This window comes from Sminthopsis crassicaudata, chromosome 5 (genome assembly GCF_048593235.1).
Source record: "Sminthopsis crassicaudata isolate SCR6 chromosome 5, ASM4859323v1, whole genome shotgun sequence".
In the NCBI taxonomy this organism is placed as follows: Eukaryota; Metazoa; Chordata; class Mammalia; order Dasyuromorphia; family Dasyuridae; genus Sminthopsis; species Sminthopsis crassicaudata.
Window position 1 is genome coordinate 271460870 of NC_133621.1, and position 270354 is coordinate 271731223.

Below are 270354 nucleotides of genomic sequence, written 5' to 3' on the forward strand. Positions count from 1 at the left end.
TCAGTGTCTGATATTTTGTCCTACTTAATGGGAGCTTCAGCATATTCCTAAGACAATTCACATGCAAGTGATTCCATTTCCTGGCATGGTGCTGGCATATTGTCCAAGTTTCACAGACATAGAGCAACGAGGCAAGTGTAACAGCTCTGTAGCCCTTCAGTTTGCTATTCAGTACTCATCATCACAGCTCATCTCCCAAGCTTTCCCAAACACTGAGCTAGCCCTGGCAAAGAGTGTGTCAACCTCATAATGGCAAGATAAGAGAATTTATCCATAGCATTCAAAGCTTCTCCATTTGCTGGAACGATGTTTCTCCATATGGATGGTGTGATGCTGGCTGATGGAGCAACTATGTTTTCTTCTTGTTAATTGTTAGGCCAGAAGTTATCAGACCCAGCAGAGAATTGATCCACACTTGGCTGCATTTCAGCTTCACAGACTATATTGAGTGCACAATTATCTGTGAACAAAATAAAAACAAATGCTTATGCCAAGGTGATTGCAAGTACAGCAGCAGTTGTGAGCTGGTACCAAGGGAATAGTTTTCATGGAGAGAAGAGGAGAGATGGAAACTATATGGGACAGTTACTCTTACCCAGATGAAAATCAGAGCCTTTCAAGGTCAAAAACTACAAGGATTTATTTAATCTCATGAGAAAAGGCAAGTCCTGCCAAGAACAAGCTGCAAATGCAGTACTATATGGATCCTAATGCAGAAGCCTCCACCCCTTCTGACCTTTTCTCCCATTGGAAAAGTCTGGGGGAGCCCAGACTTGTATACTAATGTGGAAACCTACCCAGAGCCTAAAACATCTACTCCAGAAATAAAGAAGACTAGCCAGTGACACACTCCTAATGCTAATGAAAAAGAGAGGGTAGGAGGCAACAGTAAGAGAATGTAAATTCATTGAAGATAAGCAAACACCTGCAGTTTTTAGCTGTAGCTCAATTCGTTAATCTTCTTTCTCTATTTTCTTCAAATAAACCTCTAAAGACATAAAATTTCCCGTTATTACTGCTTTATCTGCATCCCAAAGATTTTGGTATGATGTCTCATCATTGTCATTATCTTGGGTGAAATTATTAATTGTTTCTATAATTTGCTGTTTCACCCAGTCATTCTTTAAGATGAGATTGTTCATTTTCCAATTACTTTTTGGTCTATTTACCCCTAACTTTTTACTGAATGTAGTTTTTATTGCATTGTGATCTGAGAAGAAGGCATTTATTATTTCTGCCTTCCTACATTTAATTTTGAGATTTTTATGTCCTAATATATGGTCTGTTTTTGTATAGGATCCATGAACTGCTGAGAAGAAGGTATATTCCTTTATATTGCCATTCAGTTTTCTCCAAAGGTCTATCGTACCCAGTTTTTCTAATGTTCTATTTACTTTTTTAATTTCTTTCTTGTTTGTTTTGTGGTTTGATTTGTCTAAATCTGAGAGTGCAAGGTTGAGATCTCCCACTATTATAGTTTTACTGTCTATTTCTTCTTGCAATTCTCTTAACTTTTCCTTTAGAAAGTTAGATGCTGGCATTTCTCAAGACTTGAACCAGGGGGGCTGGGCCAAGATGGTGGAGAAGAAACACACGACTCTATGAACGTCCTCACTCCCTCACAACCAATTAGATAAATTAAGCCTCAGAATAAGCCCAGGACTGATAGATACCACAAGGACTGGAAGCATGACTTACCAGCTGAAGAGAATCTGGAGTTTCAACAGAATAGGTCAGTTCCTAGGGGAGGAAGAAGAGAGGCCAGCACAGACGGCTGGGTGCTAGCATACTCTGCCGACCACGCTGGGAAGGGCTCTGGGATCAGAGAAGCCACTGAGATAAAGGAATCTGGCACAGGCTATTAGCTCTTCTCTGCTAATTATTTAGCAGTTCAGAAGAGAAAGCTAAAATACCTTAAAAACTCAGATAGGATCCTGGAGGTGACTCAGCAGATCTCAGCACCAGGGGGTGTGGCCTCAGCTACCACCTGAGAATAGTTAAGAGATTGACAAGTGGGTGGATACGGCCCAAGGCAACACACACTGCCTAGCTTAGCTGGAGGGAGTGGAACTCAGCTCCAGGAAGTCCCAGAGAAGCGGAACCTTTGAACTAGGGACCGAGGTTTCTAGCAGACATTTCCAGTTTGAGCACAGGGGCTTTTCATGTCACCTGCTGCAGACATCCACGCCCCACCGGGATGCATAGGCTGGGCTTTGTGCTGCCTTTACTATTCAGTCTCAACCTCAGGGAAGCCGCTAAAACACAGTGCCCTCGGGGCACAGCAGTGCTAATCACCTCTGAGGCACTTCCAGTGACAGGGGTGGGGAACTCTCTCCCAGAGCTCTATCTTAGCTCAGGCGCAGGAGCCACTGCATCCATCCGGTCTGGGAGGAAGCTGGTAAAGAAGTAAATAAATAATTTCCTACCCCAGGGACAGACCCCAAAAGATTTTTTAAATATGAGCAAAAAAGCCAAAAAAACCATAGATTCCTTCTACACAGAGAAAGAGCGGGTATCCAACCCCGAGGAAGTTAACAGCAGAGAGACAGCAGATAACAACCTAAAGGGGAATGATTCCTGCCCCCCATCACATAACTCTCTCCTGGAAGACACTTTTAAAAAATTAAGGGAGTTTGAAGAAAAATGGGGAAAGGAAAGGGAAGGTATGATAGAGAATAACAACGTCCTGAAATTGGAGTTGGGAAAAATAAAGAATTCACAGGAGATGCAGGGAAACAAAATTTATGAATTAGAAAAGGTTAAAAAAACACAGGAAAGTAGGATTTCTGAATTGGAAAAGATAAAAAGTCTCAAGAAAATAGAATTTCTGAATTGGAAAAAGAAAATAATTCTCAAAAAAAAATTAGGGAAATGGAAAAAATTCAATAGAGCAAAATAATTCATTTAAAAACGAAATTGGGCATTTACAAAAAGAACTAAAAACTGTGAAAGAAGAAAATAACTCCTTAAAAGTCAGGATGGAACAAATAGAAATGAATGATTCACAGAGAACCCAAAAATCAGTCAAACAAAACAAAAAAAAATGAGAAGATGGAGAACAACGTCAAATACTTACTGGGAAAATCTATAGACCTGGAAAATAGATCTAGGAGAGATAATCTGCGGATCATTGGACTTCCAGAAAACTATGACCAAAAAAAGAGCCTAGATTCTATTTTACAGGAAATTATCAAAGAGAACTGTCCAGAGATAATAGAAACAGAGGGGAAAGTAGATGTGGAAAGAATTCATCGAACTCCTTCTGAAATAGACCCTAAAAAAAGAACACCACGGAATATTGTGGCTAAGCTGCAGAATTACCACACAAAGGAGAAAATCTTGCAAGCAGCTAGAAAAAAAAAACAATTTAAATACCAAGGTGCCACAATAAGAGTCACACAAGATCTGGCTGCCTCCACATTAAAAGATAGAAGGGCCTGGAACCTGATATTCCGTAAGGCAAAAGATCAAGGACTGCAACCAAGAATGAACTACCCAGCTAAGTTTAGCATCTTTTTCCATGGAAGAAGATGGTCATTCAATGAAACAGAGGACTTCTATGTTTCTAAGAAAAAAACCAGACTTAAACAAAAAATTTGATCTACATCCACGAGACTGAAGAGAAACAGAAAAAGGTACACAGAACCCTTGAGAACTGTAACTCTGTTGTGGGTATATAAAAAGTACTCAAGGATAATTTGATTTTACTGATATAAAAGAAAAAAAAGGGGGGTGTAGTAAAGGGAAGGAGGTCAGTTCAGAAAAAGGGGAAGGAATGATAAAAAAGAGGGAAACTACATCCCAGGAAGAGGCATAGAAAATACACCATATCTGAGGGAACTTAGAAAGGGGGAGAATCATTGTGTGAATCTTACTCTCATCAGAAGAGGCTCAAAGAGTAAATAATTAACATATTTGTTTTTCAGAGAATTTTCTCTCACCTCATTAAAAGGGGGGAAGAGGAAAAGGGAAAAGGAAAAGGAGAATAAGTGAAGGGACTTGGAGGGAGGGGGGAGGGATACTAAAAAAAAAAGGGAGGGTTGCGCGTCACAAGGGGGGTCTGTAAATTAAATATCAGGGAGGGGGATCAGGGGGGTCAAGGGAAAAAGCATAATCTGGATATAATATGATGGTAGGAAATACAGAATTAGTATTTTTAACTGTAAATAAAAATGGGATGAACGATCCCATCAAACGGAGACGGATAGCAGATTGGATCAAAAAGCAGAACCCTACACATATGTTGTCTACAGGAAACACACTTAAAGCAGGGAGATACATACAGAGTAAAGGTAAAAGGTTGGAACAGAGCCTATTATGCTTCAGGTAAAGCCAAAAAAGCAGGGGTAGCTATCCTTATCTCAGATCAAGCAAAAGCAGAAGTAGATCTCGTTAAAAAAGATAAGGAACGAAACTATATCCTGCTGAAAGGTAGCATAAATAATGAAGCCATATCAATACTAAACATATATGCACCAAGTGGTATAGCATCTAACTTTCTAAAGGAAAAGTTAAGAGAGTTGCAAGAAGAAATAGACAGTAAAACTATAATAGTGGGAGATCTCAACCTTGCACTCTCAGATTTAGAGAAATCAAACCACAAAACAAACAAGAAAGAAATTAAAAAAGTAAATAGAACATTAGAAAAACTAGGTATGATAGACCTTTTGAGAAAACTGAATGGCAATAGAAAGGAATATACTTTCTTCTCAGCAGTTCATGGATCCTATACAAAAATAGACCATATATTAGGACATAAAAATCTCAAAATTAAATGTAGGAAGGCAGAAATAATAAATGCCTTCTTCTCAGATCACAATGCAATAAAAGCTACATTCAGTAAAAAGTTAGGGGTAAATAGACCAAAAAGTAATTGGAAACTGAATAATCTCATCTTAAAGAATGACTGGGTGAAAGAGCAAATTACAGAAACAATTAACAATTTCACCCAAGATAATGACAATGATGAGATATCATACCAAAATCTTTGGGATGCAGCTAAAGCAGTAATAAGGGGAAATTTTATATCTTTAGAGACTTATTTGAAGAAAATAGAGAAATAGAAGATTAATGAATTGGGCTTACAACTTAAAAGGCTAGACAAAGACCAAATAATAAACCCCCAACCAAAAATTAAACTTGAAATACAAAAATTAAAAGGAGAAATCAATAATATTGAAAGTAAAAAAACTATCAAATTAATAAATAAAACCAAGAGTTGGTTTTATGAAAAAGCCAATAAAATAGATAAACCTTTGGTAAATTTGATCAGAAAAATGAAAGAGGAAAATCAAATTGTTAGTCTTACAAATGAAAAGGGGGATCTTTCCACCAATGAAGAGGAAATTAGAGAAATAATGAGTTACTTTGCCCAACTTTATGCCAATAAATTTGATAACTTAAGTGAAATGGATGGCTTCCTCCAAAAATATAGGCTCCCTAGATTAACAGAGGAGGAGATAAATTGCTTAAATAGTCCCATTTCATTAAAAGAAATAGAACAAGCTATTAATCAACTCCCCAGGAAAAAATCCACAGGACCAGATGGATTTACATGTGAATTCTACCAAACATTTAAAGAACAATTAGCCCCAATGCTATATAAACTATTTGAAAAAATAGGGAATGAAGGAGTCCTACCAAACTCCTTTTATGACACACACATGGTACTGATACCTAAACCAGGTAGATTGAAAACTGAGAAAGAAAATTATAGACCAATTTCTTTAATGAATAGATGCTAAAATCTTAAATAAGATATTAGCAAAAAGACTTCAGAAAATCATCTCCAGGATAATACACTATGATCAAGTAGGATTTATTCCAGGAATGCAGGGCTGGTTTAATATTAGGAAAACTATTAATATAATTGACCATATTAATAATCAAATTAATAAGAACCATATGATCATCTCAATAGATGCAGAAAAAGCATTTGACAAAATCCAACATCCATTCCTACTAAAAACTCTTGAGAGTATAGGAATAAATGAACTATTCCTTAGAATAATCAGGAGCATATATTTAAGATCTTCAGTAAGCATAATATGCAATAGAAATAAACTGCAACCTTTCCCAGTAAGATCAGGAGTGAAACAAGGTTGCCCACTATCACCATTACTATTCAATATAGTACTAGAAACGCTAGCCTCGGCAATAAGAGCCGAGAAAGAGATTCAAGGAATTAGAGTAGGAAATGAGGAAATTAAACTATCACTTTTTGCAGATGACATGATGGTATACTTAGAGAACCCCAAAGACTCTGCTAAAAAGCTACTAGAAATAATTCAAAATTTCAGCAAAGTGGAAGGATACAAAATAAATCCACATAAATCCTCGGCATTTTTATATATCACTAACAAAATGCAACAGCAAGAGATACAAAGAGAAATTCCATTCCAAACAAATGTTGAGAGTATAAAGTATTTGGGAATCCATCTACCAAAGAAAAGTCAGGAATTATATAAGAAAAATTACAAAACACTTGCCACAAAAATAAAATCAGATTTAAATAATTGGAAAGACTTCAGTGTTCTTGGATAGGCCGAGCGAATATAATAAAGATGACAATACTCCCCAAACTAATCTATTTATTTAGTGCTATACCAATCAGACTCCCAAGAAACTATTTCAATGACCTAGAAAAAATAAAAACAAAATTCATATGGAAGAATAAAAGGTCGAGAATTGCAAGGGAACTAATGAAAAAAAAGTCAGAGGAAGGTGGTCTAAGTGCACCTGATCTAAAGTTATATTATATAGCAGCAGTCACCAAAACCATTTGGTATTGGCTAAGAAATAGACCGGTAGATTAGTGGAACAGATTAGATAAAAAGGACAAAAAAGGGTACATCTATAGCAATCTAATCTTTGACAAACCCAAAGATACCAGCATTAGGGATAAAAATTCATTATTTGGAAAAAAAAACTGTTGGGAAAACTGTAAATTAATATGGCAGAAATTAGATATGGATCCACACTTGACACCATATACCAAGATAAGTTCAAAAAGGGTCCATGCTTTAGGCATAAAGAGGGAGATAATAAATAGATTAGAGGAACAGAGGATAGTCTACCTTTCAGACTTGTGGAGGATGAAGAAATTTATGACCAGAGGAGAACTAGAGATCATTAATGATCACAATATAGAAGATTTTGATTACATCAAACTAAAAAGTTTTTGTACAAACAATACTAATGCAAACAAGATTCGAAGGGAAGTACCAAATTGGGAAAATATTTTTAAAAGCAAAGGTTCTGACAAAGGTCTCATTTCCAAAATATATAGAGAACTGACCCTAATTTATAAGAAACCGAACCATTCTCCAATTAATAAATGGTCAAAGGATATGAACAGACCATTCTCAGATGAAGAAATTGAAACTATATCCACTCATATGAAAGTGTGCCAAATCACTACTGATCAGAGAAATGCAAATTAATACAACTCTGAGATACCACTCACTACACACCTTTCAGATTGGCTAAGATGACAGGAACAAATAATGATGAATGTTGGAGGGGATGTGGGAAAACTGGGACACTGATATATTGCTGGTGGAGTTGTTAAAGAATCCAGCCATTCTGGAGAGCAATTTGGAACTATGCCCAAAAAGTTATCAAACTGTGCATACCCTTTGACCCAGCAGTGCTACTACTGGGCTTATATCCCAAAGAAATACTAAAGAGTGGAAAGAGACCTGTGTGCCAAAATGTTTGTTGCAGCTCTTTTTGTTGTAGCTAGAAACTGGAAGATGAATGGATGTCCATCAGTTGGAGAATGGTTGGGTAAATTATGGTATATGAAGGTTATGGAATATTATTGCTCTGTAAGAAATGACCAGCAGGAGGAATACAGAGAGGCCTGGAGAGATTTACATCAACTGATGCTGAGTGAAATGAGCAGAACTAGAAGATCACTGTACACTTCAACAACAACACTGTATGAGGATGTATTCTGATGGAAGTGGAAATCTTCAACATAAAGAAGAGCCAACTCACTTCCAGTTGATCAATGATGGACAGAGGTAGTTACACCCAGAGAAGAAACACTGGGAAGTGAATGAAAATTTTTAGCACTAATATCTGTCTGCCCAGGTTACATGTACCTTTGGAATCTAATGCTTATTGCGCAACAAGAAAATGGTATTTACATACATGTATTGTATCTACGTTATATTGTAACACATGTAAAATGTATGGGACTGCCTGTCATCAGGGGGAGGGAATAGAGGGAGGGGGGCATAATTTGGAAAAATGAATACAAGGGATAATATTATAAAAATATATAATAAATAAAAAATTATACTTTGATATATTTAACATGTTTTGGTCAACCTTCCATCTTTGGTGTGGGGAGGGAAAATATACAACAAAAGGTTTGGCAATTGAAAATGTTGTAAAATTACCCATGCATATATCTGGTAAATAAAAACCATTTAAAAAAAAAAGAAAAAGGAAGGTCTGCTAAAAAAGGAAACACTTGAGCTGAGATTTGAAAGGAGCTAGAATTTCTACAAGATAAAAGAGAGTACGGAATATATTCTAAGATTCCAGAATGAAATAGAACCTTTGGAAAGGTATAATAATGGGAGATCGAATAATATGTACCATGAATAAAAAGAATGAAAATAAAAACAAAAACAAACAAAAAAAAAAACAAAACAAAACAAACAAAAAAAGAAATCCCTTTTTATGTCACCCAAGAGAAGATCCATTGCTATGCTGTGCAATGGTACAATTTGATGCTGGCTAACACATTTATATCAGGGATGTCATCTAGAACACCAAATACCATCTTTCAAGAGCCAACTCATTCTGCCACAAATGGGTTTTAAATGGTTCTCTTACATTTGCTTCCTTCAAGACAGTCATTTCTACCCACACTTCAGTGGAATTCAAAAAAGTTTGAGATAATTTCTGAATCATCATATTTTTTGTTTATAATGCCAGCATTTAAATACAAGAATGGCCTTTCAATCATCCCTCTTAGAACAAATGACCATTCTCACAGAGGTGTGCTAATTTATATGCTCTTGGAAGAGTTGTTTCTGAGGACGGCAATCCACTCTGATTGCTTAACAACTGATGAGAAAATGATTATTACAATGAGAGGCTGGGCAATATCACAGTGAAGATGTTCAGTTACATGATGTGGGTCACTTGACTCCTTGGTCAAAAAGACTTATCAATTTCCCTATCACCTGAATGACAAAAAGGAGAATTAACACAATGTGTAGGAAAACATCCATTACCCTAAATATAGGACTTCTTTTACTGTCTGTCTAGATCTTAGCCTGGGTAACATCTTGGAAAGATTTCTTACAGTACTTGATTTCCGTAAAATGTAAAAGAAAAGGAAAAACAAAAACAAAAACAACCCCCCCAAAACTTTGTTCTGACTAAGTAGTTAATACATGAAATAATTGCTTACAATGTAGTCTAATAGATGATAAAGGTCTCCAGTTTTAATCTATTATGTGCAAATAGAGTCAAAAGAGCCTGCTGCCTTCATTAAGACTCTGGGCAGATGTTGGGTTTTCACACTTTGACTATTGTAACATTATGAGTTTGTGTGTTCTCCTTTGAATCTTTGCCTCAAGCAATAGTCCTACTTTAGAGTTTTGGGGACAATAAAGATCCTTGGTGGGGCCCAGGTTTATTTGTCAATCTTTATTTAGATTCTGTCCACGAGATGCAGGAGGGATTTCCGGAGAATTGTTCAAATTCATTAACTTTTGAGGGTGGCCAGTTCCATTGTAGCAAGCATCATGCCTTACTTATCTCTAAGATCAAGGAAGATCACCTGGAGATGAATCTGTTGTCTCTCCACTTAGTCGAGCTTTAAGTAAATTCATCTTCCAGATACAATGCAAGGGAAAAAATGCATGATACCTTTGGGGATAATATGGTTTTAAACAATTTCTCCCTAGGCATGAATGCAATGAGTGGAAAGACCTGTAAATGTTATCATTTGAAAGAACAGTTGACATCAAATTATATTTGGTAGAGGTTCTCGAACATTTAAATTGGATAAAAATTAAATTGTACTAGTTAAATAGAGCTAGCCTCACTAATAACTATAACACATTGTGGAATATAACACATTCCTTCTCTAGGAATTCTTACTTTATTTAGAGATGGGTTTCAGTTGGTGAGATCTTACTAATCTGGGGCTAATATTTATAAGTATTTTATAAATTTTGCCTGATGGATTAAGGATAGAACATTTGAGTATAGATTAAAAGCTCTCTCTTAAATCCAGATAACTCCTTCAGAGGCCTCACTTTTTGTTGACAAGATAATATGGTGAGTAGACAAATAAATGGACTTGGACTCAGGAAGTCTTAAGTTCAAATCATATTTCAATGCTTACTACCTGTGTGATTCTGGACAGATCACTTAACCTTTCTGTGCCTTGGTTTCTTCATCTGTTAACCAAGGAGAGGTAAGACTCAATTAACACCACACTTTGAATTTTCATAAACATTTATTTCAATCTCACCATTGCAAGCACTTTAACATAATTAATTGAATGTATGAATTGGAAGGGACCTCTGTGGCCTTCTAATGGCTTCCTCCCATACCAAAAACGTAAACCCCATTATGATACATTTGATAATTGACTCTCCTGCCTTTGCCCAAACACCATTAATGAAAGAAAATTGACCACCAATTCAATCTAATTTTGCAAAAGTCTCAAGTTAGGAAGAATTTCTTGACATCAAAATTAATTGATTTCATTTCAGCTTAAACTCTTATTCTTGTTTCTGAACTCTTAGGAGTAAACAGATCAAGTTGAAATTCTTCTCCAAATACTTGAATGCAGCTATTCCCCACTGAAACTCATCTTTAGTCATCCTAAACAATTCAAACAATTCAATGAAATGGAATCAAGAAGTTTTTATCATTTTGTTGGATACTTTTTTGGTGGATACTTTCAAGCTTATCAAAATTAGAATAAACTAATACATCAAAAGCCAATAAACAGTCAAAAATGTCTATGATATGATGCACATTCTACTTAATTCTGGGCATCCAACAAATAAAAAGAAAGCCCCTTTCCTCAATGAGCTTACAATCTAAAAGAGGAGACAAGGCAAAAGTCTAGACACGAAAATTAGGAATAAGCAGGGAAAAAATGGGACATGAGGGATGCCACTTTGTGTTCCTGGGAACTGAAATCAGTTAGGCCATCAGATGCAAATATGAGTTATGTGAGAGCCCAGGGCTGCCTTCCCTAAAGAAACGAAGTAGGAAGTGTGGTATTGCATCCTCCGATGCTGCTTTCAGTGGAGAGAGGAGGCTGAAGGCAGAAGCTTGGTGGTGAATTTGGAAGTCATATACTTGTTCTTGTTCTATGGGGTTCAATCCAGGCAGGGCAGCCTATGTAACGATTTTAAAATGTCATCCAGTACTGATTACAAAATGTCAGGTATGAACTGAGTAGGGAAGCATAGAGATGAATGATGCTATTTTTATATTTGTGCTTCCTTACATGAACGTTTTGTTGTGGTGCCATTTTACACAGTTGGCTATTTTGAACCTACTTCAAGTAAATTCTTAGATATTTAAAAACAACGTGCTCTCTTATTATCCTTCTGATCTGACATTTATCACTGGTACATTTCAACTTATCTTTGGTCTAATGTTTTGACCTGTTAAGGATCCCGCCCTTATGAAGTGTGTTAGCTACTCCTCTCAGCTTTGTGTCATATGCAAATTTGATAAGGATGCCATTTCTGCCTTCTCAAGTAGCCAAACACTGATCCACATCCCAATCCAGAATGCAATGAAAATACCACACAACTAATCTGAATGCAGTAAAAATACCACACAACTAATCTCTATGCAGGGCTTTAAGTTTTCAAATACTTGACAGATTTTCTCTCATTTTCTAATCTCAACTTGAGAGGCAGGTCCAAGTGATAACCCTGTTTTACAGGTGAGGCAAAAGAGGAGTAACTGAGGAAGAAGGAGATTAAATGGGTTATCCCACAGCCACTAAGCTCTTGAAGCTAAATGTGAACTTGAGTTTTACTGATTGTAGGTTTATTCTTCTATTCATTATGCCCCCAATTATAAATATTCATTAAATCTTAATGGAAAATACTAACTATATCCCAATCCAACAGATCAATTAATTCAGATACTTGGTTTAATGTTCTTTTTTAAAAAGTAAGTACATTCTGGGATAAGACCTCACTAATTAGTATGGCAGAGACTGGGCACTGACCCACATGAAACACTCCATACCAAGAAAAGGTCTAAACGGGTTCATGATTTAGACATAGTGATATTATAAGCAAATCAGAACAACGAAGGATAGTCGACTCTCCAGACCTGTGGAGATGGAAAGAATTGGTGACCAAAGAAGAATTGTAGTCCATTATGAAATGAAAATAGTCAATTTTGATTACATTAAGTTGAAAAGATTTGTCACAAAGAATATAAGGGAAGCAAGAAAGTGGCAAAGGTGGGGGGATTATATTCAAAGATTCTGATAAAGGCTTCATTTCTAAAATATATGCAGAACTGCCTCACATTTATAAGAATTCAAATAATTCTGCAAATGATAAATGGTTAAAGGATATGAAAAGACAATTTTCTGATGATGATATTGAAACCATTTCTGTTCATATGAAATGGTACTCTATATCAGTATTGTTTAGAAAATTGCAAGTTAAGAGAACTCTGAGCTATCACTACCAATATGTCAGATTGGTTAAGGGCAGAACAAGATAATAGTGAATGGTGGAAGGGATGTGAGAAAATAAAGACATTCATACATTTTTGGTGGAATTGTGAATTGATTCAGCCATTCTGGAGAAAAATTTGAATCTATGCCCAAAGGATTATCCCACTGTGCATACCATTTGACCCAGAAGTGTCTGTACTGGATCTGTATCTCAAAGAGATCATTAAAAAAGGAAATGGAACTACATGTGTAAAAATCTTTATGACAGCCCTTTTTGTAGTGGCAAGAAACGGGAAATGGAGTGGATGACTATGAGCTGAAGAATGGCTGAAAGGCTGAATAAGTTGTGGTTATATGAATGTTATAGAATATTGGTTTCTATAATAAGTGATCAGCAGAACTTGAACTAATGGTAAGTGAAATGAGTGTACACAGCAACAGCAAGATCTGATGCATGTGGCTTGTGGCTCTTCTCAACAATGAGATGATTCAAACCAGTCGACTGATAATGAAGAAAATCAAAAACACTCAGGGTGAAGACTGTGAGGACTGAGGGCAGACCAAAATTTAGTATTTTTACTCTTTTTCGTTGTTGTTTTCATGCATTTTCTTTTCTTTTTTTCTTTTTCATTTTGATTTTTCTTGTGTAACATGATAATTATGAAAACACACACACACAAACACATGGAAGAATTCTACATCTTTAACATTTATTGGATCGCTTGACATCTAAAGAGGAGTTTGGGTGAAGGGAAAGAGAAAAATGTGTAACACAAGGTTTTGGAAGGATGAATATTGGGAGGTGGAGCCAAGATGGTAGAGAGCAAATGCAACTTTCTGTGACCACCTCTGACTTTCAAACCAACAATAGATTGAACTTCTAAACAGGTCTTGGAATCAAAGAATCTACAAACAATTGGAGTACAACACATTCCCAGAAGAAGATACCTTGGAAGAACTTCAGAACAGGTCTGTTTCAAATGGGCAGGGGGACAGTCTGCCCACCCCAGACTACAGTAAAAGGAGACTGGAGAAAGGAACTGCAGTGGGAAGTCAGAGCTTTGAAGCTTCCACACAACTGGGAATTCTCCTACCAACCTCTTAAGCTACTCTGTCCCAGTTGCAAGCAAGTGTTTTGGTAGATTTGCCAAATTTGGCAAATTTTAAACCAAAGAGCCCTGGAAGAATGCTGGACCTAGCCATCATTACCTAACACTGGAAATCAGCAGAATGGCCCATGGCAAATTAAAGTACCTGCTGCTCTTTTGCATTGAACAGACTTCAAGCCTTAAAAAAATGACTAAAAAATCACAAAGAACTCTCACCATAGACAGCAATTATGGAGAGAGAGAACAGGCTTCAAATCCTGAGGTTCCTAATGGCAAACCAACTCCAGATGAAACCCCAAATGGAGAAATGAGATGGTCTTCATTTCATAAAAGAGAAACTAGAGATGTAAAGGGGATAAAATTGGGAAACGAGGAAAAAGGCAGGTACAATAAAGAAAATTACATCTTCTGAAGAGGCAAAGAAAACCTATTATAATTGAGGGAAAGAAGGGAGGGGGATGAGCATTGTGTAAATGTTATTCTCATCAGGTTTAGCTCTAAGAGAACCAGGTTTAGCTCTAAGAGAACATATTCGACATATTTGATTTCACAGAGAAACTTGTCTCACCTTGCAGGGAAGTGGAAGGGAAAGGGGGGAAAGAAAGGAAAAGACTAATAGAATGGAAAACAGGAATATTAGGGGAAAAGTGTAAAAAAGAGGCACTCTAAAGGGGGAGAACTTTGAGGGAGGTAGCCATCAAAAGGAAAATACGGGGTATGAGGAAAGAAAAGAGAAAAGCATTATAGGGTAAATAAGGTGGCAGGAAATACAGAATGTTATTTTAACTGTGAATGGGAATGGGATTGAATGAGATGAGGTGAGATCATTCAAGACAGTTGTGAAAATCGAGTAACACTTCATCTACTTCAGAGTTTGAGTAGGCCTGAAGGATTTTGAGCATTGATTCAAGGGCATAATTGAGTCCCCTTCCTGCCATCCTCCCATGACACAATTTCCTCCCTATTTCAGTCAAATATGGGCAACTATATACTTATTGGTCAAGTTCAATTTCATGGGTAGATCTTGTGTTTAGAATGTAAGAGTCTCAGCCAATGAGGATGAGGGTCAGTGGTGGGAGGGGGTGTTTTGCATTAGGGATTAAAAGTGCCATCCTGCCCATAGGAGGCACTTCCTCTCTGCTATTGTCTGCTCCAAGGGTGGGACCTTTCCTGAGAATATACAATACACTTTGCTTTATTCTAGAGATCTCTCCAGCTTTTTTTTTTTTTTAATTAAATGGTGACCCCTCACCATTTCTGTACCACACAGGGTGAACTTCCCCATAAAATGGAAGTGGATAGCAGACTGGATTACAAGCCAGAATTTTACAATATGCTCACAAGAAACACATTTAAAGCAGAACAATTCATATAGAGTGAAGGTAATGGGCTGCACCAGAATCTATTGTGCTTAGGTGAAGTTAAACAAACAAACCAAAAAAAAAAAAAAAAAACCAAACAAAAAAAACAGGGGTAGGAATCCTAATATCAGATCAAGCAAAAGCAAAGATAGATCTATTTAAAACAGATAAGGAAGGAAACTATATCTTACTAAAGGGTACCATAGATAATGAAGCTACATCAATACTAAATATATAAGCATCAAGAGGTATAGCATTCAAATTCTAGAGAAAAAGTTAAGGAAGATGCAAGAAGAAATAGATAACAAAACTATACTAGTGGGGGATAGTGGGGGATTCTCAACCTTACTCTCTCAGAACTAGATAAACTAAATGACAAAATAAATAAGAAAGACATTAAGGAAGTAAACAAAATGTTAGCAATGTTAGGTATGACAGACCATTGATTGGAGACAATTGAATGGAGTCAGAGAGGAATTGACTTTTTCTTCAGTGATTCATGGATCTTTTGCAAAAACTGACCACGTGTTAGGGCATAAAAGCCTCAAAATCAAATGCAGAAGGCAGAAATAGTAAATGCATTTTTTTCAGATCATGAGGCAGTAACAATCACATGCAACAAAAGGCCAAGGCAAAATAGGCCAAAAATTAATTTGAAACTAAATAATGTAAGCCTAAAGAATGAATGGGTGAAAAAACAAATCATAGGCACAATCACTAACTTCATCCAAGAGAATGACAATAATGTGACAACATACCAAAATTCGTGGGATGCAGCCAAAGCAGAAATTTTATATCTCTAGAGGCTTACTTGCAAAAAAATAGAAAAAAGAGAAGATGAATAATTTGGGCTAACAACTAAAAAAAAAACCTCAATTAAATACCAAATTTGAAATTCAAAAGATACAAGGGTGATTAATAAAACTGAAAATTAGAAAACTATTGAATTAAGAAATAAAATGAGGACTTGGTTTTATGGGGAAAACAACAAAATAAACCTTTAATTTGATTAGAAAAGGGAAAGAAGAAATCAAATTGTTAGTTTCAAAATGAAAAGCTAAAACTTTCCACGAATGAAGAGGAAATTAGAGCAATAATTAGGAGTTATTTTGCCCAACTATATGCAGATAAATTTGATAATGTAAGTAAAATGGAAAAATACCTGCAAAAGCAAAGATTGCCCAGGATAACAGAAGAGAGAATTATTCAAGTAGTCCCATTTTAGAAAAAGAAATAGAACAAGTTATTAATCAACTCCCTTACAAAAAAATCTCCAGAGGCAGATGGATTTACATGTGAATAGTACCAAATCTTCAAAGGGCAATTGATTCCAATACTATATAAACTATTTGAAAAAATGGGGAAAGAAGAATGCCTAGTAAATTCCTTTTATGACACTGATATGGTGCTGATTGTTAAACCAGGCAAGAAAGAAATAAAATTGTAGACCAATTTTCCTAATGAATATTGATGCAAAAATCTTAAATCAAATATTAGCAATGAGATTATAGAAAATCATCCCCAGGATAATACACTAAGATGAAGTAGGATTTAAACTAGGAATATAAGACTGATTCAATATTAGGAAAACCATCAGCATAATCAAGTAAATCAATAACCAAACTAACAAAAATCGTATGATCATGCAGAAAAAGCATTTCATAAAATCCAACACCCATTCCTATTCAAAACACTGGAGAGTATAGGAATGAATGGACTTTTCCCTGAAATGATCAGTAGATATATTTAAAACTATCAGCAAGAATCCTATGTAATGGGGACAAACTAGAACCATTCCCAATAAGATCAGGAGTTAAATAAGGATGCCACTATCACCATTACTATTTAATATTGTATTAGAAATGTTAACTTTGGCAATAAGAGAAGAAAAAGGAATTACAGTAGGTAATGAGGAAACCAAAGTATCACTCTCTGCAGATGATATGATGGCATACTAGAACCCTAGAGAATCAACTAAAAATGACTAGAAATAATTCACAACTTTAGCAAAACTGCAGGATACAGAATAAACCTACATCAATCATCAGCATTTTTATATATTACCAACAAAGCCCAGAAGCAAGAAATTCCATTCAAAATAATTGCTGATAGTATGAAATAGAACTATACAAACACAACTACAAAACACTTTCCACACAAATGAAGTCATACCTAATCTGTTTGAAAAATATCCAGTGCTCATGGGTAGGTTGAGCAAATATAATAAAAATGACAATGCTACTTAAATTAATCTACTTATTAAGTGCCATAGCAATCAAACTCCCCCAAAATTATTTTACATAACTAGTAAAAATAGTAACACAGTTCATCTGGAAAAACAAAAGGTGAAGAATTTCAAGGGAATTAATGAAAACAATGCTAATGAAGGCCTAGCTATACCAGACCTAAAACTATATTACAAAGCAGTGGTTATCAAAACCGTTTGGTACTGGGTAAGAAATAGACTAGTTGCTCAGTGGAATAGGTTAGGATCACAGGATAAAATAGGTAGTAAGTATAGCAATCTAGTGTTTGACAAACACAAAGACCTCAGCTTTTTGGATAAAAACTCAATATTTCACAAAACTACTGGGAAAATTTAAAACTCGTATGGAAGAAATTAGGTCTTGACCCACACCTGATACTACATATCAAGATAACATCTAAATGGGTTCATGTTTAGACATAAAGAGTGATATAAGTCAATTGGAGGAACATAGGATAATTTGCTTCTCAGATCTGTGAAGAAGGAAAGAATTTGTGTCCAAAGGAGAACTAAAAGTCATAATTAAACACCAGATAGGCAATTTTGATTATATTACATTAACAAGTTTTCTATAAACAAAATTAATACAGACAAGATCAGAAGGGAGGCAGTAAATTGGGAAATCATTTTCACATTTATGTGTTCTGATTAAGGCCTCACTTTTAAATGAGGCCTTAAAAGTGAAACTGATTTTCAAATCATTTTGTCACAGTGGCAACCCTCGTCATAGTGGCAAGAAACCGGAAACTGAGTGGATACCCAATCAGTTGGTGAATGACTAATTAAGTTATGAATGTTATCAAATATTATTGTTATATAAGAAATGATCAAGAGCATGATTTTAGAAAGTACTGGAGGGACTTACATGAACCGATGCTAAATGAAATTAGCAGAACCAGGAGATTACTGTATACAACACATCAATATTATATCACAATCAATTCTAATAAACGTGACTCTTTCCAACAGTGAGATGATTGACGCCAGTTCCAATGATTTTGTGATAAAGAGAACCATTTATACCCAGAGACAAGACCCTAGAACCTGAATGAGCATCACAACTTAACATTCTCACTCTTTTTGTTATTCACTTGCATTTTCTTTTCCTACTCATTTGCTTTCTTTTTGATCTGATTTCTTTTGCACAGCAAAAAAATTTGTATCAATATGTTTATACATATTGAATTGAAAATGTTTAACATATTGAACATGTTTAACATATTTAATTGCTTGCCATCTTGGCGAGAAGATAGGGAAAGGAGAAGAAAATCTGAAACACAAGGTCATGCAAGGGTCAGTGTTGTCAAATTATCTGTGCATATGTTTTGAAAATAAAAAGCTTAAAAAAGATGAATATTAAAAACTATTTTGCATATATTTTAACATAAAAAGTATTATCAAAAACAATTGGTTTAGGACAAATTTCTTAAAAGTTTCTTGTTCTGCTCTCATTTTTTTCATCAGAAATAAATGAAACTAATCTGTTTCAATTAATGTCCATTTTCTTCCCTGAAAGATAAAGCTCAATTTAGCTGGATAATTGATTCTTAGCTACAATACAAATTATTTTGTCATTTGGAATAGCAGGTTCCAGGCTCTTTGATCCTTTAAAGTGGAAGCTTCTTTCTGGCTGTTTGCAGTATTTTTTCCTTGGTCCAATAATTCCAAAATTTAGCTAAAATGTTCCTTGTAGTTTTCATTTTGGAGTTTCTTTCAGGTGATTGATGAATTCTTTCAATGGCTATTTTACCTTCTGATACTAGGACATTAGGGCAGTTTTCCTTGATGATTTTCTACAATATGATGTTTAGGATTTTTTTTTTCATCATAGTTTTTAGGAAATCCAATAATCTTAGATTATCTCTCCTAGATCTATTTTACAGGTCAGATGTTTTTTCAATTAGGAAATTTTCTTTTTTTTTTTTTTTCTTTTTCTATTTTTTGACTGATATTTGATATCTCATTCATTCCCATTTGTTCATTTGTCATTTTTAGTGAATTATTTTCTTCAGTTACTTTTTTAGCTCCTTCTGTATTTGGGTAATTGAATTTTAAAATTTTATTCTATATATTTTTTAAATTTCCATTTTCTCCATTTCCATTTCTCTTTTTTCAAGGAACTGTTTTCTTTTTCTATGCTATAAGATCTATTTTCTAAAGAATGATATGCTTTTTCCATTTCTTTAAATCTATTTTATAAGGAGTTTTCTTCAAATAATTTCTATTTCTTTTCCCAAACCCTCTTGGAAAGTTTTCATTTCCTTTCCTCATTTTTCTTGTTTGAAGATTCTTATTGAATTCGTCCAGGATATCCCTGGGAGATGGGGGCCAATTCACATAAGCCTTTGAGGCTTCATCTGGAGATGCTCTGCTTTTAGTGTCCTCAGGGTTTAAAAATGTATACTCTTTCTCCATAAACTATAGAGTTCTTTTTGCTTTTTTACTCATTTTTTAAAAGGTCAAAGTCTGCTTTTAGGGCAAAGGGGAGATTTTCCAAGCTTCTTCTATAGGCAACAGTCACTGCCTCAGTCAGTGCTGACTAACTTCTGGTGCTGGGTGGGTATGGCCAAGTCTTGATCTTCTGGGGTTTAGGGACTTGCTATTTGACTTTGGAATTTGTGTTGAATGTTTTACAGCTAATCTGCTGATCTACTAGCTTACAATCAGGACAGAGTAGCCAACACTGCCATAGATTCCTCCTGGTAGATTGCTGGAGCACAAAGCTCACACTACTCTAGGTTTTTTGCATTGCCCATACTCAGGTTTCTATGTGACTGCTTGTGCTTGGCCTGCCTTCCTTCATGCCCAATTGAAACAGACCTTTTCTGAAAATTTTCTAAATTATATTTGGCTGGAAATTTGCTTCACTCCAAATATTTGTGGGTTCTGTCACTCCAAAACATGTGCAAAGGCTTAATGTGCTGTTAACTTGAGGGATATGGGAAGATCTCAGAAAAATTCATGTCTTCTCCCACCTTCTTGGCTTAGGGAACATTATTGTTCTATAAGACACAATCAGCAGGATGATTTCAGAGACTTGTTGAGGCCTACAGGAACTGATACTAAGTCAAATGAGTAGAAACAGGAAATTATTGTACATGGCAACAACAATATTATAGGATGATCAATTCTGATGGCTATGACTCTTCTCAACAATGAGATAATTCAGGCCAGTTCCAATGATCTTGTGATAATGAGAGCCATCTGAACCCAGAGAGAGGACTGCTGGAACTGAATGTGGATCATAACATGGCATTTTCCCTTTTGTTGTTGTTTGCTTGAATTTTATTTTCCTTCTGGTTTTTCTTCCTTTTTGATTGTGTGTGTGTGTGTGTGTGTGTGTGTGTGTGTGTGTGTGTGTGCGTGTGTGTGGACAGCAAGATAATTGTATAAATATGTATGACTATATGTGATATACATATCTTGTTACCATGTTTAATATATACTGGATTACTTTCCATCTAAGGAAGAGGGACGGGGGGAAGGGGAGAAAAATTGGAATGCAAGGTTTTGCAAAAAGCAATGTTTAAAAACTATCCTTGCATATATTTTGAATATAAAAAGCTGATATATTTTAATATAAAAGAAAAAAAAATATTTTTTATAAGGACACAACAAACAAAAATGTTTTATATATCCTTTCTTGCCTTACTTCCCAACAAAATGAGAACTACATATGAAATTTCTTACTGGACCACACATTAACCCTACCAAAGTTTGGTTCCATTAAGTCAAAAGTTAAAATCTGGTTTAAAATGTCTAAAGTTTTCTAAGATGAGACTGAAGAAAAGTCAGAGCTGATTGCTGGTAGAATAAAGGAAGACTGATAGAAAAGCAGTTGGGAAATATGGAATTAAATTGAGTATTTATGGAATGTGTACAAACAGGAAGAATTGAGGAAAAATGGAAGAACTTAGCAAAAAAGTACTTGCTTTTCTTAAATCCTCTTACAAATAATGGCTGAGATTAAATTTTAGAGCAGTGGAAATAATCAAAGTTGCATTAAAATCATAGGGCAGTCTGAGATAACTTTGGAGGACATTAGCAATGATATGACCTACTGGGATAATGATTTGATCTGATTGAAGTGCAGACAGCCAAGAATAGTGACTGCCTATTCAACAAGAACAAGACTTCAAGGAAATTAAATCTGTTGCAATTTTAGTTTAGAAAGGTTGATCCCACAGATAGTGTGGGGATTGGGTGGCTGATGTGGAGAAGATTTTGGAGGCCCTCAAATTCAAAGCCCAGAGTGCTGACAGTTGGAGCTCTCTGCAATGAAGGAACAATAGGATGAGGCCCTGCTATTTGTCATTTGCAAAAGAGTAAAGTTTTAGTTTGAAGGCAGGGGAATTGTAAGGGTTAAAAAGCCTCTAGAAGCAAAGAATGCAGTTCAAGTCATGTGGGAGGACCTGAGGGATGAGAGGTTCTGAGGCACAGGCCAGTCCTATGTGGAGGAGGGGCATAGCCCCAAGAGACAGTGTCTGACTCCAGGTACCACGCCTCCCTCTTTAGTGCTCTCAAAGCCTAGCACGCCTCCTTCCTTCTTCTTGGGCCAATCCCATTATGCCAGGTTCCTAGAAGACCTCCTCCTTTCCCCCATATCATCAGTGGGGTATAAATATGTACTATCTCAGAATAAAATTCTCTTTTGCTTCACCCCTACCTTTTGGTGGTCTGTCTCTGTGGGATCCGGGTTGGGGCCCAAAGACGGGTAAGTGTGGCCTAGCCGTGCCGCCGATGGACGGGCATTAAGAGTAGCTCTACGGGAGCTACCAGGTTAGAGTAATCCATAGGGGTGTAACAGAAATAAATTGGCTCTTCCAGTTGCCTGAGACACTGCAGGGGTACCAGAGTGCTTGGGTATTAATGCTGGGTTATCCTCGTCAATGTCAGGAGTGGAGGGGAGTACCTCAGACCACTTATAGAACAAAGCATGAACTGGAAGAGCACTGACCACAGCTGGTCTCAGATTATAAAAAAAGTGGAAGGAATAGTAGGCCCCCTTAAATTCATAAAACAACAACACAGAAAAAAAGGAGTCTGAGATATACCTTACTCTGTGTGGCAAAAGCCAAGTATAACATAGTCAACAGCCAGAATACAGATTATCAAAAATGAGTAAAACTAGAGAAATAATCTGGCCATGGAAAACTACTATGATGTTAGAAAAAAATCAGGGTACAAACCAAAGTAGTTTTCCAGAAAGCTACAAAGAAAAATTTTAAAAATTAAAAAAGTTCTTGGAAGAGGTTTAAAAGGACTTTAAAAATCAATTAAGCTTCAAATAGTGTGAATCCTGCTCTCTTCTCCCCTGCTACTACTTTGTCTTTTGTGTCTCTTCATGTGATTAAATTCATTTCACTTTACCCCCCTTTTACTCTTCTCCCAGAATCCCTTAATGGTGGAATTGTTTTATTTATCTATTTCTAAAAATATTATTGATTTAAACTAACTTATACCCACACACTGTTTCTAACTGCCCTAATAAAAGATACAATTCTCAAAAGTTAAAAAGTATCATTTTCCCATATAGGAATGTAAACCTTTTAATAAAATGAGATAATATTTTCCCCAATTTATCCTTTAATGCTTTTTTGAAAGTTATGTTTATAGGTCAAAATTGTTTAGTTGTGATCATTTCAAGAGAAATGATTGAAAAGTCCCTTATTTCATTGGAGGTCCATCTTTGAGCTTGAGAGGTAATGCTGAGTCCCAGTGGGGAGTTGAATCTTTGTTGTACTTCAAGGTCCTTTTTTTACATTTTTTTACAATCCTTATTCTTTTCATTGAATGTTTTCTTTGCAGGTCTAAAAGGCAAGTGATTCTTTTTAGTGTGAATAGTACTTTCAATTTTAAGTAAAATACATATAAAATCAGTTATTGGATCAGTTTAACACATATATGTATATACAGTTATATAACAATCATATACTTTTCATATTTCTAATCAATCAAAAAAGATACAGAATACAACAGCAATTAATTTCTTAACCATAATTTGAATAAATGATTACCTTTGCCTCTTGACAAGGTTTAAAAATAAATTATTAATCTTTATCTTTTTTTGGCCGCATCTTTTTTTTACACTTGCTGTGGTTATCTGCTTTCAGGGATTTTCAACTCCACCTTTGTCAATTCACTAGGAATGAAGATGTCAGGTTTGATCTGAAATTCAAGAAGTGTGAGGTTTAAGACTTGTAAATGATTAGTGCAGGGAACTTATAGAAAAGATGTGTATCAGAGAGTTGCTAAGAGACACAAGAATTGGCTGACTGCTTGGGGTCATAAATCAATTATGTCATAAAGGGGAACTCAAACCCAGTGTATCTTTATTCTCAGACACACTCCCTGCGCAGTAATGGTAAAGCCCTTCTCTTCTCACCTCTTTAGATTCTATTAGCATGGAGGCACCTTTTTAGTCCTAATTCTGTGATAAGTATGTCCAATTGAGTTACTTTAATTACCTATTCTTTTTTGTTTGTTTAAGTAAGTTTATTTTTAATACATATTGCTTTAAGGATTGTGTTGGGGGAGAGAAATCACAGTGAAAGGGGAAAAAAACAAAACAAACAACCATGGGAGAGATTAAAAAAAAAAAGTGAAGCATGGATTGGTTTTCTTTGGATCACTGAACTACTGAAAAGAACCTAGTCTTTCATAGTTAATCATCCCATATTCTTGCTGTTATTGTGTACAATGTATTCCTGGTTCTGCTTGTTTCACTCAGCATTAGTTCCTGTTAATCTTTCTAGGCCTTTCTATAATCAGGTTGTTCATCATTTTTATAGGACAATAATATTCATTACCTTCATGTACCACAACTTGTTCAGCCATTCACCAACTGATGAGCATCCAATTCTTTTCCAATTATTTGCTACCACAAGAAGAGCTGCTACAAATATTTGTGCTTCTGGCTCCTGCCCGCTCCTTTATGATTTCCTGGGGATATGATTTCCTTCTCAATAATGACATTTCTGGGTCAAAGAATATGTATTTTATAGCCCATTGTCCATAGTTCCAGATTGTTCTCCTGCATGGTTGAACCATTTCACAACTTCACCGATGATGCTTCAGTGTCCCAGTTTTCCCACATGCCCTCCAACATTTCTCATATATTCCTGTCATCTTAGCCAAACTGAGAGGTGTGAGGTGGTACCTCAGAGTTTTAATTTTCATTTCTCTAATCAATAGTGATTTAGAGCATTTTTTCATAGAACTATAAATGCTTTAATTTTGTCATCTGAAAATTTTCTGTTCATAATCTTTGACCACTTATCAATTGGGGAATGACTTGTATTTTTATAAATGTGACAAAATTCTTTTTATAATTTGAGAAATGAGATCTTTATTAGAAATACTGTCTGAAAAGATTTTTTTCTGTTTGTTTTGTTTGTGCAAAACATTTTTATTTAATGTAATCAATGTAATGTATCTCATGTTCTCCTAATTTGTATATGGTATCATCCTTTATGCCCAAACCATGTTTCCATTTTGACTTTATTTTGTTTTGAGGTGGGTGATGTTGGTTAAATACCTGTTCTTTTAACATGTCTTCTCCTCTTTCATTTGGATTCCATCTCTTCTTCCTCCTTATGTCTACTTTCAATTCTTCCAATACTACTCTTTGGGCTCACTTTCTTTTCCTACTAAAGATGGAATCTTTCTCCTCCAGCTCAAGTCAAATCAATTTCTTAAAGCTTCCTGAATTTCTTTATTATTACCTTTCAAACTTTTCAAAATTCTTTAGAATTTAGACTTCCAAATTTTCTTCACATTTCATTAGCTTCTCCTCCTTGAGTTCATATCCTTCTCCTGCTCCCCTTTTCCCACAATCTTCTAGAGCAAACTTTAAAACAGCTCCAAAAGGGGAATAATAAAAGTAAAAAAAAAATTATCAGGAATACTGTAAATGCTGAAACAAGACCATCAAGTTCTCATTATTAAGCGTAACCTCATGCAAAAAAGAGGTTCTTTTTTTATGACTGAATTTTTAGCATATCTAAGACAAGAAATCAAGGCATTATGCCTCATGCAACAACTCTTGTAGGCACACGTAAGTTTATTTCCACCTAGGCATCTTCCTGATCCTTCCCTTCATCTTCCTTCGTTCCTCCCTTACTCCATCATTCCAATTTACAGCTAATGCTTTGCAATGTCTAGAAGCTCAAGAAACATTGTGTCCTTTTAATAGACTTGCCACCCCTTCCCAGAGACCTCTAAGACCTCTAATTGGGAACTAGAATACTTCTGTACAAGTCTCAAAGTGACAAGCAGTTTTCTATCACTCTTGTCCACAAGAATTCTAAGAAGAAATCACTCAGCAAAGGCTTTTGTATTTTTTTCTATTGCTGCTCTCCTTGCTGAGAAATTTCCAATACCATTTCCTAGCTATATTGAGGATCCTGGTTCCAGTAACTAATCCCTACCTCGTGTTGATAACTCCTTTGCCTAGTCACTTAGATGAATTTCCACAATTATGAGAGGATACATATTTGCACTGTAGATGTGCCTTAAAAGGCTTTGCAGGAATCTATCTCAGGGTAGCTAATACATGGTGTGGCCATATGGAAGGACATAGCTTGTTCATTCTTCATTCATCTAATAAACATTTCTTAATAATTATATTAAGGTATTATATAGAATAGGTTTTGTAGTAAAAATAAAACATTCAAATTTTACCATTTTCACATACTGGTTTTGTGAGCCCAAGCAAGATTCTTGATCTTTCATAGTTAATAGGCAACTCCCTAAAGCAGAAAAGTTGCTAATCTGCTAAAAACTTCATAAACACACACACATGCATACTTATACATGTGTGCATATATATATACATGTGCGTTATATATATATATATATATATATATATATATATATATATATATATATATATATATATATATATATATATATATATATATATATATATAAATATATACATGTGCATATATATATATACATGTGCGTTTATATATATATATATATATATACATGTGCATATATATATATATATATAATTTGTATACAGTTATTTGCAGATTTATTTTGGATAGCATATATGCTCATAAAATTACATACCTACCTGTGTTTATGTTTCTATATATGTTTATTTATTTGTACAATTTTTACTTTGTATTTGTAATTTGCTTTGATTGTGTATTTCTACACATGTATGTATATAAGCATCATGTATGTTTTAATACACACACATTACTTAAGCTAATTCTGTGCATTGAAGATATGTCTTTTGAGGGGCACAAGAATAGTGTTAGCCTTGGGCAGAAAAAAGTATGGACCATGAGGATTAATTACTTAAAATATTATCCTCCTATTAGCCTACCTATTTATAGATTCTTTTGAGGAATTTTCTTCCACTATTTCATAAAAATGTAAAATACAATTAAAACACAAATATTAATACATGATGTGCATGTATTAATTATGAAAGTATTATTTATGAAATTTTGCTACACTGTTTTTTTTGAGACCTGACTCGCTTTACATGGAAGTATGCTATAGATAAATGTCTTAAGTATCACATTTCTGATGGTAGAAAAAAAAGTTTTTTGTAAAGTCTTAGATATCTGTTAGTGATTTGGTTAAATTAATCTTTTCATTAGCAGGTTGCTTCACACTAACAGAGCACAATCTCTCTTGCAGTTATTATAAAAAGAAAGAACAACCTGACATAACATAATTACTCTGAGTTTTTTATGTAAGTAGATTGAGAAAAAACACATTTCTTTTACATTCCTCAACACTCTTCCCAGTGCAAATGTTTGTAGGTATAATCCTGCCACATTCAGCATGACATGGTATGAGCTGTTTAGTCCATTTTGTAAATCAGGGCATATCTAAGACTGTTCTGTTTAGGATGAGATAGTTGTAGTTCTCCATGGGCAAGAGGTCCCAAAATAATGTCCCTTTTATACAGATTCTACCGTCCCTAGAAGAAAAAGGCTGATGCAAGCCAGTGTGTTTTCTCTTTTCAAGACTTCCTGGGGAGAAAAGCTGAAAACAAAAACAAAAACAAATTAAGAAGTACAATGCATATCTATTATTTCTTCTGACATTCTCCCCTAAAATATAGTCTAAAGACAATGAGATGAGCAGTGAATTTAGCACTTTTTTCTATCCCATTTCACTGAATACATTATTGTATTATTTGATTCATAACCATTCTCCAAAATGTATTTTCTCCAATCCGTCCAATAACATGTTGCTAGATTTCTTTTGAACTAGGTACATTCAAGTAAGTATGAGATTTCATTTGCCTGGAACTGATAATGCTACAAATCACCTCCCCTGGTAGGAAATTTCTTTGCAAATTATATTCTTAGTGAGTTAGACTCTTGAAGCACTAAAGGTTAAGTACCCTCTATAAAACCTATTAGCCAATGTGTATCAGAAATTGGTTTTAAGTACATGATTTCTTATTATAACGTTCAATTCTGTATCCAGCTTTTTCAACTGTCTAGGACCAGAAAGACTATTCATTTTGATAAACAAACTAAGAATTTGGAGTTCCCTCTATCCCCTGATAAATTTTAAAATAAGACTTAGATATAGAGCACAATGTATACTGCATACCTATTAATAATTTTATGAGTGACAAATATGATTCTTAAAATTTTATCCCCATTAAAATGTAACTAAACTAAAAATGTCATGCCATATTGTGAAGGATAAAACGGTATTCTGTGACACGTTTTCAAAAAGTGGAGGGTCAGAAAAAGTTAACTAAATTCTTACAGAATAAATTATCTACTCCTCCACCTAAGGTGGATAGAGAGAGTCAGGAACGATTTTGCTATGGGGCATTTAAAAAGGCAGAAAAACATTCAATCCCTCAATGCTGAAGAGGTGGCACATTGGCTCCAGTCTCATTTTATATCATAAACATAATTCAAGGAACTTGCCTTATATTATGTGGCAATGGGATCTGTATAGAATAAGACATTGTGGGCTTGTACATTACTACTTGTCCAGTCACTTCTGGGACAGGATCTCAAGCAACATTATATTTCAGGGTTTAGAATCTATTTCTTTTTCTTAAAAATATGAAAAACCATTTAAACTGCACTATAGAATCATTGTAGCAAAACTTCACTACAGTTTTCAATTACATGGCCACATTGAAAATTGAGTCAAGATCAGAGCAGGTTGATATTCCTTCCCTTTTTTTAAGCACATAAGTAATTAAGTAGACAGAAAAGCAAAATAGGATAATAGGCAAAATTATCCGTTTAATTTATCTTTTTATAGTAACAAGAAGTGTATTTATAATAGGAATAGGAGGTATTTATTCTGATGAGAAGAATAATTACTTCTTGTCAAATTAAAGGTAAAAAAAATAATTTTAACCCTACCAACACAAAGTTTCAAAATTAGCTAGCTGGCTGAAAATGAAGAACTGGCAATTCCATTATTGAATATCTCCCCAGACGTAGGAAAATAAAGGAAAAAAAAAGTAGAGTAAAATAACCAATAGTGCACATTTAAAAATTTAAAACGAGGGCCATATAATATTTATAAAAATAGAATGTGAGTGGTCCAAAGGTTATGAATTGAGATAAATAAGGAGCCTTATTAAAAGAAAATGAATTTAGGGTTATTCAAGGGAGACTCTATAATCTGGATGAGACTTACCTCAGGCGCAGAAAATATATGTGCAGATATCAAGGGGTAAGTGTCCATGGACGATCCTTGCATGAAAATGCCACTTTGTGAACATTTCCTTTTTGAGTCCTTGCAGGGATTGGTCAAAAAAGGCTGTGACCCATGCATCACTATCCCACCAGAGGAGCTATCACTGTGGAAATTGAGAATATCCCATCTCCACACAAGAACCTAAGATCGAGCTCTGAGCAAAGGAAGTGACTCTGAGCAAAGGAAGGATCCACAGTTCTCTGTGATGAAGAGGATCTCAGCTCTTTCCCACCATCTGAGATTCATCCTCTTTCTAGGGCCAGATTTTTATAAGGCTAGATGTCTAGACATTCAAGAACAGCTATAATAGATATTGAATAATTCCACTGATTGACATGTGATAGTTGAGTGACATCATATGTCAGCAGGGTCGCAAGGTGGGTGAAGTAAGAAATATTCCACAAATGGACAGGCTTCTCCTTAGTGTAGGTGTGAGGAAATGGTACAAGTCATGAATTGGATGATCTAAGTGGTCATAAGATGATTACCTGTTGCTATTAAACCAGTGATTAATTCAGAGGTACAAGAATTTTGGGGGGGACTTTGCATTTAATTATTAACTCTGTCACACTGAGCTTGATCACTATGAGAAGGAAAAAGAATGGCGGAAGGATGCTAAATTTCTATAATTAAGCTAGTTAACTTAGATTGTGCAGGTCAAAGCTCTTGTGTCTTACATACAGAGCTTTGATATCAAATTGATGAATAGTGATGTTAGTAGAGTTCTCGATGTACTTTATTTTTTCCTTTTTTTAAAGTTCATTAATATTTTTTAAAATTTCTTGAGTAATGCTGAGTTGGTCTGGAAACTGGATCCCAATTCAGATTTGGCCTTCTAGTGTATACTATTGGTGAAGCCCAGCGAGATGTAGATGGAAGCTCAGAAATATCTGTGGAAAAAAAAAAGAAGAAGAAAAAGCAATTTATACATGTGTGTGTATGTGCATTTTTTGTATTGGCAGTAATGGTTCATCATATCAAGGAATTCTGGGTGTGAGAATCATGGAAATGGTCATTGGTCCAAGTGAGTCTTAAGAGTTTGCTGAGCATTTTGAAGGTAAGTGACTTGTTCATGGTTTTAAGGACTATATTTCATAGAGAGAACTTCAAGATTTTCTGGAAGTCATCTACCATACAGGATTGTTTGGAATTTCAAATCAGCTAATATATTCAAAATGCAAAGTTTAAGATCCTGAATAAATCCATTTCTATTATTGGAGCAACTCATCAGATTGTTCACCTAATATTATCATTTTACCTTCTGAAGTAGCAATCGGTACAGGAACTGCAATTAAAATTATGTTCATAGTAGTCTATTTGCTTGTGTTGTCTATCTGCTCATGCTTATGTTCGAGCTCTATTTCCTATTTATAATATTATTGCCTTCGGGCTCAAAATGAAATGAACTGTGACAATTATTTTATTTGCCTATCAGAAGAAATACAAACCACACTTTGATTTCACTATTACAACAACATCCTCCTCCTCCTCCTCCTCCTCCTCCTCCTCCTCCTCCTCCTCCTCCTCCTCCTCCTCCTCCTCCTCCTCCTCCTCCTTCTTCTTCTTCTTCTTCCCATTGAAATAGCACTTTAGGGGGATTTTAAAGGTATATTCACAAATCAGATAGAGCATAAACGGTGACATTTTACTTATGAATCATTTGAACATACCATCATCACTTTTAGCTACAGAGTTTTCCATCACCTGCTGAATCTGAAATAACATTAAAATAATATTTCAAAAAAATGAAGTAAATGAAGAATAAGGAACTACAGATAATCCAAACAACTCACAAAATTTGTTTTTATAAATTGCAGGTATCCAAAGAAATTATTAATAAATGTACACATTAATTAAGTTTGACTATTGGTCATTCATCAGAAAATATATAGCTATAAAATAGGGCTTAAATTTTTTCCACTCACAAATCCCTTTTTAATAAAAACTCATTTTTTATCTTACTCCAGATATATAGATATGTGAAACATATACAAATCAGATATTTACCCTTAACAAATTATAACTTTGTGACCCCCCACACTCAGAAATGAGGGCCCATATAGAAGGTGGGATCTAATAAAAGATGATACTATTATTAAGAGCATCAAGAGTTTATCACTATTAATTATATACCAAAAAAATATGAACTTTGTTAGCATAGTAGTTATGTCTCAGGTTTGGTATATATATGCCTTCTACTCTAGGCAAATGTTACCCTTGTTATTATTACTATTATTTTTTTTTTTTTTGCTGAATATAACATTTTTCTTTAAAAAGAAAATCAACAATGAGCCTATACTTTAAAACAATTGTAAATATTAATACTTCACTAAGCTACAGACAGTCCACATATAAAATGTATATCAATTTACATGGAGCAAAACAGAAAATTAAATACTTGGAAAAAATTAAATATAAATATACACACATATGTACATCCATAACACATAGAAGGGGTGATGAAGAAAAGCCTAATTCACTTGACATGGCAGAAATATAAAGATTTTGTTTTGAATTTGAAGATATCTCCAATATATATGGAGTAAATTTGACCAAAGAGACTGGGTTGAGCATTTTGATCCTACCCTTTTGATAGGCTTGGCTAGGTACTTGTTTTATGTGTCCTCTGACACCACAAGGGGGAATCCCAAAGTTTCTGTTTCCCTTTAAAGGCCGAATTCAAGAGAATGGCTCAGATATATACCAGCCACATCTGAAGCAATAATCAATGTGGCAACATCATAAATATCCAGGAAAAAGGAATTCATTACTTGTGAGATATGACTAATGTCCCAAATACGGTATCAGTGAGCACATTCATGCTCTCTGTAGAGGCCAAGTTTCTAAGTCAGAATAAGTATCTAACTCTAAATTTTCTTCTCTATAAGACCTTCTTTTTATACACACACACACACACACACACACACACACACACACACACACACACACACGGGTATCATATTTACATACATGTATATGAATGTCTACCTATGCAAATATGTTCAGAGTCATTTGGTGTACAGAGAGTGAGATTTGAATCCAAGTTTTCCTGCTTTTAAATGTAGCAACGATATATTCTTTCAAGGTGGAGCTAAGATGGCAAAATAAAAGCCAGAATTCAGCCAACTCATTCCCCAAATGCTCCAAATTACTTTAAAGAAGGAATCTAAACAGAGTTTAGAGCATCAGAACATCCCCAAAGACAGAGTAGAATATTTTCCAGCTGAAGACAACTTAGAAGAGCAGCAGAAAACATCTGTGACACCAGAATGGGAATTCTGTGCAGCCCTAAACCCAGCCCCAGCATCCACAAGGTGGGCCTTCTCAATCCACAGCACTACTGGTAGCTTCCAGATATCCCAGGACAAAAACACCAAAGAGGACTTAGACGTTCAGCAGAAAAGGGCTGGGGCTCCAGGGTGTAGGAGGCTAGTCACTGGGCCTGCCCTAGCCCTAGTCCTGGCCCTGACAATATCATCACAAGGTGGAAACAGCAGCAGTGCTGGGAGCTCCTGGACATCTCTGCCTGGGTACAACAGGAAGGACATGTTAGTTCACAGAAGAGTGTCTGTGCTACCAGGGGTGGGAGTAGGGCAAGTCGTCCCAGCATAGGTAGTGCTACCGTGACCCCAGTCGCAAACATGGTAACCACAGCATCAGCAAAATAGGACTCTGTTGCTTGAACGCACTAAATCTTACAGCTACAGTGGAGCAAGGACAGTCCAAAAAGCTCCAAGGCAGAAAAGAGTGTTTGTGGTCAGGTTCCTTGAAGAATCTCTGAAAACAGATGCACCAAATCCCTGAAAGTTGGGTCAGAGCCCCCTCCACTCTGAAAACAGAACCCTACATTATCAAAGAGGTAAAAGCTGAGCAATAAGTAGCCTAGAGAAATGAGCAGAGAACATAAAAGCTTCTGACCACTGAAAGTTGTAGTGGTGGTAAGGAAGATCAAAACACACTCAGAAAATAAAAACGTCAAAGTTCCTACATCCAAAGCCTCCGAGAAAAGTAAGAATTAGACTCAGGACATGGAAGAGCTGAAAAGCTTGAAAATTAAGTAAGAGACTTAGAGAAAAAATTAGGAAATGAATTGAGAAAAATACCTAAAAAGGAAATACAAAAGGCTAAGGAGGAAAAGAATGCCTTTAGCTTTTTAGCTCAATTGGCCAGTAGGGACAGAAGGTACAAAAACTCACAAAGGAAAAGAATTCCATATAAAAGAGAATTGCACAATGGAAGCTTATGACTTTATGATAAGTCAACATATAATAACGCTTAAACAAGAAAAATAAAAAAAATATGAAATATCTCATTGGAAAAACAACTAACCTGCAAACTAGATTCAGGAGAGATAATTTAAAAATTATTGGTCTACCTGAAAGTCATGACCAAAAATAGAGTCTGGATATCATCTTTCAAGAAAATTATTAAGGAAAACTGTCCTGATATTCTAGTACCCAAGAGTAAAACTGAAATTTAAAAATCCACTGATTACCTCCTGAAAGGAATTCCAAAATGAAAACTCTCTGGAATATTACAGCTAAATTACAGAATTCCAAAGCCAAGGTAAAAATACTTGCAAGCATCCAGAAAAAAAACAATTCAAGGACAGGGGAATCACAGTTAGAATAACACACTATTTAGCAACTTCTACCTTTAAGGATTCTACCTTAAGAACATGATATTCTTGATAGCAATGGAGGGAGGATTATAACCAAAATTCACATTTCCAGAATAAGTAACTTATATTAATGTTTCAGAGCAAACAAACAAACAAACAAACAAACAAAAACAAAATAATGGGGGAAAAAAGAAAATGAAAACAACTTGGAAAATAAATCTGGGTAAGGTGTTTTAAAAATTATTGGTGTACCTGAAAGTCATAATGGGAAAAAAAGAGCCTAGAAAAATTTCAAAAATACTACCAAGGAAAACTGTTAGGATATTCTAAAATGAGAAGGCAAAATAAAAATGGAAAGAAACCTCCTAAAACAGATCCCAAAATGAAAACTCCCAGGAATAATAAAAGAAATTTCAAAACTCCCAAATCAAGGAGAAAATATTGCAAGCATCCAGAAAGAAACAATTTATGTATAGTTGAGCCAAAGTCAGATTAATACAAGATTTAGCAGCATCTATATTAAAGGACTGGGGACTTGTAATATGATAATCTCCAGAGTAAAGCAGTTAGAAGAAAGAATTACCTATTCAGCAAAACTAATAATAAGAGGACTTTCAAGAATTCATGACAAAAAGGCTAGAGCTGAATAGAAGATTTGACTTTCAAATACAGGTTTCAGAAAAAGTCCAAGGGCATATTCAATCAAGTAAAATCATAAGAGACTTTGTAAGGTTATTATCTGGTTATTTTTCTACATGGGAAGTTGATTCAGACAGTTTGAAGGAGTTTCTATAGTTAAAGGGCAGAGATATGAGTTGAATATGAAGGGATAATATTTTGAAAACTAAAACTATAAGGAGAAGAGAGGAATACACTAGGGAAAAAGGGAAAGAGAGAGGTGAATGACATAAATTATCTGCCTGAAAAGAGGAAATTAAAAACCTGATTTTACAATGGAGAGGAAGAGAGGAAGAGAACTATCAGAATTGGTTCAAAGAAAAAATACCATACTCACTCAGGTATAGAAATCTATATTACAGGAAAGGAGGTAGGGAACAGGGTATGAGAAGGATGGAGAGTGATAGAAAGGAGGACATACTGAGGGAGGGGAGGTTAAAAGGCACAACCTTTTAAGGAGGGACAGGGTGATAAGAGAGAGAACAGAATAAACCTAGTGGGGAATAAAATTAGCAATTGTAATTGTGCAACGAATTTTGAGGCAAGTTTATCTGATGAAAGCTTCACTTCTCAAATGTAAGAGTTATAGCCAAATTAAAAAAAAAATAGGAGCCATATTCCTATCTGATAAATCATAAAGATATGAACATTTTTCAGATGAACTAATCAAGCTATTTATAGTCATATAAAATTTTTCTAACAGTAGATCGGAGAAATTAGACATAAACAACTCTGAGGTACATACAGTCTTTTAAATTGGCTAATGGGGCAGAAAAGGAAAATGACAAATATTGGAATGAATGTGTGCGGGGGAAGGAGATATTTATGCATTGTTAATGGAATTGTGAGCTTATTCAAACATTCTGTAAAGCAAACTGGAAGTATGTTCTAAGGTTCCTAAAAATCTTATTTACCTTTTGACCTATACCAATATATGGCATGTCTCCTAAACAGAATTATTTTTAAGAAGGGAAAGGAGGCCTATATATTCAAAAATATTTTATAGCAGTTCATTTTTCAGGACAAAGAATTAGAAATGAAGGGGATGCTCTTCAATTGGGAATGACAGAATACATCATGCTACATATCACTGTTGGAATAATAATTTTATAAGAACATTATATATATATGTATATATATTTTATAAAATAACCTATTAGTAGGATGTTTTCAGTGAGATAAGTTCTCTGTGAGATTATGCAAAGTGAAATGTCCTGTGTATAAAGTAGTAGCAAGTTCTCATCAATGCAATGATTGTGCAGGACTTATGATAAAAAATGTTATTCACATCCAGAGAAAGAATTGATTGTGTCATAATACAGATTGAAGCATAAATTTTTATTTTCTTTTTTTTTTTGAGAGGGGAGGGAGAAGATCTGTTTTCTATTGTAGCAACATGACTTTCATAGAAGGTTTTTGCATCACTTCACATGTAGTTTCGCTGTGGGGGGCGCTAAGGAAGGGTTATAGTAAGGAGAGAGGAAGGGGGAGAATCTGGAACTCCCAATTATATACATAAATGTAAAGATGACTGACCTGTAATTTTAAAAATATTAAATTTGAAATGGGAAAAATGAGATATATATTACATAAAACCTTAATGTTGTAGATGAAAATATTATAACCAGAAAAATTAAGTATAATAATCAATGAAAACAAAAGGACATTCCAAACACTATCTTAATTTCAGAATTTTATCTCAAGGAAACCTGGACTTAATAGAAAATTTAACATATAAGAACAATATGAAAAATGAATTTGTGTGTCTCTTATACACGTACAATATGTGTATGTATGTGTGTGTGTGTTATTCTTTCTTGGTATATACACATCAGAAAGAGTATAATATCCTTCAAAATCTCTAAAAAAAATAAGATTGGAAGGAATAGGATAAGGTGGGGTACAGTAGTGTGGGTAATTGAACGGCAATGGGGTATGGTGTGTAGATTAATATGAATGGGATAAAGAGGAAAGTATGGGATTGGGGGAAAAGATAAAAAAACATATCCATGGTGGTTGGGTAGAGGAGGGGACAGCTGGTAAAGCCTAAGTCAAAAAGAAGAATAAGCAGGGATGGGAAAAAGAAGCAATAAATACTAATATAATACCAATGTCCTAAGTAAAGTTTATTAGGAAAAAATATAGAAGTAATAATCCCCAAATTCCGACAAAGTCAAAGATTTAATCAAGAAACAAATCTACATTGTTTTTCAGTCATAATAATCTTTTAGAAGTATGTGTAAATATGTATATGTGCATGTACTTATATATTTTGTATACATGAATATGTATGTATATAGGTATATATGTACATTATATTCATATATATCAGTAAATATATATATATATATATATGATATATGTGTGTATATGTGTACACACACATATATGTATATATGCAAGCCTCCCTGGAGACATGAGGAAAAGAGTGAAAAGTACCAAGAAAAAAAAAATACATAGCAGAGAACAAAAGTAAACCTAGAAGAAATAAAAGAAAAAAAGGACTGTTAGGAATATAATGCCTTCTATTATTAAATATGTTTTCTTGAACTTGAAATTTATTCCTGCATATTTTGAATCCTTCACAATGTTTTACTTGGCACATGAAAAGATTCTGCTTTATTTTAATTTACTTGTTTTTATTTTCTTATTTTATGTTTATGTTTTAAGTGACTATATATGTGTATATATATATATATATATATATATATATATATATATATATATATATATATATATATATATATATATATATATATATATATGTATAGGAAAGAAAACTATTTTAAGATGCTAAATTATTGAACCCATTGAAAAAGAAAAAATATGTTAAATTGGTTTTCCCAATTCCATTCATCCTAATCCTTTAATTATGGAAACTACAGGATTTTTCTTCCCATCAGCTTTGTGTCATTAGAATAAAAAATGATTACAAAAAAAAAAAAAGGCACTAATATGAGGTTACTTTAAAAACAATTAGATTTTGACTAAAGTGTTCCAGGTTACAAAGAGAGAGTCAAAGAGAAGATTAAGACATTTTGGCTACACACCTTTTCACCACTGAATTATCATTAACTTAAAGGACTGATACTTGTGGATTAAAACAAAACAAAACAAAACAAAACAAACAAACAAAAAAAAAAACAACTTTAATACACAGCCTTTAAACTTTAAAGAACACTAAACTTTAAAAATATCTACATTTTTTATTTATTATTAGGCAAAAAAATCATCTTTTTTGAAAAATAAATCCCAAAAATAAATAAGCATGAAATTTTACATTATAACTTTAGGATAAAGAACAAGAAGGTGGGAAAAATGACTAACCTTTGAAAAGCAGTCTTCAGTAGAACTTTCTGAAGACTCTGTATTTTCAGGAAAATATATTGATCTTCTTCTAGGAAGTACCACAGAAGTATCAACAAATTCATTATTCATTGGCTCCAGAAAGGGACCTGTAGTAAATCTGTTGAGTAAAATTTTATTCTTTAGTTTTTCATTCATTAGTCTGCAATAAGTAGCCTCTCATTAGTTCTGTGAACATTTTACAACACATAAATGGGTAGTAATTTTCTTAATGTTTGGATTTTTTTAAAATACTGTCATAATTGTGATTTTTCCTTAAAAAGTTTCTTGACTATGAAAACAATGAGATTATGTTATAAAAGTTTTTTTATAATTATATGTTATAAAAGTTTTTTTTTACATAATTGAATTATTTCTAGTTGACTAGTTTTCTAGTTGACATTAATATATGTATATGTATTTATATATATTTATATATGTATAATCACCCAGTTAACCCACATTTTCCATTGAGGTCATAGATATGATCCTTAATGCTTTGTTATATTCCAAATGGAAATCTTCAAAAGCAATGTAAATTTATATGATTTTTTCTTCCTGTCTGTGTTTAGGTGTACCTCTATTCTTGAGAAAAGAATTTTCTGTACCTCTCTTGCTCTGCCTCCAACTCTTCATGTACGGTGTTTCTTTTGCGGAATTTAGCTTTCAGTTGTTGAATCTAAACCAAATGGAAAACAAAGAATAAAGTTCACAAATATGTTTGACTCCATCCTGAAAATTATAAGACTTTTGTTGTCATATTCTGTTAGCTTTCATTTTAATTTCAGACAGTGATTAAGAGGGCACTTCTAAATTGCAAAAAAGTAGATTCTAACTTTGAAATGAGTCATGCTCAAGATCAGCTGAATTGCATTTCAATTGGAGAAAAACAAATAAAAACAACAACAATAAAAAAAAACAACTCTATTTCAATTGGAGATTAGTTCACTAGTTCTCATCCTTCAGTTTTGTCTTCTTAGATTATTATAAACATATCAAATAAAATTTTGAAAAAAAATTACCTCCAGACGCTTTCAAAATGTTTTCTTCCAATTCAAATTTTGGTTGAAAAACACACAAAAACTAAAACGACTCACCTTTTTTTTAATTGAATATTGTACCAATTATTAAAAAAATCACTTGAGAGTATATATGGTTATTTTTGCTTATGATTTCAAAAATGTTATATAGGCACCTTGAGTGGTAAACAGAATAGATTTGGGAGAGAGAGTTGAAACATGAATGATTATATGAAAACTTTAAAATAAAAGTTTTGTTTATTACATAGAGCAACCATGGCTGGACATCCTTCATAGTTCCCAATGTTATGCTATTTATTTTATTAATTAACAAGGGGAAATATGATTTTTCTATTAAAAATCACACTTACGTAGGAGGAAAGAACCAATAGAGGGAAGATGCTATGAGGTAGAGAGTACCTCATTTGTAGTTTAGTTCAGGAAAGGATTCAAGTTCACATCACATCAGAGAAAGAGGGAACATAAAGGCAGAAACTTTATGATGTGGAGATTGACTTGAACATAGTAGAAAAGACAGTCTGAGAAAGATTGGGTTCCTATCATAGGTATCTTAAAGATACTAACCAAGTAATCTAAGCACATTATGGTTGCCTTAACTATGGTCATAAAACTATCTGGGAAACTAAGTATTCTAAATGGATAGATAATTTAACATTTTTTCTGACAAGGGAAGAAAATAATGTATTTTCAGAATTCACATCAGTGGGCAATAATTTCTTTTCTTCTTTCTTTATTTTTTAAGGTGATACCAAGCTTAAGGAGACTAAAAGGTAGAGGGAAAAATTCTAAAGAAAAAGATTCTGAATTTATAATAGGGGGAAAATGATAAATCTGCATTTACATGGAAATATTTTAAAATATAAAAGTGATAAATTAAATAACCTTTAATAATGGATTGATTTTTTTTAGTTTTCCTTTAGTCTCTTCCTTCACTTGTTTTTTAACATTTGGTCCATATTGTTCTACTTGACTGTAGTTATGTATTTCTAATTGACACTTAAGACGCAGCATGTCGAATTTCAGTTTCAAGGTTTCTACTGTTTCTTCTTGAAGACATCTATTTATAGATTCCATATGTCTATTTGTGGAAGATACAGTTTTTGAAGCATCGAATTGTTGCTGAAGATCTTCATCATGTTTCTATAAGGTATCAGTTTAGCAAAGTATAGAAGTAAATATCTTTTGACTTAAATAATCATTTAAAATTAAGATTAAATTAGTCTTAATTGTAAGCTTTAAGAAAGTGTTTCTTTATCCTTATCTTATAGCTATAAAATATTTTCCTAAAGCGATTATTAAAGCAAATTAAGAAATTCAAAACAAAAGTAAGATTGAAAGAAGAAACCACAAAATTACTTTACTAGCTTCTATATAAAGTTGAAATAATCCACATTTATTACTTTATTCTATAGTTTCTTCTGGGTTCTTTCTTTTGTTATAACTCTTTAATCTCCACCTCTTAATACATGATTAGATACCAAGCCAATTCACATAAGATGGATATCAACAAAACCTTCTTAAGTTATGTTAGGCTTATAGCAACAATAGATATTAAAAGGATTTGCAAAGAAATATGATTCCCTTTTTATCACTCTAACAAGACTGATTCTAAGGGTCAGAGTTGATTAGAAAAAAGAAAATCAATCTAAACTAATTAGAATGTCAAGGAGAGATGTGCAATTGCAGTACCAGAAAAAATAGTATGTTTCTCATCTGCAAAACTCTGGTATCAGTGCCCAAGGAATATACAACATCAACAGGCGCCCTCTTAATATTCCTTAAGTGGCACAACAATCTAAACCAATAAACTAAGCAGGATAGCTACCTGTTTTCCTTCAGCCCCAGGGACTAGAGGACTGAGTGAAATATCTGATACAAAAAAAAAATATGACATTACTGAGTTCTAAAGAGGCCAAATTCTATGCATGTTAAGATGCCAATTCTGTTCGATAAATATTGATGAAAACTGCAAGACACCAAATGATTGACAGTAAAATAAAATGTTTCTAGTCACTTGTCATTATTTTAAAAAATGATGGGGTAAGTGTAGCAACTCCCAATTTTACCTACAAAATCTAAGATACATGTGAAAAATTCATAAGGACATTCTCTTTGCCAAAAGGTATCTTTATTTATGAGAAGAATTGACAGATACAATGAAGACCTAAAATAGGTAGCAGGAGGGGTTAAACATAAATAGATTTGGGAGAGCAATAGAGTTAGCAAAAAATTAGTATTTGAAAGAAACCATTAAAGAAATATTCTAGGAGCCATCAGTAGACCATTGAATGGCAGGCTAAATCCATAGAGGAATTTAGTAGTCTAACCAGAGTCAGCTATATTAAGGAGAAAGATCATTAAAAGGAAGTTGCAAAGGGGGAGGGAGAGCCTATCTCCTAGCTGGCTTACTCCTAAAAAGGACTTAGCAGAAATCTTCATAAGTCTTGAGGGCCATGGAATGTTAAGGTATAAGACCCTTTTCTCCATGGAGTACTTTGGGAATCTAGTCTGGCTCAGCTTCTCTATCCCTCCTGCTGGTGGCAGGCCTTCTGAGAAGTCAGGAGACATGTCTAACCTTGCTGATTACTAGTATCAAGAATCTTTGGAGGAAGGCACAATTACAGACTTCTAAGAAATGTGTCTGGAGGACATCAGCCAGACATTCTATTATCTGTTACCTGCTATCTGAATACTTTTGTACATGATGCCTTGATTATTGTTCGAATTTAGATGTAGCAAGAATCTCACTGAATACTTAGGCATTTGTACCCCAATAGGTAAACTTTAGGTATATTAACCCTGATGTAATCCTGAATAGATTAAACTCTGCTGAGTCCCGCCTATCCCCTCCTTGTTTATGAATCAGGACAGAGGGCTGACACCTGTAGCTCTCCTATGAGCAGATCTGAACAATAAGCACACCTTTCAGCGAGTAAATATAAACTTGGGTTTTCTCAGGGAAGGAGGACAAGTAATACAGAAGAGTTGGGAAGATAAAAGTTATATATTGAGATATTGGGACTGTTAAAGATATTCTGAGAAAACATGATTCCCATCAGGGCTTTATCAAACTGTCTGGGGAGTTTCCATCATAGGTATCTTAATGATACCAATTAAAACAGTCTGGGCCCATCAAACCTGCCTTAACTATCATAAACAAGACAGTCTGAGAATCTAAGAACCTAAGTTGAGCATTTTACGATTTCCTGAGAAGGAAAGAGTTTCAGAAATCACATGGGTAGCATCACTACTATTTAACATTTACATAGCACCACTTTGCAAATGTTAGCTCATTTAAGCACTTCTATTTTTCAAAAGCTCTTCAAATCTCCCCCAATTTCTGGTGATGTAAAATATCAGAGTTGGGGAAATGTTTCAATATTATCAAAATCTAGCATCTTAAAAAAAAGCAAAAAAAGAAAAACATCTCTCCATGTATTCATTTATTTGTTATTCTTTCAGCAGAAGGAAAATCTTTCCTTCCCTAAAATAGAAAAGCAATATATGCAGAATACTATACTGGAAAGATTATAAACCATTTACTGGTGGAGTGAAATGAAATCTTCCAAGTATGTCAGCCCTTTCTCTCAAACAAATTAAAATCCTGTTTTCCTACAATAAGTCAGTAACTCTAAAATCTATTTATAGTAATGAAGGTTATTACTCTTAGTAGTAATCACCCTGAAATCAAACTGTTTCTTTATTGGTTCTATATTTTTTTTAAAAAAAATCTCTTAAAGCAATGCTCTTTTCAAATTTTGGGGGAGCATTCTGGGAAGATGGCAAAGCAAGATGGTCAATTTCAAGACCTAATTTACCCCACAAATAACACAAATCTTTGCCTCAGAGCAAAAATAAACTTGTGAAAAACCAAGCTGACTTGGGGGCAGAACAGAATTCCTCTCTTGATACAACAGGACAAGATCTAAAAGAAGATTTTGAGCCAGGATTAACATATCAGAAGTGCAACCATCTCAAAGCTAAATACTCAGGAACATCCAGTGGGGATCCCTCAGGCTAGCAGCTTCTGTAGCTAATGTCTCTGCTGGAACTATGGTCACTTTCACCTGCCCCACTGTTTTGACCTGCCCAAATGTGGGACTGTATTGACTCCTCTTGTGGAGTGGGGGTTGGAGTTCAGGAGTGATCCTCGAATGTTTAGGAATACAAGGCCCAGCTGTGCTGCTGAGATGCAGCCCTGGGCGAGAAGGAACCAACATCTGGTGAGTGCAGAAGAAGGTGGGTAGGGGCACTGCTGACTGTAGGCACTTGCAGGAGGGTGGAGTTCTTGATTTTAGGTTCCTGGTCAGAGTGGAGAGCTGAAGGGAAGCTTGAGGCACTATCCCCCACCCAGTGATTGGAGGTACTTAAATTAATACCTTCTATTTAATATGTCTTATTTAAAAAAAAAAAAAGACAAGAAGAAGTGGCAAAGAAGAAAAAAAAAAACACCATTGAAATATATTATGTGAATAGGGAAGACCGGAATTCATTTTCAAAAGATGATCCTTTAGCATAAATATTTTCTGACCCCAAAAATAATGTGAAATGGCTCCCTGCCTAAAGAGAATTTATGGAAGAACTCAAAAAAAGAATTCAAATCTTAAATGACAGGCCTTGAGGAAAAACTATAGAAAAACAAATGAAAACCATCCAAGAAAAACAAGATTACCAAAAAACAGTTAACCAATTAGAAAAGGAGGTACAGTGTCTCAAAGATTAAAATAATTTTGAGAAATTAGAATTGGGCAAGAGGAAGCCCTTGAAGCTATGAGGGACCAAGAAAAAGTGAAACAATATAAAGTATGAGATAATAGAACAAAATGGGAAATATAAGAAAAAGAACAGATCTGGAGAAAAGATTAAAAATTGAAAGTATAAAAATAATTGGACTGCCAGTAACTTCTGATCAAAAAGAGAAACTTGACACAATATAAATCCCCAGTAAATAATACTAGAAAATTGTTTTGGAGTGATGCAAACAGGAGGGGAAAGTAGAAATAGAAAAAATCCACTGATCACCACATAAAGAAATCCTTTGTGGAAAACACATAGGAATATAATTGCCAGATTTCAAAACCCCCAAATCAAAGAGCAAATGTTGCAAGAAACAAAAAAAAAAAAAAAAATATATATATATATATATATATATATATATATATATATATATATATATATATTTCAATACACTGGAGGGACAATTAGAATTGTACAAGAATTATCAATAGCTACAATAAAAGACCACAGGTACTAGAAACATATCTACAGAAAGCCAAAAATATCACATCCAGCAAATTTGTCTACAATTTTCAATTTAAAAAAATGAAATTGAGGGAACTTGCAAATTTTCAGAACTTTTTATCAATCACACCTGAACTTAACATAAAATTTAAAATCAAAGAGCCAATATCAAAGAGTAATTTTAAGGAACTTGACATAGACAAAGTGTTTAAACATGAACAATTTGCTTAGGTTTTTGTACATGGACAATGTATACTTTAGGATTAAGATTTCCATCAGCAATAGGGTAGCTCAAAAGAAAGACTGGCAGAGTAAAGCTTAAAAGAGTAACCATATTATACAAATTAGATGCCCAAGGTGGCATTAGGGGGATGAGGGTTCATAGTTACTAAGATCTATTCACCTAGGGAATGGATTCAATTGTCAACACTACATATATACCATGAAGGATATTGTACCTTCTAAAATCCATAAGAAAATAAACAGGGAGGAGTAGGCAGATGGGGAAGCAAAACTCCAGGGAAGAAGACAAAAAAGGAATCCCTGGGTGAGGGGGGAGTTAAGTAATAAAAAGGCAACTTACGGAGCAGAATTTAATGAAGGAATCGGCTGTGATGGGAAAGATATGTGTGTATGCAGGGTATATTTGTGGGGAGATTTATATGTATGTATATATATATACATATATATATATATATATATATATATATATATATATATATATATATATATATATATATATATATATGTTTATAGACATATGTATGTAAATATATCATTTCTTAACTATAGCTTGCTTGTTGTCAGGAGAGGGATTAAATGGAGATAAGTGCTTGTGTCTTTTAGTGTGTATTATTTTTATGAAAAGATATATATATGTACATAAATATACATCTATATGTATATCTATATCTATCTATATTTCTATATATAATATAGAAATATATATATTCTTATCTGATAAATCATAAAGATTTGAACAGCTTTCAGATGAACTAGTCAAGATATTTGTAGTCATATGAAAAATTTCTCACTGTAGATTGGAAAAATTAAACATTAACAATTCTGAGGAATGATCTTTTAAATTGGCTAATGGTCCAGAAAAGGAAAATGACAAATGCTGGAATAAATGTGGAGGGGAAAGGAGATATTAATGCATTGTTAGTGGAATTGTGAGCTGATTCACACATTCTGTAGAGCAAATTGGAACTATCCTCAAAAGGTCCTAAAAATCATATTTAACTTTTGCCCTATACCAATACATGGCATGTCTCCTAAATAGAATTTTTTTTAAGTAGGGAAAGAGCCTATATGTTCAAAAAATGTTATAGCAGTTCATTTTTGTGGACAAAGAATTAAAAGTTGAGGGGATGCTCTTCAACTAGCAATGAGAGAATATATCATGTTAGGTGATTATGTTGAATAATACTTTTATAAGAACATCGTGTAAAATATGCATATATATATATACATATATATAATATATAATATACACACACATATATAAATGTTTATAAAACAACCTATTAGTAGGGTGTTTTCAGTGAGATAAGTTTTCTGTGAGATTGTGCAAAGTGAAATGTCCTGTGTACAAAGCAGTAGCAATGTTGTCATCAATACAATGATTGTGAAGGACTTAGGATGAAAAATGTTATTCACACCAGAGATAGAATTGATTGTGTCATAATACAGATTGAAGCATACGTTTTTATTTTCTTTTTCTTAAGAGGGGAGGGAGGAGATCTGTTTTCTATTGTAGCAACATGACTTTGATGGAAGCATTTTTCATCACTTCACATGTAGCTTCCCTGTGGGGGCGCTAAGGAATGGTTATGATGGGGAGAGAGGAAGGGGAGAATCTGGAACTCCCAATTCTAAATATAAATGTAAAAATGACTGACTTGTAATTAAAGGAAAATATTGAATTTAAAATGGGAAAACTGTGATAATTATTGCATTAAACCCTAATATTGTAGATGAAAATATTGTACCCAGAAATATTAAATATAATATTGAATGAAATAAAAAAGACATTCAATAAACTCTATTATTTTCATGATTTTACCTCAAACAAACCTGAACTGAATAGAAAAATTTACATAGAAGAACCAAAATGAAAAATTAATATCTGTTTTAATAAGACACAGATATATGTATATATGTATAGGTAGTATATGTATTTCTGTGTGTGTGTGTGTGTGAGCACATGTGTGTTTATGGGGTTGTTCATGTGTGTGCATGCTACTCCTTTCTTGGCATATATCCAAGAAGAAGGGGCTAGCACCTTAAAAATACATAGAAATTAAGGGGCAAGGAATAGGATAAGGTGGGGTACACACCTGTGTTTAATTAAATGGCATTGTTATTAAATGAAAACAAAAGGACATTCAAAACACTATATTAATTTCAGAATTTTGTCTCAAGCAAACCTGAATTTAATAGAAAATTTAACATATAAGAACAATATGAAAAATGAATTTATCTGTCTCTTATACATATACATTATGTGTATGTATGTGTGTGTTATTCTTTCTTGGTATATACACATCAGAAAGGGTACAATATCCTTCAAAATCTATAAAGAAAATAAGATGGGAAGTAATAAGATAAGGTGGGGTACAGTAGTGTGTGTAATTGAATGGCAATGGGGTAAGGTGTGCAGATTAATACGAATGGGATAAAGAGGAAAGTATGGGATTGGGGGAAAAGATAAAAATGATATCCATGGTGGTTGGGTAGGGGAGGGGACAGCTGGTAAAGCCTAAGTCAAAAAGAAGAATAAGCAGGGATGGGGAAAAGAAGCCATAAATACTAATGTAATACCAATGTCCGAAGTAAAATTTAATAGGAAAAAATATAGAAGTAATAATCCCCAAATTCCGACAAGTCAAAGATTTAATCAAGAAACAAATCTACATTGTTTTTCAGTCATAATAATGTTTTAGAAGTATGTGTAAATATGTATAGGTGCATGGATAGATATATATATATATATATATATATATATATATATATATATATATATATATATATATATATATATATATATATATATTGTATACATGAATATGTATGTAGGTATATATATATATATATGTTGTATACATGAATATGTATGTAGGTATATATATATATATACATATATATATATACATATATACATGTATGTGTGTGTACATATATATATATATACATGTATATGTGTGTACACACACATAGATGTATATCTGCAAGCCTCCCTGGAGATATGAGGAGAGGAGTGAAAAATACAAAAAAAAAAGAAAAATACACACAGCAGAGAACAAAAGTAAACCCAAGAGAAATAAAAGAAAAAATGGACTGTTAGGAATATAATGCCTTCTATTATTAAATATGTTTTCTTGAACTAGAAATTTATTCTTACATATTTTGAATCCTTCACAATGTTTTACTTGGCACATGAAAAGATTTTGCTTAGCTTTGTTTTACTTGTTTTTATTTTCTTATTTTATGTTTATGTTTCAAATGAATATATATATATATATATATATATATATATATATATATATATATATATATATATATATATATATATATATATATGAAAGAAAATTATTTTAAGATGCTAAATTATTGAACCCTTTGAAAAAGAAAAAATGTTAAATTGGTTTTCCCAATTCCATGAAAGAAAATTATTTTAAGATGCTAAATTATTGAACCCTTTGAAAAAGAAAAAATATGTTAAATTGGTTTTCCAAATTCCATTTATCCTAATCCTTTAATTGTGAAAACTACAGGATTTTTCTTCCCATCACCTTTGTGTCATTAGAATAAAAAATAATTTCAAAAAAAAAAAGCATTAATATAGAGATTATTTTTAAAACAATCAGATTTTGACTAAAGTGTTCCAGGTTACAAAGAGAGAGTCAACAAGAAGATTACTAAACACCTTTTCACCATTAAATTATCATTAACTTAAAGGACTGATACTTGTGGATTTAAAAAAAATACAGCTTTAAAACACAGCCTTTAATCTTTTAAAAACACAAAACTTTAAAACCAGTATCGAAATTTTTTTTATTATTTGGCAAAAAAAATCATCTTTTTTGAAAAATAAATCCCCCAAATAAATAAGCATGAAATTTTACATTGTCACTTTAGGATAAAGAACAAGAAGGGGGATGGGGAAATCACTAACCATTGGAAAGAAGTCTTCAGTAGAACTTTCCGAAGACTCTGTATTTTCAGTAAAATATATTGATCTTCTTCTAGGAAGTACCACAGAAGTATAAACAAATTCATTATTCATTAGCTCCAGAAAGGGACCTGTAGTAAATCTGTTGAGTAAAATTTTATTCTTTAGTTTTTCATTCATTAGTCTGCAATAAGTAGCCTCTCATTAGTTCTGTGAACATTTTACAACACATAAATGGGTAGTAATTTTCTTAATGTTTGGATTTTTTTAAAATACTGTCATAATTGTGATTTTTCCTTAAAAAGTTTCTTGACTATGAAAACAATGAGATTATGTTATAAAAGTTTTTTATAATTATATGTTATAAAAGTTTTTTTTTACATAATTGAATTATTTCTAGTTGACTAGTTTTCTAGTTGACATTAATATATGTATATGTATTTATATATATTTATATATGTATAATCACCCAGTTAACCCACATTTTCCATTGAGGTCATAGATATGATCCTTAATGCTTTGTTATATTCCAAATGGAAATCTTCAAAAGCAATGTAAATTTATATGATTTTTTCTTCCTGTCTGTGTTTAGGTGTACCTCTATTCTTGAGAAAAGAATTTTCTGTACCTCTCTTGCTCTGCCTCCAACTCTTCATGTACGGTGTTTCTTTTGCGGAATTTAGCTTTCAGTTGTTGAATCTAAACCAAATGGAAAACAAAGAATAAAGTTCACAAATATGTTTGACTCCATCCTGAAAATTATAAGACTTTTGTTGTCATATTCTGTTAGCTTTCATTTTAATTTCAGACAGTGATTAAGAGGGCACTTCTAAATTGCAAAAAAGTAGATTCTAACTTTGAAATGAGTCATGCTCAAGATCAGCTGAATTGCATTTCAATTGGAGAAAAACAAATAAAAACAACAACAATAAAAAAAAACAACTCTATTTCAATTGGAGATTAGTTCACTAGTTCTCATCCTTCAGTTTTGTCTTCTTAGATTATTATAAACATATCAAATAAAATTTTGAAAAAAAATTACCTCCAGACGCTTTCAAAATGTTTTCTTCCAATTCAAATTTTGGTTGAAAAACACACAAAAACTAAAACGACTCACCTTTTTTTTTAATTGAATATTGTACCAATTATTAAAAAAATCACTTGAGAGTATATATGGTTATTTTTGCTTATGATTTCAAAAATGTTATATAGGCACCTTGAGTGGTAAACAGAATAGATTTGGGAGAGAGAGTTGAAACATGAATGATTATATGAAAACTTTAAAATAAAAGTTTTGTTTATTACATAGAGCAACCATGGCTGGACATCCTTCATAGTTCCCAATGTTATGCTATTTATTTTATTAATTAACAAGGGGAAATATGATTTTTCTATTAAAAATCACACTTACGTAGGAGGAAAGAACCAATAGAGGGAAGATGCTATGAGGTAGAGAGTACCTCATTTGTAGTTTAGTTCAGGAAAGGATTCAAGTTCACATCACATCAGAGAAAGAGGGAACATAAAGGCAGAAACTTTATGATGTGGAGATTGACTTGAACATAGTAGAAAAGACAGTCTGAGAAAGATTGGGTTCCTATCATAGGTATCTTAAAGATACTAACCAAGTAATCTAAGCACATTATGGTTGCCTTAACTATGGTCATAAAACTATCTGGGAAACTAAGTATTCTAAATGGATAGATAATTTAACATTTTTTCTGACAAGGGAAGAAAATAATGTATTTTCAGAATTCACATCAGTGGGCAATAATTTCTTTTCTTCTTTCTTTATTTTTTAAGGTGATACCAAGCTTAAGGAGACTAAAAGGTAGAGGGAAAAATTCTAAAGAAAAAGATTCTGAATTTATAATAGGGGGAAAATGATAAATCTGCATTTACATGGAAATATTTTAAAATATAAAAGTGATAAATTAAATAACCTTTAATAATGGATTGATTTTTTTTAGTTTTCCTTTAGTCTCTTCCTTCACTTGTTTTTTAACATTTGGTCCATATTGTTCTACTTGACTGTAGTTATGTATTTCTAATTGACACTTAAGACGCAGCATGTCGAATTTCAGTTTCAAGGTTTCTACTGTTTCTTCTTGAAGACATCTATTTATAGATTCCATATGTCTATTTGTGGAAGATACAGTTTTTGAAGCATCGAATTGTTGCTGAAGATCTTCATCATGTTTCTATAAGGTATCAGTTTAGCAAAGTATAGAAGTAAATATCTTTTGACTTAAATAATCATTTAAAATTAAGATTAAATTAGTCTTAATTGTAAGCTTTAAGAAAGTGTTTCTTTATCCTTATCTTATAGCTATAAAATATTTTCCTAAAGCGATTATTAAAGCAAATTAAGAAATTCAAAACAAAAGTAAGATTGAAAGAAGAAACCACAAAATTACTTTACTAGCTTCTATATAAAGTTGAAATAATCCACATTTATTACTTTATTCTATAGTTTCTTCTGGGTTCTTTCTTTTGTTATAACTCTTTAATCTCCACCTCTTAATACATGATTAGATACCAAGCCAATTCACATAAGATGGATATCAACAAAACCTTCTTAAGTTATGTTAGGCTTATAGCAACAATAGATATTAAAAGGATTTGCAAAGAAATATGATTCCCTTTTTATCACTCTAACAAGACTGATTCTAAGGGTCAGAGTTGATTAGAAAAAAGAAAATCAATCTAAACTAATTAGAATGTCAAGGAGAGATGTGCAATTGCAGTACCAGAAAAAATAGTATGTTTCTCATCTGCAAAACTCTGGTATCAGTGCCCAAGGAATATACAACATCAACAGGCGCCCTCTTAATATTCCTTAAGTGGCACAACAATCTAAACCAATAAACTAAGCAGGATAGCTACCTGTTTTCCTTCAGCCCCAGGGACTAGAGGACTGAGTGAAATATCTGATACAAAAAAAAAATATGACATTACTGAGTTCTAAAGAGGCCAAATTCTATGCATGTTAAGATGCCAATTCTGTTCGATAAATATTGATGAAAACTGCAAGACACCAAATGATTGACAGTAAAATAAAATGTTTCTAGTCACTTGTCATTATTTTAAAAAATGATGGGGTAAGTGTAGCAACTCCCAATTTTACCTACAAAATCTAAGATACATGTGAAAAATTCATAAGGACATTCTCTTTGCCAAAAGGTATCTTTATTTATGAGAAGAATTGACAGATACAATGAAGACCTAAAATAGGTAGCAGGAGGGGTTAAACATAAATAGATTTGGGAGAGCAATAGAGTTAGCAAAAAATTAGTATTTGAAAGAAACCATTAAAGAAATATTCTAGGAGCCATCAGTAGACCATTGAATGGCAGGCTAAATCCATAGAGGAATTTAGTAGTCTAACCAGAGTCAGCTATATTAAGGAGAAAGATCATTAAAAGGAAGTTGCAAAGGGGGAGGGAGAGCCTATCTCCTAGCTGGCTTACTCCTAAAAAGGACTTAGCAGAAATCTTCATAAGTCTTGAGGGCCATGGAATGTTAAGGTATAAGACCCTTTTCTCCATGGAGTACTTTGGGAATCTAGTCTGGCTCAGCTTCTCTATCCCTCCTGCTGGTGGCAGGCCTTCTGAGAAGTCAGGAGACATGTCTAACCTTGCTGATTACTAGTATCAAGAATCTTTGGAGGAAGGCACAATTACAGACTTCTAAGAAATGTGTCTGGAGGACATCAGCCAGACATTCTATTATCTGTTACCTGCTATCTGAATACTTTTGTACATGATGCCTTGATTATTGTTCGAATTTAGATGTAGCAAGAATCTCACTGAATACTTAGGCATTTGTACCCCAATAGGTAAACTTTAGGTATATTAACCCTGATGTAATCCTGAATAGATTAAACTCTGCTGAGTCCCGCCTATCCCCTCCTTGTTTATGAATCAGGACAGAGGGCTGACACCTGTAGCTCTCCTATGAGCAGATCTGAACAATAAGCACACCTTTCAGCGAGTAAATATAAACTTGGGTTTTCTCAGGGAAGGAGGACAAGTAATACAGAAGAGTTGGGAAGATAAAAGTTATATATTGAGATATTGGGACTGTTAAAGATATTCTGAGAAAACATGATTCCCATCAGGGCTTTATCAAACTGTCTGGGGAGTTTCCATCATAGGTATCTTAATGATACCAATTAAAACAGTCTGGGCCCATCAAACCTGCCTTAACTATCATAAACAAGACAGTCTGAGAATCTAAGAACCTAAGTTGAGCATTTTACGATTTCCTGAGAAGGAAAGAGTTTCAGAAATCACATGGGTAGCATCACTACTATTTAACACTTACATAGCACCACTTTGCAAATGTTAGCTCATTTAAGCACTTCTATTTTTCAAAAGCTCTTCAAATCTCCCCCAATTTCTGGTGATGTAAAATATCAGAGTTGGGGAAATGTTTCAATATTATCAAAATCTAGCATCTTAAAAAAAAGCAAAAAAAGAAAAACATCTCTCCATGTATTCATTTATTTGTTATTCTTTCAGCAGGAGGAAAATCTTTCCTTCCCTAAAATAGAAAAGCAATATATGCAGAATACTATACTGGAAAGATTATAAACCCTTTACTGGTGGAATGAAATGAAAATCTTCCAAGTATGTCAGCCCTTTCTCTCAAACAAATTAAAATCCTGTTTTCCTACAATAAGTCAGTAACTCTAAAATCTATTTAAAGTAATGAAGGTTCTTACTCTTAGTAGTAATCACCCTGAAATCAAACTGTTTCTTTATTGGTTCTATATATTTTAAAAAATCTCTTAAAGCAATGCTCTTTTCAAATTTTGGGGGAGCATTCTGGGAAGATGGCAAAGCAAGATGGTCAATTTCAAGGCCTAATTTACCCCACAAATAAGACAAATCTTTGCCTCAGAGCAAACATAGACTTGTGAAAAACCAAGCTGACTTGGGGGCAGAATAGAATTCCTCTCTTGATACAACAGGACAAGATCTAAAGGAAGATTTTGGGCCAGGATTAACATATCAGAAGTGCAACCATCTCAAAGCTAAATACTCAGGAACATCCAGTGGGGATCCCTCAGGCTAGCAGCTTATGTGGCTAATGTCTCTGCTGGAACTATGGTCACTATCACCTGCCCCACTGTTTTGATCTGCCCAAATGTGGGACTGTATTGACTCCTCTTGTGGAGTGGGGGTTGGAGTTCAGGAGTGATCCTTGAATGTTTAGGAATACAAGGCCCAGCTGTGCTGCTGAGATGCAGCCCTGGGCGAGAAGGAACCAACATCTGGTGAGTGCAGAAGCAGGTGGGTAGGGGCACTGCTGACTGTAGGCACTTGCAGGAGGGTGGAGTTCTTGATTTTAGGTTCCTGGTCAGAGTGGAGAGCTGAAGGGAAGCTTGAGGCACTATCCCCCACCCAGTGATTGGAGGTACTTAAATTAATACCTTCTATTTAAATATGTCTTATTAAAAAAAAAAAAAGACAAGAATAAGTGGCAAAGAAGAAAAAAAACTACCATTGAAATATATTATGTGAATAGGGAAGACCGGAATTCATTTTCAAAAGATGATCCTTTAGCATAAATATTTTCTGACCCCAAAAATAATGTGAAATGGCTCCCTGCCTAAAGAGAATTTATGGAAGAACTCAAAAAAGAATTCAAATCTTAAATGACAGGCCTTGAGGAAAAACTATAGAAAAACAAATGAAAACCATCCAAGAAAAACAAGATTACCAAAAAACAGTTAACCAATTAGAAAAGGAGGTACAGTGTCTCAAAGATTAAAATAATTTTGAGAAATTAGAATTGGGCAAGAGGAAGCCCTTGAAGCTATGAGGGACCAAGAAAAAGTGAAACAATATAAAGTATGAGATAATAGAACAAAATGGGAAATATAAGAAAAAGAACAGATCTGGAGAAAAGATTAAAAATTGAAAGTATAAAAATAATTGGACTGCCAGTAACTTCTGATCAAAAAGAGAAACTTGACACAATATAAATCCCCAGTAAATAATACTAGAAAATTGTTTTGGAGTGATGCAAACAGGAGGGGAAAGTAGAAATAGAAAAAATCCACTGATCACCACCTAAAGAAATCCTTTGTGGAAAACACATAGGAATATAATTGCCAGATTTCAAAACCCCCAAATCAAAGAGCAAATGTTGCAAGAAACAAAAAAAATATATATATATATATATTTCAATACACTGGAGGGACAATTAGAATTGTACAAGAATTATCAATAGGTACAATAAAAGACCACAGGTACTAGAAACATATCTACAGAAAACCAAAAATATCACATCCAGCAAATTTATTTACAATTTTCAATTTAAAAAAATGAAATTGAAGGAACTTGCAAATTTTCAGAACTTTTTTATCAATCACACCTGAACTTAACATAAAATTTAAAATCAAAGAGCCAATATCAAAGAGTAATTTTAAGGAACTTGACATAGACAAAGTGTTTAAACATGAACAATTTGCTTAGGTTTTTGTACATGGACAATGTATACTTTAGGATTAAGATTTCCATCAGCTTTCAGAAGAACTAGTCAAGATATTTGTAGTCATATGAAAAATTTCTCACTGTAGATTGGAAAAATTAAACATCAACAATTCTGAGGAATGATCTTTTAAATTGGCTAATGGTCCAGAAAAGGAAAATGACAAATGCTGGAATAAATGTGGAGGGGAAAGGAGATATTAATGCATTGTTAATGGAATTGTGAGCTGATTCACACATTCTGTAGAGCAAATTGGAACTATCCTCAAAAGGTCCTAAAAATCATATTTAACTTTTTCCCTATACCAATACATGGCATGTCTCCTAAATAGAATTTTTTTAAGTAGGGAAAGAGCCTATATGTTCAAAAAATGTTATAGCAGTTCATTTTTGTGGACAAAGAATTAAAAGTTGAGGGGATGCTCTTCAACTAGCAATGAGAGAATATATCATGTTAGGTGATTATGTTGAATAATACTTTTATAAGAACATCGTGTAATACATATATATATATATATATATACATATATATAATATATAATATACACACACATATATAAATGTTTATAAAACAACCTATTAGTAGGGTGTTTTCAGTGAGATAAGTTTTCTGTGAGATTGTGCAAAGTGAAATGTCCTGTGTACAAAGCAGTAGCAATGTTCTCATCAACACAATGATTGTGAAGGACTTAGGATGAAAAATGTTATTCACACCAGAGATAGAATTGATTGTGTCATAATACAGATTGAAGCATACGTTTTTATTTTCTTTTTCTTAAGAGGGGAGGGAGGAGATCTGTTTTCTATTGTAGCAACATGACTTTGATGGAAGCATTTTTCATCACTTCACATGTAGCTTCCCTGTGGGGGCGCTAAGGAATGGTTATGATGGGGAGAGAGGAAGGGGAGAATCTGGAACTCCCAATTCTAAATATAAATGTAAAAATGACTGACTTGTAATTAAAGGAAAATATTGAATTTAAAATGGGAAAACTGTGATAATTATTGCATTAAACCCTAATATTGTAGATGAAAATATTGTACCCAGAAAAATTAAATATAATATTGAATGAAATAAAAAAGACATTCAATAAACTCTATTATTTTCATGATTTTACCTCAAACAAACCTGAACTGAATAGAAAAATTTACATAGAAGAAGCAAAATGAAAAATTAATATCTGTTTTATACAGACACAGATATATGTATAGGTAGTATATGTATTTCTGTGTGTGTGTGTGTGAGCACATGTGTGTTTATGGGGTTGTTCATGTGTGTGCATGCTACTCCTTTCTTGGCATATATCCAAGAAGAAGGGGCTAGCACCTTAAAATCCATAGAAATTAAGGGGCAAGGAATAGGATAAGGTGGGGTACACACCTGTGTTTAATTAAATGGCATTGTTATTAAATGAAAACAAAAGGACATTCAAAACACTATATAAATTTCAGAATTTTGTCTCAAGCAAACCTGAATTTAATAGAAAATTTAACATATAAGAACAATATGAAAAATGAATTTATCTGTCTCTTATACACATACATTATGTGTATGTATGTGTGTGTTATTCTTTCTTGGTATATACACATCAGAAAGGGTACAATATCCTTCAAAATCTATAAAGAAAATAAGATGGGAAGTAATAAGATAAGGTGGGGTACAGTAGTGTGTGTAATTGAATGGCAATGGGGTAAGGTGTGCAGATTAATACGAATGGGATAAAGAGGAAAGTATGGGATTGGGCGAAAAGATAAAAATGATATCTATGGTGGTTGGGTAGGGGAGGGGACAGCTGCTAAAGCCTAAGTCAAAAAGAACAATAAGCAGGGATGGGGAAAAGAAGCCATAAATACTAATGTAATACCAATGTCCGAAGTAAAATTTAATAGGAAAAAATATAGAAGTAATAATCCCCAAATTCCGACTAGTCAAAGATTTAATCAAGAAACAAATCTACATTGTTTTTCAGTCATAATAATGTTTTAGAAGTATGTGTAAATATGTATAGGTGCATGGATATATATATATATATATATATATATATATATATATATATATATATATATATATATACACATATATATATATATATATATATATATATATATGTATATATATATATATATATATATATATATATATATATATATATATATATATATATATATATATATATATATATATATATATATATATATATACACACACACATGTATATGTGTGTACACACACATAGATGTATATCTGCAAGCCTCCCTGGAGATATGAAGAGAGGAGTGAAAAATACAAAAAAAAAAAGAAAAATACACAGCAGAGAACAAAAGTAAACCCAAGAGAAATAAAAGAAAAAATGGACTGTTAGGAATATAATGCCTTCTATTATTAAATATGTTTTCTTGAACTAGAAATTTATTCTTACATATTTTGAATCCTTCACAATGTTTTACTTGGCACATGAAAAGATTTTGCTTTGCTTTGTTTTACTTGTTTTTATTTTCTTATTTTATGTTTATGTTTCAAATGAATATATATATATATATATATATATGAAAGAAAATTATTTTAAGATGCTAAATTATTGAACCCTTTGAAAAAGAAAAAATGTTAAATTGGTTTTCCCAATTCCATGAAAGAAAATTATTTTAAGATGCTAAATTATTGAACACTTTGAAAAAGAAAAAATATGTTAAATTGGTTTTCCCAATTCCATTCATCCTAATCCTTTAATTGTGAAAACTACAGGATTTTTCTTCCCATCACCTTTGTGTCATTAGAATAAAAAATAATTTCAAAAAAAAAAGCATTAATATGGAGATTATTTTTAAAACAATCAGATTTTGACTAAAGTGTTCCAGGTTACAAAGAGTCAAAAAGATTACTAAACACCTTTTCACCATTAAATTATCATTAACTTAAAGGACTGATACTTGTGGATTTAAAAAAAAATACAGCTTTAAAACACAGCCTTTAATTTTTTAAAAACACAAAACTTTAAAATCATTATCGAAATTTTTTTTATTATTTGGCAAAAAAAATCATCTTTTTTGAAAAATAAATCCCCCAAATAAATAAGCATGAAATTTTACATTGTCACTTTAGGATAAAGAACAAGAAGGGGGGGAAAAATCACTAACCATTCGAAAGAAGTCTTCAGTAGAACTTTCCGAAGACTCTGTATTTTCTGTAAAATATATTGATCTTCTTCTAGGAAGTACCACAGAAGTATCAACAAATTCATTATTCATTGGCTCCAGAAAGGGACCTGTAGTAAATCTGTTGAGTAAAATTTTATTCTTTACTTTTTCATTCATTAGTCTGCAATAAGTAGCCTCTCATTACTTCTGTGAACATTTTACAACACATAAATGGGTAATAATTTTCTTAATGTTTGGATTTTTTTAAAATACTGTCATAATTGTGATTTTTCCTTAAAAAGTTTCTTGACTCTGAAAACAATGAGATTATGTTATAAAAGTTTTTTATAATTATATGTTATAAAAGTTTTTTTTACATAATTGAATTATTTCTAGTTGACTAGTTTTCTAGTTGACATTAATATATGTATATGTATTTATATATATTTATATATGTATAATCACTCAGTTAACCCACATTTTCCATTGAGGTCATAGATATGATCCTTAATGCTTTGTTATATTCCAAATGGAAATCTTCAAAAGCAATGTAAATTTATATGATTTTTTCTTCCTGTCTGTGTTTAGGTGTACCTGTATTCTTGAGAAAAGAATTTTCTGTACCTCTCTTGCTCTGCCTCCAACTCTTCATGTACGGTGTTTCTTTTGCGGAATTTAGCTTTCAGTTGTTGAATCTAAACCAAATGGAAAACAAAGAATAAAGTTCACAAATATGTTTGACTCCATCCTGAAAATTATAAGACTTTTGTTCTCATATTCTGTTAGCTTTCATTTTAATTTCAGACAGTGATTAAGAGGGCACTTCTAAATTGCAAAAAAGTAGATTCTAACTTTGAAATGAGTCATGATCAAGATCAGCTGAATTGCATTTCAATTGGAGAAAAACAAATAAAAACAACAACAATAAAAAAAACAACTCTATTTCAATTGGAGATTAGTTCACTAGTTCTCATCCTTCAGTTTTGTCTTCTTAGATTATTATAAACATATCAAATAAAATTTTGAAAAAAATTACCTCCAGACGCTTTCAAAATGCTTTCTTCCAATTCAAATTTTGGTTGAAAAACACACAAAAACTAAAACGACTCACCTTTTTTTTTAATTGAATATTGTACCAATATTAAAAAAAAACACTTGAGAGTATATATGGTTATTTTTGCTTATGATTTCAAAAATGTTATATAGGCACCTTGAGTGGTAAACAGAATAGATTTGGGAGAGAGAGTTGAAACATGAATGATTATATGAAAACTTTAAAATAAAAGTTTTGTTTATTACATAGAGCAACCATGGCTGGACATCCTTCATAGTTTCCAATGTTATGCTATTTATTGTATTAATTAACAAGGGGAAATATAATTTTTCTATTAAAAATCACACTTATGTAGGAGGAAAGAACCAATAGAGGGAAGATGCTATGAGGTAGAGAGTACCTCATATGTAGTTTAGTTCAGGAAAGGATTCAGGTTCACATCACATCAGGGAAAGAGGGAACATAAAGGCAGAAACTTTATGGTGTGGAGATTGACTTGAACATAGTAGAAAAGACAGTCTGAGAAAGATTGGGTTCCTATCATAGGTATCTTAAAGATACTAACAAAGTAATCTAAGCACATTATGGTTGCCTTAACTATGGTCATAAAACTATCTGGGAAACAAAAAAACTTTGACATTTTTCTGACAAGGGAAGAGAATAATCTATTTTCAGAATTCACATCAGAAGGCAATATTTTCTTTTCCTCTTTTTCTTTTCTTTTTTTTTTTTGTTTTGTTTTGTTTTGTTTTTTAAGTTGATACCAAGCTTAAGGAGAGTAAAAGGCAGAGGGGAAAATTCTAAAGAAAAAGATTCTGAATTTAGAATAGGGGGAAAATCTGCATTTACATGTTAATATTTTAAAAATATAAAAGTGATAAATTAAATAACCTTTAATAATGGATTTATTTTTTTCACTTGTTCTTCAGTCTCTTTCTTCACTTTTTCTTTAATCTTTGGTCCATATTGTATTTGGTCCATAGGTATTTCTAAATGATGCTCAAGATCCAGCCTGTCATCATTCTGTTTCAAAGTTTCTATTATTTCTTCTTGAAGATATCTATTTATAGATTCTATATGTCTATTTATTGAATTTTGTGCATGCAATTGTTGGTGAAGCTCTTCCTCATATTTCTATAAAGTATAAGTTTAGCAAAATATAGAAGTAAAAATCTTTCAACTTAAATAATAATTTAACATTAAAATTAAATTATTTTAATTGTAAGCTCTAAGAAAATGTTTCATTATTGTTATCTTACAACTATAAAATATATTTCCTAAAATGATTATTAAAGCAAATTAAGAAATTCAAAACAAAAATAGGATTGAAAGAAGAAACCACAAAATTACATTACTAGCTTTTGTATAAAGTTGGAATAATCCACATTTACTACTTTATTCTATAGTTTTTTTTTCTGAGTTATATGTCTTTTCTCTCCAGCTGTAAGTACAGTGAGTAGATACCAAGCCAATTCACAGAAGGTGGATATCAACAAATCCTTTTTAAGTTATCTTAGGCCTAAAGCTACATTAGATCTTAAAAGGAACCTGCAAAGAAATGTCATTCCTTTTTTATTATTCTAACAAGAAGACTGATTCTAAGGGTTATAGACTTGATTGGAAAAGCAAATAAATTTAGACTAATTAGAATGTCACCAACATCAGATGTGCAACTGCAGTACCTGAGAAAATAGTTTCATCTAGAAAACTCTTGTAATAGTGCCCTATTTTATACTACATATAACATTTTTATATTAAATATCATATAGTAGTAATATCTATATCTATATCTATATCTATATCTATATCTATATCTATATCTATATCTATACGGGTTTTAGTGTGGAGCTGCCCTCTTCATTTTCCTCAAGTGGCTCAAGAATGTAAAGCAATAAACTTAGCAGGATAGCTACCTGTTTTGCTTGAGTCCCAGGGATTACAGGACTGACTGAAATATGTATACAAAAAAAGCATGACATTACTGAGTTCTAAAGAGGCCAATCTATGCATGTTAAGAAGCCAGTTCTGTTTGATAAATATTGATGAAAGCTGCAGGATAGTAAATGAATGACAGTAAAATAAAATGTTTTTAGTCACTTGTCATTTTTTAAAACATGATGGGGTGAGTGTAGCAACTCTTAATTTTACATACAAAATCCAAGATACATGTGAAAAATGCATAAGGGCATTCTCTTTGCCAAAAGGTATCTTTATTTATGAGGAGAATTTAAAGATAGAATGAAGTCCTAAAATAGGCACCAAGAGGGGTAAATCTAAATAAATTAGGGAAAGCAATAGAGTTAGTAAAAAAAAGTTTAGTATTTGGAAGAAACCATTAAAGGAATATTCTAGGAGCCTTCATTAGACCATTGAATGGCAGGCTAACTCCATAGAGGAATTTAGCAGTCTAACCAGAGTCAGCTATATTAAGGAGAAAGATCAGTAAAAGGAAGTTGCAAAGAGGGAGGGAGAGCCTATCTCCTAGCTGGCTTACTCCTAAAAAGGACTTAGCAGAAATCTTTATAAGTGTTGAGGGCCATGGAATGTTAAGGTATAAGACCCTTTTCTCCATGGAGTACTTTTGGGAATCTAGTCTTGATGAGGAGTAAACTGAGGGTCCAAACCGAGATGGGTCATTTTTTTTCAGGAGGTCTAATAATCTCTTTCTCCTTCCCAAAGTCCCAACAGGCGGTCCGTTAGCAAATGACTTTTGCTACTCAATGCTGTGTAGAAACAAAGTCTTTATTTATTAGAATAGAAACACCGGAGAGTCGGTGGGCAAAATGGCTGCAAGGTACAAGGCCAGTTTGCAAAGAATAGATTTTTGGGTTCCCTTTTTTATACAAAGCATAATTATTCAAATGCATTGATCTAAGGAGGTTCAGGAGAGTGATGTAGATAAGGATTCTCTTGTAATCTTTTGAGTAGAGACAGAAGTCTCTTGCCCTGCTGTGACATTTGGTCTGTTTGAGCAGATTAGAATGGGGGGGCTATAAAACTCCAACCAGTTCAGATAGCCCAAACTGGTTTGACCACATCAAAGTTCAAGTTCCAAATGGAGTTGGAGATCAAACAAAGAATACCAAAGGGGCTACCGCCCTCAACAGTCTGGCTCAGCTTCTCTATCCCTCCTGCTGGTGGATAGAGAGAAGTCAGGAGACATGTCTAACCTTGCTGATTACTAGTATCAGGAATCTTTGGAGGAAGGCATGATTACAGACTTCTAAGAAATGTGTCTGGAGGACATCAGCCAGGCATTCTATTATCTGTTACCTGCTATCTGAATACTTTTGTACATGATGCCTTGATTACTGTTCTAATTTAGATGTAGCAAGAATCTAACTGAACACTTAGGCATTTGTAATGGAATAGGTAAACTTTAGGTATATTAACCCTGATGTAATCCTGAATAGATTAAACTCTGCTGAGTCCCTCCTATCCCCTCCTTGTTTATGAATCAGGACAGGGGGCTGACACCTGTAGCTCTCCTATGAGCAGATCTGGACAATAAGCACATCTTTCAAAGAGTAAATATAAACTTGGGTTTTCTCAGGGGAGGAGGACAAGTAATACAGAAGAGTTGGGAAGATAAAAGTTATATATTGAGATATTGGGACTCTTAAAGATATTCTGGGAAAACATGATTCCCATCAGGGCTTTATCAAACTGTCTGGCAAGTTTCCATCATAGGTATCTTAAAGATACTAATTAAAGCAGTCTGGGCCCAACCAAGCTGCCTTAACTATCATAAAAAAGACAGTCTGAGAATCTAAGGTCCTAAGTTGAGCATTTTAACATTTCCTGAGAAGGAAAGAGTTTCAGAATTCACATGTATAGCATTACTACTATATAATACATACATAGCACCAATTTGCAAATGTTAGCTCATTTCACCACTTATATTTTTCAAAAGCTCTTTAGGTCTTTCCCCCATCTTCTGGTGATGTAAAATATCAGAGTTGGGGAAATGTTTCAATATTATCAAAATCTAGCATCTTAAAAAAAAAAGCAGTATCTCTACATGTATTCATTTATTTGTTATTCTTTCAGCAGGAGGAAAATCTTTCCTTCCCTAAAATAGAAAAGCAATATATGCAGAATACTATATTGGAAAGATTTTAAACCATTTATTGGTGAAATGAAATAAGAATCTTCCAAGTAGGTCAGCCCTTCTGTCTGAAACAAATTAACATAGTGTTTTCATACAATAAGTTGTTAACTCTAAAATCTATGTAAAGTAATGAAGTTTCTTACTCTTAGTAGTAATCACCCTGCAATCAAACTGTTGCTTTATTTGTTCTATATTCTTTTAAAAATCTCTTAAAGCAATGCTCTTTTCAAATTTTTGGGGGGAGCATTCTGGGAAGATGGCAAAGTAGGATGGTCAATTTCAAGGCCTAATTTACCCCACAAATAAGACAAATCTTTGCCTCAGAGCAAACATAGACTTGTGAAAACCCAAGCTGACTTGGGGACAGAACAGAGTTCCTCTCTTGATACAACAGGACAAGATCTAAAGGAGGACTTTGGGCCAGGATTAACATATCAGAAGTGCAACCATCTCAAGGCTAAATACTCAGGAACATCCAGTGGGCATCCCTCAGGCTAGCAGCTTGTGTAGCTAATGTCTCAGCTGGAACTATGGTCACTTTCACCTGCCCCACTGTTTTGACCTGCCCAAATGTATTGACTCCTCTTGTGGAGTGGGGGTTGGAGTTCAGGAGTGATCCTCGAATGTTTAGGAATACAAGGCCCAGCTGTGCAGCTGAGATGCAGCCCTGGGCGAGAAGGAACCAACATCTGGTGAGTGCAGAAGCAGGTGTGTAGGGGCACTGCTGACTGTAGGCACTTGCAGGAGGATGGAGTTCTTGATTTTAGGTTCCTGGTCAGAGTGGAGAGCTGAAGGGAAGCTTGAGGCACTATCCCCCACCCAGTGATTGGAGATACTTAAATTAATACCTTCTATTAAAATATGTCTTATTAAAAAAAAAAAGACAAGAAGAAGTGGCAAAGAAGAAAAAAAAAAAAAACACCATTGAAATACATTATGGGACACAGTGGATAGAGCACCAGCCTTGAATTCAGGAGGACCCAAGTTCAAATCTGGTCTCAGACACTTAACACTTCCTAGCTGTGTGACTCTGGGCAAGTCACTTAACCCCAGCCTTAGGGAAAAAAATATACATATATATATATATATATGTGTGTGTGTGTGTGTGTGTGTGTGTATATCTATATATATCTATATATATATATATGTGTGTGTGTGTGTGTGTATATATATATATATATATATATATATATATATATATATATATATATATATATATATAAAAAAGGGGAACAAGGAAGACTGGAATTCATTTTTTAAATGCCTTCCTGCCTAAACAGAATTTATGGAAGAACTCAAAAAAGAATTCAAAACTCAAATGACAGGCATTGAGGAAAAACTTAAAAAAAAACAAAAAATAAAAAACTGAAAAGCATCCAAGAAAAACAAGGAGATTATGAAAAAAAAAACAGTTAACCGGTTAACAAAGGAGGTACATTGTCTCAAAGATTAAAGAAATTTTTTAAAAATTAAAATTGGGCAACAGGAAACCAATGAAGCTATGAGGGACTAAGAAACAGTACAACAATATAAAGTATGAGATAATAGAACACAATGGGAAACATCTCATAAGAAACATAACAACAAGATCTCATAACAACAGATCCCAAGAATAGATTAAGAAGTGAAAGTATAAAAATAATTGGACTGCCAGAAAGTTGTGATGAAAAAGAGAACCTTGACACAATATAATGCAGTAAATAATCCTAGAAAATTTTCTTGGAGTGATGAAAACATGAGGGGAAAGTAGAAATAGAAAAAAATCCACTCATCACCACCTCAAAGAAATCCTTTGTGGATAATAAGTAGGAATATAATTGCCAGTTTTTAATACTCCCAAATCAAAAAGCAAATTTTGCAAGAAATGAGAAAAAAATAACAAAAATCTGGATCAAAAATTAGAATTGTACAAAATTTATCTATGGCTATAATAAAAGACCACAGGTACTGGAAACATATCTATAGAAAACCAAAAATACCACATCCAGCAAAATTATTTACAATTTTCAATTTAAAAAGACCCAGAATTTGAAGGAACTTGCAAATTTTCAGAACTTTTTATCAACTTCATTTGAACTTAATAGAAAATTTAACATGAAAGAGCCAATATCAAAGTGTAATTTTAAGGAAGTTGACATAGACAAACTATTTAAACATGAACAATTTGCTTATGTTTTTTTACACAGACAATGTATACTTTATTTTTAAGATTTCCATCAGTAGCTCAAAAGAAAAATTGGCAGAGTAAGGGTAAAAAGAGTAACCATATTATACAAGTGAGATGCAGAAGATGGCATTAGAGGGACAAGGGCTCATAGTTCTGAAAATCTATTCACCTAGGGAATGGATTCAATTGTTAATACTACATATATACCATGAAGGATATAGTACCTCCAAAAACTATAAGTAAATAAGCAGGGAGGAGTAGGTGAATGGGGAAGCAAAACTCCAGGAAAGAAAACAAAAAAGGAATCCCTGGGTGGGGGGAGTTAAATTATAATAAGCCAACTTATGGAGCAGAATTTAATGAAGGAATCAGCAGTGATAGGAAAGATATGTGGGTATGTGGGATATATGTGTGGGGAGATTATATATCTATATATCTATATCTATATCTATATCTATATCTATATCTATATATGTATATATAGAGAGAAATATAGAAATAAATATATCTTTTTTTAACTATAGCTTACTTGTTGTCAGGAGAGGGATGAAAGGAAGGTATGTGTTTGTGTCTATTAGTGTGTATGTATTTGTATGATTATATCTACATATGTATATATATATATAGATAGATAGATATAGATATAGATATATATACACACACATATATATATAGATAGATAGATATATACATATACATATATATATCTACATATATATATGTATCTCTCTCTCTCTCTCTCTCTCTCTCTCTCTCTCTCTCTCTCTCTCTCTCTCTCTCTCTCTCTATATATATATATATATATATATATATATATATATATAATATAACCTGTTTGGTGTTTGGTGTAGGGTTGGGACTGAAAAAAGATAAAAAAGATAAACGAGAAAAAGTCAAGTTGTTTCTGTCTGTTAATAATTCTTTTCAGGGACATTTTTCATCTTTAGGATTATAGAAGCAGAGTGTCATAAGCTCTGTGGTTCTGAGAGCCTCTGTAAATACTGCCCCTGAATGTTTCAACACTCTGAAAAAAAGTTCTTTGAAACCATCTATTTCTCTTTGGGATCTCTCTGTTAGATTTTTTTTCTTTCTGTCAAAGTTAACTTTGTGTCTTTATTACTTTCATTCATGAAAAAAAATGTCTAATATTTTTGCCACCTGTGAATGCTTTCAAATACTTGAGAAAGTCTATTTAATAGAATATAATCACACACACACACAAACACAATAGATTCTTTTTATATGAATTCTATTATGTAAAAGAAGACATTTTTCTAATAGAGAAATCTTTATAGAAAATCTTTGGAGACCAGAATTTTCTGGGAGATGTAAAGTCCTTAAGTGATGAAGTCCTGGGCAGCTAGTTGTGGTAACAGAGAAGTTTGAAGCTAAAATTGTAATATTCATTGAATGTTAGGGAAGATCATTGATGGAGGTCTTTGCAAACTTGAATTTACTGTATTCAATCAGGAAGCCAAGTTATGATGTCAAACCCTCAAGGTTAAATTTCCCCTATAAAAGATGCTCTCGTGGTGTAGAGTTTCTTTCCCTAAATTCTTTTCTGTTAGCCTGCCATGCTTCACCTCATGGTATCTTTCTTTTCAAACCTCACTCATGCATGCTTCATGGAATCTTTCTCCTTCTCATAGGATGCTAAATCCCTTCTGGGGACACTGAATTGCTTCCATTTGAATTGCCTTAAGAAGATTCTGGGAATCACCTAGAAGGATAAAATACCCTACACTGAGGTCCTTTCTCAAAATAACCTGCCAAGCATTCTAACTCTCCTGTAGAAAGCAGAACTCCTTTGGGATGGCTACATTGCTTGAATGCCAAATGAATGCTTACAAAAATTTTTATTTCATGGAGAACTCACATAGGAGAAGTGCTCACAAGGTAGACAGAAATATCAATATAAGAACACTCTTAAGGTGTCTCTTAAGGACTTTAAAATTGATTGTATGACATGGGAGAGACTGGCACAGAACTGCACAGCAAGGCATGCCCTCATCAGTGAAGGTGCTATGTTTTATGAACAAAGTTGAATTGCGTTAGCCCAGAAAACACGGGAGATGCACAAAGGTAGAGATGCCACCCCAAATATTCACAGGGAATATTTGTATCTAAATTGTGGCAGAGTATTCTAAGTTTGTATTTGTCTGATCAGCCACAGACAGACACACTGTACCTTGACTCTTAACATAGTGATGCAGTCTGGGTACTTTTTGAAAATGAAGGACAATACATACTTACATACTTCCTCTAACAAGGGTATAACCCTTTCCCTAACCACTTTCAGTCTCCTAAACTCTTCTGTGGATTTAGCCTGCCAGCCAATCGATTCTCACCTCATAGTATATTCCTATTGCCCTGGTAAATTAAAATTCTACAGGAACTTGTCTTTTTCATTGTTCATTGTTCAAACCCCTTTCCTTGCTAACTATAATATTCTATCTACTGCACTCCTGATCCCATTTCCTGAATATTTTCCAAACTTCTCATATCTATTTTACTTCATTTGGTATCTTGCCACAACAATTTCTGCATTCATACATTCTATTTTACTTTTGCCTGTGGCATATGTGGAGTAGACCATTCTAGTTAGTTTTTAATTTTTGTATCATCACCCACTTTAGTACTTTATGATATACTGTACAGAGACATATCTATGATGATAAACTGGACAGGGACATAACAAGCACATATTAAGTATTTTGTAATATTAGATTTGGGAACGATGACTTGATTAGACATTAATAAGAAGAGATTAAAAGATGAGGAAATAAAATACTTTTACATAGTCCCGTTTTAGAAAAAAAGAAGTTGAATAAACCAACAATGGACTCCCCAAGGAAAAATCTCTAGGTCCAGATGGATTTACAAGTAAATTCTACCAAACATTTCAAGAACAATTAATTCCAATACTCCACAAACTATGTGGGAAAATAGGGAAAGTAAGAGTTCTATCACTTTCTTTCCATGACACAAATATGTTACTGAAATCTAAAGTGAGAAGAACCAAAGCAGAAAAAGAAAATTACAGAAGTTTCCCTAATAAATGTTGAAGCAAAAAGATTAATAGAACTTATCATCAGGATAATACACTATCACCAACTGGGCTTTATACCAGAAAGGCTGAGCTGGTTCTGTACTAGGAAAATTACCAGCATAATTGATCTTATTGATGGTTATCTCAATAGATGTTAAAAAACAAAAACAAACAAACAAAAAAACCTTGAGCAAAGTACACCACCCATCCCTATGTAGAGAGCAGAAAAATAAATGGAGTTTTCTTTAAAATGGTTGAATCAGTTAAAGTATTAGATATAATTCAACAAGGTAGAAGCATTCCCAATAAGATCAGTGGTGAAATGAGGTTGCCCATTTTCATCATTATTATTAATATTGTGTTAGAAATGTTAGCTTTAACAGTAAGAAAAGAAATTGAAGGAATTAGAGTAGTTCACAAGGAAACAAAATCATCAGTCTTTGCAGATAATATGATGGTACATTTAGAGAATCCTAGAAAATCAACTAAAAAACCACTAGGAACAATTAACAATTTTAGCAAAGTTGCAGGGTATAAAATAAACCCCTATAAATCATCAGCACTTTTGTATGTCACCAACAAAGCCCAACAGCAAGAGATAGACAGATTTTATATATAAAATGTTTGGGAGCAAAGTAAGCCAGGACACAATTACAAAATACATTTCATGCAAATAAAACTAGATCTAAACAACCGAAAAATATTAAGTGCTCATGGGTAGGCCAATCTAATATCATAAAAATGACAATTCTGCTTAAAATAATTTACTTAGACAGTCTCATACACACTGCCTAGAAATTATACAGCTAGAAAAATAAAAACATAACTTACCTGGTAGAACAAAACAGCAAGAATTTCAAAGAACATAGTGAAAGTGAAAAAAAAATGCAAAGAAATGTGGCCTTGCTGTATCAATCACGCCTAAAACTATGTTTTAAAGCAGTAATCTTCAAAATCATCTACTACAGGCTAAGCAATAGAGTAGTAGATCAGAGTAAGAGGTTAAATTCACAAGACAAAATAGTCAGTGATTAAGAACACACTATTTGACACAAATTGCTGGCAAAATTGGAAATTAATATGGCAGAACCTAGGTTTTCACCAATATTTAACACTCTATATCAAGGAATCTGAAATGTATTCATGATTTAGATAAAAAGGGTGATAATATAAGCAAATGAGGAGAATAGGGAATAGTCAGCTCTGTGGAGAAAGATGGACAAAGAGAAGTGGAGAACACATTTTGAAATGCAAATTGGATAATTTTGATTATGGTAAGTTTTTTTAAAATCTGCACAACCTTGATAAATGTGGAAATATGTAGAGAAGAATTGTACATGCTTGCATATATTGGAATACTTGCTGTCTAAGTTAGCTAATGAAGAAAGGGAGGGAGAAAAATTTGAACACAAGGTTTTTTATGAGCGAATGTTGGAACCTATCTTTGCATATTTTAATTTTTCTCCAGTTGCATTGTATACAGCTTTTTTTACATTTGTTTTTAATATTTTTGAGTTCAAGGTTCTCTCGATTATCCCCACTTACAATAAAGAAACCACATGTGTAGTTATGCAAAACCTTTCCATAAGATTCAGGTTGTGGAAAAAAAAAAAAAAAACATAGATCTCCCACCCTAATGAAAATAAAAATCCTCAAGAAAAATATAGTTACAAAAAGAGAGAGAGATAAAGAGAGTAATAAAGAATGCTTCAAGGGGGGCAGAGCCAAGATGGCGGAGAAGAAACACACGACTCAGTGAACGTCCTCACTCCCTCACAACCAATTAGATAAATTAAGTCTCAGAATTAGCTCAGGACTGATAGATACCACAAGGACTGGAAGCACGACTTACCAGCTGAAGAGAATCTGGAGTTTCAACAGGAAAGGTCAGTTCTCGGGGGAGGAATAAGAAAGACCAGCACAGACGGTGGGGTAGGGGCACACTGCGCCCATTGCGCTGGGAAGGGCTCTGGGATCAGAGAAGCCACTGAGGTAAAGGAATCTGGCACAGGCTGTTAGCTCTTCTCTGCTAATTATTTAGCAGTTCAGAAGAAAAAGCCAAAATATTTTAAAACTCAGATTAGATTTTCCCCGGACCCTGGGGGTGACTCAGCAGACTCTGCACCAGGGGGTGAGGCCTCAGCTACCTCCTGAGAATAGTTAAGAGATTGACAAGTGGGTGGATACGGCCCAAGGCAACACACACTGCCTAGCTTAGCTGGAGGGAGTGGAACTCAGCTCCAGGAAGTCCCAGAGAAGCGGAACCTTTGAACTAGGGACCGCGGTTTATGGCAGACACTTCCAGTTTGAGCGCAGGGGCTTCTCACGTCACCTGCTGCAGACATCCACTCCCCACCCGGACACATAGGCTGGGCTTCGTGCTGTCTTCACTATTCTACGCCCTCGAAGCACAGTAGTGCTAATCACCTCTGAGACACTTCCAGGGAGGGGGTGGGGAACTCTCTCCCAGAGCTCTCTCTTAGCTCAGGCGCAGGAGCCGCTGCATCCATCCGGTCTGGGAGGAAGCTGGTAAAGAAGTAAATAATTTCCTACCCCAGAGACAGACCCCAAAACATTTTTTAAGTATGAGCAAAAAAGCTAGAAAAACCATAGATTCCTTCTATACAGAGAAAGAGCGGGCATCCAACCCCGAGGAAGTTGACAGCAGAGAATCAATAGACAACAACCTAAAGGGGAACGATTCCTGCCCCCCATCACATAACTCTCTCCTAGAAGAAGCTCTTAAAAAATGGAGGGAGATCGAAGAAAAATGGGGAAAAGAAAGGGAAGTTATGATAGAGAATAACAACGTCCTGAAATTGGAGTTGGAAAAAATAAAGAATTCACAGGAGATGCAGGGAAACAAAATTAGTGAATTAGAAAAGGTTAAAAAAACACAGGAAAGTAGGATTTCTGAATTGGAAAAGATAAAAAAGTCTCAAGAAAATAGAATTTCTGAATTGGAAAAAGAAAATAATTCTCAAAAAAAAAATTAGGGAAATGGAAAAAAACTCAATAGAGCAAAATAATTCATTTAAAAACGAAATTGGGCATTTACAAAAAGAACTAAAAACTGTGAAAGAAGAAAATAACTCCTTAAAAGTCAGGATGGAACAAATAGAAATGAATGATTCACAGAGAACCCAAGAATCAGTCAAACAAAACAAAAAAAATGAGAAGCTGGAGAACAATGTCAAATACTTACTGGGAAAATCTATAGACCTGGAAAATAGATCTAGGAGAGATAATCTGCGGATTATTGGACTTCCAGAAAACTATGACCAAAAAAAGAGCCTAGATTCTATTTTACAGGAAATTATCAAAGAGAACTGTCCAGAGATAATAGAAACAGAAGGGAAAGTAGATGTGGAAAGAATTCATCGAACTCCTTCTGAAATAGACCCTAAAAAAAGAACACCACGGAATATTGTGGCTAAGCTGCAGAATTACCACACAAAGGAGAAAATCATGCAAGCAGCTAGAAAAAAACAATTTAAATACCAAGGTGCCACAATAAGGGTCACACAAGATCTGGCTGCCTCCACATTAAAAGATAGAAGGGCCTGGAACCTGATATTCCGTAAGGCAAAAGATCAAGGACTGCAACCAAGAATGAACTACCCAGCTAAGTTTAGCATCTTTTTCCATGGAAGAAGATGGTCATTCAATGAAACAGAGGAATTCTATATGTTTCTAAGAAAAAAACCAGACTTAAACAAAAAAATTGATCTACATCCACAAGACTGAAGAGAAACAGAAAAAGGTACACAGAACCCTTGAGAACTGTAACTCTGTTCTGGGTATATAAAAAATACTCAAGGATAATTTGATTTTACTGATATAAAAGAAAAAAAAGGGGGGTGTGGTAAAGGGAAGGAGGTCGGTTCAGAAAAAGGGGAAGGAGTGATAAAAAGAGGGAAACTACATCCCAGGAAGAGACATAGAAAATACACCATATCTGAGGGAACTTAGTGAGGGGGAGAATCATTGTGTGAATCTTACTCTCATCAGAAGAGGCTCAAAGAGTAAATAATTAACATATTTGTTTTTCAGAGAATTTTCTCTCACCTCATTAAAAGGGGGGAGAGGAAAAGGGGAAAGGAAAAGGAGAATAAGTGAAGGGACTTGGAGGGAGGGGGGAGGGATCCTAAAAAAAAAAAAAAAGAGGGAGGGTTGCGCGTCACAAGGGGAGTCTGTAAATTAAATATCGGGGAGGGGGATCAGGGGGGTCAAGGGAAAAAAGTATAATCTGGGGATAATACGATGGCAGGAAACACAGAATTAGTAATTTTAACTGTAAATGTAAATGGGATGAACGATCCCATCAAACGGAGACGGATAGCAGATTGGATCAAAAAGCAGAACCCTACAATATGTTGTCTACAGGAAACACACTTAAAGCAGGGAGATACATACAGAGTAAAGGTAAAAGGTTGGAACAGAGCCTATTATGCTTCAGGTAAAGCCAAAAAAGCAGGGGTAGCTATCCTTATCTCAGATCAAGCAAAAGCAGAAGTAGATCTCGTTAAAAAAGATAAGGAAGGAAACTATATCCTGCTGAAAGGTAGCATAAATAATGAAGCCATATCAATACTAAACATATATGCACCAAGTGGTATAGCATCTAACTTTCTAAAGGAAAAGTTAGGAGAACTGCAAGAAGAAATAGACAGTAAAACTATAATAGTGGGAGATCTCAACCTTGCACTCTCAGATTTAGACAAATCAAACCACAAAACAAACAAGAAAGAAATTAAAAAAGTAAATAGAACATTAGAAAAACTAGGTATGATAGACCTTTGGAGAAAACTGAATGGCAATAGGAAGGAATATACTTTCTTCTCAGCAGTTCATGGATCCTATACAAAAATTGACCATATATTAGGACATAAAGATCTCAAAATTAAATGTAGGAAGGCAGAAATAATTAATGCCTTCTTCTCAGATCACAATGCAATAAAAGCTACATTCAGTAAAAAGTTAGGGGTAAATAGACCAAAAAGTAATTGGAAACTGAATAATCTCATCTTAAAGAATGACTGGGTGAAAGAGCAAATTATAGAAACAATTAACAATTTCACCCAAGATAATGATAATGAGGAGACATCATATCAAAATCTTTGGGATGCAGCTAAAGCAGTAATAAGGGGAAATTTTATATCTTTAGAGGCTTATTTGAAGAAAATTGAGAAAGAGAAGATTAACGAATTGGGCTTACAACTTAAAAGGCTAGAAAAAGACCAAATTATAAACCCCCAACCAAAAATTAAACTCGAAATACAAAAATTAAAAGGAGAAATCAATAAAATTGAAAGTAAAAAAACTATTGAATTAATAAATAAAACCAAGAGTTGGTTTTATGAAAAAGCCAATAAAATAGATAAACCTTTGGTAAATTTGATCAAAAAAAAGAAAGAGGAAAATCAAATTGATAGTCTTACAAATGAAAAGGGGGATCTTTCCACCAATGAAGAGGAAATTAGAGAAATAATAAGGAGTTACTTTGCCCAACTTTATGCCAATAAATTTGATAACTTAAGTGAAATGGATGACTTTCTCCAAAAATATAGGCTCCCTAGATTAACAGAGGAGGAGATAAATTGCTTAAATAGTCCCATTTCAGAAAAAGAAATAGAACAAGCTATTAATCAACTCCCCAGGAAAAAATCCCCAGGGCCAGATGGATTCACATGTGAATTCTACCAAACATTTAAAGAACAATTAGCCCCAATGTTATATAAATTATTTGAAAAAATAGGGGATGAAGGAGTCCTACCAAACTCCCTTTATGACACAGACATGGTACTGATACCTATACCTGGTAGATCGAAAACTGAGAAAGAAAATTATAGACCAATCTCCTTAATGAATATTGATGCTAAAATCTTAAATAAGATATTAGCAAAAAGACTTCAGAAAATCATCTCCAAGATAATACACTATGATCAAGTAGGATTTATTCCAGGAATGCAGGGCTGGTTTAATATTAGGAAAACTATTAATATAATTGACCATATTAATAATCAAATTAATAAGAACCATATGATCATCTCAATAGATGCAGAAAAAGCATTTGACAAAATCCAACATCCATTCCTACTAAAAACTCTTGAGAGTATAGGAATAAATGGACTATTCCTTAGAATAATCAGGAGTATATATTTAAGACCGTCAGTAAGCATAATATGCAATAGAAATAAACTGCAACCTTTCCCAGTAAGATCAGGAGTGAAACAAGGTTGCCCACTATCACCATTACTATTCAATATAGTACTAGAAACGCTAGCCTCGGCAATAAGAGCCGAGAAAGATGCAAGAAATTAGAGTAGGAAATGAGGAAATCAAACTATCGCTCTTTGCAGATGACATGATGGTATACTTAGAGAACCCCAAAGACTCTGCTAAAAAGCTACTAGAAACAATTCAAAATTTCAGCAAAGTGGCAGGATACAAAATAAATCCACATAAATCCTCGGCATTTTTATATATCACTAACAAAATGCAACAGCAAGAGATACAAAGAGAAATTCCATTCCAAACAAATGTTGAGAGTATAAAATATTTGGGAATCCATCTACCAAAGAAAAGTCAGGAATTATATGAGAAAAATTACAAAACACTTGCCACAAAAATAAAATCAGATTTAAATAATTGGAAAGACATTCAGTGCTCTTGGATAGGCCGAGCGAATATAATAAAGATGACAATACTCCCCAAACTATTCTATTTATTTAGTGCTATACCAATCAGACTCCCAAGAAACTATTTTAATGACCTAGAAAAAATAACAACAAAATTCATATGGAAGAATAAAAGGTCAAGAATTGCAAGGGAACTAATGAAAAAAAACTCAGAGGAAGGTGGTCTAAGTGTACCTGATCTAAAGCTATATTATATAGCAGCAGTCACCAAAACCATTTGGTATTGGCTAAGAAATAGACCGGTAGATCAGTGGAACAGATTAGATACAAAGGACAAAAAAGGGTACATCTATAGCAATCTAATCTTTGACAAACCCAAAGATTCCAACATTAGGGATAAAAATTCATTATTCGGAAAAAACTGTTGGGAAAACTGGAAATTAGTATGGCAGAAATTAGATATGGATCCACACTTAACACCATATACCAAGATAAGATCAAAATGGGTCCATGATTTAGGCATAAAGAGGGAGATAATAAATAGATTAGAGGAACAGAGGATAATCTACCTCTCAGACTTGTGGAGGAGGAAGGAATTTATGACCAGAGGAGAACTAGAGATCATTATTGATCACAAAATAGAAGATTTTGATTACATCAAACTAAAAAGTTTCTGTACAAATAATACTAATGCAAACAAGATTAGAAGGGAAGTAACAAATTGGGAAAATATTTTTAAAAACAAAGGTTCTGACAAAGGTCTCATTTCCAAAATATATAGAGAACTGACCATAATTTATAAGAAACCGAACCATTCTCCAATTGATAAATGGTCAAAGGATATGAACAGACAATTCTCAGAGGAAGAAATTGAAACTATATCGACTCACATGAAAGAGTGTTCCAAATCACTACTGATCAGAGAAATGCAAATTAAGACCACTCTGAGATACCACTACACACCTGTCAGATTGGCTAAGATGACAGGAACAAATAATGACAAATGTTGGAGGGGATGTGGGGAAAATGGGACACTAATACATTGCTGGTGGAGTTGTGAAAGAATCCAGCCATTCTGGAGAGCAATCTGGAATTATGCCCAAAAAGTTATCAAACTGTGCATACCCTTTGAACCAGCAGCGCTACTACTGGGATTATATCCCAAAGAAATACTAAAGAGCGGAAAGAGACATATATGTGCCAAAATGTTTGTGGCAGCTCTTTTTGTTGTAGCTAGAAACTGGAAGATGAATGGATGTCCATCAGTTGGAGAATGGTTGGGTAAATTGTGGTATATGAAGGTTATGGAATATTATTGCTCGGTAAGAAATGACCAGCAGGAGGAATATAGAGAGGCCTGGAGAGACTTAAATCAACTGATGCTGAGTGAAATGAGCAGAACCAGAAGATCACTGTACACTTCAACAACAATACTGTATGGGGATGTATTCTGATGGAAGTGGAAATCTTCAATATAAAGAAGATCCAACTCACTTCCAGTTGATCAATGATGGACAGGGGTAGCTGCACCCAGAGAAGAAACACTGGGAGGGGAATGAAAATTGTTAGCACTAATATCTGTCTGCCCAGGTTGCATGTACCTTCGGATTCTAATGTTTATTGTGCAACAAGAAAATGATATTCGCACACATGTATTGTACCTAGACTATATTGTAACACATGTAAAATGTATGGTATTGCCTGTCGTCGGGGGGAGGGAATAGAGGGAGGGGGGGTAATTTGGAAAGATGAATACAAGGGATAATATTATAAAATATATATATATATATATATATATATATATATATATATATATATATATATATATATATATATATATATATATATATAATAAAAAAAGAATGCTTCAATATATAAATAGACTCCATCAGTTCCTTCTCTGAGTATGGATAAGAGTTTGATCATAAGTCCTTCAGGGAAGATGTGGATGATTGTACCACTGAGGAAAATAACATTATCATTAGTTGATCATCCTAGAATATTTACATATAGTATTAATTTGCATACTTTGATTTTGTTCATGGTGAACTTTCCAGGATTGTTTTTTTTTTTAATTTGTTTTTTTGTTCGTTTGTTTTGTTTTGTTTTGTTTTGTTTTTTGTTTTGTTTTTTTTTTTCCTGAGAGCATCCTGCTCATCATTTTCTAGAGAATATTATTTCATCATAGAAGCTTGCTTCAATTTTTTCCAATTGCTGTTTCTATTTTCTCCCATTTATTTACGTTTAATTTATTTACCTTAGCCTTTACCATGTCCCTCATCAAAAGCATCCTGCTACTGACCATTCCCTCCCCCAACATGCCTTCTCTTTTATCATCCTCCCCCTTTCCCATATCCCATTTTCCCTTCTATTTTCCTGTAGGGTAAAATAGATTTCTATACTCTTATTGATATGTTATTTCCTATTTGAATGAATTCTGATGGAAGTAAGGTTCACTCACTCACCTTTTCTTCCCTCACCTCCCTTTCACTATAAAAGCTTTTACTTGGTTCCTTTTTATGGCAGATAATTGGCAGCATTCCATTTCTCCATTCCCTTTTCTCCCTCTACATTTATCATTTTTTCAAAAAGATAGTATCCCTTAGTTTTCAACTCACATCCATATTTTCTGTCTGTATATGCTCTTTGTAACTGCCATAATAATGAGAATAATCTATAGGACTCCCACCCTGGTATCCTTAGACCTTTTGTACTGAGCTTGCTTCTAAGTTGGATTTGGCTGGAAAATGTTCTACTTTTTGGGTGGTCTAATCCTTTAAGATTTGTTTACAGTCATTATTCAAAGGAGTTTGGAAAAGTCTGGGGAAGCGATTGGACAAATTCCTGCCTTTATTCTGCCATTAAAAAAAAAGAAAATAATGTTTTTTCCACACACAAAGCCAATGTAGCCAAGTTTAGGAGGCAAAAAAAGCTGAGAAACAATTTTTCTATCCAGTGTTTTTGATAAAAGCTTCATTTCTAAAATATATAGAGATGAATTCAAATTTATAAGGATATAAAGCATTCCCCAATTGATAAATGATCAAAGGATATGAACAATTTTCAGTTGAACAAATACAAGCCATTTCTAATCATATAAAAAATGCTGTATTTCACTACTGATTAGAGAAATACAATTAAGGCAATGCTGATGTATCATTTCATAGTGCTTGGTTAAGATTGATTAAGATGTCAGGAAAAGATGATAAATGATGAAGAGGATGTGGGAAAACTAGAATACTATTGCATTGTTTGTGGGGTTTTGAAATGATCTGACCATTCTTGAGAGTAATTTGTAACAATGCCCAAAGAATGATCAAACTCTAAATTCCCTTTTATTCAGCAGTGTCTCTGCTGGGATCTGTAGCCCAAAGAGATCATAAAAGAGGGGAAAGGATCTGCTTGTGCAAAAAAAAAAAATGGTAGCAGCCCTTTTTGTAATTTTGTAAAAACTAGAAATTGGGTAGATGCCCATCATTTGGGGAATGGGTGAATAAATTATGCTATATGAATATAATGGAGTATTATTCTATAAATAAATAATGAACAGGTTGATTTTAGAAAAGCCTGGAAAGATTTATATGAACAGATGTTGAGTGAAGCAAGAACCCCCCAGGGAAAATTGTACACACTAACAAGAAAATTATGTGATGATCAACTGTGATGGACTAGGTTCTTTTTAACAATGAAGAGATTCAAGAAATTGTCAATAGGCTTGTGATGGAAAGTGATATACAAGCACAAAAAGAAAACTGTGGACACTGAATGTAGATGAAACCGTAATATTTTCACCTCTTTTTGGTTGATTTTTATTATTTCTTATATTTTTCCCTTTTGATTTGATTTACTTTCTTAACATGAAGACTATGGAAATATGTTTACAAAGATTGCATGTGTTTCACTTATATTGGATTGCTTGATGTATTAGAGGAGAGGAGGAAGAAAAATGTAGAAGATTATGCAAAGGTGAAAAAGCTATTAAAGGAAAAAAAAGAACAATAGGAAACTCTATTTCCCTCAACTTAGAATTGTTGAAGCAGTGTAATCTACCACTTAAAGAAATTATTTTTCAAATGAGAAAAATTAAATCCCAGAGCTGACTTACGATAAGAAATTCCAAAAACTGTTTGGGAAGTTTTCCAGTTTTGTTCATTTGCTGCTTTATTGCATCTTCAAATGTGGCACTTTTCATTTTAAGCCTATAAAAAGTTAATATATTGTCAACAATTCAAAGCTTTGAAGAACTTTTTTATAGTTAATTGAATTTAACAGTTTCTTATAAGTTTCAGTGCCTTACTTGCAAAGACTGGAAGTTAGATTTAAAGAGAAAAGTAAAAAAAAAAAATTGGCTTCTAAAATATTTCATTTTATTCCAATGAGAACATCATGCACAGGTAAATAAATGAATACAGGATACTGGGAATAAATATAAAGTAATTGAAGAAAGGAATTAAAAAAAGAACACACAGAAAGTCTTATGGGAGACTTATGGGCTTTTTTTGGGGTGAGCTTTTTGACTGGGTGAGCTAGAGATTTCAAGAGGTGTATGTAAATTCCACATTATGGATTATGCAAAGGCATAGGGATCAAAAACAGATACTATTTCGAATCTGGGACACAGTTATGAGGAAAACTTTTAAGAAATCCTTCTAAGATACTTATATTTGCATATAATTACTCCTATCTCCTATCATACAATGATATTATCTAGACAAGTATATCTTTTTTTTTTTTTTTTTTTTTTTTTTTTTTTAGGATAACTCTCAAACAAACATGATCATGATCTGAAATCGTGTGATTGGGAGTAGTGATTTCCTTGTTGTAGGTAGATATTGTCCACCTATTCAAACTTGCAAGCTTATGCCTTCCAAAGTGTCCTACCAGCACTGAGAGGTTCAGATTTTGACTCAGAGTCACAGACTCAAGGTTTGAACTCTTCTCACTTGACTTAGTTCGCTTACGATTGTTTCTAGAGATCAAAAAGTCGGCCAATTTTCTTTCTTTTTTTTTTTTAAAGAAAATCTGTGTTTTGATAATTCTTCAGAAAGAGTTTAACATAAGTATATGCTATATTAGCAACTGGATATGAAAAAAAAAGCTAATTATATAATTCTGGGGAAAAATCCTCATAAGACACAATTAGTCAAGATGCTTTTTGAAGGGACATTTTGTTGGGGGGGTGTAATAAGGGGTGTAATATTTTGACTGAAATAGGGAAATCTTCATGAAGAAACTGCTTCTCTCAGTGTGTACCTGTGGCAGTTCTTCAATGTATACTTTGAGAGTATTTTGTGGGAAACAAAGTGACTGGCCCATGATACACAGCAAATAAGAAGTCAGATATTCAAACCTAACAAAAATTTCCATGATTTGGAAGCAGGTTGTGGATACATTAGATTACACTGCTTCAAGCCTAGATCTTGATGGGAAAAATAATTATTTTCTAGCAGTAATTTATATGGCTTATCCATTGAAATTCTGCTGATGATTTCCATTATGGTTAAAGTGCAACACTTGAATAAAGTGCCAAGATGAACACCAGTATTTTTTGGAACATGTCATCCAATCTACTTTCCTACATTTCTCATCCCGAAAACTCTCAGGACCAAAGTGTCAGTTACTTTATAAAAGGTACATTTTACTTGAAGTCCAAGATACTTTTGATATTTATATTCCCAGTGCTGAGTACAATTTATTTATTTATTCATCTCAAAATAAATTCTACTTAAGCAGATTATTCCTCTTTTCCATTAGAAAAAAGTAGATTTGCATTATGTTCTATTACAAATATATTTTGTCAATTTATTATTTTGATTTGCTCTGCAACGAGACATAACACTAAATTATAAAAATGCTTTGACTCTTACTTTTGTAAAGAATCTTTCCTCTCCTTAAGATACTGAAGATACTCCTTAAAATTCTGCTTATCCTCCTCTCGAGATTTCTGGAACTATAAAAATCCCAAACAAAATGTTTCAAAATTTTCAACTTTAAAAATTAAATCACAATCTTATCCTTAACTCTGAATTAGTGATGCCTGTACATAAGTATTAAAATTTCACAAAATTTTACTAGTCCATCAAGCAGTAGCCCATTGCATAGACACAAAGTTATGTATTCTTATATTCCAAGTGTGACTATATTTAATCCACTTTTTGGCATATACACCCAATATGTAAAATGCACTAAAATGTAGCACAGGGCACTTCATAAATATAGATCACAGCCATCTAGAATAGAAACCCTAAAGAGTTGTCTGAGGTAAATGACCTTAAGAAAGTTTTTAAGGGTCTTCTAGCTAGACAATTACAGAGAATGAATTTTCTAATTTTCTCAGTTCCAAACCAATACACTACACCAGAGATGTCTTGTGTAAAATGATCAAGGTTATGCTTGTTGATTATCAAGCTACATAGTGAAATTGCTGCTCAAAGGACAAATACATGTTTTAGAGAAAAATAATCTTTGGAAAAGTAACTTTCTGATGTAGATTTTTGACAAATTATATTTATGCAATTATCTAAAATATGTTATTAAATTGAGCTATTTGGCAATTGCTCTTTCACCAGAGGTGCTAACTTAGAAATTTTGTGATGGCTATTTTTTTTTCATGTTGGGAAGAAGATTAGATTAAGTGTCACCTGATCTAAGGTAAAAGCACAGTGATCTTTCTTTCTGCCTCTCTGTCTGCCTCCCTCTCTCCTGCCCTCCATTCCTCCTTCTCCCCCTCCACCTTCTCTTTCTCTCTCTCTCTCTCTCTCTGTGTCCTTCACTCTTGCTCTCTTAAATAAATGCTTACTTTACTTATAACACAAGTCCTTTGGTGCTTGTTTCCATGATACCTTGTATTGTAATGAAATTTTCCCTATTTTGCATTGCCTTCTCAGTGAAACTGCAAATTCTTCAAAGACAAGAGAGCATGGCTTTCCCATATTCTTGTTAACCTAATCAGAACCTGTCATAGTATAATTCACAGAACTGACATTCATTAATTAAAGAAAAAAGAAACACAAATTTTACCCAGTTCTAATATAGCTTAGTTACTACCCTAATCAGGGAAAGAAGAAAGGGAAGAAAAGGTGCCAGTTTGCTCTGAATGCATTTTACTGAGTTCATTCATATAGACACAGATTGATGGCTTCCCTGTGATTCCTTATCAAGTTCAGTGCACATCTAGCTCCTTGATGTCAGTTCTCAACACAAAGGATTTTTAAAAAGTTAATATTTGCATCAATATGGTCCAAACAGAATGGGAGGGAAATAAAGGGAATTGAGTGATAGAGGAAAAAATTGATTTGGGAAACAAAATTTATTCCATTCCAATGTTGATTTCTGAAAACCAGAAATATATCTCTAGCATACAAATACGAATGAATAAGTTTTGAAAAAAAAGAAACTAGCAATAAACCAGTTCTTAGTAAAAACCGTTATACTGAAGTTAAGCAAGTAAGGGAACTGGTTCACAACATTCAGAGATGTTACTCAAAATATAAGAGAAAATGATTACTTTTATATATAACTGAAAATATTGACTTTTATGTTTCTGGAGCAGAGAAACAAGCATTCCCTAAGTATCTACTATGCATCAGGCACTGTGCTAAGAGCTTTAGAATTCTTTTCTCATTGGATTCTCACAAATATTCTGGGAGGTAGATGCTATGATTATACACATTGTACAGTTAAAGAAGCTAAGAAAGATAAAGTAACTTCCCTATATTGTCTGAGGCCACTTTTGAACCTAGATCTTTCCAACTTTAGATGCAAAGTTCTATTCATATTTCCACCAAGTAGCCTGTGTGTGCGTGTGTGTGTGTGTGTGTGTATAGATCCACTTATCTATACACACACACAAACATACATACATAAGAACATAGTTAAAGTATGATATACTTAATACTCAGGAAAAAAAAAACACACCATATCATTCCTTCTGTAAGGATATTATGAGTAAATATAATTATCCCAATATAAAAATGATATTAAGGGGTACAAAAGGTAGGTGTTATAGATCTCGTTCTGTTAGTTTAAATGACAGGCACAATTATCAAAAAATGTATTATACTATTGGTTAAAAAAAGTATTATACTGAAAACGTTCCATTAATCAATGACAAATTATGGATTTTTTGCATACATACTTTATGCATGTCTTCATCAATCTTTTCCTGTAGTTTTTGCTTCAAGAATAAAAATCTTTGATGTGACTGAATCTCTTCTAAAGACGGGAGTTGGTTTTTTTGGGAATCTGCAATTTTTTCTCGTAGCTTTCTTGTTGTATCCTGATAGAAATATGTATGTAAAATTTCTATTACTGATTTTATATAGCACCATTAGCTTCTATGAAATAAATATGCTTTTACTTGCCTGAATATATTTATGATTATCATAGCATGGTTTTAGGAAAAGTCTTAGGGACTTTTAATGCAATCACCTCATTTTGCAGTTTGAGGAAAGTTAAGACCCAAAGAGGTTAAGTAAGCTGTCATAAAAATAGTCATCAAGAAAAGGATTGGAACTTGGTTCGTAGAACAAAAAATTATTTTCCCTATATCAAACATCTTTCATTCAAGCATGGGCCAAATGTTATCCTCTTCCTTGCTCATCACAAACCATTACTTTCATTCTGTCTTCAGAAATAAAACACCTCCAAAGCCATGTAGGAGATAAACTTTTTCATGTGCAATTCACATGGAAGGTGGGGGAATGGTAAAGGTAGACTATATAATTTCTTATATCTGATAGAAACATTAGGTTTTTTACTTTCTATTTTTCAGAAAAAGTGCTTTGCACCTGCCCTTATATGAATAGGAACATTTATGAGAAGAAGATGAATTTTCTTTCCTCTCATAGTTTCCTCTGGAGAAAGTTTTTAAGGGTCTTCTAGCTAGAAAATTACAGAGAATGAATTTTCTAATTTTCTCAGTTCCAAACCAATACACTACACCAGAGATTTCTTGTGTAAAATGATCAAGGTTATGCTTGTTGATTATCAAGCTACATAGTGAAATTGCTGCTCAAAGGACAAATACATGTTTTAGAGAAAAATAATCTTTGGAAAAGTAACTTTCTGATGTAGATTTTTGACAAATTATATTTATGCAATTATCTAAAATATGTTATTAAATTGAGCTATTTGGCAATTGCTCTTTCACCAGAGGTGCTAACTTAGAAATTTTGTGATGGCTATTTTTTTTCATGTTGGGAAAAAGACTAGATTAAGTGTCACCTGATCTAAGGTAAAAGCACAGTGATCTTTCTTTCTGCTCTCTGTCTGCCTCCCTCTCTCCTGCCCTCCATTCCTCCTTCTCCCCCTCCACCTTCTCTTTCTCTCTCTCTCTCTCTCTCTCTCTGTGTCCTTCACTCTTGCTCTCTTAAATAAATGCTTACTTTACTTATAACACAAGTCCTTTGGTGCTTGTTTCCATGATACCTTGTATTGTAATGAAATTTTCCCTATTTTGCATTGACTTCTCAGTGAAACTGCAAATTCTTCAAAGACAAGAGAGCATGGCTTTCCCATATACTTGTTAACCTAATCAGATCCTTTCATAGTATAATTCACAGAACTGACATTCATTAATTAAAGAAAAAAGAAACACAATTTTTACCCAGTTCTAATATAGCTTAGTCACTACCCTAATCAGGGAAAGAAGAAAGGGAAGAGAAGGTGCCAGTTTGCTCTGAATGCATTTTACTGAGTTCATTCATATAGACACAGATTGATGGCTTCCCTGTGATTCCTTATCAAGTTCAGTGCACATCTAGCTCCTTGATGACAGTCTCAACAGAAAAGCTTTTTAAAAAGTTAATATTTGCATCAATATGGTCCAAACAGAATGGGAGGGAAATAAAGAGAATTGAGTGATAGAGGAAAAAATTGATTTGGGAAACAAAATTTATTCCATTCCAATGTTGATTTCTGAAAACCAGAAATATTTCTCTAGCATACAAATACTAAAGAATAAGTTTTGAAAAAAAGAAACTAGCAATAAACCAGTTCTTAGTAAAAACCGTTATACTGAAGTTAAGCAAGTAAGGGAACTGGTTCTCAACATTCAGAGATGTTACTCAAAATATAAGAGACAATGATTACTTTTATATATAACTGAAAATATTGACTTTTATGTTTCTGGAGCAGAGAAACAAGCATTCCCTAAGTATCCACTATGCATCAGGCACTGTGCTAAGAGCTTTAGAATTCTTTTCTCATTGGATTCTCACAACTATTCTGGGAGGTAGATGCTTTGATTATACACATTGTACAGTTAAAGAAGCTAAGAAAGATAAAGTAACTTCCCTATATTGTCTGAGGCCACTTTTGAACCTAGATCTTTCCAAATTTAGATGCAAAGTTCTATTCATATTTCCACCAAGTAGCCTGTGTGTGTGTGTGTCTGTGTATAGATCCACTTATCTATACACACACACAAACATACATACATAAGAACATAGTTAAAGTATGATATACTTAATACTCAGGAAAAAACACACAACATATCATTCCTTCTGTAAGGATATTATGAGTAAATATAATTATCCCAATATAAAAATGGTATTAAGGGGTACAAATGGTAGATGTTATAGGTCTCGTTCTGTTAGTTTAAATGACAGGCACAATTATCAGAAAATGTATTATACTATTGGTTAAAAAAAGTATTATACTGAAAATGTTCCATTAATCAATGAGAAATTATGGATTTGTTGCATACATACTTTATGTTGTTTTTGCATCAAAAATAAATCTCTTTGTTGTGACTGAATCTCTTGTGAAGTCGTGAGTTGGTTTTTTTGGGAATCTGCCATTTTTTCTCGTAGCTTTCTTATTGTATCCTGATAGAAATATGTATGTAGAATTTCTATTACTGATTTTATATAGCACCTTTATCTTCTATGAAATTAATATGCTTTTACTTGCCTGTATATATTTATGATTATCATAGCATGGTTTTAGTAAATGTCTTAGGGACTTTTAATGCAATCACCTCATTTTGCAGTTTGAGGAAAGTTAAGACCCAAAGAGGTTAAGTAAGCTGTCATAAAAATAGTCATCAAGAAAAGGATTGGAACTTGGTTCGTAGAACAAAAAATTATTTTCCCTATATCACACATCTTTCATTCAAGCATGGGCCAAATGCTATCCTCTTTTCTTGCTCATCATAAACCATTACTTTCATTCTGTCTTCAGAAATAAAACACCTCCAAAGCCATGTAGGAGATAAACTTTTTCATATGCAATTCACATGGAAGGTGGGGGAATGGTAGAGGTAGACTATATAATTTCTTATATCTGATAGAAACATTAGGTTTTTTCCTTTCTCTTTTTCAAAAAAAAGTTCTTTGCACGTGCCCTTATATGAATAAGAACATTTATGATAAGAAGATGAATTTTCTTTCCTCGCATAGTTTCCCCTGGAGAATTATCATCTGATCACTGTTAGGCTTGTCAGGCATGACAAAATTACTTGAAGGGATTGATCTGATTTGATGAAAGCAGAAACAAAAAAAAAAAAAAGGGAGGGGGGAAGAAGGAACGGGACAGAGGGGCTGCTGCCCCTGTTAAGTCTTTAAAGCAGTTCCTTTTTATACAAGGTTATAAATTATACTCCTGATTCCAATCTTCCAGTCAATGGACAGAAAATGGGGAAAATTATAGAAAATATGGTAGCTCTTTCACTTATAGATATACAGTATGGTGCAAGATTACAAAAAAAGGGAAATAAATTCATTTCATTCTCTAACCTAGTAGAAGACCAACATACAAACATATATAAATATACATATACACACAAAATACAAGAATATATATGTGTGTATTAATATTCATGCATTATAAAAAGCCTGTGTAGTTTCATTATAAAGAAAACTATTGCATTTGTGACAATAGTAAGTGTAACTAAAAAGTAAAATGCATTTAACATTTTTATCTCATTAGATACGATTAATTATCTTGTAAAAAGTCAACTAAATTCTAGTAATATTTCAAAAGGAAATAAGGAAGAGATACAAATGTAAAATTGTCTAAAGATAATTGACAAAAATAACTGAATCAGTACAAAAACATTAAATTCCACTATGAAATGAATCTATATCCAACTACCTGATCATAAAAACTAAATATAAAATATAATTTTTTTCATCTGAAATTGCTGCACAGTGCTATAGTTGGTAGTATTCCACTTATTGCAAACGTGATAAGCATCAGAGAAAATGAGACCTTCTATTAGACAGTAAAAAAGCTAAATTTTCAGTAAATGAAAGGCACTGATGCCATAAACTGCAATTCTGGAAATCATGCAAGAAGTATTAGTAAAAACAGTGAAAAAATACTGACATAAACAATAAATATGTAGTAGGGAATCAAAAGCAAACTTTAAAAAATGGCTTTATTACCACACACCAAAATTAATTCTTAATGCACAATCACAGTCTCTTTGAAGAGAACTGTTGTCCTAAATTCTAAAGAAACATAGTTAGTAATCTTTATGATTTTATTAAAAATATGATCAGCTTTTTAATATTTAAAAAATCAGTTCATATTAGTTTGAATTAAAACTATTCAGATTGATAAACATGTTTCAATGGTTATGAATGGTAATGTCCAACAGTATCTCAGTTTAGATGACTCATTTGAATTGTTACATTATGCCTAGAATATTTTTTCAGGATTTATCTTGTTTCCGTGAGTCAAATGATTTATTCCATTGCAGCATTACATGGAATGCTAGGCAAATTATTAGAACTACAAGTTGATCAGTATCTACTTAAAAGTGCTTAACTCCATCTACACTCACTAACTGCTATAATGCATTTAAAATTTCATGGGCTAACGCACACAATATTTTTTAATCAAAATTAGTCATCTTATCTAAAAAAATGGATATTGGCTTGTTTTTTTTTTATCATGAATGCTTTCTCATCGTCCTTTTTTGCATATCAGAAATTTTACATTGAAAGTTACTAATATCAGAAAATCAAATTCCTAATTTATCTTGATCAAAATAACTTTGAAATTCATTTCAAAATATTAAATGTTTGTCAGACAATATTTAAAGACTTACCTTGTTTTTTGAGTTCTCATTTTCAAGTTTACCTAGTTTGTCTCTTAAAGAAATACATCTCTCATCAACTGACTCTTTATTTCTCTCTTCTAGCACAGGATCTTTTTTTGCAGTATCAGCACAAAAAGTCATGGGGCTATCCTTAAACTGAACCTGGACACCCTTTGATATGAAGACCCCTTTGTTTTGGGAATCTTCAAAAGGTTTCTGAAGCAGCTGAATTTTCTTCTGCATTTGGGCTAATCTTTCTTGCAGGGACTCTTCTTTGAAAATTAATTTATTCAAGTTTTTCTGTTGTATAGATTTTTCGTTTTTGAGTTGCTTTAATTTATCTTTGAACTCTTTTAATTGTCTCTGAGTTTGTTCTAAAAGTAATGTCTTCATTCTATGGTCATTATTTACTTGGTAGATCTCATTTTCGAGTTTAGAAAGCTCAATTGTCAGGATGTCAATCTTATCTATTAGGCTGTCCTTTAAAAGAAGCAATTTATCTCGTTTTCGCTGAAGGTTTAGTTTTGATGTCTGACTTTCCTCTTCAAGCACAGCAGAACTTGCACAAGAAGGGTAATGCATTTGTGTCTGTAGTTTTTCTCTGTTTTGTTTTTCACCTTCCAATCTAGAGTTCAGTATTGCATTTGGAAAAAAAATAATTGTAAGTAATTGTGTTATATAGTCTTGAAAAATTACTAAAATGGATAAAATTTTAAAATAATCAAAAGGAAATTTTGCATTGAACTTTGTGAGAGAAACTTTCATTCTAATTTTCAGGATTCCTTTTTATTTAATATTGTTCTATTGTATTGCATTTTTAAATACGTTTTTGTTTCCAAAATACATGCAAAGATAATGCAAAATCTTGTTTCTGAAATTTTTTCTCCCTTCTGTGCCCCCACCCCTTCCCCTAGATGGCAAGTAATACAATATATGTTAAACATGTGCAATTATTCCGTACATATTTCCATATGTATGATGCTGCACAAGAAAAATCAGATCAAACAGGGAAAAATGGGAAGTAAAGAAAACAAGCAAATATCAACAACTAAAAATACAGGTAATATGATGTTGAGACCTACATTCAGTCTCTACACTGTTCTTTTGCATGCAGATGGCTCTCTCTCTCTCTCTCACACGTTTCTACTGGAATTGATCTGAAAAACTTCATTTTTGTTGAAAAGAGACAAATCCATCAAGATTCTTTTTGTAATTTTTCAGATATCCACCAGTATTTCAAATCCAATACTAGTCAAAACATCGGCTTACAGTCTGCTTGTACCACTATTTTAAGGTTTGAAGATGTAGACTGCATGCTAAATGGAGGTGTCTGAGCCACTGAGAAGTCAAGAACCCTGCCTATACTATTTATATTGATGAAGACAATTGTCTGGAGTGGTAATCAGAATTTGAAATAAAAACTAAGAAGACCTACTTTGATTAGACTCGTGCTAAGGTGTTCCTATTGTTGACTAATTACTTTCAGTATTTCACAACCCTCCATGATGGAGGTATTGAGACAATGTTTTCACATATTTCAATGATGAATGAGAGAATAAACTAAGTATAATTAAAAATAAGGAGATTAACCTTCAAAAGTGTTAGATTAGAATCACATGGAATGACTATCCTACTGAAAATATAAAGGATCATTTATATTGTGAGGAAGAAATAATTCTCAAATACTCCCATAAGAAAGTCAATGGAGATTATGCATGCTGTTTATAAACTTTTATTGTATAGCATAGAACTCTTAATAAGTCAGTTATTTTCAGTAAACAAGCATTCATTCCTATATACCAAGCACTGGGGATAAAAGTCAAAAGTCAAAAAAAAAAGTCAAAAACACTAATCCCTCCCTTCTAGGTGCTTATATTCTAAGTCCTCAAAACATATCAATAACATTCATGAAAGCAAGTTACATATTGAATATTTGAGAGGTAACATCAGAAAAGAAGGCACATCATTACTAAAGGCACTAAAAATTTGACAGGCAGTGAAATTTCAGAAAAACCTGGAAAGACTTATATGAAATGATAAAAGGTTAAGTGATCAGAATTACCACCCTGTACATCAATATTGGGTCATGATCATCTATCAATAACTCAGCTCTTTTCAGCAAAACAATGATCTAAGATAATCTCAAAGGATTCATGATGAAAAATGCTATCCATATCAAGAGAAAGAACTGATGAAGCCTGAATGAAGGTCATATTATATGATTTTCACTTTAGATGTTTCATGTTTTTTTTTTGTTTGTTTGTTTTGTTTTTCCATTTAAATTGTTCTTCTCTCACATCATGCCTAATATGAAAATATGTTTTACATGACAACATCTAAAAAAATCAACATCAAATCGGTTAATGTTTTACAGGGGGGGGGGAAGGAGGAAAAAGAGAGAAAATTTGGAACTCAATATGTATTAAAAAATAAATATTCAAACAAATGTTTGTGTACCATAGGGGAATGTGGTCTTACAATGAAGAAAAAGAATAGCAGGTGAGCCAGTAGATCTGGATCTCAGAGTTAGGAAGAGGAGTAAAATGTGAGAAAACTGGAAAAGGGCGGAGCTAAGATGGTGGCGAAGACACATGCAACTTTCTAAGCTCCTCTCATACCGTCCCGACCAATTATTCAATTGAGCCTCAAAAATAGCACTTGACTGGTAAAATTCACTAAGAGTAGAAGTACAACAACTTGCTAGCCAAAGATAATTTGGAAGAACACCAGAAAAGGTTTGTTCTGAGCAGTGGGAACAGACCAGCGCAACCAGGGATAGAACTAGAGGTTGGCATATTGAGCAGACTGGAGGGGGTGGCCTCTGTGGTTAGAAAATTTACAGAAACGACTCTTCCATAGGCTTACTGCTCTGCCTTGATTACAAAGTAGTAGAACAATAGAGAAATTAAAGCCAAAGGTAGAGGATACTGTAAAAAATGCCAGAACCTAACAAGATCTGTCTATACCCACCCAAAACTGGAAGTGATTCAGCACCTACCACAGCTCAACTGGGAAGCTACATTCTGCAGCACAGGCTGGGGCAGTCACAAATTTGTATGGCAGAGGGGTGCAGCCCGGGGATAGCCTCTTATCTGCAAAGTGGCAAGTTCGGTGGCCTGGGGCAATAGAACTTCTGAAGCATGACTGTGCATCCCTGGGCAGAGACACTTCCAGTCACTGAGAGGCTATTCACTGGTCAACTGCTAATAGCCACAGCCCCACAGCAGGGCTTTGGCTTGGGATCGTGACACTTTCACTGCTCAGCCTCTAGCCCCTGGGCAGTCACTAATCCATACCATGGGGCTCTTCACTGGGCACTTCCCCTGCTCAGCCCCAAAATACCTAGGCCTGAGTCACTTCTGGTGGGGAACTTTTTTCAGAGCACTCCCATGCCTCGACACTCCTTGCAGCCCATTTGCAGGACAGCTACTGTCTATATATCGATCCCTGCTCTGCAGAGGAAGCTGGTAACCTCTTTGCCCTGAAGGCAGACCATACAGGCTTTAAAAAAATGAGTAAAAAAAATCACAAGAATGATTGATAACTTCTATACAGAAAGAGAATAGGTTTTCCATCCTGAGGAGACTAATACCAGACAGTCTCCAGACAATACGCCAAAGGGGCATCTAACCTGGTCCCATTACAAAAGGCTCTCCTAGAAGAAACAATTAAAGATCTTAAAAGAGAGATAGAAGAAAAATGGGGAAAGGAAAAGAAGCTATGTAAGAGAGTAACAACTTCCTGAAATGTGAATTGGAAAATAAAGAACTCCCAAGAATTGCAAAGAAACAGAATTTGTGAATTAGAAATGGTAAAGAACTCTCAGGAAAGTAGAATTTGTGAATTGGAAAGAGAAAATAACTCACTAAAAAAAGAAATAAAATTAGTGAAATGGAAAACATTTCCATAGAGCCAAACAACTCATTTACAATCTCGATTGGACACATACATTAAGAAGTTTAAAAAGCTAATGAAGTAAATAACCCATTAAAAATCATAACTGAACAAATAGAAATGAATAATTCATTGAGATATCAAGAATTTTTCAAGTAAAACCAAAAAAAAAAATGAAAAATTATTTGGTAAACATTAAACCTGAAAAATAAATCTGGGAGAGATAATCTGAGTATTATTGGCCTTCTCAAAAATTATGATGAAAAAATAGCCTAGATACTATTTTACAGGAAATCATCAAAGAGAACTGCCCAGATGTATTAGAATCAGAAGGTAAACTAGGCATTGAAAGAATTCATCGAGCACCTTCTGGAAAAGACCTTAAAATAAAAACATCAAGGAATATTGTGGCCAAATTTCAGAACTATCAGACTAAGGAAAATATATTACAAGCAGCCAGGAAAAAAAACAATTCAGATACTGAGGTGCCACAATCAGGATCACTCATATCTGGCTGCCTCCACATTAAAGGATCTTAGGACCTGCAATCTGATATTCCAAGAGGCAAAAGAACTTGGAATGAAGCCAAAAATAAACGACCCAACTAAGCTGAGCATTTTTTTCCATGGAAGAAAATGGACATTTATTGAAACAGATGAATTCCATTTGTTTCTAAGGAAAAACCAGATGACTCAAGAAAAGCAGAAAAAGGTAAAAGGAACTCTCTTGAGAACTGTATTTCTCTCATGGATATACACAAAGACTACATATATAATTTGAATTTACTGATATAACATAAAAAAGGGAATTCTAAATGGAAAGGGGATTGTGTCAGAAAAAGGGAAAAGGGGAGATAAAAAGAGGGAAACTGCATTCCACGAAGAAGCAAAGGAAACCTATCAGGTCTGAGGGAATTTAGAGAGGGGAGGAACATTGTGTGAGTCTTACTCTCATCAGAGTTCGCTCAAAGAGAAAATAATTGACCTATTTATTTTAGAGTAAATCTTCTTTTACCATTTTAAAAACTGGGAGAGGAAAAGGGAAAAAGAAAAGCATAATAAGGGAAGGGTACAAGAAAGGGGAAGGGATTCAAAGGGAGAAGGGAGGGATCCTAAATTGCATGATGAAAATGGGGCCCATAAGTTTTATACTGGGAAAGGGGGTAAAGGAGGTCAAGAAAAAGAAAAGCATAATCTGGGGATAATAAGATGGCAGGAAATACAGAATTAGTAATTTTAACTGTAAATGTGAATAGGATGAACACTCCCATAAAGCAAAGGTGGATAGCAGACTGGATCAAAAGTCAGAATCCTAAAATATCTTGCTTATAGGAAACACATTTAAAGCAGGGAGAAAGTAAGAAAGTAAACGACTGGAGCAGAATCTATTATGTTTCAGTTGAAGTAAAAAAAAAAAAGCGGGGTAACCATCCTTATCTCAGATCAAGCAAAAGCAAAAATTGATTTAATTAAAAGAGCTAAGGAAGGAAATTATTTCTTGCTAAAGGGTAGCATAGACAATGAAGCAATATCAATAAAAAACATATATCCACCAAGTGGTATAGTATCTACAGTCTTGAAGAAGTGAAGAGAGCTGCAAGAAGAAACAGACAGCAAAACTATAACAGTGGGAGATCTCAAACTTGTACTCTCAGAATTAGATAAATAAAAGCACAAAACAAATAAGAAAGAAATTAAAGAGGTAAATAGGATATTATAAAAGTTAGGTATGACAGATCTTTAAAGAAAACTGAATGGTGACAGAAAAGAGTATACTTGCTTCTTAACAGTTCATGGAACCTATACAAAAATTGACCATATGTTAGGACATAAAGATCTCAAAATTAAATGCCGGAAGGCAAAAATAGTAAATGTTTTTTTTTTTTTTGTTTGTTTGTTTTTTTTCAGATCATGATGCAATAAAAACTACATTCAACAAAAAGTTAGGGGTAAATAGACTAAAAATTATTGGAAATTAAGTAATCTCATCTCAAAGAATGATTGGAAGAAACAGCAAATTATAGACAAAATTAATAATTTCACTCAAGATAATGACAACAATGAGACATCATAACAAAATTTGTGGGATGTAGCCAGAGTGGTAATAAGGGGAAATTTTATATCCTTAGAGGCGTACTTGAATAAAATATAGAAAGAGAAGATCAATGAATTGGGCTGCAACTTAAAAAGCTAGAAAAAGACAAAATTAAAAAATTCCAATAAAAAATAAGCTGGAAATTCTAAAATTAAAAGGAGAAATTAATACTCAAAGTGAAAAAAAAACTATTGAATTAATAAATAAAACTAAGAGTTGGTTTTATTAAAAAAAAAAAAAAACAATGAAATAGACAAACCTTTGGTAAATCTGATGAGAAAAAGGAAAGAGGAAAATCAAATTATTATTCTTAAAAATGAAAAGGGGGAAGGGGGCGGGACAAGCGAGCAGGCAAATCTGTAGCCTCCATGTAGCCCGAGGGGACCGTTAAGACGCTAGAGGAGTTTCAAACCACCGTACCGGGCTCTGCGGGCTGAGAGAGGGGTTGCCCCGGCCTCAGCAGGCACGGGCCCAGCTTCTCCCCTATGGAATAGGAAAGGGTCTTGGCACTTCTGAGAGCAGAAGTGGAACGGTTATCCAGCGAGCTGCAGGAGACAACCCAGGAGAAAGTCCAGGCTGCAACATATGGCCTGGCAGTGCTCGAGGAAAATGCTGACTTGAAACAGAAATATGGGGACTTGGAAACAGAACTAGAGTCCCATAGGCTGGAACTGCATCAATTGAAACAGGCATTAGCAGAATGTCACAGCAACCATAAGCGGGTCACATATGATGGAGAGAACAGAGAAGAATGCTTACTGCTAGAAACTGCTTCCAAGGAGGCAAAGCTGATGGAGAGAATTGAAGAGCTGCAGAATGACATTAAACAAATGAGATTTCTTGTGACTAATACATCCGCTGAAAATGATCGCCTTTCTTCCATAATCTAGGAGCTGAGAAAGAACTATGTAGAGCATGACCTTTGCACAAAGTCCCAATTCAGGAAGTAAGTTTGCAATGAGTAAACAAACAAAAACTCACTCTAAAGAGCAGTTATGGAGCCAGAGCCACCCAAGACACCAACTCAAGACAAGAGACGAACACCACAACATATGTAAGCCAAAGCCTCAAAGAAAAATTCAGCTTTGCCCCCAACTAAGCAATAAAGTAATAATTTTGAAAATTTAAAAAATAAATTAATAAAAAAAATGAAAAGGGAGAACTTTCTACCAATGAAGAGGAAATTAGAGAAATAATAAGATTTACCCAACTTTATGCCAATAAAATTGATAACCTAAGTGAAATGGATGACTACATCCAAAAAAATAAGCTTCCCATATTAACAAATGAGAAAGTAAATCCCTTAAATATTCCCATTTCAGAAAAAAAGAAATAGAACGAGCTATTAATAAATTCCCTAAAAAAATCTCAAGGACAAGATGGATTTTCATGTGAATTCTCTCAAACGTTCAAAGAACAATTAGCTTCAATGCTATATAAAATATTTGAAAAAATAGGGAATAAAAGATTCCTACCAAATTCCTTTTATGACAGAGACATGGTACTGACACCCAAACCAAGTAGGTTGAAAGGAAAGAAAGAAAATTATAGACCAATCTCCCTAATGAATATTGATACAAAAATCTTAAATAAGATATTAGCAAAAAGACTATAGAAAATCATCCCCAGGATAATACAAATCAAGTAGGATTTATACCAGGAATGCATTTATCAGTATAATTGGCCATATTAATAACCAAATTGACAGAAACCATATGATCATTTCAATAGATGCAGAAAAAATTTGATAAAATCCAACATCCATTCCTACTAAAAACACTTGAGAATATAGGAATAAAAGGACTTTTCTTTAAAATAATCAATAGCATCTATTTAAAATCATCAGTAAGCATCATATGTAATGGTGATAAACTGGAAACATTCCGACTAAGATCAGGAGTGAAACAAGGTTGCCCACTATAGCCATTACTATTCAGTATTGTAGTAGAAATGCTAGCTTTGGCAATAAGAATTGAGAAAAAGATTAAAGGAATTAGAGTAGGTAAGGAGGAAACCAAATTTTCATGCTTTACTGATGATATGACAGTATACCTAGAGAACCCCAAAGTTTCTACTAAAAAGCTATTAGAAATAATCCATTCCTTTAGCAAAGTTGCAGGATACAACATAAACCCACATAAGTCATAAGCATTCATATATATATATATATATATATATATACACATATAGATACATATATATATATATATATATATATATATATATATATTCTTATATATCACTAACAAAATCCAACAGTTAGAGTTTTATAAGAGAAATTCCATTTAAAGTAACTATGGATAGTACAAATTGCTTAGGAATCTACCTGCCAAGGGAAACTCAGGGGTGGAGGGAAAGAGGGGAAAAGTTGGAACAAAAGGCTTTGCAATTGTCAATGCTGAAAAATTACCAATGCATATATCTTGAAAATAAGAAGGTATAATTTTTTTAAATTTTTAAATTAATTTTATATTTATAACATTTTTGACAGTACATATGCATAGGTAATTTTTTTTTACAACATTATCCCTTGTACTCCCTTCTGTTCTGAATTTTCCCCTACATCCCTCCACACCTTCCCCTAGATGGCAGGCATTCCCATACATATTAAGTATGTTATAGTATATCCTAGGTACAATATATATGTGCAGAATCGAATTTTATTGTTGTTATTTTTTTTTGCAAAGGAAGAATTGGATTCTGCAAAGAGTTTACACTCACTTCCCAGTGTTCCTTTTCTGGCTATAACTGATTCTGTCCATCATTGATCAATTGGAATTGGATTAGTTCTTTATGTTGCAGATATCCACTTCCATCAGAATACATCTTCATACAGTATCCTTGTTGAAGTGTATAATGATCTCCTAGTTCTGCTCATTTCACTCAGCATCAGTTGATGTAAGTCTCTGCAAGCCTCTCTATATTGATCCTGCTGGTCATTTCTTACAGAACAATAATATTCCATAACATTCATATACCATAATTTACCCAACCATTCTCCAATTGATGAGCATCCATTCATTTTCCAGTTTCTAGCCACTACAAAAAGGGCTGCCACAAACATTTTGGCACATACATGTCCCTTTCCCTTCTTTAGTATTTCCTTGGGATATAAGCCCAGTAGCAGCACCGCTGGATCAAAGGGTATGCACAGTTTGATAACTTTTGGGGCATAATTCCAGATTGCTCTCCAGAATGGTTGGATTCTTTCACAACTCCACCAACAATGCATCAGTGTCCCAGTTTTCCCACTTCGCTTCCAACGTTAATTATTTATTCCTGTCATCTTAGCCAATCTGAGAGGTGTGTAGTGGTATCTCAGAGTTGTCTTAATTTGCATTTCTCTCATCAATAGTAATTTGGAACACTCTTTCATATAAGTGGAAATAGTTTCACTTTCGTCATCTGAAAATTGTCTGTTCATATCCTTTGACCATTTATCAATTGCAGAATGGCTGGATTTCTTATAAATTAGAGTCAATTCTCCGTATATTTTGGAGATGAGGTCTTTATCAGAACTTTTAACTGTAAAAATGTTTTCCCAATTTGTTACTTCCCTTCTAATCTTGTTTGCATTAGTTCCTAAATCATGGATCCATTTTGATCTTATATTAGTATGTGGTGTTATGTGTGGGTCCATGGCTAGTTTCTGTCATACTAATTTCCAGTTTTCCCAGCAGTTTTTGTCAAGTAATGAATTCTTATCCAAAGTTGGGATCTTTGGGTTTGTCAAACACTAGATAGCTCTTTTTATTCACTATCTTGTCCTGTGAGCCTAACCTATTCCACTGATCAACTAGTCTATTACTTAGCCAATAACAAATGGTTTTGGTGACTGCTGCTTTACAGCTAGGCCACCTTCATTTTTTTTTCATTAATTCCCTTGAAATTCCCGGCCTTTTGTTCTTCCATATGAATTATGTCGTTACTTTTTCTAGGTCATTAAAATAGTTTCTTGGGAGTCTAATTGGTATTGCACTATTAGTTTAGGGAGTATTGTCAACTTAATTATATTTGCTCAGCCTATCCAAAAACACTTAATGTCTTTCCAATTATTTAAATCTGACTTTATTTTTGTGGCAAGAGTATTGTAATTTTGCTCATACAATTCCTGACTTTCCTTTGGTAGATATATTGCCAAATATTTTATACTATGGACCGTTATTTGGAATGTAATTTCTCTTTGTATCTCTTGCTGTTGGATTGTGTTGGTAATGTATAAAACTGCTGAGGATTTATGTGGATTTATTTTGTATCCTGCAACTTTGCTAAAGTTATGAATTATTTCTAATAGCTTTTTAGCAGAGTCTTTGGGGTTTTCTAAGTATACCATCATATCATCTGCAAAAAGTGATAGTTTGATTTCCCCATTAAAAAGGTATAATTTTTTAAAAATCTGGAAAAGCAGGAAAGGGCTAGTTATAATGGCCTTTCAGAGGCAAGAAAAGGGATTTTTATTTGATCTTGGAGATGATAGGGTGCCAATACTCCTAGAAGAGGATGAGTAATGACATGGTAACATTTATGCTTGAGGAAAATCACTTTGGCTGCCTCGAAGAATGGATTAGTGTGTGGAAGGTCTTTATTCAGAGAAAGAAAGAGAAAGGCAAGTGCAATAATATAAGCAAGATGCAAAGAATGCCTGCATTGTACTGATGATTGTTATTAGACAGAAATGCACGTTATGAGAGATGCTCAAAAAGCAGAAAATTTGTCATTACCAAAAAGAGAAGATAAGGCTGTTATTAAGGTTGCAGTCCTAGGTGAATCGGAGGGAGGTGCTGTCACTGATTATAGAGACATTCAGAAGAGAAGAGGGCTTAGGAAGAAATGATAATTCTGTTAAGGCCAAGATGCATATGGCACATCCCATTTGAGATGTCCAAAAAACCTTAGTGACGTATGGAAGGGGCTCAAGAGAAAGACTACCACTGAGTATATATCACTGTGGAAACCATTCCTCCACAAGGGTATTAAAGGAACTCATGAGGAGCTGATGAGATAACCAAGAGAAACAGTACCATTTCCAAGGGTGTAAGCTCCTTGACAGCTCAGGCCAGGTCATATTTTTCTCTTATCTGCCCTAAAGTTTCACAAAGTATTCTGCATATAACAGGGCACTAGGACATTTGCAGAGGAATTTGAATATGCAGATATTTATAGCATATCAGAAACAGAAACTACCTTCCTAACTTTATTATACATTACTCCCCTTCTTGCAGTCTACAATCCAGTCAAAGTGTCCTTCTTTTACTTCTACACAGGACAACACAAAACTCTTCTTTCCCAAAGCCACATCTTTGTGCAGCGTGTCTTCTCAGCCTGGAGTGCACTGTTGCTTTTCTAACCTCCCCCTCCATTAGAATTTCTTGTTTCTTTTGAAATTCTTTTGAAATTCTGTTTCCCTACCTTCTTCTACATGAAGTTGCTGCTACTCCTTTCCTTTCAAAACCAGGCCCTGCTTCCTGCTCCAGATTTCTGTGACTTTATTGTGTTTACATTTGTATTTACATCCTATATTCTTGTATGGATTGTAAAATTCCCCGTGGCACTTTATTTTTGTCTTTGAGCCTCAGTGCCCACAACAGTGCTTGGTGCACACAAGATACTTGTTAAATATATGTTGATTAGGGGCAATCTGTGCTTCAAAAATAACATGATGAAATAAGGGTGGAAACCTATTGGAAAGTATTCCAAACAGGAAGATGGATTATACCACATTAAGTTAAAGGGATTCATTGTAGGGCTCATTACATTATTTTAAAGAATTTTCATTTTTCATTTCTTAACCTCAAATTTTCTGTCACAATGTTTCATTGTAAGTGTAATGCTTTCAAACCTTGATTTAAACTTATGCCATCCATACCTGCTTCTATAGAGTTTTCTATCACATTCTGCTTTTCGATTCTTTAACTGGTATTTAGTTTCCATTCTCTCTGACAATTCTTCCCGTAGTCCAATAATCATCTTTTCTAAAAGCTTAACGTTTCTTCTGACTTGGGTCCATTTTGGATTTTTAAATTCTACTGCTGGTTCATATATAGGAAGTACTTTCTTTTTTTCCCAAATGTAATCTGAATCTGTATAGAGAAAAACACAAGTAAAGAAACATATTAGGATTTTAAAATCTGTGGGGCAGTAGGAGAATATTTAGAATGCAGATTCTTTGGCACTGATAAAACAGTCTCCACATATGTATCCTAAGATTATATCAAAATATCATTTTGTCAATAAATTTAAACTGAATTTAAAGTAACCTCCTTTGGGTTATTGTAGACAGCTAAACAGAATCTCTTAGGTTACACATTATTTTATTTAAAAAAAACACTATTTGAAACCTCAGGATTCCTCTTTATATAAGAAAATATGTGGGAAAATTAAACTTCCTGATGTATACTGTGAATGGCAACAATAAGATGAATAAAATACATTATATAATTAAATTGTAATTTATGATTATGAATTAAAATATGCTAAATTACTTTTAAAATATCATAAATGTGTTTTACCTCAAATAGTTACATGTAAACACTGCTTGTCCTTTAGAAGTTTATAATATAAATCATTCATATACAGTAAAATCCTTCCCTCATTTATTCCTTAGCCAGAGTTCTGGTAACTTTAACCAACATTTAACTGAAACACCAGAAGAAAATTTTTTAAAAATTTAGACCAAATCCAGAATTAGAAAAATGGGTCATATCAAGTTCCAGATTTAACAGACTTGTTTATTGGGTTTTCCATGGCAACATTCAATTCTTCATATGATTCACTGTTCAACAGAACTAAAACAGCAAGGATGTAGGGGAGAACAATGTTGTTCTGGGCTCTGCTTGTAATGTGTACCGAAGTTGACATTGACAGTAGGGGAAATCTAATATGCAATATTTTTTGTCATTTTAAAAATTAATTTTATAATTATAACTTTTTTACAGTACATATGCATAGGTAATTTTTTACAACATTATCCCTTGTACTCCCTTCTGTTCCAAATTTTTCCCCTCCTTCCCTCCACCCCCTCCTCTAGATGGCAGGCATTCCAATACATATTAAATATGTTATAGTATATCCTAGGTACAACATATATATAGATATAGATATAGATATCTATATATCTATATATCTATATATCTAGATATATAGATATATAGATATATAGATATCTATATCTATATCTATATCTATATATATATAGATATATGTTCAGAACAGAATTTTGTTGTTGTTGTTGCAAAGGAAGAATTGGATTCGGAAGGTAAAATAATCTGGGGAGAAAAAGAAAAAAAAATGCTAATAGTTTACAATCATTTCCCAGTGTTCCTTTTCTGTGTGTAGCTGATTCTGTCCATCACTGATCAATTGGAATTGGATTAGCTATTTTCGCTGTTGAAGATATCCACTTCCATGAGATGCAAGATTTAAAGCAAAAGAAGAAACCATCACAGACAAGCTAGAGAACTTGGTGCGATTCACAGTTAATAGGTAGATAAGGCAGAATTTGTACTTAAATATTCATGATAACATGTCTAGTGCAATATCCTGTATGACATGCTGATAGAAGAATTATAAAAACTAGGCAGAAAATCTGTAACATTCTTATGACTTTTGGTCACAGAGAAAGATTCTACTATTTTACCCATTGTTTCCATGAACGAGATCACTTTAATCACCTAATGTCAATTTCTTCAATGCTTTTCTATTATCAACAAGGTAAAATTCATATACTGTATGCTGGCATTCAGTATGTATAATAAACATTAAATAATATAGCACATATAGGTTTCAAAATAATTTCTCTGAAATTATCCTGTGAAGTTAGTCTTTTACAGATTAAGAAAATGAAGCTCCAATATTAAGTGATTTGTTTATACACACAAAACTAATCGTCCTACATTCCTAATACCTATCTTTTCATATTTACTTCTTTTTGCTATATACTGTCTTGTAAAACTGGATTTTCAGTGTTATTTTCGTTTCTCCTTGCTCACAGTTTCCATGTTTGAGATTTTCATTCCAGTTCTCCTGGACTCCCACGACCTAATGAATTCATATTCATTTTTAAAACCTTCAGAAAGTTGTTTTTATTCTTGCTAGCTGACATTCTTTCCCACTTTATACCTCACATATAATTATGACTATACTTTTTATTTACTTGTTAGTATATATTATTTGTTTATTTTTCCCATTAGAGTTATTTATGTAAGCTCTTTCTGCCTAGTACATTGCACACTCTCTGAGGACAAGGATTTTGTTTTTCTAAAATCTGTGTATTTGGCACACAGTAGGTACATAATTCTTTTGGCACTGAAACACATAGTAACTCCTCTATGAGAACTTCTGTAGCTGAAAAATCATCACCCTGAAGCCAAAATGATCCTTTTTAGCTTGGCAAACTCTGCCAGACATTACACATTAGACGCCAATGCCAGAGCCTCCCAGAGAACACAAAGTTACCTCTACTCTACTATGGGTCAGTGGAATAGAACTCGTGTTATCTTCTTGGATATAAGTGCAGACTTAGTTTCTGTTTAACACCGGTATTCCATTAGAAAATTTAAAACAATTCTTACCCTTGGTATAAATTGAGGGAGGTAAATTAGAATTCTCTGTATCTGTTTCAAGTGATTCAGTGATGTCATCAAGAGTATCTGCAGACATCTCTCCTTTATCCTATAGAAGACATAAAGTTAAGGTAATAAGTTTATGTAAAATTATTGTAAAACAAACTTGAAAACGATAGCAATGGCTAACAATTCTATAGTTTTTCTATATGTCTATAGCTTTTCACAGCAGTTATCCTCACAAAAAATTTCTTGAGAAAAGCACTACCCATAATTATTTTACAAATGAGTAAACAGGCTATAATAGAGGTCAGGTGATTTGTCCATAATTATATAGTTACTGAAGAGCCCAGGAACAGATTCAAATTCAGGTGATCTTGATTATTCACTAAGCCACATCTCTACCTAGAAGCTGATTTAGCAATCTCATGAGGAGTTACACAAATTAGTCACGATATCTGCAACATGCTATAATTGCATTTGCTATTGCTAGTCTCTCCTAATTCCCAGGCTGTCAGAGAAATCTCTGGTAAACATTAATATCAAGCTTACCTCTTCCTGAAGCCTTCAGAAATCCTCTGTCTGCTATCTCACATGGATGCAGTGGAGGTACAACAGAGCACCCGGGAGTTTATTCAGGCAAGCTTAAGAACTTTACTCACATGGTTTACATCCTACTCTAAGACTTCCTGCACTCTCTTAGCTCCTTCTGCTTGGCAGAGCTCCAGTTGAAAAGGGTTGGGTTCCTCCCCCATTGAGCCTATATCAGATCCCTGAGGTCATAGGCACAGCCAGTCAGAGATGGAGAAACTTCCCATTCCTGATGCAATTTTAGAGTGTTCAGGGTTCCCGCAGAGGCGGGACATGCCACCCAGGAAGGTAGTCCCTATGTAGCCATAGCCATTCATGTCAGGGCATCTCCAGGCCATAGGCCTGGGTTATATCCTAACTGTGCTTGCCTGGCCTCTCTTATGGACCCTTCCAGATATCTCTTACAGATAGTAAATAATCTTCATTTTATCTATGGGGGAAATGAAAGAAAAGCCAGAAATATAATTAGTTTTCTGGCATTCACAATGGACACGTTCACTTGAAGATTGTTTCCAAACATATCCTTTTTATGATTAAATATTCCTGTGCTTCAAAATGCAGAAGAGGGATCCTATTTGTTCATTGAAAATAGTATCATTTTCTAAATTAAGATCTATTTTAGCAGTTTTTACAATACCTTATTATTTTCATTGAATGTTCTCTTGGCATGCCTAAAAGACAAATAATTTACTTTACTATAAATATAAAGAAAAGTGTGTCATTGTAATTATTTGATTTTCAATACATTTTTATTTCAAAATCATATGATTTTTCATGTTTCTATTTAATCTTATAGCCATAATTTTTAACAAATGCCTATTTTTGCCTCTTGAAAAGTATTTTTGATGTGCTTTGTAAATTTTTTTTTAAAAAATGTTTATATTTTAATTGCTCAAAATCTACTTTTTCACCCTTCTATCGGAATCCTTTACAACTGGGAATAAGAAATAATCCATTACAAATATTCATAGTAAAACGACAAATTTTTGCATTGTCTGTGTCCCCCCAAAAAGAAATCTGTCTCCTTCTATACTTTGAATCCCTTAGCTATCTAGGTGAGTAACACGTTTCATCATTTGTCATCTGAAATTATGGTGGCTCATTATGGTGGCAAGAGTGATGAGTTCCTAATTATTTCAAAATTGTCTTTACCATATTGTTGTCATTATAATATTATTCCATCATATTTCTATACCTCTATTGTTCCTTCTGTCAAAAAGTTTTTAAAAGAAATAAATTCTGAATTAACATCTGAATGTTTTATTAAAATTTATTATTAAATTTATTAAATTAATTTATTTAAATTGATTTAAAAATTAATAACTAGTTGAGAATACTCTCAAAATAAAGGTGAGTCAGAAAATCTTAACTTGCAATAGAATACTAATGAATTATTTAGTCAATTGTTTGTCCCAAACTGCTTGTCATCAAGATTCTAAAAGGACAAGAATATGAGCAGAAAACTATGACTGTCAGTATAAAATGATTCTTCCAAAAATACTATGCCTAGTACCTTGTACTCTATTCTAAGTTTTATAAAATATTAAGCATGGTAATCAATATAATCATATGTTGGTCATTCAAATTATATGTACCTTGGCTTCTTTTTATTATATTGAAATATAGAGGTCAGATATTAATCTCATTCACCGTTTTGTTTTTCCCAGAGCCTAGCATAAGGCTCTTCACATTTTATGTAACTAATGCTTTTTAAACAAGTTATACCAGGATATTAGTGGACACCTTGTGGAATAAAGCATGTGGAAACTACTCAGAAAACCATGATATTCCCCTCTAGAGAAAGTACTCCTGCTGATAACACTATCCACAAATTCTCTTTAATACTCGAGTATGAAGCTTAAATGTGATTATATAAAATTATAAACTTTAAAGACACAAATGCTGTGAAAAAACGACTGGCTCTTTCTAGATGTTTAAAAAATAACAAGATATGTCCTACAAATTAGAGGGAGAAAACTAAGTTCGAAAGAAGTAAATAATGGTTAAAGTGTAGATGAGGAAAATGGCTTCTCTCTCTTTCCAGTGATTTTAATCAACTGTTGCATTAACAATAATGTAAGTTGAATAGAGTATATACCCAGCCATATCCCCCATCATTGTCCCTATATCTACTGTTAAGTCCAGATAGGGAAGGCTATTGTAATAAAAGCAATAAAAGCAGAATACTCATGCACAAGAAACATAATATATTCATTGGATGAATAATGACAGTTCATGTTTCTATAGCACAAGAAATTTCCTTACAACAATCCCTATTTTACAAATGTGTGTGTGATATGTCCTAGAGTCTACCGCTAACATTGGCCTTGTGGTGCAGTGGAAAGTGAATTGAATCTGGAGTTCAAACCCCAACTCTTCCTCTTTTTCACTGGTATGACTGAGACGAAACCGCTTAGGAGCCTGGACTACATGACCCCTGCACTGCCTTCCAGTTCTCAATCCATGCTAGAACATTAGGAGACTGAAGACTTGAGCCTTAATCTTCTCACTACAAGACTGGGATTATTACTAATGCTTGGGTATGTATGGTGAAGATATACTTTTCATAGACCCATGTCAATTCTGCTGTGCCCTGTCACCACAATGAGTCAATTAAAGTGTATTATCACTGGGGCAGGTTCATAATAACTGAGAAAAGGAGAATTTCAACCACCAAACAGTGGCAAGTAATGTAGCATGAGCATATTTAAGGGAAGTCTGGGCCCTCTAGCTTTGCCAGGAATAATTAGCTTTCCTGTCATTCCTTCAGTGCATGTCCCATACCAAAAGAATACTTAGAAAGAACATTCAACTGGCAGAACAAAGGACATCAGGACAACAGTCTTCTACAATGAGAAAAAGCACACATTGCTAATATTTTTCTATGAGTTTGTCCAGTACTAGTTTACCTTAATGCATAAGGATCTGTCTTATTTAAGGTGCTCTCATCACGACTATGGAGTAGGATACCAGATGAAGAATTGCAGGGAAAAAACAAAAAAAAAAAAAAAAACAAAAACAAGAAGCAAAAACCATCCATAAGTTGATCTTTAAATAATTCTTTATTGAAAACTTCTAAGAAAACAGTGGGAGACATATTTTTTTCTATTTTAAAATATGTGACATTTTACTTCCAGACTAAGTTTCCTTAACTAAGATGCTGATCTTATCATTCCCTAGAACAGAAACTTTTAATGGTCCCCTTCTTTAGTAGTGCATTAAATTGCACTGTGTACCTGTGAAGCTTCTTCATCTTCAGGCGTACAGTCTTAATCCAACAAAGTTTCTCACACTCCTCAAAATACAAGGCCCATTCTAGTCAGATATGTGCTTCTCTAGTCTAGGAATATGTGCTTCTTACCCAACCTTTTCTTCACCTACAATGGTTCCCATTTCCTGCCTATATTTGGGCTAAGAAAACTTCAGCCGCATAAAAGCAGATCCTTGTGATTACACAATTTGTGTGCAAAATATCAGGGAGTTATCAAAGCAGGCTTGATATGTGCCAACAATACCAAAAGAAAGTCTTAATGTGATTGTAGGTGGAATTCTAAGTATTCATAGAATCCAGGAGGAGGGAAGTGATTCTATGCCCTGATCAGAACCTGTTTGAGGAAGATATTCATTCCTGGGTGATATATTTTAGAAAAGACAATTAGCACTGAGAATATTTCCAGAGGAGAAATCAGGATGGTGAAAAAAATGGCAACTGATGATGTTTGCTGCAGATGTTTACCATAAGTAAGAGAAGAGGAAGAACTGGCATGATGAGAAGTAGTATTTGTGATCAAATGTACAATAAAACATAATGTTTAATTGACCCTCTAAAAGCTAGGACTAGGCACAGATAAACAAATTTGGGATCAACACATGAAAAACAAAGAACACAAAAAGCAACCAACTTCCAAACAACTAAGACTTATTTAAAAAAGGAATGGGCTGCCTAAGGAATTAATGCATTCCTCTGTGTGTGTGTGTATGTGTGTGTGTGTGTGTGTGTGTGTGTGTGTGTGTGTGTGTGTGTGTGTGTGTGTGAAAGAGAGACACAGAGACAGAGAGATAGAGAGATTGTGCATTCTAGTTAAAACAGTGAGCAACTAACAATCACAATGGTAGGAAGATTATTCTCTGATTCAACTCGAATGACTTCACAAACTTACCTATTCCTCTGTACATGTAACTTTTAGTAACTTCATTTTCCCACTCTGATAAGGTATCAAAGAAGGAATTTAGTGTGGAAAAGCACATTTTGTAATCATTTTTGACATCAATTTATTCCAGCATCTTATTCACAAATTTCACAGAACTTAAATAGAATGTTCACTTGCAACTTACCCTCTTTTGCTTCCCTTTCCAGCAAACTTCTCCAAAGAATACTAATTTCTCTGGTACTTTACCATTATTTCTCTCTCCAACTGCTAAACATATACCCCAATGAGTTAGTTTTACTCACTGTCAAGAAAAGTTTTAAAAACCAAAATATTCACAGCAACAACTTTTTGTAGTAGCAGATAACTGCAAATAAAGTAGCTGAGGCATCCTTGACTGAAGAATGGCAAAAAAAAAAATTAGGCTTTCTTGATGTAATAGAACATCATTTCTATGGTGAGAAATAACAATTACATAAGAGGAAGAGAATATTTAGATGAACTAATGCAAAATGAAGTAAGGACAACCAGGACAACAATATAAATTATAACTGCGATAATATAATTATTAAGGACAATAAAATAACTACAACTGAATACTGTGAAATTATAATGTCCAGGTTTGAGATGAGAGGGTGCCACTTCCTATTTATATGTCAAGTGGAGCATTATCAATGTGGAACACTGCATGCAATACTGAGGTAGGGATGAAGAATGTTTCAGTAGATGGCTGAGGAGTGAGATCTTGGGAAAAGAGGCTTATATAAAAGTAAAAGATGACAATTTTTAGAAAAGGAAACTTTCTCTCAATTGTCCATGGCTTTACTGTTTCTCACTAATATGTCTAATATGGTTATGTCCCACTAATCAAAGAACAGTAAATATGTTTCTGTCTGCATGCAACTGAAGTCACAATATGTAAGTACTGCCATTGAGGTAGGGAATGATGCCTTTTTCAGTGACTCTTAAAGAGAATTATAAATTGTTGTCTTCCTGAATTTATGTTTATTTAATTAATTAATTTATTTATTTATTTTTAGTCTTGAAATTAATTGAGCTAGGAAAAGTTATTTTTAAATCTATTAAATTAGTTTTCAAGTTAATACAAGTAAATCTGGGCTTTTTAAAAAACATTCTCTACTTTCTAACTTTCAATCCAGAGCACTTCCACATTCCAACTCTCATCAGTTGGAATTTTAGAGGTGGTCTAGTAAATACAGTCCCAACATGAATTGTGAACCTTCTTTACCATATTCCTGTGTCTCATCTATCACCTTATGATCCCCTAAGACTTTTCTAGATGGGGCAGCAGGTAGAAGTTATCTACCTTTTGCTCTTCCTCAGCCTGTCCAGAAGGCATATGAGCACTAGAAGGACTTATACAACAAGGACTATGTGAGTACTTCTCTTTACATTTCTGTCAATTCCCTTTTTTTATTCTGCCATCCTGAAAGGACAATACCTTTTCTCTCCTCAGGCTTATCTTACATGGTAGTGGGTGGGTGATTGGATCTTTTTAATGATTTGCATGTCTGCAATTAAAAGTGTGAACCCTTTCTTAAGAATCTAGGTTCTCTGCCTTGGTATCCCCAATGCTTGGCCCATGATAACATTTAAAAATTAATTCATTCTTGAATATTTCTTCTGATGGGAAACTTCCTAATGAGTAAGAGAACACATTTAATTTTTGGAGTAGCTGTAAGATTATTTTCATGTCTCATTGGTACTTATTATTTTATACCTCTTCAAAGTTTCCATACTGAATTGCTTTGCTCCTTGCCACCTGCATATTACATTCTATGCTATTTTTTGGATCTCATCAAAGCCTACCTACCTTCTTTCAATAAACACTAATGTAACAAAAACAATAATAATAATAATAATAATAATAATAATAATAATAATAATAATAATAATAACAATATAGTATAAATATACTTACAGCCATAGAATAATATGCATTCATGTGACCTTAATTTCTTTCTTGGCAAAAAACAAGTGGATGCAGAGTGAATCTGAATCTAGATTTGTAGAGCAAACTGAATATACCATAAATGATAATATTTAATAATAATTCTCCAGTTAAATATGTTGACAAACTTACCCCTTTAAAACATGGTGCACAGGTGTTACATTTTCCTTAGAAGAGATGCTCATTTTTGGTCTTTCTTCCCCAGGAATTTTATTTTCCTCATCTTTACCATTTGGATGGCTCTCCATAGAAAACTGTTTATTAATTTTGCCAGTTGTTGTTCTTTCACTTAACTTATCACCATCTGTTCTCTCCAATATTTCCATTTTCTTTTCCCCTTCCATCTAAAAGGAAAGCTTAGTATCATTCTTACTTTATTGTTGTGTGTCTTTGTGTGTAAATGCATATATGTGTGTGTGCACGTGTGTGTGCATGTGTAAATATGCACACTTTTATACATATATACTTATATGCTTACTTACGTACAAGTACTAGTACAAGGAGCTACCTGAAGAAAAAATTTCCCCTACCAATGTTATCAAAATCTAGAAGACAAGTATTGTCTACATATGTCAGAGATGGGACTTGAACTAGTTCCCTATCAAATATGCCACATTACCTTTAATTTTTCAATTTTATTTTGAAATACATATTATCCTCTATATTATCTTCACTTTTTATTTTGGATATATAATGGTCATGGTTTTATAAATTTTGTTGGAAAGTAGAAACATGGACTCCTATTTCAAAATGACAGCTCAATTACTATCTCATTTTGTTTTCTCATTCTACTTTCAAGATCTCTCAGCTCTCTCCTTTCAAAAGGAGACAGGATTGAAATACAATATCTGATTTATGCTTGCCCTTTTCCACCATGTTCTCATGTTCTCACAATGAAAATATAGATCAAGTTTATTTCCAAACCCATGATGGCTGTTTCCCACTCAATTTCTCATTTCTTATTTCTTACTATCAAGTTCAAAAAGTAAACCAATAAAACAAAGCAAAAAAAAAAAAAAAAAAAAAAAAAAAAAAACTTAATTAACAGCATAGGAAATCGATTAAAGTGAGATTTAGATATTGTGACTGCTATATTAAGGAAAATTGATGCTATTCCCTGTGTATTTCCAGAAGCACCATCTTTCAGAAAAGAAAAAAAAATAGGAAAAAATAATATTAGTGTAATGCTATCATTTTGTAGATTTGTACATTAAGTAATCCAATTGACCATTTTGCAAAGTCATTTATATTTCCTGAGCTTCTATTGCCTTGTCCACAATTATTTGTCCACACCCTTTTATAGGAATAGTAATGAAGATCACATGAGATTGCTTTGTAATTTGAGAGTCATTCAAATACTATTCTCATTATTTTTGGACAGGACCTATGAATTCATCAGTATGAGTAACTCCAAGTGAGGAAATTCCCTCCATAAATTCAGATCGCCCTCTGCTCCAAGTCTCAGTTGCCTGGTAAGGTCGATGGATTTGCCCAGGCTAACATAACTACAAGAAGCACTTAAATCTAACTCTAACTGAATGTGTTTGGGTTTGTATACACTGTGTTATATGTTCAGCTATTATTGTGAAAATATAATGAAAAGACGGACATGTGAAGGTATAGATAAGCCAAGAGACCTTGGCCAGGCAATCTAACATCCCTGAGCCTAACCTTTCCTCATTGATAAGATAATGGTGTTTGATTCAATGACTGCCAATGCTCCTTCTCAAAAATAAAATTCAATGAATTAACAGTGCTAGTACAATAGCATCTAAAGCCAGCCAATTATGCAAATATCTATAGTGAATAAAAATATATTTTGAAAAACTAAATACAAAAAGAGGAGCATTGAACTTGAAAGCAGAAGATCAAAGTTTAAAACTCAATCCTATAATTTATTACTAGTGGGATAAATAGAGAAATAGTATATTAATGCCCTATGAAAACTGATTTTAGATGATTAGCATAATTGTGTTTCATTTTCTTTTGAAATGCAAAAATGTAATGACTTTAGTAAAATCAATAAAGATGAAGTATCAGATTACCATAAAAGTAAATTTCCCAAATTTAGCTTATGTTTTCAGTATTTTAAGAAAATAAAAATGCCCATAGAAAGGAAAAGTCTTTAAAATATCCAATATTACAAGGATTTGCAAAAAAGAGAATCTGAGTTCATTATGTTCCTTTTAGGTCTGTATCCTAATTGTCTTTAGGCTTGTCCTTGTTCTTTTGGTTACCTAGTCTAATATTCCAATTTGTATGTCTGGTTTAGACAGTTTCTTGTTTACATGGCAAATACTTTGAAAATTGATGGAGCAATTTAGATCATCAAAATAAAAACTATAAAAAAGACTTTCTGGATATTTTCCTTAATGCAGTTTTCAATACATGTTGTACAAATACCAAGCATTTGAAGTGAAAAATCAGTTTCACGGGATGAATGTAGAGTGACAGAAGGTGAATCTACCAGTTTTTGTGGTGATATTTTTTCTTTCTCCAAAGTCAGGGATTTTGTTTGCATTATTTCCAACTCAATTGTCAATCTTTGTGTATGTTGGTTTAATTCTGCATCCAGGTAGTTTTTAGACATTTTGTCCCTATATGGAAGGAAGTGTTTCAAACATCTTGGCTCATCTATAGAGTTACTGTCATTATGATGACTATTCTTGAATAAGGTTTCTTTATGTTTGGTTTTCTCCTTACATTTTCTTGCAGTCATTTCAGGCTTTTTTCCTGGATGATTAATTTTATATCACCAGAGTGAGTAAAATGCCTTCCTGGAGCACTTGATTGCAGGAAACCTCCTGAATGTGGTCCCAAATTCCCGATACTTCTTGGCAGATTTACAACCATTTCTGTATCAAATGATGTATCTTCCTTCATTTTATTTATAGATATTTTGGAACCGGCTCTTTTTCTATTTTTCGCAACATAAGCAATATCCTCTTCATTTACTTTGCAAGTATGTTCCATTTCTGGCTCATTGTCATTCTTACATTGTAGGGTGCTATTTTGTGAGCACTGAAGAATATTTTCTTGGAAATTCATCTCTAAATTGCATGAAAGAGCATATGCCCGATCTTGTTCCGTTTGCCCTGAAAATGTCTGAAGAACTTTTACCCTTACAGGGCCTTTACGTTTTACCTTTTCCACAAAATCAATTAAGTTATTGTTTTTGAATTCCTTTTCCTCCTAAATCCATGTTTTTTGACAACTTTCTTTTGAAGTCGTTTCACTATCAGATTTCCTATTGGATTCTGGTCCTTCAGACCTTATTTCCTTCTTCAAAAATGGAGCACAAAGAGACTGAACTTGTTTTTTAGGTACTGTTTCTTCTGGTATGCAGGTTGTTTCTAAAGTAACTTTATCCTTGGATAATGAAATAAGACAAAGATCAATTTAAAAATAGACAAACCATAGTTAAACTTAATCGTTAGTCCCAAATCGTTGTGTTTCAAATTTCAAAAATATTTAAATTTACCCTAAAAATGAAATTGGAAAGTAAATTTTATCCAAGATATTATCCAAGATATTATATCCAAGGTATTAGGTAAATTATTATGTTTGTGCCATACTATAATTCCTATCAAAATAAAGGAAAATTTCCTATTTCATATCAATATTTTTTCCTGCTCTAAAAGGACAATTTTTTTTTCCAAAAAAGGTATTTTATTTTTCATTGGTAATTTTACATGATCAAAATTATAATACAGATATGTTTCAAATCTAAAAAACAAGTAAAATATAAAGTTGGGATGGGACAAAAAATTAAACTCATTACTCTTTTAATTCATAAGATTCTTTACTACTTTTATATGTTTCTCTAGTGCTCACTTTTACATTTCTTTAAATCAAAGATCAAAATAAGTGTAAAAATAGCAACTCTAAATTACGATTTAAGTTGGAGAGAAAAATAAATGTGATTTAAAACAACTGTATTTTCTTTTTTTTTAAATTTTTTATTATATATATATATATATAATTATCCCTTGTATTTATTTTTCCAAATTATCCCCCCTTCCCTCTACTCCCTCCCCCTGATGACAGGCAATCCCATACATTTTTACATATGTTACAATATAACCTAGATACAATAAATTCCATTTTCTTGTTGCACAATAAGCATTAGATTCCGAAGGTACATGTAACCTGGGCAGACAGACATTAGTGCTAACAATTTACATTCACTTCCCAGTATTCCTTCTCTGGGTGTAGTTATTTCTGTCCATCATTGATCAACTGGAAGTGATTTGGATCTTCTTTATGTTGAAGATTTCCACTTCCTTCAGAATACATCCTCATACAATATTGTTGTTGAAGTGTATAGTGGTCTTCTGGTTCTGCTCATTTCACTCAGCATTAGTTCATGTAAGTCTCTCGAAGCCTCTCTGTATTCCTGCTGCTGGTCATTTCTTACAGAGCAATAATATTCCATAATCTTCATATACCACAATTTACCCAACCATTCTCCAACTGATGGACCTCCATTCATCTTCCAGTTTCTAGCTACAACAAAAAGAGCTGCCACAAACATTTTGGCACATACAGGTCCCTTTCAGCTCTTTAGTATTTCTTTGGGATATAAGCCCAGTAGTAGTACTGCTGGGTCAAAGGGTATGCACAGTAAAATAACTGTATTTTCAAAAAATAGACCTGCATAGATTGTCCCTTTCTGAGTTTGGTTCCAGTCCAAAGTCTCTATACAAATCAGAGAATAGGAATGGGCAAGAGAAGGCCGATGATTTTTGTATATAATTCAGAAAAAGAAATAAGAAATTATTCCGATATATATCTTAAGCACATCAACAGAATTATTGGGTACCAATAGAGTAGGAAGTGATGACTTTAAAATAGTTAAGGAAGACCTGATTCCCTGATCCAGTACAATTTTTCAAATGTTCAGATGAGTTGGGATTATAGTTCCATAATTACATGGAACAAACCACAATTATGATGCATACTTATAGGTATTTTGGAATAAATTATATTTTAAAAATTGTTTACATGACAGAGTCATATTCTATCATTTAATTTTTTTATGGTTGTTCAGTTATCTCTGACTTTTTATGACTCTATTTGAGGTTTTCCTGGCAAAGAGACGTGAATATTTTGCATTTTGTCTTCCAGCTCACTTTACTCATAAGGAAACTAGGGCAAAAAAAGGTTTAAGTAACTTCTTCGCGGTTATATAATTAACAATTATTTGAAATCATATTTGAACTCATGAAGATGAATCTTCATGACTCCAGGCCTGCAACTCTATCCACTATGCCTCTTAGCTGTTTATACCAAAATAACCTACTTTAAATTACCTTGAATATCATTTCCCCAAAATTGGACATTTTAAGCCATGATTTAAATGAGATGGCAACACTTTATTTGCCTGATTTTCACTATATTCTAAATATACAGATCTATCAAGAAAATGAATGCATTACATGTGGACAGGAATCTCATCCACAATAACCCTAACAAGTTGACAGTGAACTTCTAACTACAGACATTCATTATTAGGGTCCATAAAGCCTTCTAAAGCAGTTGTGTTCTTTATTGCTCTTTTCATGATAGAATTCTCTTTATTCTCTTTAATGAAGACAGAGGAAAGAATAGAATCTTTTCATGTCAAAGTAAGGGCTCAATTCAATTCACTGACTTGTTGATGAGTAGGGTACTATTTGGGAAATATTCAGATTGAAGTTCTATAATCAGTTAATGAGGATAAGTTATATGGTATATAATTTTTGATTGTTAAGATATCACATTGGAATGGTCATTTCCATTCTTGTTTCTTGGGCAGAGATATTCACCCAAATGATCAAAATGTGTCGGCCAGAAAGAAATAGGACTGAAGGCCCAGGTTGTGAACTGGAAACTAGTTGTGGAAAGATGCTGTGGGAAGGTAAGGCTGTATGACCTGATTTGTGTTTCCAGCCTCTCTTGTCCCTTGATTGTGCAGGTTGTGCCAACTAAGTGAACATGATAAAAAGACTCGCGATCAGATTCTATCTTACAGAAAGCATCTGAAACATGGGCTTTAGGACTCTTTTAATTTCTGTTAAGGAAGACATTACAGGGAGACTAGAGCATGAGGTATCATGAGACCATCTCGATTGAGATCAAGCTATGCCGTTAGAATTAGCACCATAAGCCCTTCCAGCTAATTAGCACATTGAACTGAAGAATCTCACCTGAAATCTTTGAGTAATTACAGTTTACCAGGGAGTTGCTGTGGGCTTAGGAAAGCTGAATGGTATTGACTCCTGGGAAATACTGGCCCCAGTTATATTTCCCATATTTCCCATAAAAGGATGTAAGGGGGGATAATGAAGAATTGATGTGTTCATTGAAAGAAGTTATACTAGACCCTCCTAAGTTTCCTCTTCAATAAAATTGTCATCACTGCAGAGAATAGAAGACTAGGTTCCAGGAATGTTAAAACCCAGCGTGCCTGGATTTCAACAAGTATTTGAAAACATTTCTCACAAGATCTTTGTTGACTAGGACAAAAATGTGAATTGTAATAAAGAAACATTTAGCCTTTTTCATTGGGCAGATCTAAAGAATATTCATCCCCCTGGAAAGCAACAGATAGCTTCATCCTCAATATTTACTCTGTTCAACATTTTACATTGATAATCAGGATGAAGTGATAGATCAAATACTTATTAGTTGATTGTAAATGGCATGGGATTAGTAAAGGCTACAGATGAAATAAATCACAGAACTGATATTACAATGGATCTTTACAGATTAAAACAAAATCTTTACAATTACAAGAAGAAACATTTCAAAGGGGATAAATTAAAGATACTGGAATAAGACTTTTAAACATCAGCTGCATATGTACACACTGGGGTAAAACAATTTTCCATAGAAATTCTCAGAGAAAGACATAGAATTATTCGCTAATGGGCCATAAGTTTAATGATGAGGTTATCAAAAGGGCTAATGTGATCTTTGCAGCAAAAGTAAGAGAATATTCTTCATGAGACATAACAGGCCTTGATTCTGTCTTCATAATTCCACATTATTATGCTTAGATAGGATAAGGGAAAGTGTAGTCCAGAGGAAGTACAAGAGATCTCAGAAGTCAGCCATGCCATATCACAGGAAGGTCTGCTCAACAAGTGGGGCTGTCTAGTTTATCGAAAATATGATTTAAATGATTCCAGGATAAAAATCACCAAAATATTAGCAATTAGAATGCAGGTCTTGATTACTTCAACTCGATTCTTAAAGTCAGAACCATTAGCCCTTGTTGCACAATATAGAAAGGCAAATTATTGATCAATAGAAGAAAACATCCCACACTATTAGAGCTGTTCAAATATACAGTGGGCTGCTTTATTTGGGTAGTAATTTTTCAGTCACAGAAAGCGATCAACTACTTTTGGGGGATACTATAGACAGGATTGGTTATTTAGGACTAAGATAAAGTACAATAACTTCGATTATTAATACTAAGATATTATTATTATAGCATTTTAATGCCATGCATTAACATTTTTGAGCAATAATAGAATTTAGTATAGTTTTCTAAAATGACATACATTTCTAGATATTGACATTCTGGATTCTTTCCTTGCCATCAGTGACAATAAATTTTAGCTTGTGTATAAGAAAGAAATCAGGACTAAGATGCTCTTTCACACACATCCAGATCTATGATAATTCTGTTACCACAATTATTTTGCTGAATAAGGCAAAAACAATGAAATAATCAAATCATTTAAATTAGCTTCTTTGTCATTTAAGAAATGTACAAAATGCACTATTTTGGGACTGTTCCTTCACACTGGAGTTTTCATATTAGTCCCTATAATTCCAAAGAAAATCTTTTCAATAAGACATAAATACATTTAAAATTACACTAACTTTTGAAAATATGCTTCTAGAAAAATTAATATGAAAGGCACTTTTACTAAAATAAATTATCAAAAATATCACTTTTCCATACCTGTTTCTGGTCACTATTACTGAAATCTTCCTGTCCTCCATTGGATAGTCCTTTAAGTTTCAATTCTCCTTTAACATCTAAAGTAATATTTAATTGAAATTTTATTTTATTTAGAATTACTTTTCTTCTATGAATGAAATTCTCCCACCCCCTCCCCATTAACAGTAATGCTAGTTATGACAGATATAATTTTGTCTATTTCAATCTATATTGAGATAAGACATAAAATATAAAAAAAATTCAATCTTATTAATTACGAATGGATCTGATTATTTTGCAATTTCAATCTACTGCAGGATTTGAAGTTTCTTGTGAGATGCTGTTTCCCATGAGCAAAGCATAGGAAGCTGTAAAGATTGATTTACATATTTACTTTAGCAAAAATTGTTGCCATTGAAATATAAACTGGAAGAAATTTATGTGTGTATGATCAATTTATTAGTTAGGCTAGAAGTAAAAAACAAATAGAATCAATGGATTTTCTCAATAACCAAAGGACATGAGGCTGGCCTTACTAACCTTAACTGAGTTTACAAGAACTTAACTGAGTAAGTAGGAGAGAACAAAAAATGGAGTCAGGAAGGTGAAGAAAAAAATGAGATAAGTTAGAGAATGGACAACATGACCAACTGGAAACTGTGAAGGAGGGATTAGCAAGAAAGCTTTCCTTCCCATTAGGGACTAAGAAATGTTCATTTTTTGAGATTGCAGAATTGCTTTGGGTTATGAAGATCACAGACCATATGCATCCTTCAAAAGTCATAGATTTACATACACAAAAAAAGAAATATAATTAACTGGATTTCTAAAGTTAATTCATGATAGCACTTTTTGACATAAGTTCAGAGACAAAACCTCAAGACATAATCAGAAAGAGGACAAAATCAAAAAGACAGAACCAAAATGATATTTAACAAAACTGAGAGAAACAAATATAAATGGTAACTGTAAAATCACTGGCAGGACTATCTCATGCAAAAATGGAAATAAAGTAAATGACACCTAATTCTTCCAGTAAGTCTAGAAGCTACTCTGATTAAATCAAGGAAACATAAAACAAGACACATTCCAGGAGTTAATTTGAAATTCATTTTAAGAATTAGTTAACCTAGAAACAGTTTGAATATGACAAAATGGAGAGTGATTCAGTAGTGAAAAGATGAACTTAACAAAAGTTTCAGAAAATTGTATGTGTCAAGGATGCTAGTGATAATAAGTTACAATGACAGAAAAAAAGGAAACAATCATTTATATATAGATTTTATATGGGAATATTCATACCTCAAGATTTTAAACTTTGAAAAAAAAGAGGTAGGAATTAACAATTAAATACAAAGACCATTAAGGCACAATAAAGATACAAATCTAATCTAGTCTCTTTCAGCTTTTGTGGAAATTGCTACACTGATTAAAGGAGAAAATCAGAACATCTTGTAGATTCTGGTCTACTGAGAAGATTAAACACTGACAATCAATTTTGTTATTGCATGATTTTACTATTTATGTTGCTTACTTATTCTAAGAGGATTGGCATGTAACAAATTAAGCAAATAATCTATTTTTAGTAAATCCAGAATATTAAGCCTCTACCTTTCTTTCTTTGTTTGACTTCCACATTTTGTTCAGCAGATTTACATGGCTTCTTAAGGACACCTTTATCAACTCTTCTTTGTTTGACTTCCACATTTTGTTCAACGGATTTACATGGCTTCTTAAGGACACCTTTATCAACTCTTTTGACGCTTCCTAGATTAACATAGGAAGAAATAAATTGCTTAAATAGTCCCATTTCAGAAAAAGAAATAGAACAAGCTATTAATCAACTCCCCAGGAAAAAATCCCCAGGACCAGATGGATTTACATGTGATTTCTACCACACATTTAAAGAACAATTAGCCCCAATGCTATATAAACTATTTGAAAAAATAGGGAATGAAGGAGTCCTACTAAACTCCTTTTATGACACAGACATGGTACTGATACCAAACCAGGTCGATCGAAAACTGAGAAAGAAAATTATAGACCAATTTCCTTAATGAATATTGATGCTAAAATCTTAAATAAGATATTAGCAAAAAGACTTCAGAAAATCATCCCCAGGATAATACACTATGATCAGGTAGGATTCATACCAGGAATGCAGGGCTGGTTTAATATTAGGAAAACTATGAGTATAATTGACCATATTAATAATCAACTTAATAAGAACCATATGATCATCTCAATAGATGCAGAAAAAGCATTTGACAAAATCCAACATCCATTCCTACTAAAAACTCTTGAGAGTATAGGAATAAATGGATTATTCCTTAGAATAATCAGGAGCATATATTTAAGACCGTCAGTAAACATAATATGCAATAGAAATAAACTGCAACCTGTCCAAGTAAGATCAGGAGTGAAACAAGGTTGCCCAAAATCACCATTACTATTCAATATAGTACTAGAAACACTAGCCTCGGCAATAAGAGCCGAGAAAGATGCAAGAAATTAGAGTAGGAAATGAGGAAATCAAACTATCACTCTTTGCAGATGACATGATGGTATACTTAGAGAACCCCAAAGACTCTGCTAAAAAGCTATTAGAAATAATTCAGAATTTTAGCAAAGTGGCAAGATACAAAATAAATCCACATAAATCCTCAGCATTCTTATATATCACCAACAAAATGCAACAGCAAGAGATACAAAGAGAAATTCCATTCCAAACAAATGTTGAGAGTATAAAGTATTTGGGAATCCAGCTACCAAAGAATAGTCAGGAATTATATGAGAAAAATTAAAAAACACTTGCCACAAAAATAAAGTCAGATTTAAATAATTGGAAAGACATTCAGTGCTCTTGGATAGGCCGAGCGAATATAATAAAGATGACAATACTCCCCAAACTAATCTATTTATTTAGTGCTATACCGATCAGACTCCCAAGAAACTATTTTAATAACCTAGAAAAAATAATTACAAAATTCATATGGAAGAATAAAAGGTCGAGAATTGCAAGGGAACTAATGAAAAAAAAACTCAGAGGAAGGTGGTCTAAGTGTACCTGATCTAAAGCTATACTATATAGCAGCAGTCACCAAAACCATTTGATACTGGCTAAGAAATAGAACGGTAGATCAGTGGAACTGATTAGATACAAAGGACAAAAAAGGGTACATCTACAGCAATCTAATCTTTGACAAACCCAAAGATACCAACCTTAGGGACAAAAATTCATTATTCGGAAGAAACTGTTGGGAAAACTGGAAATTAGTATGGCAGAAATTAGATATGGACCCACACTTAACACCATATACCAAGATAAGATCAAAATGGGTCCATGATTTAGGCATAAAGAATGAGATCATAAATAGATTAGAGGAACAGAGGATAGTCTACCTCTCAGACTTGTGGAGGAGGAAGGAATTTATGACCAGAGGAGAATTAGAGATCATTATTGATCACAAAATAGAAGATTTTGATTACATCAAACTAAAAAGTTTCTGTACAAACAATACTAATGCAAACAAGATTAGAAGGGAAGTAACAAATTGGGAAAATAAATTTAAAAGGAAAGGTTCTGACAAAGGTCTCATTTCCAAAATATATAGAGAACTGACCCTGATTTATAGGAAACCAAACCATTCTCCAATTGATAAATGGTCAAGGGATATGAACAGACAATTCTCAGATGATGAAATTGAAACTATTTCCACTCATATGAAAGAGTGTTCCAAATCACTACTCATCAAAGAAATGCAAATTAAGACAACTCTGAGATACCACTACACACCTGTCAGATTGGCTAAGATGACAGGAACAAATAATGATGAATGTTGGAGGGGATGTGGGAAAACTGGGACACTGATACATTGTTTTTGGAGTTGTAAAAGAATCCAGCCATTCTGGAGAGCAATTTGGAACTATGCTCAAAAAGTTGTCAAACTGTGCATACCCTTTGACCCAGCATTGCTGTTATTGGGATTATATCCCAAAGAAATACTAAAGAGTGGAAAGGAACCTGTATGTGCCAAAATGATTGTGGCAGCTCTTTTTGTTGTTGCTAGAAACTGGAAGTTGAATGGATGTCCATCAATTGGAGAATGGTTGGGTAAATTGTGGTATATGAAGGTTATGGAATATTATTGCTCTGTAAGAAATGACCAGCAGGAGGAATGCAGAGAGGCTTGGAGAGACTTAAATCAACTGTTGCTGAGTGAAATGAGCAGAACCAGAAGATCACTATACACTTCAACAACAATACTGTATGAGGATGTATTTTGATGGAAGTGGAAATCTTCAACATAAAGAAGAGCCAACTCACTTCCAGTTGATCAATGATGGACAGAAATAACTATACCCAGAGAAGGAACACTGGGAAGTGAATGTAAATTGTTAGCACTACTGTCTATGTACCCAGGTTAATTATACCATCAGAAGCTAATAATTAATGTGCAACAAGAAAATGGTATTTACACACATATATTTTATCTAGGTTATATTGTAACACATGTAAAATGTATGGGATTACCTGCCATCGGGGGGGAGGGAGTGGAGGGAAGGAGGGGATAAGTTGGAAAAATGAATAAAAAAAAAAAAAAAAAAAAAAAAAACGCTGAACTGATAAAAACCACAAGGAGTAGAAGCACAACTTATCAGCTGAAGAGAATCAGGAATTTCACCAGAAAAGGTCGGTTCCAAGTGGAGGAAGAAAAAAGGCCAGCACAGACAGGGTTGGACTTGGTCCTAGCATACTGTGCTGATCAGGCTGGGGAGAACTCAGGAATCAGAGAAGCCACTGAGATAGAGGAATCTGGCACAGGCTGTTAATTCTTCTCTGCTTATAAAACAGCAGTTCAGAAGAGAAATCGAGCCACTTTAAAACATAAAGCCAGATTCTAGAACCACCCCAATCCAGAAGTGACCTAAAAGATCTAGGCACTGCTGTGCAGCAGCCTTCTGCTGCCTGGGGCTTTTCCTTGGGGTAGTTAAGATCCTGAAAAGCTGGGACACACCCTGAGGCAGCCTCTAATCCACATAGTGCTTCGCTCAGCCTGAGGCAGTGGAATTCTAGCAGCAGAGGATTCCCAGAGAAGTGGAACCTTTGAAATAGGGACCCCGGTTTCCGGACAGACACTTCCGGTCTGAGCACAGGGGCTTTTCACGTTAGCTGCTGATATCCATACCCCAAGGGAGCCTTAAACCTCAGGACAGTCAGTAGGCCATACTGCAGGGTCCTTCACTGGGCAATCCTCACAAGGCAGTAGTGCTAATCACCTCTGAGGCATTTCTGGGGGGGGAGGGGAACTGTCTCCCAGAGCTCTCTCTTAGGCAAGTCACAGGATTATTGCATTCTACCTCACATCTGGGAGGAAGCTGGTAAATAAATAAATAAACTTCTTACCCCAAGGGCAGACCCCAACAGATTTTTAACAATGAGTACAAGCTGAAGAGAAGGAATGACACCTTCTACACAGAGAAAGAGCAGAAATCCTACCCTGAGGAAGCTAACAGCAGAGATTATGCAGATAACACCCTAAAAAGGAATGATATCTGCTCCCCATCACAAAACACTCTCCTAGAAGAGACTATTAAAAAGCTAAGAGAGTTTGAAGAAAAATGGGGAAAGGAAAGAGAAGTATGATAGAGAATAACAACGTCCTGAAATTTGAGTTGGAAAAAATAAAGAATTCACAGGAGGTGCACGGAAACAAAATTTGTGAATTAGAAAAGGTTAAAAAATCACAGTAAAGTAGGATTTTTGAATTGGAAAAAGAAAATAACTCACTAAAAAATTAGTGAAATGAAAAAAAATTCAACAGTGTAAAATAATTCATTTAAAAACTCAATTGGGCATATACAAAAAGAACTAAAAAGTATGAATGAGGAAAATAATTCTTCAAAAATCAGGATGGAAGAAACAGAAATAAATGATTCATTGAGAAACCATGAATCAGTCAACAACAACAACAACAACAACAACAACAACAACAACAAAAAGAAAAGCTGGAGAATAACGTCAAATACTGGGAAAATTTATAGACCTGGAAAATAGATTCAGGAGAGATAATGTGACCATTATTGGACTTCCCAAAAACTATGATGAAAAAAAGAGCCTAGATTCTATTTTACAAGAAATCACCAAAGAGAACTGACTAGGGATAATAAAAATGGAAGGAAAAAAGACCCCCAAAAAAGAATTCCTCTTTTTCATGGATCATTGCCTCTTTCTTCTGACATATTATCTCCATGAAAGCATACAAAGAAAGTATTATAGAAATACTTGGTCAAAAGTTTTGTTTTGTTTTTTTTTTTTTTTTTGTTTGTTTGTTTGTTTTTAAGCTTTTTCACTTAAAATACATATGTGAATTGCTTTAGGAAAAACTAAACTAAAATGACAGGAGAAAAAAAAAAAAAAAAAAACTCCAGGAGACAAAAGGAGATTAAGAGAGTAACATTTGAATTATAGATTATGGACAAGGTAGGATCTTTCAAAAGCAGAAGTTAGGAGCTTAAGGGTAATTTTATGTGAGAATATAGAATATTTTATTTCAAAAATAACCTTAACATTTAAAAGTGTATAATGGAATTTTTTAAGGAATGTTTTGTAGCATGTTCTGCAAATTGAGGTATAAGCACTGTGTAGTGGACAGAGGGCCAGTTTGGAATAAGCCAGCCCTGGCTTCAATTTCAATTGCTGATATTGTCATTGTGCTATCATGGACAAAATGCTGAACTTCTGAAGCCCAAGGCTACTCTGGAGGACACTATGCCATAGAACAGTAGCCAATGTACATTAGAAGAAATTTCTTCCTTGTGGATGTCCTAAGTTGGTGAAATTAGGATCTCTGTCAACACAATAACTCCCTTTGTCTTAGAGCACATTTACCTAATGTTCTGTGAGCTTGTAGGTGATTGGGAATATTTGGAGTTTCAGAAGTTTTTTGTATACCTGTATCGTTGCCAGTTAAAATGTTGTTTCTCTTTTTATCCACAGCTGGGTCTGTGATATATTCCTGCAATTGACAAGAATGAAATGCACAATATACTCCAAAATTTTTCTCAGATATATGCCTAGCACAAATAATGTGAACCTAGTTTGATACTCCACTTGACAGAAGATGATAAACCAATCAATCAAATCATGCCATGAATTAGATTTTTTCAATCACCTATTTTAGATATCTGGTTTATAGAAAAACTCTTGTCCATAAGGAGAAGTATGAATGGTTCTCTCAAACAATGAGATAACTTAAACCTGTTCCAATTGTTCAGTGATGAAGAGAACCCTCTACACCTGGAGAAAGGACTGTGGAAACTAAATTGGTGTTAAGTGACTTGCCCAGGGTCACCCAGCTAGAAAGAGTTAATTGTCTGAGACCCGATTTGAACTCAGGTCCTCCTGACTTCATGGCTGGTGCTCTATCAACTACAGCAACTAGCTGCCCCTCTCCTCTTTTCGTTACTGGTTGGATTTGATTTTTCTTGTGCAGGACAATAATTGCATTTAACAAATATTTCTACCATGTTTAACATATATTGGACTACGTGCTATCTAGGGGTTAGTGGGGGGGGGGGCGAAGGAGAGAAAATTGGAATACAAGGACATTCAAGGCCTAAGGTTGAGGAATTATCCACACATATGATTAGAAAATAAAAAGCTTTAATAAAAAAATGAATTGATATTTATTTGAAGGGCAAAGAGAAATGAGATTGAAATTTGTGAGAAATACAAAGGAAATTTCTTTTGGAAAAACATCTTTTGACTATAATGAACTTCTTTTCCAGGTAATCTTTGACAATGTTCAAAAAAAAACTTTCCCAAAATAGGTTTCAATACATTATTATACTGTCTAAGCAATGACTGGCTCCTTGATACAAATCAAATCCCAAATCTTAAAGCTATCATCTAAGACATCCAAAGACACTATTCTTTATGTACTATAGTGATGACTTTTATTAGTAGCCGTCTAAACAACTAAAGCTTTGCAAGCACCTTTACTACCCCCCCTCTCTCTCTCTCTTTCTCTCTCTCTCTGCCTGCTTCTTCTCTGCCAATCCAAAAGTGACCCTATCATTCAGCCTCAGTTATTACCTATTTCATGAACTCTTTCCTTTTTGAAGACCATTAACTCTTACATTGGCCTTTCTATAGGCCTCAATCTTTTTATATAGAAGCTATACAGAAATTTGCTTAGTGTTGGCTGGAACATCAACTTATATAGGTTCCTTTCTCCTATCCCCTAATTTGTATTTGAGTTGATCATGTAGTAGAGAAGTAGGCTTCTATTTGCCCAAAGACTTTTCTTTTTCTAGAATATATCCTAATACTTAGAAGACCATAAAATGCTATCATATTTGTTCACTGAATGACAGACTGAGAGGCACACTGAAATTGCTAAGTTGTGAAGGACTACTGTCTAAGCCATGAGGTCCTGAAAGTTAGGCCCATTGAATTGTCTTCTTGGCTCTTCAATAAAGCAGTAGTGAGACCTTAAGCTGACTTGTTTGGGGAGTGCCTTCCCCATAGGTTAAAAGGGCCTTTGTACTAGATTATTTCTGAAATCCCTTCTAGCTCTAAAAGTCCCCTTCTAATTCTACCCAAGCAATTGAACTGACTAGTAAATAAGAAAAATTAAATATAATTTTTAAAATAGCAATCATGATTGAAGTTTCAAAATAACTTAATAGAAAATACCTCTGAATCCCAGGGTGACTCGGTATCTTTTTCTTTGTGCAGTCCTAGTATTGATACAATGATATTAAAATAGAGATAAATCACCACAGACATACCTGAAAAATATGCTACTCAGAATATGAAAATGGCTCAAATATGTCTACTCAGAATTGCTTTAGGAAAAACTAAACTAAAATGACAGGAGAAAAAAAAAAACTCCAGGAGACAAAAGGAGATTAAGAGAGTAACATTTGCACTTATGGATTATGGACAAGGTAGGATCTTTCAAAAGCAGAAGTTAGGAGCTTAAGGGTAATTTTATGTGAGAATATAGAATATTTTATTCCAAAAATAATCTTAACATTTAAAAGTGTATAATGGAATTTTTTAAGGAATGTTTTGTAGCATGTTCTGCAAATTGAGGTATAAGCACTGTGTAGTGGACAGAGGGCCAGTTTGGAATAAGCCAGCCCTGGCTTCAATTTCAATTGCTGATATTGTCATTGTGCTATCATGGACAAAATGCTGAACTTCTGAAGCCCAAGGCTACTCTTGGAGGACTCTCTGGAGGACTCTATGCCATAGAACAGGTAGCCAATGTACATTAGAAGAAATTTCTTCCTTGTGGATGTCCTAAGTTGGTGAAATTAGGATCTCTGTCAACACAATAACTCCCTTTGTCTTAGAGCACATTTATCTAATGTTCTGTGAGCTTGTAGGTGATTGGGAATATTTGGAGTTTCAGAAGTTTTTTGTATACCTGTATCGTTGCCAGTTAAAATGTTGTTTCTCTTTTTATCCACAGCTGGGTCTGTGATATATTCCTGCAATTGACAAGAATGAAATGCACAATATACTCCAAAATTTTTCTCAGATATATGCCTAGCACAAATAATGTGAACCTAGTTTGATACTCCACTTGACAGAAGATGATAAACCAATCAATCAAATCATGCCATGAATTAGATTTTTTCAATCACCTATTTTAGATATCTGGTTTATAGAAAAACTCTTGTCCATAAGGAGAAGTATGAATGGTTCTCTCAAACAATGAGATAACTTAAACCTGTTCCAATTGTTCAGTAATGAAGAGAACCCTCTACACCTGGAGAAAGGACTGTGGAAACTAAATTGGTGTTAAGTGACTTGCCCAGGGTCACCCAGCTAGAAAGAGTTAATTGTCTGAGACCCGATTTGAACTCAGGTCCTCCTGACTTCATGGCTGGTGCTCTATCAACTACAGCAACTAGCTGCCCCTCTCCTCTTTTCGTTACTGGTTGGATTTGATTTTTCTTGTGCAGGACAATAATTGCATTTAACAAATATTTCTACCATGTTTAACATATATTGGACTACGTGCTATCTAGGGGTTAGTGGGGGGGGGGCGAAGGAGAGAAAATTGGAATACAAGGACATTCAAGGCCTAAGGTTGAGGAATTATCCACACATATGATTAGAAAATAAAAAGCTTTAATAAAAAAATGAATTGATATTTATTTGAAGGGCAAGGAGAAATGAGATTGAAATTTGTGAGAAATACAAAGGAAATTTCTTTTGGAAAAACATCTTTTGACTATAATGAACTTCTTTTCCAGGTAATCTTTGACAATGTTCAAAAAAAAACTTTCCCAAAATAGGTTTCAATACATTATTATACTGTCTAAGCAATGACTGGCTCCTTGATACAAATCAAATCCCAAATCTTAAAGCTATCATCTAAGACATCCAAAGACACTATTCTTTATGTACTATAGTGATGACTTTTATTAGTAGCCGTCTAAACAACTAAAGCTTTGCAAGCACCTTTACTACCCCCCCCTCTCTCTCTCTTTCTCTCTCTCTCTGCCTGCTTCTTCTCTGCCAATCCAAAAGTGACCCTATCATTCAGCCTCAGTTATTACCTATTTCATGAACTCTTTCCTTTTTGAAGACCATTAACTCTTACATTGGCCTTTCTATAGGCCTCAATCTTTTTATAGAGAAGCTATACAGAAATTTGCTTAGTGTTGGCTGGAACATCAACTTATATAGGTTCCTTTCTCCTATCCCCTAATTTGTATTTGAGTTGATCATGTAGTAGAGAAGTAGGCTTCTATTTGCCCAAAGACTTTTCTTTTTCTAGAATATATCCTAATACTTAGAAGACCATAAAATGCTATCATATTTGTTCACTGAATGACAGACTGAGAGGCACACTGAAATTGCTAAGTTGTGAAGGACTACTGTCTAAGCCATGAGGTCCTGAAAGTTAGGCCCATTGAATTGTCTTCTTGGCTCTTCAATAAAGCAGTAGTGAGACCTTAAGCTGACTTGTTTGGGGAGTGCCTTCCCCATAGGTTAAAAGGGCCTTTGTACTAGATTATTTCTGAAATCCCTTCTAGCTCTAAAAGTCCCCTTCTAATTCTACCCAAGCAATTGAACTGACTAGTAAATAAGAAAAATTAAATATAATTTTTAAAATAGCAATCATGATTGAAGTTTCAAAATAACTTAATAGAAAATACCTCTGAATCCCAGGGTGACTCGGTATCTTTTTCTTTGTGCAGTCCTAGTATTGATACAATGATATTAAAATAGAGATAAATCACCACAGACATACCTGAAAAATATGCTACTCAGAATATGAAAATGGCTCAAATATGTCTACTCAGAATTGCTTTAGGAAAAACTAAACTAAAATGACAGGAGAAAAAAAAAAAAAACTCCAGGAGACAAAAGGAGATTAAGAGAGTAACATTTGCACTTATGGATTATGGACAAGGTAGGATCTTTCAAAAGCAGAAGTTAGGAGCTTAAGGGTAATTTTATGTGAGAATATAGAATATTTTATTCCAAAAATAATCTTAACATTTAAAAGTGTATAATGGAATTTTTTAAGGAATGTTTTGTAGCATGTTCTGCAAATTGAGGTATAAGCACTGTGTAGTGGACAGAGGGCCAGTTTGGAATAAGCCAGCCCTGGCTTCAATTTCAATTGCTGATATTGTCATTGTGCTATCATGGACAAAATGCTGAACTTCTGAAGCCCAAGGCTACTCTGGAGGACTCTCTGGAGGACTCTATGCCATAGAACAGGTAGCCAATGTACATTAGAAGAAATTTCTTCCTTGTGGATGTCCTAAGTTGGTGAAATTAGGATCTCTGTCAACACAATAACTCCCTTTGTCTTAGAGCACATTTACCTAATGTTCTGTGAGCTTGTAGGTGATTGGGAATATTTGGAGTTTCAGAAGTTTTTTGTATACCTGTATCGTTGCCAGTTAAAATGTTGTTTCTCTTTTTATCCACAGCTGGGTCTGTGATATATTCCTGCAATTGACAAGAATGAAATGCACAATATACTCCAAAATTTTTCTCAGATATATGCCTAGCACAAATAATGTGAACCTAGTTTGATACTCCACTTGACAGAAGATGATAAACCAATCAATCAAATCATGCCATGAATTAGATTTTTTCAATCACCTATTTTAGATATCTGGTTTATAGAAAAACTCTTGTCCATAAGGAGAAGTATGAATGGTTCTCTCAAACAATGAGATAACTTAAACCTGTTCCAATTGTTCAGTGATGAAGAGAACCCTCTACACCTGGAGAAAGGACTGTGGAAACTAAATTGGTGTTAAGTGACTTGCCCAGGGTCATCCAGCTAGAAAGAGTTAATTGTCTGAGATCCGATTTGAACTCAGGTCCTCCTTACTTCATGGCTGGTGCTCTATCAACTACAGCAACTAGCTGCCCCTCTCCTCTTTTCGTTACTGGTTGGATTTGATTTTTCTTGTGCAGGACAATAATTGCATTTAACAAATATTTCTACCATGTTTAACATATATTGGACTACGTGCTATCTAGGGGTTAGTGGGGGGGGGGCGAAGGAGAGAAAATTGGAATACAAGGACATTCAAGGCCTAAGGTTGAGGAATTATCCACACATATGATTAGAAAATAAAAAGCTTTAATAAAAAAATGAATTGATATTTATTTGAAGGGCAAGGAGAAATGAGATTGAAATTTGTGAGAAATACAAAGGAAATTTCTTTTGGAAAAACATCTTTTGACTATAATGAACTTCTTTTCCAGGTAATCTTTGACAATGTTCAAAAAAAAACTTTCCCAAAATAGGTTTCAATACATTATTATACTGTCTAAGCAATGACTGGCTCCTTCATACAAATCAAATCCCAAATCTTAAAGCTATCATCTAAGACATCCAAAGACACTATTCTTTATGTACTATAGTGATGACTTTTATTAGTAGCCGTCTAAACAACTAAAGCTTTGCAAGCACCTTTACTACCCCCCCTCTCTCTCTCTCTTTCTCTCTCTCTCTGCCTGCTTCTTCTCTGCCAATCCAAAAGTGACCCTATCATTCAGCCTCAGTTATTACCTATTTCATGAACTCTTTCCTTTTTGAAGACCATTAACTCTTACATTGGCCTTTCTATAGGCCTCAATCTTTTTATAGAGAAGGTATACAGAAATTTGCTTAGTGTTGGCTGGAACATCATCTTATATAGGTTCCTTTCTCCTATCCCCTAATTTGTATTTGAGTTGATCATGTAGTAGAGAAGTAGGCTTCTATTTGCCCAAAGACTTTTCTTTTTCTAGAATATATCCTAATACTTAGAAGACCATAAAATGCTATCATATTTGTTCACTGAATGACAGACTGAGAGGCACACTGAAATTGCTAAGTTGTGAAGGACTACTGTCTAAGCCATGAGGTCCTGAAAGTTAGGCCCATTGAATTGTCTTCTTGGCTCTTCAATAAAGCAGTAGTGAGACCTTAAGCTGACTTGTTTGGGGAGTGCCTTCCCCATAGGTTAAAAGGGCCTTTGTACTAGATTATTTCTGAAATCCCTTCTAGCTCTAAAAGTCCCCTTCTAATTCTACCCAAGCAATTGAACTGACTAGTAAATAAGAAAAATTAAATATAATTTTTAAAATAGCAATCATGATTGAAGTTTCAAAATAACTTAATAGAAAATACCTCTGAATCCCAGGGTGACTCGGTATCTTTTTCTTTGTGCAGTCCTAGTATTGATACAATGATATTAAAATAGAGATAAATCACCACAGACATACCTGAAAAATATGCTACTCAGAATATGAAAATGGCTCAAATATGTCTACTCAGAATTGCTTTAGGAAAAACTAAACTAAAATGACAGGAGAAAAAAAAAACTCCAGGAGACAAAAGGAGATTAAGAGAGTAACATTTGCACTTATGGATTATGGACAAGGTAGGATCTTTCAAAAGCAGAAGTTAGGAGCTTGAGGGTAATTTTATGTGAGAATATAGAATATTTTATTCCAAAAATAATCTTAACATTTAAAAGTGTATAATGGAATTTTTTAAGGAATGTTTTGTAGCATGTTCTGCAAATTGAGGTATAAGCACTGTGTAGTGGACAGAGGGCCAGTTTGGAATAAGCCAGCCCTGGCTTCAATTTCAATTGCTGATATTGTCATTGTGCTATCATGGACAAAATGCTGAACTTCTTAAGCCCAAGGCTACTCTTGGAGGACTCTCTGGAGGACTCTATGCCATAGAACAGGTAGCCAATGTACATTAGAAGAAATTTCTTCCTTGTGGATGTCCTAAGTTGGTGAAATTAGGATCTCTGTCAACACAATAACTCCCTTTGTCTTAGAGCACATTTACCTAATGTTCTGTGAGCTTGTAGGTGATTGGGAATATTTGGAGTTTCAGAAGTTTTTTGTATACCTGTATCGTTGCCAGTTAAAATGTTGTTTCTCTTTTTATCCACAGCTGGGTCTGTGATATATTCCTGCAATTGACAAGAATGAAATGCACAATATACTCCAAAATTTTTCTCAGATATATGCCTAGCACAAATAATGTGAACCTAGTTTGATACTCCACTTGACAGAAGATGATAAACCAATCAATCAAATCATGCCATGAATTAGATTTTTTCAATCACCTATTTTAGATATCTGGTTTATAGAAAAACTCTTGTCCATAAGGAGAAGTATGAATGGTTCTCTCAAACAATGAGATAACTTAAACCTGTTCCAATTGTTCAGTGATGAAGAGAACCCTCTACACCTGGAGAAAGGACTGTGGAAACTAAATTGGTGTTAAGTGACTTGCCCAGGGTCACCCAGCTAGAAAGAGTTAATTGTCTGAGATCCGATTTGAACTCAGGTCCTCCTGACTTCATGGCTGGTGCTCTATCAACTACAGCAACTAGCTGCCCCTCTCCTCTTTTCGTTACTGGTTGGATTTGATTTTTCTTGTGCAGGACAATAATTGCATTTAACAAATATTTCTACCATGTTTAACATATATTGGACTACGTGCTATCTAGGGGTTAGTGGGGTGGGGCGAAGGAGAGAAAATTGGAATACAAGGACATTCAAGGCCTAAGGTTGAGGAATTATCCACACATATGATTAGAAAATAAAAAGCTTTAATAAAAAAATGAATTGATATTTATTTGAAGGGCAAGGAGAAATGAGATTGAAATTTGTGAGAAATACAAAGGAAATTTCTTTAGGAAAAACATCTTTTGACTATAATGAACTACTTTTCCAGGTAATCTTTGACAATGTTCAAAAAAAAACTTTCCCAAAATAGGTTTCAATACATTATTATACTGTCTAAGCAATGACTGGCTCCTTGATACAAATCAAATCCCAAATCTTAAAGCTATCATCTAAGACATCCAAAGACACTATTCTTTATGTACTATAGTGATGACTTTTATTAGTAGCCGTCTAAACAACTAAAGCTTTGCAAGCACCTTTACTACCCCCCCCTCTCTCTCTCTCTCTTTCTCTCTCTCTCTGCCTGCTTCTTCTCTGCCAATCCAAAAGTGACCCTATCATTCAGCCTCAGTTATTACCTATTTCATGAACTCTTTCCTTTTTGAAGACCATTAACTCTTACATTGGCCTTTCTATAGGCCTCAATCTTTTTATAGAGAAGCTATACAGAAATTTGCTTAGTGTTGGCTGGAACATCAACTTATATAGGTTCCTTTCTCCTATCCCCTAATTTGTATTTGAGTTGATCATGTAGTAGAGAAGTAGGCTTATATTTGCCCAAAGACTTTTCTTTTTCTAGAATATATCCTAATACTTAGAAGACCATAAAATGCTATCATATTTGTTCACTGAATGACAGACTGAGAGGCACACTGAAATTGTTAAGTTGTGAAGGACTACTGTCTAAGCCATGAGGTCCTGAAAGTTAGGCCCATTGAATTGTCTTCTTGGCTCTTCAATAAAGCAGTAGTGAGACCTTAAGCTGACTTGTTTGGCGAGTGCCTTCCCCATAGGTTAAAAGGGCCTTTGTATTAGATTATTTCTGAAATCCCTTCTAGCTCTAAAAGTCCCCTTCTAATTCTACCCAAGCAATTGAACTGACTAGTAAATAAGAAAAATTAAATATAATTTTTAAAATAGCAATCATGATTGAAGTTTCAAAATAACTTAATAGAAAATACCTCTGAATCCCAGGGTGACTCGGTATCTTTTTCTTTGTGCAGTCCTAGTATTGATACAATGATATTAAAATAGAGATAAATCACCACAGACATACCTGAAAAATATGCTACTCAGAATATGAAAATGGCTCAAATATCTCTACTCAGAATTGCTTTAGGAAAAACTAAACTAAAATGACAGGAGAAAAAAAAAAACTCCAGGAGACAAAAGGAGATTAAGAGAGTAACATTTGCACTTATGGATTATGGACAAGGTAGGATCTTTCAAAAGCAGAAGTTAGGAGCTTAAGGGTAATTTTATGTGAGAATATAGAATATTTTATTCCAAATATAATCTTAACATTTAAAAGTGTATAATGGAATTTTTTAAGGAATGTTTTGTAGCATGTTCTGCAAATTGAGGTATAAGCACTGTGTAGTGGACAGAGGGCCAGTTTGGAATAAGCCAGCCCTGGCTTCAATTTCAATTGCTGATATTGTCATTGTGCTATCATGGACAAAATGCTGAACTTCTGAAGCCCAAGGCTACTCTTGGAGGACTCTCTGGAGGACTCTATGCCATAGAACAGGTAGCCAATGTACATTAGAAGAAATTTCTTCCTTGTGGATGTCCTAAGTTGGTGAAATTAGGATCTCTGTCAACACAATAACTCCCTTTGTCTTAGAGCACATTTATCTAATGTTCTGTGAGCTTGTAGGTGATTGGGAATATTTGGAGTTTCAGAAGTTTTTTGTATACCTGTATCGTTGCCAGTTAAAATGTTGTTTCTCTTTTTATCCACAGCTGGGTCTGTGATATATTCCTGCAATTGACAAGAATGAAATGCACAATATACTCCAAAATTTTTCTCAGATATATGCCTAGCACAAATAATGTGAACCTAGTTTGATACTCCACTTGACAGAAGATGATAAACCAATCAATCAAATCATGCCATGAATTAGATTTTTTCAATCACCTATTTTAGATATCTGGTTTATAGAAAAACTCTTGTCCATAAGGAGAAGTATGAATGGTTCTCTCAAACAATGAGATAACTTAAACCTGTTCCAATTGTTCAGTGATGAAGAAAACCCTCTACACCTGGAGAAAGGACTGTGGAAACTAAATTGGTGTTAAGTGACTTGCCCAGGGTCACCCAGCTAGAAAGAGTTAATTGTCTGAGACCCGATTTGAACTCAGGTCCTCCTGACTTCATGGCTGGTGCTCTATCAACTACAGCAACTAGCTGCCCCTCTCCTCTTTTCGTTACTGGTTGGATTTGATTTTTCTTGTGCAGGACAATAATTGCATTTAACAAATATTTCTACCATGTTTAACATATATTGGACTACGTGCTATCTAGGGGTTAGTGGGGGGGGGGGCGAAGGAGAGAAAATTGGAATACAAGGACATTCAAGGCCTAAGGTTGAGGAATTATCCACACATATGATTAGAAAATAAAAAGCTTTAATAAAAAAATGAATTGATATTTATTTGAAGGGCAAGGAGAAATGAGATTGAAATTTGTGAGAAATACAAAGGAAATTTCTTTTGGAAAAACATCTTTTGACTATAATGAACTTCTTTTCCAGGTAATCTTTGACAATGTTCAAAAAAAAACTTTCCCAAAATAGGTTTCAATACATTATTATACTGTCTAAGCAATGACTGGCTCCTTGATACAATTCAAATCCCAAATCTTAAAGCTATCATCTAAGACATCCAAAGACACTATTCTTTATGTACTATAGTGATGACTTTTATTAGTAGCCGTCTAAACAACTAAAGCTTTGCAAGCACCTTTACTACCCCCCCCTCTCTCTCTCTCTTTCTCTCTCTCTCTGCCTGCTTCTTCTCTGCCAATCCAAAAGTGACCCTATCATTCAGCCTCAGTTATTACCTATTTCATGAACTCTTTCCTTTTTGAAGACCATTAACTCTTACATTGGCCTTTCTATAGGCCTCAATCTTTTTATAGAGAAGCTATACAGAAATTTGCTTAGTGTTGGCTGGAACATCAACTTATATAGGTTCCTTTCTCCTATCCCCTAATTTGTATTTGAGTTGATCATGTAGTAGAGAAGTAGGCTTCTATTTGCCCAAAGACTTTTCTTTTTCTAGAATATATCCTAATACTTAGAAGACCATAAAATGCTATCATATTTGTTCACTGAATGACAGACTGAGAGGCACACTGAAATTGCTAAGTTGTGAAGGACTACTGTCTAAGCCATGAGGTCCTGAAAGTTAGGCCCATTGAATTGTCTTCTTGGCTCTTCAATAAAGCAGTAGTGAGACCTTAAGCTGACTTGTTTGGGGAGTGCCTTCCCCATAGGTTAAAAGGGCCTTTGTACTAGATTATTTCTGAAATCCCTTCTAGCTCTAAAAGTCCCCTTCTAATTCTACCCAAGCAATTGAACTGACTAGTAAATAAGAAAAATTAAATATAATTTTTAAAATAGCAATCATGATTGAAGTTTCAAAATAACTTAATAGAAAATACCTCTGAATCCCAGGGTGACTTGGTATCTTTTTCTTTGTGCAGTCCTAGTATTGATACAATGATATTAAAATAGAGATAAATCACCACAGACATACCTGAAAAATATGCTACTCAGAATATGAAAATGGCTCAAATATGTCTACTCAGAATTGCTTTAGGAAAAACTAAACTAAAATGACAGGAGAAAAAAAAAAAACTCCAGGAGACAAAAGGAGATTAAGAGAGTAACATTTGCACTTATGGATTATGGACAAGGTAGGATCTTTCAAAAGCAGAAGTTAGGAGCTTAAGGGTAATTTTATGTGAGAATATAGAATATTTTATTCCAAAAATAATCTTAACATTTAAAAGTGTATAATGGAATTTTTTAAGGAATGTTTTGTAGCATGTTCTGCAAATTGAGGTATAAGCACTGTGTAGTGGACAGAGGGCCAGTTTGGAATAAGCCAGCCCTGGCTTCAATTTCAATTGCTGATATTGTCATTGTGCTATCATGGACAAAATGCTGAACTTCTGAAGCCCAAGGCTACTCTTGGAGGACTCTCTGGAGGACTCTATGCCATAGAACAGGTAGCCAATGTACATTAGAAGAAATTTCTTCCTTGTGGATGTCCTAAGTTGGTGAAATTAGGATCTCTGTCAACACAATAACTCCCTTTGTCTTAGAGCACATTTATCTAATGTTCTGTGAGCTTGTAGGTGATTGGGAATATTTGGAGTTTCAGAAGTTTTTTGTATACCTGTATCGTTGCCAGTTAAAATGTTGTTTCTCTTTTTATCCACAGCTGGGTCTGTGATATATTCCTGTAATTGATAAGAATGAAATGTACAATATACTCCAAATATTTTTAGATATATGCCTACCACAAAAAAATGTGAAACTAGTTTTCTTCTCCACTTGACATAAGATGATAGACCAATCAATCAAATCATGCAATGAATTACATAATAAATTCACTTCTGGGGGGGAAACTCTCTCCCAGAGCATCCTAATATCTCTGCAGCCCGTTCACAAGACTGCTGCCTATCATAATATCTCTGTTTTGTAGAGGAATCGTGTAATCCCGTACCCTAAAAGCAGACCCTACAGTTTTTTTTTAAAATGAATAAGAAATTGTAGAGAATGATTGACAACTTCTACACAGAAAAGGAGAGAGTTTCCAACCCCAAGGATGCTAATAATAGGGAGTCTCCAGATAATACCCTGAAAGGGTATGTTACTTGGCCCCCATCACATATAATGTTCTAATTTCTATGCAGGGGAAAGTAGTGGAGGACGGAGAGCAAATTGGAACAAAAGGTATTTCAAGGGCTAAAGATGAGGAACTATCCACACGTATGTTTAGAAAGTTAAAAAAAAATAATTAAAAAAAAAGGAATTGATTTCCATCTGAAGAACAATGAGAGGTAAGATTAAAATTTGTGATAAATAAAAAGGTAATTTCTTTTGGAAAACTTCTTTTTACATATAATGTCCCTCTGGTCTATGTAATCTTTGACAATGATTAAAAAAAAAACTTTTCTAAAATATCCTTCAATACATTATTATACTGTCTAAGAAATGACTCACTGGCTCCTTGAAAATAATCAAACCCTAAATCCTAAAGCTATCATTCATCGCATCCATTGACAATACTTTTTTATAGAAAATAATTATGCCTTTTATCAGTGATCCTCTGTAACAGCTAAACCTCAAGGTTTTCATTGTTTGCAAGCATCTTTACTATCCGCTCTCTCTCTGCATGTTTTCCTGCTTGCTCTCTGCCAATCTAAACCTGACACTGTCATTATGCACTAATTATTACCTCTTTCATTAAGCCTTTCTTCATTCAACAAAAATAACTCTTACATTGGCCTTTGAATGGGCTTTAGACGCTACACAGAAATTTACTTAGAGTTGGCTGTAACATCAACTTATATAGGTGCCTTTGTCCTATCCTCTAATATGTAGGTAAATTGATCAAGTGGTAGGGAAGTAGGCTTCTATTTGCCCAAAGCCTTTTACTTTTCTAGAATATGTCCTAATACTTAGAAGAGCATTAAATGCTATCATACTTGGTCACTGAATGACAGACTACTGAAAGACACTCTTTAACTAAGAAGCTGGTAAGGAGTAGAGTAGAAACTATGAGGACCTCAGAGTTAGGACCATTGAATTGTTTTCTTGGTTCTTCACTAAACTAGTATTGAGACCATAAGCTGACTTGTCTGAGGAGTGTCTTCTCCACATTTTAAAAGTGTAGTTGTTAGTAGACATTTCTGAAATACTTTCTCATTCTAAAATTCCCCTTCTAAGTCTTCCCAAGCTATTGCACTGATTAGTAAATAGGTAAAGTTAAATCTAATTTTAAAAATTGCAATCAAGATTGAAGTTTCAAAATGACTTATTAGAAAATACCTCAGAATCCCAGGGTGACTCGGCATCTTCTTCTTTGTCCAATCCTAATATTGATACAATGGTAATAAAATATAGATAAATGACCACAGATATAACTGGAAAATATGCTACTCAGAATATGAAAATGACTCAAATATGTCTACTCAGAATTGCTTTAGGAAAAACTAAATCAAAATGACAGGAGTCAAAAAATTCCAGAAGACAAAAGTAGATTAATAGAGTATCATTTCCAATTGTGGATATTGGACTTTCAAAAATTAGTTAGGGGCTCAATGGTAATTTTACATGAGAATACAGAATATTTTATTTCAAAATAAATTTCACATTTAAAAGTTTATTAATGGCATTTTTTGAAAGAATGTTTTGCAGCATATTCTATAAATTTAGTTATGTATATATATATATGTATATATATATATACATATTTATTTATTTATACTATATTATAGTATAGAGAGTATAGTATAGTATAGTATAGATAGAGGGCAAGTTTTTAATTAGACAGCCTTGGGTTCAATTTTCATTGCTGATATTTTGATTGTGTTATCATGGGCAAAATGCTGAACTTCTGAAGCCCTGGGCTACTCTGGAAGACTCTATGCTATAGAACAGTAGCCAATGTGCATCACAGGAAATTTATTCCTTGTGGATTTTCTCAATTGATGAAATTAGGAGTTCTGTCAAAACAATAACTCACTTTTTCTTAGAGCACATTTACCTGATGTACCATGAGCTTGTAGCTGATATTGGGAATATTTGAAGTTTCAGAAGTTTTTTGTATACCTGCATTGTTGCCAGCTAAATTATTATTTTCTTTTTTTGCCACATCTGAGTCTGCAACATATTCCTGTAATTGATAAGAATGAAATGTACAATGTCCTCCAAAATTTTTCTTAAATATATGTCCAGCATAAATAATGGGCACCTAGCTATTATACTGCACTTGACAGAAGGTGATGGACCTATCAATCAAATCATGAAATGAATTAGATGTTTTCAGTCCCCTATTTTAGATATCTGGTTTATAGAAAAACTCTTGTCCATAAGTAGATATATGAATTTTCCCGCATCTATTCTAATAAATATTTTACTGTTACTTCAAAAAATTCAAATATTAGGAATGATAAACAGTTCTTATCCTCATATGATAATAACCTGGAAGGGAAGATTTGACTCTTTAACCTGGCGCTCTTTAACCTGGCTCCCTAACCTGGGTGGCCAAACTGAGATGGATAGCCGAAAGAGGTAAGGAGTTTGGTAGTGAACATGTTGGTCTTCTGATTAAGTGTTCACTTGGGAACCAACAAGTCAGAGTATTATGTGAGTAGGTATAATAAAGGCTTTTAAGATTACACGTGGCTGTTCTTGAGTGCGCTACCGGTTATTAAACTATAGATTCAAGAAATCGTTGTCATCAGAGACCTCTGAAGGCCTCAGAGGCCGCGAGCCGGTAGAGTTGGTACTGCAAAGGTCAGTGGTCAAAGGTACTCTGTTGGGTCTAGGACAGTAATTGTAACTGCCGGGAGGGCATGTTTGGAAGGAAGAGCCAAGAATTTCAAAATAGGTGACTGTGCACAGACATCTCATTTCTCCCTTTGCTAAACTCTTTGGGACTTCTCTGAATTTTCCACCATTTTGCAGAACCTGGCAGATTTCTCCAACTCCAAATTCCCTGGTTTCCTTTTATGTTATATATTGTTTAAGTCTTTTGTTCTTAATCTTTCTATCCTTTGAACACTGCTACTTTTTCACTGTTTATTAAGCTACAAGTATGGAAGAATATACAATTAGAGAATTACAAAAAGTTATGAGTGTTTAGAAGGACCAATGAAAGATTTATGTACTTGGCATTGTTCGATGTGACTTCTGAAATACAGTTAGAATTTCAGAAGAAAACTAAAACACCTAGGATGTTATTCCAAACACAGGGAACACTATAAAGAAAGGTGCTGAAGGAGGAAAAGATAAAGAATCATTCAGAAAATGCAGGATGTTATTCCAAACACAGGGAACATTATAAAGAAAGGTGGTGAAGGAGTAAAAGATAAGGAATCATTCAGAAAAGGCTTCATTGAAATAGAAATTTGTGAAGAGGAAAAACATTTTACTAAAATTCCAATTGCTGCAAATAGATTATAACATTGCCAGTTTTTTTAATTGACTTCTTTCACAGCTATGAGAAAATAAATTTTTTTGTGGATGCCTTAGATCTCCAATTAAAATAGAAAGTACCACATGGCTGCAACTTAGTATTCTTTCTTTCTGAGTGGCTTATAACAAAATCCTTTGTGCATAAAATAGATTTTATAAATGAGATGTTGAGCTGAGTTACTGAAATATTAGAGCTATAAAAATATATAAAAATAACAATAGAGCTATAAGAATATAAAAAATTAGAGATACAATTATAAAAAAGAAATTGGAAATAATATTTTGGAGTCTGAGTTTACTGGGTTTTTTCCCAGTTCTTTGTCAGTTCATAACATAATGTGTACTAATGAAATTTATTCCATGTAACAGAAATTAAAAGTTTTGGAAACTAAATTAATTTTTAAAAAAAGTTTAAAGGTACAGAATTACAATGAAATTATTATTAAAATTCTTATTTAAATTCCTCTCTTATATGTTGATAATGCTTCAAAGATCAATATCTAACTAATACACTGTTGGTTGAACTGTGAAAGAATCCAACCATTATGGAGAACAATTTGGAACTATGTTCAAAAAGTTATCAAACTGTGCATACCCTTTGATCTAGCAGTGGTTCTACTAGACTTGTAGACCAAAGAGATATTAAGGGAGGGAAAGGACCCAAAGGTGCAAAATGTTTGCAGCCGCCTTTTTTGTAGGGGCAAGAAATTGTAAACTGAATGGGTGCCCATCATTTGGCGGATCAATGAATAAATTATGGAATATGAATATTATGGAACATTAGTGTTCAGTAAGAAATGATCAACAGGATGATTGCAGACAAGCTTGGAGACACAGGAACTGATGCTAAGTGAATTAAGCAGAAACAGGAGATCACTATACATGGTAAGCAGAAGATTATGCGATGATCAATTCTGACACACATAGCTCTCTTCAACAATGAGAAAATTTAAACCAGTTCCAATTGTTCAGCGATGAAGAGAACCCTCTATAACCAGAGAGAGGACTGTGGGAACTAAATGTGGTTCTCAATATATAAACTTTTTGTATATTTTGTTCTGGTTTGCCTACATTTTATTTACCTCCTCTCTCTCTTCTCTCCTCTCTCTCTCTCTCTCTCTCTCTCTCTCTCTCTCTCTCTCTCTCTCTCTCTCTCTCTCTCTCTTTCTCTCTCTCTCTCTCCCCCCATAATGTACTTATATTCCAACTAATCTTTGACAATGATCACAAAAAAAAAAAAAAACTTTCCTAAAATATGTTTTAATACATATGTTTTAATACTGCCTAAGAAATGACTGGCTCTCCTTGATACAAATCAAATACCCAATCCTAAAAGTATCATTCAAGGCATCCAGGGACACGCTTTTTAATGGAAAATAATTATGCTTTTTTTAGTGACCCTCTCTAATAGTTAACCCTAAAGGTTTGCATTGTTTACAAGCATCCTTATCATACTCTCATGTTTTCCGGCTTGCTTTCTGCCAATCCAAACCTGACACTATCATTATGCACCTCTTTCATTAAGTCTTTCTTCATTCAACAAAAATAACTCTTACATTGGTCTTTGTATGGGCTTCAGTCTTTGTGTATAGAAGCTACACAGAAATTTACTTAGAATTGGCCTTAACATCAACTTATAGAGGTGCCTTTGTCCTATCCTCTAGTTTGTAGGTAAATTGATCATGTAGTAGGGAAGTAGGCTTCTAATTGTCCAAAGTCTCTTATTTTACTAGAATATATCTTAAAATGTAAGACTTAAGACTACTGAAAGACACTTAGAAACTAAGAAGGTGTTAAGGGGCAGAGTGTAAACCATGAGGTCCTCAAAGTTAGGACCACTAAATTGTTTTCTTGGCTCTTCACTAAACTAGTAGTGAGACCATAAGTTGACTTGTCTAGAGAATGCCTTCCCCACATCTTAAATGAGTAGTTGTACTAGATTATTTTTGAAATCCCTTCTAGCTCTAAAATTCCCCTTCTAATTCCACCCAAGCAATTGCATTGATTAGTAAATAAGTAAACTTAAATGTAATTTTTAAAAATAGCAATCAAGTTTAATGTTTCAAAATGACTTAATAGAAAATACCTCTGAATCCCAGGGAGACTCAGTATCTTCTTCTTTGTCAAGTGTGTCCAATCCTAATGTTGATATAATGGTAATAAAATATAAATAAATCACCACAGGAATTACTAGAAAATATGCTATTCAGATTATGAAAATGGTTCAAATAGGTCTACACAGAAATGCTTCGGGAAAAATTAAATGAGAATGACAGGAGGCAAAAAACTCCAGGAGACAAAATCAGATTAAGGGAGTAACATGTGCTCTTATGGATTATGGACAAGGTAGGATCTTTCAAAAACAGAAGTTAGAGGCTTAATGCTAATTTTATGTGAGAATACAAAATTTTATTTAAAAAATGAACTTAACATTTAAAAGTATATAATGGCATTTTTGAAATAATGTTTTGCAGCATATTCTAATATTCTACAACTTGAGTAGTACATTGTATAGTGGATAGAGGACCAGTTTGAACTTAGGCAGCTGTTCTATATATATATATATATATATATATATATATATATATATATACTACTGTTCTATGCTATTGAACAGTAGTCAATGCACATTACTAAAAATTTATTTCTTATGGATTTCCTAAATTGATGAAATCAGGAGATCTGTCAAAACCATGATTCACTTTTTCTTACAGCACAATTGTCTGATGTACCATAAGCTTGTAGCTGATTTGGAATGTTTATTCCAGTCTATCTTGCACATAGAAAATCAATGAAAAAATGGACTCAAGTTTAGAGAGCAAAAGAGTAACCTTTATCAGGTATTTGCAAGTTCCCTTCAGACACTAACCTTAAACTCTAACCCTTTCGGCATCAATTTAAACTGAATCCCTAATTGGGTTTCTTAAAAAATTTTGAAACTTCCTTTTCTCAGTGAGTCTTTGTACTTATTTTCTAATTCAGTCATTTCTACTAGTAGCTGCTATTCCAGATTAATTCCAAAAGCTTTCCTTTTCTCTTGTCAGCTCCTCAAAGAGTCTTCACTAGAACGTACTCTTTCCCAAGATTATCTTGTCTCAAGTTCTGGCCCATAACATCTTTAAGAATCCGAACAAATTTCTATTGCTGATATTTTGGTTGTGTGACCATTAGAAAGATCATGAACTTCTTTGTCTCCGGGCTACCCTCAGACTCCGTGCTATAGATCAGTAGCCAATAGGCATCACTAGAAATTTATTCCTTGTGGCTTTCCTAAATTGATGAAATCAGGAGCCCTGTCAAAATAGTAACATACCTTTTCTCCCAGCACCTTTCTCTGATGTAATGTGAGCCTGTAGATCTTTGGGAATATTTGGAGTTTCACCAGCTGATTGTTTACCAGTAAAGTTGTTAACCAATACATCCTTTTTCTTTACTTCCTCCTCTGAATCTGTTGAATCGTCCTACAAATAATGACAATGAAATATAAAATGTCCTCCAAAATTTTTCTTTAGTCTATGGTCTGAATTTATCTATCAAAACAGAACAACTGAATTTTAAAACATAATTAAGGAATAAATGAACTAGATAATCTCTAAGGTTCAATCTACATCGAAATTGTGTACTTATTAGAAAGGTGAAGAGTTTCTTAAACAAAATATTCTGCATTTTTATTTTAAGGGAAATAGCATCGAAGTTTCTTCAAATATCAATTATCACTGGCACAGGAAATTCTGTAGAAATGTTCAGTGTTTGCTCTTCTTAATTTCATTCTAATCATATTTCACAACAAACACAGATTCTGATGATTACTCAAACTCTCTTTTTCCTTCATGTTTTCAAAACTGTCATCTTGACTTTCTTCTTCATCCTTTGCATCTACATATTTTGATTCTTCTTTGTTTTATACCATCCTAACCATCTTTTATCCCTTTCTCTTTCTTCCTCTTCATCACTTTTTTCTTCCTCTGCTACTTTTTCTTTATAATCTTTTAACTGCCATTCATCTTGCCTGCTTTCTCATTGTTCTTCTTTCTGAGAGTTGTATTGTATTGTATTGTCATGTATTGTCTGGACTCATCAATGTTTTATCTTCAATATATAAAATTCCCTGAATTTTCTTGTGATGTGACTTTTGAGGATTTGCATTTCCAGAATCCTTCCCATTTCCATGAAGTGGCTGTGAGCATCGGATAAAAGGATAGAGGGCAAACACACATGATAAGAATGTTAAGAACCAGAGCAAATATAATTACATTAAGAAGGTCCAGAAGAGTAGACTTCATAAGGGAAGATTTTGAAAAGTAAGCAGGAGGGGTATGGACAGGATGAGAGCAGCCCTGGGCTTGGGATGAAGATTTAGGAAAAGAATCTGTTTTCTCTTCTTCATCACTCGATTCATTGTTCCCAAAGAAAGGTGTAACTTCTGTATAGTTGATGCTAGTCTGTTCTTCTCCTACATAAAAACGAATAAAAGAGTACATGAAGAAATCTATCATTTCAAGGCAAGCAATACTAATATGAGTGGAAATTTTTCAAGAAGCTTACTGATATTTCTTATTTGCTGAGTAGCATTCAAAATTTTACTCAAGTTCAATTTTGGTTGTTTCTGCCAAAAAAAAAATGATGAGAACAATGACTATCAATACTAACATTTAATAGTTCACATTTCTTTGAGACCTGTTATTGTGATAAATTTAATCTGATCGTTATATAGAAATAAACTCTTCTGGACTATTTTGTTCACCAAAAAAATTGATCCACTAACATTGTATATATTACAAAATTGAAAATACATTTTAGAAATTTATTCTTAATATAAATCATTGCTGATAAGGAATTTTATTTTAGTATTGTGTTTTAGATTGTTTATATGTTTTGGAACAGTAAAAATTAGTCTGAGTTACTTCTTTCCTGAAAATTAAAAGAGAACTAGGGAAATGTTGATGTCAGACTCCCTTTTGCTAGGCCTGCCTATTGGGTTAACTCATTCTGCTTGACACATTCAGCAGGAAAAAAACAAAGGTTTCTGACAGTAAGAGGCCACTAAATTGAAAAATACAGGCTATAAGAACTTTAGTCACAGGATCCTGAATGCCTTCATTACATCAATTGCATTGTTTGAATTTTTTTGCCCTCAATGTATGCAGTTGAAAGAAGTGCATACTCTAAAAATTTTCTGGGTCCAGAAAAAGCTGTGAAGATGCCCGTTAATGATGGATATTTTATTATTTGCTGTTCATTGCTTTTACATCAATGTCAAAAATCAAGCATTATAGACACCTGATTTAAAAAAATCCACTTAAAACAAATGTCTTTTACTTTGTAGGTGCATGTCAAACCTTAACAAAATTTTAAGGAAGTGATCCACCTGTCAGACAATTAGTACAAAGATTAGGAGCTAAACTGGGTGAGAAATGGTATGATCAGCCATCTCCAGTGGAAGTTACAAACTTTGGTAACACTCCTCTTTCCCATATGTTCAATGTATAGTTTGAGCTTGAAGGTTACACAAAAACTGAAGATTGGCTGTACCTGATATATATATATATATATATATATATATATATATATATATATAAATCTAATATAATACATCAAAATGATGAAATGACTGAATAAAAACAGCATTGACTTCCTGAAAAATGTTCCAATTTCCCAACAGTCAGAGACGTGTAAAAATCAGCACAAGTTTATTATTTCAACTAGAAGGTTCAACATTACAAATAGGGAGGATTCTGGAAGGATAGGTTGGTAAATTTTATTTTTATTTCTTTAGATTTTCCCATAAATAGAACAAACTTGTGCCTTGGGGTGAACAGAGACTAGTGAAAATCTAGAAAGCTTGGGACAGAACAGGGATCCTCCTGATACAACCCAAAAAGATCTGAAAAGACCTCAGCCTGGGAATTAACCTGTCTTAAGTGCCAATACCTCTGGGCTAACTCTACAAAAGCATCAAATGGAGACATGTCAGCTACCTGGGTGTGGCTGAAGCCTCAGAAGAAATCACAGAGACTTTCACCTTCAAGACTGTCAACTTAAGGTTGAGTCTGGGAAGACCGAATAACACTTTCCTGAATGGGAATGCCAGGCCCAGCTCTGCTGCTGACCCAGGTGAGAAGGAACCAGCACTAGCTAAGTGCAGAAGCAGTAGGACAGATATGCTGCTAGCTGTGGGCACTTGCAGGAGGATGGAGCTCTTGGTTTGGCATTCCTGATCAAAGTGGAGAACTCAAAGGAAGCTTGAGGCACCATCCCTCCACCCAAAGATTAGAGATGCTTACACTAATACCTCTTTTTTTTGAACTGGCAAAGATGAAACCCTGCCACTGAAACATAGAATAAAAACAGGAAAGATCTGGATTCATCTTCAAAGGTGGACACTTAAGTCACAAAAGTTTACCCCAAAGAATAACATGAAATAGCTCCTTGCCCAGAATTTATAGAACTCAAAACAGAATTTAAAAATCAAATGAGAAACATGATGAAAAATAAATAACCATCCAAGAAAAACAAGATTATGAATAAAAAAGTTATCAACCAGAAAAGAGGTACAGAGTCTCAAAGATGAAAATAATTCTTTGAAAATAAGAACTGGGCAAGCCAATTAAGCTATGAGAGACCAAGATATAACAAAACAGATTATAAAGAATGAGAAAATAGAACAGAATGTTGAACATACCTTAAGAAAAAATGATAGCTCTTGAGATCAGATAAAGAAAAAAAATTTTTGCAAGAAACATGAAAAAAAATTCAAGTATGCTGATGCTATAGTTAGAATTGCACAAGATTTATCAGTTGTTACAGTAAAAAAAAAAAACACAACTCCTGGAATCATATCTATCTACCCAAAATCAAAAGACCTGAGCAACCTAAGGACAGCAAAATTATCTGTAATTTTTGAATGAGAAAAAAATGGATATTTAATTAAATTGTAGATTTTCAGGACTTTCCATCAACAAAACCTGAATTAAAAAAAATAGCCAATATCAAAGATCACGATTAAAATACTCAACTTGGACAAATTGTTGAAATGATCAATAAATTATTTTTCTTTATTATGGCAAATGGCATACTATATGTTTAATATTCACATGAATAAAAGAGCTCAAAAGAAAGATTGCAGAGTTAAGGTAAAAATAGTAATCCTGTTATACAAAAGTAGTGCAGAAGAAGAATGGATTCAATAAGGAACACTATATATATATATATATATATATATATATATATATATATATATATATATATATATATATATATGATATAGTCCCTACAAAATCTAATCCAAAAGAAATAATGGGGAGGGATAGGTGCATAGGGAAACAAAGGGTTAAGGAATTAGAAAAGGGAAGGACCCTTGGGCAAGTTAGCCAGCAAAATTTATTTAAAGAGTCAGCAGGGATAGGAAAGATATGTGACTGTGTGTATGTATGTATGTATATATCTACCTATGTATACAAGATACATATGTATCTTTTCTTAATTGTAGTTTACATTAGAGTAATGGAGGAGGAAGATTAAAAAGGGAAAAAAAGAAAAAATTAAATTAGGTATGCAGTAGAGAACCAAGGAACAATTTACAAGGAAGTAAAGAAAAAATGGACATCATGAATATAATTTCTTCTACAAATATATATATATATATATATATATATATATACTTTCTTGATCTAATAATTTATGTTTTAGATTTTGAATCCTCCCCGATGATCTGCTGGGTACATGACTATGTTCTCTTTTGTTTTGCTGTATTTTGTTTTTTTTTTATTTCTTTTCTGTTTTCTTTTTTTCTTAATTTGATTTTTCAAATAAAATGTATTTTAAAAATAAAATGCCACAGAAAAATAAAAGAAAAGTACAAATAATGGGAAATACATACTACCAATATGTAACACCAATATACTACTAATAGAACTGCACATTGGTCAAGATGGTTTAGAGAACAACATAATAGAGTCATAAAATTGATCATATATTCTGACTCCATTGTTATGGAATTCTAATACTGAGAACACAGGAAGGAAAAATAGGATCTAGGTATACAAAAATATTCATAGCTGTTCTAGCCATATTTAACAAGAAAAAAAATGGAAGCAACTTATACAACCAACATTTGGAGAAAAGCAATATTATGGAATAGCTCATAGACTGGGAACTAGAAGGGATCTAAAGTATCATTTAGAATACAAAACAAAACAAAAAAACAAACTATCATATATATTTAAGAGTGGCAGTCACGGTACATGAAGCCTGATCCTCTGTTCCAAATCTAATACACTTTTCAGTGCACAGATAAATACAAAGGTACAAGGGAATACTTATCAGAACTACTTATCAGAATGTTTGGTGCTTCCCCCCATTCTGTCATTGTTCTTGATCCCAATTTATTAGAATGTCTGGTGCTCCCCCGACCCTGTCAGAACCAGATTGATTAGTCCATTCACGCTCTCAGTGCTCTGACTCTGCCCCTGCTTTAGTGTACCCTGATAGCTGGGAGCCATGGACATATACATACTTCATGGGAAACACACATTAGCTGCTGACTGCTTTGAGACATCAGCCCTGGGAGAAACATGCCCCCAGCACAATTTATTTTCAAATAAAATATTAAAAACTCTCCAATCTCTATCTTGCCTCAGGTTCTCTGGCATTACACATCTCGTTTTTCAGAAAGCACACACATACACCAACAAAACAAAAATTAAAAGAAAGCTTGACACAAGACTAAAACTTATTTGCTTTTACCTTATTTGAGGTAAAATCTCAATCTATTAAAGTTCATTTGGGTCTTTAATGTGTTAAACACTAAAGAGATTATATTTACTATATAGTTTTTAAAAAATCAAAGCACCCTCCAAACTGAAATTTAAAAGTAGGAAAAAAATTCAATAAAGAAATCTTACCTCCTTTTCAGAACTAATTTTGTCATCCACACTTGGCCAGCAATCATCAGCTCCTGGTTTTTCAGGGAGTCTTTTAAAAAGAAACCAAAAATTAGTAGTTTTATTCCCAGAAGACAATCAACAAGGAAGGCCTCTTAGGTGTTTGTTACAAGGTGCTTTACCACCAAATGACACATTACAAAGAATGACTTAATATTTCAATCATTCCTATTCCAAGACTCATTTTTGCCAAGAAGATATCAGTGTAGAGGCTATCAGTGGATATTTCCTCCAGGATAATCTCTTCCTATTTTTACACTTCTCTAAAGTTGACAAATGAACATAAAGGGTCATTATACATCACAGAATCAAAACCCTACAATCTATTTGTAATAGGTCCCTGTTTACTGTGCCTTTGTTATTAGCTTCTGACAAACATTTTCACCGAGTTATTTTTTCTTAAAGTTACCCTCCCCAAGTTTCAACCCTACATATGAGTTGTATCTGTTGCTGTTCAATAATTTCAGTGGTGTCTTGACTCTTTGTGACCCCATTTGGCATTTTATTGGCAAAGGTACCAAAGAGGTTTGTCCTTTCTTTTCCCAGCATTGTTTCATAGATGAGGAAACTGAGGCAAACAGGATTAATTGCCTTGCCCTGGAGTCACAAACTAATAAGTATCTGATCCAGATTAGAACTCATAAAGATGAGTCTTGTGAATTCCAAGGCCAGGACTCTACTTACTGCTTTCCCTTTTTGCCCTTTAGATACATGAATTGCTCATACATTCCAGGCTCAGAAATGTATTTAATATAAGGGCAACCATTCCTAGGTATAATATAATCATTGATGAACCTGGTGTAATCTATGATAGAATATCAACCATTTGTATAATAAATTAAAACATATGCTTTTTGGTTTGGAATGTCCATTTCCTACCCACCACTAATCCAAGTGCACCATTTTCTTCAGGACCTAATCGAAGACATCTCCTTACAGAAGATTTCTATGAACCATTGAATCCGAAAAATCAATTCAGTAAAAAATTTACCTGGTTCTTTATATGTACATGCAATAAAATTATTAGTCTATCTTCCTTGCTAGAAATATTTGGTACATTTGCTGTGGTAATCTGCTTTCAGGGAATTTCAACTCTACATTTATCAATTTATTTGGGGAGGAGGGGCAGGAGAGTTGGGTTCAGAATTCAAGAGACTGGGGTATATATGACTTGTGATGGCTTGATGCAGGGAACTTCCAGAGAGGAAATAATGCAGATTGGCAACTGTTGTTTGTCAGAGAGTTGCTGGGAACACTTGCTGAGGGAAATTGAACCCAGTTTTTCTTTACTCCCAGATTCGCTCCCTTGCCCAGCAAACCCAAGGTCTTTCTCTTTTCAGTTCCTTAGGATCTGTTACTATCAAGACAGTTTTCTTTTTATAATTCTAATCCTTTATAGACACCCCCAATTTCCTTTTTCTTCTCCTTAACCTTGCCAACTGACTTTCCATATTTGATTTTTTTTTTTAAACATCCTCCTTTTCAGCTGAAATCCATCTCCAACCCCTCCTCATAGCCTTCACGTTATCCTCTTATGTCCTCCTCTGTCTTTTCAAATCCTTCTCCTTGGGCACACTTTCTTTACTTCCTTTAGATAGAATCTTCAGCTCAAGTCACTTCAATTTTTCAAGGTCTCCTGAATTTCTTTATTATTATCTTTCAATTTTATCTTTTTTTCTAAATTCTCAAGACTAAAAAATTATATTTACATTTCCTTCTCCTTAAATTTAGATCTAAAAGAATTCATTCTGTCCCCATTCATAGGAATAATGTAAATAATGCAACAAGTCTGTCAACCATAATCCCATACCATAAAAGATCTGTTTCCTGGGACTGTTTTATCAGCATATCTAAGACTAACTCAATCATCTCATTAAGGATCCTGCAACTACATATAGACACAATCTACATAAGAGTTTGTTCTTACTAAGTCCCTCTCTGTCCTCTCCCAACTTCTCCCTAATTGCCTCCTTACTCTCTAGATCAACATGCTACTTCCCTCACCCATTTTCTTCTAACTTTAAAATGCTAAATCACTGGAAGCATCTTGCTCATTCATACATGATTTAACCCATGAGTTTCTCATATTTATAAATGCCATCCTTTGTGGTTGTGATAAATCTCTCTGGTGAATTGATTACACTACAAATTGCTCTTTCAACTGATGCCTGGGTACTTCATATATCTGATATTTCTTTTTTATACAAGTAGAAAAAAAAGTATCAAATATTCAGCTTTTCTGCATGACAGTATTCTTCCCACTGACCTTCTGACACAATCACTCCCTTTTTTGCCTCTTGTATTTTCTCTTTTTGATTTATTTTTTTCAAAAACTTCTAGGAATAATCCATTCTACTTGATCATCTAGAACTAGAAAGGCTTTTCTCCTTAAACTTCTTCTCTATTAAGACTTCTATATAAATCTTGTAACTGGAATCAACAAAGAGAATAGAATCTGTGGGTCACTGAAAAATAACATTCTATACTGTGGGAAAATGAGGTCCCTAACAACTAATGCTTTGCCACATCAGCTTCTAGGAATTTCAGAGATTTTTTAAAGACTATCCACTTCTCAAAATGCAATGCCAGATTCCCCACGTCTCTAATTGGGAACAATTGCCAAAGGTTCAACTATTGTTGTCCATGAGGGGTCCCAGCAGAAACAATTCACCAGAATGGCCCCTCTTCTTTTTTATTACTTCTCTCCTTGCTGAGAAATTTCCAATTCCATTTATTGTCTTGACTTAGGACCTTGGTCCCAGTGACATTCCCTCCCCATGTTGATAACTCCTTTCCCTGAGCACTTGGATAAATTACCACAAGTATAAGATGATACCTATTTGCACTGCAGATGTGCCTAAAAAAGCTTATGAGAAATGCATCTCAGGTGACTAATACATAGTACAGCCATATAAAAGAACATAGCTGGTTCATTCTTCATCCAAATAGAATTATTTTTAATAGCTATATTGGGATATTGTGGCTAGGAATTAGATATGGGATAAAAATGTAATGGATTCAAGTTCTTCATCACATACTAATTTTGTAAACCCAAGCCAGTACCTTAATCCTTCAGTGTTCCCAAACAAAATTCTTAATACAGTTGCCAATCCAATAGATAAATCAGCACACACAAAAGTGGTGGGAGTCTGGTGTTCAGTCCCAGCACAGCCTAGACCAGCAGAGTCCAGCCCCTGTCAGCACAATTGATCAACTAGAGCTTCATTGGGGCGGGACACAACTAACAGCTCCAGGGTTGAAAAGAGTGCCTGGGGTCAGATTCCTATCAAGATTTTTGAAAACAGCTGCACAAAATTGTTGAAGTATGGGAGGATGCATCCTCCATCCTGGAGACAAAGCTCTACTTTAACAAACTGTCAAAAGCCCAGCAATAGATTAGGAAGATGAGCAGAAAATAAGAGTTTCTGACATCTGAAAGTTATAATGGTGACAAGGAGGATCAAAACACACCAGAAGATGATAAAGTCAAAGCTCCTACATCCAAAGCTCAAAGAAAAGTAGCAATTGGATTCAGGCCATGGAAGAGCTCAAAAGGGACTTTGAAAATCAAGGAAGAGAGATAGAGGAAAAATTAGGGCAAGAATTGAGAGAGTGCAAAAGGAAATACAAAAATCTAATGAGGAAAAGAATGCATTAAAAAGCAAAACTGGTCAACTAGAGGGAGGAGGTAAAATCTCACTGAAGACAACAATTCCTTAAAAAAACAGAATTGAGCAAATGGAAGCACATGGACTTTATGAGGCATCAAGATGCCATGAAACAAAACCAAAAAAAAGTGAAATAACTTATTGGACAAACAACTGACCTGGAAAATAGATTCAGGAGAGAGAATTTGTAAAGTATTAGTCTAAGCTGAAAGTCATGATCAAAAAAAGATACTGGAATCATATTTCAAGAAATTATCAAGGAAAACTGTCCTGATATTCTAGAAGCTGAAGGTAAAATAAAAATTGAAAGAATCAACTGATGACCTCCTGAAAAAGATTCCAAAATAAAACTCCCATGAATATTACAGCCAAATTCTAGAACTCCCAGGTCAAGGAGAAAATATTGCAAGCATCCTGAAAGAAACAATTCAAGATTAGTGAAGCCACACTCAGAACACACATTTTAGCAGCTTCTACTTTAAAAGCACTGGAGGGCTTATAATGATATGCTGGAGACCAATAAAGCTAGGATAGCAACCAAGAATCACCTACCCAGCAAAACTGAGTATAATCCTTCAGAGGAAGAAGCCATTCAAGCAAGATTTTCACACTTTTGTGATAAGACCAGAGCTGAAAGGAAAATGTGATTTTCAAATACAGAACTCTGCAGAAGCATAAGGAGATAATCAGGAAAGTGAAATCATAAAGGACTTGAGGTTCATCTGTTTATATTCCTACATGGGAGGAATAATACTTGTAACTCATTAGAACATTTTCTTTTTTATGGAAGTTAAAAGGAGTATATCTAAATAGAAGGCCCAGGTATGAGTTGAATCTGGAGGGATAATATCTTTTTAAAAATTAATGAACTTAAGAGATGAAAGGGGAATGTACTGACTAAAGTGGAATGGTGAAAAGTATCTGCCATTTAAAAAAAAAGAGGAAAAACTTTTATAATAAAGTACATGAGGGGAAGGAGAGGGTGCGTGAGTGCACCTTTCTCTAATCAGATTGTCTCAAATAGAAGTAACATACATACTCAATAGAGGTATAAAATCTATCTTACCCTGCAAGAAAACAGCAGCAGAATGAGATGTGGGCAGAGGCAGGAGAGAGATAAAAACGAGGGCATTTTAGGGGAGAAATGGTCAGTAGCAAAACACTTTTGAAAAGGAAGAAGATGAAAAGAGAGAGAGAATAAATGGGTGAAAATACAATTAGCAATAGTAATTGTAAAAAACAAATTCCAAGCAAGAATCTCTGATAGAATATTATGTTTTCTGAAAAATGATGAGTAGGATACTCTCAGGAAAAAAAAAAAAGAATTGAAAAGTTTTCTATGAAGAAAGTGAAATGTACTACATACAAAGAAATAGCTCTGTTCTGGAATAAATAGATGTAAATGACTTTGTTATTCTCAGAAGTAGAATATTCCCCATGCACTCTAAAGAACTTATGAAGAAAAATCCCATCCATAACGAGAGAAGGAACTGATGGTGTCTGAATATGGATCAAGGCATTCTCTATTACTCTATATCTTTATTTTTTTCTTAATTTTTATTGAGGGTTTTTATTTTCATTAGGGTGGAAGATCTATGCTTTCTTTCATAACTTGACTTTTATGGAAAAGTTTTGCATAATTTTACATGTGGTTACTTAATTGTGTGTGGGCGTAAAGGAGAGAATTAGAACTCAAAAAATCTTAAAAACAAATATAAAAAAGTTTTGAATGTAACTGGGGAAAATATTTAAGAAATTAAAGGAAAAAATAAAAAAAAAGCAGGCACGTGTGCATGCACACATGCATATATATATATATATATATATATATATATATATATATATATATATATATATATAGTGTACATACATACATGTGTATGTTTATTAGTGTGTTTTGCAAATTTTTAGTACTATATATTTATACACGTAACATATATACATATTACCTATTAGATGTGTAGTAAACCTCATTTTTGAAAGATAATGAAGATAAATATGGGAATTGGTTAAATTGAAGATACACCTTTTGGGGACATGAGAGTCTGCTTTGCTTTGGATTGAAAAACCTGTTGAAGATGGATCATGAGGATTAACTAAAAGAAATGTTAACTTGCTGTAAAACCTACCTTTGTATAGAGGCTTCTGAAGAATTTTCTTCTGATATAACTAAAATACAATAAAAACTTAAATATTAAAACATGAAATTAATATGAAAAGCATAATTTTAGAGCATTTCTACAAAATTTTTTGAGCAATGACAATATGATTTAAACAGAACACAAACACTGTTTTTGTCATTTCAGGGTAGTAGGTGGGTAGGTAGGTAATTAGGTAACCAAAAATAAATCAGTGCTATGCTTTTAAAATATAAAATGGAAATAGAAAAAATAGAGAACATATGAATTTTAAAATTGTTCTACATTATTTTTAATATTATTTATTTGGATCAATAAATTCTACCTTTTTTATCCATGGAAGGGGTACCCAAAACAAATCCGGTATTGGAAGCCTTCTCTAAATTGCTGGCTTGGAGAGGAGGGAGTATATATTGTTCAATTTGTTTGTGATAAATATGTCTAAAATAAAAGATAAAATATAATAAGTCTATAGAAATCAAGATAAAATTATATATGACAAGTGTATGTATATTTCAAATCAGATCACCAAATTTTTATTGTTTTAACAAAGTCTGAAGAACAAAATTAATCATTCACACTAGATGCAATAAACATCTTCAGAATCAGTATTATAGTCACTAATTAATCAGTATTAGGTCATTACATCTAATGTCTCTATTTTATCAATTAAATAACTCCATTCTATAAAGATTACTCTTGTCTAAGGTCACACAGAGGGTGAGAGGCATGATCTCTCCCCAGATCTCCTGACTCCAAATTGAGGATCCATTTATGATCCTTTTTAGTTAGCACTCATGTGAAGGCATCCAAGACATAACGTGATTTTACCTAAAACTAACTTTAGGTCTCGTACAATTAAGAGAGGTAAGCAAGAAATTAAAATAGAAACAAACACAAACAAACAAAAAACCCTACAGTTTCTATAAATGTGCATTATTATTAAATGATATAACTTTTGTGAAGATGTATATAAAACATTGGACATCCTTAAAAAACTACAAAAATGGCAGTTATTTTCTTTTTTTTTTTTTTTTTTTTTTAGACAATTTGCTTTATAAATACAAAAATATAAAGAAAAACAATTTTGAACAACTTAAGAACCCTAGTCAATGTAATAACTAGCTATTTCTCCAGGGGACTGATGATAAAGCTTCTCCCCACCACTTTATAAAAAATCATTCATTCATTCATTTTTTTTTATTATATATATATATATATATATATATATATATATATATATATATATATATATTATAATATTATCCCTTGTATTCATTTTTCCAAATTACCCCCCCTCCCTCTATTCCCTCCCCCCGACGACAGGCAATACCATACATTTTACGTGTGTTACAATATAGTCTAGGTACAATACATGTGTGCGAATATCATTTTCTTGTTGCACAATAAACATTAGAATCCGAAGGTACATGCAACCTGGGCAGACAGATATTAGTGCTAACAATTTTCATTCCCCTCCCAGTGTTTCTTCTCTGGGTGTAGCTACCCCTGTCCATCATTGATCAACTGGAAGTGAGTTGGATCTTCTTTATGTTGAAGATTTCCACTTCCATCAGAATACATCCTCATACAGTATTGTTGAAGTGTACAGTGATCTTCTGGTTCTGCTCATTTCACTCAGCATCAGTTGATTTAAGTCTCTCCAGGCCTCTCTATATTCCTCCTGCTGGTCATTTCTTACCAAGCAATAATATTCCATAACCTTCATATACCACAATTTACCCAACCATTCTCCAACTGATGGACATCCATTCATCTTCCAGTTTCTAGCTACAACAAAAAGAGCTGAATGGCAGCTATTTTCATTATTACCTCTGAAAATTCTAATCTGATTCTGTGACTCTACCTTGTATCCTTTCTCTTACTTATTCCCTCCTGAACTTTGATAACTTAAATTTGCCATTTGATCAATTTCTTCTTAGTACCCTTAAATATGAAACAGGTAGAGGTCTGTCTGCTAGAGGCTGCCCGTTTTCGTGGGGCTATGCTGAAGCATGCGGCAGTTCTCAAGAACTGGAGTTCGCCAGGGTATTTTCCAGACAATTATTATAAAATGCAACTATGAAAGCCAGATTCACTCTCAATTTTATGGAGGAAAAATTCTTTTAGATGCAGTTATATAAAGACAATTAGAATTATGTTAGCTCTTACTGAGGATAATTATAGATCCTAGCATATGTCTCAGCTGTCCGTCCCAATTGATCTTTGATAGTGAGATCAGCATTATGTTGAAGAAGAACACTGACCATTTCTGTGAATTCCGAACTGAGGGCAAGCATAAGGGTTGTTCTAAAATAACAAAGAAACAATTTGCCTTTAAAAATTCAATAATACCATTTAACCATTTTTGGATATGCTTCAATAGAAAGATTTCATATTCTTCAGTAATAATACATATGTGGAACATAAACACATAGTGATAGGAGTACTTTGATTGTTCAAGCACAACATTATGAGTAGCACTGAAAACTAAAAAAAAAGAGCTTTTTTGGTCCCCTTTCAATTTTAGTAGAGATTGTCAAATTTAAGGGTACATAACAGAAAAAAAGCTATGTCAACATTTCTAGTGTGAAACACTTAAGGATTTTCAGGCGGTTTATTGGCCTTAGAAGTAAAGTGGAGGCTCTTTGAAAATGATTAGAAATGGGGGCAGCTAGGTGGCGCAGTGGATAGAGCACCAGCCTTGAATTCAGGAGGACCCGAGTTCAAATCTGGACTCAGACACTTAATACTTCCTAGCTGTGTGACCCTGGGCAAGTCACTTAACCCCAGCCTCAAAAAAAAAAAAAAAAAAAAAAAAAAAAAAAAGAGAAAATGATTAGAAATAATCTCCAAAGTTCCAACACATTGTAGAGATGTCTATTGGTTGTGTAAAGGGAAACCATCACAAGCTATTTTGTGTCTTAACAAACTTTCTGAAAGTCTCTGAACATGACCACTACATAGAATTCCCAATCCCTCTATTTTTGTCTGCCTGCATTTTGGATTTCCTTCACAGGCTAATTGTACTCTATTTCAAAGTCCGATTTTTTTTTTTTTTTTGTACAGCAAAACAACTGTTTAGACATGTATACATATATTGAGTTTAATTTATACTCTAATATATTTAACATATATTGGTCAACCTGCCATCTTGAGCGGGGGCAGAAGGAGGGGAAAAATGAGAACAAAAGGTTTGGCAATTGTCATGTTGTAAAATAACCCATGTATATATCTTATAAATAAAAAACTATTTAAAAAAACTATCAGATGGTAAATAACATTTTCCTATGATTTTCAGATTTGGAAAATTAAAGAAGAGAGAATTGTGTATTGAATTTGCAAAGGCATTAATTGTATTTTTAGAAGTTTAAAGGGCATGTTTTATTGATTTTCTCCTTTATAATATGGAATAAGGTTTAATTATTGTTAGTCTAAAGGTTAAATGCTTCATTGCCAATAAATAAAATATTTTTTAAAAAAGATATTTATTTTGAACCATTTAGTTTTTTATCCCATAGAAATGTTAACTCTCTTTAAACCTATTTTCTCTGATTCTAACTCTCTAATATCACACCTAATAGAGCACCAAAGCGAATTAAGAAGTCTATTTGTGTGGGAATTAAAGAATGATTTGAGATATTGAAATAATGGAATCATAAACTGGTTATCAGTAGTTAATGTTATCATATATCTATAAAGATATATGATAACATTTTTCAACAAGTTAACATTCAGTCAAGATAATCAAGATAGCAGAGTAAACAGTAAATCACTTTTAACTCTCCCATATTCACCTCCACAAAACATGATACAATACAAATCCTATAACAGTAGAAACATCAGTCTGTGAGACCAAGAATAAAGGAAGATTGGCAGGAAAGGTCTCACTTGAATCAAAGGGAAGTGCAGTCCAGAACAGGAAGCATCCCAGCAAACCAGGAGTGAGCCCCACCTCAGTAAACCAGCAGTAGATCTTTAGAGTACCAGCTCACTGATCCAACATCTGGGTTCACCATATACTTTGGCACAGTCAGGGTAACAGGCAAATTACAGCTATGAGAACTGCCACATGCTTCAGCATAGCCCCAGGCAAATTGGCAACCTCCAGAAGCCAGACCTCCATGTGCTTCAATGTAGCCCTGGGCAAGCAGGTAGACCCAAACCTATAGGTACCTAAGCAAACAGGCAGCCACCAGTGGTCCCTGGAAAAATGCAGAAACACTTCAACAGCCTCAGCAGATGGCAGATGCAAACACTAGGACACTGGCTCAGTACCCAGATCCCTAAAGCTTCCAACAGTATCCAGCCACCCTACCCCATCCTACAGAAAAAGGGGAAGTGGTTTCAAGCACAGAAAGGACTCCTAGGTGAGCTCAGAAGGGAACTCAGGAAAAGTAGAAGAAAAAAATCAGGAAAAAAAAAATTAACTTTTCTTTGGGGTTTTGCCTATGCATGTTTTGACTTTGCTATCCTTTTCTGAGTTTATATCTTGATCTTTTCCCCACAATAACTTTCTATGCTCAGATTCTTTTTGTGATCTTTTTTGCTCATCTTTTGGCACTGCTGCAATTCTCATAGCATACTTGGTACTGGCTGAGGCTATAAGTGGTGGTGTCTGGTGTGTACTCAGGTCCCTGAAGGGCTTCTGCATCCTCAGTCCCATAAACCAAAAGATGTGGTGATCCAGTCACTGGCAGCTGCCTGTTGTTTAGGCACTTGAAGATCTGGGATCTACTTTACCTGGGGGCTGCCCTGAAAGGAGGAGTGGCCTCTGGAGACTTCCTGTTTATCTGGGGCTACACTGTAACACTTCTCAAAGCTACAGTCTCTCTGTTCCCCTGACCATACTGAGGTATTTGGGGGGTCCTAGTGTTGCCATTTGCCCATACCACCATACAGGTGCTCAGGTTCTACCTATGGCTGCTGAGCTAGGGCTTGCTGCTGCCTTATTTGCTGCCTTGGACTGTCCTCTCTTTTTCTCTCACATATTTCCTGCTGATCTGCCAAGTTTCTTGGACTCACAGATTGCTTCTTCCCATCTTTTTGATGATTATACTGTACCCAGATTGGTTTCGGAGGCAAATATGGGAGAGTTACAATGATTTCCTGCTTATTCCTCTAGCTGGACTCCCAGAGTCATTCAAGATTATTAAACGTAGTCTTTTCAGATCCCAATGCAGTAAGATTAAATTCAACAAAGGGCAGTAGAAACAGAGATTAAAAATTTATCGAAAACTAAATAATCAAATCCTAAATTATAAGTGGGTCAAAGAACAAATCCTCCGAATCAATGCTAGATCAAGCTTCTGAATGGAATCTGGAGCAACAGAACCCACAAACATTCAGAGTGTAATAATTTTCCAATTTAAGATATCTTGGAAGGTCTTCAGCAAAGATCTGGCTCAATTGGGCAGTGTTGGCTACTCTTTTCTTGTTCAAAAGGCCAGTTTATCAGCAAACCATATGTGAAACCTTCAACACAACTACAATAAATAAATAAATAAACAGACAAACAAAGAAATGACAAATGGGACTTAGCCAGGCTCACTCAGCCCAATGATTTTTTTTTCAGCCCAATATTTAAATCTGCAGTATCAGTGGCCCCAGCAGAATCAGTGAGAGGCCCTTGTTCCCTTGCAAAAAAGAAGATTGGGACAATCCTCTCTGTTCTGTACTTTTAAAAAGGAGCAAAAAGTAACAAGATGTCTGACCATAGAAAGCTACTATAGAAATAGGGAAAATCAGAATACATAACCAGGAGAGGCAACATGCCTTCAGGTAAAGCTCAAAGGGGTATGTGAACTGATCTCAAGAACTCAATATCAAAAAGCTTTTTATCAAGAGTTGGAAATGAATCTTAAAGGAAAAATGGAAGAAAAATAGGGAAAATAAGTGAGAGCTATGCAGGAGAAAAGCTATGTAAGAGAAAAGTTGGGAAAAGGCAACAGGCTGGAAAAGAAAGCACAGAAAATGACTGAAGAAAACAAATCCTTAAAAAATAAAATTGGAAAAATGGAAAAATATATGGAATAAAACAATTTCTTAAAAAATAAAATTGGCAAAATGGAAAATGAAAATAATTCTTAAAAACAAACAAACCAAAAAACTGTTGAAATGGGAAAAAAATCCACTGGACAAAAATCCCTTTTCAAAGTACAACTGGTCAAATATAAAAGGAATGCTAACTGAAGAAAATAAGTCAATAAAAATTAGAATTGGACAAACAGAAGTGAATGATTCATTGAGATATCAGGAATCAGTCAAATAAAAGCAAAAATAAAAAGAATAAAATAAAGAAAAATAGAAGAAAAATTAAAATGCCTCATTTGAAAAAAGTTCCAGGAAAGTCAATCTAAAAATTATTGGACTACCTGAAAGACATGATAAAAAAAAAGAGTCTGGATAACCTTTCAAAAAAATCATTGAGGAAAACTGCTCTTATATCCTACAACCAGAGGGTAAAATGACTCATTGAAAGAATCGATGGATCACTTCCTGAAAGAGACCCCCAATATAAAAACTGAAAGGAATATTGTAGCTAATTTCTAGAATTAAACTAATTTCTAAAGTTATCAGATCAAAGAGAAAATATTATAACCAGTCAGAATTAAACAATTCAATTATACTGCAGCCATAGTCAGGTTAATACAAGATTTAGCAGCCAATCACTTCTTGGAAGAGATCCCAAAATGAAAACTCATAGGAATATTAAAGTAAAATTCTGCAACTCTCAAATCAAGGAGAAAATATTGCAAACCTGCAGGAAGAAACAATTCGGTTAGAGTGTAGCCACAGTCAGGATAATCCAAGATTTAGCAGCTTCTACATTAAAAGGCTAGAGTGTTTGGAATGTTATTCTAGAGAGCAATGGAGCTGGGTAGGATTGCAACCACAAATCACCAATCCAGCAAAAGTGAGTATAATCCTTCAGGGGAAAAGGTGATCATAAAATGAAATAGAGGATTATCAAACATTTGTAATGAAAAGACCAGAGCTGAATAGAAAATTTGATTTTCAAATACAGGCTTTTTGCAAACATAAGGAGGTGAGGACTTCCGGCCAAGAAGGCAGCACAGAGGCAGACAGCTGCTTGAGCTCTGCGTTTTCTCTCAGAACTTACTTCATGACAAGCCTAAGAATTAATGATTGACTGGAAAAGAAACTCACAAGTAATCACCAACAGAAGACATCCTTGAAATTCGCCAGAAAAGGTCTGTGATTGCTCTGGGGAAGGGACAAACAAGCTAGGTGCAGACTGAGGGCAAGCAGTGAGAGCCAGCCAGGCAGTTCACACAGCTCAGACCAGAGGGAGGATGGGTACGATCTCTCCCGTTTCTGAGAAAAAGACTTTTACCCCAGTGTGAATGTTCCATCTTGGCAGCAAGCCAGGAGCAGCAGAGAAGTTGTAAACACCGGAGGTAAAGAATAAAACCCCCATAAACCTAGCTTCTCTAAACCCGGCCACCCCCAAACCCCACCCAGAGTGACTCAGCACCTTCTTAGAGCCTCAGAGCCCAGATGCAGCACAGCCATCACTGTCCATCTAGTGCCTCGCTGCTGACTCCCGCAGCCTGTAACTACTATTAGGCTTCAGGTGAAGCCAATAAAGCAAGGGTAGCCATCCTCATCTCAGAGCAAGCAAAAACAAAAATTGATCTAATTAAAAGAGATAAGGAAGGGCATTATATCCTGCTAAAGAGTAGTATAGATAATGAAGCAGTATCAGTATTAAACATATGCTCACCAAGTGGTGCAACATCTAAATTCTTAAAAGAGAAATTAAGAGAGCTGCAAGGAGAAATAGACAGCAAAACTATAATAGTGGGAGATTTCAACCTTGCACTCTCAGAATTAGATAAATCAAACAACAAAATGAATAAGAAAGAAGTCAAAGAGGTAAATAGAATACTAGAAAAGTTTGATATGATAGATCTTTGGCAAAAGCTAAATGGAGACAGAAAGGAGTACACTTTCTTCTCAGCAGTTCATGGAACCTATATAAAAATTGATCATATACTAGGACATAAAAACCTCAAAATCAAATGAGTAAGAAATAGTAAATGCATCCTCTTCAGACCACAATGCAATTAAAATTACATTTAATAAAAAGCCAGGGGAAAATAGACCAAAAAATAATTGGAAACTAAATAATCTTATACTAAAGACCGATTGGGTAAAACAGCAGATCATAAGACATAATTAATAACTTCACCCAAGAAAATGACAATAATGAGACATCATAACAAAATGTGTGGGATACAGCCAAAGCAGTAAAAAGGTGAAGTTTTATATCTCTAGAGGCCTACTTGCATAAAATAGAAAAATAGAAGGTCAATGAATTGAGTTTACAACTAAAAATGCTAGAAAAGGAACAAATTTAAAAACCCCAGACAAACACGAAACTTGAAATTCTAAAAATAGAAAGTGAGATTAATGAAATTGAAAGTAAAAAAAACAAAAAAACAAAAAAACACTATTGAATTAATTAATATAAGAGTTGTTTCTATGAAAAAAAACCAACAAAATAGACAAACACTTAGTGAATATGATTTAAAAAAGGAAAGAGGAAAAGCAAATTGTAAGTCTTACAAATGAAAAGGGAGGGGAAGCAGAGCCAAGATGCCAGAGAAGATACACGTGATTTTGTGACCTCCCTTCTTCCCTCAATACCAGTTAGTTAAATCAGCCTCAAAAATAACGCTGGACTGATAGAAACCACAAGGACTGGAAGCACGACTTACCAGCTGAAGAGAATCTGGATTTTCAATAGAAAAGGTCAGTTCCCAGGGGAGGAAGAAAAAAGGCCAGCACAGACAGGGTGAGGTACTAGCTCACTGCGCCGATTTGGGCTCGGGAGAACTCAGGGATCAGAGAAGCCACTGAGATAGAAGAATCTGGCACAGCCTGTTAGCTCTTCTCTGCTTATAAAACAGCAGCTCAGAAGAGAAATCAAGGCACTTTAAAATATAAAGCCAGATACTAGAACCACCCCAATCCAGAAGTGACTCAACAGATCTCAGCACTGCAGGTGTGGCTAACTTGGGCTGTCCGGGGCTTCACCTGGGAGTAGTTAAGAGCTTTAAAAGCAGGGACACACCACAAGGCAACATCTAATTCACATAGTGCCTGGCTCAGCTGGAGGCTGTGGAACTCAGCCACTGAAGTCCCAGAGAAGAGGAACCTTTGAAATAGGTACTGGAGTTTCTGGGCAGACAACTTCCAGTTTGAGCGCAGGGGCTTTTTCACATCAGCTGCTGACATCCACACCCCAGGGGAAGCATTGGCTGGGCTTTGTGTCACCTTTACTATTCAGTCTTAAACCTCAGGGAAGTCTCTGGGACACACAGCAGGGGGTCCTTCACTGGGAAACCCTCATAGTGCAGAAACAGCAGTACTAATCACTCCTGAGGCGCTTCCAGGGAGGGGGAGGGAAACTCTGTCCCAGAGCTCTCAGGAGCCTGGCATCCATCCAGTCTGGGAGGAAGCTGGTAAAGAAATAAATAAATAAATTCTTACCCAAAGGACAGACCCCAAAAGATTTTTTAGATATGAGTAAAAAGCAAAAAAGAAGTATTGATTCCTTCTACACAGAGAAAGAGTGGGTATCCAACCCCAAGGAAGTTAAGAGAAGAGAGTCTGCAGATAACAGCCTAAAGGGGAATGATACCTGCCCCCATCACATAACTCTCTCCTAGAAGAGAAAATTAAAATTTTAAGAGAGTTTGAAGAAAAATGGGGAAAGGAAAGAGAAGTTATGATAAAGAATAACAACGTTCTGAAATTTGAGTTGGAAAAAATAAAGGATTCACAGGAGATTCAGGGAAACAAAATTTGTGAATTAGAAAAGGTTAAAAAATCACAGGAAGGTAGGATTTCTGAATTTCAAAAGATAAAAAATTCTCAAGAAACGATTTCTGAATTGGAAAAGATAAAAAAGTCTCAAGAAAATAGGATTTCTGAATTGGAAAAAGAAAATAATTCTATAAAAAAATTATGGAAATGGAAAAAAAATTCAATAGAGCAAAATAATTCATTTAAAAACTAAATTTGGCATCTACGAAAAGAACTAAAAACTGTGAATGAAGAAAATAACTCCTTATAAATCAGGATGGAACAAATAGACATGAATGATTCATTGAGAACCCAAGAATCAGTCAAACAAAACAAAACAAAACAAAAAAAAATTAAAAGCTGGAGAATAACATCAAATACTTACTGGGAAAATCTATAGAAATGGAAAATACATCTAGGAGAGATAATCTGAGGATCATTGGACTTCCCAAAAACTATGATCAAAAAGAGAGCCTAGATTCTATTTTACAAGAAAGCATCAAAGAGAACTGTCCAGAGATAATAGAAACAGAAGGGAAAATAGGCATGGAAAGAATTCATCAAACACCTTCTGAAAAAGACCCTTAAAAAAAATTCCACAGAATATTGTGGCTAAGCCACAGAATTACCACACAAAGGAAAGAATATTGCAAGCATCTAGAAAAAATCAATTCATATATCAAGGGGCCACAATAAGGGTCACTCAAGATCTGGCTGCCTCCACATTAAAAGATCGAAGGGCCTGGAACCTGATATTCAGAAAGTCAAAAGATCAAGGATTGCAACCAAGAATAAACTACCCAGCTAAGTTTAGCATTTTCTTCCATGGAAGAAGATGGTCATTCAAGCAAATAGAGGAATTCCATATGTTTCTAAGAAAAAAAAAACAGACAAACAAAAAATTTGATCTACATCCACAAGACTGAAGAGAAACAGGAAAAGGTACACAGAACCCTGAGAACACACAACCCTCTGTTGTGGATATATTGAAAGTCCACATAGATAATTTGATTTTACTGATGTTAAAAAAAAGGGGGGAGTAGTAAAGGGAAGGGGGTAGTATAAGAAAAAGGGAAAGGAGTGATAAAAAGTAGGAAACTACATCCCAGGAAGAGGCATAGAAAATATACCATATCTGAGGGAATTTAGAGAGGGGGAGGAACATTGCATGAATATTACTCTCATCAGAAGAGTCTCAAAGAGTAAATAATTGACATATTTGTTTTTCAGAGAATTCTCTCTCACCTCATTAAAAGGGGGGAGAGGAAAAGGGAAAAGGAAAAGGGGAATAAGGGAAAGGACTTGGAAGGAGGGGAAGGGATACAAAAAAAAAAAGGGAGGGCTGCGTGGCACAAGTGGGGTCTACAAATTAAATATAAGGGAAGGGGTTCAGGGGGGTCAAGGGAAAAAGCATAATCTGGAGATAATATGATGGCAGGAAATACAGAATTAGTCATTTTAACTATAAATGTGAATGGGATGAACGCTCCCATCAAACTGAGACGGATAGCAGACTGGATCAAAAGTCAGAACCCTACAATATGTTGTTTACAGGAAACACACTTAAAGTAGGCAGATACATGCAGAGTAAAGGTAAAAAGTTGGAGCAGAATCTATTATGCTTCAGGTAAAGCCAAAAAAGCAGGGGTAGCCATCCTTATCTCAGATCAAGCAAAAGCAGAAATTGATCTAATTAAAAGCGATAAGGATGGAAACTATATCCTGCTAAAAGGTAGCTTAAACAATGAAGCCATATCAATACTAAACATATATGCACAAAGTGGTATAGCATCTAAATTTCTAAAGGAAAAGTTAAGAGAATTGCAAGAATAAATGGACAGTAAAACTATAATAATGGGACATCTAAACCTCGCACTCGCAGATTTAGACAAATCACTCACAGATGTAGACAAATCAAACCACAAAACAAATAAGAAAAATATTTAAAAAGTAAATAGAACATTAGAAAAACTAGGTATGATAGACCTTTGGAGAAAACTGAATGGCGATAGAAAGGAATATACTTTCTTCTCAGCAGTTCATGGATCCCATACAAAAATTGACCATATATTCGGACATAAAGATCTCAAAATTAAATGTAGGAAGGCAGAAATAATAAATGCCTTCTACTCAGATTACAATGCAATAAAAGCTATATTCAGTAAGAAGTTAGGGGTAAAAAGACCAAAAAGTAATTGGAAATTGAATAATTTCATCTTATAGAATGACTGGGTAAAACAGCAAATTATAGAAACAATTAATAATTTCACATAAGATAATGACAATGATGAGACATAATACCAAAATCTGTGGGATGCAGCTAAAGCGGTAATAAGGGGGAATTTTATATCTTTAGAGGCTTATTTGAAAGAGAAAGAGAAAGATTTGAAAGAGAAGATTAACAAATTGGGCCTGAAACTTAAAAACCTAGAAAAAGACCAAATTAACCCCCCTCAACCAAAAATCAAACTTGAAATACAAAAATTAAAAGGAGAAATCAATAATATTGAAAGTAAAAAAAAAAAAAAACAAACAAACTATTGACTTAAATAAATAAAACCAAGAGTTGGTTTTATGAAAAAGCCAATAAAATAGATAAAACTTTGGTAAATCTGATCAGAAAAAGGAAAGAGGAAAATCAAACTGTTAGTCTTACAAATGAAAAGGGGGATCTTTCCACCAATGAAGAGGAAATTAGAGAAATAATAAGGAATTACTTTGCCCAACTTTATGCCAATAAATTTGATAACTTAAGTGAAAAGGATGACTTCCTCCTAAAATATATGCTTCCTAGATTAACAGAGGAGGAGGTAAATTGCTTAAATAGTCCCATTTCAGAAAAAAGAAATAGAACAAGCTATTAATCAACTCCCCAGGAAAAAATCCCCAGGGTCAGATGGATTCACATGTGAATTCTACCAAACATTTAAAGAACAACTAACTCCAATGCTATATAAACTATTTGAAAAAATAGGGGATGAAGGAGTCCTACCAAACTCCTTTTCTGACACAGACATGGTACTGATACCTAAACCAGATCTATCGAAAACTAAGAAAGAAAACTACAGACCAATATACATTGATGCTAAAATCTTAAAGAAGATATTAGCAAAAAGACTTCAGAAAATCATCCCCAGGATAATACATATGATCAAGTAGGATTTATAAGAGGAATGCACGGTTGGCTTAATATTAGGAAAACTATTAGTATAATTGACCATATTAATAATCAAATTAATAAAAACCACATGATCATCTCAATAGATGCAGAAAAATCATTTGATAAAATCCAACATCCATTCCTACTAAAAATGCTTGAGAGTATAGGAATAAATGGACTATTCCTTAGAATAATCAGGAGCATATATTTAAGACCGTCAGTAAACACAATATGCAATGGAGTCAAACTGGAACCATTCCCAGTAAAATCAGGAGTGAAACAAGGTTGCCGACTATCACCATTACTATTCAATATAGTACTAGAAACGCTAGCCTCGGCAATAAGAGCCGAGAAAGAGATTCAAGGAATTAGAGTAGGAAATGAAGAAATCAAACTATCACTCTTTGCAGATGACATGATGGTATACTTAGAGAACCCCAAAGACTCTGCTAAAAAGCTACTAGAAATAATTCAAAATTTCAGCAAAGTGGAAGGATACAAAATAAATCCACATAAATCCTCAGCATTTTTATATATCACCAACAAAATGCAACAGCAAGAGATACAAAGAGGAATTCCATTCCAAACAAATGTTAAGAGTATAAAATATTTGGGAATATATCTACCAAAGAAAAGTCAGGAATTATATGAGCAAAATTATGAAACACTTGCCACAAAAATAAAGTCATATTTAAATAATTGGAAAGATATTCAGTGCTCTTGGATAGGAAGATGACAATACTCCCCAAACTCATCTATTTATTTAGTGCTATACCAATCAGACTCCCAAGAAACTATTTTAATGACCTAGAAAAAATAACAACAAAATTCATATGGGAGAATAAAAAGTCGAGAATTGCAATTGAACTAATGAAAAAAAAGTCAGATGAAGGTGGTCAAAGTGTAAGTGATCTAAAGCTACATTATATAACAGCAGTTACCAAAACCATTTGGTATTGGCTAAGAAATAGACCGGTAGATCAGTGGAACAGATTAGATACAAAGGACAAAAAAGGGTACATCTATAGCAATCTAGTCGTTGACAAACCCAAAGATACCAACATTAGGGATAAAAATTCATTATTTGGAAAAAACTGTTGGGAAAACTGGAAATTAGTATGGCAGAAATTAGATATGGATCCACACTTAACACCAAATACCAAGATAATATCAAAATGGGTCCATGACTTAGACATAAATAATGAGATCATACATAGATTAGAGGAACAGAGGATAGTCTACCTCTCAGACTTGTGGAGGAGGAAGGAATTGATGACCAGAGGAGAACTAGAGATCATTATTGATCACAAAATAGAAGATTTTGTTTACATCAAACTAAAAAGTTTCTGTACAAACAATACTAATGCAAACACGATTAGAAGGGAAGTAACAAATTGGGAAAATATTTTTAAAGTTAAAGGTTCTGATAAAGGTCTCATTTCCAATATATATAGAGAACTGACTCTAATTTATAAGAAATAAAGCCATTCTCCAATTGATAAATGGTCAAAGATATGAACAGACAATTCTCAGATGATGAAATTGAAATTATATCCACTCATATGAAAGAGGGTTCCAAATCACTACTGATCAGAAAAATGCAAATTAAGACAACTCTCAGATACCACTACACACCTGTCCGATTGGCTAAGATGACAGGAACAAATAATGATGAATGTTGGAGGGGATGTGGGAAAACTGGGACACTGATGCATTGTTGGTGGAGTTATGAAAGAATCCAACCATTCTGGAGTACAATCTGGAATTATGCCCAAAAAATTATCAAACTGTGCATACCCTTTGATCCAGCATTGCTGCTATTGGGCTTATATCCCAAAGAAATACTGAGGAAGGGAAAGGAACCTTTATGTGCCAAAATGTTTGTGGCAGCTCCTTTCATAGTGGCTAGAAACTGGAAGATAAATGGATGTCCATCAATTGGAGAATGGTTGGGTAAATTATAGTATATGAAGGTTATGGAATATTATTGCTCTGTAAAAAAAATGACCAGCAGGAGGAATACAGAGAGGCTTGGAGAGACTTACATGAATGATGCTGAGTGAAATGAATAGAACCCGAAGATCGCTGTATGTTGTATGGAGATGTATTCTGATGGAAGTGGATATCTTCAACATAAAGAAGATCCAACTCACTTCCAGTTAATCAATGATGGACAGAAACAACTACACCCAGAGAAGGAACACTGGGAATTGAATGTAAACTGTTAGCACTACTGTCTATCTACCCAGGTTACTTATACCTTCAGAATCTAATACTTAATGTGCAACAAGAAAATGGTATTTACACACATATGTTGTATCTAGGTTATAATGTAACATATGTAAAATGTTTGAGACTGCCTGTCATCAAGGGGAGGGAGTAGACAGAGGGAGGGGATAATTTGGAAAAATGAATACAAGGGATAATGTTTAAAAAAATACTTATGCATATATACTGTCAAAAAACTATAAATAAATAAAATTTAAAAAAAATGAAAAGGGAGAACTCACCACTAATGAAGAGGAAATTAGAACAATAGGTAGGAGCTACTTTGCTCAACTTTATGCCAATAAATTCGATAACATAAATGAAATGGAAGAATACCTTCACAAATATAGCTTGCCCAGATTAAGAGAGGAAGAAGTAAATAGTCTAAATAGTCCCATTTCAGAAAAAGAAACAGAACAAGCTATTAACCAACTCCCTAAGTAAAAGTTCCCAGGTCCACATGGATTTACATGTGAATTCTACCAAGCAATTAAAGAACAACGAACTCCAATGCTATATAAACTATTTGAAAAAATAAGGATTGAAGGAGTCCTACCAAATTCCTTTTATGACACAGACAAGGTAATGATACCTGAACCAAGTAGGCTGAAAACAGAGAAAGAAAATTATAGGCCAATCTCCCTAATGAATATTGATGATAAAATCTTAAATAAAATATTAGCAAAAAGACTACAGAAAATCGTCCCCAGGATAATACACTATGACCAAGTGGGATTTATACCAGGAATATAAGGTTGGTTCAATATTAGGAAAACTATTAGCATAATTGACCATATCAATAACCAAAATAACAAAAATATGATCATCTCAATAGATGCAGAAAAAGCATTTGATAAAATCCAACATCCATTCCTCCTAAAAATACTGGAGAGTTTAGGAATAAATGGACCATTCCTTAAACTAGTAAGGAACATATATTTAAAACTGTCAGTAAGCATTATATGTAATGGCGAAAAGCTGGAACCTTTCCCAGCAAGATCAGGAGTGAAACAAGGTTGCCCACTATCACCATTACTATTCAATATAGAACTAGAAACTCTAGCTTCAGCAATAAGAGCCGAGAAAGACCTTCAAGGATTTAGAGTAGGTATTGAGGAAATCAAACTATCACTCTTTACAGATGACATGATGGTATACTTAGAGAACCCCAAAGATTCTGCTAAAAATCTATTAGAAATAATTCAGAACTTTAGCAAAATTGCAGGATACAAAATAAATCCACATAACTCCTCAGCATTTTTATACATTACCAATGCAATCCAACAACAATAGATACAAAGAGAAATTCCATTCAAAATAACGGTCGATAGTATAAAATATTTGGGAATATATCTACCAAAGGAAAGTCAGGAATTATATGAGCAAAATTACAAAACACTTGCCACAAAAATAAAATCAGATTTAAATAATTGGAAAGACATTAAGTGCTCTTGGATAGACCAAGCTAATATAATCAAGATGACAATACTCCCTACACTAATCTATTTATTTAGTGCTATACTAATCAGACTCCCAAGAAACTATTTTAATCACCTAGAAAAAATAACAACAAAATTCATATGGAAGAACAAAAGGTCGAGAACTTCAAGGGAAGTAATGAAAAAAAAATCAAATGATGATGGCCTAGTTGTGCCTGATCTAAAACTAATATTATAAAGCAGCAAAATCATTTGGTATTGGCTAAGAAATAAACTAGTTGATCAGTGCAATAGGTTAGGTTCACGGGGCAAGATAGTGAATAAAAATAGCAATCTCGTGTTTGACAAACCCAAAGATCCCAACTTTTGGGACAAGAATTCATTATTTGACAAAAACTGTTGGGAAAACTGGAAATTAGTATGGCAGACACAAGTCATGAACCCACATTTAAAGGCCACATACTAAGATAAGATTAAAATGGGTCCATGATTTAGGCATAAAGAATGAGATCATAAATAAATTAGAGGAACATAGGATAGTTTACCTCTCAGACTCGTGGAGGAGGAAGGAATTTGTGAGCAAAGGAGAACTAGTGATCATTATTGATCACAAAATAGAAAATTTTGATTACATCAAATTAAAAAGCTTTTGTACAAACAAAAGCTTATGCAAACAAGATTAGAAGCAAAGTAACATATTGGGAAAACATTTTTACAGTTAAAGTACTGATAAAGGCCTCATCTCCAAAATATACAGAGAATTGACTCTTAATTTATAAGAAATCAAGCCATTCTCCAATTGATAAATGGTCAAAGGATATTAACAGACAATTTTCAGATGATGAAATTGAAACTATTCCCACTCATATGAAAGTGTTCCAAATCACTATTGATCAGAGAAATGCAAATTAAGACAACTCTCAGATACCACTACACACCTGTCCGATTGGCTAAGATGACAGGAATAAATAATGATGAGTGTTGAAGGGGATGTGGGAAAACTGGGTCACTGATGCATTGTTGGTGGAGTTGTGAAAGAATCCAACCATTCTGGAGTACAATCTGGAATTATGCCCAAAAAGTTATCAAACTGTGCATACCCTTTGATCCAGCATTGCTGCTATTGGGCTTATATCCCAAAGAAATACTGAGGAGGGGAATGGAACCTTTATGTGCCAAAATGTTTGTGGCAGCCCTTTTTGTAGTGGCTAGAAATGGGGAAATGAATGGATGCCTATCAATTGGAGAATAGTGGGGTAAATTATGGTATATGAATGTTATAGACTATTATTGTTCTGTAAGAAATGACCAACAGGATCAATATAGAGAGGCTTGAAGAGAATTACATCAACTGATGCTGTGCAAAATGAGCAGAACTAGGAGATCATTACACAGTTCAACAAGGATACTGTATGAGGATGTATTCTAATGGAAGTGGATATCTTCAACATAGACAAGAGATAATATCATTCCAATTGATCAATGATGGACAGAATCAGCTACACCCAGGAAAGGAACACTGGGAAATGAGTGTAAACTGTTAGCATTTTTTGTTTTTCTCTCCGTTATTTGTACCTTCCCAATCCAATTCTTCCTTTGCAACAACAACAACAACAACAAAAATTGGTTCTGCACATATATATGTTTTACCTAGGATATACTATAACATATTAAATATGGATGGGAATGCCTGCCATCTAGGGGAGGGGGTGGAGGGAAGGAGGAGAAAAATTTGGAACAGACGGGAGTACAAGGGATAATGTTGTAAAAAATTACCTATGCATATGTACTGTCTAAAAATGTTTTAATTATAAAATTAATTTAAAAAAATGAGAAAAAATAAACATAAGGAGGTAACAAGGAAAATGATATCATAAGGCCTATCTGTTTACATTCCTAGAACGTTCTCATTATTAAGAAGGTAAGAGGAGTATATGTAAACAAAGGACACAAGTTTAAGTTGAATACAAAGGGATAAAATTTAAAAAAAATAATGAAATTGGGGCAGCCAGGTGGCACAGTGGATAGAGCATCAGCCCTGAAGTCAGGAGAACCTGATTTCAAATGTGGTCTCAGACACTTAACACTTCCTAGCTGTGTGACCCTGTGTAATGTTCTGTTGTCTCCAGAGACTGCTGATTGCTATCTGGGAGAAGATCTGCTGTCTCAACTCAATCTCTCAGCTGCCAACTCTGACCTAGAGTAGAGACTCTTCTTTCCTCCAGAGAGCCACCCCAGATCTAGCCCAGACAAGACTCTCAATCTCTTGAGTGATGCCTTCTTTTATCCTCCAAGAGAATGGGCATGGGATAATGCAAGGGCTTCTGGGAAAAATACTTCAACCAATGAACTTGCTCCTCCTAAGCATGCAAGCTCCTCCCCAGGAGTTCAAAGGGGTAAAACTCCCCCCAAAGGCCAGAACTAGAGAATTGTTAAATACCGATTTAGCACCTACTAAGAACCTAATATCTCATTATCTCATTAGCACTTAGTAAGAACCTAACCACCCTGGGCAAGTCACTTAATCCAGATTGCCTCAAAAAATAATAATAATAATAATGAAGTTGGGGCTAGGTGGCACTGTGCATAGAGCACCAGCCCTGAAGTCAGGAGGACCTGAATTCAAATCTGGTCTCAGACACTTAACACTTCCTGGCTGTGTGACCCTGGGCAAGTCAACACTTAATTCCAATTGCCTCAACAGCAAAAAAAAAAAAAAAAAAGTAAAGAAAGGAAAAAAAAAAAAGAAATTTAGTGGTGAGAGGGATCTACTGGGTAAAAGGGAAAAGAAGTAGAATTGTGAAAATTATCTATCAAAAAAAAAAGAGTCAAGAAAAAAAACTTATAGTGAAGGTTGTAGAGGACTGGAACTCTGGAGAAGTATACTTGAAATAAGCTGTCAACTCAGAGGAAAAGATGAGATGATGGTTCTCCAGTTCACATATATACATAGTATGGTGATGTAATGATTCTCTAAGTTGACACACAATTAGTATCCTGTAATGATCTAATTACAATAAGGCATATAAGGGCTAAGGAGGACTGAAAGACAGACAGTCTTTGACCAGCCTACTGATGGCTTTCATGCCTTTTGCACTAAGGTCAAGACTGGGCTAGAATAAAGAAATCTAGTCTCTATTCTTGACCATTCTAGTGGTGTCTATCCTGCTGAGACCAAGACCCTTCTGGAGGACCTCCAGAAAGCTAGCCTGCACATTACAAATGGGAAGAAGGAGACGAGACTATGAGAATGTGAATCTTAACTCTTTTAATAATAATAATATGTATTGAATAATATATAGTCAATAAGATATGTAGAAACATATCTTATTCTGCAGGGAAATAGGAGGGAAATGGGGGTGAAGTGAAAAGAAAAAGGCATATTGGGGGAGGTCCCAGAACCAAAACACTTTTGAGGAGAGAGAGGGTGAAAGGAGGGAGAGAAGAAATTGGGAGGGAGGAGGGGGAATTATAGTTAGCAATAGTAATTGCAAAAAGAATTTCAAAGCAAGTTTCTCTGATAAGTCATCATTTCTCAAACATGAAGAGAAATGAATTAAATTTATAAAAGTTAAATCATTCACCAATTGATAAATGATCAAAATATATGATCTGCAACTGAAGAGCTACAAATTCATGCATATCCTTCGACCTAACACTACCACTACTTGGCATGAATACCAAAAAAGTTTAGGAAAAAAAAGAAAGGAAAAATGTCCTTTACATATAAAATATATTCACAGCAACTCTCAGGGCAAAAAAGCTTGGGAAATTAGGAGATGCCTATCAATTGGGTAATGGATCAATAAACTGAAGTGTGTGTTTACTTTGGAATATTATCGTTCTTTGGGAAATGTTGAGTAGAATGTTTTCAGAAAAAAAGAAAACAACAAAACAAAACTCAGAAAATCCTCCATAAACACAAGCAAAGTGAAATGGATTGGATACAAAGTAATAGCAGTGTTTTGCAATGACCAGATGTAAATGGCTTTGCTATTCTCCATAGTATAATCATCCACAACTACTCTGAAGGACTTATGAAGAAAGTACCCATCCTTACCCACAGAAGGAACTGATTGTGTCTGAACTCAGATTAAAACATTCTCTATTTCTCTGTTTTTTTTTTTTTATTTAATTTTTCTTGAGTGTTTTTCCTTTCATTAGATTTGGACATCTATGTTTATTTTTCTAGAACTTGACTTTTATGGAAATGGTTTGCCTAGCTTCACAAGTGGTTTCTTAATTGTGGGAGGAAATAAGGGGAAAGTATCTAGAACTCAAAAATTGTAAAAACAAATGTAAAAAACCTTTTTGAACATAGTTGGTAAACATAATAATAAAATAAGACAGACAAAATAAAAATGATGAAATTATGAGGTGATAGATGAATGCACTAGGAGAAAAGGAAAGAGAACAGTGGAATGGTGTAAATTATCTGCCATAAAAAGAGAGGCAAGAAAAAGGTTCTATACTAGTGTGGAAAAGGAGATGAGAGGGGAAGTAAATGAACCTCATTCTCATTAGAACTGGTTCAAAAAGAAAATAATGTACAATATACAGGTATAGAAATATCTTCTTTTAAAGGAAAATAGGACAGTAATGGAATATTGGAAGAAGAAGGAGTGATAAATGAAGAGAGCATATTGGGGTAGGGTTTGGTCAATAATAAAACATTTTTTGTGGAGTGTTAGTGTGAAAGGAGAGAGAATAGAACAAGGGGGAATATGATTACAATGGTAATTATAAACAGAATTTTGGAGCAAGTTTCACTGATAACGCCTTATTTCTCAAACATAGAGGAAACTGAGTAATTTTTTTTAAAAAATAATGAGTTATGGCCCAAATGATAAATGATCAGAAGATATGATCTATGCCCAAAGAGCTAGAAATTCAGGTATATCCTTTGACCTAATAATACCACTACTAACTTTAAATATGAAAAGAGATTTTTTAAAGTAAACACAACTATAAGTACAAAAATATTTGTAAAAGTTCTCTTCTCAGGGCAAAAAAAAAAATGGAAATCGAGGAGAAGCCCACCAATTGGGAAATGGCTGAATAATATGGCATATGATTGCCATGGGATATTATTCTTTGTTAAATGTTAAGCTCAGAAAAAAAATACTGGAAAGTCATCCATGAATTCAAGCAAAGTGACATATACTGTGTACTAATTAATAGCAATGGTTTGAGATGACCAACTTTGAATGACTTTGCTACTCTAAGCAATAAAATATTTTATGACTATTCTGAAGGACTGATTTAAGAAACTGTGTCTGAATACAGAATGAACCATACTTTCTCTTCCCTCTCCTTTTCAATCTTTTTCTCCTTCTTCCTCTCCATCTCTCTGCCTCCTTCCCTTCCTCTTCGCCTTCTTCATGCCTCCATCCTTCCCTGTCTTGTCTCTCTCCTTCCCTCTATTACTTCCTTTCTCTCTCTCCTTCCCTCTGTCCCTACCTACACTTCAAGCTTTCTTCTTCTTCTTTTTTTTTTTTTATGATGGGACATCTATGTTTTCTTTCTCAATGTGACTTCTATGGAAATGTTTTGCATAACTTCACTTGTGGTTTCTTAATCGGAGCTGTGGACAGGCACAAGAGAAAGAATATGGAACTCAAAACTTTTAAAAACAAATGTTAAAATACATTTTAAATTTAACTGGGAAATAATAAGAAACAAATAAAATTTTAGAAGAGATTATAGGAATTTATCACAAGAATAATACAAAATGACCAAATGATATTTATACCAGGAATACAAAGATGTCTTAATATCAGAAAATTTATCAGCATTGATTGACTATATTAATAAGCAAACTAACAGAAATCATATGATTATCTCAATAGACAAAATAAAACACCCATTCCTATTACAAACAACAACAGCAACAAGAGAGCATAGGAATAAATTGAGTTTTTCATAAAATGATAAATATCACCTATCTAAAGCCATCATCAAGCATTATATTCAATGGAGATAAGATAGAAACATTCCCAATAAAATTAGGGTTAAAACAAGGTTGCCCCTTATAACCACTGCTATTTAATATTGTACTAGAAATGTTAGCTTTATCAGCAAAAGAAAAAAAAAAGAAATTGAAGAATTTAAAGTAGGTAATGAGAAAACAAAACTATCCCTCTTTGCAGTGATATGGAATATTTAGAGAAACAACTAAAATACTAGAATGAATTAACAACTTTAGCAAAGTTGTAGGACATAAAAGAGAATGACAATAATGAGATAACATACCAAAATGTATGAGATGCAGCCAAAATAGTAGTTAGGGTAAAATCTGCTTCTCTAAATTCTTATTTCAGTGAAATAGACAAAGAATAGATCAATGAACTGGGTATGAAACTCAAAACAAATACAAAACAAAACAAAACAAACCAAAAAAAAAACCTAATAAGAGAATAAATTTTTAAAATCCTCAACTGAGTACCAAATTAGAATTCCTCACAACCAAATATGAGATTCAAAATATTTAAAGTAAACAAAAAAATTAAGAAAAGTATTAGACTAGTAAATAAATCTACTAGCTGTTTTAATGAAAAATCAATGAAATAAGCCATTGGTTAATGTGTTTTTAAAAAATGGTGAAAACCATGTGTCCACTGTCAAAAAGAAAATGAATGAAATTATCACCAATGAAGAAATAAAAACAATCATTAGGTTAAAAATTGTCCAATTCTATGCCAATAAATCTCACCATATAAGGAAAAATCAATGAATAATTAGGAAAATATCAATTACCTAGATTAATAATAGATCAGGAAAATGGGATGCTTGCTTAAATAACGATACCTTAAAAAAAAGTAATTGAGAAAGTCATTAAGGAAAAAAAAAAGTCCCTGTGCCAAATGGGTTCACTTGGGAATTCTAATCATCATTCAAAGAAAACTTAATTCTAATACTATATAAATTATTTGGGAAAATAGGCAAAGAAAGAGTTCTACTATTCCTTTTCTGGCACCAATTTGACACCATACCTAAATCAGAAAGACCTAGACAGAGAAAGGAAAGTATAGACTAATTTCCCAAAGGAATATCAATGGAAAAAAATTCTTACTCAACAGCAATGATTTTGCAGCAATGTATCACAAGGATTATAAACTATGGCCAGATCGACTTTAGACCAGAAATGCAAGACTGGATTAATATCAGGTAAACTGTCAATAGAGTTATCTATATCAATAACAAAAGCAATAGAAACCATATGATTATCTCAAAAGATGCTTTAAAAAGCTTTTGATAAAATACAGCACCTATTCCTATAACAAGCACTAGAGAGTAAAAAGAAAAGCAACATTTTATATTCCTTAAAATGATAAGCAGTATTTACCTAACAATATCAGCAAGCATTATATGTAATGGAGATAATCTAGAAGACTTCCCAGTAAAATCAGGAGTGAAGCAAGGATGTCAATTGTCATGATTATTTTTTGACATAATACTAAAAATGTTAGCTATAGTAACAAAAGTAGAAAAAGAAATAGAATAAATTAAAATAGGCAATGAGAAACAAAGTGATCACTCTTTCAGATGATATATAATGGTATACTGAAAGTATCCTAAATCAACTAAATATTGAACTATAATAATTAACAACTTTAGTAAAGTTGTAGTCCAACACACATAAATCATTTCCATTTCTTTATATGACCAACAGGGCCCATAATCAAGAGGCAGGAAGAAAAACTCCATGCAAAATAGATATAAACAAAATAAATTTCTTGGGAGTCTACTGCCAAAACAAACCCAGGAACTATCTGAATACAATTATAAAATTCTTTTGACAAAAATAAGATATAAACAATAATATAAAAAATGATCATTTTACCTACATTAATTTATTTACTCAGTGTCATGGAACAAACTATCAAAAATCATTAGATAGAGCTAGAAAATCATAAAACAAAAACAAAATTCATTTCCTTGAAGAAAACATCAAGAATATCAAGGGCATTAATGAAAAGAAAATATAAAAGAAGATAGTCTAGCAATACCAGATCTCAAACTACATTATCAAGCAGTAATCATCAAAATTTTCTGGTACTGTCCATAAAAGAGTAGCGGAAAAGTGGAACAGAGAATAGTCAATGATCATAGCAACCTAGTGTTTGATAAACCCAAAGACCCTACCCCTTGGGTTAAGAATTACTCACTATTTGACAAAAATTGCTGCAAAAACTAGAAAACAATAGGACCCAAACTAGGTATAGACCAACATTTCACATTGTATACTAAGATAAGGTCAAAGCATGACTTAAACAAGAAGCATGATATCATAAGCAAACGCTTTTATAAAAACAAAAATTTTTATACAACCAAAATTAGAATGAAAGCTGGGAAATAACTTATGTAACAAGTATTTATGATATAGGCCTCATTTCCCAAATATATAAAGGACTACGTCAAATTTATAAGAATACAAACCACTCCCCAGTTAATAAATGAGCAAGAATTTTTCAGATGAAGAAACCCAATTTCTCTAAAAGTTTAGAAAGAAGTCAAACAAGTCTGAAGTATCTCACAACCATTATATTAACTAATACTATAAGAAAGGAAAAAGTTATAAGTTGAAGAATATGTAAGAAAATTGGGACACTAGTGCATTGTTGGTAGAGTTGTGAACTGATCCAACTATGCTGGAGAGCGATTTGAACTATCTGCAACAGGCAAGTAAACCTCGAAGAACAGATATATTAGGTCTGTATTCTCATGAGATTATAAAAAAGGGAAAAGGACCTCCATAACAAAAATATTTATAGTAGTCCTTTTTGTGTTCACCAAATATTGAACATTGAAGGAATGCCCAGCAATTAGAGAAAAGTGAAACAAATTCTCTCTTTAATGGTTTTTCATTTCTTTGTGAAGCAACACTAATCTTCATCTATATTCCTCCTCATTATTTTTAACAAATTGTGTTGTATTCTAAGCTCGAGTTAATATAATGGCTCTCTTGTTGGGAGAGATGTCATTTCCCAACTGATGCAATTTCTGGGCTATTTTGCCTTTTTTATTGGAACAATGGTTTAGTATTTGCTTGATTTTCTCATTGGGAAGAGTTGATAGCATTTTTAATTACAGCAGATTACATTTCTCTATTTCTTCTTTATGCTTTCTTCTCATTTGTATTTGTACTTTTAATTCCGGCCAGTCTATGATCTGAATGACCATAATCAACTAATTCTGAAATCATTCCAACAATAGTAACCAATCATTTTTATCTATTAGGATAACATCAGTTTTGTGATTGGGATTGGTCTGTCATTGGGTTTTGTTTTGGATTTTTTTGGTGATATCCAAAAATTTTCTTTCATGCAATGTTAAAAGAACACAAGATTTGATAACACATTCCACTAAAGGGATATTTTGGCTTTTGCCAATGCTATGTAGGATGCTTTGCACAAAGTCCAAAAAGAATAGATTGTATATGACAGAAATATTTCCAAATGCTCCTATTTGGGGATGACATTTTCCTAATTGCAGCAAGCTTTTTGATGTGGAAAAGACCCACATATATGGTGACATAGAATCCATATTGAAAAACTACATGAAAAGTAAGAATTTTCCAGATTCCATGTAGTTTAATGGGCAGCCCCATTTAATTTAGTTGGTTTACCTATATCTTTGTACATGTGTTTATACATATAGACATATACACGCAAAAAGTCTGCATGGGCATTGAAAAACAACAATGAACTGGTTTCAAAATTATTGAGAAAACAAAATCCAGTAGGATCTCATTTGAGAAACCATACAGCATTTCTCTAATGCTCACACTGCCACAAAAGCTCATTTTATAAACATCAGTATTCTTTCAGGAATGATATTTGGCCACAGTAAATTTTACAAAATACTTAACAGAAACACATGATTTCAGAAGAATCAAAATTTAGATAATCCCCAAAATCCATGGACATATGTATGGAGAGTACAAGTAGGTGATTTTGATGAGTCTGATGTAGTAAGTGATGTCACAAACATACATGAATAGAAAAAGAGGTGGCCTAATCTTGAATTGAAAACAAAAGCTTGCACTGGTCCTCAAATATTAAAAGAACAAAGGGAAGAATTCAGGGAGTTTCCTAGGTTCTTAATGACAAAAGTCCTGTAGGATGAGATTGGATGGAAGGATTAAAATTTGAATCTGTGGCATGAGTATTCACAATGTATAAGATAAAGGGTCCATCAAAATATGTCATCATATCATTCTATTTATTTATTTGCATTTAACAATGTGCATATTCTTAAGAGAAAATTGAAACAAGAAGCAGCAGGAAAATACAAGGTATAATCCTCATGGGTGACATTAAACTTACTTCATAAAGAGAATCAACTGAATTATGAGAGTTCAAAACTTCTATGGAATAATCTTAACTAATTTAAACTGAATAAAGAAAACTGCAAATAATAATCACCAATAAATGATAGTTAGTATGCCCACATGAACTGTTTTTTCTCTTGCAGAGTCATAAATAGGGATTTTTTTCCCTTTTCATAGATGATGCTCCATGCTATAATCCCCATGCAAATGATTTTAAGATTATTTCATAAAGAGAATCAGCTGAATTATGAGAGTTCAAAAGTTCTATGGAATAATCGTAGCTGATTTGAAATCAATAAAGAAAACTGCAAATAGTAAACAATGGTTAGTATGCCCAAATAAACGTTTTTTTCCTTCTTGCATTCATAAATATAAGGATATTTTCTTTTCATAACTGATGTTGACATTTTTCAATGCTTTGCAATGATATTCAATTTCAATTATTGTTGTTCACTAAGTGTTCCATTATTTAAGTTGTTTTTATTCCTCAAAAAACATTGGGGTTTCATGTCTTTTAAGCTTTAATTATCATACCTCTGAAAGATATCCAAGGCATTCACATTTGCTCCATTCTTTAACAGAAAATCTGCCATATCACACTTATTTGCTCTAACTGCAAAAAAAAGTGGTGTAAGGCCTTCCTGCAAAGTTAGAATAAAGATATCGTTATATTAAGTAAGCATTCTATATTTATTTCAGTTCAATTTATGACATTTTGCAAATATTTTGTGAATTTGCTAATGACATGTTCAGAAAATATGGTACAATGGAACACTCCAGTGAGAAGACTAGAGCATTAATCTTGCTTCTGTTAGTTAATCCCTATGTGACCATAAAGCAAATTATTTCATCTGTCTGGGCTGTAAGTTTCCTTATATGTAAAATGATAGAGTAAAAGTAGATATCAAATCACAAAACAGAAATTCAAATTTTCTAAGGGAATCTTTCATATTATTTCATGAGTATCTTCTCTCTTTTTTCATTTCATAAGCAATTATTGTCCAAATGGAGCCAAACTTATTTCATCGGAACTCTACTAAGGTAAAGTTATATGCTGGCTGAGATTAACGTTGAAAACTACTTGTTTTTACCCATTCTCCTGAGGTGTACAACAGACTCAACAACAAGAAATTAAAAAAATTAAAAACCAGTCTTGTTTTGAGAGGGCTAAACCTGAAACAAAGTCATTCACCTAGCATTTTCCCTTTCTTATCAACCCTCCTAATATATTTATTGTTTTTTTTTTCTCTTTCAAGTGACAATGACTAAGAATTAGGTCTTAGCAAATCAGGAATCATTCAGCAGTTCTAAAAAAGAAAATGCGTAGTCATTAGGATAAAGAAAGCATGTACTTAAGAATTTTTCCTGTAAAAACTCTGTCTGTGTAGCTATATCTAGTAGGAACAAACTTCAAAAGGTTTTTCCTAAAAGCCTTATGGCATTTCCTCATGACAAAGTCACATTGTAAAGGTCTATATGTAGAAAACAATACAGGTAATATCTGCTAGAACTAATGCATTCTGAGAAGCAGACCTAATAGACCATGCGAAGAAGATTCTGGAGAGACAGATTTGATGGAACAGCTAGCTAGCATCAAAGTTAGTAAGACTTAGATTTAGGGCCTGCAGCTGACACATGTACTGAGTGGGAGACCATGTAGTACCTCCAGGACTCTCCCTAACACTGGGTTTCTTAACTTTTTCTTTGTCATGAACCACTTTTCAGAATCATGTTTTTAAATGTCCAAAATAGATACAAAACAACAAAACCAATTACATTGAAATAACTATAAACTTATTGTAGCATTTTCAAAGTTAATGGATCCCAGTTGAAAAATCCATATTCTAAAGATTAAATCATAAAGCAATCCATGGTCTAAATCAGTAGAGGGAATTTCCTTCTTAGGAGTTCCACTGTGAATGAAATCTCTCCAGTGTAATATGTGCTCCCTGACTTCCTCACCCCTCCATCCTACATTAGAAATTCTGAAGACTAATGAACTTCAGAATTATGACAGAATGATTTTAAATTATTTTCATTAAAGAAATACTTCCATAAATAAATGAATTATAAAATGTGTACATTGGATACTATGATTTTTTAGATGATAATCTACTTTATTTTACAAGATTGTTAGTTTCCACCTTGTTTTTTGCTTCAATATCAGCTTTATAGCGAAGCAGTTTTGCTGCGATGTCTATGTTCTGAAAATACGCAACATAATGAAGAGCATTGTTGTTGTTGTCTCCAATATTAGGGTCTGCACCATGTTCAAGCAAGATAGTTGCACACTCCTCCTGCTGACATTGGATTGCCTGTCAATAGTATACAAAGAAATAATACTGTAAGATAAAATTTAGTATATTCAAGCAACATTGGTGATATTTAAATGAGCTATGTACTAATAGTTCATTTTCTTAATCAAAAACAGAAATCCAAATTCATTTCATTGAACAGCATGGTTAACTAATGCATACCTTCATTAAGGGTGTTCGACGATCTTGATCCAACAAATCCAGTTTACATTTTCTTTCTACTAATAGGGACACAACATCTAAATGTCCAGTAACACAGGCCAGATGAAGACATGTTCTACAGAAATGAAAGAGCAATGTGATTCTTTGATATTATACTGCAGCAATCAATATTGCAATATTGTTAGGATAATTTTTAATATACCATGCATTATTATTTTTATGCCTAAACTGTAAATCATTTCCAAAATAAATGGCCACTTATCTCACATAAATAAATACAAAATGTGGGTTAACTCTCATTGCTAGATGTGATACACAAAATTGCTAGAGCAGGAGAAATATATCTAGCAGATCGATGTAGATTTCACTACAGATTATCAAGGGAACTTTGCTCAGGTTCTGATCTGGGTTGCTTCACCTCTCCTGAGGTAACTTGCTGGCCCATTGTACTTTGCAATTAACCATTCTAATACCAAATAGAGCAGAGATCCTATAGGCATGGCCCACTGCAACCCAGAACTCATGAATTCCAGAGATCTGCCAGCCTTGGCCTCCCTGTAACTGGGATTATAAGTGAGCTTCACTGTGCCTGGTGGTTAAGTCTAATAACTTTTATCACAAAGATATTTGTCCACAATTACAAAATATTTGATGAAGCAGCTGCTTCATAAAAATCCCTTATACATTTACATATTGTATCTTTGTACAAGCACATGTGCATGTGTGTGCACTGTCTACAAACACGCACTGAAATGCAGCTCTAGGTGGCCATAGGCTATTCCAGCAGGGTAAACATTTTAGCAGTTCGGCCATGGAGGATAGGATTTGAAGTAAGGGTCTGGTATGTCTGCTGTCCATGGCCCAATCGAACTAAGGTCATAAAGATATTACCAGGTTGCTCAAAGGAGGATGAATGTTTTCATTGATGGTGTATTTGTTAAATACATGTCAGTCTCTGTCTAGTCATTTTAATCCTGTTCCACTTTTGTCTCCTCATGTTGAGTTTTCTTGGTAAAGATACTGGAGTAGTTTGCCATTTCATTCTCCAACTCATTTGACAGATGATGAAACTGAGACAAACAAGACTGAGAGATTTGCCCAGAGCCACACAGCTAGTATCTGACACCAGATTTGAACTCCACAAAGATGAGTCTGACCCCAAGCCCAGCATTCTATCCATTGAAAACCACCTGCTCCTAGCTAATTATCTACACCAAGTTGTAAAGAGGTTGTGTTATGTATTGGTGGAGGAAATATTCATAACAATAAATTCATGTATTACTGATGTAATGAATATTCATATAAATATTCATATTGGTATATTTTATTTTTTTCTTGTTTTTTCAGAACTCTCCTTTTGCCTTTTCCTTCTGGCCTTCTTCCAGTGTCTGAGTTAGAGGGGAAGAGAATTTTTCCTCCCCCTTCTTGGATGTACCTTAATAAAGAGGAAAGCTAGCATCTCTTATGTGTCTACTATGACTCAGAGACTGTGCTCCGCATTTTACCAATATTACCTCATTTGAGCTTTGGGAAGTAGGTATTATCATCCTCATACTTGAGGAAATTGAAGAAACTGAGAAATAAATTTGCTCAGGGTCCAACAACAAGAAAGTACATAAGGTTCAATATAATTCAGGTCTTTCTGGGTCATTAGGGGGAATACAAATTAGTGATTAAATTAGTAAACAAAACAGAAAAACAACCCATAAGACTTTTATGTCTCTTACAAAAGTTAACTGCTAATGTTTTTAAAAATTCAATTAGAAAAAGAGGAGATGAAATGAAGCCTTTGATTATTGAGATTATGAAGGGAACTTTATAGAAACTGAAATTTGTTCATTCAGTTCACGCTACTAATTCTTTCTTAATCCAGGCATATTCCTTTTATTTATCAGCTATGATATAAACATAGGCTTTTTTTATTCAGGAAAGAAGACAAGATAAAAGAATGATATTTCTGGGAAGGAACTGGCAGAAAGGAAAAAGGAATTTTTTAAAAGGTGTTTGTCTATATTTGTGAAATTACTTAAGCAGGAAACTGAGTTATGAGTAGTGAAAGGAAGGAAGCAAAGCGGCATAAAATTCTCAAAATACAGGAAAAGAGGGTGAAAAAGAAAGTAAACCATCATGCTGAGTGAAAGCAGGATGGGAGGGCAACTTGGTTTCTGTGCATTTTAGGGGAGAATATATCCATAAAAGTAGAGGGGAGACGGGAAGAATCTGAGACCATTTTCAATGAATTCACAAGTTCCATATTCACTTACAAATTCCATATTCACCTTTTTGAGTATGTCTCTACATCAAGTATACTCTAACTTAAAACTGGTGGTGGAAAATTAAATAGTGACATTCTGTTTAGACTCAATAACCAAGAGTTCTCTGATCATATTTAAAAGTATCTCAACCTTGAAAAAGGGACTAACATTTTCTTTGAACTGACATACTGCTTAGGTATAGGATTTTCATTTTTCTTTAGTTTTAGAAAAAAAAATATTTTAAAGCAAGAGTTACTTCCAATCATTTGCATTTATGTTTATTTTTGTATTTTAACAAATATATATTATATGTGTTTATATTAAATACAATACCCCATATTTTCAAGAAATTAGGATTGTTGGGTTGTAGGGGGAATACTTGTGGAAATTATTTAAAGAAAAATAAAGTGAAGACATGACAAGCCTTTGAATATATGTCATAGATATAAAAACTTTGAGCAAGTTCTAGGTTGAGTTCTATTTTCTATGACAACTAGAGTCTCTTCTGCTCTATACAGCATGCAGCCAATTGGCCCATTGTAACCGGTAGTTTGGTTGAGAGAGTAAGCATGGAGTGAGCAGATACTGTCCACTGTAGCACAAAACACACCCACTTCCTGACTCCAGTCATTTTTACCATGAAATTCTCTTCTCTTGCCTTCATCTCTTGCCCTAGCCTGGCTAAAATACTAACTTCTAAAAGAAGCTTTTCCCAACCCCCCTTAAAACTGATGTCATTGATCATTCCTAGTTTATCCTGTATGGAGAATCATGTTTGTACTTTTATGTTTTCATGTTATCTGCTTTATTGAAACGTGAGTGCTCTGACAGCAGGGTTTGTCTTTGACAATTGTGTGTATTCCAAAATCTTAGCAAAGTGTAAGTTACGTAGTAAACATTTAATAAATTTTTGTCCACTGTCCTTTCCCCACTCATAGCACTCCATCTTCTGACACTAAGTAACTTTACTTGCTGTCCCCATGACTGGAATGCTCCACACTTCCACCTCCTGATTTCAGCAAAAGTCTTGCCTTCTATCAGGAGGCTTTAGTTATCTCCTTTAAAATTAATGCTGTCCCTCTGTGAGAATACTCCCATTTCTGCTTGTATGTATCTAGTTTATACATAGTGATTTGCACCCATGTGTTATCTTCAACAACATACAGGTTAGACATACTCCTTAGACATACTCACTTCACTCAACTTCATTTCCTATGATCTACTTCACCTATCCCAGCCGACCATCTACAAATTCAGCACTGCCATGCTTTCAAATCCCGTTTCTCTCATCTGATCACAATCTGTTGTCATTCTGTCTATTCCTTTGCTTTGCAAAATTAAATTCTGTTTTTCATCCAGACCATGATTTCTAATCCAAGGCCATCACTACCGAACTAGCTACATTCTTCTCCTTTCTTCATCTTGACTCTTTGGAGAACTATGCAATATGGCTGTTCAACCCTCCACTGACTTCCCTTACGGCTGTTCAACTCTCCATTGCCTTCCTTTAAATCTATTGCTCATGTATCATATTGCCAACACTGTCCTTCTAAGCCTCAGGCTTCCTGTGTATATGTTTTCAAATAAGGCTGGAGAAAATCATGCAACTGTGCTTACTAGGGCCACTATAAATTTATGTTACGTGACCTCAATTGAGCTCTCACTGATCCAAGGCAATCCTTTGATATTATACTTCCCTAAACAATTCATTATGCCACATACCATGGCAGGTCTTTTGAAAATTTTTCAATTCTTCTCAAACCTCCCATGGTACACTCTTCTGCACTTTTTGAGCTAAAAATCTTGGCTCATATTTACTGAGCAAAATTTGAGGCCATTCCCTGAAATCTCTTTTACCCTTCTCATCTATTTCATCTATAAATACCTCCTACCAATATTTTCCCTTCACCTCACATGAAGTAGCAGCCCTTTTCCTTGCCAATGAAAATGTTTCTACAAATACAAGAGATAGCATTCTATCTTACCTATCATGCGTCTACTCACTTATCTTCAATCTTTCACTACATTCTGGCTATTTCCCTGCTTGCCTCCAAACTTACCCATGTCTTCTCCCCCAATCACCAAAGAAACTTTACTTGATCAATCCATCCCCACTATCATACCACGCCTCTATCTTTTGTAGCTAAACGCCACGAGAGGAATCTCTACAAGAGGTATCTCCAATTCCTCTCCTGTCATTTTCTGTTGATACTCATGTTCTTTCTTCTAATGGATCTCTTAGTTGCCAAATCTAATTGTCTTTTCTCCATTCTCCTTCTTTTTGACCCTCCTTTAAAACTACATCCTTTCTCTTGCTATTCCCTTCTCTCTAGGTGTTGTAACACTAGTCTCTCCTGGTTCCTCTGTTTCTCAGGCTGCCTTGCTCATTAAATCCCTTACCTGACTGAGCTCCTACAATGTAGGAACAATCCCTGTTCCCCAATCCTTTGTATCTGTTGCTATTAACCCTGTGCCTGATATATAGAGTAGATCTTAAAAGCAGTTTTCTGCCTTTAAATTTTTACTCTTCACATATCTTGTCCAAATTGGGGCAGCTAAGTGACACAGTAATGTGTTCTGGGTTTGGAATCAGGAAGACATCTACCCGAGTTCAAATTTGATGTCAGATACTTACAGTTGTGTGATCCTAAGCAGGTTACTGAACTCTGGTTGCCGCAATTTCCTTATCTGTCAAAATGAGCTTTAGAAGGAAATGGTAAAACATTCCAGTAACTTTACCAAGAAAATCCCTCAAATATCCTCATGGATACTGTGACACAGTCCTTTTAAAGCATGTCAATATTTCAGCAGAGTATTAGCTCTCACGTTGTACTGATTTAAGAATATGCCAGTTGTACCCGGGTTAAAAGCCAAAGGAAGGAGTTTCCAGTTCACTGAAAATGGACAGGCAGGAGGGAGGAGGCATCACCAGTTTTTGTGACTCGTTATCCAATCTCTAGGAGTCAAAGCCTGACTTTAACCCTGTCTCAGGTACTCAGGTGTTTTGATTTCGAGGAGGTTAATTGGGGCAGGGGACAAACATTCAGGGGGAGGGATGGGGGTAGGATGTCTGAGGTTCCGTCGGTGGGGGCTTTCGCTTCTCTCCCCCTCTCCCAAGCTTTGCTCTTACCGCTTCTTTTTATCCTGATCGTTTACACTGTTTTTTCCTAACAGCAGCCGATACTGCACTTTTGCCACTTTGCCTGCCAAGGCAGCTTTGTGAATCTTCCGGAGGTCCTTGCTCTGGATCATGTATCCTGGGATGTAGAGGGATTTTTGGAACCCAAAGAACATCGGCAGCTTGATGGAGGGACCAGGTGGAAACTGCTTTTTCTTGCCGAAATGAAAAAGCTTCATTTTGGAAGCAGGCTTCAGGGCCGGGAGGGAGTTCTCCCTCCCGGCCCCTCAGCCTGATACGAGGAGGAATTAAAGGAGAAATTGAAGGGTGAGTTAAAGGGAAAGATAAAGCAGAAATTAAAGAGAAAAAATAAAGGGGGAATTAAAGGGAAAAATAAAGGGAGAATTAAAGGGAAAAAATAAAGGGAAAAATAAAGGGAGAATTAAAGGGAAAAATAAAGGAGGAATTAAAGGGAAAAATAAAGAGAGAATTAAAGGGAAAAATAAAGGAGGAATTAAAGGGAAAAATAAAGGGTGAGTTAAAGGGAAAAATAAAGGGCGAATTAAAGGGAAAAATAAGAAATTAAAGGGAAAAATAAAGTGGGAATTAAAGGGGAAAAATAAAGGGGGAATTAAAAGGTAAAAATAAAGGGGGGATTAAAGAACTAAAAGGGGAAATGTCAATAACCCAAGCCAGAGGTTTAGAAACCTGTGAGCCCGCAACAGCAAGAAACAATTCAGCCCTAGAGCCGACTGCAACTCTGGCAATGGCAGGAGGGGAACTGAACTGCGCGTGCTTTTATCAGGTCCGCAGCTCACGCGGATGCGATACAGGATCAAAACACAGCACTGGTGAGTGCGTGAGTGCGGATCCGTTAGCTCTCACCTTGGAGAGTCGAGATCGAGATCGCGAGGGTGGATGAGCTTTAGGTCTCGCGGTCGAATCTCGGGAGCTGCTCTGTTGCTTACTTTCGTAATCATGGGCAAAGCACTTCCTCTTGGAGTTTCGGTTTATATTTTAAAATGAAATCCTAATGCTAGATGAGATCCAGATTGGGTTTTTAAAGGTGTTACTTTCTAGGAGGTTCACTGATGAATTCAGAGACAAGAGATACGGATATGATAGAAAAGAGTAAGAAAACATGGCTATTTTCAAATATTCTACGGGGATACTTTGATTCTCTGTATTACTTTATATCCCACTAGGAGAGATCATCAAAGTCTGCTTTGTTTTTAAGTCACATTATTGTGGAGTAGAAGGTATCAGTATTTTGTTGCTACTTTCTACTGACTTGGGTTCAACGTCCAATCTGTAAGGACATTTCTGCAACTTTCCCGATCCTGCTTTTTTTCCCTGCTACCTTTCTCTATTCCATTCATGATGTGAAATGTATTCTTTGCATCACCAACTCACATTTCTTTCAGCTCCAAATTCACTGAACCTAAGAATACAGAAACAATGTATACCCACTCCGATGACCCTCACTCCCAACACGCTCCCCCAACTGTTCCTGTTGCCAATTTTGGTTCTCCTTGGTCTTCTTTGTTTCCCCCTACCTTCCTCCCTCCTCATCAGTATTCTCTTGTCCCCTATTTCTTTCCCTTACCCCTTTTTCATTTTCCTTTTTTTTTCTTTTCTTCTTTTCCTTCTCCTAGTTCCCCTTCCCCTTCCCCTAATACTCTAATAATTTTCCCTTGCTTTTCCAACAAATCCAAATGTCAGTTCACCTTGTAGGTCTTTTGGTTTCAGTAGGGATTGTCTGTGATCCAGTTTGTAAATCTGGTGGTCAACATGTTGGTTATACTTGTGACATCGCAAGATCTAATCAAGAGATACATTCTCTCCATTGTTTGTTCCTTACCTGATGATATCCTGTAGAACTTCTATAACATTCTCTAACATTTAGCACCGCAATATATTTTGAAGAGATTTGGACAATGGTTTGGCTAATTCAAAGCCCCACTGAGCAAGTAATAACTCCATCATCATATATGTATTATACTGTGTATATATTGTGGACAGCAAATTGGTCATCATTGATACAATTATTTGAAAAAGCATGTACTTCTTGGAGAGAAGGCCAATGTATATATGAAGAATAAACAAGTAAATCTAGTTTGTCAATACTCAAATACAGAGACAAATCATTAAAATTTAATGACCTATAGGTATTTGGCTGAAACCCAGTATGAAATCTGTGGCAGTTCAAACACATTTTCATGAACTTTTAATGAATACAGATGAAAATAGACTAGATAAAAAATGGACAAATCATTCCTCTTACAATTATTGGTGATATGAATAGCTCCCAAATACCTAATATCTTTGTGGTTTATATACTTTTATCTCTGTTTTTGCTGCAAATTTACAACAAACAGTTGTACTTAAAATACTTTAAGTATTATCATTCCTGGCTAGGGAACACAGCTAATAAATGAAAAGGACTAGATTTGAACTCTGTTGTATAGATGGCAGATTTATTAAAGCCATTCTTTTGAAGTTTCTCCCTGGTTTTCCTACCTATGGGACACATTTGTATTATATGCCCTTTTCTCCAGTTGTTTTTGAGAAAATATAGATTATGTCTCCATCTGATTGAATCTATTTTTGTTAAGTCTTCCCATTGTTTCTGGAGGCAGAGCTTAGTTTGATTCCAATTTTTTCAAATACTGAAGCTTATGAATTGTTCACATGCATCAATTGGATTTGCTAGACTACATGGTTGAATATGGCTAGAACCAATGGCCATATTTGACCTACATATAACTTCAAATAGTGTAAAAATGCGGACCAACTTCAGAGAAGTCATTATTTGTACTATTTAAGAGTTATCTGTATACCAATAGTACTGGCTGAAGAATCCTCTGTCCCCCTCCTTAAATGTTCTTTTTCCTTTGTGTTGTCCAATCATAAGGACTCCTCAAAAGATTCATGGGAAAGTAGAGTAAGGGAATTGTGAAAGATTTATCTTTTCCAAAGTCATTAGGTGGGACTGAGTCCAAACCTCAAAATGGATGAGCCCAGGTGATCTTGTAAATTTCAGAAGGTCATGAGACTCTGGAAGGCCACTAGATCTTTGGCTCTAGTGTTTACTGGAGTGGACAGTTGTGGTGGTAGCAGCAGGCTGGAAGAAAAAGAAGAATTAGCATTTAAGAAAAAGGAGACACTGGAAAAAAAATCTGCATTGGAAATACACACACACACACATACACACACAGCGTTTGCTTGAACCTTGTTAATGAAAAATGTGAACTCATTAATTTGAACAATTGTTGAACTGAGTTATGTGTGAAGACTTACTTTAAGCCTCCTGAAAGATAGTTATAATTTACAACTTGGCTTACAATTGAATTTACAAGTCCTATTTAAATTGTTCTTTTAATGCACACTCGAGTTCCCTTATGCTCATCCTTGTTTTCTAGGGGGGAAGAAAATAAATTATCCTATTATCTAAGGCATGGAATAGCAGTTTTAATTTCTTTCCATAGAGGAAAATTTAGATTCTCCAAAGTAACACTTGTGTAAACACTAGCTATTTTCCCTTTGAAGCAGGGTAACAGTGAGGAGAAGGGAGAGGGGGAAGCCAATGCATGTTCTAAAGCTTCCAATTTTATTGCTTTTTCCTGCTATTTCAATGTCAGACTTTTCCCAAAATTGAATCTTGGGAAAAGGGTGAAGGCAGGTGAAAGGGAAAAAAAATTAGTGAAGGTTCAGATTCTTTGTGGCTTTTGCCAAGGGGCATGTAGCTAACCATTTCAATTGATGTGGGGATGTTAGCACAATTTTGGAACCTTTGCATTTGTAGGGCTCAGTGGATTGAGTCCAAGACAGGGAGTGAGAAAGATCATAATTGTTTACTATGTATATGACAATAGACAAGACGCTTACCTTCAGTTTGCCTCAGTTTCCTCAACTGTAAAATGTGGAGAATAATAGCAACTACCTCCCAGCATTGCTGTAAGGATCAAATAAGCTAATATTCACAAAGTGCTTAGCACAGAATCTGGCATGTAGCACTATGTTAGTCATGATGATGATGATGATGATGATGATAATTATTAGAGAAGATGTTCCTTAGAGGATTCTTGTGAAGTTGTGGGAGGCTTTCTATATACCGTCGAGTGCAGACTTCATTAGCTAGATTTCTGGTAGGTCCTCTCGATTTCCTTTGACTTTTTTGGGTATTTCCTCTAGCACTAACCTTAAGGATATTGTAAGGTGCCAGAAGTAATGGATATTATCCTTTATTTTATAAAAGATCATAATTGTTTACTATGTATATGACAACAGACAAGACGCTTACCTTCAGTTTGCCTCAGTTTCCTCAACTGTAAAATGTGGAGAATAATAGCAACTACCTCCCAGCATTGCTGTGAGGATCAAATGAGCTAATATTCACAAAGTGCTTAGCAAGAACCTGGCATGTAGCACTATGTTAGTCATGATGATGATGATGATGATGATGATGATAATTATTAGAGAAGATGTTCCTTAGAGGATTCTTGTGAAGTTGTGGGAGGATTTCTATATACCGTCGAGTGCAGACTTCATTAGCTAGATTTCTGGTAGGTCCTCTCGATTTCCTTTGACTTTTTTGGGTATTTCCTCTAGCACTAATCTTAAGAATATTGTAAGGTGCCAGAAGTAATGGATATTATCCTTTATTTTCAAAAAGAACATAATTGTTTACTATGTATATGACAACAGGCAAGACGCTTACCTTCAGTTTGCCTCAGTTTCCTCAACTGTAAAATGTGGAGAATAATAGCAACTACCTCCCAGCATTGCTGTGAGGATCAAATGAGCTAATATTCACAAAGTGCTTAGCACAGAATCTGGCATGTAGCACTATGTTAGTCATGATGATGATGATGATGATGATGATGATAATTATTAGAGAAGATGTTCCTTAGAGGATTCTTGTGAAGTTGTGGGAGGCTTTCTATATACCGTCGAGTGCAGACTTCATTAGCTAGATTTCTGGTAGGTCCTCTAGATTTCCTTTGACTTTTTTGGGTATTTCCTCTAGCACTAACCTTAAGAATATTGTAAGGTGCCAGAAGTAATGGATATCATCCTTTATTTTCAAAGAAGACTAAAATGACATTACTGTCTTCACATCAGCTTAGCATATCCAACTGTGGCTGATGAGACCAATACAACCTTGGAATCCTGTGCCACAGGCCAGACACAAATAATCCTCATGAACATTTGAGGTGGCTTCTTTGGGGCTAATTCAATCCTGTTTTGCTCATAGAGCACATTTTTCTGATGTGAGTACACCATGCTAAGTGGTACTATGCCAGTGTCTCCCATGACGTGCAATTAATTCTAAAGGTCTTGAGAGTATCTCTGTATTGCTTTTTCTGGCCACCTTGTGAGTGCTTATCCTGTTCCCCAATAAAAAAAATATTTTGGCAAGTGTCCATAAGGCATTCAAAACAATGTGGTCAGCTCAAAAGAGTTGTACTCTCTCTAGTAGTTTGGATGATTGGCAGGTTAGTTCAAGAAAGGCCCTCAGTGTCTAATATTTTATGCTATTTGATAGGAGCCTCAAATTCTTCTTAAGACTATTCTAATGGAAGTAATTCCATTTTTTGGCATGGTGCTGATATACTGTTCAACTTTCACAGACATACAGCAACAAGGCAAGCACAACAGCTCTGTAGCCCTTTGGTTTGATTGTCAGTCTAATATGTCTTATCTGCCAAACTTTCCCTCAGAGCCTCTCAAACAGTGAGCTAGCTCTGGCAAAGAATGTTCCAATTCCATAATCAATGGCAAGATAAGAGAATTTATCCACAGCATTCAAAGCTTCTCTATTTGCTGGAACAATGTTTCCACATATGGATGATGTGGTGCTGGCTGATGGAGCAACTATGCATTAGAGAATCGATCCATACTTGGTTGCATCTCAGTTTCACAGACTATACTGAGTGCACAATTATCTGCAACAAAATAGAAACAAATGTTTATACCAAAATGGTTGTAATTACAGTAGCAGTTGTGAGCTATTGCTGAGGGAAATAGTTTTCATGGGGAGAGGAGGAGAGATGGAAACTATGAAGGAAGTGGCCCTACCCAAATCAAAATCAGAGACTCTCCAGGTAAAAAGCAAAAAGATATTATGATCTCATAAGAAATGGGAAATCCCAACAGATTTTTCAACCAACACCTTTACTGCCTGCTGTGCTAGACCTTATGCTGAGTGAATAGAGAGTATCATTGACTGATTGGGCTTCTGTGGAGCCAGGAGAAATTAGCAAAGTTCATTTTCTCTTAGGCAGAATAGTAACAAGTTTAGGGAAACTAGTTTTATACTCAGTACCACTATTAATATTTCTCATGGATTTGAATTCTTGTTCCTATTGCCATCTCTCCAGACAGAGAATGGTTTGTAGTCTGGAGATGTTTAACAGAATGACTCTCTTGCTTTGATTTTGTAAAGCTATTGTCCAGTGCTTTATCCACTGAGAGCAAAAGGATGAATGGGCTTCAAGAAAAAGTTGTATTCTTCTCTGTTTTGGCCACTTTAAAGTTAATTTTCAAGGAGAAGAATGTCTTAGAAATAAAATCTGGGGAAAAATTAATACAAAGAAAGAAGTGATAATAGCAAGTCTAGAAAGGAACAAAAAATCTGAAGACTTATCAATTGGTACAAGATAAAGTGAACAGAACCAGGAAAGCAATTTATACAACAGCAAAATGTTTTGTTTTGTTTTTTTAATCTTCATTTTATTTTGTTTTTCTGTTAACAAGCATTAATTTTCTTTCCCTCCCAGGACTTTCACCTTTTGAAAGAAAAACAAAAGCAGAAACAAAACCAGGGTATTAAACATGAATACTCAAACCAAACTCATCCCCACATTGTCCCTGCCCATAAATGTATCTATTTTTTTTTGTGGTGATAAAAATTTGCAATAAAGGAAAACTGAAGCCCATGATTTTAATCTTAAGCATGTTCAATTTGTTATCAAAACTAATATTGCCAATGAAGAATGATCAATGGCTTCTCAGTAGCCAAAGAAATTGATCAAACATTCAGAGTAGTTATTTATGCAAATGATTACATAGGGTGCAATGATGCAAATTAAATTAAAACTGTGATTGTTTTAAAGCAGGGTTGTATGGTGGACTTAAATGTTATTAAACCATGCTGACTTGCAAGATCCCAATCTAAGGATTTATAGCAATGGGGAAAATTGAGTTGAACCACATCCTTTGGAAAGTCCCATACCAGATACCATTTGACAACAGAGACACCCAAATTATTAGGCAAATTATCTCCTCATCAGATTGATTCATCTACCACTTGTTTTCCTTATTTCCCTCCCTCCCAATGTACAATGCAACTTTCATCAAAGCAGATTATGATTATGCTTTATTTATATATCATTGTTCAGCTGTCATCCAATTGATGAATACATTGATATCTTTGACCTCCTGTTTCCCCCGCGCCTCCCCCCCCGCCAAAAAAAAGCGTTTCTTATTTTTATTTTTATATTCGTGGGTCCTTTTTCTCATTTTCCATCTCTTTCACATATAGGCTTAATGTGTCACTAAGTGAAAGGTATTCATGATTTAAGTATATACATACACAAAGTATACTTTGGGGCATAAGTCTGAAATTGCTCTGCATAATTTCTATACTAGCTCACAATTCAGCCAACAATACATTAATATAAGTAATTCTACATTTTCTCCTCCAGAATTTTTTTCTTTTTTATCTTTTCCCATTTAGTAGTTATAAGCTATGACATCAGACATATTCCAGTTTTTCATTTCTCTAATTACTAATGACACAGGACATTTTCTATATGGCTATAACTTGTTTTTTTTTTCTCCATGGAAATTTATGTCATATATTTTTCTTTTTAAAAACAAATATGATACTTTAATGTTTATTGAGCATTTTATGTTCTTATGATTATGCACATGCATTCATTTTATTTTATTATTTTTATGAACTGCTGCCAAAGCAGTGCCTACAGGAAAAAAAATATTTCTTTTTAATTTTTTAAATTAAGACTTCTTTTATTTATAAAACATATGCATGAGTAATTTTTCAACAGGGAGCCTTGCAAAGCCTTCTGTACCAAATCATCCCCTCCTTCCACCCATCCCCTCCCCTAGATAGCATGTATTCTAAAACATGTTAATACGTTAAAATATAAGTTAAATTCAATATATTTATACAGTTATCTTGTTGAACAAGAAAAATCAGAACAAAAAGGAAAAAAATACTAGGAAAGTAATCAAAATGCAAGCAAACAACAACTGAAAGAGTGAGAATGCTATATGCATTCATTTTACATAAATTTCTATGTGCATTTTGTTGGGAGAAAAAAAAAACAGAAAAAAACGAGAAAATCATGAGAAAAAAACAGAAGACAGAAACAAGGTGAAAATAGTATATGTTAGTCCACATTTAGTCTCTATAGTTCTTTCTTTAGATGTGGATGCCATTTTCTATCTAAACTATACTGAGATTACCTTGGATCTGTGAATTCCTGAGAAGAACCAAGTCTATTATAGTTAATCATGGAATAATTTTATTGCTGTGTGCAGTGATTTTCTGGTTTTCTTTGATTTACTCAGCATTAGTTCATGTAAATCTTTCCAGATTTTTAATAAACAAGCCTGGGCAGCATTTTTTAAAGAACAATAATATGCAATCACTTCTATATAGCAAAAGTTATTCAGCCATTAGTTAATTGATAGATATCTACTCTTTTTTTCCCCCAATTATTTATTACCACAAAAAGAGCTATTATAAACATCTTAAGCATCTAGGTAATTTGTATTCTTTTGTGATTTTTTTTTGAGACACAAACCCAGTAATGGCTCTGTTCAATCAAAGATTATGCACAATTTGAATGTCTTTTGGACATAGTTCCAAATTGCTCTCCAGAATGGTAATATCAAATCACAACTCCACCATCAATGCATTAGTGTACCTATTTACCCATATCCCTTCTAATCTTTATCATCATATTTTTCTGTAATCTTAGCCAATCAGATAGGAATAAGATGGTACCTCAGGATGGTTTTAATTTGCATTTCTCCAATCAATAGATATTTAGAACATTTTCCATAAGTCTATATTTGGATTTAAATTCTTCATATACCAATTGTCTGCGCATATATTTTGACTATTGTTCAATAGGTGAATAGCTTGCATACTTATGATTTGAGTCAATTCTCTATATATTTTATAAATGAGGCCTTGAACAGAAAAACTGGATGTAAAAATTATTTCCCAGCTTTCTACTTCTCTTATAACCTTGGCTGCACAGCTTCTATTAAAAAGTTTTTTTAATTTAATGTCAAAAATTATCCACTTTACATTTTATAATGTTCTTTGCATCTTATTTGGTCATGAAATTTCCCTTTTCCAAATGAATTAATGGTAAATTATCTCTTGCTCTCCTGATTTGCTTTTAACTATCAAGCCTTATGCTTAACTCATGCACCCATTTTGATCAACATAGGATCAAGAAGTGCGATGTTGAGTTTTTGGCATACTATATTCCAGTTTTTTTTTCAGCAATTTGGACAAAGAGTAAGTTCTTATTCCAGAAGCTAGAGTCTTACAGGGGTGGAGCTAAGATGACAGAGAGGACACACATTTCTTTCTGACCTTCTCTCACAACCCTCAGACTAATTCACAAATCCAGCTTCTGAATTACTTCTGGATAGCAGAATCCACAAATATTGGGAGTGCAACAAATTACCAGCAGAAGATAATTTCAAAGATAACCAGAAAAGGTCAGTTTCAATCCCAAACAGAGGTAAGTGGGCCAATTGCAAGCAGGTGGAACACAGACACCAGGGCAGACAGCACAGATGGGGGTGGTGCAGACTCTGTGCTGTAGAAAATCTACAGGAAGGGATCTACAGCAGTGTTAGCCACTCTGCCCTGGTTGCAAGCTAGTAGATCAGCAGAAAAGTTAGAAAACATCCAACACAAACACAAAAAGGTAAATAGTAAATCTTAAAACTCCAGAATCTCATGGGACCTGGCCATGCCCACCCAGCACTGGGAGTGAGTCAGCACAGTCTCAGTGCAGCTGCAGCTGTTGCTGCTTGTAGAGAAAGCTTGGAAAACCTCCCCTGCCCTAAAAACAAACATTATTTTTAAAAATGAGTTTAAAAAGCAGAGAACTCTCGCTATAGACAGTTTTATGGTGAAAGAGAAGAACAGATTTCAAATCTTGAGAAGACTAAAAGCAGATCATCTCCAGATGAAGCCTGACATAAATTGGTCGCCATCACACAAGCCTCTCCTAAAAGAAAAGAAAAAGTATCTTTAAAAAGAGCTGGAAGCAAAATAGGAAGGGAAATGAAAACTTGGCAAGAGGATTTGGAAAAAGCTTATAATTCATTAAAAAATAGATTTAATAAAATAGACAAACTCCCAGAAAAACAGAATTTGTGAAATGGAAAAAAAATCCCATAAACAAAACAACTCATTTAAAAATTCAATTGAAAAAATACAAAAAGTAGGGGGGAAAAGTAAACGAAGAAAATAATTCATTAAAAATAAATTCAGAACTGAGCAAATGGAAATGAATGACTGAATGGACTATCAAGAATCAGTCAAGTAAAACAAAAACATAAAAATGTAAAAAACCTTGGGAAAACGATTGATCTGGAAAATAGGTCTAAGGATTATTGGGCTTCTGGAAAACCATGATTTAAAAAAAAAAGAGCCTAGACGCTTTTTCAGGAAATCATCAAAGAGAATTGCCCAGATGTCATAGTTATCAAAAGGTAAAGTAACCATTGAAAGAATTCACCAAATACCTCCTGAGACTCCAAAATTAAAATTCCAAGGAATACTGTAGCTAAATTTCAGAACAATCAGACCAAGGGAAAATATATTACAAGCAGCCAGAAAGAAACAATTCAAATGCCAAGGAGCCACAATAAGGATTACTTAGGATCTAGCAGCTTCCACCTTAAAAGAGTGAAGGACTTGGAATATCATATTCTGAAGGGGAAAGTAACTTGGAATGCAGCCAAGAATAAATTACCCTACCAAACTGAGCATTTTCTTTCAGGGAAGAAGATGAACATTAAATGAAACAGTTGAATTCCATTTATTTCTCATGAAAAGACCAGAGCTGAACAGCAAATCTGACTTCCAAATATAGAACTCAAGAGAAACATAAAAAGGTAAAAAGAAAAGAACTCTTGAGAACTGTATTTCTGTTATGGATAGACATAGTGTTGTATAATTTGATTTTACTGTTATAAAAATAGAGGTGGAAAGGTGATTGTACTACAAAAACACGGAAATGAGGGGAATCATACCTTCATAAGTGGCAAAGAAGCTTGAGTTTTCCCGTTTAATCAAATAGCACCTTCCTATAGCCATAGACTATTGTGTCTTGTATACCCAACCTATTCTATTGCTCTACCAGTCTATTTCTCAAGCAGTATCAAATACTTTTGATGACTGCTCCTTTTATAATAGAGTTTTAGGTTTGGTATTGGTAGACTACCATCCTTTGAATTTTTTCCCATTAATTCTCTTAATATCCTTGAATTTTCTGTTTCCAGATTCATTTTGTCATGCCTTATAAAATAATTTTTAGGCAGTTTGATTTGTATGGCCATAAAGTGAATTAATTTAGACATAATTGTCATTTTTATTATGTTAACTTGGCCTAACAAAGAGCAACTTTCTTTGTGTGAAAAGTGTTTGGAAATTGTGTTCTTATAGACACCCAGGAAATTTATTTTCTCTAAAGTCATTTTAAATGGAATTTATCTATCTCTTGTTACTCAGCATTTTTGCCAACATGTAGAAATAGTGATGATTTATTTCAGCTTATTTTGTATCCTACAACTTTGCTAAAGTTATTTCAAGTCATTTTTGGTGGATTATCTAAGTAGACCATCATTTCAAGTGCAAAAAGTGATGAGTTTCTTTCTTCATTGCCTATTCTAATTCCTTCTAGTTCTGTTTTCTTATTGCTAGAGGCTATATTTCTAGTACAAAATTGAATGTAATAAATGGGATCTTTGTTTCATCACTGATGAAATCGGTAATGCATGCACCTTTTTACATTAGAAACAATACTTGCTAATAGTTTAAGAAAGAAGATGCTTATAATTTTAAGAAAAAATTCCATTTATTCATATAGCCTGAAGTGATTTTAATATTAATGGATGCTGTATTTTGTCAAAAGTTTTTTTTCTGCATCTATTGAAATTATATGATTTATGTTACCTTTCTTACTGATATGGTCAATTATGGCAATAATTTTCTTTATATTAAACCAGCTCTGCAGTCTAGGCATAATTCATATTTGGTCACAGTGTATTGTCCTGTTAATAAATTGTTGTAATGTTTTTGGTGACATTTTGGTGACAAATTATATGTATATATAGATCTATATATATATATTATATATATATATAGATATATATAATATCTATATATACATATATATTATATATATACACATATATTACATATATACATATATATATGTTATATATGTATATATGTATATATATATGTATATATATATACATATATATATGTATATATATATATATATACATATATATTTGTTTTGGCTTGTCTTGTGTCTTGGTTTAGGTATCAGCACCATATTTTTGTATAAAAGGAAGTTGGAGTTGTTTTATGAATGATTGGTGTAATTGATTTGTAAATGCATCTGGGCCTCAGGAATTTTTTTTTCCTTAGGGAATTAACTGATGGCTTGTTCAATACCTCTTTTAAAAACAGGAATATTTAATGCTGCTTCTTTTGTTAATGTGGGCACTTAATATTTTTGTTAATATTCAACCATTTCAATTTGTCAGATTTATTAGACAAAATAGATCCTAATTAGTGCTTTAATTTCTTCTTCAATGGTAAGTTAAAACTTTTCATTTTTCATGGTAGTAATTTTTTTTTGTTTTTCTCATTAAATTAACCAAAATTTATGTATTTGGTTGACTTTTTCATAAAACCAATTATTAATTTTATTAACTAGTTTAATAATTAGTTCAATTGTTTTATTCCTTTCAATTTTATTCATCTCTTCTTTGATTTTCAGTACTTCTAATTTGGTATTTGATTTTTTTTAAATTATTCTTTTCTCAGCTCTTCTACTTGCATGATTCTCTTTCTCAATTTTGTTCATGCAAGCATTTATAAATATAAAATTTCCCCTAAGAACTATTTGACTATCTCACAATATTATGTAATTGTCTCATTGTCATTCTCTTGAATGAAATTTTTGTTTCATTCATTCATTCTTTAGGATTAGTTAATTTGTAATTATTTTTAGTCTATCTTTCCCTGGACCTTTACTGAATTTAATTTTTATTGCATTTTATCAGAAGAGGATGTATTTACTATTTCTACCTTTTTGCATTTCTTTATGAGATTTTTTGGTGCTATAGAACATCTTATCAAGACTTTTTTCCCCTTTATTAGGTCTGTTTTAGCTTTTTGCTAAAACTGGATGCAGATGGCATTTTCTGTCCAGAGACTATTGGAATTGCTTTGGATCACTGAACCTCTGAGAAGAACCAAGTCTTTCATAGTTGATAATTGTGAATTCTTGCTGTTACTTTATAAAACTTATTTCTGGTTCTTCTGGTTTGGCTCAGCATCAGTTCATGTAAATTTTTTCAGGCCTTACGAAAATCACCTTATTCCTCATTTTTTACGCAACAATAATATCCCATTATCTTCATATGCCACAATTTGTTCAGCCATTCCCCAACTAGTGGGTAGATACTCATCTTTCATTTCTTTGCTATTACAAAAAGATATATCACAAACTTTTAAAAAATATAAATGCGGGTCATTTTCCTTCTTTTGTGATTTTCTTAGGATACAGACCCAATAATGGCACTGTTGGGTAAAATATATGCAAGTTTAATAGTCCTTTAGTTCCAGATTGCTCTCCAGAATGATTAGATCATTTCAACATTCCACCACCAACAGTTTTTCCACATCCCATCCAACATATATCATTATCTTTTCCTGTCATCTCAAGTCAATCTGAGAGGTTTGAGATGGCATTTCAGAGTTGTTTTAATGTGCATTTCTCTAATCAATAATCATTTAGAGCATTTTAATATGAATTTAGATGAATTTAATTTCTTTTTTTTTACATTTTGTTTTTTTAATTAAAGCTTTTTTATTTTTTATTATTATTGTAGCTTTTTATTGACAAAACATATGCATGGGTAATTTTTCAACAGTGACCCTTGCAAAAACTTCTGTTCCAACTTTTTCCCTCCTTTCTACCCCCTCCCCTAAATGGCAGGTAATCCTATACATGTTAAAGATGTTAAAGTATATGTTAAATTCAATGTATACATATGTATACATATTTATACAGTTATTTTGTTGCACAAGAAAAATCGGATTTAGAAAGAAGGTAAAAATAACCTGTGTTTTTTCGCTGGGTGTAGCTGGTTCTGTTCATTGCTGATCAACTGGAACTGATCTGGATCATCTCATTGCCGAATATAGCCACTTCCATCAGAACTGATCCTCGTATCGTTGAAATGTATAATGATCTCCTTGTTTTGCTCATTTCACTTAGCATCAGTTCCTGTCTCTCCAAGAGATGGCTTTAATTTCATCATCTCTTCATATCCTTTGACCATTCATAAATTGAAGAATGACTTCTATTCTTATAAATTTGACACAGTTCTTTATATCATTTAGAAATAAGTCTTTTATCAGAAACACTGGCTGTGAGATTTCCCCAACTTTGTAATTTTCTTTTAATCTTGTTTCTGTTGGTTTTGTTTGTGCTGAAACAATATAATGTAATGTAATCAAAATGGTCTATTTTGCATTTCATAAGGTTCTCTAGTTCTCTACTTTTAAATTCCTCCTTTCTTCAAAGATTTCATAGGCAAACTATCCCTTGAGCTTCTAATGTGTCTATGGTATCGATCTTTATGCCCAAATCATGTACCCATTTTCACTTCTAAGCCACCATTCTTTGTCTTTTTTTCATTAATTCACTTGATATTCTTCCCCTTTTGTTTAGGTGATTTTTAAAAAAAAATTCTAGCTCTACAGAATAAATTTGGCAGTTTTATTGGTATAACACTTAACAGAAAGATCAATTTTAGGTAGAATTTTCATTTTTCTCATAATAGCTTGGCCTAACTATGAACAATTGATATTTTCCCAATTGTTTAGACTTTACTTCATTTGTGTATGAAGTGTTATGTAATTGTGTTCATATAGTTCCTGGGTTTGTCTTGACAGAAAGACACCGAAATATTTTATTTGGTCTACAGTTATTTTAAATCAAATTTCTATTTATTGCTACTGGACTTTGTCAGTGATATTTAGAAATAATGATTTGTATGGGTTCATTTTATATCCTGCAACTTTGCTAAACTATTAACTTTTCAAGTAGGTATTAGGCAATTTTCTAATATTCTCTAAGTATATGATCATTTCATCTTCAAAGAGTGATAGTTTTATCCCCTCATTGCTTATAGGAATTATCCTTTCATTTATTTTTCTTTTCTTAGTTAAAGTCAATATTTTTAGTACAATGCCAAATAAAAGTGATGATAATAGGCATCCTTATTTTGTCCCTGATCTTATTGGGAATATGTCCAGCTTCACTCCATTACAAATGAAACATCCTGTGGGTTTTAGATACTGCATATTATTTTAAGAAAAAAATTATTCCACGCTCTCATGTTTTTAATAGAAATAGGTGTTGTCCTTTATCAGAAAATTTGTTGGCATCTGTTGAGATTATCATATGATTTCTCTTAGTTTTGTTATTGATATTTTTGATTATGGCAATAGTTTTGTTGATTATGGCAATAGTTTTCCTGATACTGAACCATCCCTGCATTCCTGCTATAAATCCCACTTGGTCCTAATGGTTATCCTGCTGATATGTTGCTGTAAACTCATTAATTTATTTAAAATGTTTTATTCATTAGGGAGATTGGTCTGCAATTGTCTCTCTCTGTTTTGGCTCTTCCTGATTTAGATTATCAGTTCCATATTTGTATCATAGAAGGAATTTAGCAGGAATCCTTCTTTGCCTGTTTTTTTCCAAACAGTTTATTTAGTATTAAAATTGTTCTTTAAATGTTTGGTAGAATTCATCTGTAAATCCATATGAACCTGAAGATTTTTTTTTCTTAGGGAGTTCATTGATAGCTTGTTCAATTTCTTTTTTTCTAAAAGGAGACTATAATAATAATTAATATCCTCTTCTATTAATCTGGAAAATTTATATTTTTTGTAAATATTCATCCATGTCAGTTAAATTGTCAGGTTTTCTGGCATAAAGGTGAGCAAAATAGCTCCTTTATTTTTGGTCTGTTCACCCTTTTCATTTGTGATTAAAAAAAAAAAAAAACCCTATCACTATTTTTCTGATCAATTTAACCAAATGTTTTATTCATTTTATTATTTTTTTCCATAAAACCAGCTCTTACAATAGTTTTCTTAATTTCAATTAAGCTCTTTGCATTCCAGAATATCTAATTTGGTATTTAATTGGGACTTTTAAATGTTGTGCCTTTTTTAGTTGCATGCCCAATTACACTGAAATTTACTCATTGCCATGACAGGACACAGCAGGATTGGCATTGCTCTATGAAAAGTAGTTTTTACCATATATGTCCAAGCATTAGTAATAATCCCAGTCTTAGAGTGAGAAGATTTAAGATTCAAGTCTCCAGTCTCCTACTGTTATAGCGCAGATTGAGAACTGGAAGGCACAGCAGGGGCCCAGGCCTAAGCCTCTAATATGTCTGTAAGAGATGTGTTAATTTTCATACAGTTGCTAAATCACCTTCTAGGTAGGGATGTGGCTTAGTGAATAGTCAAGACCACCTGAATTTGAATCTGTTCTTGGGCTCTTGGCTAACTGTCCAAATGATCTAGACAAATCACCTAACCTCTTTTATAGCGTGTTTACTCATTTGCAAAATAATTATGAGTAGTGCTTTTCTCACAAAATTTTTGTGAGCAGGTTGTGAGATAATGTATGACAGATAACTGCTATGAAAACGTAACATGCTACATAAATATTAGCCATTGTTATTTTATGATAATTTTACATAAACTTACTACTTTACTTTTATGTATTTTGTAGGACAAAGGAAAGATAGCAGTAGATACTCTTGATGGCCTCACTCAGTCACCTGAGACACACAGAGAGGATTGTAATTTACCTTCCTCAAATTATACTAAGGGTAGGAATAGTTTTAAATTTTCTAATGGAATACCAGTGTTAAACAGAAATGGAATCTGTATTAATATGCAAGAAAACAACACAAGTTCTATTCCATTGACCCATAGTATAATAGAGGTGACTTTGTGTTCTCTTGGAGGCTCTGGCATTGGTGTCTAATATCTGACAGGCTTTACCAAGCTAAAAAGGATGATTTTGGCTTCAGGGTGATGATTTTTCAGCTACAGAAGTTCTCAAAGATGAGTTACTACTTGTTTCAATGAAAAAAGAATTACATACCTATTGTGTGCCAAATACACAAACTTTAGATTAGAGAAAGTCCTTGTTCTCAGAGAGTCCTTGTTCTCTGCTAGGGAGATAGAGCCTACACAGATAACTTAACACAGATAATAGGAAAAAATAGATACTTAATAGTTTAATATTTATTTATTTAACAGTATTAACAATTTTAAGTATTTATTGTTTAACAGTTTATATTTACTTGGGATTGTATTATTTAAGTCATATTGCTATGTGAGGTATAAAATGGAAAAGAAAAGAAATTATCAAGATTTTAAAAAAATTTATGAAGGTAGCATTTATGCTGTGTTTTAAAGGATGGACATGAATTCATTAGGTCACGGAAGTCCAAGAGGACTGGAATGAAAATGTCAAAGATGGAAATTGTGAGCAAAGAGGCAGGAAAATGACGGTGAAAAATCAAGTTTTACTGGACATAATATAGCAAAAATAAGTAAATATTAAAAGATAAGTTATTAAAATTGTAGGAGGACTAGCTTTGTATGTATAACCAAATCACTTAATCTTGAGTTCATTTTCTTAATCTGTAAAAGACTTACTTCACAGGATAATTTTGGGGAAATTATATTGTAAACCTAAATGTTCTACATTACTTAATGTGTATTATACATATTGAATTCAAGCATAAGGTGTATGAATTTTACTTTGTTTATAATAGAAAAGCACTGAAGAGACTGACATGATTAGGTGATTAAAGCGATCTCTTTCATGGAAAGAATAAGTAAAATAGTAGAATCTTTCTCTAAGTGACCAAAAATATTAACAATCTCACCAAATTTCTGCCTACTTTTTATAATTCTTCTATCAATCAGCATGGCATATATGATAGTGAACTAGACATGATGTCATAAATACTTAAGTGCAAATTCTGCCTTATCTACCCACTAACTGTGATTCTCAAAGAGTCGTCTAATTTCTCTGTGCCTGCTTGTGGCTTCTTTTGCTTTAAATCTTGCATCTTAGATATTCTTTACTGTCATATTCACTACCAAATATAATCAGTTCCTTTAACAACCCTGTTCTCCCTACATCCTTGCTGCTTCAATTCTGTTGAATATTGAAACATATAGAGAATTGAAAGTTGCCAAGGAAAACCCAATAACCAAATCTGTTAAATTTGTAACTTGATCAGGTATACTTTTCTAGTTCTGAGTTAGGTCTAAATTTAGCTATTGTTCCTTCTGCAGAATAATGTACCTGGGTTTTGTAACAGTTATTTTCCTAATGCACAGATGTTTTTGTTTTTTGTTTTTTTTTTTTGTTGTTGTTGTTGTTGTTTTCTTACTTTGTTGTGGCATTTCTGTTATCTTTTGGTTTAAAGTACCAGAAATCTGGCTAATGATTAAATGAGGAAGGATATTGCTGTGTATGAATAATTTATAGTATAAATCTCTAAAAGACAAGCATTATTTCCATGTAACTATTTGAGGTTAAACACATTTATGATACTTTTAAAGTAATTTACCATATTTGTAATTTATAGATATAAATTATAAATTAAATATATAACATATTAATCTTATTGTTCCCATTCACAGTATACATGTTTACTTTTCACTTATTTTTCTTATATTAAAAGGACTTCTAAGGTTTCAAATAGTGGTATTTAATAGCTTTTTTTAAAATAAAGTAATGTGTAACATAGAGATTCTCTTTAGTGGTCTACACTAACCCAAAATAGGTTTTTTAAAATCTATTGAGAAAATGACCTTTTGGTATAATCTTAGAGTCTATTTTATCAGAGCCAAAGGATCTGAATTCTAAATATACTGCTACTGCTGCACAGATTTAAACTCCTAATGTGTTTCTTTACCTTTGGGAAAATAAAGTATTTCTGACATATAAACTATCAGTACAATTTAACCATTCACAATGAACATGATTCAAAAGAGAATTTAAGCATTTGGTAAAGATAGTTATTGGACTACAGGACAAATTCTCAGAAAGGAGGAAAACCAGTTAAAGAATCAAAAAGCAGAATGTGATTGAGAACTCTATGAAGGCAGAAATAATTTCTAATTAGTGCCCATTCTTATTTCATCTTATTTTTGAAGCACAGATAGTCTTTAATTGACATATTTATCAAGTGCCTTGTATGAGATTATCATTGTTGTTGGGTACTGAAGCTCTAAAAGAGTGTTATCAGGAAGTTTATATTCTGAATGAGAATACAGGATGTAAATACAAAAGTAAATACAATAATGTCATGGAAATGTTGAGCACTAAATGAGGCATGGTTTTCAGGGGAAAACAGTAGCAGCAACTTCATAAGATACTGAAGCAGAATTTCAAAGAAACAAGAAATTCTAATGGAGGGGAGGTTAGGAAAGCAGCAGTGCAGTCCAGGCTGAGAAGACAACCAACACTAGGAGGTGGCTTTAGGAAATAGATTTCTCTGTTGTCCTGTGTAGAAGCAAAAGTAGGACAACTTGATTAGATTGTAGACTGCAAGGAGGTGAATAATGTATAATAAGGTCAGAAAGGTAGTTTCTGTTGCTGATATGCCGTAAATATCAGCTTTCTTCCAAATCCTCAGTAAATGTCCTAGTCCCCTGCTATACACAAAATACTTTGTGAAACTTTAGGGCAGATAAGAGAAGAATGTGACATGGCCTGAGCTGTTATAGAGCTTACACCCTTGGAAATGATACTGTTTTTCTTGGTGATCTCATCGGCTGCTCATGACTTACATTAATACCCTTGTGGAGGAAAGATTTCCACAGTGATATATACTCAGCCCTAGAGAGACACTAGAGCTCCTTCCATATGTCACAAATGTTTTGGTTATTCATTTTTTTTTAATTATTATAGAATTTATCTATTTACAAGATATATGCAAGGTAATTTTTCAGTATTGACAATTGCAAAACCTTTTGTTCCAACTTTTCCTCTCCTTCACCCCACCCCTTCCCCCAGATGGCATCTTGACCAATATATGTTAAATATGTTAAAGTATAAGTTAAATACAATGTGTGCATACATGTCCAAGCAGTTATTTTGCTTTATAAAAAGAATTGGACTTTGAAATAGTGTACAATTAGCCTGTGAAGGAAATAAAAAATGCAGGCAGACAAAAATAGAAGGACTGGGAATTCTATGTAATGGTTCATAGTCATTTCCCAGAGTTCTTTCATTGGGTGTAGCTGGTTCAATTCATTACTGCTCTATTGGAACTGATTTGGTTCATCTCATTGTTGAAGAGGGCCATCTACATCAGAATTGATCATCATATAGTATTGTTGTTGAAATATATAATGATCTCCTGGTCCTGCTCATTTCACTCAGCATCAGTTCATTTAAGTCTCTCCAGGCCTCTCTGAAATCATCCTATTGGTCATTTCCATAATATTCATATACCACAATTTATTCACTCATTCTCCAATTCATGGGCATCCACTTAATTTCCAGTTTCTGGCCTCTACAAAGAGGGCTGCCACAAACATTCTTGCTCATACAGGTCCCTTTCTCTTCTTTAAAATCTCTTTGGTATCCCAAAGCTCAGTAATAACATTGCCAAATCAAAGGGTATGTACAGTTTGATAACTTTTTGAGCATAGTTCCAAATTGCTCTCCAGAGTGGCTGGATGTGTTCACAAATACCAACAATGTGTCAGTGTCCCAGTTTTCCCACATCCTCTCCAACATTGTGTATTATATTTCCCTATCATTCTAACCAATCTGACAGGTGTGTAGTGGTATCTCAGAGTTGTCTTAATTTGCATTTCTCTGATTAATAATGACTTGGAGCATCTTTTCATATGAGTAGAAATAATTTCAATTTCCTCATCTGAGAATTGTCCATTTATCAATTGGAGAATGGTTTGATTTCTTATAAATTAAGAGTAAATTCCCTATATACTTTTGAAATGAGGCCTTTATTAGAAACTTTGACTGCAAAAATGTTTTCCCAGTTTATTGCTTCCCTTTGAATCTTATCTGCATTAGTTTTGTTTGTACAAATTTTTTTTCTATTTGATATAATTAAAATTTTCTATTTTGTGATCAATAATGATCTCTAGTTCTTCTTTGGTCATAAATTCCTTCCTCTTCCACAGGTCTGAGAGGTAAACTATCCAATGATCTTTTAATTTATTTATAGTCTCATTCTTTATTCCTCGGTCATGAAACCATTTTGACCTTATCTTGGTGTATGGTGTTAAGTGTGGGTCAATGCCTAGTTTCTGCCATACTAATTTCCAATTTTCCCAGCAATTTTTGTCAAACAGTGAGTTCTTATCCCAAAAGCTGAGGTCTTTGAGTCTGTCAAATACTATTATAAGAAAATGACTACTTGATCAGCAAAATAGGTTAGGTTCAAAGGACATTGTCTTGTCCTTTGAACCTAACCTATTTTGCTGATCAAGTAGTCTATTTCTTAACCAACACCAAATGGTTTTGGTAACCACTGCTTTAAAATATAATTTTAGATCTCGTACATGTAGCTTGGACACCTTCATCTGATTTATTTTTGATATAATTGCATTGAAGTTCATGAACTTTTGTTTTTCCATATGGACTTAATTTTTTTCTAGGTCATTAAAATAGTTTTTTGGGAGTCTGATTGGGATAGTGCTAAATAAATGGATTAGTCTAGGTAGTAATGTCATCTTCATTATATTTGCTTGCCCTATCCAAGGGCATTTAATTGTTAATTATTTAAATTTAAAATTTAAGTATTTTTCCAATTGGTTAGATCCGACATTGTTTGTTTGGAATATGTTTTGTAGTTTTGCTCATATAGTTTCTGATTTTCCCTTGGCAGATAAGATTTCTAAATATTTAATACTTTCGATAGTTACTTTAAATGGAATTTGTTATTCTAAAGTATTGGATTTTGTTAGTGATATATAAGAATGCTGATGATGGTTTATTTTTTATCCTGCAACTTTGATAAAGGTGTGGATTATTTCTAATACCTTTAGATATTCTACTAGAATCTAGGGTTCTCTAAGTATACCATCATATCATCTGCAAAGAGTAATTTGGTTTCCTCATTACCTATTCTAATTGCTTTAATCTCTTTCTAGACTCATTACCAAAGCTAGCATTTCTAATACAATATTGAATAGTAATGGTGATAGTGCACAACCTTGTTTCCATCCTGATCTTATTGAGAATGGTTCCAGTTTATCTCCATTAAATATGATGCTTACTGATGCTTTTCAACAGATACTACTGATTATTTTAAATAAAAGTCCATTTCTTCCTATACTCTTAAGTGTTTTTTAATAGGAATGGATGTTGGATTTTATCGAATGCTTTTTCTGCATCTATTGAGATGATCATATAGTTTTTGTTAATGTGGTTATTAATATGGTCAATTAATACTTTTTCTAATATTCAACCAGCACTGTATGCCTGGTATAAATCCTACTTGATCATAGTGTATTATTCTGGGGATGATTTTCTGTACTCTTTTTACTGATATCTTATTCAAGATTTTAGCTTCAATATTCATTAGGGAGATTTGTCTATAATTTTCATTCTCTGTTTTCAACCTACCTTTTTTAGGCATCAGTACCATGTCTGTGTCATAAATGGAATTTGGTAGGACTCCTTCATTCCCTATTTTTTTTCAAATAGTTTATATAGCACTGAGGCTAATTTTTCTTTAAATGTTTGGTAGAATTCACAAGTAAATCCATCTGGTCCTGGGAATTTTTTCTTAGGGAGTTGATTAATAGCTTGTTCTATTTCTTTTTCTGAAATGGGGCTATTTAAGCAATTACTTCCTCCTCTGTTAATCTGGGAAGCCTATATTTTTGGAAGTAGTCATCCATTTCACTTAGGTTATCAAATTTATTGGCATAATGTTGGGCAAAGTAACTCATTATTACTCCAAGTTTCTCTACATTAGTGGAAAGTTCTTTTTCGTTTTTAAGAATAACAATTTGATTTTTCTCTTTCCTTTTTCTAATCAGATTTATCAATGGTTTATCTATTTCATTGGATTTTTCATAAAACCAACTCTTCATTTTATTTATTAGTTCAATAGTTTTTTATTTATTTTTTTACTTTCAATATTATCAATTTTTCCTTTTAATTTTAGAATTTCAAATTTGGTATTTAATTGTGGGTTTTTAAATTTGGTCTTTTTCTAGCTTTTTAAATTGCAAGCCCAATTCATTGATATTCTCTTTCTCTATTTTATTCAAGTAATCCTCTAAAGGTATAAAATTTCCTCTTATTACCACTTGGGTGCATTCCACAATTTTTTTTTTGCATGATATCTCATTGTTGTCATCAATTGTGTCTATAGTTTGCTGTCTCGCCCAATCATTCTTTAAGATGAGATTATTTAGTATCCATTTACGTTTTGGTCTATTTACACCTAACTTTTTGTTGAATGTGGTTTTTATTGCTTTGTGATCTGAAAAGAAAGCATTTATTATTTCTGCCTTCCTGCATTTAATTTTGAGGTCTTTATGTCCTAATATATAGTCAATTTTTTATAGGTTCCATGAATTGCTGAGAAGAAAGTATACTCCTTTCTGTCACTGTTTAGTTTTCTCCAAACATCTATCATACCGAATTTTTCTAATATTCTATTTACCTCTTTCTTTGTTTTGTAGTTTGACTTATCTGATTCTGAGAGTGCAAGGTTGAGTTCTCCCACTATTATAGTTTTGCTATCTATTTCTTCTTCCAACTCTCTTAACTTCTCCTTTAGGGAGTTAGATGCTATACCACTTGGTGCATATATATTTAGTATTGATATGGCTTCATTGTCTATGTTATCCTTTAGCAAGATATACTTCCCTTCCTTATCTCTTTTAATTAGATCAATGTTTGCTTTTACTTGATATAAGGATGGCTACTGCTGCTTTTTTTTTTTTTTTTACTTAACCTGAAGCATAATAGATTCTGCTCCAGCCTTTTATCTTTACTCTGTATAAATCTTCTTGCTTTAAATGTGTTTCCTGTAAACAACATATTTTAGGGTTTTGATTTTTGATCCAATCTGCAATCCGCCTCTGCTTAATGGGAGAGTTCATCCCATTCACATTTATGGCTAAAATGACTAATTCTGTATTTCCTGCTATCTTATTATCCCCAGAGTATACGTATACTTTTATTTTAGCCCCCCACCCTTATGCCCTTTCCCAGTATTAAACTTATCAGCCCCACTTGCATCACACAGATCTCCCTCTTTAGGATCCCTTCCTCCCCACTTTGAATCCTTTCCCCTGTCTTGTACCCTTCCCTTATTACTCATTTCCTTTTCCCTTTCCCTCTCCCACTTTTTAATGAGGTTAGTGAAGAATCTTTATAAAACAAATATGTCAATTATTTTCTCTTTGAACCAACTCTGATGAGAGTAAGATTCATACAATGTTCCTCCCCCTCTCTAAGTTCGCTCAGATATAACCCATCATATATATATATATATATATATATCCCCTTTTCCCTTTTTCTGACACTATCCCTTTTCCATTTCTACTTCCCTTTTTTATGTTATATCAGTAAATTTACATTATATATGTAGTCTTGATGTATATCCAAAAACAGAAATAGAGTTCTCAAGAGTTCCTTTTACCTTTTTCTGCTTCTCTTGAGTCCTTTGGTTGGAGATCAAATTTTTTGTTTAGATCTGCTTTTTCCTTAGAAACAATTGGAATTCATCTGTTTCATTAAATGTCCATCTTCTTCCTGAAGACTGCTATTAGTCTCTTCAGGATTGATAATCTGCTCTCCTTCTGTATAGAAGCTATTGATTGTCCTTTTGATTTTTTTTTTACTCATTTTTCTTTAAAGCCTGTAGGGTCTGCATTCAGGGCAAAGAGGTTACCAGCTTCCTCTGCAGAGCAGGGATAGCTGTATGGACAATAGCTGTCCTGCCAACAAGCTGCAAAGTGCGGAGAAGTGCAGGAGTGCTCTGGGATAAAGTTCTCCACCAGAAGTGACTCAGGCCTGCAAGGCCAAGCTGCAGAAGTGCCCAATGAAGAAGCCCACTGTGAGGATTAGCAACTGCCCTGCGCCTAGAGTTTGAACAAAAGTGTCACTAGCCCAAACCAAAACCCGCTGTAGGACTGTGGGTATTAGCAGTTGACCAGCAAATAGCCCCACACAGGCCAGAAGTGTCTCTGGCCAGGGAAGCAGAGTTGCTCTGTGGAACTTCTATTGCCCCAGGCTGAGCCCGGCACTGTGCAGATTAAAGGCTACCCCAGGCTGCAGGAAAGCCTGCTGTGCAGATTTGTGACTGCCCTGGTTTATGCTGCAGAATGCAGCTGCACAGTTGTGCAGTGGTCTGTGTTGAGTCACTTCTGGTTTTGGGTGGGTATTGGTCCTGGCATTTTTTAAGAGTATCTTCTACTTTTGGCTTTAATTTCTCTGGTGGTCTACTGCTTTGCAAAGAAGACAGAGCAGAGCTGTCAGCCTACAGCAGAGTCATCTCTGTAAATTTTCTAACCACAGAAGTCACCCCCACATGGTGTGCTCAATATGCCAGTCTCTAGTTCAATTCATGTTTGCGCTGATCTGTTCCTACTGCTCAGGGTAAACCTTTTCTGGCAATTCTTCAGATTATCTTTGGCTGGTAAATTGTCTTGTCGTACTTCTAATCTTCCTGGATTTTACCAGTCATGCGATATTTTTGAGGCTGAATTTAATAATTGGTCATGAGGGTATGAGAGAGCTTAGAAAGTCACGTGTGTCTTCTCCACCATCTTGGTTCCGCACCCATGCCACATACATCTTGACCTTAACAGAATTTTTTTTTTTTCTTCCTAAGGCCTCCCCTCTTCAGAATGTCCCTATTATCAGTGACAGCATCTTCCTCTGATTCACCCAGGACTGTAATCTTAACTGTACCTTAACATCCTTAACTTTTTTTTTTTTTATAATTACAAATTTTCTGCCTATGTAGAATCTCTCATAACTGTCCTTTCTGTCCAATAACCATCATCAATAAAATGCAGGCATTCATTGCTTCTTGCTTTTATTACAGAACTTGCCTTCCTCTTTCATTCTCTGAATGAAGACCTTCCACACACTAATCCATTCTTCCAATCTGCCAAAGTGATTTTCCTCAAGCATAAACCTTACCATATCATTTCTCTTCCTCCCTATCACCAGTTTTTTCACACTTTACTCCTCTTTCTAATTCTCCAATTCAGCTATACTGGCCTACCTGCTATTCTTTTTCTTTGATTTAAGAGTATTTTCCCCTATAGTACATAAAGACTTCTTTGGACATTCATTTTTTAAACATTTTGACTTCCAAATTTCTTCTCTTCTTCTTCCTCTTCCCCTTCCTCTCTGTAAAACAATACCAATTTTATATTGATTATTTAGATGCTGTCATGAAAAATGTATTTTCATGTTAGTCATGGTGTGAGAGAACAAACAATTTAAACGCAAAAAAATCCATGAAAAATCTAAAGTGAAAATCGTATACCTTGACCTGCATCGAGGCTTCATCAGTTCTTTCTCTGGATGTGGGTAACATTTTTCATCATGAGTCCTTTGAGATTATCTTAGATCATTGTAGTGCTTAAAAAAGATAAATTACTGATAGATGATCATCACTCAATAGTGATGTTATAGGGTGCTAATTCTGCTTATTTAACTTTCCAGATTTTTTTCTGAAATTTGACTGCTTGTCAATTTTCAGTCCCTTTAGTAACTAAGTGACCTTTCTTATATTATAATCCAGATATTCAATATGTAACTTGCTTTCATGAATTTTATTTATATGTTTTACCCATTTAGAATATAATTCCTTGAAAGAAGGGATTTGTGTTTTTGACTTTGTTAATATCCCCAATGTTTTACACAGTACTTGGTACATAGGGAGCATTTAATGAATGCTTGTTTATTATTAATGGCTAACTTATTGGGGAGCTCTATAATATACAATAATAATTTGTACACATCATGCATAATCTCTCTTGACTTTCCTATGGAAGTATTTGAGAATGTCCTACTGAAAATATAAAGGATAGGGAGAAATCAATCATTCCATATGGTTCTAATGCAACATTATTAAAGGAGTATTTACTAATTATAATTATTTTATTTTCTCATTCATCATTGAAATTTATGAAAACATTGCCTCAATACCTCAATCATGGAGGGTTGTGAAATATTGAATATAATAAGTGAAAAATAGAAACAATATAACACATCTCTAATGAAACTTAGTCACCTTAGTTTTCATTTCAAATTCTGATTACCACTCCAGAGAATTGTCTTTTTCAGTATGAATAGTATAGGCAGGATTCTTGATTCCTCAGACACCTCCATTTAGCATGCAGTCTGCATCTTCAAACTTTAAAATACTGGTAAAAGCAGACTGTAAGCAGATGCTTTGACTAGTATTGGACTTGAAATACTGATATCAAAGACTCTTGATGGATTTGGCTCTTTTCAACAACATGAAGTTATTCAGACTAATTCCAGTTTTCTTGTGATGGAGAGAGCCATCTGCATCCCAAAAGAGCACTGTGGGGAATGAATGTAAATCTCAACATATTATTAGTTTTTTTTTTTTTTTTTTGTTATTGTTGTTTGCTTGTATGTCTTTCTCTTTTTTCTTACAAAGCATGATATCTATGGAAATATGTACAGAACAATTGTACAAATTTAACATCAAAGTACTTAAAATAGATTGGATTACTGTCTAGGGGAATGGGTGGGGGAAGAGAAGGGAGAAAAAAATGTCAAAAACAAGGTTTTGCATGGATAAGTGTTACACTATCTTTGCATGTATTGTGAAAATAAAAATGTATTTAAAAATGCAGTACAATAGGAAAAATATTAAATAAAAAAGATTTCTTAAAATTAAAATGAAAGTATCTTTCACAAAGTTCCCTGCAAAATTTCCTCTTGACTACTTTTTAATAATTTTTCAAGACTATATAAAATAATTATTTGCAATTATTTTTTTCCAAGTGCAATACTAAACTATAGATTGGAAAATAAAAACAAATCAGAGAAAAACTACAGACAGAAATGTATTACCCTTCTTGTGAAAGTTCTGCTCCACTTGATCAGGATCATCAGACATCAAAACTAAACCTTCAGCACGAATGAAATGGATTCTTTGAAAGGACCAACCAATAGATAAGATTGACATCCTGTGAATTCAGCTTTCTAAAGCTGAAGATGAGATCTACCAACTACTTGATTCCCTTAACATTACCACAGGAAAAACACAGAGAGAATTTAAATCAACCCAACAATGAATTAAATGAACTCAAAAATGAAAATCATATAGAAAAGATAAAAATTAAATGGATCATTTCTCATAAAAGAGTCCATGCAAGAAGGATTAACCCAAATGCAGAGGGAAATGGAGCTGTTTCCAAAACCATTTAAAGATGCCCAAAACAAAGCCCATCTTCAAAGGAGTGATATTGAATGGTGTCAAGATACATTTTAAGGACAGTTCCATTATCCTTTATGCTGGGGGAAATAAAAAAAGATTGTAAATATAAAGTCGATTGATAAAAGATAAGTATTGATTTAAGAGAGCAACTACATAAATTTGAGAATGAGAAGGCAAAAAGAAAGATGTCTATAAACAATACTGTCTGATAAATATTTAACATTTTGAAATGCAATTTAAAGCTATTTTGATCAAAATAAATTAGGAATTTGAATTTTCAACAGGTTTCTGTTATTAGTTACTTTCAATGTAAAAATTCTGACATTCAAAAAAGAATGAGGAAGCATTCATGAAGAAAATCAACGCCATTATACGTTTTTTTAGACAAGATGACCCATTTTGATTAAAAATATTGTGTAGGTAGCCCATGAAAATTTAAATGCATAGTATTTTGGTTAATGAATGTAGATGGAGTTAAGAATTTGTAAATAAATATTGTTCAATGTGTAGTTCTAATAATTTGCCTAGTATTACATGAAATGCTTTAGTGGAATAAATCATTAGAAATGCTGAAACAAGATAAATCCTGAAACAATATGCTAGGCATAATATAACAATTCAAATTACTCATCCAAACTGAGATGATGTAGGACATTATAGTTACCCTTTTCATAACTACTGAAACATGTTTATCAATCTGACTAGTTTTAATTCAATCAAATGTAAACTGATTTTGGAAATATTAAACAATTGATCATATTTTAATGAAATCATAAAGGTTATTAACTACTTTTATTTAAATTTTAGGACAATAATTCTCTTCAAAGAGATGGTGATTATGCATTAAGAATGAGTTTTGGTTGTGTGTTAGTAAGGCCATTTTTTTTTTAAATGTGCTTTTGATTCCTTACTACATACTATTTATGCCAGTATTTTTTTTTCTGTTCTTACTACTAATACTTACATAATGTACAGAATTGCAGTTTCTGGCAATTATTTAATGAAATTTGTTAGTTTTTTTTTTTTTTTTTTTTTTTTACTGTCTAATAGCAGGTCTCGTTTTCTGTGTTGCTTTTCACTTTTACAGTGAGCGGAAGAAGACCAACTATTGCAATATGTAGCAATTTCAGGTGAAAAAATTAGATTTTTATATTTAGTCTTTATGATCAGGTGTGTGAATCTATTAGTTTCTTAGTGGAATTTACTGTTTTTGTAGTAATTCGGTAAATTTTGCCAATTGTCTTTAGACAATGTTACATTGCCTTTTAACTTGTTTAATCCTTTTGAAAGATTACTAGACTTTAGTTGATTTTTACAAGTTAATGTTATCTTAGATAAAATTTTAAATGCTTTTTTTTTACTTTTTAACTAACTTACTATTAATCAAAAATGCAATAACTTTCTTTACATTTTAGTGAACATACCCAGAATTTTATATAAGAATATTAATACATATGCACATATATGATTATATTTGTGTAGATGGTGGTCTTCCTACTCAGAGAATGAAATGAAATTATTTCCCTTTTTTAGTGACCTTGCCCCATACTATATATCCATAACTGGAAGAGCTACCATATTTTCTATAATTTTCCTTATTTTCTGTCCATTAATTGGAACACTGTAACCAGTAGTATAATTTAATCCCCTTTCATAATAAGGATCTACTCTGAAGACTTAACAAGGACAGCAACCCCTCTATTCACACACACACACACACACCCCTTTTTTTTTTCTCTCAAAAATTCAGATCAATCCCTTCAAGTAATTTTACGAGGCCTGACAAGCCTACCAGTGCATATTATCATGCTCCAGGGGAAACTATGAGAGAGAATAAAATTCATCTTTTTCTTATATATCCTTATTCATATAAGGGCAAATGATGCAAAGAACTTTTTTCTGAAAAATAGAAGGTTAAAAACCCTCATGTTTCTATCAGATATAAGAAACTATACATTCTATCCTCCACTATTCCCCCATTTTCTATGTGAATTGTACATAAAAAGCTTTATCTCTTAAATGGCTTTCTTGCTATTATAATTCTGAAGATGGGATGAGGAAATCAAACTGAAATTAATGGTTTAATGGAAGAGGTGTAGTATAGGGAAAAGAACTTTGCATTAACTTTGGCCCTAAGAACTAAGTTCCAATCCTTTTCTCGATGACTTCTTTTATGATTTAACTTATTTTCTTTGAGTCTTACTTTCTTCAACTGCAAAGTGAGGTAGTTGCATTAAACAGTTCCTAAGACTTTTTCCAGTTCTAAATTCATGATAATCATAAATATGTTCATGTCATGCTAGTAAGCTATATATGAAATCATTTATATCAATTAACTATGAAAATATATTTATTTCATATAAGCCAATTCTGATATATGAAATTAGTAGTAAAATTTTTACACACATATTTCTATCAGGATACAATAGGAAAGCTTCAACAAGAACTTGCAGATTCGCAAAAAGAACAATCCATGACTTTACAAGAGGTTCTGTCACCTTATCAAACAGTTTTGTAAATGACCCAAAAACTATAGGAGAAAGAATATCAAACTAAAAATAAAGTATGTATGCAAAAATATCACTAATTTCTCATTAATGAAAAGTTTTCACAATAATACTTTTTTTCACCTATGTTTTCTGATAATTGTGACTGTCATTTAAACTGACAGAACAAGACCTCTACCATCTACCATTTGTACCCATTAGGTTAGATCAGCTAGTACTTAATGTAGTCCTCTTCTTCCCAACATGAAAAAAATACCCATTGCAAAATTTCTAAGTTAGCACCTCTGTTGAAGACGCAATTGCCAATTAGATAAATTTAATAACATATATTTTAGATAATTGCATAAATATAATTCGTCAAAAATCTACATCGCAAAGTTACTTTTCCAAAGATTACTTTTCTTTGAAACATGTATTTGTACTTTAGAGGGAAGTTTTATTATGTAGCTTTATAATCAACAAGCATTTTACGCAAGATATCTCTGGTATAGTGTGTTGTTTTGGAATTAAGAAAATTAAGTTCAATCATTCTTTATAATTTACTTGCTAGAAGACCCCAAGAAACTTTCTTAAAGCTATTTACTTCAGACAACTCTTTAGGGTTTCTATTCTAGATGATTTGATCTACACTAATGAAGTGTCTTGTACTACATTTTAGTGCATTTTACTTATGTAATGTTGGGTGTATATGCCTATCTAAAATAATAAAAGTGGATTGAATATAGTCACATTTAGAGTATAATTATTCCTAACTTTGTCTATGCAATGGGCTACTACTTGATGGATTAGTACATATTTTGTGAAATTTTAATATGCATGTACACGCCTCACTAATTCAGAGTTAAGGAAAATATTGTGATTTAATTTTTTAAGATGAAAAATTTGAAACATTTTGTTTAGAATTTTTGTAGCTGCCAAAATGTCAAGAAAAGAATAAGCAGAAATTGGAATATGTTAAGGAGAAGGAAAATTATATACAAAAGTTAGAGTTAAAGCATTTTTATAATTTAGTGTTATGACTAGTTGTAGAGCAAATCAAAATGATAAATTATCAAAATGTATTTAATAGAACATGATGCAAATCTACTTTTTCCAATGGAAAAGAGGAATGATCTACTAAATAATAATAAATAATAAATATTTAATAAACACTAATAAATACTAAATAATAATAACTTACTTAAGTATAACTTATTTTGAGATGAATAAATACATTGTACTCATCACTAGGAATGTAAATATCAAAAGTGTTTTGGGCTTCAAGCAGAACTTACCTCCTTTAAAGTGACTCATACTTTGATCCTAAGACTTCCAGAGATGAAAAATAAATTGGATGAAATGTTCCAAAAACTATTGGTGTTCATGTTGGCACTTTATTCAAGACTTGCACTTTGACCATAATGAAATCATTGGCATAATTTCAAAGGATAAGAGAGGGAAGGACTGATATACTTAGATTTTCATTTCATTCCACCAGTAAATGGGTTAAATAATTCCAGTACAGTATTCCCCAAATGGGAAGGAAAGATTTTCTTCATGCTGAAAGAATAACAAATAAGTGAATACTGTTGGTTTTTTTAAAAGATACTAGAATTTGACATTACTGAAACATTCTGATAGCTTACATCACTAAAGTTAGGGGAAAGACTTAAAGACCTTTTGAAAAATATAAATGCTTAAATGAGAAAACACTTGCAAATTTGTGCTATGTTGTTAACTAGTAGTAGTACTATACATGTGAATTCTGAAACTCCTTGTCAGGAAATGTTAAAATGCTCTTTTTACCAGTTAAGACAACTTTGATGGGCCCAGACTGCCTTACTTAGTACCTACGATGGAAGTCTCCCAGTTTGGTAAAACCCTGATGGGAATTATGTTTTCCCAGAATATCTTTAAGATAGGCTCAATATTTCAATCTATAACTTTTTATCTTCCCAACTCTTCTGTGCCATTTCTCTTCCTCTCCTAAGAAACACCAAATTTATATTTACTCTCTAAAAGGTATGCTTATTGTCCAGATCCGCTCATAGGAGAACTACTGGTGCCAGCCCTGTGTCCTGATTCAAAGACAAGGAGTGAAAAAGTGGGATTCAGCAGAGTTTAATCTATTCAGAATTACACCAGGGTTAATATACCTAAATTTTCCTAATCAGTTACAAATGCCTAAGTATTCGTTTATATTATTAGTACATCTATATTCGAACAATATTCAAAACATCATACACAAAAGTATTCAGATAGTAGGTGAGATAATAGAATGTCTGGCAGATGTCCTCCACATTAGCAGTCTGTAATCAATCATGCCTTCCTCCAAAGATCCTTGGGACTAGTAATCATCAAGGTTAGTCATGTCCCCCAACTTCTCAGAAGTCCTGCCATTTGTAAAAGGGATGGAGAAGCTGAGTCAGATGTGATTGGCAAAGTTCTCCAAGGGCAAAAGGGCCATGTACCTTTTCCAGGGATCCCTTTACATTCCGTGGTCCTCACAATTATAATTTTTGCTAAGTCCTTTTTAGGACTAAGCCAGCTGTGAGGTATGCTCTCACTCCCCCATCACATCTTCCTTTTAATGATGTCTTTCTCTTGACTCTGGTTAGACTGCTAAACTCCTCTATGGATTTAGCCTGCCATTCAATGTCAATGTCCTACTGATAGCTTCTGGCATATTTCTGTAATGGTTCCTTCCAAATACCTTTCTTTGCTAACTCTACTGCTCTCCTGAATCTATTTCTTTTTACCCCTTCTGGTACCTATTTTACATCTTCATTCTGTCTGTAAATTCTTCTCATTAATAAAGGTATGTGTAGAGGACCACAGATAGCGGGAAACTCTGGGAAAGGTTTACTTGAAGCAAGGATACTCACAGGAGGGTGTTTACTCAGTGTGACTGATGAGACAATGGATCTCTGGTTCAATATATTTATGTGAGGTATTGATATAATTAGTCTAGTTAGCATATACTTAAGTGTGATATGGTGAGGTAATGGTTCTATATTTGGCACATGCCCAGTGTGTTGCAGTGATGTAATTGTACTAAGGTATTTAAGGCCTGAGAGGACTTGAAATAGACTCAAGACTCCATCCTTGACCATTTTCATGGTATCTCTCCTATCTTCATCACTTCTCTTCTCCACCTAAGAACACGACCTATCCAGAGATCCTCCAGAAAGCTAGTTCACTCATTGCAGGTATGTTTTGGCAAAGAGAATGTCTTTATGAATTTTCATATGTATCTTAGATTTTGTATTTAAAAGTAGGAGTGGCTACTCTCACCTCATCATTACTTTAAACAATGACAAGTGACTAGAAACGTTTTATTTTACTGTCATTAATTTGCTGTCCTGCAGTTTTCATCAATATTTATCAAATAGAATTGACATCTTAACATGTATTGAATTTGGGCTCTTTAGAACTCAATAATGTCAATGTTTATGTGTCACATATTTCAGTCAGTCCTCCAATCCCTGGGGTTGAAGGAAAACAGGTAGCTATCCTGCTAAGCTTATTGGTTTGTTGAGCCTCATGGGGAGCATGAGAAGGGCACTTTCATGTAGTATATTCCCTGGGTACGATTACCAGAATTTTGTAGATGAGAAACACATTATTTTCTCTGGTTCTGCAATTGCACATATCACCTTGGTGACATTGTAATTAATCTAAATTTATTTGTTTTTTCAGTCAAGGCTATTACCTTAGAATCTTCTTAGAATGATAAAAAGGAATCACATTTCTTTGCAAATTCCTTTTAAGATCTATTGTTGCTTTAGGCCTAACATAATTTAAGAAGGATTTGTTGATATTCAGTGAATTTGCTTGGTATCTACTCACTGTAGTAAGAACTGGACAGAAAAGATGTATAAGAAAGAAAGAATAAAGTGGTAAATGTGGATTATTCAAGCTTTATAAAAGCTAGTAATGTAATTTTTGTGCTTTCTTCTTTCAAACTTACCTTTGTTTTAAATGTCTTAATGTGCTTCAATAATCATTTTAGGAAAAATTTTATAGCTGTAAGATAAGGATAATGATGTGTTTTCTTGAAACTTACAATTAAAAACAATTTAATCTTAATTTTAAGTTAGTATTTAACTTGAAAGATTTTTAATTCTATACTTTGCTAAACTGATACTTTATAGAAATATGCTGAAGGGCTTAAGCAAAAACTGGATGCAATATCTTCAAGAAATAGCCATGAATGAAGTTTTCAAGAAGAAGGTATGAAAACTTGAAACAGAAATATGTCAGACCAGATTTTAAGCATCATTTAGAAATACCTAAATACAGTCAAGTAGAACAATATGACCACATATTAAAGATCAAGGGAAGGAAGGAAGAGACTGAAGAATTAAAAAGTCAATCCATTCTTAAAGGTTAATTTATCATTTTTATATTTTTAAAATATTTCCATGTAAATATAGCTTAATGATTTTTCCCTCTTGTGTAAATCCAGAATCTTTTTTTCTTAAAATTTTCCCCCTCTACCTTCTAGTCTCCATAAGCTTGATATCATTATTAAAAAAAAGAAGAATAGTATATATTGCCTACTGATGTGAATTCTGAAAATAGATTATTCTCTTCCCTTGTCAGGAAATGTTAAATTACACATCCTGGATACTTTGTTTCCCATCTAGTTTTATAACCATAGTTAAGGCAACAACAATGTGCTCAGATTACTCTAATTTAAGATAGCAATAGGAGCACAATCTCTCCTAGATTGTCTTTGCTACTATGTTCAAGGCATTCTCCATACATCAGTATCTCCTTGCTCCTGCCTTTATTTTCCCTTTTCCCCTGAGATGGTGTGAACCTGAATCCTTTCCTGAACTAAACCACAAGTGAGGTACTCTCTACCTCATAGCCATCTTTCCTTTATTGGTTCCTTCCTCCTGCTTAATTGTGATTGCTAATAAGAAACTAATCTTTCCCTTTGTTAATTAATGTAATAAATAGCATAACCTTGGAAACTATGATAAATATCTAGTCATGATTATTCCATGTAATGAAACAAATTTTTATTTTCATATAATAAATTTTACAACTCTTTTCTCTCCCAAATCTAATTCTATTTATCACTCCAGGTGCCTATTTTACACCTTTGAAATCATAAGCAAAAATAACCATATATAGTATCAAGTTTTTTTTTTAATAATTGGTATAATATTAAAAATAGAGGGAGTTGTTTTAACTTTTGTTTGTTTTTCAACCAAAATTTTAATTGGAAGAAAACATTTTGAAAGCTTTTGGAGGTATTTTTTTTCAAAAGTATATTTTATGTTTTTATAATAATCTAAGGAGACCAAGTTCAAGGACAAGAACTAGTGAATCCAATAGAAATGGAGCTTTTTTTTCCAGTTCAGATGTAATTCAACTGATCTTGTTCATGACTCCTTTCAAAGTGAGAATCTATTTTTAGGAATTTAGAATTGCTCTTTGAATCAATGACTGAAATTAAAATGAAGGCTAACCGAATATGGCAACAAAAGTTTTATAATTTTCAGGATAGAGTCAAGGATTTTTATTAACTTTGTTCTTGGTTTCCCATTTGGTTTAGATTCAAGAACTGAATTCTGTGAAAGAAAAATCTTATATATCAAGAGCTTAAGGCAGAACTAGAGAGATACAAAAAATAATTTTCTCAAAAATACAGGTACACCTAAATACAGACTGGAAGAAAAAAGTATATAAATTTAGATTGCTTTTGAAGATTTCCATTTGGAATATAACAGAGCTTTAATAATCACATTTATGACCTTAATGGGAAATGTGGTTTAATTGTGAAGTAATATATACATATACATATACATATATATACATGTATATATGTGCATATATATACATGTATATATATATATATATATATATATATATATATATATATATATATATGTATGTATAAAATGTCAACTAAGTACAGTCAGAGGACCTGGATTCAAATCTTTTCTCTGATGCTTGCAATTGTATGACCTTGGACAAATCACTGAATCTCCTGGTGCCTTTGTTTATATATGTTTAAAATCAGGATGTTTGATTATGGGGCTTTTAAGATGCCTTTTTAGTCCTCAATCCAATGAAAATGATCCAATGAAATTATTAATTTTTAATTGTGTTTCATTTATATGCCTTATTATTTCTTTTCACTATTTGAGGCAGCTCTTCCAGGAAGAAGTTAGAAAATTGTAAATTAGAAAAACATTATGATTTCACCAAATGACAAGAATAAAAATTTTATAGTATTTTGGGAAATGTATTAACAGGATCATAGCAATATATGAGACATTGTAACTACTCTTGTCCCAATAGTGAGAGAACATCTTGGTGATATTGGTGGTTTTATGGACTGTATCCATTTGAGAGCCTGAGGACTTGTTTTTTTTTAAACCCTGAGTGATTTGGATGCTACCTGATACCCTCAAAACCTAGTAATTTCACACAAATTTATAGAAAAGTGTTTTTAGTGGTGTCTTTGAAATTAGATTACTATAGAAATCTAGGATTTGCAAGTATCTTTTGTGGGGGATTTTTTGGTTTGTTTTGTTTAGGCTTGGTTTGGTTTTGGTTTGTTTTTTGAGTTTCCCCAGGACTTTCTGGAAAACAAAAACAAAACCAAAAACAAACAAATTTTTCTTCACTTAATTTCTTTATACTATTTGTTAGGAAAAGACCTTAATGGAAATAATTATGTAAAAAAAATGTATATCATATACTTTTATTGTTTTAAGAGTGAAGAAACTATTCAGGGACAAATCATAGTTATGATAGTATTAACAAAAAAAAAATCACCAACCAATAACAAAAATTGTTAGCCATTTATGTGCTTTGAAATGTTCACAGAACTAATGAGAGAGTACCTATTGCAGACTAATGAATGAAAAACTGAAACAGTAAAATTTCAATTAGATTTCCTACAAATCCCTTTCTGGAGCCAATGAATAACAAATTTCTTGATACTTCTATGGTGGTTCTTAGAAGAAATTCAATATATTTTATTGGAAAAACAGTCTTCAGAAAATTATAGGGAAGCCTGCTTTTCAAGGGTTTGTCATTTTGATTTTTTTCTTTCTCTTTATATTAAAGAAATAATGTGAAATACTCAATTTAGTGAAATTTCATGCTTATTTATTTTTGTGATTTATTTTTTAAAAAGATGATTTTTCTATTCATAATGCTTTAAATTTTTGTTTTTTGTTAAAGTTTAAAGGCTATGGTTTAAAGTTTTTTTTTAATCCACAAGTATTAGTCATTTTACTTCATGATAATTTAAAAGTGAAAAGGTATGTAGTAAACATTTCTTAATGTTCTTTTTGACTTTGTAACTTGTAACAAGTTAGTCAAAAATTTGATTGTATTTAAAGTATCCTCCATATTAATGCTTTCTTTTCTTTTCTTTTCTTTTTTTCTTTTTTTTGGGTGGGGGCATAATCATTGTTTATTCCAATGATACAAAGCTGATGGGAACAAAACTCCTGTAGTTTACACAATTAAAAAATGAGGAAGAATGGACTTGGGAAAACCAATTTGATATTTTTTTCAATGGTTCCATAATTTAGTATCTTCAAATCATTTTCTTTTCTTTATACATATTTATTGACTTATGATAGCTTATTGAATGTAATTTTGTTTTCATTTAATACCAGTGCCATTTAATTAAACACACTTGTGTATGTACCTAACTTTATCATATTCCTTGTGTCTTTATTTCTTCATGGATTTTTAAAATGCTATCCCCTTCTTGTTGGTATTTGCCAAAAAAGGATTACTGCAAGGGCACAAACACACACACACACACACACACACACACATACACACAGAGAGAAATGCATATACATATATGTGTATTGTAAGAAAAATATTAATTTTTCATTTTGGCTCTTATATGTTAAATTTCCTATTGAATTCAGGTTTGTTTGAGATAAAATCCTGAAAATATTAGTTTGGATGATACAAAGGAACTAGGGAAGGAAGCAGAGAAATAAAATGATTGTGAGACTCAGTGATGAAAAATGAGTAAGAAAAAACAAGGCAAAGAGTGAAGAGTGAGGATCACAGGAAATCCTAGAGTGCTGTCTCAAAGGCCTGGAAGGGCAGAAGAGTTAAATATATTTAAATAGTCTAAGGTATAGGAATTGTATTTAATAGTATTGTGTGTGTGTGTGTGTGTGTGTGTATGTGTGTGTGCAAAAGAGTGAAAGTGAGCAGTAAAGATGAGAGAGGAATAATATTAGTGAAATAAAGACTATATTCTTTCAAAAAAGGAATAATTCAAATAAGTTGTTGAATGTAACAATTATTATATGGAATATAAATGATTGAAATCTAGTTTAAAGATAAAGAAGTTATCAAATGGATTAAAAATACTACTCATCAAGATTTTGCTCACAGGAAGTATACCTAAAACAAAAAGTTATTAAAAAATTAATATATAAACCTCTTTGGAACCACTTCCAAATAGTGAAATAACCAAAGGATTTGAGTTTTTTTAGAAACTAAAGGAAGATTTGAATCAGGTCTTCCCATGTCTGCATTCTCAATAACTTAATCATTCTCTCTCTCATAATCTGACTTAATACCTTACAATTGTTAAGTCCAATAAAATTACTTTTTTTGGATGTGTTGAATACAGAGGCCTGCATAAAAATGTCAGTGGCATAAATACGTAGCAAATATAATACATGCATACAAGTCAAGAAGAAAAAACACAGGGTTTATGCCATACTTTGTAATGTTTGGGATATGAACCAAGCCTACCTATTAACTTGTCCTTTAAAATTCAGAGATTTATTTTGAAAAAAATATCTGCTTCATAACAAATTGTTCAGGAACAACATAGCTTGCCAGCTTATAGCATAGTCCCAGACACTTTGTAAAGACAATTCATCAAAAATTTTTGTCACAGGAAACATAAGTGGACTTCCTGGGAAGCAGGAAGAAAGGAATGACAGGCAATTGACTAAAACTCCAGAGCTAAAAAAACAACTACAATCTGCTTACAAGACTACCTGAGGCAGATAAGAGCTTAGAAAGTATTGTCCCAAGTCAAGACTGTGTGGCACAATCCAATAACCTTGCCTAGGACTGCACAGCACCTCCCATAGATTGGGGATAGAACAATTAGGGCAAGTCATCTTCCTAGAATTTCAACTGTTACCATCATTAGGTATAAAAACAATTCATAAGGCCTAGAAATACTGATAATAATAATAGAGATTGGAGTATGGTAGGCTTCCAAACATGGTATTAGAAATTCAATAGTGTAAGATGATAGGTGAATTTTGGGGGCATTGCATCTCCATGTTTGGCTGCAAAACTGGAAGAGGATGCCCCTTTGAAAAAAAAATACTCACAAAGAGTGAAGACTGCACACAGTTCACCCATATGTGGGCACTATAAGCTGAGATGGGACACCCTCTTTCTCTCTTTTTACCCTGTGGCTCTGACAAATGGCTAGAGTGTTTCTCCTCTGTTTTATTTGGCCTTATCTGTTTTCATGGCAGAAGTGATTGAATCCCCAAAGGAGTTAGGATTTTAAACCATAAGAAATATGGGATATTAAAGCCAGCCAGCTAGCCCAACAGAAAAGTCAGAAAAGTCCAAAAAACCACATGCCTCGTGCTCAAATCAAATGTGGAGTTTATATTTGGACTTGGAATTGTGCCTTGTAAGAAATTATGTAAATGATGAACCTAATCTTCTTCCCTTTACAATGGTCTGAGGGGGTATAAAAGAAAGACGAGTCTACCCACATGTTCTGGAGTAAATGTGTATATTTTTTGTTATAATTTTGAAGTAAATATTTCTTTGTAAAAATTGATCCAAATAATTATAACCAAATCAAATGAAGTACAGGAAACTTGTCTATACAATGGAGGGAATACCATCTGTGGGGATCAAAGCAATTTTCAAAGAATCTGGAAACCCCCTACAAATCTTCTTTTATTCATTTTATAACTATAATTAATTTTTTACAGTACATAGGCATGGGTAATTAATATTTTTTACACGATTATCCCTTCTATACACTTTTCTAAATTTTCCCCTCCGTCCCTCTACTCCCTTCCCTAGATGACGGGCTATCCCATACTTATTAAATGTGTTACAATATATCCTTAATACAATATATGTGTGCAAAACCAAATTTCTTGTTGCTCAGTAAGAATTGGATTCTGAAGGTATAAGTAACCTGTGTAGAAATAAAATAGTGCAAACGTTTTACATTCAATTCCCACTGTTCCTTCTCTGGGTGTAGCAGTTTCTGTCCATCATTTATCAACTGGAAGTGAGTTGGATCTACTTTATCTTGAAGATATCCACTTCCAACAGAATACATCTTCATACAGTATTGTTGTTGAAGTGTATAGTGATCTTCTGATTCTGCTCATTTCACTCAGCATCATTCATGTAAGTCTGTCCAAACCTCTCTGTATTCATCCTGCTGGCCATTTCTTACAGAGGAATAATATTCTATAACATTTAACATTCAACATTCATATTGTACCCAGAGAGATACATACAGAGTAAAGGTAAAAGGTTGGAGCAGAATCTATTATGCTTCAGGTAAAGCCAAAAAAGCAGGCTTTGCCCTCCTTATCTCAGCAAGCAAAAGCAGAAGCTAATCTAATTAAAAGAGATAAGGAAGGAAACTATATCCTGCTAAAAGGTAGCATAAACAATGAAGACATACCAATACTAAACATATATGCACCAAGTAGTATAGCATCTAACTTTCTAAAGGAAAAGTTAAGAGAGTTGCAAGAAGAAATAGCCAGTAAAACTATAATAGTGGGAGATCTCAAACTGGCACTCTAAGATTTAGACAAATCAAACCACAAAACAAATAAGAAAGAAATTAAAAAAGTGAATAGAACATGAGAAAAACTAGATATGATAGACCTTTGGAGAAAACTGAATGGTGATAGAAAGGAATATACTTTCTTCTCAGCAATTCATGGAACCTATACAAAAATTGACCATATGTTAGGACATAAAGATCTCAAAATTAAATACAGGAAGGCAGAAAGAGTAAATGCCTTCTTCTCAGATCACAATGCAATAAAAACTACATTCAGTAAAAAGTTAGGAGTAAATAGAACAAAAGGTAATTGGAAAATGAACAATCTCATCTTAAAGAATGACTGGATGAAACAGCAAATTATAGAAACAATTAATAATTTTACCCAAGATAATGACAACGATGAGACATCATACCAAAATTTGTGGGATGCAGCTAAAGTGGTAATTCAGGGAAATTTTATATATCTAGAGGCTTATTTGAACAAAATAGAGAAAGAGAAGATTAATGAATTGGGCCTGCAACTTAAAAAACTGGAGAAAGACCAAATTAAAACCCCCAAACAAAAATCAAACTTGAAATACAAAAATTAAAAGGAGAAATAAATAATATTGAAAGTAAAAAAAAAATTATTGAATTAATAAATAAAACCAAGAGTTGGTTTTATGAAAAAGCCAATAAAATAAATAAACCTTTGGTAAATCTAATCAGAAAAAGGAAAGAGGAAAATCAAATTGTTAGTCTTACAAATGAAAAGGGGGATCTTTCCACCAATGAAGAGGAAATTAGAGAAATAATAAGGAATTACTTTGCCTAACTTTATGCCAATAAATTTGATAACTTAAGTGAAATGGATGACTTCCTCTAAAAATATAGGCTTCCTAGATTAACGGAGGAGGAGATAAATTACTTAAATAGTCCCATTTCAGAAAAAGAAATAGAACAAGCTATTAATCAACTCCCCAGTTAAAAATCCCCAGGACCAGATGGATTTACATGTGATTTCTACCAAACATTTAAAGAGCAATTAGCCCCAATGTTATATAAACTATTTGAAAAAATAGGGGATGAAGGAGTCCTACCAAACTCCTTTTATGACACAGACATGGTACTGATACCTAAACCAGGTAAATTGAAAACTGAGAAAGAAAACTATAGACTAATTTCCTTAATGAATATTGATGCTAAAATCTTAAATAAGATATTAGCAAAAAGACTTCAGAAAATCATCCCCAGGATAATACACTATGATCAAGTAGGATTTATACCAGGAATGCAGGGCTGGCTTAATATTAGGAAAACTATTAGTATAATTGACCATATTAATAATCAAATTAATAAAAACCACATGATCATTTCAGTGGATGCAGAAAAAGCATTTGACAAAATCCAACATCCATTCCTACTAAAAATGCTTGAGAGTATAGGAATAAATGGACTATTCCTTAGAATAATTGGGAGCATATATTTACGACCATCTGTAAGCATAATATGCAATGGAGTTAAACTGGAACCTTTCCCAGTAAGATCAGGATTGAAACAAGGTTGCCCACTATCACCATTACTATTCAATATAGTACTAGAAATGCTAGCCTCGGCAATAAGAGCCGAGAAAGAGATTCAAGGAATTAGAGTAGGAAATGAGGAAATCAAACTATCACTCTTTGCAGATGACATGATGGTATACTTAGAGAACCCCAAAGACTCTGCTAAAAAGCTATTAGAAATAATTCAGAATTTTACCAAAGTGGCAGGATACAAAATACATCCACATAAATCCTCAGCAATATTATATATCACCAACAAAATGCAACAGCAAGAGATACAAAGAGGAATTCCATTCCAAACAAATGTTAAGAGTATAAAATATTTGGGAATATATCTACCAAAAAAAAGTCAGGAATTATATGAGCAAAATTATGAAACACTTGCCACAAAAATAAAGTCAGATTTAAATAATTGGAAAGACATTCAATGCTCTTGGATAGGCCAATCAAATATAATAAAGATGACAATACTCCCCAAACTAATCTATTTATTTGATGCTATACCAACCAGACTCCCAAGAAACTATTTTAATGACCTAGAAAAAATAACAACAAAATTCATATGGAAGAATAAAAGGTCGAGAATTGCAAGGGAACTAATGAAAAAAGTCAGATGAAGGTGGTCTAGGTGTACCTGATCTAAAGGTATATTATATAACAGCAGTCACCAAAACCATTTGGTATTGGCTAAAAAATAGACCAGTCGATCAGTGGAAAAGATTAGATACAAAGGACAAAAAAGGGTACATCTATAGCAATCTAGTCCTTGACAAACCCAAAGATACCAACATTAGGGATAAAAATTCCTTATTTGAAAAAAAAAAACTGTTGGGCAAACTGGAAATTAGTATGGCAGAAATTAGATATGGATCCACACTTAACACCATATACCAAGATAAGATCAAAATGGGTCCATGATTTAGGCATAAAGAGTGAGATAATAAATAGATTAGAGGAATAGAGGATAGTCTACCTCTCAGACCTGTGGAGGAAGAAGGAATTTATGACCAGAGGAGAACTAGAGATCATTATTGATCACAAAATAGAAGATTTTGATTACATCACCTAAAAAGTTTCTGTACAAACAATACTAATGCAAACAAGGTTAGAAGGGAAGTAACAAATTGGGAAAATATTTTTACAGTTAAAGGTTCTGATAAAGGTCTCATTTCCAAAATATATAGAGAACTGACCCTAATTTATAAGAAATCAAGCCATTATCCAATTGATTAATGGTCAAAGGATATGAACAGACAATTCTCAGATGATGAAATTGAAATTATATCCACTCATATGGAAGAGTGTTCAAAATCACTACTGATCAGAGAAATGCAAATTAAGACAACTCTGAGATACCACTACACTCCTGTCAGATTGGCTAAGATGACAGGAACAAATAATGATGAATATTGGAGGGGATGTGGGAAAACTGGGACACTAATACATTGTTGGTGGAGTTTTGAAAGAATCTAACCATTCTGGAGAGCAATTTGGAATTATGCCCAAAAATTTATCAAAATGTGCATACCCTTTGACCCAGCAGTGCTGCTATTGGGCTTATATCCCAAAGAAATACTAAAGAGGGGAAAGGCACCTGTATGTGCCAAAATGTTTGTGGCAGCTCTTTTTCGTAGTGGCTAGAAACTGATAAATGAATGGATGTCCGTCAGTTGGAGAATGGTTGGGTAAATTATGGTATATGAATGTTATAGAATATTATTGCTCTGTAAGAAATGACCAGCAGGATGAATACAGAGAGGTTTGGACAGACTTACATGAATGATGCTGAGTGAAATGAATAGAACCCGAAGATCGCTGTACACTTCAATGCTGTATGAAGATGTATTCTGATGGAATTTGATATCTTCAACATAAAGAAGATCCAACTCACTTCCAGTTGATCAATGATGGACAGAAACAACTACAGCCAGAGAAGGAACACTGGGAAGTGAATGTAAATTGTTAGCACTACTGTCTATCTACCCAGGTTACTTATACCTTCGGAATCTAATACTTAACACGCAATAAGAAAATTGGATTTACACACATATATTGTATCTAGGTTATACTGTAACACATGTAAAATGTATGGGATTGCCTGTCATCTAGGGGAGGGAGTAGAAGGAGGGAGGCGATAATTTGGAAAAATGAGTACAAGGGATAATGTTATAAAAAAATATTACTCATGCATATATACTGTCAAAAATTTATAACTATAAAAAAAGAAAAAAGGGAGATTGGTCTATAGTTTTCTTTCTCTGTTTTCAACCTACCTTGATTAGGTATCAGTATTATTTCTGTGTCATAAAGGGAGTTTGGTAGGACTCCTTCATCCCCTATTTTTTCAAATAGTTTATATACCATTGGGGCTAATTGTTCTTTAAATGTTTAGTAGAATTCACATGTAAATCCATCTGGTCCTGGGGATTTTTAACTGGGGAGTTGATTAATAGCTTGTTCTATTTCTTTTTCTGAAATGGGACTATTTAAGCAATTTATTTCCTCCTCTGTTAATCTAGCAAGCCTATATTTTTGGAGTAGTCATCCATTTCACTTCAGTTATCAAATTTATTGGCATAAAGTTGGGCAAAGTAACTCATTATTTTTCAAATTCCCTCTTCATTTGTGGAAAGATCCTCCTTTTCATTTTTATGATGAACAATTTGATTTTCCTCTTTCCTTTTTCTGATCAGATTTACCAAAGTTTTATCTATTTTATTGGCTTTTTCCTAAAACCAACTCTTAGATGTCGAATTGAGTTTTGAAATGAATTATTTTGCTTTGTGGAATTTTTTTTCTCTTTAACTATTTTTTTTTAGTGAGTTATTTTCTTTTTCCAATTCACAAATGCTACAAATTTTTATCTTTTCCAATTCAGAAATCCTACTTTCCCGTGATTTTTTAACCTTTTCCAATTCACAAATTTTATTCCCATGCACTTCCTGTGATTTCTTTATCTTTTCCAACTCAAATTTCAGGATATTGTTGCTCTCTATCATAGCTTTTCTTTCCTTTCCCCAGTCTCCTAATTCTCTTAATGTTTTAATAGTCTCTTCTAGGAGAGAGTTAAGTGATGGGGGGCAGGTATTGTTCCCCTTTAGGGTATTATCTGGAGACTGTCTGCTGTTAGCTTTCTTGGGGTTGGATACCCGCTCTTACTCTGTATAGAAGGTGTCAATCATTCTCTTCAATTTCTTACTCATTGTTAAAACTCTGTGGGGTCTTCCCTTTGGGTAGGAAATTTACTAGCTTCCTTGTAGAACAGAAATATCGTGGATTACAGCAATTTTGTGCCCAGGCTAAGAGAGAGCTCTGGGGGAGATTTTCCCCCTGCCCTCCCCCTCTGGAAATGACTCTGAGGTGGTTAACATGGCTGTGCTTTGAGGAGTGCCCAGTGAAGAGCCCTGCTGTATGGCCTAGCGGATGCCCTGAGGCTAGAGACTGAACAGTGAAATAGTCACAACCCCAGGCCAAAGCCTGGGAAGGGTCTGTGGATATTAGCAGCTGACCAGCAACACAGACCGGAAGTTTCTGCTGGGGAAGCAGTGTCATTGCTGCAGGAGTTTCACTGCTGTGATAGTTCTGCCCCCTCAGGCTGAGCCCCGAACTGTGTAGATTAGAGGCTGCCCCGCTGTGCAAGTTCTCAACTGCCTCAAGGAGAAGCATATGGCGCACAGCTTTGCCAGATCAGTGTTGGTCACTTCTGGTATGGGGTTTGGACCTTTTTTTGTTTGTTTGTTTGTTTTTTTAAGTTGCTTTCATTTCTCTTCTGATCTGCTATTTTACAAGCACAGTAGAGCTATTAGCCTAGGCTAGAGACTTCTGTCTCAGTATCTATTCTAACCCCATAAGTTTTCCCAGCCCGTTTGGCACAATGTGCTAGCCTTTAGTCTAACACTCTCTGTGCTGGTCCTTTTTTTTTTTTTTTTCCTCTCCTCTGGACCAACCTTTTCTGACAAAACTCCAGATTCTCTTCGGCTGGTAAGTTGTGCTTTTAATCTTTGTGATTTTTTTATCCAGCATTATTTTGGAGGCTGAGTTAGCTAATTGGTATTGAGTGTAGTAGGGAGCTTAGAAATTCACGTGTATATTCTCTGCCATCTTGGCTCCGATCTTCTTACAAATCTTCTTAAGAGTAATAGAAAACTCTAGGGGAGGGCTAAAATGAAAGACATTTTGTTTGCAAGCAGTGGACATCAGGATAACTAGTGTTACAAGTCTATAAAATCAGCCTACTTAAGATCAGGAAGTAGATTCACTAAGTATCCTAAGAGAAAGAGGAGTAATAGTAACACCTGCGTGCTAGGGAACATAGCCACAAGAGTGCTAGAGAACAGAATAACAAGAGTCTGCATTAATTTTGTGACCTTTCATTGTGTACCTTGCACACAATTCCTCATTTGTGTAAGCAAAAATTCTGTGCAAAAACAAGTCTTGTTCAAATCTGGCCCTTGTGGTCTGTGGTCTGTGATCTGTGGCTTTTGGTCAGCACTCTCTTGGGAATGGATGTTGAGGCCTCAGGTGTATGTTCTGCTTGGCTGACTACACATCCGGGATATACCCTGTAGACACATCAGGACAGGCATTGATCACATACCAAATCGAGATAGCTCCCACCGTCTCAGGAGTTGGGCTCCTGGATACAATAAGCTATACACATACTTGTTGCTGGGGCACGTTGGCAAGGGCAGATGAAAGGGGTATAAGAACAGGACAGCAGAGGGAAAGAGAGGAGAGGAAGGAGAGGTAAGATAATGTAACCACTCAATAAAGCTTCTCTAAATGCATAAATGGTGTCTGTCTACTCTGTAATATCCGGAAACATCCAAAGTTTGTAGAGGCGACAATAACTGTGGGTAAGTGCTCAGACCACTGGTGTCAGCAGTTCTGCACTAGCTGAGGACCCCAACACATTTGGTTAGAAGTTGGTAAACAAAGTGTCTACTTTGAATGTAATTATGTATTTGATATATCCCAAGTGATTCTTAAGGTACTGAAAATCTTAGCTCCAGAAAATAATGGAGCAAATAATGGAGCACAAAGATGCTAAGACCCAGGATCACAGAGATTTTAGAAATTGTTACTAAATCTCTAATGAGATCACAGATTTTGAAAGACTGTCCTGAAGGATAAAGAATCCTTAGGGCCAATGGCAAAGCAATCAATCTAATCTTACCTTGTTTATTCATTCTCATATCCAGTCATAATGAACTTTGTTTTTTCTCCCCAAGTGTTCTATTGCATCCCCTGAACTTACCCTCTCTGCTGATGAACAGCAGAGTTTTTTTTTTTCCGCTGAAAAAAACAAACAAAGAAACAAAAAAAAAAAATAAAATAACAGGTTATTCACTAAAAGTTTCCTTTTCTCCTATTTTTATCTCACATAACTCAGATATCTTCCACTATCTCCTTTTCTATTTTGGGTCAAAAGGCAAGTCCATCTCCTTAACAAGAGCTATCACTTTACAATGATCTACTTGATCTACTTTTCTTCTTCAAAAGATTTCATCCTCTATCATGTATCATTTCCACTATTTCCAAATCTATATTCCCTTTTTGCAAACATCGCTATGTTACCCCATCTTTTAAAAGCCCTCATTGATCAGATTACTTCTAAAGCTGTCACCTTTTAAATCCCTTTCTCAAGTCATGGAAAAAGCCATCTATGCTCATCAGCTCTGCTTCTTCTCTTCTCAATCTCAGGTTAAGCCCCTCTAACCTGACTTCAAATTATTCAATTTATTTATTATTCAATGTAACTGCTCCTCCAAAGTTACTAGGAATCTCAAAATTACCAAATTAACTGACTTCTTAGACATTACCTATAACCCTCCCAATTATTTTGTCTACAATTACTTTAAATGAAATTTATCTCTTGATGCTGTAATTGTCAGTAATATATAGAAATGCTGATGGTTTGTGCAGGTTTATTTTATACACTGCAACTTTGTAAAACTGTTATTTCAAGGAAGTTTTTGGATAATTTTCTAGTATTCTAGTATATCATGTCATCTGCAAGGATTTGTAGTCTCCTTATTGCCTATTCTAATTCCTTTCATTTTTCTTTTCTTACTGCTAAAGCCAATATTTCTAGTGCAATACTGAATCATAATGGTGATAAGAGGCATTCTTGTTTCCCCACTGATCTTATTGGGAATTTGTCCAGGTTCTCTCCATTGCAAATGATGCTGTCTGTTGGTTTTAGATAGATAATGCTTATATTTTCAAAAAAATTCCCTTTATCCCGATTCTCTGTTTTTAGTAGGAATAGGTACTGTATTTTGTCAAAAGCTTTTAATGTATCTACTGAAATTATCATATGATTTCTGTTGCTTTTGTTATTGATATGATGGAATATAGCTATAGTTTTCCTGATATTGAATCAGGCCTGCATTCCTGGTATAAATCCCACTTACTCATAATGTATTATCCTGCTGTGAGGATTGAAAATCCTATCCAAAAATGACTTCTCAGAGACCTCTCAAAGTAAAAATCAGAAGTTATTTAACAAATTCTCATGAGAATGAGCAATTCCACCGTGAGTAGGGAAAGAAAGCAAGCTCAAGGTAGAAGGGCTAAAGGACTAAGGGAACATATAGAGTTTTTATAGGATTAATTGCAAAAGGATTACATCATGGGTTTGGGGAACATTAAGAGATAGGTGCCCCCCTCCTTCCCCACCAGTTAATTGAATGTCATCATATATCTCAAAAACTAAACAATTAGTAGCCTAAATAAACATCGATAGCCTGGACAGACATAAATGTCATAAAAAAATCTAAGCAATTAGTAGCCTAAACATTGAATTTAACATTGCTTTAAGTTCTTCACAATATCCTTACTTCATACTTGCTCCCCACAGCTCCCCACTCCTAATATGTAAGTGATTTTTATCACATGCTCTATTAAGAACTTACACATTGCTCAAAGTCAGTTAACAAGCTCATACATTGTTTATCAAGTTCACTATCAGATTTATCCCCTTCCAACACTCTCCAGCCTCTTTTCTGGAGAATCATCATTTTAACAGCACCCTCTGGATGCAATAATTTTGAAAGAGATCGGTGGACTATTTTGGTTATTAGTGTAATCATACAGGGTAAACATAATGGTAACAAAATAATATCACTGATAGCAATTAGTCCATACCATAAAAGTTGTTTTCACCAGCTACCATCAAATCAAGACCACCAGCTATTAGAACTTTGGATACAGCGAATTACTGATCCATCATAACAAGTTATACTAGTTTGATTCCATCTATTCACATACCTACTGTAGTCTATGATAGCTCCCTTCTCTGACCTGCAAGTAAATGTCCATGTACACTTACTTTCTCCCATCCATGGCCCTGTACCAGTCTGATGTAGGCAATATCTCCCTAAACTGTACTAGTCAGGGTCCAGTGATGCTTTTACTACACAGCTCTCGAGGTACCAATACAAAGGGTGTACCCACATAAAAGCATATATGCATATACAAGGCACAGTCTCCAACCCTTTGGGTTTGGTTCATACCCAATTCTCCTTACTAGTATATAATACCCCTAATTCCTAACAATACAGTTCAATAAATTGTAATATCTAGTACAAACAAGAAAAGTTCCAAGACAGTTCCCCAAATGAGACAAGTCAAAAAGATTTTACATGCACAATTAATCAGTCTTTGCTCAGCTGCACTTTTAATGTTCCTGGATCAGTCTCTACTGCTCACTTCTTTAGCAAATCCATGGGACCTTTGACTCGAATGTGATGTGCCCAACCTATCTTTTTGGTGCGTGTTGCTGTATCTGAAGTCAACAGGATCTGGAACGGTCCTTTCCAGCTCAGGGTCAGCTTGTCCTCCTTCCATGTCTGAACCAGGACGCTGGTCTCCAAGCTGGAACTTATGCACTGTGAATCCTAAGGGAGGAGTCTGAACAATAAGCCCTTTTAGGTGTAAAGTTTTTAGATGTTGCAATAAAGACATGACATATTTTCCTAAAAACAAATCCTTGGTCTCAAACATTGCATCCAAGGAGGAATTTTGAATCCCTTTTAGATAAGGGTGACCATACAATAACTCATAAGGTGATAATCCCACATCCCTTCGGGGTTTTGTTCTAATTCTTAATAAGGCAAGGGGAAGGTACCTGGTCCAGGGCAATTGTGTCTCTAACTCCAATTTAGTCAGTTGCTGTTTAATTTCCTTATCCATCCTTTCCACTTTACCTGATGAGGGCAGATGCCATGGGGTATATAAGTCCCATGATTGGGCCACAGATTGGAGGATCTTAGTCATGAAATGTGTGCCTTGGTCTGAATCTACCTGCTCCACCATCCTATACCCCGGAATGATATGCTCAAGGAGTACTTTTACAAACTGCTGAGGCAGTTGCCCATGTAAGGGGAAAGGCCTCCACCCATGAGGTCAGATGGTCCACTACGACCAGCAGATATCTGAGACACCCCACTGATGGCAGCTTGGTAAAGTCCACCTGTATGCTTTTGGAAAGGCCTGATACTAGGGGGCCTTCCTCCTTTTTGGACTTGTCATTGGGCCGCCCTATTCATACTCTGACAAACAGGACACCCACTGACCAATTGCCTGCTATTATGTACAAACCAGTGCCACAAACTTAGCACTATATCACACAGGCCTTGGAAACCCCAATGACTGCCCTGATGTAAATGTTCGGAGTACATGTCTCATACCTGCTGTGATCGGTACCTCTCTGCCGTCAGGGAGGAGCCAGTGCCCTCTTTATCCTCCTGAGCGCCAAGGCTTTGGGTTTCCTGCTTCCCTTCTGCAATAAAGGAAGGTGGAAGCATTGGAGGCAGAAATGCCAGAATTAGCACCATCATCTCCTCTGTACTTACAGATTCCTCTTCTCCAGGCCGTTTTGCCTCCTCATCTGCAAAGCAGTTTCTCCTTATCTCAAATGAATGTCCTCCTTGGTGCCCCTGCACATGAATCACTGCAATGTTCTTAGGCAATATAAGATTAGTCAAAATTTCAGTGACCAATGCCCTGTGTGCCAATCCCTTTCCTTTACTGTTTCCATTCTTTCCCTCAAGTAATTTCAGGATCTAATTTCTTTTTTCCCTTCATTCATACAATGACCTAAATATTTTACCTCACATTTCACAAATTACAATGTTTCTTAAGAAATTCTCAGATCCTGTGCTCTTAAATAACTTAACAAACTGATAGTAACTTGGACAAGGCCACTCTTTTTCTTCCCTGCCACAAGAAGATCATCTACATATTGTAAGACTTTTAACAATAAGAAATTAATTCCAGAATGATCACACAATTCTTACATACTCAAGTGGATGTTCCATAAATTGAATATTATATCAATCATTTTGCTTTTTTTAAATACCAAATACACAGAAAAATCATAAACTACATATTGTCCATAACAAAAACATTTTCAAAAGGACAAAGGCAAAAACTACTATCCTTGGAGTCCCTCTAAATAATTGACATCAATATAGTGAATTAAAACTCTATTTTCACAGAAAAGAATCTGAAAAGTTTTTAAAAACATCAATTAAACTCTTTTTTAAAATAGCCCTTTCAGATTATATATCACATTTTTGATCGTATTCATTAAACACAAAGCCATTATGTATTTTACAAACAAATATTCACTCAATTAACATGTTGTATGAGTAACCAGATCAGTTTGCTTTCTTCAGCCAAAAATGGCTGCAGCTTTCCACTGCTGTTCTCCTCCTGCAAAAATACATCCCGTCTCACAGTCATCTCTCCATGACTCCCTTTCCAACAAGTTCCTTCTTTTCCCCACTGATTTCTTCTTGAAATCATTTGCTCCAACTAATCAATCTTCTTAAATCACCTTCCTTCTCCTGTCCCATCTCTGTCTCTCTCCTCCCAATGCTTACTTACTTAAACCTTCTTCGACATACTTTAAACACTTCCAAACTAATAACTCTTCTGACTAGATGCTTCATTTAAACTATTAATTACTTTTGTAAATCAATCTCTTTTGTCCCTTTTCTTTAATCACCTTTTTTTTTTAATTTAAACTTCAAGATTCATAACCCATAATGATAACAAATTACCCAATGTTTCAGAAGCAAACCAAATAGTTTTTCTTTTCTTTCTTTTTTTTTCTTCTGCCTTCTTCTGCTTCAAGGCCACTAGTAAGAAGCTTCCCAGGTAGTATTAAGCAGATAAGATTGTATTGCCATTACTCCTCTTTAGCGGACTTTGAAAATCTGCTTTTCAGAGAAAACTCTCCCACCAGTTTAAAATAGCCAAGTTCCATTTACTTACAAATTAGTACATCAGATTAAAAAGATTTAAAATCATGAACAAATTTTCAAATAATCAATTTCCAAACTTCTTAACATTATTCTTACAACTTAACAGGGCTTTTAAATCAGCCAAACAGACTAGGGGCTTTTCCCAGGACCCCTGCCCCTGGAGAGAATGTTTCACCTTGAACATTCTTCCCTCCCAGAATCCAAACGGAGTTTCTCTAAACTTCCAAGCCCATTTAGTGCATCTCTCTGCCTTCCCAGAGAATGCCTAGATATTGCATGATTTAAGACCAATGAATTCTGAGCCACTCTGAAAGAATTACTACTCTGACTGAATCCCAACTCCCAGCAATTCAGCCTGCTATTTTATTTCTCTAAGCCTGCAACACAGAGGCTGAACACTTTATCTTTTATGAACTTGCTAACTTTTAACACGGGATAAAAACAATATAAAGCACAAACATACATACACAGACACAAGTAGAGCTCTTATTTTCATCTTTTACATTTCTTTTAATACCTAGCTACCGTCCTGACAAATTCTTTTGACTGCTTCTATCCCATTTTCCCAACTTAGTCTCAAACCAAATTGTCAGCAAAGACCAATTGTCTTGCTGCAGTGGTCACTCCAGAGAGAATCATCTTAGGAAATCCTTCCCTTGGGGTCAGAGAAACAGTCCAAACAAAGCAATTTTGAGGAGGGCTAATCCCTCGGGTCTCCCTTGAACCAGCCAATAGACCCCCAGATTTCTAAGCTCACCTGGAGAAACACGTGTTTGCTTAGAACACCGCCGGCTCCTCAGGACTCTATTTCTCCTTTTTATCTTCAATTCTGCTTTTCACTGAGTATCTCCGCCTCCGGTCTTTTGTCAGAGAGGGAGGGAGGCTACACACTCAGAGCCAGAGAACACGGGAAAAAAACTATCCATGGGCACGCCTATCTCCGTTTGGGATGTGCAGCCATCTCCCCCAAAGACTCATCCCGGACTGAGCCCCCAAACTGTGACGGATAGAAAATCCTATCCAAAAATGACTTCTCAGAGACCTCTCAAAGTAAAAAGCAGAAAAGTTGTTTATTTAACAAATTCTCATGAGAATGAGCAATTCCACTGTGAGGAGGGAAAGAAAGCAAGCTCAAGGTAGAAGGGCTAAAGGACTAAGGGAACATATACAGTTTTTTTTAGGATTAATTGCAAAAGGATTACATCATGGGTTTGGGGAACATCAAGAGATAGGTGCCCCCCTCCTTCCCCACCAGTTAATTGAATGTCATCATATATCTCAAAAACTAAACAATTAGTAGCCTAAATAAACATTGATAGCCTGGACAGACAATAAATGTCATTAAAAAATCTAAGCAATTAGTAGCCTAAACATTGAACATACCTATGCAGGTCACAGAGACCTAGAGAAGATAGAATACAGAAAAGGAATTTAACATTGCTGTAAGTTCTTCACCATTTCCTTACTTCATACTTGCTCCCCACACTGCTGAAGTTTTGCTATAATCTCTTTGCTAATATTTTATTTAAGATATTATATTCACTAGGGAGATCAATGTGTAATTTTCTGTTTTGACTCATCCTAGTTTAGCTTATTATTTCCATATTTGTGTCACTGAAGGAATTTGACAGAACTTCTTAGCCTTTTTTCCCAAAAAGTTTACACAGTATTGGAATTAATTGTTCTTTAAATATTTGGTAGAATTTACTTGGGAATCCATCTAACTGTGGAGGTTTTTTTAATTTTTTTTTAGGGAGATCATTGATGCCTTGTTCAATTTCTTTATCTAAAATAGGACTATTTAAGTTACTTAATTTCTCTACTGTTAAATTGAGCAATGTATACTGTTGTTGTAATATTCATCTATTTCTGTTAAGATATCCAGAGTTGCTGGCATACATTTGGGTAAAATAGTTCCTAATTATTCCTTTAATATATTTTTCATTGGTGGTAAGTTTATTCTTTTCATTTTTGATGCTGATAATTTGATTTTCTTCTTTCCTTTTTTCTAATCAAATTCACCAAAGGTTCACCCATTTTGTTCATTTGTTTTCTTAAAACCAACTTAGTTTCATTAATTCAATAGTTTTCTTTAAATTTTATTATTCCTTCTTTTGAATTTCAGTATTTCTTATTTGGTATTTAAAGGGACGTTTTTAATTTGTTCTTTTGCTAGCTTTTTTTTTAGTTACATGCCCAATCCATTGATCCCTTTCTCTATTTTATTCATGTTAACTGTGTGTATATACACACACACACATATATGTGTGTATATATATATATATGTATATATATATATACACACATATATATATGTATATATACATACATATATACATACACACATATACATATACATACATATATATGCATATATGTGTGTGTTATAATGTAGGTATATATATAACATTTCCCCTAAGAACTGCTTTGGCTGCATCCCATAGGTTTTGGTACATTTTCTCATTGTCATTCTCTTGGAATAAATTATGGATTCTGTCTGTGAATTGTTGTTTGACACACTATTTAGAATTAGATTATTTACTTTCCAATTGGATTTTAGTCTATCTTTTCCTGACCTTTTATTGAATATAATTTTTATTGCCTCATGGTCTGAAAAGGAAGCATTTATCATTTCTGCCTTTCTGCATTTGATTGTGAGCTTTTTTTCCCCCCATGGTCAATTTTTGTGTAGGTGCTATATATTGCCAAGAAAAAGATCTATTCCTTTATGTCCCTATTCAGTTTTCTCCAGAGGTCTATCATATCTAGGTTTTCTAAGATTCTTCCCTCATTAACTTCCCTGATTTGTTTTATTTTGTGATTAGCTTTGTCTGATTCAGTGAGGGGAAGGTTAAGGTACCCCAGTAGAATCGTTTTTTAGTTTATTTTTGTAACTGGCTTAATATCTTCTCTAAGAAATTGAATGTTCTAGAATTTTATGCATATAGATTTAAAATTATTCCTACTTCATTGTTTATGGTATTGTTTAACAAGATGTACTTTCCTTCTTCATCTCTTTTAAATAAATTCCTATTTATTTTTGCTTTATCTGAAATCAGGATGATTACTGCAGTTTTATTACTCCAGTTGAAGCATAATAAATTTTGCTCCATTTTACTCTGTAGCTCTGTGTCAAATGTGTTTCTTGTAAACAACACATTGTAGGATTCTGTTTTTTAATCTACTCAGCTATTCACTTACATTTTATGGCAGAGTTCATCCCATTCACAGTTAGAGTTATGATTATCAGCTCGGTATTTCCTCCATCCTATTTTTCCTTGTATATACTTTTGTTCTCTTTTTCCATCTGTACTAGTGTTTTATGAATCCACCCCACCCCCTACCTGCCCTCCCTTCTATCAAGTCCCTCTTTTCCCTTTCGCCTTTCTCCTCCTATTTCTTTAGGGGTAATATCGATTTCTATATTCAACTCAATGACTAAGTTATTCCCTCTTTGAACCAAAACTGATTAAATACACTCTTAGAATATGCTAACCCCCCCCTTTTTCCTTTGAATGTTTATAGGTCTTTTGTGCATCTTCATGTAATCTGTCACATTTTACCTAGTCCTCTTCTCCCAGTAATCCTTTTCCTACCCCTTAAAGTATTCTTTCTTTTAATATCATCACATCAGAGTCCATTCAAAAGTACACCTTCTGTTCCCTCACCTCTAACTGCTTCAATAATATATGTAGCACTCAAGAGTTACAAATATCACTTTCCTATGTAGGGATAAAATTTAAATGTATTTTTCCCTGTTTACCTTTCTAGGTTTCTTTTGAGTCCTATGTTTGAATTTTAAATACTGTTAATTCTGCTTTTTTCAATAAAAATTATTTCACTAGAAAGTCTATTCTTTGAAGAACTTTCACCTACCCTCAAAGATAATACTCAGACTCACTGAGTAATTAATTCTTCCTTGTAGCCCCAGGTTCTTTGTCTTCTGGAATATGGTATTTCAGGCCTCAGATCTTTTACTGTATATACTGCTAAATCCTGGATGATCCTGATTGTAGCTCTTTCCTACTTGAATTACATTTGTCTGGCATCTTGCAGTATTTTTCCTTGGGATTATACTTCTGGCATCCTTGGGGTTTTCCTTGTGGGATCTCTTTCCATATTGATGGATTCTTTAATAACTATTCTCCCCATTTCTAGAATATCAGGACAGTTTTCTTTGATAATGCTGTCCATGAATGCTCTGTTCAATCATGGCCTTCTAGTCTCTTTGCAGATATTTTACATTTTCTTTCATTTTTTCATTCCTTTTAGTTTGATTGATTCCTGAAATCGTTACCTTCCATTTGCCCCATTCTAATTTTTACTTTGTGATTTTCTTCACCTTTTGCGTCCCTTTTTTTCCCGTTTGGTTAGTTCTACTTTCCAGTATTTTTTTTTCTTTTTTCTTTTTTCTTTTCCTTTTTTTTATCTTTGGACAATTATATTTTTAAAGGAATTCCCTTTTACAAACTGTTGAACTCCCTTTGTATCTCTCATTCTTTATCATTCTTTATTTTGCCTCTCTATCTTTTTGATGAGCAAGAACAAGAAGTCTCTTTGGCCTTGAGCCCAATTCATACCATTCTTTTCATTTCCTCTATGGCTATTTTGTCCCTTGTTTCAGTTGTTGCTTTGCTCTTCCCTATCATCATAGTAGCTTTCTATGGTCAAGATTCTTTTATGTTTCTTGTTTATTTTCTTTCCTTTTTTTGCATTTCCACACTCTCTCTTTCTCTCTCTCTCTCTCTCTCTCTCTCTCTCTCTCTCTCTCTTCTCTCTCTCCTCCTCTCTCTCTCTCTCTCTCTCTCTCTCTCTCTCTCTCTCTCTCTCTCTCTCTCTCTCTCTCTCTCTCTCTCTCTCTTTCTCTCGTTTTTTTTTAAACTTATATGGTTGAGCTCTTCTCCTAAAGGAGGCACTGTTTCAAGCTTCCTGGGTTTGAGCACAAGAACACTCTGTCTTTGCAGGAGGTAGCTTTTCTTTCTCTCTTTAAGAAAAGCATGATTTCCCATAATTTCTCTTCTTAGCTGGGACTGAGGGTTACTCCACTGGTATCCTTAACCAGGACTGAGTGTCTCAGTTGCTGATCTGTTGAAATTAATACTCCCTCACTGTGTTTTCCAGACTCTGTCTAAGCTGGACTGAACATCCTTTTCACTCCAGTGAAACTGACCTTTCTTTAGTTTTTCTAATCTATCCTGACTGGAGAGTAGTTTCATTTGATTAGACTCTGTTCAGAGACTTGGTTTCATGTGGCTTCTGGACCAGATTCCCAGCTTCACTCTGCCATTGTGGCTCAGGATTATGTTTCATCTAAAATTTGTTTATTTGGTTTATAATAGCTACTTTTTTTAAATTAATAATTTTTTATTATATATATATATATATTTATAATATTATCACTTGTATTCAATTTTTCCAAATTATCCCCCCTCCATTCCCTCCCCCCGATGACATGCAATCCCATACATTTTACATGTGTTACAATATAGTCTAGATACAATACATGTGTGTGAATATCATTTTCTTGTTGCACAATAAACATTAGATTCCGAAGGTACATGCAACCTGGGCAGACAGATATTAGTGCTATCAATTTACATTCACTTCCCAGTGTTTCTTCTCTGGGTGTAGCTACCTCTGTCCATCATTGATCAACTGGAAGTGAGTTGGCTTTTCTTTATGTTGAAGATTTCCACTTCCATCAGAATACATCCTCATACAGTATTGTTGTTGAAGTGTATAGTGATCTTCTGGTTCTGCTCATTTCACTCAGCATCAGTTGATGGAAGTCTCTCCAGGCCTCTCTGTATTCCTCCTGCTGGTCATTTCTTACAGAGCAATAATATTCCATAACCTTCATATACCATAATTTACCCAACCATTCTCCAAAAGATGGACATCCATTCATCTTCCAGTTTCTAGCTACAACAAAAAGAGCTGCCCCAAACATTTTGGCACATATATGTCTCTTTCCGCTCTTTAGTATTTCTTTGGGATATAAGCCCAGTAGTAGCGCTGCTGGGTCAAAGGGTATGCACAGTTTGATAACTTTTTGGGCATAATTCCAGATTGCTCTCCAGAATGGCTGGATTCTTTCGCAATTCCACCAGCAATGTATTAGTGTCCCAGTTTCCCCACATCCCCTCCAACATTCATCGTTATTTGTTCCTGTCATCTTAGCCAATCTGACAGGTGTGTAGTGGTATCTCAGAGTTGTCTCAATTTGCATTTCTCTGATCAGTAGTGATTTGTAACACTCTTTCATGTGAGTGGATATAGTTTCAATTTCTTCCTCTGAGAATTGTCTGTTCATATCCTTTGACCATTTATCAATTGGAGAATGGTTCGGTTTCTTATAAATTAGGGTCAGTTCTCTATATATTTTGGAAATGAGACCTTTGTCAGAACCTTTTTTTTTTTTTAAATATTTTCCCAATTTGTTACTTCCCTTCTAATCTTGTTTGCATTAGTATTGTTTGTACAGAAACTTTTTAGTTTGATGTAATCAAAATCTTCTATTTTGTGATCAATAATGATCTCTAATTCTCCTCTGGTCATAAATTCCTTCCTCCTCCACAGGTCTGAGAGGTAGACTATTCCCTGTTCCTCTAATCTATTTATGATCTCATTCTTTATGCCTAAATCATGGACCCATTTTGATCTTATCTTGGTATATGGTGTTAAGTGTGGATCCATATCTAATTTCTGCCATATTAATTTCCAGTTTTCCCAACAGTTTTTTTTCCGAATAATGAATTTTTATCCCTAATGTTGGTATCTTTGGGTTTGTCAAAGATTGGATTGCTATAGATGTACCCTTTTTTGTCCTTTGTATCTAATCTGTTCCACTGATCTACCGGTCTATTTCTTAGCCAATACCAAATGGTTTTGGTGACTGCTGCTATATAATATAGCTTTAGGTCAGGTACACTTAGACCACCTTCCTCTGAGTTTTTTTTCATTAGTTCCCTTGCAATTCTTGACCTTTTATTCTTCCATATGAATTTTGTTGTTATTTTTTCTAGGTCATTAAAATAGTTTCTTAGGAGTCTGATTGGTATAGCACTAAATAAATAGATTAGTTTGGGGAGTATTGTCATCTTTATTATATTCGCTCGGCCTATCCAAGAGCACTGAATGTCTTTCCAATTATTTAAATCTGATTTTATTTTTGTGGCAAGTGTTTTGTAATTTTGCTCATATAATTCCTGACTTTCCTTTGGTAGATATATTCCCAAATATTTTATACTATCGACCGTTATTTTGAATGGAATTTCTCTTTGTATCTCTTGCTGTTGCATTTTGTTAGTGATGTATAAAAATGCCGAGGATTTATGTGGATTTATTTTGTATCCTGCCACATTGCTGAAATTTTGAATTATTTCTAGTAGCTTTTTAGAGAGTCTTTGGGGTTCTCTAAGTATACCATCATGTCATCTGCAAAAAGTGATAGTTTGATTTCCTCATTTCCTACTCTAATTCCTTGAATCTCTTTCTCGGCTCTTATTGCTGAGGATAGCGTTTCTAGTACTATATTGAATAGTAATGGTGATAGTGGGCAACTTTGTTTCACTCCTGGTCTTACTGGGAAAGGTTGCAGTTTATTTCTATTGCATATTATGCTTACTGAAGGTCCTAAATATATGCTCCTGATTATTCTAAGGAATAGTCCATTTATTCCTATACTCTCAAGAGTTTTTAGTAGGAATGGATGTTGGATTTTGTCAAATGCTTTTTCTGCATCTATTGAGATGATCATATGGTTCTTATTAATTTGATTATTAATATGGTCAATTATATTAATAGTTTTCCTAATATTAAACCAGCCCTGCATTCCTGGAATAAATCCTACTTGATCATAGTGTATTATCCTGGAGATGATTTTCTGAAGTCTTTTTGCTAATATCTTATTTAAGATTTTAGCATCAATATTCATTAAGGAGATTGGTCTATAATTTTCTTTCTCAGTTTTCGATCTACCTGGTTTAGGTATCAGTACCATGTCTGTGTCATAAAAGGAGTTTGGTAGGACTCCTTCATCCCCTATTTTTTCAAATAGTTTATATAGCATTGGAGTTAGTTGTTCTTTAAATGTTTGGTAGAATTCACATGTGAATCCATCTGGCCCTGGGGATTTTTTCCTGGGGAGTTGATTAATAGCTTGTTCTATTTCTTTTTCTGAAATGGGACTATTTAAGCAATTTATCTCCTCCTCTATTAATCTAGGGAGCCTATATTTTTGGAGGAAGTCATCCATTTCACTTAAGTTATCAAATTTATTGGAATGAAGTTGGGCAAAGTAACTCATTATTTCTCTAATTTCCTCTTCATTGGTGGAAAGATCCCCCTTTTCATTTGTAAGACTATCAATTCGATTTTCCTCTTTCTTTTTTTTTGATCCAATTTACCAAAGGTTTATCTATTTTATTGGCTTTTTCATAAAACCAACTCTTGGTTTTATTTATTAATTCAATAGTTTTTTTTTTTTTTTTTACTTTCAATATTATTGATTTCTCCTTTTAATTTTTGTATTTCAAGTTTAATTTTTGGTTGGGGGTTTATAATTTGGTCTTTTCTAGCCTTTTAAGTTGTAAGCCCAATTCGTTAATCTTCTCTTTCTCTATTTTCTTCAAATAAGCCTCTAAAGATATAAAATTTCCCCTTATTACTGCTTTAGCTGCATCCCAAAGATTTTGGTATGATGTCTCATCATTGTGATTATCTTGGGTGAAATTGTTAATTGTTTCTATAATTTGCTCTTTCACCCAGTCATTCTTTAAGATGAGATTATTCAGTTTCCAATTACTTTTTGGTCTATTTACCCCTAACTTTTTACTGAATGTAGCTTTTATTGCATTGTGGTCTGAGAAGAAGGCATTTACTATTTCTGCCTTCCTACATTTAATTTTGAGATCTTTATGTCCTAATATATGGTCTATTTTTGTATAGGATCCATGAACTGCTGAGAAGAAAGTATATTCCTTTCTATTGCCATTCAGTTTTCTCCAAAGGTATATCATACCTAGTTTTTCTAATGTTCTATTTACTTTTTTAATTTCTTTCTTGTTTGTTTTGTGGTTTGATTTGTCTAAATCTGAGAGTGCAAGGTTGAGATCTCCCACTATTATAGTTTTACTGTCTATTTCTTCTTGCAAGTCTCTTAACTTTTCCTTTAGAAAGTTAGATGCTATACCACTTGGTGCATACATGTTTAGTATTGATATGGCTTCATTATTTATGCTACCTTTCAGCAGGATATAGTTTCCTTCCTTATCTTTTTTAAAGAGATCTACTTCTGCTTTTGCTTGATCTGAGATAAGGATAGCTACCCCTGCTTTTTTCGCTTTACCTGAAGCATAATAGGCTCTGTTCCAACCTTTTACCTTTACTCTGTATGTGTCTCCCTGCTTTAAGTGTGTTTCCTGTTAGACAACATAGTGTAGGGTTCTGATTTTTGATCCAATCTGCTATCCGTCTCCATTTGATGGGATCGTTCATCCCATTTACATTTACCGTTAAAATTACTAATTCTGTATTTCCTGCCATCATATTATCCCCAGATTATGCTTTTTCCCTTGACCCCCCTGATCCCCCTCCCCGATATTTAATTTACAGACCCCCCTTGTGACGTGCAACCCTCCCTTTTTTTTTTTAGTATCCCTCCCCCCTCCCTCCAAATCCCTTCACTTATTCTCCTTTGTCTTTTACCTTTTCCTATCCCCCCTTTTAATGAGGTGAGAGAAAATTCTCTGAAAAACAAATATGTTAATTATTTACTCTTTGAACCTCTCCTGATGAGAGTAAGATTCACACAATGATTCTCCCCCTCACTAAGTTCCCTCAGATAAGGTGTATTTTCTATGCCTCTTCCTGGGATGTAGTTTCCCTCTTTTTATCATCCCTTCCCCTTTTTCAGAAACAACATCCTTCCCTTTACTACACCCCCCTTTTTTTCTTTTATATCAGTAAAATCAAATTATCCTTGACTACTTTTTATATACCTACAACAGAGTTACAGTTCTCAAGGGTTCTGTGTACCTTTTTCTGTTTCTCTTCAGTCTTGTGGATGTAGATCAAATTTTTTGTTTGAGTCTGGTTTTTTTCTAAGAAACATATAGAATTCCTCTATTTCATTGAATGACCATCTTCTTCCATGGAAAAAGATGCTAAACTTAGCTGGGTAGTTCATTCTTGGTTGCAGTCCTTGATCTTTTGCCTTACGGAATATCAGGTTCCAGGCCCTTCTATCTTTTAATGTGGAGGCAGCCAGATCTTGAGTGACCCTTATTGTGGCACCTTGGTATTTAAATTGTTTTTTTCTTGCAGGATTTTCTCCTTTGTGTGGTAATTCTGCAGCTTAGCCACAATATTCCTTGGTGTTCTTTTTTTAGGGTCTATAATAGGTACTTTTTAATGCATTGAAACAAATAGTATATCATCCTTGAGAAATTCTATGACTGAAAATCATCAGCCTGAATCAAACATAAGCTTGGTGAAATTTGCCGGAGATTAGACTCAATTATCAAGGCCTCCAAGAACCCAAAATCACTTCTCTTCTACTATGGGTCAATGGAATAGAACTTAAGTGATAAATTCTTTGATATAAACACATCTTTGGGTTCTGTTTAATGCTGGCATTGTGGTAGAAAAAATTTTTTAAAAAAATATTCTTACATTAAATCAACATAATATAATATTCTTATAGTTTGAGGAAGCCACATCATAATCCTAAGTACCTGTGTCAGATGATTGAGTTCCTCCAGAGCATCTGCACTCATCTGTACTTTTTTCTATAAGATACAAAAATATTGTAGAATAATAAACTTAATGTAAAATGTAAAATTACTGTAAAATGACAAAGTTAAAAATAACAACAATGCTTAACATTTAGCACTTTAAACTTTTTACAACACTTTCTATATATTATCTCATGGCACCATATCTTTTTCCATGGTTTTAGTAAATCACATAAAATACAGAATATAAAAGTAATAAATCTTATCTATCATTGGTAATAAGCACTTATTTTTGCATCTTGAAAAGTTTTTTTTTTAATTAAACTTTTATCTTTTTTTTAATTTTTCTTATCAGCATTTTGTACAGTTGCTGTGGTCATCTACTTTCAGGAGTTTCAGCTCCAGATTTATACATTCACATGGGGTGAAAAGGGAAGGTGGGAGCCATAATTAAAGTAGGATGAAGTATATAAATTGTGATTGTCTGTTACAGAGAACTTCCAGAGAGGAAATAATGCAAGATAGGCAAGTAGTACATGTCACAGAGTTGCCTGACAGACATTCAAGAATTTGTTGACTTCTTGGAGGTCACAAATCAATTATGTGACAATGGGGAAACTTGAACCATGTCCTACTGCTTCTCTTCAAATCTTTCTCCTTGGACTCATGTTATTTTCCTCTTTTTGATGGATAGTCTTTCTCCTTCAGCTCAATCATGTAACATCAGTTTTTTAAGGGTTCCTGAATTTCTTTCCTATTAACGTTCAAACTTTTGACCTTTTTTTCAAAATTCATCAGAATTTAGGTTTCCAATTTATCTTCACAAGTCATTTTCTTCTCCTTTAATTCAGATCCTTCTCCTGGTCTTCTTTTCTTATACTATCATAAAAGAGCTCATCCTGTCTCCATTATCAGGAATAATGTAAATGCTGAAACAAGTCCATCCAGTTCCTATTAACAAGCATAACCTTATACAAAAAGATGTCAGTTTCCTGTAAAAGCCTTTCCTTCCCTATTCTCTCAGACTTTAAAAATCCATGTCCCTGAAAGCACCCTGTTTAATCATATTTAATTTAACCCATGTGCTCTTTCACTTTAATGACATTCTTTGGGGATGGGGTAAATGTCTCATGTGAATTTGTCACATTAGAAATCACTCTCATCTGGTATTTGGCTCCTTCATTTATTTGATTCTCCATCATGTTTTGGACAAAAATAGGAAGAAATGTTCCCAATATTAATCTTCTTTGTATCATGTGATTCTTCTCACCAGCCTTCTCACACACTAACTCCTTGTGTGTTAGGATTCTTACAAGGTGCTAAGTCACTGGAATGGATATAATTATCTCTTTTAGCATGGCATTTAACAATTCTCTAGTTCAGAGTTCACACCTTTCACACTTTAAAGAGAGCATACTTTTAAGGAGCTCTCACAAGCCCAGGGAGTACTTACAATCCCATTCTCTGGGAGGATATAATGAGCCAGGATTCAGGGAAAAGGAGTCAAGATTTCATTCCCACTTAGACATTCGTGCTGGCTGGTGACATTCTGACAAGAGCTCATCGGGAACCAAAGAGAGAGGAAGGCCTATAGAAAGCTAGCTAAGCCCCAAGTGAAGGAGACAAGGCTTGAAGGAGAAAATGAAGGATCTGGAGATAAGATTTGGAAAGAGACAGTAAAGGACTTTAACTCCTGCCTGCATTTTGGGATTATTGAACTGAACTGAAGCCAAGGCTGCCTCCAGAAGCTCCCCAAGAAATCTGCCCCAAGAAAACGATCTACAATTTAGAGAAAAGGGAACATTACACTTTGGTGCCCGAATGTGGGACAGACATGATCCTGATTCCAGTGGAAAAGCCTCCAAGTCAGATTTCGGTGGAAAAATCTCTCTGGCCCAGAAATAAGAGTGAGTAACAAGGAAACTGTGTAAAGGAGCTAAAGTAGAATTTCAGTGAAATGGGGCAAATTTTTATAAAACAGACTTCTGTTTCTGTTCAAGGAAAATGTTTAGAGAGTATTGTCAAGGTTATGAAAAGCCAATTTTAATTATTTATATATATTATAATTATTATAATTATTATAATTTTGGATTATAATGTTGGAGATCACTGAACTTTTAAAAACTGTGCAGGTCATATGTCCTTGTTTTTCTATGGGAAAAGAATGGGATCTTGACTAGTGGGAATTAGTACGAGAGGAACTAGGTGAACACTACAATTCCAAACTAAATTTAATTTCCAAAGATACACTTTTTGTATGTACAGTTTAATCCAAGTGGCTTTTAAAAGTGTTAAACTAAAGAAAAGGAAGAAAAAAAAAACAGGAGGGGGAGGGCCCAACTAAACTAGGTGAAAAGGATGAATCAGGTAACAATGGAGTTAAGTACAATTCTGAGCAACAGGAGCATTTCCCATCTCCTCCTACCTCAATTAACCCTTCATGGGTGGAGGAAGGAGGAGGAGGGGAAGAGGCAGTGATACAAACAGAATGGCCTGTGAAGCAGCCTATGGCAAGATTAGAAAAAGCATTGGTTAAGGCTAAGAGAAAAGTACAAAATGTAAGTGATTTTATAGATGCATACCCTGTGATTGAAGAGCTTGACTCTTCAGGTCAAAAAAGGAGAAGATACTCCTTTGATTTGGATAAAATTAAGGATTTGAAAAAAGGTTGCACTCTTTATGGGGCTACATCATCTTATGTTAAGATGTTACTAGATAGTTTGGCTTATGAAATCCTAACCCCAAATGATTGGAAACCCATAGCAAGGACATGTTTAGAACCTGGACAAAACTTGTTGTGGCTTTTGGAGTATCATGAATTATGCAGGATTCAAGTCAGACATAATAGGGAAACAGGAGTTAATACACAATTCACTTTTGACCATCTAGCTGGTGAAGGCCAGTATGGAGAAATTCAAAACATATTAATTACCAGTTTATGAGCAGATCGCCATGGCTGAAACAAAAGCTTAGGGTTCCCTCCCCAGACAAAAAAGATAGAAGGGAAGCCTTCAAAAAAATAGAGCAAAGTCCCAATGAAACTTTTGCGGATTTTGTGGGACATCTGCAAACTGCTGTCACAAGAACTATTGGAGAGGATGCAACTATGAAAATAATGACTAGACATTTGCCTATGGAAAATGCCAATGAGGTTTACAAGAGAATTACATGTGGACTACACAAAGATCCTCCTTTAGAGGAGATCATAAGATGCTGTACTACAGTGAGCACCAATGCTTATTATACTCAGACAATGATGAACATGGAAAGACAGGGTCCCTCTTGACAAAGGACTTCTAGACAAACCCATCGATGTTTTCAATGGGGAAAAGTTGGACATCTAAGAGCTCAATGTAGCTATAGAGACAGAGTGAGAAAACTGGCTGAGAGAAGACCTAAAACTCCATGTCAAAAATGCCACAAGAACTTCCACTGGGCCTCAGAATGTGGATTGACCCAGGGAAATGAGAGAAGGACCTCAATCAAAAGACAGGTGGGGCATGATGGCAGCTGAGGTGATACCTCAGTCTTTAGAAGATCAGGACTCTGATGTGATCAACCAACAGAAAAGTAATCACATGGAAGAAAGGGATTACCTGATCAGTCAGCCACAATGCAATCAGATAGCAGAAATGGATTGCAATTGAGGAGAATACAGGTTTTTTAAATCAACAGGGCAATGACTGTGCTGCATCTGGTCTCTGAGACTCTGAGGCTCTAAGAATCTGCTGAAACAATCTGGGGGTGGGGAGTGGAGAGGGTGGCCAGGTCCCCAGAGACCCTAGCTTTTCTGGATTATACTCTTTACCTCCTGTGTTTATAGCTTCTCTGCTGATCCTGGCTTGCTGCCAAGACCAAATATCCACAGTGTGGTAAAGGTCTTGCCACAGAAAAGGCAGCGATCACATCCCTCCCCCCTCCAGTCTGTTCAGTGTGAGCTGCCTGCCACACTTTTGCTGCCTGCCCTCAGTCTGTGCCTATCTAGCCTTCCCCACCCCCAAGCAAAAACAGATCTTTTTTGGTGAATTTCAAGGATGTTTTCTCTTGGTAATTATTTGTGGCTTTTTTTTTCCAATCAAGCACTAATTCCAAGGGTTGTCATGAAATAAATTCTGAGAGCAAAGACAGAGATTAAATACATGTGTGTCCTCTCCAACACCTTGACCGGAAGTTCCAGAAGGAACCTTCTTAAAATATTACATATCTGCCAGTGATTTGTTTATAATAACCATTTTATTAGCAGAGTGCTTCACAATGACAAAGCATGATCTCTCCAGCAGATATCATAAACGGAAGGAACTGACATAGCATAATTAATCTTGGAATTTCATGTAGGTAGATTGAGAAAGCACACATTTGTTTCACCTTTTTCAACATAGTCCTCACAGATGTAATGTTTGGAAATATAGTACATGCATTAAGAAGGACCATTTGGTAAATCAGAAGATCCAGAGACTGATTTGTATAGTATGACATATTCCTATCTCATTTCCTTAGGCATGTGGTCACACAATAATGTATCTTGTATATATACATAAAATCACAAGAAGAAAAAAGTTGATGAGCTGCAAACTAGTATATTTTCTGTTTCCAAGACTTCATTGGGGGGTAGGAGAGGGCGGAGCCAAGATGGCAGAGAAGGCACATGCAACTTTCTAAGCTCTTCCTCTCATGCCTTCATGATCAATTATTAAATCCAGCCTCAAAAATAGTGCTTGACTGGTAAAATTCATGAAGATTAGAAGTACAACAATTTACCATCCAAAGGTAATCTGGAAGATCGCCAGAAAAGATTTGTCCTGAGTGGCTAGAACAGATCATCACAAACAGGGAGATAGGAGAGGCTACTGTCCAAAGTGGACCAGGGACGGAGGTAGCTTCTGTGGCTAGAAAAGTTATAGAGACAACTCTGCTATAGGCTGCCTGCTCTACCTTGATTGCAAAGCAGTAAAGCAAAAGAAAAATTAAAGCCCAAGATAGAAGATACTCTAAAAACACCAGAACCTAACAAGACCTGCCTATACCCACCAAAATCTGGAAGTGACTTAGCACACACCACAGCACAGCTTTGCAGCTTCATTCTGCAGCATGGGGCAGTCACAAATCTGCACGGAAGAGGGGCGTAGTCCGGGACACTCTCTAATCTGCACCGTGGGGGGGGCTCAGCCTGAGGCGATAGAACTTCTGCATCATGACTGTGCTTCCTTGGGCAGAGCTACTTCCATTGCTGGTGCAGGACTATTTGCTAGGCAACTGCTAATACCCACAGCCCCAAAGCAGGCTTTGGTTTGGGGCAGTGACACTTTCACTGCTCAGCCTCTAGACCCAGGGCAGTCGCTAATCCGAACAGTGGGGTTCTTCATTGAACACTTCTGAAAAAGACCCTAAAATAAAAACTCCAAGGAATATTGTGGCCACATTTCAGAACTTTCAAACTAAGGAAAAATATTATAAGCAGCCAGGAAAAAAAACAATTCAAATACTGATGTGCTACAATAAGTGTCACTCAAGATCTGGCTGCCTGATATTCCAAAAGGCAAAAGAACTTGGAATGTAGCCAAGAATAATAAACTACCCAGCTAAGCTGAGATTTTTCTCCCATGGAAAAGAACATGGAATTTAATGAAACAGATGAATTCCATTTGTTTCTAAGAAAAAAAAAAAAAAACAGACCTAAGCAAAAAAATTTGATCTCCAAACATCGGACACAAGAGAAGCATAAAAACATAAAAGGAACTCATGAAAACTGTTCTTCTGTGGTGGATATACAAAAAGACCACATGTATAATTAGATTTTACTGATATAACATAAAAAAGGGAAGTAGAAATGTAAAGTGGATAGTGTACTACATCCCACAAAGAGGCAAAGAAACCTATCATATCTGAGGGAATTTTAGAGGGAGGAGGAACATAAAAAACAAACATAAAAACATAAAAAAAAATGTTCCTCCTCCTCTCTAAATTACCTTTTTATTTGCCAGATATATGCATGAGTAATTTTACAGCATTGACAATTGCCAAACTTTTTGTTCCAATTTTTCCCCTCCTTTTCCCCACTCCCTACCCAAGATGGCAGGTTGACCAATATGTTAAAGTATAAATTAAATACAATATATGTATACATATCCAAACAGTTATTTTGCTGTATAAAAAGAATCGGACTTTGAAATAGTGTATAATTAGCTTGTAAAGGCAAACAAAAATAAAGGATTGGGAATTCTATTTAGTTGTTCATTGTCATCTCCAGGAGCTCTTTCACCGGGTGTAGCTGGTTCAATTCCATTACTGTGTTATTGGAACTGATTTGGTTCATCTCATTGTTTAAGATGACTGCATCCATCAGAATTGATTATCATATAGTATTGTTCTTGAAGTATATAATGGTCTCTTGTTCCTGCTCATTTCACTAAGCCTCAGTTCATGTAAGTCTCTCCAGGCTGTTCTGAAATCATCCTGTTAGTTATTTCTTATAAAACAATACTATTCTATAATATTTATATACCACAATTTATTCAGCCATTCTCCAATAGATGGGCATTCACTCAGTTTCCAGTTTCTGGCCTTTAGATTTGAATAAAATTAAAGATTTGAAAAAAGGTTGTACCCGTTATGGGTCTACATCAGCTTATATTCAAATGTTATTAGATGGTTTGTCTTATGAAGTCCTAACCCAGAATGATTGGGAATCCATAGCAAGAACATGTCTAGAACCTGGACAAAACTTATTGTGGCTTGCAGAGTTTCATGAATTATGTAAGATCCAAGTCAGACACAATTTGGAAACAGGAGTTGACACACAATTCACTTTTGAGCACTGCTTGGGGGAGAGGGTTTGCCTGTATTTCTTCCGATGGAGAAGGAATCAGATGGGTGCCCATGAGTCTTATTCGTCTTGTCCATCAGAGAGAGATAGAAAAAGAGAAAGACCTCAAAACAAAGGAGAAAATCTAAGAAACATCTGACACTGAAAGAGCATGGCTGATAAGAAGACTGTTAAAGAACTTTAAAAACTTGCAGGAATTTTTGGATTTCTGGCACATGAACTAATGGCCAATGGACTTATGGAAATGTATAAATTCTCAATTTATGATTGTTTGATCACGCTATTTGTTACATCACTTCTAGCATGTGTTATGTTACTATGTGTTTATGTAATTTATGTAATTATGTGTAAAACCTCCCATATTGATGAATTTATGTTTCAAGTTCATGACCACCCTATGTTCCAAATCAAAAGAAAGGGGGAGATGTTAGATTCTTACTAAGTGCTAAGTTGGTTCTTAACAATTCTCTAGCTCAGAATTCACACCTTTAGTTCAAACCTTTAAGGGAGTTTTCACTTTTGAAAGGAATGCTTTAAAGAAGCAAGTTCATTGGTTGAAGTAGTTGCCACAAGCCCCTGCAGTTCCCACAAGCCCATTCTCTGGGAGGATTAAAAAGAGGCAACATTGAGTCTGAACAACAGTCTGGATTGAGTCAAAGAAAAAATGTCCCGTGCATTCACAAGTCCAGCAATCCCACACTTTTGGAGGGGAAGGCTCCAGAAGCCTCGCAAGAAACCTGCTCACAGAGGGAAAGATTATAAAAAAAAGAAACCTCCTCCCAGAGAAGGATTATAATCTACAGACATCAGAACTCTACATTTTGTTGCCCACAACATGGGACAAAGACTTTTGCTTATCCTTACTAGGACTGATTCTGAGCCTTTCAGAGGAGGTAGCCTGGACTTGACAGACTGTTACAAACATTCTTGCACATACAAGTCTCTTTCCTTTCTTTAAAAGCTCTTTGGGATATAAGCCCAGTAGTAACATTACTGGATCAAAGATTACTGGATTCATAACTTTTTGAGCACAGTGGGGAGGAAGTAAATTGCTTAAATAGTCCTACTTCATAAAAAGAAATAGAACAAGCTATTAATCAACTCCCTAAGAAAAAATCCCCAAGACCAGATGGAGTTATATAAGAATTCTACTAACTATTTAAAGAAAAATTAACTCCAATGTTATATAAACTATTTGAAAAAATAGGGATTGAAGGAGTCCTACTAAATTCCTTTTATGACACAGACATGGTTCTGATACTTAAACCAGGTAGGTTGAAAACAGAAAGAAAATTATAGACCAATCCCCCTAATGAATATTGATGGTAAAATCTTAAATAAAATATTAGCAAAAAGACTACAGAAAATCATCCCCAATATAATACATTATGATCAAGTAGGAATTATACCAGGAATATAGTTCAATATTAGAAAAACTATTAGTATAATTGGCTACATCAATGACCAAATTAACAAAAACCATATGATCATCTCAATAGATGCAGAAAAAGCATTTGATAAAATCCAACATCCATTCCCAATAAAAACATTTAAGAGTATAGGAATAAATGTTTTTTTTTTCCTTAAATTAATCAGTAGCATCTATTGAAAATGATCAGTAAGCATCATATGTAATGGGGATAAACTGGAACCATCCCAATAAGATCAGGAGTGAAACAAGGTTGTCCACTATCACCATTACTATTCAATATTGTATTAGAAATGCCAGCTTTGGCAAATACAGTTGGGAAAGAGATTAAAGGAATAAGAGTAGGTAATGAGGAAACCAAAATTATCAGTCTTTGCTGACGAATGATGGTACACTTAGAGAACCCCAGAGATTCTACTAAAAGGCTATTAGAAATAATCCACAACTTTCGCAAAGTTGCAGGATACAAAATAAACCCACATAAATCATTAGCATTCTTATATATCACTAACAAAATTCAACAGTTAGGGTTACAAAGAGAAATTCCATTTAAAGAAACTACTGATAGTATAAAATATTTAGGAATCTATCTGCTAAGGGAAAATCAGAAACTATATGAGCAAAACTACAAAACACTTCCCAGACAAATAAAGTCAGATCTAAGAATTGGAAAAAAAATATTAAATGCCCTTGGATAGGGCGAGCAAATACAAGAAAGATGATAATACTACCTAATCTATTTATTTAGCACTATTACCAATCAGACTGAAAAAAAAAAAAACTTTCATGAAATAGAAAATATAACAAGAAAGTTTATATGGAAAAACAAAAGGTCAAAAATTTCAAAGGAATTAATAAAAAAAAAATAAATGAAGTTGGCCTATCTACTTGTACCAGATCTAAAATTATATTATAAAGCAATGGTTACCAAAAATATTTGGTATTGGCAAAGAATAGTTGATCAGTTGAATAGGTTAGGTTCAAAGGATAAAACAGCCAACAACTTTAATAATGTAGCGTTTGCCAAACACAAAGACCCCAGCTTTTGGGATAAGAAATCACTATTTGACAAAAATTGCTGGGAAAATTGGAAATTAGTATGGCAGAAAATAGCACACACTTACCACCATACACCAAGATAAGGTTGAAATGGGTTCATGACCTAGGCATAAAGAATGAGACTATAAATAAATTAGAGGATCATGGGATGGTTTCCTTCTCAGACCTGTGGAAAAGGAAGGAATTTATGATCAAAGAAGAACTAGAGATCATTATTGATCACAAAATAGAAAAGGTTGATTATATCAAATTGAAAAGTTTTTGGAGAAACAAAACTAATGCAGTCAAGATTAGAAGGGAAGGAATAAACTGGGAAAACATTTTTATCATCAAAGGTTCTGATAAAGACCTCATTTCCAAAATATAGAAAGAATTGACTCTAATTTATAAGAAATCAAAAGATATGAACAGACAATTCTCAGGTGAAGAAATTGAAACTATTTCTAGCTACATGAAAAGATGGTCCAAGTCATTGTTAATCCGAGAAATGCAAATTAAGACAACTCTAAGATACCACTACACACCTGTCAGATTGGCTAGAATGTTGGAGGGGATGTGGGAAAACTGGGACATTGATACATTATTGGTGGAATTGTGAATACATCCAGCCATTCTGGAGAGCAATTTGGAATTATGCTGAAAAAGTTATTAAACGGTGCATACTCTTTGATACAGTAATATTACTACTGGGCATATATCCCAAAGAGATTTTAAAGAAGGGAAAAGGACATGCATGTGTAAGAATGTTTGTGGCAGCCCTCTTTGTATTGGCCAGAAACTGGAAACTAAGTAGATGTCTATCAATTGGAGAATGGCTGAATAAATTGTGGTATATGAATGTTATGGAATATTACTGTTCTGTAAGAAATGACCAACATAATGAATACAGAGAGCATGGGAGAGACTTACATGAACTGATGCTGAGTGAAATGAGCAGAACCAGGAGATCATTATACACTTCAACAACAATACTGTATGAGGATGTATTCTGATGGAAGTAGAGATTCTTGACAAAGAGATCTAATTCAGTTCCAATTGATCAATGAGGAACAGAATCAACTACACCCAGAGAAGAGACACTGGGAAATGAGTGTAAATTGTTTACATTTTTGTTTTTCTTCCCAGGTTATTTTTACCTTCTGAATCCAATTTTTCCTGTGCAACAAGAAATTCGGTTCTGCACATATGTATTGTGTCTAGGATATACTATAACATATCTAACATATATAAAACTGCCTGCCATCTAGGGGAAGGGGTGGAGGGAAGGAAGGAAAAAATCGGAACAGAAGTGAGTGCAAGGGATAATATTGTGAAAAAAATGACATGCATATGTACTGTCAAAAAAAACTGATAATGATAAAATAAGATAAAAAAGATTAAAAGAAAAAGAAAAGATTAAACTTACCCCCACTTATCTCTGCTACTTCAGTTATGGGTACTCTAGTTAGTCTGAGGTGAAGTTTACTTTGCCTTCCCTCTCCCCTGCCTTTTTAAAGGTGGAGTGGGGGAAAGGGCAACCATGTGGGATCCCCCCTTTCTTCTCCATTAAATGTGTTCTATCAGCTTTCTGCAGAGGCTTGGCTTTGGCAAATGATTTCAAGAGATAGGCCCACTTTTATCTATAGTTTGGTAGGCCTATTTCTAAAAATGTAAAAGATATTTTAAAGAATCTTTCAGATTCTTTTATGTGGAATTGGGTATTCTGAATAAGTTTAATTAATTGCATCCTGATGTTATTCCCATCCTTTAAAGGGCTTTTGAAAATAATAGATTTTCCCTGTCCTGTTGAAAATGTTTCTGTTAAATATGAAAGATAACTTGTGAACTTACTGAAACAAATTTATTACTGTTATCAATATGAGGTTATGGTACTTGTAAAAGTTTAATAGTTTTAAGAATCTCTTGGATTCTTTTATGTGGTATTAGAACTGTATAGCATATTCTAAGTTTTAATTGATTGTATGGGGTCATCCTGAGGTCATTTAAAGAGCCTCTGAAAATATTTTTTTTGTCCTTTTGAAAAAGTTTCGGTTATGGACAATATGCAATTTGGGATATTTATCTATGTATTGGGTATTTTTAAAAGCAAACTGATCTGTATGTATAATGTTCACTTGTGGAAACACCTTAGAAATGAAAAAGTGAACTTATTGAGACAAATTCTTACTGTTATAAATATAAGGTTATGGTAAATCCCTGTTTAGGATTTCTCTGAAACTTTAGTTAATGGGATTTGTTATTGGAAGTAAAATTCCTTGGGCTTATAGTTAATGTTATTTGGGAGTTTTAAAGCTCCACCCTGTAACAGTTAGTGGGACAATTAACTTTAATGAATTAAAGCTATTTTATCCTGTTTTGCTGAGAGTTAAGTTTTAACTGCTTTTGGTTATAGTTATATCCCTGCATTCTCTTCCTGTAACTAATTTCTAAAATCAGAGTAATGGTCAATAAGAAACTGTTAATTCAATTCAATTATGTCATACCTTGCTATTTCCAACCTGGCTATATGTCATACCTTGCTGTTTTCCACCTGGTTATATGAATTCATTATATCCTAAATACTTGGCAAATGAGTATTTACATTTAACCTGGTCATCTTATCCATTATTGAATATTTATATCTGTGGATATTCAGGTTTTTTTAAAGGTTTCTAAATAATGAGAGGACAGTGAGCACAGTGAGACCTAACTGCTATTTATTTATGAGGTGTATAGTTGACAGCCATTTGCCTGTCCTGTGAAGAAAACCTATTAAGCTGCTGACCAAATCATACTGGTCTCTTCACATTTTGTATCAGTCTGTTCTAGCCTTTATTTGTTAGATTTGTGTTTTTTGTTCCAGATTTCGGTCAAATTACAGGTATTGATTTGTTTCTGGAACCGAGATCAGCTTTGATTGCCAGCATTCCAAGCCATACTACATGTATCCTCTGCATGGACTGACAATCTCCTGCCAGGGCCCATCCTGAAGCAGGTTTTTTTTTCCCTTTACCAAAAATAGTTTATTGCACAAAATTAGGAATTCCTATATACACTTAAACCTTTTTTAATTAATATGCTGTATGAGATAATCATTCATTGTACATGGTGTCACATTTTCCTCAAATTATTCCACCAAAAAAGAGCCCCAACCTCATGAACAAATGTGTATGCATGAATAATTTTTTTGCTTGCATATGAATCTTATTTTGATTAGCTAATGAATATCTGATTAGATAACTGAAAACCATTCATAATACTACAGCCTCCCTGTATTACCATCTTTGGGTCCCTATTGTGGGACCATAGTTGAGGTGAGACCATGGTATATAACACAGTGCTTCTGATAACTCCACTCACAAACCTGCCTTGGATAAGGAATGCAAGAAACCCTTGGGTCTATACCCATTTTTCTGCCACATGAGTTCTGGTTAAAGTGAGGCTCCAGGGCATCTCTTTTTTAAAAACCAGATGGTTTCTTTCCATGATATCTATGCAAGACATTTTTTTTAGCACTCAAAATGTCCACACATACCCACGCCAGCTCTATAGGTCTACCATTTGAATCGCTAATTCTTATTCAAGGAAACTTCACCTGTACAGCAAATGGGTACTGTCAGTGAAACAACATGGCAAGCTTCACGAAGCACTGGCCAACCATACCGCTCAACATACACCTTAGGCCACCTCTCTTGGAGACCTTTTTAATTTGGACCTAATCTGTACCAACTATAGTAATAGCCACTTTTGCATCCTACAACATGATAAAAATCAGCTGTCACATTCTCCAGAGGGAAGAAAAGTTTCATGAATCTATAAGATCCACAGTATTTCTTGGAGATGTTGTATACCAAAGAAGGTATAATGACAACAAGGTTGCACAAAAGATCTGGGAATAAACTGCAGGACTCAGTACCGATTCCACTGAGTATGAACTTTCCCTTCTGCACCAGATCCAGATACCGCATTCATTACAGACATTGACAAGAAAGCTGGGAGTGGAGTCTCTGCTTTATAAAAGAATCATCCCTGCTCTTTTTCCACTTGTGGACTCACAAGTCAATTTTGAAACTATAGTTCCGAACAAAGAGTGGATGACAGAGACCTTTCTTCCCTAGACCCTGGCTGGGGGAGGTAGGACAGTGAGACGGCAACAGGAAGCAGAGTCCCTCCAAGCAAAGAGACCCCCACATAACTCCAAAGTAGGCAACTTGGAGATTGTCTTCCAGGTTATTTAGGTACCAGTTTTCCTCTGTAAAGTGAATTCTTGGAGAAGCATAATGGCAGGGGACATTGAGAGACCTCAGATGTATTTCCCCAGCCTGGAACATCCCAGGTACTGGGGAAGAAAGGGAAAGGGGGTCAAGGGCTAACGTTCAGCAGCTGTAAAGGTAGGAAACAGAGGGAGCCAAGCACAATCCTGAGCTCCAGCCCCCTCCCCACTCCAGCAGCAGGCCCTGAGCCCAGAGAATCGTGTTCAGAGTGAAAACACTCCCCTCTGTGAATTCTCCTGGAGCCAAAAGGGAGGGAACCGGCTGGGACTTTGGGAGGAGCATAGAGTCAAGTAAATTACCATATTTCTTAGGGTGGGAGTGGGAATGAGAAAAGAATGAATGTGAGGAGTAACCAAGAGCAGAAAAAGGGAAAATGCATCTGTTGGGAAGGATGATTTTCCAGTCTGGCAGTAAGGATGACCCTTGCACAAATGACAATTCTTTAGAAATGCACTTGATGGGAGCATTTTTTTAAACATTACTAAGTGTATTTAACTTTAATGTTATTTTAACCTTATCAACTAACAATAGGGTATTTTTATTTCCTCTTGAAACACAGTTCAAGAGGCAGTTTTAAGAACACAAGACATGGCTGAAGAATCACATCCTGTTTTCTCCACGAGAGTAATTAAGCTTCTGTCATATATAGCATAAACATGAGCACAGCTGGATTGATCAGTAACACTGAATAACATCATTTTCCTGAAGCAGTTTTGAAAGAAGCTTCATCCTGTACCCCTGATGGACTGATATGGGGGAATTTAGGCACTCTAATTGGGTCATCTGTTACTGTGTGTTTAAAGTTGGAGATGGATTTGTTAAAACTGTATAACTATTGCTATATGTTTAAGGGGTTTTTAGAAAACTTACTGTACTAGTTTGTTATGTATAGGAATTTTGATTCACTCTTGGGATTTATATATGGAATGGTTATTTGATAATTCCTTTCCTTGAGAAAAAAAGGGAGGCAGAAACTGGTTAGCAAATTGGGGAAACATGTATTTTTCTTAGGTACTTCTGCCCTGCCCCCTATCTCATTAGTTCAGATTGAGAAATTATTTAAACGGTCCTTTTCATTTTTACTCCTTGCTAAAAATTACTGGACTATGATTTGCTGGTTTTATTTTAACTTTGAAATCCCTTATTCTGCTGGAATTGTCCTGGTAGACCCAGTTTTGGGGATTATTTTTCAGAAACAACCAGAAATCAGACACCTGTCTTGGGACTGGCCATCTCTCTGATCTGTTTCTCCACTCCTGTTACCCCAGTTCCTTAATTAACATTTTGGCCTCAGGCCTAAGCTAATAGTTTGGGGTTGCCTTCCTTGGTCTAACTGCATAATTTGCTCAGACATCTGGATCCTAGTAGCAGCTCCTGTTCTATCAAGAGGGGACTAGTAGAGCTACTCCAAGTCCCACTTTTCCCCCTTTTGGGGTCGCTCACAGACTTGCGGTGCCCCTCTTAGGATGGGCAGCAGCACTGTCTTGAGCACTGCTATTCCAAATATAAGCAGAGGCTGAGTTAAGTGCACAAATGATCACAGACTTAACTCACAGTGAACTGTCTATCTCAAAGTGTATTCTCTGGCTGGCATGCTCCTCAACTGCAGGTGATCTGCTATTTCTGCAACAGGGAGGCTGTTATGAGGAATGCTATTTTTATGCTAATAGATCTGGGGTTATCAGGGAGAGACTTGTTCAGGTAATTAAGTCCTTGCATTTTTCTAGTTTTATTTTGGTTTGTTTGCTTTACATAGGCTTGGTCAAAGTTATGGTGCTAAGACCTTCTAGAGGAAGGTAATTCAAAGATTTGACTAGTCAGAAGAGAGAGAGTGTGGAATGTTATGCCACAGTTCTCTTTTGTTGTCCTGACTCAGTTTTCCTAATTGTTTTGCCTCAGTTTATAGTTGTTCTGCTCAATCCCCTAAAACCACCCCTCCCTCTTAATCAGAATATTTGATAAGGATAAAAGATCTTATATTTTAGAATATCAGAATGCCTCTCCCCATCCCAAGCTATCCGAATATCAGATACAATCTTATCAAGATGCCTCTCCCCATCTCCAGGGTGCCTCCCCCCATTATGTCATCCCCATCTCTGGTGGCTCATCCCACTCTGTCAGAGTC

At 34.1% G+C, this 270354-nt stretch overlaps 1 protein-coding gene and 4 long non-coding RNA genes across 7 annotated transcripts; 2 read left to right on the top strand and 3 right to left on the bottom strand.

Annotated features, from left to right (window-relative positions):
* Window positions 1-22943: 22943 nt before the first annotated feature.
* LOC141544656 (uncharacterized) lies at window positions 22944-23692 on the bottom strand. Its single transcript, XR_012482737.1, has 2 exons — window positions 23451-23692; window positions 22944-23243 (listed from the first exon to the last, which is right to left on the bottom strand). It is a non-coding gene; the product is annotated as an uncharacterized LOC141544656 (long non-coding RNA).
* A 51-nt stretch (window positions 23693-23743) lies between these two features.
* Window positions 23744-118943, top strand: LOC141544657 (uncharacterized). Of its 3 annotated transcripts, none has more exons than XR_012482739.1 (6): window positions 23744-23797; window positions 30105-30199; window positions 105393-105626; window positions 110588-110678; window positions 115004-115105; window positions 118793-118943. It is a non-coding gene; the product is annotated as an uncharacterized LOC141544657 (long non-coding RNA). The 3 variants fall into 3 exon arrangements; XR_012482738.1 differs by having other exon boundaries at window positions 23792-23872; XR_012482740.1 differs by lacking the exon at window positions 105393-105626 and having other exon boundaries at window positions 23792-23872.
* Window positions 29861-190837, bottom strand: LOC141544655 (uncharacterized). Its single transcript, XM_074271052.1, has 48 exons — window positions 189977-190837; window positions 184592-184706; window positions 184259-184429; window positions 182649-182755; window positions 157253-157390; window positions 155406-155521; window positions 155072-155111; window positions 149236-149305; window positions 144878-144938; window positions 144586-144785; window positions 143646-143793; window positions 142419-142471; window positions 138965-139028; window positions 138182-138225; window positions 136524-136587; window positions 135784-135827; window positions 134037-134100; window positions 133298-133341; window positions 131551-131614; window positions 130813-130856; window positions 129068-129131; window positions 128327-128370; window positions 126583-126646; window positions 125844-125887; window positions 124098-124161; window positions 118754-118909; window positions 117164-117240; window positions 109339-109550; window positions 105996-106040; window positions 103724-103757; window positions 102505-102604; window positions 99801-100014; window positions 87956-88571; window positions 85611-85727; window positions 83036-83176; window positions 80766-80848; window positions 79004-79097; window positions 59822-60064; window positions 58501-58571; window positions 57877-58015; window positions 50185-50442; window positions 48870-48940; window positions 48245-48383; window positions 39709-39966; window positions 38395-38465; window positions 37769-37907; window positions 30813-30855; window positions 29861-30032 (listed from the first exon to the last, which is right to left on the bottom strand). The coding sequence occupies exons 1-48, from the start codon at window positions 190201-190203 to the stop codon at window positions 29905-29907; spliced, it is 5607 nt and encodes a 1868-aa protein (XP_074127153.1). The 5' UTR covers window positions 190204-190837; the 3' UTR covers window positions 29861-29904.
* LOC141544658 (uncharacterized) lies at window positions 50356-58622 on the top strand. Its single transcript, XR_012482741.1, has 2 exons — window positions 50356-50449; window positions 58465-58622. It is a non-coding gene; the product is annotated as an uncharacterized LOC141544658 (long non-coding RNA).
* A 49748-nt stretch (window positions 190838-240585) lies between the features above and the next one.
* Window positions 240586-244833, bottom strand: LOC141544659 (uncharacterized). Its single transcript, XR_012482742.1, has 3 exons — window positions 244687-244833; window positions 242349-242440; window positions 240586-241556 (listed from the first exon to the last, which is right to left on the bottom strand). It is a non-coding gene; the product is annotated as an uncharacterized LOC141544659 (long non-coding RNA).
* Window positions 244834-270354: the final 25521 nt, after the last annotated feature.

Bases quoted from the DNA above. Each gene is read 5' to 3' on its own strand.
- LOC141544655 (XM_074271052.1), bottom strand. From the start codon at position 190,203: ATGAAGCTTTTTCATTTCGGCAAGAAAAAGCAGTTTCCACCTGGTCCC. The intron at 139,029-142,418 runs GTATTTTCTATT...TATCAATTACAG, and splicing joins AGTCTCCCTGGGATTCAGAG to GAATATGTTGCAGACTCAGA. The intron at 102,605-103,723 runs GTATTGTAAAAA...TGTCTTCTATAG, and splicing joins CATTCAATGAAAATAATAAG to GATAAAGGAGAGATGTCTGC.